The 215,167-nt window shown below is 50.7% G+C and overlaps 1 protein-coding gene across 9 annotated transcripts; it reads right to left on the reverse strand.

Moving 5' to 3' along the window:
* Positions 1 to 12,089: 12,089 nt before the first annotated feature.
* On the reverse strand, positions 12,090 to 195,644 carry CDK5RAP2 (CDK5 regulatory subunit associated protein 2). Of its 9 annotated transcripts, none has more exons than XM_019966828.2 (38): positions 195,435 to 195,640; positions 185,462 to 185,529; positions 182,020 to 182,087; positions 167,147 to 167,257; positions 163,195 to 163,271; positions 152,966 to 153,089; positions 149,948 to 150,102; positions 144,152 to 144,314; positions 142,960 to 143,013; positions 142,023 to 142,142; positions 139,214 to 139,306; positions 131,989 to 132,207; positions 109,542 to 109,712; positions 108,838 to 108,978; positions 97,277 to 97,374; positions 91,265 to 91,395; positions 89,051 to 89,160; positions 86,817 to 86,945; positions 80,290 to 80,385; positions 78,288 to 78,475; positions 71,748 to 72,180; positions 66,183 to 66,414; positions 62,997 to 63,185; positions 58,974 to 59,550; positions 56,366 to 56,598; positions 49,962 to 50,010; positions 47,251 to 47,423; positions 42,800 to 42,919; positions 36,942 to 37,058; positions 34,356 to 34,545; positions 33,349 to 33,470; positions 32,047 to 32,295; positions 29,479 to 29,556; positions 28,172 to 28,437; positions 25,509 to 25,652; positions 15,878 to 16,004; positions 12,595 to 12,641; positions 12,090 to 12,180 (listed from the first exon to the last, which is right to left on the reverse strand). In XM_019966828.2, exons 1-38 carry the CDS (start codon positions 195,488 to 195,490, stop codon positions 12,109 to 12,111), a joined length of 5,790 nt encoding a protein of 1,929 aa, XP_019822387.2. In that variant the 5' UTR covers positions 195,491 to 195,640; the 3' UTR covers positions 12,090 to 12,108. The 9 variants fall into 9 exon arrangements, with proteins under 9 accessions (XP_019822387.2, XP_019822388.2, XP_019822389.2 ...); XM_019966829.2 differs by having other exon boundaries at positions 12,090 to 12,185; positions 195,435 to 195,639; XM_019966830.2 differs by lacking the exon at positions 29,479 to 29,556 and having other exon boundaries at positions 195,435 to 195,642.
* Positions 195,645 to 215,167: the final 19,523 nt, after the last annotated feature.

Here is a 215,167-nt window from a genome sequence, read left to right on the forward strand (position 1 = left end):
GGGGTCCCAGACACTGGCCCCTCCAAGTGGCCCGGTAGGGCCTCGAGCAGGCCCCCAGGGAGTCCCAGGTCCTATGAAGGCGCCAGGGGTACTGCAGGCCACTCATGAATCCCTGAACGGAGGGATTAATTACCGCCTGTCGAAATTAGACTTCTCCTTTCCTTCGAGATGCATCTTCTTTTTATTCTTAATTAATTTTTAAAATTACGACGTCAGTGCGAAGTCTAATTTATTTGACTTTTAGCATTATTTCTCTGATAAGCAATTTCGTTTTATGCCAGGCGCTCGCTCGCGGGGCACCAATTTGTCACTTCAGCTCTCTCTTTTGGGGGCTCATCAGCCTGAGAGCGCCCCGGCACCAGGGCCTCAGGCCCCCGCTGAGAGGTGAACACGTCCCACAGACCTATCCTAAGGGCCCTGGCCCTCCTCCCTGTCCATGGTTCCACAGGCTCGTGCCTCCCTTGTTCTAGGATGGACAGAGGGAGCGAGGCTGAGGAGCTGGCCTTGCAAACGCATCAAGTGCTTCTCCCTGCCTGTCTCATTGATCCTGCAAACGCCCTTTTGAAGCAGAGCCTGTCATCCTATTTTACAGCTGAGGCCACCGAGGCTCACAGAGGTGTCGTAACTAGGACATGTTGGAAAAAAGGACTCCAAATCTCATGACTCTTCTGCTTCACCCTGGAACCTCAGCAGGGCTGGTTAGAAATTTCCACCTGCAGACCTGCGACTGAGACCGAGGCCGGCAGGACAGGTCCAACAGGATTCCCACTTCAGTCTGCCCCTTAGCCTTCCTCCGGTCTCCTGGTGAACTGGATCCTTTGTATGGGCATCTGCGCCTCTCACCCTACACTCTGCCCAGAAGCCCTAACAGAGGAGCTGGCGACCTCCAGGACCCTCCCCTTCGGTCACGGGGTAACCCCACGGCTCAACTCAAGCAGGTTGTGATTCTAAATAGGGGGTCACGTAGGCTTTACTGACAGGGGACATCTGAGCAAAGTCTCCAGAGAGGAGAGGAAGTGATCCAGGGTCTGGGGAAGGGCCTTCCAGGCAGAGGGAGCACCCAAACTTTGAGGCAGGAGCACGTGGGGCACCTTCAGGAGAAAAGCAGGAGAGCAGGGCGGCGGGGCTGGAGGGGGCAATGGGAAGCCGGTGTGGGCAGAGAGCAGCCACCGGGGAGGCTGAAGATCCTCTATACAGTTACAAAGCTCAGGGAGTGCTCGAACACACTGGAATGGGATTTGAGAAGGTTCTTCTAGTCTAGTGGTACGAACGAGGTAAATAATTATAACCAGGGGAAGGCAGATGAATGACTCAGCTCCATGGTGATCGGGGGCCAGCTGGACGGAAGAAGCCGGGCAGTCTTGGAGGCCACACTTGGGGGGCCTGGGAGCCGTGTCTCCTTTCAGCCGCCCCTGTGCAAAGTGTACCCAGAGCCCCCAGAGGCTGTGGGTGTGATTCCTAGGGCCGCTGTAACAAGACACCCCCAACTGGGTGTCTTAAAACAGCAGAAATTCTTCTCTCACAATTCTGGAGGTTAGATGGCCAAAACCAAGGTGTCACGAGAGCCAGGCTCCATCCAAGACTCTGGGTAGAACCCCTCCCAGCTCCCGGTGTGGCTGGCACTTCTCAGCCTCCCTTACTTGCAACAGCCTCCCTCCAGCCTCTGCCTGTCTCACCCGCTTCCTCCGCGTGTCCTTGAGTCTTTACCTGGTGCTTCTCCAAATGTGCCTCTCGTCTCTCCTTATCAGGACAGCAGTTACCTTGGGTTAAGGTACCCCCCTCCAGGATGACCTTGTCTGTTACATCTGCAGGGACTCTGTTTCCAAGAAGGTCCCATCCTGAGATACTGGGGGTTAGGACCTCGAGGTATTTTTCTGGGGGACACAGTGCCACCCACCCCAGAGGCCACACCTCCTAGGGACGCGCTGTCTGGCCCCAGGCTGTCCTCCTGTAAGACAGGGGCTGGCGTCATCCCTCTGGCTCTGCCTGTTTCTCCACGTCCTTTTGAAGACCCGGCCCCCTCCCCTCACTGCACCGCCTCTGATCTTCAGCACGAGCAAGGCAGCGTGGGGACAGGCGCTTAGATGACTCCAAACTGGATCCTTACCTAAAACAAATGTCGCAGAAAGCCTTTTGATGTCACCCGAATGGAGTGCGGAAAACACCCTTCAACTCCCCTCCTTGGCGCTTTTAATTTCATCCTTTTTGCTGTTTTTCCTTCTCCTTTAAAGCCTGTGTCTGCTTTCATGCTACACGTTATTTATTTAGCTGCTTGTCAATTAGTGTCTATTCTCCAAGCAACAAGCACATTAGCAGCTGCAGAGATTAGAATTAAAATTCGCAACCCAGTTGGTGCTACCAAAGCCGCGCCTACCCGCCTGAGAAAACAGCACCTCTTTGTCATTTCAAAAGATGACCTTCCTCTCCTCCCTGTTCCCAGCTCCTGATTTAATTCCAACTGACTCCTCCATGGTCCTGCCCAGACGTGATGGCTTTGAGATGGAACTTTTTCAAATGCACAGAGGAAGATGCAGGCTCCTCTTAACAGCAGCCTTTGATGACGGTTAGTGTAAAGCAGGAGCCGCTGGATTTGAATAACAGGCTCTGATCGCCTGTCAGGCGTTCTACCTCAGCCAACCCAACACACCACACCTGCCATACACAGTTCAGCCAACATTCTAAACACGGCAGTGTGACCAGCTCCCTGATGCCCTGGGTTATGCGACCCTGTGCAAGTGAATTAATCTCTCAGATTTATTTCCTTCTCTGCAAAATGGGGGGGGGGGGGGGGGGCGGGAATTAAAACTAACTACATATAGATGTAAGAACTGAGAGTGTATGTGTAGAAAGTGAAAGTGTTGGTTGCTCAGTCACGTCTGACTCTTGCAAGCCTAAGGACTGTAGCCCACCAAGCTCCTCTGTCCATGGGATTCTCCAGGCAAGAATACTGGGGTGGGTAGCCATTTCCTTCTCCAGGGAATTTTCTTGACACAGGGATCTAATCCAGGTCTCCCCCATTGCAGGCGGGTTCTTTTCCGTCTGAGCCACCAGGGGAAGTGTAGAGGTTTGCAAAGTGGGCTTCAGCATCTGTTTCTTCCAATGAATCTGAGGAGTTAATCACGTGGCCAGGAGGGCTTTGGTGAAGGGAGACACCCAGGGCAAAGTCAGGCCACGCTCCCCCCAGGGGTCTGACCACTGCACACCTCAACGCTGCAGGCAGAGGTGGAGGGACCCCACTGAGACCCCAGCCTAAGACCAGAGGCTTCAGAGCCCGGCGACAAGGCCGATACCCAGGGAGCTGGGAAGCTGCACTGTTCCCTGTCTGTGTTCCCAGCGTGCTGCTGCTCAGGTCCGGGCAAGGCAGGCATTGAGCCAACTTCTGCACCTTCACAGTGAGCTCAGCAAACACCTGATACCATGACCTGCGCATTTCTCTGCCCTCATAATCCTGGGAGTGGGAGAGATTCCCTTGGCAGCTCCAGTGGAAAGACGTGACAAGGTGACAAGGTGACTGTGTGTGACCCTCCCTGGGTCACACTGCAACATGTGTCTGCCTGGGACTGATGTCCTCGCACTGCTAGACTCCAAGTGGCCCGAGGGTGACTCTCCCAGGGACCCCCGTTAGTGAGGAGTTCTGGCTCCCACTGACCCTGCTGTGTGACCTCGGGCTGTTCCCTTCCCCTCTCCGAACGACTTCTTTGAGTACAAAATAAAAGATGAAGCTTAATTCACAGGACTGTTGCTGGGGACTTAAAGGGGACAGAAGATGCGCAAAACACCTCAGACAGGGAGGCTTGGGCAACAAGGCTGACGGTGACAGGAACGATGGTGATCACGACGGGGACGTGCTGAAGGAAGAAGGGCAAACGCTGCCATCGAGCACGCAGCAGACCAGGTGCTCCCTCCCGTCCCCCACGTCCTGGGCGCGTGGGGAAGACAGAGTGGGGCCGAAGGCAGGGCCCAGGCCTCCAGGCTTGGCGGCCAGAGTGACGCTGTAACAACCTGAATCAGATCACACCCTCCTCCACCCCAGAGCCTGCACCCCGTGCCCACCTCATCCTCTGAGCTCATCTCCTGTCACTGCCCCCCAACCCGGGGCCCCCTCACTGCTCCCCGGGCACCTCTGGGCACCTTCAGGTCTTCACCCCAGAGCTGCCACCCCAGCCGGCCTGGGACACCCTTGCCCCAAGACGCGCCCTCCCCTCCAGCCTTGCTCACAGACCCTCTCCATGAGCCCCTGCCCCTCCCCGCTCCGCCCCCTCCCTCTAGATGCAGCATGGTCACCCCGGGACACAGGGCTCCGTCCCCTCCCTCTAGATGCAGCATGGTCACCCTGGGACACAGGGGCGGCTCACAGACCCTCTCCATGAGCCCCCTGCCCCTCCCCGCTCTGCCCCCTCCCTCTAGATGGAGCATGGTCACCCCGGGACACAGGGCTCCGCCCCCCTCCCTCTAGATGGAGCATGGTCACCCCGGGACACAGGGCTCTGCCCCCCTCCCTCTAGATGGAGCATGGTCACCCCGGGACACAGGGGTGGCTCACAGACCCTCTCCATGAGCCCCTGCCCCTCCCCGCTCCGCCCCCCTCCCTCTAGATGGAGCATGGTCACCCCGGGACACAGGGCTCCGTCCCCTCCCTCTAGATGCAGCATGGTCACCCCAGGACACAGGGGCGGCTCACAGACCCTCTCCATGAGCCCCCTGCCCCTCCCCGCTCTGCCCCCTCCCTCTAGATGGAGCATGGTCACCCCGGGACACAGGGCTCCGCCCCCCTCCCTCTAGATGGAGCATGGTCACCCCGGGACACAGGGCTCTGCCCCCCTCCCTCTAGATGGAGCATGGTCACCCCGGGACACAGGGGCGGCTCACAGACCCTCTCCATGAGCCCCCTGCCCCTCCCCGCTCCGCCCCCCTCCCTCTAGATGGAGCATGGTCACCCCGGGACACAGGGCTCCGCCCCCCTCCCTCTAGATGGAGCATGGTCACCCCGGGACACAGGGCTCTGCCCCCCTCCCTCTAGATGGAGCATGGTCACCCCGGGACACAGGGGCGGCTCACAGACCCTCTCCATGAGCCCCCTGCCCCTCCCCGCTCCGCCCCCCTCCCTCTAGATGGAGCATGGTCACCCCGGGACACAGGGCTCCGCCCCCCTCCCTCTAGATGGAGCATGGTCACCCCGGGACACAGGGCTCTGCCCCCCTCCCTCTAGATGGAGCATGGTCACCCTGGGACACAGGGGCGGCTCACAGACCCTCTCCATGAGCCCCTGCCCCTCCCCGCTCCGCCCCCCTCCCTCTAGATGGAGCATGGGCACCCCGGGACACAGGGGCGGCTCACAGACCCTCTCCATGAGCCCCCTGCCCCTCCCCGCTCCGCCCCCCTCCCTCTAGATGGAGCATGGTCACCCCGGGACACAGGGCTCCGCCCCCCTCCCTCTAGATGGAGCATGGTCACCCCGGGACACAGGGCTCTGCCCCCCTCCCTCTAGATGGAGCATGGTCACCCCGGGACACAGGGGCGGCTCACAGACCCTCTCCATGAGCCCCCTGCCCCTCCCCGCTCCGCCCCCCTCCCTCTAGATGGAGCATGGTCACCCCGGGACACAGGGCTCCACCCCCCTCCCTCTAGATGGAGCATGGTCACCCCGGGACACAGGGCTCTGCCCCCCTCCCTCTAGATGGAGCATGGTCACCCCGGGACACAGGGGCGGCTCACAGACCCTCTCCATGAGCCCCCTGCCCCTCCCCGCTCCGCCCCCCTCCCTCTAGATGGAGCATGGTCACCCCGGGACACAGGGCTCCGCCCCCCTCCCTCTAGATGGAGCATGGTCACCCCGGGACACAGGGCTCTGCCCCCCTCCCTCTAGATGGAGCATGGTCACCCTGGGACACAGGGGCGGCTCACAGACCCTCTCCATGAGCCCCTGCCCCTCCCCGCTCCGCCCCCCTCCCTCTAGATGGAGCATGGTCACCCCGGGACACAGGGCTCTGCCCCCCTCCCTCTAGATGGAGCATGGGCACCCCGGGACACGGGGGCGGCTTTGCTCCCTCATCTGTGCCACTCTCTCACCACTAGAATCTAAGCAGGGGTCGTGGTTTTGTCCACTGTGTGTCCCAAGGGCCCAGACGGGGGCTTGCTGGCTAGAAGGAGCTCTGCATATCTGTGAAAGGGTGGTAACCACAGGGACCCGGGGCCGCCTTTAAGGGTCCCTGCATCTCCCCGCAGACACACGGCAGCTCAGCCTCTGTGGCTGGGCCCGCCATCGGGATAACTAGCAAAGGCCCGTGATTCTGAGCACCGAGGATGAGAAGGGGCTGATCCCAGCTGCGCCCAGTTGGGGCTGTGAGCTCCAGCAAGCACTGCTTCCCCATCTGGACCAAAGGAGGCGTGGGGCCGCTGGTTTTCAAAGGGGGTCCCCTGGAGCTCCAGTACTTTGCGGAGGGGCCTCGGGAAGTGGGGGTGGAGGTGTAGTGGGCGCCAAATGGCCAGGGCCCTGGGTAGCCTGCTCCGGCTTCCCGCAGAGATGACTCCTTCCTCTGCTTGTACGTAAGATTCTTTCAGAAGAAAGGGTTCAAATTCCCGAAGGGGTGTGGGGCGAGGGACCACGGGCAGGTGTGGGGGGCGGACCTTGAATGGACCGCCTCACCCCTCAAGGATTCACCTCCTCCATCTGTCTAAAGTCGGGTTGGACCAAAGGGCCTCAAAGTGCCCTCCCAACTCAGGAGCTCAGGCACCGATTTCACACTGGCAGAACCCTCATGAAGGAAGCACGGAACTGGGTGCAGAAGGACAATTATCCCCACGCTATATAACACTCTAACGGCGGGATCTTTTATGTTAGAACTGAAGCGTTATGGAGCACAGTTCCATCAAATGAATATAATAGACTTGTTTTATATTACAATGCACACTGTAATTACACATTTCAATAATTCCTTCAATGCATCACATAGACGTGTTCTGAAGTAATGGAGTCCTGGGACCATATATAATAACTCGCCAAAGGGGAGGGCGCAGGGGGTGGTGATGGGGTGACGAAGAGGTCTCCCAGCTGGCAGGGACAACCACCGTCTCCCCAGCCCAGGGCCATTCGGCTCAGACTCCGCTTTCCAGAGGCTCTTCGGAGGAGGCCCTTTGTCCCAGCACCTGCCAGGGAGGCAGGAACCCCTTCTCCGACACCCCCAGTGGCACTTCTTCAATCACACTTCCAGGGACCAGGAGCTCACCCCAGGTACCTACTGGGTGGGTCCTGTCATTAAGAAGTTGCTCCACTGCAGGCACACACCATGGGGTCTACGATTGTATCCATACCATTTAAAGCATCGTGGGGCACCCCTCGTGGCCCAGTGGTTAAGAATCCGCCTTGCAGTGCCAGGGATGCAGGTTGAATCTCTGGTCAGGGAGCTAGGATGCCAGGTGCCGCAGAGCAACCAAGCCCCTGAGATACAAACCTAAGACCGAGCACTGCAACCAGAGAGACCCAATGCAGCCAAGTAAATATATGTTTAATGTAATAGATTCCTATTACTGCTGTCACCACAAACTTAACGCCTTAACTCTATTATCTTGCGGCTCTATAGGTCAGGAATCTGACATGGATCCCACTGAGCTAAAATCAAGGGATCTGCAGAACGGTGCTCCTTTCTGGAGTTTCTGGGAGGGTATCTACTTCCTTGCCTTTTCCAGCTCCTCCAAGTCACCTGCACTCCTTGACCCCTGGTGCCTTCCCTCGGTCTTCAAAGCCAGCCCCTCCCTCTCTGAATCTTTCTGTTGTGTCTCTGACCCCGTGGCCGGGGAAAAGTCCTTCTCTTTTAAGGATTCGTGTAATTAGCGTGTCCCACCTGGATAATGCAGGTTTTATCATTAGCACATCTGTAAATTCCCCTTTGCGGTGTTAATATGCACAGGTTCAGGGATTAGAGATTAGACATCTCTGAGGGACACAGTTCTGCCTACCAGGGGCCTTCTTTTGTTATTACAATACCAGATTGTGAGCTCCCGTTAAAGGACAGAACAGTTTATTGTGACAATGTGTGTGCCACGTGACACACACACGCTTGATGAATGGAGAAAAATGCTCAGAGCGTCGGTGATACAATCCACTGTGTCAACAGCCCTCAAAAAGCAAGTCCCAGGAAACGACCACAAGGCTCTCGGTGCAGTACGGCAGGCCACGGGCAGAGTGAGACTATTCACCTCCTTTGTCTGGACTCTCTATCTCTATTAATGCAGCCAAGGTACCGTTAGCATTTGGGATCCCTTCTTTGGCCTCCATTAACTTAACTGCTTGTAGTCAGTTAAAATCCTGTCTGTCTCCAGTTCCAAGGGGAAGTATGATCATGCCCATTTTATAGGGGGATAAACTGAGGCTTAAAGCGTGCAGGCCCAGAGACGACCCCTGAGATGCGTCTTTAAGGATGAGTAGTGTGTGTCAGGCTGAGGATGGGGGAGACACACGTGCAAAGTCCAGGGCTGCAGAGAACAGGAGGTGCCTTCAGGGCCTATGAGAAGTGCAGCAAGTCTGGCTGGGGGTAGGGGTACCGTCCAAAGACACGGGGGATGGGGACGCCCCTGGTGGCCCAGTGCAGGGAGCCCACAGTCCCTGGTCAGGGAACTGACCCCACACGCTGCAACTAAGAGCGTGCACGCTGCAAGGAAGATCCCGCAGGCCACAGCGCAGCCACATAAACACATAAATCTCTTAAAAATACGAGGCTGGAGGAGGAAGGTTGGCTCTTTTAAAAAGACACTTGAGGGAGAAGAGTAGGAGAACCTGAATTCCCAGAGACACCAGCGTCATCAAAATGAAGTGACCCTCGCCGAGAGAACCGTGGTGAAACGGAAGCCAAAATTATAGTTTGCCCATTTTGCAGAGACGAAAACTGAGGCTTCAAGAGAAGAACGAAAAAAGAAAACACACACACACCTGGGCTCCCAGCCATCGGTCTCTGCAGCCACGGAGCCTCAGGACTCGGCTCCCCCTGTCTGTGACCCCCAGCCCTGCTGGAGTCAGAGTCAGGGCGGCCCTTTCTCCTTTTTCCCTGCCGCCGGCCATCACCACTGTCCAGCGCCACAGAGGAGCTGGGGCCACTCGCTGTTTGGTTTGTTAAGAGGAAAACTAGCACTAATACAAACAGAGGCTCTTTTAAAAGCTGAAACCTGCAATTAAGCTCTCATGTGAATGCCTGTTAACGACCATGCTGATGCCGGCGTTCGAGAGGACCGTGGAGGGTGGCCGGTAACCACGGCACAATCCAGCAGGAGAGGGGCTCCCCAGGCCCAGTGCTGCCCTCTGGGCTAAGGTGGGGGCGGCTGCTTCCCCAAAGACTGGGTCGAAATGAACGCGCTTAAAGAGCTCTGGGAAACCTGAATGGAAGCGGAGGCTGGAGGCGGCTCCAGCGCCCTGTCTCCCGTTCGGGATGGAGAGACTGAGGCCAGGCCGTGGACAAGACTGGGCCTTGACGTGGAGGAACGTCCTGCACTGACAGGGGGCCACATCCCAGCGCCTCATCCCAGGACGCCTCCAGCACATGCTGCCGGCTGGGCAGAGCCTTCAGGGAGGAAGAAACAGGCAAATCCCAGCGACCTGGCCGAGGTCCCCGTGGGCCTCACAGTTGGCCATTACAAACCTTTACCCTTTCCCGCCATCACCTGGCAGGTGAGGGAACGGCAGCAGGTTCTAAGAGGAGCCCCGAAGGCCACAGCAGGACCCTGGGCCTCTGGGGCCCCGGGCAGGCCCACCCCACCTGGCACCCAGTAGAGCGAGCTGGGAAGGCCCCATCTGCGGCAAGAGGTAGACACGACCGGGCCCCAGGGCAGCGTCCCGGGATTCTCTGGGGACGGGACGAGTCATTGTGATAACCGAATTTTTGAGTTAAGGTTTAAAATACGGCTAAGATTGAAGAGGCAATTTGGTAGGGTCGGGAGCCCCCAGGCAGGGTTCTCTGCCCCCACCGTTCAGAGGCCTTATTAACAACATCACTCTTTCTCCCATGCACAGCCCCGTTCACAAGCAGGTCTTGGGGCTGCTGGGTCCGAGGAATTCAATTGTGCGTCTCTGAGACCCAGCTCCGGCCAGCCAGAGACGTCTTCTTGGAAAGGGCAGAGGGAGAGGAGACTACTCGGGCCTTGATGCTGGGGACAGCTGCAGTTTTTTGGAAAAGCTGGCATTTCGGGGAGACAGGGTATAGTCCAGAGACCAGGACCGTTTTGGGAACAGGTCTCGACAGACCCAGGCTCAAATTCTGGCTCCAGCACTTGCTCTGGTGATGGCCCACCCGTTTCCTCGCCTGTAAAACGGGCAGGCGGTGCAGGTGAAAGAGACGATGCCCAGCGTGGCACTGCTCATCAGGTGGGTGCCAGCCTGGGGGCCCACGGGCAGAGCCGGAGTCTCGGCCCCTCCTCTCTGTATTTGTTCCCTGCAGGTGCGTCTCTCAGGGGCAGCTCCTCAGCCACACGTGGTGATTCCTTGCCCTGAGCGGGGAAACAGACGCCTCTCCTGTGAAGGCTTCACAGCCTCCTGAATCCAGCTGCTGGTAAAATGAACTCGCCAGGGACAAGGGGGCTTTCCCCGAGGTCCAAATCATCCCTATTTGCCAAGGATGTTCTTGGCCCAATCCAGTCCAAACTCATGGGGCTGCTCCTCCACCTCCCCGGAGAGGAGGGCGGGCCTTCATTAGCCCAAGGTTGGAAATATTTTACACGATTCTCAACTGGGGGATACAAAGATGCTCTGCTTTGGATTACTGTGCTCCTGAGAAGCTGTGGGCGACTGAAGCCAATGGCCACCTGGGCTCCCAGAGGCCCCTGCTCTCAGGCACCCAGTGTATGCCACCCAAAGGGTCAGGGACGGACCACGACCTCCACTCACGGACTTTCCAGAAAGCTCCCACAGGCTGAGCACCATCCACGTGCCAGGCCACGTACTCAGAACTAGCGATGAAGCAGGCGCTGACTGTTGCCCTGTGTTTCTATCTGAATCCGAGGCTAGCCCAAGTCCTGACCACTGTACCACACGCCCGCCCCTGCCCCCGCCCCCGCCCCCATTCCCACCTCCACCCGCATCCCCGCCCCCATCCCCACCAACACGCCCATCCCCGTCCCCACCCGCCTCCCTGCCCCCCCGACCCCCACCAACACTCCCATCCCCGCCCCCGCCCCTGCCCCATCCCCACCAACACGCCCGCTTTTGTGCACGTCACCACGGAACCTTAAAGCAGGGCTTCCGTAACTTGCTTGAGAACCGCCACTGAGACACACTGGTTTTTGGAAAGGCTCTCGCTGTTTAGTGACTTCCAAACGGCACAGAATCACCTGCGTGACCGGGTCTGGGCTAAAGAAGGGCAATTCCCATTTTACAGGTGTATTGACTGAGGACAAAAGCGTACCACTCAGGTCTAGAACCAGGACTCCTTTTCCCTCCACACTGTGGTGCCGAGCCCTCCTGTGGGCTGTTTGGAGCTTCCTTTGAGGAACTCGGCTGTGAGACTTCTAGAAAAAGGAGCTGCCACATTACGACTAAATCTCACTTTTCCCGCACTGGGATGGACTCAGGTACGTGTGTGCAAGTATTTCTTAAGATGAGTGCTCAGATGACAGGAAGCCAAGCACAGACGGTCCTTCCTGACCACCGACCTGCCCATCCCTTGGTGAGAAGCAGAGGTGGGGGCCCAGGCCTACTTGTAGCCCAGGCTTCTGCCTCCCTGAGCCCCAGGCCTCCAGCGGATGCCATCCCGTCGCCTCCACCACCGTCGCCTCGGGAGCTGATGGGGTAGCGGTGGAGGGCCCAGTTCGGGGTCTGGAAGGACAGGAGGGCGCAGAGGACCTGGGCCGGTCGCTCGGCTGTCCTGCGGCCACACGAGCGGCCTGGACCACCCCAGAGTCCCCACCCCCACAGAGGCCTCGGGGTGAGCGTTGGACTGAGCAATGGAGTGTCGCTCTGCAGGCCCAGGGTGGGGGTGGGTTTCTGAAGGACCGCTGGACACCAGCGAGGAAAGGAGATAGATGGTGGGTGGGCATCGGAAGAGACCAGACAGCCCCTCTCCCCTCCAAAGCAGGAGCCCCACCCATGACAGACAGGCAGGACGAGCTCAGCGGGAACCCCAAGCTTTATTGGCTCAAAGTTCTCCTCAGGAGCCTGGTCGGCTGGGACTGGACGTTCCAGGGTGGGCACTCCCGGGCCTGAGCTAGGAGAAGGGAGGGGGAAAAAATGAGAATTTTAGGTCACATGGAGGGTTTCTGGAGTATGATCCCTGACAGGGTTAAAGGTGAGTAGTTCTGAAACTACTTTCAAAGACATGCTGTTTGATCAGTAAATATTTATAGAACCAGATGATAATGAAACATTTATCAAATGCCCACTATGTGTCAGGCACCGTGTGCTGCGTTTCTCACCGGTTAAAAAACAACACACCAATAACTAGAGCCACCATCAAAAATGAGGCACGATAAAACGAAACTTTCTATGCACTGCTGGCAGAAAAACACAGCTGGCGGAGAACAGGTGACTGGTCCACCTTCATCTTTGACAAGGAAGCCACTGCCAGCCCCACCCCACGCCCCGTCCTCCACACGACGGCCTCAAAGCGACATTACCTCCAGGTTCCCTCTGGCCTTCCGAAGGACCTTGTGTGTCACGACCACTGAGGAGAGAGGAGAGAACGGGGCGATCAGACACGGATGCCCCGCGAGACGGCGCACCAGCCAGGGCAGGGAGGAGGCCTCGAGGAGAGAACGGGGCAATTAGACATGGATGCCCCGCGAGACAGCGCACCAGCCAGGGCAGGGAGGAGGCCTCGAGGAAAGAACAAGGTGATCAGACACGGATGCCCCGCAAGACGGCGTACCAGCCAGGGCAGGGAGGAGGCCTCGAGGAGAGAACGGGGCGATCAGACACGGATGCCCCGCGAGACGGCATACCAGCCAAGGGCAGGGAGGAGGCCTCGAGGACAGAACGGGGCGATCAGACACGGATGCCCTGCAAGATGGCGTACCAGCCAAGGGCAGGGAGGAGGCCTCCAGCTACAAGAGGCTCAGGCCTGCGGACAGTCCCGCAGCATCCAGACCCAGAGGTGTCTACCTCATCACACACCCAGGACCAAGTGACCTGTCAGAGAGGGTGGGCCAGAGACCCCTCCTCAAGTCTAAGCCACCAGCTCTGTGATGCCAGAAGGCAGGGCATGTGACACCACGTTGCAGATGAAACTGAGGCCCGGCAGGGCCAGGGGGACCCCCGAGCCCACCTCTGCGGGCTGGGCCGCAGTGCGGGGAGGGAAGAGGCCTGTGCCCGTCTTGGAGCCCTCATCCCCCAGAAAAGCCACTCTGGGAATGGGGAGTGCCCGCTCCAAGCAAACACAGGTGTGCAGGCCAGGGCCAGGCGGGAGGGCAGTGCAATCCCGGGGTGGGCGCCTGACCACAGGGAGGACGGACGGACGGACACGGGGCAGCTCCCTGTGCGGGCAGCATGCTCCACCTGGAGAAGCGGCTGGGGCGGGACCACCTTGCAGCTCCCTGGGCTCCATGGCTGCGGGCAGAGGCCCAGCACGTGGGAACCCATGGGCAGGTGGAGGGCCCACCTCGGGGCACAGCTGTAAAGGAAGACAGCTTCTCCCCGCAGCCCCTGTCTGTCCCCCAGATGCCAGGAGAAGGGGGAAGGCCACCACTGACGGAGTCGGGCTGGATCAGGACACGCCCTCAACGGGCCTCTGAGATGGCCAGGGACTACATCTACGCCAGGGGAGGACACAGTCTTCTGGACTGGGTCCTTGGCCAGTGAGGCTGAGACCAACTCCCTGCTGGCTTATTCCGAAGAGGTGCCATGCGGTGGCCTCGAGAAAATACTTATTTCTTGCCTCACAAAAGCTTCCATCTGGAGGTAATGGAGTCTGCACACACTCTGTGACATGGGGCGGGCACAGATGCTGTGGCCTTGTTTTTAACTGGGTGCAGTGAATCTCAGAGGTGCCCGCTGCCACCTGTGCCACCGCAGCCCCATGCCGCAGGGCAGAAGTTCTTAACTTGGGTCCAGGGTCATGCTTCCGGGCATCCTAAATCCCCGGAAACCATGTCCAAATCCGTGTGTACACAGTTGTGTGCATCTTTCTGGGGAGAGACAGCACCTCTCCTGAGATTCGCCAAGGGGCCTGGGACCCAGAGAAGAGTAAGTATCGTGGCACTAAAAGTATCAAACGAGTCACGTCTCACCTGGCCCAAGTCTGAAGGGGCCCCCGCATCTGAACAGCACCGCCCACCTTCCGAGCAAGAACCCCCACTGAGCCGAGAAGCCCGAAGGGCAGAGTGGGGAAGGGCTGGCCCCAGGCAGAGGCGTGCCTAGAGCCCAGGTCTGCCTGACAGCACTGGACCCCTTCCCCCAAAGACCCCAGCCTCAGTGGCGTCTAGCGGCGACAGGCGGTCTGTCAGCTGCGACCTCAGTCAGCACCCCGAGAGGCTCCTGCCCACTAGAGGCGGGACGTGGAGTGGGCAGCCCCAGACCACACGGGAGGCTCTCGCAGTCACTCTGTCTGTCCCCTCCTTTCCCGGCAGATTCTGAGCAGAGCTGGCGTGTCCACCTTGACCCAAGCGGGGTTAGGGAGAGGTGGGGACATTTCCCCAGCTTCCACCTAGTCCCTGAGAGCTGGAGCAGCCCTGGGAGAGGCCGGCGGGCCTGGGGTCCTGGGGGGACTCACAAGCGTGGCCAAGCCGCCCGCTCGCTGTACAACCTTGGGCAGGCCCTCCCTGCAGCTGAGACGGACTCTGGGTCGGGCCATGGGGAGAAATACGGAGATGGTGACGCCGTCCTAGCAGGGGAGATGCTACGACACATCGGAGGTTACTGGTTTGCCACCACCTCCATGCACAGAGCTCAGTCTGACCTCGTGGAATAAAGGAGCCAAAGAACTAACGCTGATGGAGCATCTCTTCTGTCCCAGGAAGATATACAAGAGAGCTGAGACATCACTCCCGTCCCTTACAGGTGAGAAAACAGGGGCACTTCTTTATGAAGTTGTGATGAGAACCCAGGCCCATCCAGCCAGTCTGAGTCCCCTGGAATTACCGTCTCCGGTTAGAGGTGAGGACTCTACAGCTTGGAGAGCTAAAGTCATTTATTCCCGGTCTTGCAGGAAAGGGGCGATCTGAGCTACGGCTCCCCGACCCAGGCCTCGGCGCTGGGTTCTGGGCCCTGGGTCCGCCACAGTGACTCAGCCATCTGAACCCACTTCCGGAACCTGCTCTCCTGGAGGCAGGGTTCACTTCCTGTGCCTGGGACTGCCTGGGGCAACAGCCACAGGGCTCTGCTGGCTGTGAACCCCAGTGTTCCCTGGACTCAGGGCTGCACAAAGCGCGCTCCCTCTTCCTCCGGCTACAGGCACCTGACCCAGCCAAACGGCCCGCCGCCACCGCAGACACAGCCTCGGTGGCACTGCCCCCACGCGGACCCCCTCCCAGTGCCCCTCTTCTCTACAAGGGACTTGATCTCCTAGGCCAGAGCCCCACAGACATCCGCCAGTCTGCCAGGGCTACCTCCCTACTAGCTTTCAACACCATCCTCGCCCCTCCACGGCCCTGTACAGCCCCCAAAGGGGCCTCCCCACCTCCCAGCCGTTCTGTGCTCAGCCACGGGGACCTAACACACGAGGGACCCTGTGGTCGTTGATGCTTCTGCCTGGGTCTGGCCCACAAGGCCCCTTGTAAGTTAAGGATGTTGACAGGCCACCAGCCCACGGTCCAGCGGGGGCTGTGCCATCCAGAGGCTCTCGGAGGACCCCGGGTGAAAGATGCAAGGGAACCCAAATGAAGGAGGCGTCAGGACAACCCAGGGCCGGGTTTAGTCCGCCCAGAGGTAGGGCCCAGACATGGCAGCCACCCCACCGCCACTCACACTGGTCAAAGATGACCTTCTCCTGGTTCTTGCTCAGTTGCAACAGCTTCAGGGTGTTATGCAACTTCTTTTCTTGTTCAAACAGTTTTTTGTGGAGTTTGCTGATCTCTGCCTTCAGTTCTCCCATCTAAAGAGAAGGGGATTTAGAAAAAAAAAAAAGAACAAAGAATAGAAACGTCAGATCATATAGGAAGAATTGCAAAACCATATAAAAAGCACTCAACCTTCCAAACAAAGGTATTTGAGTAAAAGCTAGAAGCCACGTACTGCCGGCCAGATGGAGGCAAGCGTGCAGGCACAGCGGCCTCAGGACCGCTGGCGGAGCTGCAAGCCGGGGCAGCCCAGGGTGCACCCAGGCCCCCGAGACACAGCAGATGTTAGGATGCACTTAACCCTCTGACCAGTGAGTCTACGCTTGGACATACACCCCCAAGGAGGGGCGGTGCAGCCCCAAGCAGATGCCTTGGCTCCAGGATGTTCACCTCAGCACTGTTCAGGGCAGGACGAAATAAACAACCTGGTTTGTTTCGATAGGGATTTAGGTAACTTAATTATGGTACTTATATACAATGGAGCAATTTCGCAGCTATTAGAAATGATGTTGTAGGACTTCATTTACTGACATTGAGAGATGATGGTAATTAGTGACAGAAGAGCCCAGAACAGCTCCTGTGTGCCAGGGCACGCCGGTTTCACAAAATTGAACGCATATATCTCTATCCATAGGCGTGTATATCAAGACGTCTAAACCATCTGACAACAGAGACATCGTGAAAATGGTTACAGTGTTCCATTGCTGAGAGATGGGATTTGGAATATTTTGTTTTTCGTTTTTTTAATTTATCAGAATTGAGTTTTTCCCCCCCAAAACTATAATGCTGGTTTATTTTTAATGCTTACATCTTACAAAGAGGATATAAAGATACTATTAGGGGAGCCTGCTTTGATTTTTTCAGAGACGGGGAGCGAGTAGACGGTGACGAGCCCACAGCCCCCAGGCCCCTAAAGTGGAATATGCACCCGTGGTGACTCTCTCGGGCCTCCCTGATGGCACCAGAGGTAAAGAACCTGCCTGCAATGCGGGAGACGTGACGAGACCAGGGTTCGAGCCCTGGGTCGGGAAGATCCTCTGGAGGCAGGCAAGGCAAGCCACTCCAGTATTCTTGCCTGGAGAATCCCACGGACAGAGGGGCCTGGCAGGCTACAGTCCAAGGGGTCGCAGAGAGTCGGACACGACTTAAGAGGCTTAGCACGACGCACGCAGCAGCCCTCCTGCCTAGCCTCCACGGAACTGGTGCGTGGGGTGACGCGCACTCGCTTCCTCATGAAACACCAGGACTGTAAGCTGCCTGGCACCGGCCACCCTGTGCGCCACTGAAACACCTCTGCTGCCGACTTACGGAGAACCGCTTTAGTTTGTCCCCAAACTTTTTTAGGCTCTTATAATCAGTTATGTGATTTAATTTTTAAGTAAACTTATGAAATATGTGTATGAAAAGACAGAACCGGTTGAAAGAAAACCTGCATATGTTTCAGAGAAGACCTGATAAAGGCAAGTCACTAAAAAAACCCACATTGCTGCCAAATTAGCTGTGGGTGAGTCAACTCTAAAAGATGTGGGAGGAACACAGTCTAGAAGAATTCTACATTCAAATTGCTTCCAAGTACCTAAGTTTTTTCTTCATCTTCAAGAAACAGAAATTGGAAGTGACAGACATACATTATGGATGTAGTTTATGAAAAAAAGGAGACGGGGAACTTCAATCAGCAGACCCATATTCAAAGAAGAGGCCCTGGCCCGACATCAAAAGAATGGCAAATGAATGTACATTGCACTGTTTTTAAGTTAAACTGAGATGTTTAAGGTATGTATCATTTTTTGATTCCCTGCTTTAACCTACTTTTAAGATTAACCAATCGTGTCAGCTACAAGGACTTCGACAGTGCTTCCAAAACAGATCCTAATTAAAACACGAGGTTTTCTTTGATTCCTCCTCAAGCTGAGAGCCCGGAGACTTCTGCTCTGGCCGCGGCTTCACAGGCCACACATTCGGGGATAAGGTCACTCTTCACTCGGAGCCCTGGGTCCACATCTGTAAACAGGGATGATGCGTGACCCTCCTGTCACACGGCAGAGGACAGAGACTCAGAGGAGAGGCTCCCTGAAGACAGGGAGGACGGTTACTTGCCTGCCCAACCTTACCTCTCCTTCTCAAGTCAGCTCAGACAGCATCTTCTCCAGGAAGCCCTCTTGAGAAGCTTCCCCACCACAGCCTCAGCTGCTTACTGCTCCTCTGGGTGCCCATCGTGTCCAGGGCTTTCCCTAACATTTCCCACTTCACGGTGGATTGTAACAGGTCATTACTTGTTCGCTTCCCCACCTACACTATAAGCTCCCTGAGGGCAGAACTCAATTCCTCCCTCTGACTCCCCAGCGACTGGCTCAAAGTAGGTGCTGTGAGGCCATATGCCAAGCGGTGGGTTCACCTGCACTCTCAACACACCCTGAACACCCTGAAATCTACCCAGCACTGAAGACAAGGCATTATATACAAGTGTCTGCTGTCTCTCTGAACTAAAAATCTTCATTTTCACAGGATGAAGATGCCAGGGTGAAGACAGCAGGGCTCCAGAGCTCCACTGCTTCCAGATGCTAAGATGATGGAGCAAGTGAGTTTCAGTTCTCGTGGTGATTTAGTCGCTCAGTCGTGATCGACTCTTGCAACCTCATGGACTGTGGCCCACCAGGTTCCTCTGTCCAGAGGATTTTCCAGGCAAGAACACTGGAGTGGGCTGCCATCTCCTCCAGGGGATCTTCCCAACCCAGGGATCGAACCTGCATGTCCTGCATTGCATGCGGATTCTTTACCACTGACCACCAGGGATTCCCTTCAGTTCTTCCTTCTGAAAAACAGGACTAATAATCCTTAACCCTCTGGAGGCTCCTGGAAGGGATAAGACGAGATGCTACTGTACAGCAGAGTCCCTGACCCCCAGCAGGACGGCAACAGAGCCACTCTTCTCGGGGCCACAGCGCTGAGATCAGAGCTGAGATTTAACGAGTGTGCTGCCTGACTTCTCTAACTGTTTTGGTTTTTTTTTCCCAGTTGGTTGTTATTCTTTTTTAAAATGAAAAATCTCAAAACATTTACAGAAGTAGAAAGAGCAGGAGAATGAACCACTAGATACCCATCCAGCTGCAGCAGCTACAGCTATCAACTAACGGCCAGACTCGTTTCATCTATACCCCTGCCCGTCCTCAGTCTAAAATTATTTTTAAAAACTCAATCCTAGAACCCAATCATGTTTCACCCCAAAATATTTCAGTATACAGCTCTAGAAGAAAAAGATTCTTTTTAAAAAAACCACAATGTCATTATCACATCTAAAACAATGAGCATGACTGCTTAGTATCACCGAACAGATGTTGGTAGATACGTTCCTGATTGCATCACAATTTTTATTATTGTTTTAAAACAACTGACTTGATTCAGCATCCAAATAAACTTCATGTTTTGTATCTGACTGTTATGTCTCCAGTTTCTTTTAATCCAGTGGGTCTCAGAGTTACCAAGAAGCCTCGTAAAGACAGATCACTGGGGCCACCCCCAGACTTCGTGATTCCGTGGGTCTTGGGCGAGGCCTGAAAATCTGCCTTTCTGACCAGGGTCCAGATAGTGTTGGAGGCACGTGATCTGAGAACCGCTGCAACATCTGCAACTTTCACTCTCTCTCCTCTCCCTTTTTTCTTAGGATGAAAAGAGGGTCTAAGCTCATGGTGTACAAATCATGCCCCAGACCTGGAATCAAGCCATTGCACCAAGGAGTTCTAACTGCCTTTAGGAAAATAAAAGGTACTTAGAAACCAGTTTGGCGCCAGGGGTGCTCCCTGGTACTGGCTTGGACATTTTCAGAGTCTTTTAAAAGTAAAGAAAACTACTAAATTTTTAAAATAGAAAATACATCAGGAGTTCACATATATGCATTTCTCTTCCCTGATAGTAAAAATTTCAACAAAAGTTATTTGTTTTATCCTATGATAAAATATAGTAATTTCAAAACATCAATACAAATATTAACAATATATTTACTAAAAACAGTTTAAATTTTTTGACAGTTCGTTCCTGCTCTTTCAGTATTTCCACTAAGAAAATACAATCAAATCACTGTGTTTGTCACTGAAATGTTACCGCTGTTTGGCCATGTGGCCTCTAGGATCCTAGTTCCCTGACCAGGGATCGAATTTGTGCCCCTTGAAGTGGAAGTTCCAAGTGCGAACCACTGGACCAGCAGGGAATTTGCGAAATGTTTCCTCTTTGAGTAGTTATGCCTTCAATTATGTACAGGACAGTTGGTTTGTTTTATCTTGAATATTTTAAAATTGCTTTCCCCCCCATTTTAATTTTTATTTACAATTACATAAAGCATTTTATAGAGTTTCAAAGTCAAATTTATGAAACAAGATCAATTCAGAGAAATCTACCTTCTATCCTTGTTCCTCCATCCTCTTCCTTCCCACCCCCATATGTAAACTCTTCTATTCCTGTTTATCCTTTCTCTTAAAAACATTTTTTTAGTCCATACAAATTATGCTTTATTTTTCAGCATCTCTTATCAAACTTTAAGAATGAGAGTGATTTTCCTGCCGGGACTGAAAGCATAAATTAAGTCTGGAACTAGATGGTCTGGGTAGCTATTCCCCTGGACAATTCAGTTGATCAGAGTGAACAGTCTTTTATTTTTTACGTTTTAAAAAAAAATTATTTTCAATTGGGAGATAATTACCTTATAATATTGTGTTGGCTTCTGCCATACAAAAATGTGACTCAGCCGTAAGTATACATATGTCCCCTCGTTCTCTGCACCCCCCCGCCACCCCACCCCACCAGGCTGTCACAGAGCACCAGGCTGAGCTCCTGTCACAAAGCAACTTCTCACTAGCTATCTGTTTACATATGGTGATGTAAATGTTTCAATGCTACTCTCTCAATTCCTCCCACCCTATAAATATTTTTATAAACAAATATGTGTACATATTTGTATCTCTCCTCACAACTTTCTTAGATAAACTTATACATGTGATATACACTTTCCAGAGCAGTCTTAGGGACTGTCGGAGACGCGAAAGGCAATTTAATGACACTCAGAGAAAACACCAGGTAGTAAAAAAAAAACCACTGGAGCAGCTGATGGGAACCTGGAACCTGCTTCACACGGATTTCACACCAAGAAAGAGGCGCCGCACGAAACCCAGGCAGGGACGGAAAAGCGGCTGGAGGCGGCTCAGCACCACGCGGGGGTCTGTGTGCGCCAGCAGCCATCTCGGAGTGTCTCCGAGGGCCTCTTTCTGGCTCTAAAATTCTGTGATGCTAAAGTAAGCATAATCAGTTACCTGAGAAACCTCGGAAATAAGGTGCAAACCCTCACAAGCACTGACCAGTCCCTAGACTAATTTGCACTATAGTGGGGGAGATCAACGTGCCGACAATCTGTGTTTATACACGCGGATACACACACACTCGGAAGAGAAACAAGAAGTGCATCCATCTATTTAACAGACGTTACTCTACTGAGGACAAAAACGCTATATCAAGGGTGAAATATTTAGCTTAGACACGTGCTTTAAAAATCACATGAGCAAGCACTGGTTTAGAAGGATGAGAGGAAATTATTCATTCATTCAAAAACATGAACAAAATAGACATGGCCCCTCATGGAAAACAGAGACACAGACATTAAACAAGTGTGTAAGTGTGACGCACGGTAAAGGTTAGCATGAAACTGAAGAGGGTGCTGTGACGAACTGATCGGAAGCCTCTCTGACCTTGAAGTAACATTTAAGCTGAGACCTGCTGCTGCTAAGCCGCTTCAGTCGTGTCCGACTCTGTGCGACCCCATGGACGGCAGCCCACCAGGCTCCCCCGTCCCTGGGATTCTCCAGGCAAGAACACTGGAGTGGGTTGCCATTTCCTTCTCCAATGCGGGAAAGTGAAAAGTGAAAGTGAAGTCGCTCAGTCGTTTCCAACTCTTAGTGACCCCATGGACTACAGCCCACCAGGCTCCTCCGCCCATGGGATTTTCCAGGCAAGAGTACTCGAGTGGGGTGCCATTGCCTTAAGGTGAGAAAAAGCCAGCTGGAGGGAGGGAGCACTTCTGTTTTCTGGGCCTGAGATGGAACAAGCTCGGAGGGTTATGAGGAAAGGCGAGGCCAGTGTGGAGCCGGAGCTCGGTGGGGGTCCCCTCCAACAGGCACCTCCACTCCACACACAGACTTCCTCGCGTGATGACGGGACATGCGCTTCCCCGAGCCCGGCGCACCCAGGTTCCTGCCCAGGATCCCAGGAGGGACGCCCAAGGACAGGCCCAGCAGAACCTTCCGAGCCAAGAGCTGCTTCACTGCTACTTCCCTGGCACGGCTGCGAGCTCTGAGGGCTGTTAGAAGGTAACTAGATAGGTGACGATGTGGAAAGCACGTTTCCCTTCTGCCTTCCTGCTGGACTTGGGCCAAAAACTTGCAGGTTACATAAAGGAGGGAGTATCTCTCAGACTACCAAGGTGACAGCTTGAACTCTCCCTTAACTGACAGGCCGCTTCTTCCAGGGAGGCTTCTTTGATTACCGGAGTCGGTACTTGCCTGGACCTAATATGACATGGTACTCACACACACTGAAATCACATGGATTCTTTGCACCAAAGATGGAGAAGCTCTCTACAGTCAGCAAAAACAAGACCAGGACCTGACTGCGACTCAGATCATGAGCTCCTTATTGCCAAATTCAGACTTAAATTGAAGAAAGTGGGGAAAACCACTAGATAATTCAGGTATGATCTAAATCAAATTTCTTATACAGTGGAAGTGACAAATAGATTTAAGGGCCCAGATCTGATAGACAGAGTACCTGATGAACCATGGATGGAGGTTCGTGACATTGTACAGGAGGCAGGGAGCAAGATCATCCCCAAGAAAAAGACATGCAAAAAAGCAAAATGGCTGTCTGAGGAGGCCTTAAAAATAGCTGTGAAAAGAAGAGAAGCAAAAAGCAAAGGAGAAAAGGAAAGAAATACCTATTTGAATGCAGAATTACAAAGAACAGCAAGGAGAGATAAGAAAGCCTTCCTCAGTGATCAGTGCAAAGAAATAGAGGAAAACAATAGAATGAGAAAGACTAGAGATCTCTTCAAGATGATCAGAGATACCAAGGGAACACTTCATGCAAAGATGGGCTCGATAAAGGACAGAAATGGTAGGGACCTAACAGAAGCAGAAGATATGAAGAACAGGTGGCAAGAATACACAGAAGAACTATACAAAAAAGATGTTCACGACCAAGATAATCACGATGGTGTGATCACGCACCTAGAGCCAGACATCCTGGAATGTGAAGTCAAGTGGGCCTTAGAAAGCATCACTACGAACAAAGCTAGTGGAGGTGATGGAATTCCAGTTGAGCTATTTCAAATCCTGAAAGATGATGCTGTGAAAGTGCTGCACTCAATATGCCAGCAAATTTGGAAAACTCAGCAGTGGCCACAGGACTGGAAAAGGTCAGTTTTCATTCCAATCCCAAAGAAAGGCAATGCCAAAGAATGCTCAAACTACCGCACAATTGCACTCATCTCACACGCTAGCAAAGTAATGCTCAAAATTCTCCAAGCCACACTTCCGCAACACATGAACCATCAACTTCCAGATGTTCAAGCCGGTTTTAGAACAGGAAGAGGAACCAGAGATCAAATTGCCAACATCCGCTGGATCATCGAAAAAGCAAGAAAGTTCCAGAAAAACATCTATTTCTGCTTTATTGACTATGCCAAAGCCTTTGACTGTGTGGATCACAATAGACTGGAAAATTCTGAAAGAGATAGGAATACCAGACCACCTGACCTGCCTCTTGACAAATCTGTATGCAGGTCAGGAAGCAACAGTTAGAACTGGACATGGAACAACAGACTGGTTCCAAATAGGAAAAGGAGCACGTCAAGGCTGTATACTGTCACCCTGTTTATTTAACTTATATGCAGAGTACATCATGAGAAACGCTGGACTGGAGGAAGCACAAGCTGGAATTAAGATTGCCGGGAGAAATATCAACAACCTCAGATATGCAGATGACACCACCCTTATGGCAGAAAGTGAAGAGAACTAAAGAGCCTCTTGATGAAAGTGAAAGAGGAGAGTGAAAAAGTTGGCTTAAAGCTCAACATTCAGAAAACAAAGATCATGGCATCCGGTCCCATCACTTCATTGGAAATAGATGGGGAAACAGTGGCTGATTTTATTTTCTTGGGCTCAAAAATCACTGCAGGTGGTGACTGCAGCCATGAAATTAAAAGACGCTTCCTCCTTGGAAGGAAAGTTATGACCAACCTAGACAGCATATTAAAAAGCAGAGACATTACTTTGCCAACAAAGGTCCGTCTAGTTAGGGCTATGGTTTTTCCAGTGGTCATGTATGGATGTGAGAGTTGGACCGTAAAGAAAGCTGAATGCCAAAGAATGGATGCTTTTGAACTGTGATGTTAAAAGAAGACTCTTGAGAGTCCCTTGGACTGCGAGGAGATCCAACCAGTCCATTCTGAAGGAGATCAGTCCTGGGTGTTCATTGGAAGGACTGATGATGAAGCTGAAGCTTCAATACTTTGGCCGCCTGATGTGAAGAACTGACTCATTTGAAAAGACCCTGATGCTGGGAAAGATTGACAAGAAGGGGACGACAGAGGATGAGATGGTTGGATGGCATCACCGACTCGATGGACATGGGTTTGGGTAAACTCTGGGCGTTGGTGATGGACAGGCAGTCCTGGCATGCTGCAGTTCATGGGGTCGCAAAGAGTGGGACACGACTGAGCGACTGAACCGAACTGAACTCACACACACAAACCCAGGGACGGCATCTGCTCTGCCTGACTCCTGAGCTGTGCCAGGGCAGATGCAAATGAGGATGGGGTGGGAGCAACTGTTCTTAATTCAGTCACGTTCAAGTTACTGCCAAGTCTAGCTTTTAAGGGAAATTTCAGTGGCTTTGTAATAAATGATTTTCATTGGCTTAAAATAAAAAAAAGGCACAACTAGTTTCTAAGTAGTTAAAATAGATTTACAAAGCCCACTAAAATATGATGCTGAAAGCTATCAAAAGGAATCAAGACAGTCCAGAGAAAAGGCATCAGAAATTAAAGAGATCTTGAACAGAACGGAACGAGCTAGTCCATGAGGACAACGTGGGACTTAAAAGCTTATCAAATACAAGCCTGTCCTTGGGATTCAACACTGCTGCTTCCAACCAGGCTCTGCATCCTTGAGTGTGTGCCTCACTGCCCGAGCCACAGTTTCCTCGTGTGTGGAATGTGGACAGGGCTCCTCCAGAAACAGACACGCTCAGCGTGGGGCCGGGGTCGGGTCCCGGCTGTAGCCGAGTTTGCAGGGCACCAGGGACCGAGGAAGAACAGGCCTGCAGCAGCCAGCGCAGCGTCTGACGCGTCGTTAAATATGCACGGAGGCTTCCCTGCCACCCTCCACGTTCCCCCGGTGGAGGCACAACTGCCGCGGGCCCGGCCCTGGGCTGGACACAGCGGCGGCGGGGGCCAGGCCCGGCGGCCCCTGGAGCCTCTGCGTCCGCGTGCCGCCACCCACCTGTTCGCAGTGGAGCGTGCACTGGCCGTCGGTGGGCAGCGAGACCTTCCAGAAACGCACCAGCAACCCCGCGGCCTCGTCCAGCGTCCGCCTGGCAGAGCTCACGCCGGTGACAAAGCTGCTCGGGGGCTCCGCGTGTGGACCCTGCATAGGGGAACGTGAAGGCTGTTGGGTGCAGTCTGGAGAAAGATCACGGACAAGCTGGCTCTCACGGGCAGCATGAATCGCCAGACCGCGGGGCCTGCATTCCACACTCTGAGCCAGAGCCTGGCGTGGACGACATCAATGTACGGTTAAAGCTGGTGAATTACAGATTATGAGGGAACTTCATTGGTGATATTAGGCCCATCAACAAGCCATGATCAGTGGCCACCTGAGGGCACTATATTTATTTCGGCCACAAGAGGGTCCGTGGCTGGCCCCCGCCCTGCTCCGCAGCCCCGGAGCCTCTCAACAGCCAGCAACGCAGCGTGATCGTTTCTGTCCCCTGCATCCCCGGCTCCTCGGCTCCGCCTGCCGCCAGCGGGACTTGCCCCGTCAAGTCTCCATCACCCCTCGGGCAGGCAGGAGCAAGTCAAACCGGGGAGTTTCTCAAGGGCACAAGAAAGCGAAGAATGTGAACCCCAGAAGACAAAGTACAAAATAGATTTTTTTTAAAGAAAGAAATGAAGAGTATCATTTTCACAAGTAGATAAAGACGAAACAATATGACACACCCTGTTAAGCTATCAAATTGGCAAAAAAACGTTTATAAATAAAAATACTCACTGAAGACACAGGCACAGAGGCACCCTCACTCGTAAACGGAGACACTGACACACACACTTGTGGAAAGCAACTCAGCAGTGGCTTCCAACAGAAGCTAGGAGGCCACGCGGCCTGGGAGCACGTGAGTTTACTTCTAGAAATCCGTCCCTAACGGACGGTTCTAAGGTATCACCAGAGATCCAGTTACAAGGATGCTCGTGACAGCTTAAATGTCCAGCAAACAGGTGAGAGAGTAAATAGACGGCTCTGTATCCACGCTGGCTTACTTTTCAGCCACGAAAAGTCAAGCTTTTAGGAAAATACTGAACAAGATTGAAATGTTAATATAATGTTAACTGAAAGTCAAATACAAAACTCATATGTAATGAGTCAGTTTTACAGACTTTATGAATGAGACACAAGTACACACATGAAAATTCTAAGCATTGAGCACTATGTGGTATTTTTATAGATGCTTTTATGTTTCTCTATAGTTTCTAGTTTCTGTAAAATAAAGATCATAATCAGAAAAGAACAATACTCTTACTTATATTTACGATTTCATTCAACGAGTATTTACCAAGCACCTACTCCCTGCCAGGCCCCGGGTGACACAGTGGGTATATGAGAGTGAACAAACACATGCTCTCCCTACTCTTATTAATGGGATGAAAAAAGCAAAGCTGGCTTTCACAATATTGTAAAACAAAACAAAAAGGCAAAACAGCTACTATGAAGTAGGGGGCTTAAGTGTCCTCAATGAGAACCCAAAAAGAAGGATCAGAAAATGTGACCCACAGAAGCTCGAAGGTTGAGTCCAGTCCGGAGGAGGAAGGAAATTTGACCCCAAGTCTTGGAGAAAGTCAATGAGAAACTTTATGTCAAGCACACAGGGGTCCTTGACTTTAAAATGAGGATTCTGGCAGGACGCCGCAGGAAGAAGGGGTAGGTGGTCTTCCCAGCCAGAGGGCACAGGGGGCCAGGGCTGGAGGAAAAGCAGCCGCACCAGGCTGGGTCAGCAACTGGGGAGCGAGGAGAGACGGTGGGCGGGCAGGAGCAGACCCCGGCGTGAGAAAGTCTGCACAGCCCTGGGGAGCAGAAGAAAAGCAGCCACGCCCGGCTGGGCCAGCACCTGGGGAGCGAGGAGAGACGGCGGGCGGGCAGGAGCAGACCCCGGTGTGAGAAAGTCTGCACAGCCCTGGGGAGCAGAAGAAAAGCAGCCACGCCCGGCTGGGGCAGCACTGGGGAGCGGGCAGAGATGGCGGGCGGGCAGGAGCATACCCCGGCGTGAGAAAGTCTGCACAGCATGGGGAGCGGGAGGTGTCACACGGCTGCGGGGCAGGACACCAGAGCGCTCTGGAGGACATGCAGCGGGGTTCCAGCCCTGGAGGCGCCGAGTTCCTTCAGCTCGGCGTCTGTACAGTGGGCACAACGCCACCCATCATGAAGGCTGCTAACCGGCCACGTGCTGGGAGGGCAGCCGCCACCCGTCAGAGGGGGCGCGGGGCAGCTCGTGTCAGCAAGAGCGTCCCAAGGGACTGTGCGATCCTTCCACGCCACGTGAGGATCAGGACCTCAGCCATGCTGAGCGTGGAGGCTGGGAGCGGGGCAGACCGGTGACCGGGGGGAAGAACAGACGGACACATGACAGGCCTGAAGGACAGAGGGACGGATGCGAGCCTGGACAGACAGAGGCCGGCGTGGGGCAGGGCATCGCAGCAGCACAGGGACACCCCTCAGTAGGCGGCCCCCCAGAACAACGCACAACCTGCAGAGCGGACCTGCCCTCCGAGCCTCAGGGCCGCCTTTCCTGCCCCTCCTCCCAGGGGAAGAGGCCCCACGGCCCCCTTGCCTCCTGCCTCCGCCTCCTGTTTCCCCGTGCGTCCCTCTCCCTCCAGCACCATCGCTGAAGTTACCTTGGTTACCAGCTCCTGACTGATGGGGCCAGGAGCCTCTCGGATTTGAAGGTCCATCTCGGCAAGGAGCATCTGGCCCTGGCCAATCTGCTCACACAGGGCATCGTAGTCCTCGGCCAGGCCCAGCATGTGACGGCCGCTCTTGCTGGCCCAGAGGTGGTGGCTGGGGACCAGGGAGGACACGTAGGAGGCACTGACAACGGAGCTGCCGCTGTCGCAGGAGAGGGTGTCCACATCATTTCCGGAGAGCGGAGGCATCTCTGAAGCTGCACAACGAGAGGGGAGACGTGAGATCTCCCAGGAGCAGCACCTGCCTTCGATGAGCTGTGTGTAAGGACATGAAGCCAGCCGGGAGGCGAGAGCCCTCAGGTCCAAATGCCAGCTGACACCACCCAGAGAGGACAGACAGAGGCTGGGATCCAGGATGCCAGTGTGTGCGCCACCTAATGAGTAAGCTCTGGGATTAGTCACCTCATTTCAACCCAACCAGCACTCATCAGAGCCCTGCAATGCAGAAGAGCCTGGTCTACACAGAGGAACCGAGGCCAGGCCTGCGCCTCAGGGGTCTGAGTCTGATCGGAGAACAGACGCCACGCGGAAGGGGTAGGAGCCCGACATCAGAGAGCCGGATCTCAGAGGACAGGACAGTCAAGCCTATGTGCAGGAAGGGGGACCAGAGACAGCTTCCTGGAAGAAGCAACGACTGCGCTGGGTGCAAGGGTAGCAAGAATGATGCTTCACAGAGGAAAAAGCCTGCCGCTTTCCACCTCTGCATCAACAGAAGCACAGGTGGATGATTCTGACAGGGGCCATCAGGAGAGACATTTCCCAGAGCCATTTGCATTCAGGAGGAGTCTTGAAGCGGCAGGACTTTCACTAGCAGAGAAGCGGGCAAGATTGGTCTGGCAAAGGCAGGAGCCAGGAGGCACAGTCCCCGTGAGAGGAAAGCGCAGGCCCGCCTGCAGGATGGTGACCCATCTGTGTGCCACCGGGTGGGCAAAGGGGTGTGGCTGGGCAGGCCCGCCGGGGCTGGGTGCTGCAGGCCCTCGAAAGCCACGCTAAGGTGGTCGCTCTAATCCAGGGCAACAGGGACCCCAGCCAATGATGTCACTAAGGCTGGTAACACCTAGGAACACAGGAACCAGCTTGGAGGATGAGATCACCAGCTAGAAATGCTGAGAACACGAAACCCTAAATCCTGCCAAATACTCTTCTGAGTTGGAACCAGGGACCCCCTTGCCCTCAACTGAACAAGTCCCACCGAGAAACCCAAAGGTGCCACAGTCACCCAGACTTTAGCTCTGTACCTGATCTTGGGGGCGTTGCTGGGGTGGGATCAAACAGATCACACGAATCGTCAGTTGCCACGGGACACTTGTCACCATCTGCACGAGGCAAAATACGGGAAGCAGGCCATCAAGTTCTCGTTTCATTCTCATCAGCATTTGAGAGAAAGAACTGCAGGAAAATATAGTCAAGTTCTGGACACGAGCACTATCGTTCATTCACGTCCTCACTGGGCCTCTCTCCCGCCAGGCCTTGCGGGACACAGAGTGAGCAGGCCTGGCCCCCTCCCCGGAAGGACCCTCTTTGTCCAGACAAGTAAGCAGACCACGTCCCCCGAGGAGTCAGGGCTAAGGGGCGGTGGGAGCCCAGGTCGGGGGGTGACCCGAGGAGGCAGAAATGCCGGGGTCCTTTAGACACCTCAGGGAGCGTGAAGCAGGGGCTTCAGGAGGAACGGCTGGCGGCCCGAGTCTGGAGGCGGCCGTGGTACCCACACGGGATGGAAGCGTCACCCCAAGTAGGACCTGGGAGGGGATGCACTGGAACAAGGGAAGTGGGCAAAACCAGTCAGATGCTGGAAAAGATGCCAAGCCACGTTCTACGGGGCACCTCCAAGCTCCCAGGAGCTCAGGGACAGCGTGGCTTCTAGTTCAGGTTTCCTGGGAGAGGAGGCCAAGGGACTGAGATGGGAAGGGATCTGCCTGGCATGACCTGGAGCGTCAGGGATGGAGCGAGCACTGTGTCCCCGCCTCGCGGGGTCCCGTTCAGCTCATTCCCACCCAGGCATCTCCTGAGAGTGTGCTTTGATATCAGGGGGCCAAGGAGCCCCGGGGGTCTGCTCCAGGGAGCTGGCCCAAGAGGGATCACTTCCTACAACAACAGCAGCCTTTAGAGCGTAACTTTCAGACAGTGGCTCTTCGCTACCATCCTGGAAAGTCTTTTGCAAAGGAGGAAACGCTGCTGCCTACAGTATAATTCTCATCTTCACTGGGGGAGGTGGGAGAATGCTCCCACATGTCTCTGTGGAGGGCACCCCAGAGCTGACCCTGGACAAATCTCCAAAACAGGCAAAGGCTGTTCAACGACCTCACTTCACCTGCCCCAGAGTCCATCCTGGGCACCCCAAGCCCCAGGCTGGCCTCCCTGGTTCAGTCTCCCTCGCTTACACCAACAGTCTCCTTGGTCCCATCTCCGCAAAGTTCTAGAAGGGCCAGGACAGACCTCTACTTAAGGGCCTCTGGCCAGGCCGCTGCTGATACATCACCCATGCAGATGGCGGCGGCAGGGGCGCCCCCAGCCCTGCGAGGCCCCCCTTGCAGGATCGTATCCTCAGAACGCCACTCAACAGAACAATCGTGCTAATGCTGATGTTCACTAAAGCGCCGACTCAGAGACCACGCTAACCATCACCAGTGCAATGGTTTGGTGACTGACAATCCTCTGAAAACAGTTAGTTAGGAAGCCCCTGTGAAGGAAGGGGTAACACTGGTGACGTAATATTGGGCAAAAACAAAGAAAGCCACAAAAACGCATCTGAACCTTATGAATTCACGCCTATACCCGATCACCAGATGAAGCAATGAAAAGCACAGAGCACAAAAACTAACGTTTTATAACATGAAGGACCTTTTCCTTTTTTCTTTTCCACATTGTCACAGCACCTTTTTGGTTCAAATTTTAAAACCCTTCCCAAGGAGAAACCCATGAGTCAGCCACTGCAAGTTCCAAGGCTGGGTGACTGGGTGGTCTCTGAGAGATTATAACTTTCTAAATTAAAGGTGAGAGGTGTAAGTCCCAATCCAAGTAGAGTGTAAGTATAAACTCCTTACTCCCCGCGCCCGAGGCACACACCCACCCTGCGGGCGTGAGCACGGTGACCCCAGACCCCCGAGGCCCTCCAGGCGGCGCTTCAGAGACAGTGGCCTCGGAGCTGGGCATGACTTCTAGCTCCAGCCCTGCCACCGACGTGCGGCGGTAACTCTGGAAAGTCTCTTGCCCCCTCTGAGTTTTGGTTCCCTCATGAAGAGAGAAGGAGGCTGGCCTGGCTGACTGCTCTGAGCCTGAGCCCCTGCCGGTGTCTTCCGGACCTACGTGAGAGGGGACAGAGGGTCCAGGAGCCCAGTTTATCCTCTCCCTGCCCCCTCTACAGCCTCCGCAAGGCCAGACAAAAAACCGGCAAGAAAACGCCAAACAGAACCAGCGTCCAAAACTGCCAGGAAGCTTTTCAGATCCTGAGACGCTGACAGCTGGAGGAAGAGGCGTAGAACCTCTTTTAAAGGTGGTAAAAGGGACTAAAACGGATTTCCAGCAGCGGGTGATGTGGACAGGACTAAGTGGGGGGCGGGAGGCAGCAAGGTGGCTGGAAGCCACGACTCGGCTGCCCTGAGAATCCACAGGCCCCAGGCAGAGACGACGGCATTTTGCCAAAGGTGACAGCTTCCTGGCGGTCAGGCCCAGGCTCCCGGGGTCTGGCAAGTCTGCTGTCGGTGGGCGGACACCCCTGTGGGGCGAGGGTGGGCTTCAGAAGCTCACGTGCCCCGCACAGACGCGCAGGGCTGTGTCTCAGACGGTGGGGGGAGGTAGGACAGTACCTGGCTCGTCCAGCGGCAGGGGCCGCTCGGGGGCGGACAGGGTCTGCAGAGCCAAAGCGAGAGCGGCTTCCCGGGCCTTCTGCCCGTCCTGCACCAGCCGCTCCTCCACCCAGCTCTGCAGCATCATGTTGATCTTGATGCTTTTCTCCAGCAACGCCTGCAGAGCCTGGACCTCGGCCAGGAGGCCGTGCAGGTGGCCCAGGAGGTCCTGGCCCCTCCAGCCTTCTCCTGACGCCTCCACACCGGCCTCTGCGAACGTGAGCAAAGGGAAACCTCAACACCGTCCATTGCCAAAGGTCAGCCGTGAGCGGACGGTGCTTGCCACCCGCCGCCACCACCACCTTCCTCCCCCGCCCAAGGACTGGGAACAGTTGAAAATAACAACTCGACTTTCAAAACAAAAATATCGGCAGACTTAATTGCTGCTATTCCACAGGCTAAGTAAGAGCTGGAAATTAATCTTCGCTTCTGGCCATTAAGGCCTAGCAAATTGCACACCAAACCCCGAAATTATGTCTAGTAGTAATAAAATCTATTTGGGCTGGAATTATAGAATGAAAGGGGGTGATTTTCAGAGCTGCAGTGTATTAAAAAGGCACAACAGCAGGAATAAGAAGAGCAACTTGAGGAGAAAATGAAAGCTGAGAGGTGACCCTTTTCTAGATAAACTTTCAATAGGGAGAAACCATCTGGAAAATTAGTTGAAAAGGAAACAACAACAACAGCAAAACCCCCCACCACACCTCAAAATTAATTCTAAAACATCAGAGTTTACAGTCAAGTCACTCTGACCCGGTATCTCTCTAGGACAGAGCGCGGACCAGCAACCATCTCCAGAGCAATGCTCAGCGCACAGCAGGTGCTCCATGATTATCCGCTGAATGAATGGGCCAAAAAAAAAAAAAATACACTCGCAGGAAAATTGTTATTTCTCAAGTGTCTACTACGTGCCAGGTACTGTGCTAGGACGTTTAATAAATGATCGCATCTAATTTTCATGACTGCATAGAACCGAGAGTAGCAGACGTGTGTTGCGGCAGAAGGAAGAGGCCCAAAGTGGCAAGCTGACTACGGGAGGCACAGGCGGGCATGCGAGGCTGTGAGAACCCAGACCTCAGCCGGCTGGGCTCCCGAGCCTCAGTCCTTCCCTGCTTCCTGCTGCCGCTTCAGAAGGAGGGTGGGCCGGAGAGCCTGCCTCAGAGTCGACCTGCTCCACCAGGGAGGCAGGCCTGGGGTTTGAGGACAGAGGGCCAGCCTGCTGTTGGTGGAGAGGAGAGCACGCCCGGCCAGAGTGCCCAGTACCTCGCGGCCTCCGCTGCTCTTGGTCCAGCTTCTCACACACCTTCAGCTCCGCCCGCAGGGCCCTCAGGAGCTTGTCGCTCTGCAAGAGCAGCTGTTGCCTCAACGCCGACTCCTCCTGCAGCCTGCAAAGGCCCCGCCGGCAGGGGGAGGAGAGGTTAGTCTCACACGGCGGGCAGGCAGTCCCACTGTGACCCGGAGAGTGTGGCCGAGACTGTTGGCGTGCTGAGGTGCATCCTGAGGGCCCCTCCGGGCCCAGCCCTTGACATCTGAGGTCTTGGGTCATCCTCACAGACACCCCAAGAGGGACGCGCTACGAATGCCCAACTCAGGAATGTGAGGAAGTGAAACGCAGAATGATTATGTCTCACCCAGGGGTGCCCAGCTCAGGAGAGAAGCAGGGCTGTGAAGGCACAGACCGTGAGCTTACGGATCACTGCACCGCACTGGGGAAGCAGGGCAACCTCAGGAACTAAAGGTCAGGGGGAATCAGGAGAGCTGATGGGGCTGCTGAGACCCACGGGACGAGATGGAGACCACAGGGATAGAGGGGCCTGCGGAGGAGCAGTCAGCATGACCGGCTCAGAGTCCGAGTCAGACGCGTGTCAACCCTGTGTGCAGAATCGCCCGTGGCTTCCCAGTCACTCAGCATGAAAGCCAAGGTCCTCCCAGGCCCCAGGGCCCTCTTCCATCCCAACCCCTCCTCCAGCAGGGACCCCTGCTCTGCCCTGCACAGGCCAAGGACACCCCGCCCCGGGCCCTCATCCTTTCCAAAGAGAAGGATCTTCCAGAGGCTCCACAGGGTGTACGCGCTCACTGCCTCCAGTGGCTGCTCAACAGCACCTTTGCAGAGGCTGGCTTTGATGCTCCCGGGATGAAACAGAGCCACCTGGCCCCCAGGCCCTGTCCCCTGACTCAGATGACTTCCTCCTCTCATTTCATTCCCACCTGCCATGCCGTGTGTCGTGTGCTTACTGCACCCGTCCCCGGGCAGAGGACCCTGGCCCCACCTGCTCAACGCCCTGCGGCCGTGGCATGCCTCCTGAAGCAGCCGCTGGTTCTCTCTCTCCTTCCCGTCTACCTCTCTCTGCAGCCGCTCCTTCTCCGCCTGCACAGCGGCCAGCTCCCCCTGGAGGTGCTCCAGGCTGGCAGCCTTCCTGGAGAGGGCCTCGCGCAGCTTCTCGTTCTCCTTCTGTTTATCTGCACGCACAGAGAAGCGCCGCTGAGAGGAGACACCGTTTGTTTTTCCCAACCTCATTACGCAAATACAGCACTTTAGCCGGAGCACGCCAAGAATACAAAGGAGAGAAGGAGATTTCATCTGGCATTTGTGATTGTGGTATTCCAATTATCTCATGCATTTTGGGCAGATAAATCTGTCAACATCAAGGCTGCGGGTTAAACGTCACTGGGATGAGATGAGCCCGTTTAATTTTCTATTAAATAATGGGCTGTGCCAACCTAGTTACTGTGCCTTCACAGAGCAAAAACTGGGCAGACGTTGGAGACAGAGGCAAGAAACGGGGCTCAAGACTCTGGCGATGGGTGCTGGGCAAGTCTGAGAGGCCCGCTGGGAGGCCAGCGGGCTGTGCAGACGGCCCTTCAGCCACCACCGCCAGGCCCGGAGGCCAGCCCTCCCAAGGGACAAGCAGCACCGGGGCTCAGGGATACACGGCCCCCACAAGGCCTGGAGACGAGGGGCGTGCTCGGGTGCAGCTCCTCCGCTTACTGACCGCAGCAGCTTCAGCCAGACTCTACTTCTCTGCGCCTCAGTTTCCTCATGTGCGTGGCCAGGAGTAGTAACTGAGCTACAGGTACAGGCTCCATTCAGGGCCTCACAGCACACTGATGGCTGCCAGTGCGCCGGCGGCTGCAGGCTTTGCCAGTGCTGCCAATGGCTGACGTCACCACAGAGCTCACTGTTACCCTGAGATCTTCCTGTGTACCATCCTGCTTACTCTTCAGAGTAGGCCTCCATGGAGGCACTTGGCTTACTCTCTATTTTTCAGACAGGATGTTAAGGATCAGAGAGACTAAGGCTTTGCCGAGGTCACATAGCCAGTAACTGACAGAGCCAGGATTCAGATCCAGCTTTTCTGATTCCACTCTTAACCATGACTTGATCATCTCTGAGCAAGCTTTCTCCTCTCCCCGCAGGCTGCAACCACACTGAGCTTCCTACAACTCCGGACCAGTCCAGACTCCACCCCCACCTCTAACCCCTGGGCCTCCGTCCACCCTCTTCTTTCTATTTAAAATGCCCCGGCTCTTCTGAACCTTAGCTGTTGTTTAAGTTGTTAAGTCTCGTCTGACTCTTTGCAACCTCACGGACTGCAGCCTGCAAGGCTCCTCTGTCCCTGTGATTTCCCAAGCAAGAATTACTGGAGTGGGTTGCCATTTCCTTCTCCAGGGAAGCTTCCTGACCCAGGGATTGAACCAGCGTCTCCTGCATTGGCAAACAGATTCTTTACCACTAAGCCACCCGGGAAGCCCTCTAAACCTCAGGCACCTCTGCTAATCCCTACTAATATCCCAGACTCAGCTCTTGAAGGCCAGCTCCTCCTGGGTCAGGATGACTTCCCCAGGGTCCCGCTCTCCCTGAGGATTTATGATGGCTGATCCTCACCTTGGTCTGACACAGTCGCCTGGCTCTCTCTCCCGTCAGACCGTGAGCTCCCCTGCAGAAAGGGATCAGGTCCCACTCAACTCTGAATCAGAACCTACACGGGCTGCGATACAGAAGAGGCACCAGGAGGTGTTTGCCGAATGAATGAATGATCTGCGGAAGCCCCAGTTTCATCTCTTAAGTCAGTATCTCTAGTGAAAATGGGATAAGCTGGCCTGAGTTCCGGTTCCACCACCTCTGGCCCTGTGACCGCAGGCCAGTCAATTCCCCAGCCTCAGGTGCTCACCTGTAGGGCAGGACTAATAATCACGTCATTCCGGAAGCATTTTATGCATTGTCAGAAAATACAAGTGAAACCTCTTTGAGGGCTAAGCTCCACACAGAAGGAATGGAAAGAAGAGAAACACTGTCCTTTTCCCTGGTGGCTCAGTAAAGAATCCGACTGCAATGCAGGAGACCTGGGTTTGATCCCTGGGTCAGGAAGATCCCCTGGAGAGGGAAATGGCAACCCACTCCAGCATTCTTGCCTGGAGAATCCCAGGGACAGGAGCCTGGCGGGCTAACTGTCCATGGGGTCACAAGAGCTGGACATGACTTAGTGACTAAACCTCCACAAAAGAAATCCTGGAAAAGCTTTCCTGGTAGTAGAAAGTCTCTGAAATTTGGGGAGTAACATATTTCCAGCCCTCTCTCTTCCGCTGTGAACTGAGGGAGAGGCGGCTGCACAGAGGGGAGGGTGACAAGCCCCACGGAGGCAACCCGCTGTAGGCTCTTACAGCTTAGCTGTCACAACGGCCCGATGAAGAGCTCCTATTTTACAGCTAACGATACTGAGGTTCAGAGAGGCTGAGTGACCGGCCCGAAGGCACAGAGCCACAGGACTTGAACGCAGGTTGGTCCAACTCCAGCATCCGCATCCTTCCCACATCACAGGGGCCTGTGGGCTCCCGGCTGTACCTCTAGTTTTTACCTCTGGATCCTTTAGCGAGCATCGTATTGAGGGCCTGGTTCTGCTTCCTCAGGAAACGTACTTCTGATGTCAGAGAATTGTGGACCTCTGGACCATAACCCAAAACGTTTGAAGAACCTATAAAAACACACAGAAGTCACAATTTATGGATGGTCTTCAGGCCCGAGTGCATGGAACTTTCTAGAAAACAGTTTTAAATAATGAGGAAACACAACACATCATGAAAAGTACTCCTGTGAACTACATAAGATGCTACCAGAGCCCACAGGGAAAGGAGAGTGAGTTTGAAAGAGGAGACGGAGGGGACTCCCCGCATCTTACCTGCCCTCGGGCAGGACAGAGGAGGAGCCGGGCAGGAGGCGGGTGGTGATCTCAGCCTCCATGACTTCTCTCCTGAGGGCCGAGCCCTCTGGGGACCTCTCCACCGAGGCTCCGGTCCACACCTCACCTTTCCCACCCTCCCTCCTGTTTCCTGCCTGTGTGGATGGTCTCACCACTACCCCAACCCGAGCTGAAAACCTGGGAGCCGGCCCAAAGGCGTCTTCTTCCACTCCACAGTCAGGCCACACACCCTGGCCCGCTCTGTTCTGCCCTGTGGTTCAGCCGTATTTTGGCCCTATGGCCTCAGCCAACAAAATGATCGTCCTAAACGCAGCCCGTTCGTGGTTTCCTCTTTATTTTTTTCTGCTCAAAACCATTTGATGGCACCACCACCATGAAAGATAATCACACAACCAAACACAAGGTCCAAACGTCAAGTCTCTATTATTAGCTCGAACCTCACAGCCCACCCCACTCCCTCTCACACTAGACCCTCAGCCCAACCGAGCCACCCTGTGCTCCAAACACACCACATGGTTAAACACATGCTTTACTGGACGACGTATCCCCTTTGTCCAGAGAGCCTGCCACCTTGCTCAACTGTTGAAATCACACTCGTCCTTCAACTCATAGCTCAAGCTCACTGCCCCAGCGTGCAGACTGAAAACACCAGGCTCTAAAGCTAGACAGACTGGGTCTGAGGTCCCTCACGCACTCTGATCAGTTCCCTCATCCCTAGACACCTGCCCGGGCTCGAGTCTGTCTCCTGAAATCCTAGCCCTTCCTCTGGCCGGACAGCTCCCCGACGCTCTGGGTCAGCACTCCCTGCGCACTGAACCGCCCACGCCCGCACCACGTGTACGGCTCCTGTCCGCAGCCACACGCCTGCAGGGCACCCGCCGCGCAAGGTGCTTTCTGCACGTGGCAGACAGATGCCTCCCTTGCCGTCCTTACTGATGGAGTCGACCACACCGCAGAGCCCGAGGGCCAGACACCTGCTCTCCCAGCCTCTGGGGCGGCTAGAGCACAGTCCTGTGCCACTTCTGGTCGATGAGGTTTGACAGGAAGCCTGCTGGGAACTTCTGGGAAAGATTTTCCGCCCGGATGAAGAGAGAAGGAGGGGGAGGAGCAAGCCCCACCTGCTCCATTCCCTCCTCTGGACTCCGTCCGGAGAGGAGGGGAGGCAGCAGCCCCACAGGTATTAACCCCACACTCTGCTCCCAGTCAATCAGCAGTAAGACCCGCTTACAACTGCCTGCCCTGGACTGCCTGCTCTATAAGAAAACAAAAATCCCCGTTGTTTGTACCAGCTTCTTACTCCTGTTCTGTTACCTGCAGCTGAAAACACCCTGATACACAACTGATTACCTGTGTGGTAACCCCCTCCAGTATTCTTACTTGGGAAACCCCATGGACAGAGGAGCCTAGAGGGCTACAGTCCGCGCGGTCACAGAAGAGTCTGACCCAACTTAGCGAATAAACAGCAGCAACGCAGCACTCAGACTCCCCGGGAGGAGGGCTCGGCCCTGCGTCTCCAGCAGCCAGAGCTCGCTCGCTCTGCTGCACAAGCACTGCCTCTTCCTCACGGGAATGATTCCCTAGTTACAGCGTCATCTTTTCTCACTGACATCCCTCTCTCCCCACCATCTTCCTCCACGCTCCCCTGTAAACTCTGGTGTCCTCTTAGAGACACTTGGGTTTGAACTTCAGCTCTGGCTTCTTAATAGCTGCACGATCTCAGGCAAGTCACCTAACTTCCCTACCCCTCTATGAACTCAATAAAAACAATCGATGCTAATATTACTCACTATTACCACGTTAACACACAACTGATGACCGGCTGGAGCCAAAAGAGGACCAAAGAATGACCTGAATGAGCAGCTAAGCTTCTCCAGAAGTCTTCCATGACCACGGCTAAGGCGGTCACTTTTCAAGAGGTAATGGGGCCAAGGAACAGTTTCTGACAAAGCCTGAGCTGGCGGGGTCCACTTCTGATGCTAAGAGACCCGTCTTTCTTCTGAGCATCATCACTGGAAGCTTGTGTAACTGGCGACAAGCCGGAAGACCTAACACCGAGGGTGACAGGTTTAGCGATATTCCACCTCCACATTACAAGGAGCTGTGCCTTTCTCAGACCTGCTCCCAGGACAACCGTCTCACAGCAGGGGAGGCCGAAACACTATTATTTCCTTGTCTTTTCAGGGACTGTGGCAACACGGCGAGAGCAGCATGTCTCTCTGCCAGCATAAATACTTCACGAATGTCTTTCTGTAAACCTTCCCATCAGAGCGAATTACTCTCCAGAGCAATTGCCCGCTCCACTGTAGCTGGTGGCCATTTGAGCCCCCCAAATAATTCTACGATTGGATTTGCCTGGGAAAATGTAAAACAGACAGAATCTAATTCGGGCATTACCACGAGTAACTGCGGTGGGCCCAGGCGTGCGTCTCTTTCCTGTGTGTGATGTGACTAATAACTCAGATTAATCAATTTCCCTGGAGTGAGATGGGGAGGAGGGGAGGATGCAGGATTGCGGGGAGAGGGGCAGTCGGGAGAGAGAGGGGCAGCGGGGGGAGAGAGAGAGATGGAAGCAGTCTCTCTGCCTTGCACACCGCCCACACACAGCACTTTGAAAAGATGTCCTTCCAGGCTGATGGTTATGCCGGACTAGAGAGCGGACTTGGGGACCAGAGATGCGGGCGCTGCCACGGACTCCATCCTTCCAGAACCCACTTTTTTCCTCACTGTCGATGGCAATGAGACTCCATCTTTCCAGAACCCGCTTTTCTCATCACTATCAATGGCAATGAGACTCCATCTTTCCAGAACCCACTTTTCTCATCACCATCAATGGCAATGAGACTCCATCCTTCCAGAACCCTCTTTTCTCATCACTATCAATGGCAATGAGACTCCATCTTTCCAGAACCCACTTTTCTCATCACTATCAACGGCAATGAGACTCCATCTTTCCAGAACCCACTTTTCTCCTCACTATCAATGGCAATGAGACTCCATCTTTCCAGAACCCACTTTTCTCATCACTATCAATGGCAATGAGACTCCATCTTTCCAGAACCCACTTTTCTCCTCACTATCAATGGCAATGAGACTCCATCTTTCCAGAACCCACTTTTCTCATCACTATCAATGGCAATGAGACTCCATCTTTCCAGAACCCACTTATCTCCTCACTATCAATGGCAATGAGACTCCATCTTTCCAGAACCCGCTTTTCTCATCACTATCAATGGCAAAGAGACTCCATCTTTCCAGAACCCGCTTTTCTCATCACCATCAATGGCAATGAGACTCCATCCTTCCAGAACCCGCTTTTCTCATCACCATCAATGGCAATGAGACTCCATCTTTCCAGAACCCACTTTTCTCATCACTATCAACGGCAATGAGACTCCATCTTTCCAGAACCCACTTTTCTCCTCACTATCGATGGCAATGAGACTCCATCCTTCCAGAACCCACTTTTCTCATCACTATCAACGGCAATGAGACTCCATCTTTCCAGAACCCACTTTTCTCCTCACTATCAACGGCAAAGAGACTCCATCCTTCCAGAACCCACTTTTCTCATCACTATCAACGGCAATGAGACTCCATCTTTCCAGAACCCACTTTTCTCCTCACTATCAACGGCAATGAGACTCCATCCTTCCAGAACCCACTTTTCTCATCACTATCGATGGCAATGAGACTCCATCCTTCCAGAACCCACTTTTCTCATCACTATCGATGGCAATGAGACTCCATCCTTCCAGAACCCACTTTTCTCATCACTATCGATGGCAATGAGACTCCATCCTTCCAGAACCCACTTTTCTCATCACTATCGATGGCAATGAGACTCCATCCTTCCAGAACCCACTTTTCTCATCACTATCGATGGCAATGAGACTCCATCTTTCCAGAACCCACTTTTCTCATCACTATCAATGGCAATGAGACTCCATCCTTCCAGAACCCACTTTTCTCCTCACTATCAACGGCAATGACACGAGGGGTCCTCACCCACCGCAGAGCTTTGTAATGTTACACTGATCATGTTATACAGAATAAAACAGTAAAATAAAACTGATGGTAATGAAGAAAACCACCATCTACTGAGTGAGGTGCTGAGCAAGGCCCTATTTATAGCGTCTCATTTAATCTCACAACGACCCCGTTTTATAAGATAATGAAGATGGGGAAGGAGGGGAGAAATGCCCAAAGTCACGATGCTAATAGAAGAGGCGGGTCCCAGTCCAGGCCAGGCCAGCTTGCAGACAAAGCTGTGCCCAAAGCTGCTCTCAAGACACATTCTTCCCAGGGTAAGAACACTCCCTTTGGAGCAAAAAAGGAAAGATCCCAAAACCGAGTATTCAGTGGTAAGACGAACACAACAGTGATATAAAGCATTCCGCTTTTCAGGTAGGTGATGAGGAGAATAAGAACACACGTCTGTACTTGCGCTAACACTCTAAGGGTGGAGAGAAAACTAACAGAGGTGGGAGGAGAGAAGGCAGAGCAGGACTGATGGTATAGGACGGGGATATTAATGTTTGAACCACGTGAATGTCCTACCTATGGGAGAAACAGGCATTTTTAAAGTTTATCATGGAAGAATATTCCACGCAGGGCTAATTGTGGTTATGGAGGAACGCCCTCATGACTGGCATGTGGGAGTTATCAGATCGCTAAAGCGCTCATGCTTCTAGAATCTGTTATTGACAAAAGACAAAATTCTGCTGTGTTATTTTAACATATCTATCTTATCTCACTGGGGGGGTGGTGTGTTTCCCCAGTGGCTCAGTGGTAAAGAATCTGCCTGTCAATGCAGGAGACGCGGGTTCGATCTCTGGGTCAGGACGATCTCCTGGAGCAGGAAATGGCAACTCACTCCAATATTCTTGCCTGGGAAATCCCATGGACAGAATAGTCTGGTGGGCTACAGGCGATGGGGGTCACAAGAGAGACGCGGGTTCGATCTCTGGGTCAGGACGATCTCCTGGAGCAGGAAATGGCAACTCACTCCAATATTCTTGCCTGGGAAATCCCATGGACAGAATAGTCTGGTGGGCTACAGGCGATGGGGGTCACAAGAGAGACACGCCTGACTAAACAACAACAAAATCTGTCTCACTATAGCTTCTGGAATCAAATGAGGAGCCACTCACGGTTCAGGACTGTGGAAGATAGCAGACCCCCCAGCGACCGAGAAATAAACACGTATCAGGCAGGCGCTTTGTGCCAGGGCTGCGGGGCACTCCACTGGTGTTAGCGCCTGTAAGTCTCATCACCACCAGAATAAACTGGGAATTTTATTACCAGTTTAATAAACTGGTAATAAACTGTTACCCCCACTTAACAGATAAATCACTGCTAACTGAGAGTCAGCAAGGTTAAGTAAGCAGTGAAGTCAGGATCTGAGCTGAAATCTCTCTGGCCACAAGTTCAAGGCTCTTCCCGATACACAGCATGCTTATCCAGGCAGAAGCGTCACAAAGGAACCCCTCACGGCCCTGTGGGAACGTTCACCTTACCTTGGTCACATTCAGTCCCTTGTCGTTCCAGCTGTTTCCGTAGCTTCTCATTTGTTTTAATAGATTCCTCTAAACGTTTTCTCAAACTTCGAATTTCTTGTATATGTTCCATCAGTAAGTCTACAGGAAGGAGGGTATTTTTAATTTAAAGTCTGAAGCCCCCAACGAACTGAATAATTTATGAACTATGCAGTGATCCTGAAATTCTAAGAAATACTGGCTGTGTTAAGAGAGCCCTCCCCGGGCATGGGCGTGCTGAGCTGTTGCCCACAGCCTGTCTGTGATGACTCTCTGCAGCGCTCCATGAAGAAGATACTTTACATCACATGGAAAAATTACACTTCATACAATTTTAATGCTAACACTAATACAGCCTTTTATTCTTCTAAATATCAAATATTAATTTAAAATCTTCCTTTCAGTGAAACTAAAAGATTGCTTTCAAGTTTGCCTGAATTGCTAAAGAGTTGATTAAGCCACTTTCATAACAAATTCAGATATTTTTGAGACTAATTCTTTGAAAGGACTATGTTAACCATTTATCACTTATTAATTTAAGACTTAAAAACAAGGCAAAACAGTAACCCCAACACAAGTGAGAATGGTTAAGAAGAGCTCTCTCAAGAAGTATATCCTGTTAGTGTGGGTATAAATGTATATGACTCTGGGGACCATTTTATTAATAATCATTAGAGAGGTTCTTTACAATATCTTTTACCAAATAATTCTATTTTCAGCAATCTATTTAAAGAGACCACCAGAGATGCTGACAATCATTTACCAGAATGTATGGAAATGTTCATCTTAGCACTTTTTATAATAGTCAGAATTGAAAATAACTCAAATTATTAAATTAACGGCATTATATCCATTATGATACAGTACTACACAGCCATTAAAATTATATTTTGAAGACCATAAAATATGATGGGAAAATATAAATACAAAATGGGTTATTCGGCACAATCACAACTCTGTTTAAAAACTTGCAGACAGGAAAGATATATATATATGCAAAAGAAGGAAATACATCTAAATATTAACAGAGGTTGCCTTTAGGTGGTAGATCTTAGGCTTCTCAAAACTTTTATATCTTAATATAATATTTGACAATATATAAAAATTTAAATTTTCTGAATTTTCTAAAACGAGAACGCATTATTTTCTCAGCCTCTGCCACGTCTCACTTTAAGAAAGAACGAAGGAAGCAAAGTTCCAGTCCAAAGGTAGGTCTCTAGAATTAGTGTTTACAGCATAATCACATTAAGTATACAAAGGCAAAACTAACGCCTTTAATTCATCAATTAGGACATACTCAGCATGTCTTGATAACATTTGCTTTAAAACATTATACTAATGTTACGACCCAGTTTTAATTCCTCCAAAATGACTTTCATTTACAAGTAGCACAATGTCACAGATCTTTTCCTAATTAAATAGTAATTTTGCCATGAATTTGAATGTTTATGGGAGGACTTAGTTCCCAGATCCTCAGCTATCTCCTATTAATGCCAGAAGTGTGGCAAGTCATTTGGCGGACTGAGGACTCTGCCTGCAGTACACTGGGGCATCACGGCACCACACCTCCGCCTCTGCCTGGCTGCCCCCGAATCTCTCAGCAGCCGGTCAGGTCCGAGTGAGTCAGGAACTTATCTTCCTTGCTGGTTTATCCATGCCACACACTGCCAGCTTCTGGGGCAAAAACGCTCAGCAACGATCGGTAGAACACATCTTCTGAGTCTGGCTGGAAGCTGCAATCATCCCTTCAGCTTAAGGACACATTCCCAGTCGAATTGGACACCACTCGTTAATTATGCAGCCTTAACTGGGCAGAAGGAAACACTATACTTGTCTTAACAACACTGGAGAAAATTATCTGTCCCTCTTACAATAATACCCTTCTGACAAATGCTGATTCTTTAAAACCCATCCTGCAAGAAGCAAGCACCAAAAACAACAGTATACACATCTTCTGCCAAGTAGTTACAATTTATAGAATCTAGGTCAAGAAAGTGTCCCGAAATAAGGGGAAAGCTTCATGTTCAAAGACATTCCCCGCAGCACTTTTCACAATTGTGAAATTTTAGAAAATGACTTAAATGTTCAGCAACAGGGAAACAAAAGGAAAACGGCAGCTCAGCCGTTCAGCGGACGACGGCACAGCCACCGGAAACGGCGCTGTGTAACCTGCTGGAAACCTTACGATACACGCCGAGCAAAGCCACCGGAAACGGCGCTGTGTAACCTGCTGGAAACCTTACGATAAACGCCGAGCAAAGCCACCGGAAACGATGCTGTGTAACCTGCTGGAAACCTTACGATAAACGCCGAGCAAAGCCACCGGAAACGGTGCTGTGTAACCTGCTGGAAACCTTACGATACAACGCTGAGCAAAGCCACCGAAAACGGTGCTGTGTAACCTGTTGGAAACCTTACGATACAACGCCGAGCGGAAAAAGCACAAGTGTAAATCACCCCTCTGCTCCACTACGAACACGACAAAAGGAAAAACGGACGCAGAGACAGCAGAGAAACAGACCCCAAGAAGCTAACCGTGGGTTACTTAGGATGGCTCCAGAGAGCACTGTCTGCATTCAGGAAAGTGCCTGAAAACCCACCTGAGAGGCCCAAGGTCATGTGTCCTCAGGAGGAATAAGGGGTGAAAGAGATACCTGAATGGCTCTACACTGGAAATAAACCAAGGCTGGAGTCGTGGAGCGGGTGGAAAGTGAAAACAAGAGGGACAGGCTGGGAGAGGAAGAGGAAGTGCCTGGTGCCACCTTAGCGGGCGGATTTTAAAGAACAGGGATCACAGATATGCAGATATTCCGGTGGCAAGGATCAGACTTGCTGCCCTGTAAACCCCGCCCTCTCTAGGCCCCACACCTCCGTCAGCTCCTCCCACAAAGATTCCGTCTTCGGAGGGATCTCGGGCAGGAGGAGGAGAGCGATAGGGACAGGGAAATAATTTACAATCTGACCTAAGTCGAAAGGCAGATAGTGCGGCCAGAAATCACAGAAAAACCAAGAGCAGAAACTCACAAACTGCAGAGGGTCACAGCCAGAAATGCAAAGAAGACACACCCAGGTGACTGGTTACTGGAGGAGCCCAGCTGACACCTGCGTTGTGCCAAGCCCGCGTACATCACGCTCTAGGTCTGTTTTCAAACTGTGCTCCTCCACACCCTGAGTATCCTACTGCGAGTCTCAGAGGCAACCACTGGGGATAAAGGCTCTACTCTGGAAAGTTTTAGCTTTTATGTATTTCATATATCTCTTACATAATCAGTTTCATCTGAAAAAAAAGGGGGGGGGGCGGTTTCTGTTGCCAGAAAAAGGTTTTACAATTTTGAAACCCTTGTTCTACATGATCAGGTGTCAACAAAGAGCTTTTAGCAGGGAAGCGTCTGACTTGTTCTCTGGGTCCATTCTGGGCACCTTGCAAAGAAGCCGCGGGAAACGTGAGGGACCAGAGGACGTCAGCTGAGGCCCAGAGTCTAGAGCAAGGGTCAGGAAACGCGGGCGCCTGCCTCAAAGCGCCCCCACCTGTCTTAAAGGTAAACACAGTTATACTGGAACATACCCACACTCATTCATTACGCATTCAGGAAACGCGGGCGCCTGCCTCAAAGCGCCCCCGCCTGTCTGAAAGGTAAATACAGTTACACTGGAACATACCCACACTCATTCACTACGCATTTCTACAGCTGCTTTCTGCTGCAAGAGCGCAACTGAGTCAGTGCAGCAGAGGACATGTGCTCTGCAAAGCCTGTGATACACACTACTGGCCTTTCACTGGGGAAGATCTCTCTGTTCGGGTCTGAACAATCCCTGGAACTTATGATGAACAGTGAGCCCTACCCGAGGCCCAGCAGGGGGTATCAGGACTGATGTAAGGGGAGCTCAGGGTGGACGGCCTCAGGAGGATGATTCCGCCAGCTGAGCCCACAGCTCCACGGTCAGAGGCAGGGCAAAGGGCTGACCCCAAAGGTCAAAGGTCACACTAAAGAGAAACACAGCAGATTTATCAAATTCAAAAATCTCCAAACAGGGGGTGAGGTCCTTTCGGGCACCCGTACAATTCAAACCAAGGGTCTTAAAGCGACGTTGCCTCAGGAAGAGATTGAGAGAAATAACAGGAAATTGACCAGATGGATCCGTGACCACAGCGCTTTCCAGACCACCACTGCCAGATAAGCGAGGAAACGGCAAGCCATCATCAAAAACAAAGGCGACTTTTCCCTAATCTCCAGCACCTTCAACAACCGCAGGTTTCTCCATCGATAAACGGATGTCTGAACGACGGGCTTGGGCCCTCCCGGGAGGTCCTCTCATCCAGTAACCAGTCAGAGGTCGCTACACTCTCCTCCACTACGAAGGCAGGAGGGTGAATTACCGTTCGAACCGGAAATCTCAGCTAGGTTTACGACGCTTGGGAAAGCGCGGCTTACCTTGCGAAAAGTTGTTTGCCAGGCCCGACGCCTTCTCCGCCTCGCTGTCTTGCTTCTGGTCTTGTGAGGAGCAGGACTTCTCGGACAGTCCACAGTCGGACGCCGCGCGACAGGCCGAGGGCGCGGGGGACTCGGGGAGAACGTGCTGGTGTGTGAAGCTGTCTTCTTCAGTCCTTGACCATCGGGATTGAAAGAGAAATCGTGTTCCACACTACGGCCCCACGCCAGGATAAGGACACTGGCCCTTTATCACTTACCTATACTTGCGACGTTGGTCTTTTTGCACCCCTAGGACAATTTTTAGCAAAGACATTCTATAAACAAACCAAAAAGGGGCTCAGTGGGCTCGACTTGCAGTCAGTGAAGTAGGGGGACCCACTGTCTGGCTGGCAGGGGGGGCCCTGAGAGAGGCCGCTCTGTACCAGGCGTTTCACACTCTCTGTCCTCGCTGGGAGGACCATCCGCAGGCAGAGCTGGGAGTCGGTGGGACATCAGAACCTCGCCCGCTTGTACGTGGCAGGGCAACCATCTGAACCCTCGTCTGACTGGTTCCAAGCCCCCAGGAGAATGTTGGGGGTGGGGACAACCCAAACCCACAGGTGGACTTGTGGGTCTACAAATCTCAAAACCCTCGTGGTCCCCAAGCTGGTTCCAATATCACCATTCAGGCAATCACCTGGTCATTAACCTGTGTTTCCCAAGGGCCACCTCCGGCAGGAGGAAAAACACCCTGAACTTCGTGAGAAGCCCACGTGAATCCCCATTATAGATAAGCGTCTTAATTTAAGCTCTTTTTTCTCCCACTTTTTCCTATTACTTCGTGTCTCATTATTCACAAGCTCAGACAGGAGCAAAGGACTCCAGAGCGGCAACACATTCATTAACAGGTAAACACCAGATGCGACTTCACTCAGACAGCGTGATGGATGCTCAGGCTCGCTGCTGCCCTGCAAAGGGAGGAAGGGGCCGAGGGCACCCGTTTAATTAGCTTAGGAGTGCCCCATGCGAGTGCTAAGCCTGCAGCTGAAGATGGGAGAACAGAAGGGACAGAAGCAAGCCGGTCAGAGATGAGAAGGGTGGCTGAGGAGGGCCACCGAGCCTCCCTGCCTTCTCCCAGCCCATTCTCCAGTCAACCACGGCTGGTTTTCAGATCAGCAAGTCTGCTCCTGTCTAGTCCCAGCCTGCCCTCCTTTGGAGATGCCCCTCTTCCTGTAGAACAGGATCTGGGCTCTTAATTCAGGATGTGAGGACCAGGCCAAGCACCACCGCCCACCCCACCTCCCCAGCTCCGTGCTCTGTCCACCAGCCACGTAGCTCCAAGGGGCCACATCTCCTACCCCTCAAGGGTAGACACGCTCCCAAAACCCCACCCCAAGCCTCACCCTTCAGATCTCAGCTAAGACAGCACTAGCGGGAAGGTCCTTACTGCCCCCTCCACAGCATGCCGATGGGACGAGACCCATTATCATCAGGGCGGAAGTGGAAGGTCGCACTGGCAGGGATTCTTGAGAATACTGCAGTGGGAGAGGAGTGTTTCTTCTAACCTTACAGGAGCCCTGATTGAAATGTGCTCCAGTGAGCTGTGCCACTTCCCTGCCTGCTCCCTCTAATGATGCTGGTGGCTTTCATGATGCCAAGAAAATCGGAAACGCCACATCCCAGACCAGTCTCTATTTCTTTATTTCAGCCCGAGGGATCCAAAGGGTCGCAGCTCCCAAGAGGAGCAAAACATCGATAGCATTAACAACAGTGAGAACCTTGAACAAGTTAACAGAGGAAGCCACAAGCTTGATGTTTCCAGTTGGCCACAGAGGCAAGCTAAGGGTGTAAACGATCCACTTAAACCACGAACATTTTTAAAAATTCCAATCACATGCCAGAAAGCTGGGGCTGGAGCAGGTGTACAGATATTTAAGACAGTCTTTGCCCTCAAAAGGCAAGAGGGAATAACAAGAAGCATCCAGGTGTGAGAGTAACAACAGATTCAAGTTCAAACCCCAGTGCTGCCTCTCCTTGACACGTAGGCAACTCTGACCCCTCAGGCTCCTCATCCTAAACTGGGAACAAGAATGCTCACCTTGTAGGGTCAGAAACAGTGACGCGGATGCCAAGGGCAGCAGCGGGCACACGCTAACACCTAGTTAGTGCTGCCTCCTTGCCTTTCAGGGAGTCCTCGAAACCACATGGCCAGGGCTGCAGTGCAGCCACGCGGCCAGCGCTACGAGAAGCGCCAGGGACCCTGGGGTGAGGGCAGAGGCGAGGGGGTCGGGGAGAGCGCGGGCCGCTTCCCGCGAGCCGACTCTGAAGAAGGGTTTTAAACCACAGGAGGAAGGCAGGGCCGCTGCCTGTGCACTTGCACACTCTGGAGAACCACCAGCAGTCAGACAAGACTGCAGCGCGGGGTCCACAGGACAGACGGGCCAGGCGGGAGCCTGGAACTCACGCTCCGGGGACTCGGGCCAACAGAAGGGACGCGTCGCCCGAGTCAGATCGCCTGAGAGCAACGCCAGGAGCACCTCCCACGGCTGCAGGGAGGCTGCGGGACACCCGCATCGACTCCTGGTTTTGTGTGGCCAGTGTTCATTTCCTACGCGTTTCCGCTTTATTCCCCAGATGCAGGAAACTAAGAGGACAGGAGGCAGCCCAGAATGCCAAACGCTGGCACATGAAGCTGACCCGCCGCGGCCTCTTACCCAGTGCTGCACACTCACCGCTCTCTCGCTTCTCTCCGGGTTTTCATTTCCACCTCAGCTGAATTTCCTGGAAGCAGAAACAACATCAAGAAGGAAAACATTAAAAGAAAAGAAGAAGTGCTCCCTAATAATCCCTTGCTCATCCATTTGCAGAGGTGCTATCCCATTTGTTTAAACACTCCTCTGTAACAGTCCTGAGGATTTAACGTTGGATTACCAAGAATACCGCTCAGACTGCAGGCTCCAGCTGCAGTGCTGGTTCCATAGAAGGCGACAGGACTGAATCTAAAAAGCAATCACGAGGGCACGGCTGGATACAGGCTCTTCCTGCTTCCCCACAATTCTGATTCCAGCAGAAGACCGGCCTGTTGCAGGAGACGGCGAACAGAACCCACAGAAAGCAGGTCACTCCCCTCCGGGTCCAAAATTCCAGAGTCTTCTCACCACAGACTTGCTCCTGGCTTCCCTTCCGTTCTTTCCTCCACGCATTCTAATGCGGATGCTAGTTATTGTGACTTAATCTCTCACTTTGGCCTTTATTTTTTTTTTAGCACACTAATGGTGATTTTTTTTTTAACCTTATCTATGTTGGGCTGCGCTGGGTCTTGGGTGCTGCGTGAGCTTTTCTCCAGCCGTGGTGAGCAGGGGGCTCCTCCCCAGCTGCAGCACGTGGGCTTCTCCCCGCGCCGGGTCCTCGCTGTGGCGCACAGGCTCCGGGGGACTCGGACTTCAGGGGCTGCTCCCGGGCTCCGGAGCACGGGCTCAGTGGTTGCGGTGCACAGGCTTAGTTGCTCCGTAGAGTGTGCGATCCTCTCGGGTCCGGGATCGAAACCATGTCCCCTACACGGGCAAGTGGATTCCTTACCACTGAGCCACCAGGGGAGACCCTCACTTTGGCCTTTATCACGAGCACTTCTCTTACCAAGTTTGCTTTAGAAACGTCATGTTCAACGAGAACAGGGATATCCCCTTGCAGCTGGGCGTGGACCAGTTTCTGCTAGTTCCCTAGCTGACATCGAGGTCCTCTCGTATTTTTCATTTTATAAAAGAAACATCTTTGTGCATACAGCTCTATCTGCACTGAAATTATCTCCTCCAGAAAGGCTCGGAGAAGCGGGATTCCCAGGAAAAGGAGGTTGTGCGTGCAGCTGAAGCCGCTGTCTGCCGCAGGTGGGTGACCGGAAGAAATGACAAAGGAAAACAAAACCAGGCTGGGGACACAGCTGGGGACGGCACTCCGCTGCCCTGCGCGCCACCACACGCCGTCGCAAAGGAGCACGGAGCCCACGTTTCAGAAATGAACAACTGTATTTTAAAAATATTTCCGAACTCTGGAAATTGAAGCCTGGGAGGAACTCTGAAGAAACGAATGGGTGGCTAAAGAAAAAAAACAAACCTTCAGTAGCTGTACTGGAAAAATGAGACTATAATTAAACAGTACCCACATGTACCATTTCCAAGACTACTCCTAAAAGGAAACGTTCTCGAACACGATGGCATGGAGGAGGAGATCACAGGAGAGACCCACGCTTGCTTCTCGTCCCGCAGCTCCCTCTGCGCCCACCAGGCTGGCCTCTGAGTGCCAGCACCGCGCGGGGCAGGACGCTCAGGCTCCCAGAATGGGCCCTGCGGGCGGTTCCTTGGCACCCACATCTCCCTCGGGCCCCAAGACAACCCTGTGAGCCAGGGTCAGGCTCTCTGTTTCAAGGTAACGACGAGAAATCCCGGGGGTAGAATGTTTCCACCCTCCCGGTTCACACTGCATTTACTTCACCGCATGCTCAGGTAAGCCAGAGAGATGGAGATGCTCTCACAGTCGCCTGCCCACTCTACAGGTGCCAGCCAGCCAAACAGCATCACGACACGTGCTTCACAGCTACCACTGCTGTTCAGAACAGGGACTTCGCAGGGCAGCGTGGGTCTGCTCCAGGGCAGGCTGTAAGCATTCTGGGTTGCCCGACACTAAACTCATCTCAAAACCAGAGGAAAACTCTCCTTGATCCCTAACAAAGCCCACAACCACAGAAGGAGCCCATGACCTGGATGCCGCCAGCAACCCTAGGTTCCCTTCTGCAGATCAGAGACCCTCTGGGGAGCTTGTAACAACTCAACAGTTGTATTCCACTCACTGCCCTTCCACCGCAGAGTTCTTTAACACCAAATGACAGACTGTTTTGGTGGGACTCACAGGGAGATGGCTGGTACGATGCACTGAATTCTTGGTGCAATCTGCCTTCACTACCATCTGTCTGGCTCTTCTAGAAGCTTAGGAAGCATGTCATGGAAAACTGCTCCCATCTCTCAGGCAAATCTCACAGCTACACCTGAAAAGCTATAGCGTATGTGGCGGTGGAAGGGTCCCATCTTGCCGCACAGAGAGACACCTAGTTATCCGCTAACACATCTGAACAAGGGCGAGGAGCACGGTGCAGGACCGGCTGGTAACGGGTGGCCCCACCTGCAGTGTCCTCCTTGCGCTGACCCCCTGTACGCGGTCACTGGTCACCACTTAAGAAGTCGCTTGGGAGAACAGTCCTCCCTAGCCCACACCCATCGGTCGTACAAGTTTAAGCTCAAACATCAGAGTCTGGCATCTCCTACGGGACCCAGACGCTTCTTCCTTTCCGTCTCACGGGTAATTCACATTAAATATTTACAGTTCTCCTCCCAGGTTGCCTGTGCCCGACGCTGAGGACACAGATGTGAATGGGGGTCCTGCCCCCAACAGGTTCACAGCTGAGTGGGGACCGTGGACCCAAAAGATGATTCCACAATAGCACCGTGACGAGGCACGTGGGATGCTGTGTGTGGGGGGCGCCGAGCACCACCCAGCCTGGACCATCCGAGTTCAGAGGAGGTGACGACTAGTCTAGATCTCCGAGGCTGGAGAGAGCTGTTTCATGAAGGTAAGGAGAGGCTCAGGGGCCAGGCAGAGGGCAGAGTTCAGGGCTACTCAGGAGCATTCTGTGGATACTCCACTTTATCGGATAGCCTGGCTCACGAAGCTAACCAGAGCTTGCACCACCCGCCCCCAACAACATTGGGGAAATAACCTTCCCCACCAGCCATGAATCCTCCCGACGTGGCAGGCTGAGCTCCCATGTCCCTTCCTCCTGGAAGCCTTCCCTTCAGAGTCCACAGGTGCCCCCTCAAGCTCAAGGACGCGTGCCAGACAGAGGCGGGGGGCCTTTCACCCACAGGTACCCAGGGTCAGGTCCGTACCACATAAGACTCCCAGCAGCAGCAGCAGATCCTGACCAGGCACTGCAGGTCTGGCCCTTTCCTAGGTCGGGAGGCCAGGACAGAGACCGCCCCCCACGCCCCCACCCCCCAACTTCCAGGAGCTCATGCTCTGAAGAAACAAAATACGCCCCCAGAAGTCACTGCCGTCACCTGCTGGGCTCCCTCTACTGGCCGGGCGGACGCCAGCCGCTTCAATAACCTTGCATCCTCGCAGAGCTCTAAGAAAGCACACTACCACCCTCCTTCTTGGGTGCTACCAGTTAAATATCAGAAAAGAAAGAGCAAGCATACGCACAAGGGTTCCAATCCACTGGGCCTTTATCCCAGCCCTAAGCTTTGACAACCTAAACGTCCACCAAGTGGGGATGATTAATTACAGCGCCTTCACACGAAAGAACGCTCCACGCCCCTAAAACTCACAATGTAGCCTAACATTTATCGTCTATGATTGAACAAAGGGAGACTGCAAACTGTCCTACTTCCACCCAAAATACACACATGGATAAAAAGGTCTGGAAAGTGTACACTCCAGGATGTTCCTGTTTTGCTGTATAAATGATGCAATTACAGGAATATTCGCTTATCTGTTATTCCACAATAAGCGGGTACTGCTTTGTATTAATAATAAAAAAAAAAAAGACTAGATTTAAATTTTTTAAGAACTCATGCTATGCAACTACCTCAAACATAAAATTACTTTATGGTGGGCTCGTTTCATAATTCAGCAGCCAGACTCTTCAGATGGCAGCCCAGAAAGACCCATCTTGGCTACATATTATTCTCTAAGAAAAAGAGCTGCAGAGACGTTCCTGAGACCTTTCTGCCTTTTGTAGAGGAGAATTAAGGTCTGTTTGTGTTGTCTATTAAGCCCGAAATGTTTCTGCTTCCAGAACCCACAGGAAACAAGAAGTGAGATCTCCTTGGGCTTGTCAAGGTAAATAACTAAAAAATAAATCAAGGGGAGGCGAAAGTTGACGGTGGGTGAGCGTCTGGTGCCAGAGGCAGTCTCTCTCGGCCTCCCGCTCCCAGGCAGAGGGCTGGGAGGAAGGAGGGAGACAGACAGAAAGTGCCTCGGGCCAGGCAGACACAGCTCCATCTTGAGGACCCACTGATCCCTCCTACAGCAAAACGGAAGCTAGCTTATTTGCAAAATCTTGGCCAAAAGACGGGATTTCGTGTAAGGGGGGAAAAGTCAAGTGTTCCTGCGCTCCGGCCCTCTGGGGTCCCGAGAGCTGGCGGCAGACAACGGGCCTGTGACGTGCCTGAGGTGGTGGGCCCTTTTTAAAACAGAGAAAACACCACTTCCTGGGCCCAGAAGGCAAACTACCCCACGTTCTATCTCGGCGTCACACTCAACACATGGACCCTTGTGAACCGTCTGTGTGTCCGCACGAAGGCACAAGGACTGCGTCAAACCCAGGTTCTTCCCTGTAAGGCCGAGTTCCTCACGTAAAACCACTTGTCCTGAGGGTGAAGCCCCCGGCTCCTGACGAGTACAGGACTCGAGCGCTCAGGACTCCAGGTGAGGCACCACGCGCTCTGTCCAAGGCCTGGCCTCCGTGATTTAACTTGAGCCTCATGACTCACAAAGGAAAGCCTCTGATTTGGGGCAGGGAGCAGTCATGACCCGACTTACACTTTGTGAAGACCCTGTGACCACAGTAGAAACGGACTCCTCCGGGCCCGGGGTGGACGCACAGAGGCCAGGGAAGGCGGGACGCACCCACCCCAAGGGGCAGCAGGCGGTCCGCGGGAGCCGTGGCGGCAGTGAGGAGGCAGGACCGGCTGATCCGGAATACGCACTGAAGGCAGGGTTCAGAGGGCACCGGGGGCGGGCGGGAGAACTGACTCCGGATGGTGTCTCCTTGGAGTCAGGGAGGAGAGTCCCCCACGGAGGAGGGGCCAACCACACCTCTGTCCTCTCAGGACTATCGTAAGGTGTCCGTGTACATTTACGGGTATGTATGCATCTGCTGAGAGAGAGAGAGAGAATGACAGACTGCACACGGCAGAACCTCATGGGAAATAGATGGGGAAGCAGTGGGACAGTGTCAGACTTTATTTTTCTGGGCTCCAAAATCACTGCAGATGGCGACCGCAGCCTTGAAATAAAAAGATGCTTACTCCTTGGAAGAAAAGCTATGACCAACCTAGACAGCGTATTCAAAAGCAGAGACGCTACTTTGCCAACAAAGGTCCGTCTAGTGGTTTTTCCTGTGGTCATGTATGGACATGAGAGTTGGACTGTGAAGAAAGCTGAGCACCGAAGAATTGATGGTTTTGAACTGTGGTGTTGGAGAAGACTCTTGAGCGTCCCTTGGACTGCGAGGAGATCCAACCAGTCCATTCTGAAGGAGATCAGCCCTGGGATTTCTTTGGAAGGAATGATGCTGAAGCTGAAACTCCAGTACTTTGGCCACCTCATGTGAAGAGCTGACTCATTGGAAAAGACCCTGATGCTGGGAAAGATAGAGGATGGGAGGAGAAGGGGACGACAGAGGATGAGATGGCTGGATGGCATCACTGACTCAACAGACATGGGTCTGGGTGGACTCCGGCAGTTGGTGACGGACAGGGAGGCCTGGAGTGCTGCAGTCCATGGGGTCGCAGAGAGGTGGACACGACTGAGAGACTGAACTGAACTATATGGAAGATGTCTGCTGTAGTCTCATACAAATGCAAATTATTATTTTTGAATGGTAATGTAAGAACATCCATTAAAGTACCTAGCACATAGCAAATGTTTGGCAAAGGCTTTCTTCCATCCTTCCTCACACCATCTCTGAAGCTTAAATCTGTTTTAACCAATGAGAGTTTGGCTTTTCTTGTTTGCTTCGTTTGTTTGCTTCTGCCAGCATTTAACATTCGTGAGTCTTTACCTGCCAAACCTGGGTTTCTATCCTCTCTTGAAAATTCGGAGGAACTGGCAACCATGTGGCCATGCCTTCCCAGCCTGGCCCCTGAGGCCCCTCCACCAGACCCCAGGTGTGGAACAGAGCAGAATGCCAACCACGGGGCAGTGGGCACCAGAAGGAAGCGGCCAGTGGGGCTCTGCCGTCACCCCGTCAGGGCAGGGGGTGGAAGGGGACGCCAAGGAGCTGGTTTCCTCGGGCCCCTCTGAGAAGTCCTGGACCAGTGCCTGATCCACCTGAGGACTCACGGGCCGGCGCCTCACTCACCCTTGAGAAACAGCTGCTCCAGCTGCTCCAGCAGCGCCGAGCACTGGTGTAGCTGCTCCCGGAAGCCCTCGGCCACGCAGTGGTCCACGTCGCTGGCCTGCAGCAGCTCCTCAAACGCCTTGATCATGGTGTTCACGTGCTGACGACAGACGACGCAGATGCTGTGGCTGTCCTTTATCTGCTGTCGTTGGAGGGAGAGTTCCCTGGCTTGGGCCTGAACTAACGAATCGTACCTGATACAGGAGAGAAAAGGAAACGCTGGCACCCATGTTAGAACCGAATTTCTGTGACCTTAACACTAACTGGAAAACTGACAAAGCAGGACTTTGAAAAGCCTGCAGCTGTACAAGTGTGTATACTTTTGGAACAAGTGCGACTACGTAAGGTCCCGACTCTTTCGATTTCAAAACAGCCAACAAATGCTGGAACAGAGGTTCTTCTGCAACACTTTTAACCTTTATGAAGCCCCCAATTAAAGTACAGATCGGCAAGGACTCGGGAGGACAATTAGTTTCCACTCACTCTTTAAAAACACTACTCGAAATTTGTAGAAAGGAGCGCGCCAACAGGCAGGGGAGCCGGCACACATCCTCAGAAGAGCAAAAAGGAAACTGACGGCGGGAAAGCAAGCCCAGGACTGTGCTCTCGAGGGAAGGGCCGCAGGACGACCCTAACCCTGACTGCCACGCACAGAGGAACTGTGACCTGTCAGCCACGGAAACAGGCGATTTTATAAGTCATTCATTCCTCGCAGTCTCCTAACAAATGCGCGAATATCTCCCTTTATGGGAGAGAAAACTGCCTCTTAGAGATGGCAAAGTCGGTTAAATGGTGAAGGTCTGTGACTCAAATAGGGTTCCGGCTTCAAAGCCTAACTAAACCAGGCATCACGGCCTCCAGGCACCGTATCTGTCTGCCCGTGCGAGCCCGCGAGGATCCGTCAACACTGAGAAAAGCGCAAGTTGAGGGAAGCGTGGCTCCGTCTTTCTTACCGACTGTGGGTGCAGGAAGCTGGCCCCAGAGTGGCTTGGCAGAGACCCTGACCCTTCGCTTCACTACCATCTCTTGAAATGATGACCAGTGACCACCTTCGAGCCCACGTGAGCAGAGAGGTCACGTGACCACAACACTGCCAACGGGGCCAGTTTAACAAACGAGAAAAAACCTGGCATCAGGGCGGGATTCAGTAGGCTGGACCAGCCCACTCCGCGAGCCCTCCCGGGCCGCCTTCTCGGGCACAGCAGCCTCTCTGAGGCTCCATTTCCTCGTCTACAAACACAGGGTTTAAGAACACCTCCTTTTCATCTGACTGTGAGGATTCAGTCAGAACAGGGCCTAACCTGGGGTCTGACACCGCTGCCCTTCAATAAATACCAGCTGCCTTCAATCGCCGGAGACGGCGACGGCGCCCACTCCAGCTGCCTTCAATCGCCGGAGACGGCGACGGCACCCACTCCAGTACTCTTGCCTAGAAAATGCAATGGATGGAGGAGCCTGGTAGGCTGCATGCAGTCCATGGGTTCGCGAAGAGTCGGACACGACTGAGCGATTTCCCTTTCACTTTTCACTTTCATGCACTGGAGAAGGGAATGGCCACCCACTCCAGTGTTCTTGCCTGGAGAATCCCAGGGATGGGGGAGCCTGGTGGGCTGCCGTCTATGGGGTCGCATAGAGTTGGACACGACTGAAGCGACTTAGCAGCAGCAGCAGCAGCAGCCTTCAATCACACTGTATGGGAAGCCTTGAAAAATGCACTCTGGCTCCTGACAATTCTCAACGTGTCTGTCTCAAATTAGTGACGAATGAAGGTCAGCTTTACAAATGATCCCATGTTTGTCAGATCTCATGAAGCAAAACTGTGTATCTCTATGCCCATAAAACATTATCTTCACGACCCAAGAATTCTTCTCTTTCAACATAGGCTTATTTCTCTGAGATGACCTTAAAGGGTAGAGATACGGACAGTATTTATTTTCTCCCCACCCTGCCTAGGACAGCGGTTTCAGTGTCGTCCACCCCTCCCCTGCAGGACAGTAAGAGCCGTTAACAGGGTCAAGGGTGAACACTGCCATTCAGCAACCGCACTACGACTCACCAAGTGGCAGGTCTAAAACCTTCACCCTGTCTCCCCGACCTGAGGCGGACAAGACCTGCTGGGCCAGTTTCGGAAGGCACAGGCCGAGTGTCCACCGCCAGGGTCTGTGGCCCCACACGTCACTCCCCCAAAGGCGCAGCGGCCTTGTAGTTACTGCTGCTGTGCAGTCCCTAGGTCGTGTCCGGCCCTTTGAGACCCCGTGGACTGCAGCACACCAGGCTCCCCTGTCCTCCAGTATCTCCTAGAGTTTGCTTCAATTCAGGTCCATTGAGTTGGTGATGCGATCTAACCACCTCGTTCTCTGCCGCCCTCTTCTTCCTTTGCCTTCAATCCTTGCCAGCATCAGCGTCTTTTCCAAGGAAGAACTGCCTCAGCCGGGCCATGACGGCTTCCCTGGCACATGCCCAACGCCTCTGCAGGGCAGCACCCCTTCCCAGGTCAGGGGCGCCCACCTAGCGGCCACGTGGGGGAACTGCAGGCTCACCCGTGGGAGAAGGCAGAGGTGGGACGTACCTGGAGGGTGAGAGGTCTCTGATCTTATTCTGCAGGTTATGGATTCCACCAAAAAGCTCCATGTTCAAATTCTGCTCCTTCTGCAGCTCGTACTCCTGGCCCACCAGCTGCTGGCCGAGGCTCCCCAGCGCCCCGCCGTCCATCATCTTTGGCGCCAGAGGGTGCAGGATCTTCATGTGTTTCACATAACGGACCTGGCGCAAACTCGAGAAGGCCATTTCTTCTTCGTCGGCACTGCCCTTCGACTTGCTCAAGCCGTCCTGGGCCCCTTCCGTCCCACACAAGACCGTGATGATGGCCTCGCTGAACCCGGAGTGCTTCTGCAGCTGCAGGATGAAGTTCCGGTAGCCCTCGAGCTCCGTTTCCAGGTCACAGATTTTCCGTTCTAAGTTTTCTTTATCATTTGAGGTATCAGTGTTCTCCAGCGGGTCGGTCCCAACCACACTGACTTTAGTGGAAAACTGAGTGTTGGAACTCAAGTGTGTAGCTGCTGAAGGGGGGCCTGGGAAGTCTTCAGAGGGGTCTTCGTCGCCTGGTGGCAAGACGGCAGGGTCATCTGGCTGGTAAACTTCAGAGCCTGGAAATCAAACCACGTTTACATCAGTCTCTCCACTGCTGAAATCTAGCCCTCTGCCCTGGCTCACAGCCCCTGCCGAGCAGACACTGTGGGAGCCTCCTGCCAAGCCCCTCTGGCTCGAGTCCTTCCCTCTTTCTTCTCAATCCAGCCTCCTCCTCAGAGCGACTGTGCTGAAAAGTGATTCCACCCTGATAACCACCCACCCCCACCTACAACTCACCCACCCCCCACCATCTTGAGAATTAAGTCTAAACTTCTCACAGTATCTGAGACCCTCCATGATCAAGTTCCAGGCAACCTTTGCAGGGACATGTTCAGCCACCACCTACGCAGACTCCCTACTAAAGTAACCATCATTCCCTGCATACAGCAGGCTGCTCATGCCTCCCTGCTTCTGCATGTGCTGCTCCCCCTTGGCCGCCTACTTTACTCCCTCTCAACAAGCTCCTACTCATCCTTCAACACCCAAATCTGATTGCCCTTCCTCTGTGAACCCATGTTCAAACTATGCACAACAGTCACTCCCCACTGCACTTCCACGGCACCTGATATGTAACACCCACAACAGACATGATCACGTGTGGGTGCCGGCACAGGATGGACATCTGGCTCATTCATTCACACAGCAGTTAGTTACTGGATTCCTCTCCCTCACTGGACTGCATGTTCCTTCCCAGCAGGAACTGGCCTTTCATCTTCTCATGCTCAGGGCCTTGTACAGCACCCAGCCCAGACCAGATGTGAATGAAGGGCAGACAAACATTGGAGAGGGAAGTGACATCAAAGACGAGCAATTCTGAAATCCACGGCAGGTGAGAAGTCACCACATCTCCATGTCTGCCAGCTTCCAGGAGACGCCATGACGTCCCTACAGCGAGGAGTTATTTGGCTGACTCATAATCCTGCCAGGAAACATCTCCTTACAGCTAGTTTCAATCCCCATGTTTGCAGCCAAACTCCTGTGGGAGGCAGGGTGGTGCTGCAGGAAGAACACACGGCTTTGAAGACAAAGTGGAGAGGGCTCACCCCCAGCTGGGCTACCTGCTGGCTGCACAGACTCGGGTAAGACCTTACTGCCCAGAGTGCCGGTCTCCCCAAAGCAGCATCTTATTTGTTGCTGTAAGGCTTCAAGCTCAGGCCTGAATCTAGAGCATCTGTCCTTAACCACAGGCCACACTGCCCACTGTCCGAGGGAAAGCTCAGCTCAGCACAAGCAGCTGTCTGAATACGTAAGAGGCAGCAGAACACAGGAGAAAAATCCATCTCTGAAAGTCAACAGATCTGGTTTCACACTAAAGCTCTGCTTAATGGCTGTGTGACCTTAGGCAAGTGCCTTAGCCTCTCTGAGCCTCAGAAGCTTCATCTGCAAAAGGGAGAGAGCACCTTGTATTCTGCTTTTGTCTTTAGTATCCAATGGGACAGTATCTGCAAAAAGGCTAACAATGTCCGGTACACAGTAGTGAAGGAGACCAGCCAGTATGAATATGCTTTGCTTTCCTGAGGTGTTCAAAGATGGGAGAGGACGCCTATTCCAGGAGACACGTGAGCAAAGGCTTGTGGACTTGGGGAAAGGTGGGCAAGGCAGCGGGGTACGTTGGTTGAGATGACCGAGGAGACCACGCAGAAGGAAAGGCGTACACACATCCTTGTCAGGCTGTCTATTCCAATTTCTGGGTTCTGCAGCTGCTCCTCGTGGCTTTAAGCCCATTCCTGTCCTTGCTCATGATGCAAATAACATAAAATAAACTTATGAATTTTAGAAAGCCACTGCTACGTGACCTCAGGAAAGCATTCCTAACAGAGCATTTTTACTGAACAAAATGTGTTACAATCACTAGCTCTGAGGGCCTTCAGGGTGGAGACCATGTCATTCACCTCTGCTTCTCCAGGGTCTGGCCCGGGGCCTGGGGCAGAGAAGGGGCTCAGGGAGTCCTGCTGGCTGAACAAGAATGAGAGATACAGAAGGAGAAAGCTCAACAAGGCTTTTTTCCTATGAGTCACACTCCAAGGCAAGGAAATAGCTTTGCTCTAACAACCTCCTAATAATGGAATTTCATGGCAGGAAGTGATGTTCACTCATGGGAATAAAGATCAGTTCTGATGACTTTCGGTAAGTAATCGCGAGGCAAAGACAAACGGAAGGCCCATACAAATGTCCTTTGTGATACAGGCTGTGGCGCCTCTGCTGTTCAAATGCACACGTACACACGCTCAGTACAGCTAGGAGGCGTCCTCCTCACATTCCCACTTGCACAGCAGTTTAAACTCTGCTCCTTACAGCTCCTTTAGACACTTGACACTCCAAATTTTGACTTCAGAAATGTCCCTCATCTACAGCAATTTGTGACTTCACAGAGGCAAGGGCCGACTTCTGGGCACCTGGGCCAGTACATAGCGAGTCTCACAGCTCAGCGTCAGCACGGCCACGTGGCTCTGCAGTCTCTGCTCTGTAGCCCTTCGTAAGGTTCCAGGCAGAATTTTTTTTTCATTTAAAAATCACTGCATAGCACTATTCAATAGCCAAAGCATGGAAAAAACCTAAATGTCTATCGGCAGATAGATAAAGAAGATGTGGTGCGTATATACAATGGAACACCACTCAGCCGTAAAAAGAACGAAAAGCCGCCACTTGCGGCAACATGGACACAGCTAGAGATTCTCACACTAATTGAAGTGAGTCAGAAAGAGACAGACACACACCCTGTGACATCACCCGTAAGTGGAACCTAAAACACATACAAACGAACCTATCTGTGAAACAGGAACAGACTCAGGCATAGAGGACAGGGAGGAGGGGCAGCGAGAGGGCTGGACGGGGAGATCGGGGCTGGCGGATGCAAACTGTTACATTCAGAACGGATAAACACAAGGTCCTGCGTGCAGCACAGGGAACCGTGTCCAGTTCTGTGATAAACCACGATGGAAAAGAATGTAGAAAAGGATGCTTCTGTGTGTAACGCAATCTCTTTGCTGCACAGGACAGGTACCCAGGGCCACTGACTTACATTATAGGAAACACTGAAGTTCTGGACATCCCTACAGTGCAGCCAGGGGACTCGATTACCCGGGAGAGTGGCTTTCTCCTCGAAGCCCAGGGCCCCTGGCAGCCTGTGAGCATGTCGTCGGCACCCCGACTGGAGGCCTCGGGAAGCGTATGCCACTGGGAACAGGGCCCGCAGCCCAGGGTCTCCCCAGAGCCCGGGCAGGGCTGTGTCCTCTGAGGCCAAACCGCCAGAACCCAGCCCACTGCCTGGTAGAAAAGTGTCAGACAAACGGACTGCCCGCTCGGACAGACACCCAGCGGGCCGTGACTCGCCCACCTACCTACTCGCTGGGTGGCCCTGGACCAGTTCTCTTTCAAAACCCCAACCTCCCTCCCCCTGTGTTAACGGGGACAGCAAAGACACCCTAAGATGCCTGCTGCGGGGCGCAGTCCTGGTTCTTACATGAAACCCCCAAATGGTGCCCGGCACACAGCAGCTGGTCGGCAGGCACAGGGGGTGAATGCTGGCCAGGCTCGTGGGCGGCCTGCTGCTCCTCGTCCCCTTCCCTGTCTCTCCAGACGCGGGGCGTGGCTTCCAGGCCTCCCTGCTTTCCCGGCCCGTCCTGGTAGGCTGTTCTCACGAGGTTCTGGGCTACAGGCATCCGCAGAGAGAGAGCAAAGTAAGTAAAACCCTCGACTTGAAACTTAGCCAAGCAACTAAGAAGAACACAAAGATACAACAGGGAGAATAAAAACACTGGGAGGCAAAATGCAATTTATGAGATGAAATTAATCTATCGAGCTGCCGTAACAGGACATAAAAAGCATAAATATACTGCAGCTTGTCTGAAATGGTTTAAGCCCGGGCTCTCGAAAAACCATGAGTGAGAAAATGAATTCTACAGACTTATGCCCACCCTTCCCAAGAAGAGAGGCCCCCTGGGCCCGCCAGGCAGCTGCCGAAGTAGCACCTGGCCAAGGCACCCCTGGGTCTCAGCAAGGAATCACAACATTGTTCAGTGCGATGGCAAGCCCCGGGCAAGGTGCCAGGGCCCCAGTGCGACTCAGCGCGTCTCCTTCCTCCCCAGGGCAGCCCCACTCCTGCTGCCCTGATGTACTTAATTATCTGTCCCTGCTCCACGGGACAGGTTCCCCTCAGAAGGCAGGGACTGCGTCTCCTTCCCTTCTCTCCTCCACTGTGTGCAGGCAGCCAGGAGCATCGCAGGCGCCCGGAGAACGTTGACTGACTGTGAATAGACGCCTGGGTGGATGGGTGGGTGGATGGATGGACAGATGAATGGATGAAGGACTCTGGGAAAGGAAGGAGGAAAGGAAGAGCCATCCTACCGAAGGCCTACTTCAATGGAGGCTGATCTTAAAACCTCAACTGTGCTAAAGCCAAGACACTGCTGTTTTGTCACTAAGTCACATCTTTTGCGACCCCGTGGACTGTAGCCCGCCAGCCTCCTCTGTCCATGGGACTCTCCAGGCAAGAATACTAGAGTGGGTTGCCATTGCCTTCTCCAGGGGATCTTCCCAACCCAGGGGTCAAATCCAGTCTCCTGCATTGGGAGGTGGATTCTTTACCACTGAGCCACCTGGGAAGCCTCAAACCCAAAAGAAACTAAAATCAAATCGAAGATACTCTTGGCTACAGGTCATCATAAAATCTGCACACGCAGAATCGCACACTAGGCTCTGGGAAACACCAGGGGTAAAGGAAAGGCTCTGAAACCAGGCAGCTGGTTCAAGCTGGGATGTCCGCCCACAGGGTGACCGTAGCCAAGTCCCTTTATCTCTGAAACTGCTGCCTCAGTGATCAAGTGGGAATAACTAGTGTACCTGCTCACAGGACTGGGAGGAGGCTTCAGGGAGACCACGTGTGTAAAGTGGGCAGCGCAGCTCAGGAGGTAACAGGCACACATCTGACTATATTTACTGCCACAGGCAGGCAGAGGCCCCCAGCCCCCTCCCAGCCCCGAACTGCTCAGATGCAGCTGTCCACGTCGGCCTGTAGCCGTTCCTCGGCAAACACTGCTTCTCTGGCAGCCTCCCCAGGAGTGGGTGTATCTTCCCTTCCTCCCTTGTACCGTGGGCCTAGAAATGCTGAGTGCCTTTGCTCATCTCTGAAGCTTCCAGACCATCTCTCTTCTTTAAGAACTCCAGTTTTGTGGCTCACGCTATGAGATCACCCCACCACCGACCCCGCCTTCCTGCAGAGGTTGCTGCTGTTCAGTCCGTCAGTCGTGTCCAACTCTCTGTGACCCCATGGACTGCAGCACTTCTGGCCTCCCTGTCCTTCACCATCTCCCAGAGTTCATTCAAACTCATGTCCATCGAGTCAGTGATGCCATCCAACCATCTCATCCTCTGTCGTCCCCTTCTCCTCCTACTTTCAATCTTTCCCAGCATCAGGGGCTTTTCCAATGAGTCAGCTCTTCGCATCAGGTGGCCACAGGATTGGAGTTTCAGCTTCAACATCAGTCTTTCTAATGAATATTCAGGGTTGATTTCCTTTAGGATGGACTGGTTGGATCTCCTCACAGTCCAACGGACTCTCAAGAGTCTTTTCCAACACCATAGTTCGAAAGCATTAATTCTTCAGCGCTCAGCCTTTATGGTCCAACTCTCACGTCCATTCGTGACCACTGGAAAAACCAAAGCCTTGACTAGGTGGACCTTTGTTGGCAAAGTACTGTCTCTGCTTCTGAACACGCTGTCTAGGTTGGTCACAGCTTTCCTTCCAAGGAGCAAGTGCTGCTCACAGTGTATTTTCTTCCTCCCCCTGCGACACGGAAGCTGGACGCAGACTTGGTCTCTTATGCTCACTCTCTCGCCGGTGCCCAGCACACAGGAGGATCTGATGCATCCTTTCTGAACAACCACATACAAGATCACTGCTCTTGCCACTGTGTGCTGGCGTCATCTGCTCACAGCTGAAGGTCAACACCAGGAGCCAACAGAAGTGCTCCTGTGGACTCAGGAACACTCTGAAGATGACGGATGCTGCTGCACGCATGCTCCCCTGCCTGCTCTGTGAGGGCCCTCAGCTTTCCTTACTCTCAGAGGCAACATGTCCAAGCACCACCATGTCCATGTCTTGGGCTGGGGACCACACTGAGGTCTCCCTCTGAGTCTAGGAGTCTCAGCCAGAGACTCTGGACCCCAAGGGCTATCTGGGGAGCTCCCAGGAGAGCAGAGACAGCAGGTTCTAAGGGAGTAGGGAGGCAGGTCAATTCTAGAAGCCATAAGGTCAGCAGGGTTTGCAATCAGCCCTGAAGAACCCAAACAATTACGGCCCAGCCTTTCAGAGAATGCTGCCAAGACGACTGAGGCCTCCACAGATGGTGCCGGGGGTGGGTGGGGGGGAAACAACCTGGATTCAGGTCACGCCGCGCCTGGAGACAATCGCAAGTGAAGGGCGCACGACCCATCCCCCTCTGCCCCTCCAGAACAGAATGAAAACAAAGGATGCGCTTTGCTGACTGTGCCCCCTTGATTGTGTATTTGTTAAGTCAAGATTAGTCACAGCAATTCAGGAAATTTATCCTCCAACCTCCTGCAATTCCAAACACCACGGCTGACATTTCGGGCCGCGCGGTCGGGCCATCCGTCTTCCCGTGGAGGACACGCTTTCCTTGGCGCTTACCTTTCGGGAGCGCTTCCTCTGGCGCCGGCCGCCCCTCTGTCACTGCTTCCGCCAGAATTAACTTCTGGTGAAGCTGCTTGTTGCGGATTTTCGACTCCTTCAGCTCCCCCTGCAGCTTCAGGACCTGGGCCTGCAGGTGGGCCACAGCCTCCCGGGAGGCAGGGAGCCGGCACACGCTTCCCAGCGATTGCGACGCTTTTATCAGGACGGGCAGGCGCGACTTCTTGGCATCCTGTAAACACACCGGGAGAATAATGACCACCCTCCCCAGGCCGCAGTCGACCCGCTCGAGCCGACCTCAGACAACAGGACTCAAAGCGGCCGCCGGGCCACAGCCTCTGTGCTTACGCCCGGCCCACAGAGCTTGTGCCTCAGCAGGCCCCCTTCTGAAGCCCCCAGCCTCCAGAGGGCGCCCCTCTGACTGACAAAGGCCAAGCTCCCCCCGCCGCCCCCCCCCCCACGCCCTCTGGCCCAGCCTGCCGCCTCCGCATGTTCCAGACGCTCTCTGCACGGCAACCTTTTCCCAGCGCGGTCTTCTGGGCGACATTCCCCAGAAGGAGCATCTGGGAAAGCTCCTTATCTGTGTCCTCATTTCCCATCCTTTCTTCAACCCAAGACAACCTGCCTCCCGCTCCAGGCCACAAGAACCACCCTACTAAGGTTTTCGGGGCTACATGGCCCTAGCCCCATGGCTATTTCTCAGGCCCGCGGCTCCTGACCTGCCCACCCTATACATGCCCTCCCAAGTCAACCGAAAGCTCAGCTCTCTGATCCATCACCCCGGGCCCCCACCCGACCCGCTCCAACGGCCTCTGCCTGCGGAGTCACGACAGCCTCCACTTGCTGCACGGCCCCAAACCCGGGCGTCACTTTTAAAATTCCCTTTACGGGCATCACCCACCTTCATCACGCGCCAGGTTCCACTGATTCCAACTCCCAGGCTGTCTCTGAATTCTTTTGCCTCTTCTCATCCTCTGTGGCCCCCACCCACCTCCAAGACGCTGTAAGCACTCACCCAGGCCACCGTGACAGCCTCCCCAGCAGCCTCCCCACTCTCATTCCTGCCCTTCTAACCCACTGGCCATACTGTACCGAAGCAGGCAACCCCTCCTCCTGCTTAAATCTAACTTAATCATTCCCCAGTTCCCGTATGACAAAGGTCAACGTCTTTACAGCACAGCCCACATGCTGTGCATGACCGCAGACAGAGTGACCCACCACGGCTCCCCCACGCCCCCCACTCCCCGGCCACAGGGACCTCCTACCACTTCCTCAGAGTGCTCGGGTCCCTCCACTCGGGGCCTTGGCACAGGCCGCCTGCTCGGCCTAGAACACTCTTTCTTGCCCACCCCCACCTCTCCCACTAATCCAGATACATTCATTAGGATTCAGCTCAAACACGCCTTCCTCAAGAGAATGGGGCTTGGTTCCTCTATGTACTCACTGCTCCCTTGGAATTCTCCTCGGAAAATATTAGGACCATCATAGTAAGTGCCTACGCGTTTCCGTCTGTCTTCTGCACCAGAAGCTGTACTCTCTCCGCAGCTTCCAGCGTAAGAACTCAAATACGGCAGGTACTCAACAACTAGGTGTGGCATGAGCCTGCAAATGCTATCCTAAGAGGCCAAGAGGGGGTGCCTTTCAAGTGGAGGAAGTTTAAACACACTCAAAGCTGAGAAGAAAGATGTGAATCTAGAATTCAGAAAGAACTACGACAACTCAATAAAAACACAAGTGAGTTAATTAAAAGATGGGCAAACCACCTGAAAGACATTGCTCAAAAGGAGAAACACAAAGGCCAGTAAGCAGGTGAAAAGATGCTCAACTCATCTGTCATCAGGAAACTGCAAATCAAATCACAGCAAAATACCACCCCACCTACCCCTTAGGATGGTTAAAATCAGAGAGATAGCAATGATCGTTAGTGAGAATGTGGCGGAATTAGAGCCCCCACATCCTGGTGAAAACTTCTGTAAACTAGCTACAGCCTCTTTAGAGAGAGTCTGGCAGTTCCTCAAACCATTAAACAGAGTTACTACGTGACCTAGCAATTCCACTCCTAGATAGATACTCCAGAAAAATAAAAAACACATGTATACCCAAAAACTCGTACATGAATGTCCACAGCAACATCAACCATAATGTCTAAATGTCCATCAACTAATGATCGAATGAATAAGCCGTGGTATATCCACACAGGACTATCATTAGGCCATAAAGAGACATGAACCACTGACACCTCCTACAACATGAACGACTCTTGAAAAAGTTATGCTAAGTGGAAGAAGCCCGTCACCAAAGATCGCAGACCACGTGATTCCATTTACACGAAACATCCAGAACAGACAAATTTATAGAGACAGAATAAAGCTTGGTGGTTGCCTACAGCTAGGAGTGCACAGGTAGAGAAAACAGGAAGTGACTGCTAAGGGGTTCAGGGCTTCCGCCTGGGAGAAAGACATGGTCTTAACCTGACTGTGACTGCTGAAGGTTGGGAAACTCGGGAAGGAGGAAACCAGCCAAGCCTCTCAGGAAGGAAAGAAGACAGAGCTCTTCCTGCACGCTCTAGGACGTCCAATGCTCTCCAGGGTTTTCTCCCGTAATCCTCAGCTCAAGTCTGCATTTCTGGAGCTCACAGGGTAAGAGAAGTTATTATGCCTATTTTCTGGACAGAGAACTGAGACATCAACCAACCAGACCAGTATCGAACAAGAAGGCGGCTGCAGAGCTGAACCTCAAACAAGCTCTTCAGACATTACTGCCCGGTTAAAGAAAGTGAGACCCTTTCTACCCCGACATTCCAGGCCAGAGGAGACAAGAGGTTCAAGGACAAGAACAGTCTGCGGTGGTGACGGGGACATGTGGGAGGGGTGGGCGCCTCATCCAAGAGGACTGGGAAACGACAACCATTTGTTTGGCCCTCCATCTCCACCGATCGATATTCCTGGATCTGAATCTGTGTGTCGTGTGGCAGCAGAGAAGACGCTCCAAGTGCACGAACGCCAAAGTCAATTTCAGGCTAGGAGGCAGCCGGCAGTCACCCTAACGCCGCCTCCAAAATAACGCCGCCCGAAATGCTACCTTATGGACGCCGAACAGAGTCCCACCTACCACCTTATTAACGGTGTCATCCTGGATCTCTCACTTGGGGAGGGAACGGGGACGGGGACACACAAACCCTGAGCTCCTGCCACGGACACGGCACAAGGTACTGACCACATACTGCCTCTCTGACCCAGCACGCCAGCCCCGGGCGCCAGGTCACAGGATCCCCTTGGAGCCCCTGAGAGTCAGGTGACTGCCGCAAGGACTCAAAGCAGGTGAACAGCCAGGCCCAAAGGAATCGCTGGTGTATCTGTACAGCATCTTGCCTCTGTCACTGAACCAGAAGTAGGTCTCGTTTCTCTGTTTCGCCCCTGGGCTGCAAAGATGTTCTTCTTAACAGGGTGCCAGAGCTCCAGCTTCAGTTTGAGGATTACTGACTCCTTGACTAACCACAAGCCACAAAGAAAACCATTAAATTTTCTTCTACTTTGCACAGATGGGAAGCCACACTGCTGATATGAGGCTCCCCCGTTCCTGAGAAAGGTGGGGTTATCACATCCCTGTCTGCCTCTAAAGCCAGACTCTATGGGGCACGCCTGCTGCTCCTCTCAACAGCTGAGTCACTCAGGACAATTTTCTGAGCCTTCCAGAGCTTGCATTTCTTCCTATGCAAAATGGAGGTGATGCCTACCTCACTCATGTGCTTGGTGAGAAGATTAAACGTGATGCTACAGGGATAGAAATCTGGCGCTGCAGGCATATATAGCAGATGCAAAAACACAAACACAGCAGACTTCCTTCTGAAGACACCAACGAGAAGATAATTCCAAATGGAAAATTTTTTCAATATATTTGGGGAAATTAAGTTCATTTGATTATCCAATTTTCCTGAATGGAAGATGCTATCTCCCACGCAAATAGTGGGGAAAAACTCAGGCACGCACACACGAAACCTCGTTTTCCTAACATGCAGGTACACACTAAAGTAGCTGGGGCAGATGAGAGCATTTCTATTCCAGCCAAACTGCACACATTTGCATCTCGAGTACTGTTAATATAATGGCAACGTCTCTTTTTTTGGTCTCTACTGATATCTTTAGAAAACCCTTCTCCAGAAATTACAGTTTTGGTGCATAATTTAAAACAATCAAAAGCAATTTTGCTAATGATATATCTAACTCTCTTTGGTAGGCACAAAAGCAGTAATTTAGCGGTCAGAAAATAAACTTAATTCTCCATTCTGATGCTATGAAGCAGAGTATACAGTTATTTTTCAGATTCAAAACACCCCTCAGAAACCAGGGGACCAGCCGCCGTCGCTGGAGCCCCGGCACAAGCACGACCTCGCTCCTCCTCTCCCAGGCCACTCCCGTCTCCCTGCTGTGGGGTCCTCAGCCCCAACCCGTCCTCCTTACAAGGATTTCAAACACTGCCAGGAGAGCCTGGCTTTTAATAATCGGGCATATTTGACGGTGTGAGAGAAGATGCTTAGAGAAAGCATCTCGAGTGAAGCAAACTGCAAACATTCGGCCACCAACACCCGACCCTCCCACTCAGGCCAGCGTGGGCTGGCGAGGAGGGTGACCCAGGGGAAGTGATCAGCTGTGCAGCCAGGCAGTGAGGGGCCCAGCTCAGCCCCCTAACGGCTGACCTTGACCATGGGCACTTGCAACCTGGCTTCCTCAGCTCCAACGGGTGCTGTAAGCATAAGAGCACAGAGACGGTGCCCACAGAACGCTGCCTCTGAGACACGAAGTCTGTACAAAGGAAAACCTAGGTTCTCGTCCCTGTCGCTCAAGTCAGGTTATTACAGTTTTACTGCAGGTTAAAATTTTATTATTTTACTGCAGGTCAAGTCAGGTTATCAGTTTTACTGCAACCTGCAAAGTAAGTCCATCAACGGGGGAAAATCATGTAAATTTTGGCATATGTCCCACAATGGAATCTTATCAGCCATTACAAGGAAAGAAGTTCCTGATACGTAACATGAGAGACCTACAGGCAGATGTATAAATGTGACTCTGCTTTTTACAATGAAAACATAAACATACCATGAAAGTATATTAGCCACTCAGTTGTGTCCAACTCTTTGGGACCCCACTGACTATGGCCCGCCAGGCTTCTCTGTCCATAGAATTCTCCAGACAAGAATACTGGAGTGGATAGCCAATTTCCTTCTCTAGGGGATACTCCCTATCCAGGGATTGAACCTGGGTCTCCTGCATTGCAGGTGGATTCCTTACCATCTGAGCCACCAGGGAAGCCCTATACATATCATGGCACACAGATAAATGAGAGGGCTGGGATGGGGGGAGAGAGGGAGGGAGGGAAGAGATGTCAGCAACACTTTGGGGAAGGTGAGCAAGGACACACACCTCTACGTGGAGGTCAAGATAAGTACAGGCAGAGGGAGACACCAGACTATATAAATATTCTAAGGTAGTAGGATCGGAGATCATGTGTAAGTGTTCTGTCTGTATGCAGTAGGTAGCTAAGTAAGGAGCGGGTGGGAGGGCTTACTCTCTCGGTCCTCCTGGGGAAGGTGGGGGCGGGGGCCTGCCGCCCCAGCGTCCTGCACGGCTCTTCCGGCCGACGTCCAGCACTGAACGCAGCGTCTGCCGGTTGCTCCTCCCAAGCCTCTCTCGGGCCCTCGTGTCCGCATCTGAGCGTGTCGCCCTCCACGGCCGAGGTCTGCACGGAGGCATCTTTCTGCTCAGCTTTGGACGCCTCAGCCCCCTGTGCCAGCTGGGCTCCCCAAGGCCACTGCAGCTCATCAGGTGGCATGGGAGACGAGCTGGCTTGGATGAAATGTCCGAATTCACCTCTTAGCTGAACGGCCACCTGCCTCAGCATCCTCTCCGTTTTACCATCAAGGTGTTCTTCTGTAGCCTCCTGCTCCGTCAAGCGCATCTGCTCCAGAAGCAGTTCACGGAGCATTTTCAGAAGGTCTGGCCTGTTTTTCCAAAAGGGAAAGGAAATGGGAGGACTCAGTTTTCTTCTATGGCCTTGGCCCCTACCCAGTTTCCCAAGTTTCCCCCTTGATTCTGGCCCGGATTCTGCTGAATCTAAACACCATGAGCTCCAGCCACGTGCCAGGACCCGCGCCAAGGAGGCTATCCGGTCACCTCCAAACAGCCACACCAGGAGGCACCTCACGTCTGCTTCACGGATGAGAAGAGAGCTGCTTTGACACAGGTGCCCAGCACGCGAGGGGCCGCACGACCACCTGGATGCAGGCCGGGCGTAGGACAACCAAACGGGATCAAGTGTTCATGACAACTGCAAGATCCGCCGTTCCTGCGTCCAGGGGAAAGGACGGCTTTGCATGAACATGGCCAACCTGGTGGGTCCATGAGTGACCTGGTCCGCCTGGGTGCATGATCGGCGCTCAGTAAACCTGCTGGATGAAGGGGTGCTGGGAACCACTGCGGACAGAAACAGCCGTGGCTCTGAAGTCAGAAAAGATGGCTTCAAGTTCTAACTGCAATTCTAGGGAAGTGCAGCGAGTCTCTGACCACCTGATACAGAGAGCCAACTCATTGGAAAAGACATTGATGCTGGGACAGATTGAAGGCGGGAGGAGAAGGGGGCGACAGAAGATGAGATGGTTAGATGGCATCACTGACTCAATGGACATGAATTTGAGCAAACCCCAGGAGACAGTGAAGGACAGGAAAGCCTGGCGGGCTGCAGTCCGTGGAATCGCAAGGAGCTGGACACGAGTCCAACTGAACAGCCACAGGGACTGAATAATGGTAGAGACTGAACACGACACAGAAACACAACAAAAGCCGAGTCTCCCTCCACACACGCTGCAAGGATTGAACCAAAGCATGCATGGACAGCAGGTGCCTCTCTCGTCCCCTGCCGCACAGCCCGGGCCTCCCTGGGGTTTCAGCTGCAACTGCGGGGATAGCTCCTGTGGACAAATATCCCTCCTCCAGTGCCCCCGGCGTCTCCCTGCGGCCCTGGGCCCTTTCCCAGGGCCCTCTGAGCTCATTCACGGCTCCAGGGGACACTCTCGACTAGGGGAGGAAAACAGCCTTCGGGTGAATATCCCAGTCCCCCCGAGCTTCAGAGGATTAGCCCTGACACGGGTTGACACCGTCCCTGCAAAGCTGGCAGGACAGCAGCCTGGCTCCCCATGGCAGGAACCAGACCATACTGCAGCCCTCCCGCCTCTGCCTCCCTCCCTCACTCTCTGCATCCCTCCTTCCTGCTGCCTGCAGTCACATCCTAAATCAATCCCTTGTACCCAGGTCCATATCTCAAGACGTTGCTCTCCCAGGAATCAAACCAGTTCAGCGTGTAAAAGACTCTGGAGCAGTTCCAGAAGACTCGCTCGTGAGTTGTTTTGTGAGCCAGACGCTGTGCTAGGCGCTGGGGCTGCAGAGCTGCCTGCAGGACGTGCTCGGGGCAGATATGCACACCAGTCACCACTCCACAGGTTGCACAGTGAGACTCGGGCTCTGTGGGAGGCCAGCAGGCTTACGAGCAAGCAGCCCAGAGCGTCTACACTCGGGGTGGCAGGAAGAGCACCAGGAAGGGGCCTCCAGAGTTGACGAGAGGTTAGCTGAGGGAAAGGAAGTGGAACCTTCTTCTAAGCAGACAAAACAACATGAACGGAGTCAAGACACACCGTGAAGAACAGGCAGAGGAGGCTGGGGAGTTAGGCGGGGAGGACAAGCCCTCTCACGGGTGGGGGAGCCATACGCGGCCTGTGTGACACGGGGCACGCCTGCTCAGGGAGGGACTGGCTGTGCACAGAGAACGAACGGAGACTCCATCAGCTGTGAGTACGGGGTGACTGCACGCAAAGCCCTTCCGTTCTGCCCTAGACACGTGTGAAAGTGAGGTCAGTGTTAGCCGCTCAGTCATGTCCGACTCTTTGCAACCCCGTCGACTGTAGCCCGCCAGGCTCCTCTGTCCATGGGATTCTCCAGGCAAGAATACTGGAGTGGGTAGCCATTCCCTTCTCTAGGCGATCTTCCCAACCCAGGGATCGAAAACGGGTCTTTCGCATTATAGGCAGATTCTCTACCATCTGAGCAATCAGGGCAAACCACTCCAGTATTCTTGCCTGGAGAATTCCACAGACAGCGCAGTCTGGTGGGCTATAGTACACGGGAGCCCAAGAGTCGGGCACGACTGAGCGACTAAAGATATGTAAATGACAGCAAAGCAGAAAGACAAAAGTGTCCAAGGCGCACCACAGGACTCAAAATCCAGTTAGACACGTCCACAGGACAGAGACGGGAGACCCAGAGCGGGGGCACCCATGGAAGGCATTCAACTCCCACAGCGGAAAGAAGAGTCAGGCAAACGTCACGCCCCGAAAGTGAGACCCAGAGAGACAAGTCAAGGCAACTTCAAAACCACCGCACAGGGAGGAGCCAGGGTGGGGAGAAGGGCAGAGCAGGGCCGCGGACACAGACAAGCCGCTCCTGCAGACAGGCTCCACCGTTACTAACGACCGCCGGCAAGCTGCAAAGCAGCGTCCACGCTCAAGGAGACAGAGAAGCCAAAGTGGCCTGAAGAAGACTTAAAGAAGCATGTCTCCATCATCTGAAAAATAAAGGGAGGAAAAGAGATTCATAAAAATGAAAGGAACTTATGCAACGGGGGCAGAAAATTATGAAGAAAATAAGAAGGATAGGAAGAGGGGGAAGCAATGAGGGAGGGGGCCAGCTGGAAAAGGAAGATGCGGTCAGGACGGGGCACGGTGTGGTCAGGAGAGCAGGAGAGGCCTCATCCGGACCAGACCCTTCCCGCTGCTGCGGTGTCTCCTCACTTCAAAACACCTGGCCAGACAGACCGGAGCTACCAAGTCCTTCAGCGCACTCCAGCCTCCCCGTCCTCTGGGCCTTTGCTGCCACTGGAAGTGACAGGCACCCTGGTGCTACCTTCCCACTGGGCCCTGTAAGGGCAGAACCGACAGCTGACTCATATCTGGATTCCTAACACCCAGCTCTGGGGCAGTCACAACACGCGGAAATATGGCAGAAACTAAAAGTATGGAAAACAGAATTAAAATGGGTGGTACATTTTTCACTTCTAATATGGAGTCATCTAGACAACACCAACCATCTTAAAATTCAGTAAACTCAGACTTCAAAAATATTTCTGGGATTTCAAGCACGTTAAACTAAATTTTCCTTTCCTCTCCTTCCCTTAATTTAGATTAAAAATAATGACAATTGCTACTGAGCTAGCCAGAGGAGGACCATTACTCACAACTAAACAACATACAATAAAATCCAGGAAAGAAAGACTTACAAATGGGGAGTAAAAGGTGGTGAAAGAGGCCATTAGAATACACTAAAGTGGGAGTGCTGTTACATAAAGCATTTCAAGTGTTGCTCTGCTAGAAATCTGAACAGCAGATTCATTAAGCTGTCGCCACAATCAGGACCTTTCTAATGGTTCAGTTCGAGGGTCTTGTCAGAGGCCCAAACGCTGTTTATTCACCCTGAGCATCTCTGCCACGCGGAAGGCACGCGGGCAAAGGCCCGGACACTCACTAGCACCTACGGCGCCAGATCCGTTACACTCAGCACCTTCCGTCCTCACAGGGAGACTACGATGGGCTACTGGCCCATCTTACAGATGCGGATTCAAGATCTCCCAGCAAAAGTGGCAGCCAGAGGCTGCAGAGCACAGGCCTCTCTGACTCGAGAGAGGCACCGTGCTCTTTCTCCTCTAAACGTAAACCTTCTGCTTTGATGCTGAGCTTCTAGCTGCCAGTATATTCACTCAAATATTCACCGAGCCCCTCCCACCTGTCGCGTAAAGCCGTGAAATGCACGGTGTGAAAGAATCCTGGCGCTGGGTCTTCCCTGGTGGTCCGGCGGTTAAGAGTCAACTTGCCAATGCAGGGGACACGGGTTCAAGCCCCGGTCCAGGAACGAAGATACCACATGCCACGGGGCAGCTAAGCCTGTGAGCCACAACCAGTGCAGCCCACACACCCGCGAGCCCACGCTCTGCAGTGAGAGAGGCCCCGCGGCGGGAAGCCTGCACAGCACAACAGGAGAGGGGGCCCGGCTCACTGCAATGCAGAAAGCCCACGCGCGAAGACCCAGCGCAGCCGACGGCAGATTAGCTGAAAAGGAGAATCATGACGCTGACGCTTCACCACAGAGACAGACAGTCATACAGACACTGATGTCTAAATAAGACAACGCACAGCAAGGAGAAGTACCAGGAAGAAGGGCCGGTAAGAGGGGCAGAGGGCACCAGTCCCCAGATGGAGTGAGACGCAGGGATTCTCGTTAAGAGTGGGCGGGAGAGGCCTCTCTGCGGAGCTGAGACACCACCTCGTCCTCGAAAAGAGCGCTGCAGGAGGAGGGAACAGCAGTGCCAAGGCCCTGAGGACAAGCCGGGATGACCTCGGGGGGGGGACAAGCCGGGATGACCTCGGGGGGGGGACAAGCCGGGATGACCGAGGACAGAAAGACCCGTGTGAGCAAGAGTGGGCGCTGAGAAGACAGAGAGACAGGCTGAAGCCGGGCCAAGAGGCGCGAAGCTCACTCCAAAGGCGACAGGAACCCACGAGAGGGTTTAAGCATAGAAAAAACATAATCGCATGTAAGTTTTTAACGAGTCAGTCCATAAAGCGCTTTCTTTAAAAATGAAGTTTAAATTTTCAAACATGAGGAGATTGGGAATACAAATTTTGGGTTTTTACTGATGGAAGCTCTGAGTCCACGTGCTTTCATGACAGCAGGGATTTGGGGCTGAAGAGCTCCGACCTGCCAGGAGGGAGCACCCAGGCCCTGAGTCCCTGCACCCCACCATCTGCCGTTCTTTCCCCAGCTCACGTCACCCAAGTGCCCCAGGTGGTCCTCAGAGAGAGCTCGGTGCATCTTCTAACTCTTAACACAGGAGCAGCTGACGCTGAGGAAACCCGTTTCTCACTTATGGACACCTAACTCCCTGTGATAATATACCAGAATGGGGTCCCCAAGCTCCACAATCTACCGCCCGGTGATCTGAGGTGGGGTGACATAACAATAATGGAAATAAAGTGCACAATAAATGTAGTGCACTTGAATCATCCCAAACCACGCCCAAACCACGCCCCACCCCGATCCGGGGAAAAACGGTCTTCCAAGAAACCGGTCCTTGAGGCCAGAAAGGGGGGGCCCGCTGCCCTAGAGGACTCAGCTAGAAAATGCTCAGCAGATGCCAGGGGCTGGGGAGGCCGCTCTCTGAGCTCAGAGAACACTGCCATCTTTCAACTGAAGCAGCGCCCACAAGGCTGAGCCCAGCAAGGACACGAGCACTGCCAGGCTCCTGGTCGTGCCAGCAGCGCCCGGCGTGGCACCAGCTCCATCTGTCCATCTGTGCTGGAGACGGACAAAGCTTTCATTCAACACCCGGCACACGCCAGCCATTCTCCTTGAACAGCGTTTTCCCGCTCCTAGTGGCGACCCCGAGAAGTGGTCGGAGAGATGGAGGAAGTGAGAGAGGAAGGTGCAGCTCCCTCTGGCTCCCAAGCCCAGAGCAGCTGCTACGGTGGAGTGAAAAGAATGGGCAAGAGGAGAAATCTGCTCCTAAAAGACTAGTTTTGATAATACATGTGTACTGAAGACTTCTTTTTTGTTTTCAGGAAAACACTCTGGAGTGTTTCCTCGTAGAGGAACGACTGCCAGCAGATATAATGAGAAGGGGATTGTGGTTCAAGCTCCACGTAAGACAGCAGAGTCGCAGCTACAACGGAAGTGGTGATGCTGCTGGAGACACTGGGAGGGGTTTCGGGAGGGCGAGCCCTCACGCGCACAGCCGGGCAGGCCTTCCCCAGCTCCCAGGAGCGACTCTGAAGGGTCTTTCTCAGCTCTTTGTGCTGGGCGTGCGCGTGGCTCTGCTGAATGCAGTCCCCTTGCAGCCACGAGCACGCAGCCTAATTACTTAATTGCACGACTGGCAAGGTTCCTTCCAAGCCATTTCAGGAGCTCTCTCAGGTAAACTGCAGAGCACCACCATCGAAAGCCATTTAACACAATGAGCTTGTCCTCCCCTCTAACTGCAGACAGAGCACCGCCTGGGCCCCGTGTCTACCTGGATTCCAGGAACCACACAGCCTTCTCGCCGAAGAGCGGGGTGAGCAGGCTCACGAGCTCGCCTTCTTCCAGACCCTGGTCTCCAGGGCCGCCGGACGTGTGCGCTCCACCGTAGTCTAAGATACTGGAATCTGCGTGCCTTAAATATCCATTTCTGCAGCCCCCTTTGGAACTGTCCTCCATAGTCTGCAAATCAAAAGTATCTGGTCAGATAATGGACACAGGGGAGGGGTCAGGGGGTGGGCAGAGAAAGGATGGAGACAGGCGGTGATGAGCAAGTACAAACACCCGAGAGAAAACGAAGGGCGGGGCGCAGGCCTGCGGTCCACACGCGCTCACTCTGCCCACGATGCAGAGATGCTTACTTCTCCACAGCCTCAGTTTCCTCATCTGTAAACGGGCACAGTAACGCCACCTGCCAAGGCAGTGACGAGAACAAAACGGGATGGCGGGCCCACTTCAGTTCGTGCCACGGTGTCTTACCCGCTCTAGCTGTGTTCCCCTACCCCACGGCCTACTTTCTACATTTCCCTTCTAAGAAGAATCCAGAACATTGTTAATTGCTACCCACAATGCTGCAGACATTTATTATACACCTCTTGCAATGTATCTTCCTCATTATATATCAGAAAGCCAGCCTCCTTACAGACACATCCTAATTATCGTGACTTTGATTTGTCTCATCAGGACCATGGAGAGCTCCTAATTCCCATGGAGATGAGATGTTTATGGAACCGCCTTCTTGGGTCACTGAGGGTCCCAGAGGAGTGGTGCCAAGGAAACACCTAGTTAAAGCCTGTGCCGGGCATGTCCTGAGGTGCTGCAATTAGCATTCTTCCTCCCCATTTCCAGAGCTGTAAATTTCTTCCACCTGTCTATAAATAACTCCCCTTGGCTTCATTACAGCTGGTAACATACACACTGGCCACCACACCCCTCTCTCCACACATGTAAAATGCTTGAGGTTTTTAAACAGAAGACAAGACCCAAACATATGAGCTGTTATTTATAGGGTCTTGTTTGCCACCGATCTAGTTATTAAATCCATCTAAATAAGCAAGCTCCACAGAAGGAAAAGTCTAGAATATAATAATAAAAAGAAAGGTTGCTGCCATTCACTGAGCAATTAGTACATATCTTCTATTTAAATATCACAACAGTTCTAACAAGGGAGTATTATTCTCTTCATTGATGGGGAAACACAGGCTTAGGGGTTAAGCAAGGAGTAACCAAAGTCACAGAGATAGTGACCAAGACTCAAAATCACATCTGATTCCAGAGCCCCGACTTTTAACTAATTCGTTCTCCAAAACTCTCACAAGATGACCTCGCCTTCATGACTCCATGAACCTGAACACCTTGAAAGCCACAAACGTCAAATCTGCAGCCTCCTAGCTCCCACCACACACTGGTCTACAGTTCTTTCAACTTGGAGAACATTTGCTCCAAGCGTTCAGTCTCCATGCGCCTGGAGCGAAGCTCTTCACAGCCCCGGGGCGGCACTAATCCGGGTCTCAGATCAGGAGCTTGCAGACGGGCCCAGGGAAGGAAAGGGTGGCTCTATCGGTGGCTCCTTACACAGCAAGCAAACGATCTGGGGGTCCACAGTTGTCCCCGAGACAAGGGCACGGGTCCCGACTGTGTCACTGACCTACTCTGAGCCCCAGACGAACCATCTCCTCTCCCAGGCCTCTGATTCCAATGCATAAAATGAATGGGTTGGGTCAGAGTTCTAAAGAGCTGTGTAGGCCCAATGTCCAAGACCTATTTTAATACTCTTCTATAAGAGCCACATTTTTTATTTACAACTATATGTCTGCTCTCCTGTCTCCTGAGTGGCTCTACCACCACACCTGTAGCCTCTGCAAAGGGAGAGAGCTCCTCTCTTTGCTCCCCACGGGCACACGGCAGGCACTCGACACAGGCGGAGGGAACAGTAACCCGTCGGACTCGTTCTAGACGGGAGACGGGCTTGGGCACAGACAGGGGCGTGTTCCTACCTTGTGACGCTGCTCCAGACACTCGTCACTCAGCAAATTACTCTCGTCCTCCTCTCCAGTTCTGGTTGAGTCCTCGTCCTCCTTGCTAGCCAGAAGCTACATGGAGCATGGCATGGTGTGAAAACGCAACCCAAAAATGTGTGCAGCATGAATATGTATGAAGAAATCGGTGATGTCTTTTTTTAAAAGATGCAGAACGAACAAAAAAAAAAAAACCAAAAACCGAAAAAAGAGGCAGAGACAAATGCCAAAGCCAAGAAATAAAAATTAGCCAAAGTCAGAGTTGCTAGTGCTGGCAAATCACACACAGCTGCCTGGAATCAGGCAAAATTTAAGGACAAATTCCCCGAGAAATAAGGACAGCCATCTCCCTCTGCCCTCGCACAGCCTTCCTGACCGACTGGAAGCTGAGTATGCCGTCCAATGTGCTGTTCCCATTTCTGCCGTTGCTGAATTCGCTTTCAGATTATAGAAAAGTAACCAGATTTTGGAAAATAGCTATTGATGGGATTGAAAATATCAAACAGCAAGAAAGCAGGAAATGAAAGTTATGGTGGGCCCAGTTTCTGCAAACCTGCCCCTGTTTAGCACAGGGGCTGAACCTCTTTCTGGACGGTCATGCATCTGCAATGGACGGTCTCAACCGCATAGTCATTTCGCTGATGAAAAAGTCCTCATGGCTAATGAACAGAGTATCAAGCCTGCCTGACAATAACTTTCTGCTTTTGAAAATGAAGGAGAGTTATTTAGAAAGATGGCCTAAATCCCTAATGCGCTAAAGCAGTGTAAATCCCAAAGCTTCTGCAGTCTGTATTCTACAGAAGGGACAGCAGTTGTCAACAGGGCCAGATCCCAGGTCTCTGGAAGAGCAAAAACTCTAGCGTGAGACACTCAGATCATCCAGAGAAAAAGTGAGAGGGGAGGTGACCAATGCCATTTCAAAAACTGGACTAAAGCTCACCTCACCCATGGAGGAGTGAGCTTTGCACCATGGCATTAAAACCACGAGCTGAGCCTCCGCCACCGGCTGCCGTGCCGTACATACGACACATCCGAGGTTCTGTCTCCGTGCTGTGATTTCAGGAATTCTTACACTGAGTCCCTCACCCCATAATTTTCCCAGCCCAACTCAAACTTTCCTGATCTTCTTTCTAAAAGAAACCCTTGTTTTGGAAGAAAAAAATAAAGCAAAGTGACTTCGGAAAGTCTTTTACAGAAAACTTCCCAGGGTCAGAATCTTACATGTGTGGCTCAGATGGTTAAGAATCCGCCTGCAAGGCAGGGGACCCGGGTTTGATCCCTTGGTCAGGAAAATCCCCTGGAGAAAGGAATGGCAACCCACTTTAGTATTCTTGCCTGGAGAATCCCATGGACAGGAGCCTGGTGGGCTACAATCCATGGGGCTGCAGAGTCAGACACGACTGACTGTAACAACATACTGGTTGTGATTTACATGAAAATTTATCAAAAAGATAAGGTGGAAGGATGATAGCTGGTGGAAAAGATGAATAATAGAATCTAGGGGGTGAGTATATGGGTGTCCACTCTGAAGTTCTTTTCCCTTTGCTATATTTGAGTTTTTTCACAATAAAACGCTGGGGCGGGGGGGGGGGGTGGGGAGGGGGGAGCCTCTCTCGTCTTAAAAAAAAAAAAGCCAAGTAATGGCGTTCTCCTCTCCGGTCCACCGACAGCTCTGGTCACGAGCGCTGCCTGCCTCTCTCCAGGCTTCCTGAAAGGACTGTGCACCCTCACCTTCTGCAACGTGGCTTTTGCTGCCAACACCCTCCAGAAACTCCTTAGGAAAGGACCCCAAGACCTTCTATGGCAGGAGCACGAACCCTCCTGGGAACAGGAAGGAGGCCGAGAGGCGCTGCCCCCCACCCTGAGGATCAGGAGAAGGGTCTTCCCGCAGGTATAGCTGAGCAAAAAGTATTGTTAACATGTGTCATTCCAAAATGACATCACAAAAGCTTGCAAGCTATTCTTCATTTCCAGAACCACAACCACACCATTACTAAGTACTCTGAAATAAAAACTTGCTTTCGTTTCCCTTTACCTCTGCTGACTTGGTTAAAATTAAGTCAGATCTCAATCTCTAGCACTGATCAAGAAATTAAATACCGTGACACAGAGAAATGTCACCCATGCCATATGTGACTGATCGGTTTTCAAAGGCAAAGGCAATAGAGACCAGCGCGTCGCGGCAGGCGGGTGTTTCTGGCGCCACCACCCGCAGGAGAGGAGCCCTACACACCCGCACGGGCCCCGCTCGCCCTTCGCCTCTTCCCCTCGCTGCCTCTCCACCCACTGCCACGCAGCCTCTGTTCCCCTCACTGCTCCACTGCTCGGTCCCCAGCGACTTCCCCGCTGTCTTTTTCTCTTGTCTGCTCGAGTGTCTGACACAAATCAGCAGGGCCCTCCCTAGACGTCTCTCCTGAACAAATGCGTGGCCTGGATCTGCCGCCACCTCTTGGGCTATTCCTTCTCGGACCTCTGCAGATGCCCCTTGTCCTTCCACAGAGAAGCTCTTGACCTCAGAAGAGGAGGCGGGACCGTCCCAGGGCCCCCAGGCCCTGTCCCAGCTCTGCTTCTCCGCATCACGTTCGCCAGGGGGCAGGGACCATGTCTGGCTCAGTTTTAACACCAGTGCCCAGTGCTCAGGAAACACTGCTAAAAGGACAATTTTTTTTCCCAAATTTTTTTTTTCCCCCAAAACAAAGAGCTGGAACCATTGCTTCTGATCTTGCTGCTCAAGTGTGTTCTTTGGAGCCACGGAAGCGCGTGAGAAACGCAGACTCGCAGGCCCCGTGCCAGGCTCAATGGACCAGAATCCTCCCGTTAACAAGGGCCCCGAAATGACACTGAACAGAGTCAGAAAAGGGCTGGAGTCGCAGCTCGCACACTTCACTAAAAAGCAACACTGAAGTAGCTGTGTTACATAGTGACTGCCCACTACAGGCCAGGCACCATGCCAAGGGCTTCACAAGTTGGCTACAACTCGTAACAACTTACGAAGTCAAGTTGTTAGACGCATCCTCCTTTCGATGAAATTCAATCTGCTTCTGACAAACCAAATTCTAGTCTGTTGCTAATACCAGATGCTAACGAGCTTGTACTTCTGAGCTCCACTTCTGTCCTCTGAAGTCACACTAGGTCTGTTTCTTATTCAAGATGACAGCCCTACACATGAGTTCGATTAAATTATGCCCCCTAATCCATGTTTCCTCTCCATGCCAAAAAAAAAAACCCTTAGTTTTCTAACCATCCCTAAAAAAATGACAACGTTGAGTAAATAATGATAGCGAGCAGCCTTTCCTGGGTGCTCGCACGCGTGATCTGGCCCCCAGAGGTGACAGCTGCGTGCCACACACCCGAGGCTGGCCATGCTCACCTCCCTGACCGCGGGCCGTTCAAATCACTCCCGCACGTCCATCCTCAACCACATCTCCCAGAATACATAAACTATAGTCCACAAAAAAATACAGGGAAATCAGAGCAAGCCCATGAGAGACTTTTTTTTTTTTTTAATATGCTTTAAAACACAAGGATGCCTGTTCTTGGCTTTCTGCTGATTTGGCTGGTTCTTCTGTGACCTGCCCACATGCAGGGAAGAAGCACTGTGTGCCCAGCTCAGGGGGACTCCAGCCCAGGGCCTCTGTTCTAAGGACACACCTGGCAAACTGCATCAGGGCCTCCTGCTCTTCGTAGCCTTTATCAAGTTAAAAGCCGTGTGTGTGCAGGGGCATAAAAAGAAAATAAATTATATGCTTATTATATATACACATACACATATACATATCTGTATGTGTACTTTTGACCTAGTAATTACTCATCCAGGAACACAGTCTAAGGGGAAAAAAAAGAAGTGTAAGCCCAGAAAATGATTTGTGTCCAGACATTCATCAGGTAATTTAAGATAGTGAACCCCTAGAAACAACCTCCATGCCCGACAGTCGCGAGGCAGTGAGTTAAAGCCAGGGCACCCCCAAGACGGAGTAAGACGTGCTAACGCGGCAGCCACTGGGGCACACGGGAAACGGGGCCGCACGAGCACGTGTACACGCACTGCACACGAGGAGGGGGAGAGGCTCTGGGAAGTGCCAGGTCAGGGGTCATTTCTGAATTTTCCAAATTTAGGCAATGCTGTGGGTTAATTAAATACTGGAGGAAAAAAAGACTGAGTATACTTAAAAATACACAATATATTTGCTGTCTTTTTTTTTCCTTTTCTGACTCGTAGGCTCCCAGAGAGCTGGAGCGGGGCCCATCCCTGCTTCACAAGCCGCTGCCCCGACGAGGCTGTGGCCCACGCAGGCATTCCCCGTTTGTCTCTGCCGTGTTGCTCATCAAAGGAGAGAGCCACACGCCCTCCCAGGGAACAGCAGCCTCCCCTCGGCCCTCGCAACCTCTCCTTCCTCTCCCAGCTCAGGATGCCTGTGGGAAGGCCGCCCTTGCCGCGCGCATCTTCCCATTGCATTCCGGGGGAAGACGGGGGCTGGGGCAGCAAAGGACACGGCTATTCATAGGGATCATAAAATTGCCGTGCAACCTGACCAACGATTCAGGTCTGAACTGGCTGCTATTAGGACCTCAGAGTGGAAAGAGGAAAAACTCTCTGTCCTCCAGAGGACATGAGAGGACATTTAACAGATTTCTTTCAAAGAGCAAACGAACACACACACTCTCGCCATTTGCGACTCAGATGAAGCAGATGAAGAATGGGTGGCTTATTAAAAACGCCGCCTTGGAGAAAACAAACCAAGAGCCTTGTTTCTCCCTAAATGGGCCGCACGTGTTCTTGCTTCTCAAAATTATCTGGGGCCCCGAGACTAAGATCAATAGTATTCTGTCTCTCCAAGGGAGCAGATGGCCAGAGCACAGCACAAACACCTGAGAGAGCCTCCCACTTTGAAGGCGGGAGGAATAAACACCTGTGAGAGCCTCCCACTTTGAAGGCGGGAGGAATAAACACCTGTGAGAGCCTCCCACTTTGAAGGCGGGAGGAATAAACACCTGTGAGAGCCTCCCACTTTGAAGGCGGGAGGAATAAACACCTGAGAGAGCCTCCCACTTTGAAGGCGGGAGGAATAAACACCTGAGAGAGCCTCCCACTTTGAAGGCGGGAAGAATAAACACCTGTGAGAGCCTCCCACTTTGAAGGCGGGAGGAATAAACACCTGTGAGAGCCTCCCACTTTGAAGGCGGGAGGAATAAACACCTGAGAGAGCCTCCCACTTTGAAGGCGGGAGGAATAAACACCTGTGAGAGCCTCCCACTTTGAAGGCGGGAGGAATAAACACCCGAGAGAGCCTCCCACTTTGAAGGCGGGAGGAATAAACACCTGAGAGAGCCTCCCACTTTGAAGGTGGGAGGAATAAACACCTGAGAGAGCCTCCCACTTTGAAGGTGGGAGGAATAAACACCTGTGAGAGCCTCCCACTTTGAAGGAGGGAGGAGACCACTCAGGCTGACAGATCTTTCCCTAGAAATGGTGTAGCAACGGGCTCTCCCTTTACGTGGCACACAAGGCTGGGTTCAAGACAAGGCCAACCAGGGAGAGTGTGGGGGACCCAAGTGCAAGGGGCCCGGGTGCATCTCATGGCAAGCACAGGTCCAGAGTTCTGAAACTAACTAGCCCAACACCGGCCTGGAGCGAGGCACCCCTAGGGGAGTGTCAGGCCCAGGCAGGGACTCAGGAAATAAGCTCCTCCTGAGTCACAGCAGGACCCGCCTCCCCCCACTGTGTGTGGTCAGGCCACTGACTGAGGAAAGCACAAAGACGAGGAGAGAGCCAGACTCAACGGGCCAAGAGGGCTCCTCTGCTGCCCCCGGGGCGGGCTGCCAGAGCGACCCGCACGCCCAGGAACCACACACTCTGCAGCGCAGACGCCAGGACTTAACCTTCCCTGGCCCTTTCAGACTCTCAAATGCCGCCACGCGAGAACTTCCAGAGGCAGGAAGCTGGACATGTGGGCCCGGGGACACCAACTGTCTGTTCCTTATCGGGTCCGCCGTGGGGGCAGGGCACAGGGGGTCCCGGGTAAGTGCGGGAAGAAAGAACATGCATCCGGCCAAAGCCAGGGGAAGATGCATGGCAGTGAGAAGGCGCGTTTAGAGGGTTAACTCAGGAAGGAGATGGAAAGAGTGTTTACTCGTTTGTTTTTCCAAGGTAACGGGTTTGTTAAGGTTCCATCTATACTACCGGAGTGACTGGTGACGGGACAACTCTCCGACTCCTGGGACCTTACCAGTCCTCCAGACGTGCCCAGATGCCCGTGACCTGCAGCCCAGATCCCAGGGCCAGGCCTGGAGTGCGGGCATCACAAAACATCAAGTGCATCCTCCCAGAAACGACCCAAACTTGCGGAAACCTACAGGCAGACCTGTTGACCTAAGAAGGCCTCCAAAGCCCGTCCACAGCAAAGGTAATTTCCACAGAGACCCCCAGAACAGATGCAGCCTTGACACGTGTGTGGGGCTGTTATTCTTTGTGATGAGCTCGTGATGATAAGAGCATTCCTTCTTACCTCTGTTTGATCTACTGACTCAGGCTTGTTGTCTCCTGGGAAACCCACGCAGGAAAGATCAAAAATGGTTTTCTTTAGGTGCTGGTTGTCCGCGTACAGCTCCTTGACCAGCTGGATAAGGTCGCCGACCTGGGAGATCAGAGCAGGAGAGACCCGGCTACCCACAGGCACACTTCTGCCTCTTGGGGCCATGGTTACTGAGCAGACCTCCCAGCATCACAGTCATGGAGAGCCAGGCGGCCTGACTCCAGGCTTCAGGCTCCCCCCAGGTACAGTGAGAAAAACACCAGCATCTCTCTGTTGTAGCCCCAGAGATCCTGGGCAAGCTGCCTGGTCTAAGCCTCCGTTTCCGCTTCTGTAGAATGGGCTACCACGAGAACGGCAGGTGACCACGGCCACGGTGCACCAATGCCCCCCGCGCAGTCTAAGTACCCCATCCATGACAGCGTACAGCACCTCTGTCTTGCACTTGAGAGCCTCCGGAGGAAAATCCCCCGGACTGACACTTCTGAGGCTGTGTCGGAGGCTTGTTCTATGGCCTCCGCCTTCCTCTCTCTATGCCTATCTACCACTGTCCAGAATAACAACAGTCTTCAGTTCCAAAGCAATTCATGGCAACTGAAACACTCCCTTGAGCTTTAGTCAATCACTCCTTACAAAAATCCCACGGAGGTGCACAGGCCGGTGTGACTGTCCCCATTTGACAAGGAAAAGCCCGAGGTATAAAGCAGCTCACTGCCCGAGGCCCCAGAGCTGGGGTTCCTGGAGAATTCAGTGATGTACAACACTGGCCAGAGTGCCAGGTCAAGCGGGCAAGGGCAGCTGCCCGCACAAAGCAGAGTCAGGCCTGGACTCCCGGTCCAAGGCCCCTCCTTAAGGCACAGGTCTCACAAGGACAGGTGCATAAGCAGCTGATCAGACACCACCTTTATTTCCTGCAAACTTCAAATTCCAGTGGTCAGTGACTTTCCAAACCCTTCTTCAAGGGGTAATCATTCGCCCCTGAAATAAGCGGGAAATCCCACCTCAGCACAGAGAGCAGGTGTCCCCTGCACCCAAACGTAACACCAATCAGACCCAACCCTAAAGGTTACAGAGGGAAGAACGAGACAGTCTGACCCTGCAAACAGCCATGGAGTGCCAGCCAAGGGGACTAGCTCCCGCCCGACACACAGCCACAGTAGGGACCAGCCGTGGCTCCTACCACCTCAGCTTCCTCACCCTCAGAACACGGACAGATGCCTCAGTGCTTCCTGCTGCATTCCTCTGAACATAACTAAACTTCTACACTCCTGCTTTTTATCTTTTCTGTACCTTTTTTCCTCTCCCTCTCTGCCGAGAAAGTTTTCTAGTTAGATAAGCTCCTACTCATTGTCCAAAACCCACCTCAGGTCTCATTTCTGTTGAGACGCTTCCTCTGATCTGGGAAGGGCCTCCCCCACCCCCTACCCCCACCAGACAGACAACCTCTCTTTCTCTGCTGCGCCTGCACCTCGCATCTCTGCCTGGCACAGCCCTCTGTGCACTCTGCAGTAACACGGCTCGGACACACATCCATCTGCTCTACCAGGATGCGACTTATTCCAAGACAGAATCTGAACCTGTCACACACAGATGATCATTTTACAATAAACCACAGTGTCCTCTGAGTTCACACTTCCTCCTCTTATCAATGGCTCTTAGAGCCTTGAAATACTCAACCACCCTAACCACACCAATGATAACAGATGGGAAGACCTTTCCAAGTTTTAGAAAAGATTTATTGACCAAACCTGAACCTTTATTCTTTCAAAAACCATCTATTAACTCCCACTATATGTGCCAGGCAGGCACTGGGAAATCAGAAATAAATAAGATACACTCACTTTAAGGTGAGTGGCCTACTGGGGATATAGAAGAATAATCAGATAATTATAGACCAGTATAGCAAGGACATCAATGAAATCAGGTACAAGAAGAGAGGAAGAAGACCAGAGGGAAAGAGGGCTAATTCCAGGGGGGATGGGGTGCTTCCTAGAGGAGATGGGGCCTGGGTGGGGGTCCTCAAGCCTGAGAAAGAGTGCATCAGACACGGGGGGTGGGGGGGCGGTCTCCATGGAATGTCCGTGGAGAGACGGGCAGGGAGAGAGGCAGCAGAGGCAGGGAGAAGGGCTTTTGGAACCTCACACCTCTAATCAGGAACCCAAGAGACAACAAATAACTAACAAAGCACTGAAAGTTAATAAAGTCAATACCTTTTTCTTAAGCTCTTCTTGAGAAAAATGTTCCACGTGCAGCCGATTGTGTTCTTCAAGGCAAATGCTCAGGTAGGATGTCTGATCACTATAAAATGAAAATGTTTCTTCTGCACCAAGAAAAAAAAAAAGAAAGAAAAAAAGGAGAAGAGCAACAGAACGTCAGAAGGAGATCCTGCCCAGACCCACCCCAGTGCGGTCCACCTAATGCACCTGAGCTGCAGGAGGGGTGGGAGGGGCGTGAGCACTCCTAGGGAGTTCAGGGCCCCTCCTCTGGGGCGGGAGCCAATTTTCCTGGGTCTCTACAGGCTGCTACTCAATGCAGGGGTTCATCGTGGGCCGCAGGCTTTCCCTGCGGCCAATTCTGAATTATAATTTGCGTATCCAGTGTTGTCTGCAGACCATTCTGAGCGGCACAAATAAGTGGTGATTTTTCAGTTTAAATAAGGGAGTGATTCTGTTTAGAAAAATCAGATGTGACCCTCAGGGGTAGAACTCAAGGGAAATAAAAAGTGCCTGATGTGTTTTTTTTTCCAGCTCCAGAGTCCACCGTGGCAGCGAGTCCACACTGAGAGGAGAAACTGCCTGTGAGATCTATGATGGGGAGTCCTGGGTCACCCATGAAGGGTCTGCTTTCTCTGCAGCAAAGCTCACACTCTCACAGGGAGCACGAGGGCAGAGAGGGGCCAGGCTAGGAGCATGAGGGCAGAGAGGGGCCTGGCTAGGAGCGCGAGGGTGGAGAGGGGCCAGGCTAGGAACGCGAGGGTGGAGAGGGGCCAGGCTATGCAGAGGGCACGGGGGCAGAGACGGGCCAGGCTAGGAGCGTGAGGGCAGAGAGGGGCCTGGCTAGGAGAGTGGGGGCAGAGAAGGGCCTGGCTAGGAGCGCGAGGGCAGAGCGGGGCCAGGCTAGGAACGCGGGGGCAGAGCGGGGCCAGGCTAGGAGCGCGAGGGTGGAGAGAGGCCAGGCTATGCAGAGGGCGCGGGGGCAGAGAGGGGCCAGGCTAGGAGCGCGAGGGCAGAGCAGGGCCAGGCTAGGAACGTGAGGGTGGAGAGGGGCCAGGCTATGCAGAGGGCGCGGGGGCAGAGAGGGGCCAGGCTAGGCAGTGAGTGAAGCAGGATCTCGCTTAGCACACGTGGGGAAGAGCTGATATGCTTAGCATGCTGTAAAGAGCTGGACTTCAACGGAAGGTGTCCTGGCTCAAATCTGGGTGTCTTCATCTGTGATGTGATGTCAGTGCCTACTCTACCCAATGGGTCGACGGCCAGGATCGGGGTGAGATGTTAAGGGCCTCCCACTATGCCCTGTACACAGCAGGTGCTCAAGACCTGTCAAACCTATCACTGCGATGACTGACTTTAAGCATACATGCCAACACCAGGCTAGAGACACGGAAAGGATGAAGATACCAATCCGGAGTCTACAGGACTCAGGTTCTAGCCAGTGCATGCAGGCCTAGTCACTTCAGTTGTGCCTGACTCTTTGCGACCCTACGGACAGTAGCCCGCCCAGCCCCTTTGTCCACGGGATTCTCCAAGAAAGAATACTGGAGTCGGTTGTCATTCCCCTTCTCCAGGAGATCTTCCCAACCCAGGGATCAAACCTGGGTCTTCTGCACTGCAGGTGAACTCTTTATCGTCTGAGCCGCCAGGGAAGCCTTAGGTTCTAGGCAGCGAGGGGGCCAAATGCTGCTGTCCTGAGCACAGCAGGGAAGGTACCATGGGACCTCCCAGGGCAATTCGAAAAACAGGCATCATGGGACCCTCCCTAATCATAGCCCCTTGTGGTCATGACAGTTCGAAAAGCAGTATTCCAGCAGCAAACAGCAGTTTCACCCCCATGCGTCTACGCACTGGGTGCCTGGGGAGGCCAGACCCAGATGTTTGGGGCAATGAGTGCTGTTGATCCGAGAAAGGGGATGACGAGGCCCTGAGGTTATCTGGAGCTAGAAGTCAAATGATGCAGAACAGAGCGGCGGCAGCGAGCAAGCGGCCCTGCAGCTGGCCCTCAGGGAGCCAACGCAACGTGCTGGGCCCCGGCCGCCACCGGCCGCAGCCACCCGAGTCCAGGCCAGAAGAGCAGCAAAAACACTGTCCCTGCAAAAGAGGCTCCCCAGACGAAAGCCCCAAGGTGCTGCGTCTCCTACTGAAGCCTGAGGACTCCTGCCAAGCTCCGCACGGCCCTCCACGTGCAAACGCATGCAAGGGAGCGAGTACCTTCCCGCCGCCGGATCTCGCTGATCTGCTCCTCCAGGGCCCTCCGCAGGTGCTGGTACGAGAGCACGTCCCACTCCAGCCGCTTCCGCAGGGCAAAGACACTGCTCAACTCAGCCTGCAGGGCACTGACACTGGTAAAACAAGATACCATAATTTATAAAAGATCTACTTGTGCTGTAAAAAAAACCCAGCCAGCCTTCCTTTGATTTTTATGTTATTTGTGAGATGTTTGTCTTTTTTTCTTTTTCTGGCTATAAAAGTAAATACAAGTTCATAGAACATTTAAAATATAAAAGTGAAAAAAATATTTTTAAATATAAGTATGAAAAAAGCAAAAATTACTATAACCCCAACATCAAAGAACATATGGCAGACTGTATTCCCTCTAATCTTTCTCCCTGAGTATTGTTATAAGGTTGAAATCATACTGGACATAAAAAACTACATTGTGCATTGCTCGTTTAAATATCTCCCTCCATTTTCAGAAATAATTTACAAGCATCACTTTTAATGATTATGTAATATTAAGCTGGGTAAACGACCCAGCGTTTACTTTAAATCCTCCCCTATCAGTGAACATTTGGGTCCTTTCCCAAGTTTCTGCTCCAAATGTAGCTAGGTAGATATCATTTAATTCTTCGGAATGTTTCTCTGTTTGGAATACTGTCTTGCACAGGCTTGGGTATGGAAGGAAGGCTCTAGAGGGTCTGCTGTGTCACCCCAAAAAGAGGTGGCGCTGGAGGTTAAGGGCGAGGGGCAAGAGGGACAAGAAAAAGAAGAGAAGCGTGAGAGCTGAAGGCAGGAGGGACTGAAGCACCGATCTAAGGTTCAACAAAAGACTAAAGCGGTGGGTTAGCCACTCACAGATGAAGAGCCAAATGAACTTTTGTTTGAGGGGTGGGACGATGTAACAATACGGTGCTGACCTGCGCGGAGGGCTTGATGAACTCGGGGCGGCCCTGAGAAAGCCCACCTCCCAGAATCCACCCTGACGGGGGAGGGCCGTCCCCCAGAGCTCTCTCCAGTGATGGGAACGCCTTGTATCCACACCGATGAGCACGGCACAGCCACCGGTGGGTCGCGCCTGCTGGGCGTCTGAAAGGGGCTACACTCCGAGGCACCGAATGCCCGGTGTGGTAACTGAAACGTGTGCGGTCACACGGCCAGCGGCTGCCGGACTGCACGTGCTTCCAGGCGGGGCTCCGTGGGTGAGCACGCGGCAGGGGTCTGAACCGACTCCACAGGCTCCTGCAGGGACACGGACTCCAGCAGACACCTGAGCGACACACACACTGTCCCCTCAAAGCCCTGCGCCGAGAGGCTTGCTTCTCACCCAGGTTAGCTTCTGGAGACAGATTCCCTGCAGCACGACGACTGGGTCAAAGCAAACGAACACGCTTTGCAACTCCTGAAACGCCTTAGCGAGTCAGAAAGCTCGTCTTAAATACCAAGAAATGCGTCACTCTGTCTCGCACGTGACCTTTTTTCCCCGAGAAGGCCCATCAACACTTAGAAAATGTAGGAAAGAGTTTATCAATGTGTGGGTTTTTTTTTTTTAGGGAGCGGGCCCATCAGCTTTCATCGGGTTGTTCTAGAGGGGTCCACAGCCCCACATGCTAAGGAGACGTCGCTCTAAGATACGAGCGCCACAGACTCAAGTCCCTCTTCTCCTCCAGCGACTCCCTCCAGCTCCGTCCATCGAACTGCACGAAGAAATCAACATCTATTGGAAGGAAAATAAACCATCATGTCTAATCTTCTATGCTCGCTGCTTTGAAGATGGTTCATTGTGAGGCAGCCTCCTTGCCAGGGAAGGGGCCTTCCCAGCAACTTGTACCTAGTTCCATTTCAAGACAATCATAATGATCAATTTGTAAGGCTGATGGAAAACCTCACAGAGGTGTCATAGCACAGCACTCGCTCGGATGCGGTCGTGCTGCAGACACATTTAACCAGGGGGAAAAAAAAGAAAGACTGCTCCAGCGAAGCTTCTGCGATGAGAGCTGGGGAGAGCTGACTGCTTCACTCCTTCTCCACTCTCTGGCAGGGAGAAAAGTACACAGCTGCAGCTCCTGCGTCGGTCATCCCTGTTTCCCCAGCCCCAGGATCCCTGCACAGCGTGAGGAGTCGGGGGAACAAAAGGAGCTTCTCTCAGAGAGAAAGGACAGCCCTGCGCCTTCCTCCTTCCAGGGAGGAGTCGGGCAGGAGCTGGGCCTGCCTGCCCCCAGGGCGCCAGCACTCATCGGCTCCAGGACCTCAGCGGTCAGCTCACCGGCCTGCCCTGCTGCCCTCCTCTATAAAGCGGGGACAGTGCCTTTCCTTCAGGTGTTTCGAGAAGTCAGTGAGATGTTATAAGGGAAAGAGTGCAGCACAGTGCCTGACACACACAAGGTCTCGATAAACATCAGCTCCTTCCTTCCATGTAAGTTAACGACTCCCAAACAGCAGGTGCTTACAAGCCCAACCTTCTGCGACTCGTGAGTCACAGCCATGATCTTCATCTGGAGAGGATTTAAACCCCCCAGGGCACATGTGGCCGCATCTGGAGACAGCGCTGGTTGTCACAATCGGGGCAGGGGAGGGTGTCATTGCCACGTGGTGGCAAAAGCCAGAGACGCCATTAAACGTTCTACGATGGACAGGACGGCCTCTCAAGGCAAAAAGTTGTTGTTGTTCTGTAGTCACTAAGTTGTATCTGATCCTTTTGCGACCCCGTGAACTACAGCCCACCAGGCTCCTCTGTCCATGGGTTTTCCCAGGCAAGAACACTGGAGTGGGCTGCCATTTCCTTCTCCATGGGACTCTCCATCCCAGGGATCAAACCCGCGTCTCCTGCATTGCAGGTGGATTCTTTTACCACTGAGTCACCTGGGAAGCCCTTGACAAAAATTTATCTAGCCCCAAATCCCAACAGTGCTGAGAATGAGAAAGTCTGAGTCACAGGCAAACACAAACTGTCCCCTGTCTTCAAGGTGACAGCTGTGCAGTAAGGGCCCAGGCCCCAGAGCCAGGGAGCTCTGAGCTCTGAGAATCCTAAGTGCAGGAGCTTAGAAATACCCTTAACATCCCTGAGAGCAGATGTCCATTTCTGTGACACGGGGCTGAAGTGTCGCTGTGAGGAATGAATCATAAAGCTGTCCGTGGCCAGCTGCTCTCTCCCCACCTGCTCTTACCAACTTTAGTTACAAGTACGTCACCCATCTCCAGTCACCCACCTTTCGCTGCCAGTTTGCAGGGGGTGAGCAGCCCTGGAGGGTGGTTGAGCCCACCCGAGCCCATGGCTCCGCCCTCTGGCTACAGCAAGGTCTGAGGGCTCAAAGCCCCCTGCAAGCTGAGTGTGCGGACAATGGGATACTGAGGCATATGAGACTTCTCACATCGCTGTTAGTCTTAACAAGTGTTACATTTATTGAGTATTTCCTTTGTGCCAGGCATCAGGACTTCACATATTAGCATCACGTTTTAAACAACCCTCTAAGGCAGGTAGGGAGGTAGGTGAACAGGTAGGTCTGTGGGCAGGGCAAGCTCAATGCACAAATACTGACATGTATCTTGAGGCTCAGGGTGAAAAGTGACTTATCCAGGAGCTGAGAGCTGCTGAATGCATTTTGACTCTGAACATGGACAGGAGACCTTTTAAGCATCCGTTAGACGCGGTCTGGCCTGCCCTCGTGCCATGCACGCTTTGATTCATTAAGGAAGAGCCTGCAGGACTCAGAGCCACCACCCGTGAGGCAGAGGAGGGTGACAGTGGTCACTTCTGCCCACAGAGCCTCTGGGCGCCCAGTCAGGGTTAGCGCCATGGTCAAGCCCACTGCGCCCACTCCCCATCTGAGGTCCCCAGACTACTCAACCCACCCCAGGTGAAAACGACGAGCCCCAGAGGCTTCTTAAAGAAGCTTCCTTTCATAGTGAAACCGACTCCAGAACTTCATCAGCATGCTTTCATTTTCCTTAAAACTCACTTCAGACTAAAAATCCTGAACATTATCTCAACGTAAAAGGGTTGGGGGCGGGCGAGGGGCGGACTTTAAAGAGGGAATTCATCCACTGAGTATCTCCCGAGGGCCTACTGCATGCCAGCCCCTGTGACAAGCACTGGGACACGCGGACGCCAGACAGGACGCCAGCCCACAAGGCGCTGATGGCCAGGAGAGGTGGCCAGCCACTGCAGGGCGGTGACTGAGGGAGGGGAGGGCCGTCGCGAGGGCAGAACAGCAGAGGGGCGCCTGTCCTGGGGACTCATGCAGGCCTCCCGACAAGGGGGTTCCTTGAATGCTCAAGGATGAGTTGGGGGCAGAGCAGAGTGCAGAAGCCCACTGAAGGCAGAGGCAGGGAACCCGGCCCCAGGGACAACGAGGACTCTACGTATGACAGCTCAGCTGGTAAGGAATCCACCTGCACTGCAGGAGACCCTGGTTCGATTCCTGGGTTGGGAAGATCCGCTGGAGAAGGCATAGGCTGCCCACTCCAGTATTCTTGGGCTTCCTTTGTGGCCGAAGACAAGGAGCGGTGAAGGGTGAGTTTCCTCAACCTTTTATGACGGGAAACTTTAGACATAAACAGATGAAGACAAGCTGACATCATGAGCCCCCACCCACCGCAGCCTGCCCTGAGAGCCGGGGGCCGCGGCCGACTGTCCTCTGTCGGCGTGCCCGCCCACCCCGTCCGCTTCTGTGCAGCCGTGAAACGAAGCCCAGAGGTTGATACCCTTCCACCTGTCACCATCCCACCACGCACAGAGGTGACCTCTGCACAGGAGAATCACTGAGGCCAGCCCGGGGCTGGGCCCAGAGGGACCCAGGGGTGTCAGCTGCCTGGACCCGGCCAGGGTGGGAGCCAGGCCACCAGCCGACCATCAGCGTTCTCGCCATGCCTCTTGGCACCACCCCACAGCGGCAGTGCTGTGAGGACACAGGCCACGCCAGGACAGGGACACACCGCCGTCACTCACCACCTGCGAGACTTTAGACGGTCATCTCACCTCTCCAAGTTTCCATGGCCTTGTTTACGGAAAACAGGGCCAGTAATGACATTTACCGCTCAGAGCGGCCGTGGGGGCTAGGAGAGGTGGCACACGTGGAGGCACTTTCTGTATCTGTAATAAGGTCTGGTAAAAGCCTGAGTAATTAGTATTAGTGATGTTTTTATCCAATGTACGTGCTATGTCGTTTCAGTCGTGTCCGACTCTGTGCAACCCTCTGAACTGTAGCCCACCAGCTTCCTCTGTCCCTGGGATTCTCCGGGCAGGAATACTAGAGCGGATTGCCATTTCCTTCTCCAGGGGATCCTCCCGACCCAGCGGTCAAACCCGTACATCTCCTGCAGTGCCAGGTGAGTTCCCTACCACTAGCCCAGGGGATCCTCCCGACCCAGCGATCAAACCCGTACATCTCCTGCAGTGCCAGGTGAGTTCCCTACCACTAGCCCAGGGGATCCTCCCGACCCAGCGGTCAAACCCGTACATCTCCTGCAGTGCCAGGTGAGTTCCCTACCACTAGCACCACCTGGGGAGCCCTTATCCTGTATTTGCTGCCAAAACAATCATACCACTCTTGCTGCTGCTGCTGCTGCTGCTGCTAAGTCGCTTCAGTCGTGTCCGACTCCGTGCGACCCCATAGACAGCAGCCAACCAGGCTCCCCCGTCCCTGGGACTCTCCAGGCAAGAACACTGGAGTGGGTTGCCATTTCCTTCTCCAATGCGTGAAAGTGAAAAGTGAAAGTGAAGTCGCTCAGTCGTGTCCGACTCTTCGCGACCCCATGGACTGCGGCCCACCAGGCTCCTCCATCCATGGGATTTTCCAGGCAAGAGTACTAGAGTGGGGTGCCATTGCCTTCTCCAACCACTCTTGCTAAGGAAGTAGGAATACCTGATTTAAAAAGGCAATCGCTGTCCAAGTATCTTAAGCTTCCTAAGCAAAGTGGGAAGTCTTTGCTGCCTCAGAAAGCAGCAGCATTTATTCAAAACACACGCGTGTTCTGTTTATGTGTCAGTCCAACAGAAGCCCTTACCTGTCTGAGTCCTGTAGAGATTTTACCAGGCGTGTATAGATGTCCCGTTCTTTCTTTATGACCTGAATCAGCTCTTCATAGCTTAATTGTTGCTTTTCCTGAAAATGACAAGGGGCATCTGACATTAAGAGAAGAATTCCGAAGGAGCGCATCCTTACACTATGCAAACAGACGTGGACGCTTTGGTGTGTAAATCCAAAGGTGATGCCCCGTGCCAGGCTCTGGGCCAGGCCGCGGTCGGAGAGCGCCACCTGCAGGCGGAGTGGGGAACTACCGCCCACGGCAGCGGAGGCGGCGTGCAGGGCTCTCCCACAGTGGACACGTTACCCAGCTGCTGCGGAAGGGGCACCTTGCTGCCCGGCTGCCCTCTGTGAGACCGCACCCCCTCAGAGCTGCAGGCCGTCATTTTCACAGACTACGAAGGTGGCCTTTCCACATGTGTTCTTCCTCCCAGGAAAAGACATTCCTCAAACAAAACCCGACAACATTAGGGACAAGGGACTTAATAGGTCAGGTGACGCGTGCTTCCCAGGCTCTGTGAGCGGACTGGTGACAGAGAGACCTGAGGGGCCTCTGCCACTTGCTGGCTACGTGACCTCAGCTAGCCAGCTCAGCACACCTCTTTGAGATGCAGGCTCCTCGTTTATGAAGGCGTATGTAATTCTGTGAATTCCACAAATGTGAAGCTTTATTTACAGCTCAGATCTTGGCTCTGGTACTTACCAGTTCTGGGGCCACAAGAAGCTACTGACTAGAGCCACCTGAAAAATGGGGGAAAGCGTCACCACTTTATAGGGCTACAAGCAGATAAAAGTTCAACTGTGTGCTAGAGGAACCAAGGATCCCAGGGGAAAAGGCCAAGAAAGTCAGAAACAACCCATGTCTACAGCACTCTGCCATGTCGGAAAACAAGGAAGTGCTTAAATAATGGAGCACTGTCAAAAGGACACAGGAGCCAGTTTGAAAAGGCCAAACCTGGGACAATCTGAGCATCAAAATAACGGCAGTAACAGATACAACCCACTGAGGAAAACCGAAGTTCATGACCACAAGGCCACGAGTAAGTTAATACACGGGAAGAAGAGCAGGCTTTTCTTTACAGCAAAACAACTAATAAATGTAGAAGGAATAATACAGTTAGAAGAATCACCATTTGCCAACCATCATGGTAATAAATAGTTCAGCCTCCATAAAAGGAGACTAAAACTGATGGGCAAAAGTCTGAAGACCGGAGTGTGTACCTAACTCAGAACACCTCCCCTCAAATACTAATTACAAAGGGAGAGAGAGCGACGGCATAGTCGAGACCAGGCAGACGCCACCCTCACAGAGTTACCCAAGTCAGCAGGGCCGGGAATGGGACAAATCTAAGCCACGTGCTGCCGGAGAGGACACGCTGAGAACTCAGCCTCTCTCCCGGGACACCCTGCCAGAGAGGCCTCGGCTGAATCCTGTCACCAGGAAGTGTCGCACAGACCCACCTGAAGGAGGCGCCACAAGAGGCCTGGCCTGGACACTTCGGAAGTCTCAGGGCCAAGAACGTCAAAAAGACGGAAGGCTAAAGATTGTGAAATGCGACACGTGACCCTGAACTGGCTCCTGCGGTGAGGAAGGGCGTTAGCGGGCCAGCGGGTGAGATGCGAATGAGCCTGAGGGTCGGCGGTGGTGCGGGTCCCTGCCGGCCCCTGGTGTGACGGCCGTGCAGCGTCACACGGGACCGCGTCCCCTCTACAGGAGTGCACACTCGGGGAGTGTGCACACACAGGAGTCCAGTACTTGGGGCGACAGGCTCCACACGAGCAACTGACTCTCAGACGGCTCAGGACAAGCAAAACCCTTTATTCTTGTAATCTGCTTATAAATCTGAAATTATTTCAAAATAAGAAAAAGTAAAAATAAAGAAGGAAAGTTAACGTGTGCACAACCCCTGGCACAGACTAGGTGGTCCTGAATGCCAGGAAGACACCTGGTCTGTGCAGAGAGGGGCTGCAAACGGTCCTCACATTTCACGTGGCCTCAGCCTGGCCCCTAAAGCTCAGGTAGCGTCCTGAGACAGCGCTTCCGACCCCGATGGACACTCAAACACACAGGAGGGGGAAAAGCTACATCTTCATTCCCACTAACCTCTACCTGAAGTTTAGCATTTTCTTCATTTAGGAGCTGAAGGAACGCTGCTACGGCCACAAACCCCAGCAGTTCAGTAGAGTGTTTCCCCGAGATTTGGTCAGCAGAGGAAGCATAGGTACTAGGTGCACGCAGCAGGTATCTCAAAATATCTATTCTTATCACTACTTCAAAACTACGGCAGTCGCTGCTCACCACTCCAAAGCAACACCAGTTTTTTATATTTACAGCCAACTTTTTATATTTTGACAATCAAACTTCAAAATAACTGGTTTCCTTTATAAACCTGTGCACATATTTTCTGCATATAAATACTTTTCCAGGGAAGGCCTTGGCTCCCGCAGATTACCAAAGGGATACAGAGGGCAAAAAGGTTAGGAGCCCGTTACCTGGAAGAACGCTGCTACCACAGGTCAAGGCAACCCTGCCAACGAAAGGTTTCCACGCTAACCCGCTTGTTTGGTCGTGAGAAGTCAGCCACCCACAGCGCTAGAAACGTCAGGCCCTCTTGTAATTCATGTCACAGGTCAGTGGCTCAAGGTGCGCCCGGCTGCCTCCGTACACAGTCCCCAGCGCCAGCTCCCACGCACACACACCGCGCGTGCAGACAGAGGACCCCGGGGCAGCGCCTGGAGGAACGTGCCACAGTATCCAGACGAAGAGGCCATCAGCCATGGTGCCAAGTGCACTCTAGCATTTTCTCATGTAATCCTCACAAGCCAGTGGGCTCAGGCCTTACCACTCGCCCCATTTTGGTGATGAGGGAACCGGAGCATGGAGTCACGGTACGGAGGCAGAGTGTGGACCCAGGCGGCCAGGATCCAGGGCCTGAGCTCCTCAATCCACCCATGAATGACCCACGATGGATGCAAAGCCCTGGGAGCCTGGGGACACAGTCACTGTCAGCCGCATTAAAGGTCAGCCAACACTGACAAGGAAAATTAGAAAACCTACTACACCTTGAGCGTCTACCATGGGAGGCAGGGACGGTTAAGAGCATGTGACCTTCCTTATTAGCTGTGTGAACTTGAACGAGTCACTCAACTTCTCTGCACTTCAATATCCTCACCTATAACAGAGCTAATAATTCTGCCTACTTCACGGGGCTGTGAAAGAGAGGAGCTGAGCTAATCCACACAACATTCTCGCGCTGATGCCCAGCATGGAGTAAACACTTGATGTGCGTCAGCCACAGTCACCACTCCTATGTCCTAGGCCGGGCCCATCACACAGGTCATCTGTCACCATTCCTATATCCTAGGCCGGGCCCATCACACAGGTCATCTCTCCCCACACCTATGTCCTAGGCCGGGCCCATCACACAGGTCATCTCTCACCATTCCTATGTCCTAGGCCAGGCCCATCACACAGGTCGTCTCTCACCATTCCTATGTCCTAGGCCAGGTCCATCACACAGGTCATCTCTCACCATTCCTATGTCCTAGGCCGGGCCCATCACACAGGTCATCTCTCACCATTCCTATGTCCTAGGCCAGGCCCATCACACAGGTCGTCTCTCCCCACGCCTATGTCCTAGGCCGGGCCCATCACACAGGTCATCTCTAACAGCGACAACCACCCCAGCAGGTGTATCAGCCTTCCCACTGTGCAGATGAATTAACTGATTCTCCGAGAGGACAGGTCACGTCTTTGAGTCCACTCAGCTATTAAGCTGCAGTCAGAATGTGTGCTTAGGTACATAATTAACCAAGAAGGACTAGGAAGAAAGATGAGTAAATATGGACCTTGGGTGGGTGGATGGTGTAGATTCCAGCTGTAGGACAGACACACCCAGGGAAAGAATCCCGACCCTGGGGGCCTTACCTGGATCGCCCTGAGCCGGGGTAGAAGCCCCAGAAGACCGCCCACTGCGGTGTGGGGCCTGGGGGCCTGGCTGGGTCCCTTCCCCTCCTTCCAGCAGCCACTGCGAGCCTCCCCCGGGTTTCCCAGGCCACTGCTCGCCTCGGCCCCCACCCTCCACCTGCCAGCTGGCCACACCTGCGCTCCGTCCCAAAGGAGTCAGGAAACCCCTCCACCTGGGCTCCCCAGGGGGAACAGCCCCTCCTCCTTGGAGACCACACTCCAGCAGGCAGCCCCCTCCAGGGATACCCTCCTCACACCTTACAGAGAGAGACCCTCCCCCAGCCCCGAGGCGCCCGATTCACCTTCCCCTTCACCCAGAGCCTGTGGACCAACTGCAAGTTCACAGGCCTGCAGACCCCTCGGGGGCAAGGGGTCATCCCGAGCCAGGCACACTGCTTGGCACAGGTCAAATGCCGCCGCAGATGCTGAAATGCTGATTACGAAGGTACAAGGGGAATACAGGGACCGGTATGAGTCTTAAGAGGAGAGACCCCTGTGGGTACTTTGCACAATGGAGTCAGAGTGAGTCAGTGTCTTCCTAGAAGCAAATCGCTCACCCACGTTAAACAAATGAACTCTTTGGAGCCGTCTGGGTCCCATTTCATCCATCACCTATTCCTCGGCGTTGAATCATGCCCGATTACAGAGAAGTCATCTGGCTCCCTGGGCAGAGCTGAAAACCCCTGGATCTCCTCAGCACAGAAGCAGAGGGCCAGGTGGCCCGAGGGAGATCACGAGGAGCCCCTGCCCCCCACCCTCCACCCTGCCCCTCCACACCAGGCAGAGCCCTGGAGTCCACACCCCTTGGCACCTATGAGTCTCCAGGACGTTCCCAATACACACTCCCTTTCACTGCTGTTTTGCTCAAACTCTTCACCCTTGGATCCTACGGCCTGCCGTCAAAAGAAGTTTAACTGATACCTGTACGTTATTTCTAATCATCTCAAGAGGTAGGCATGTAACTCCCCATATTACAGATTAGGAAGATGAGTTCAGAGAGAAGGTGACTTGCCCAAGGTCACAGAGTTAACAAGCAGTAGAACTGACACGCCGACACCAAAGCCAAGGCACCGTCTGCCCCACCAGTTTCCTCAGAGACCGGAAGGAAACACGTGCAATGCCCAGACCTCAATCTGGAGAGGCGCAGACACGTGAAGAGCAAGCTTAATGGCTCACTTCTTGGTAATCAGGGCAATTCAGTAGCCTGGTAGATAGAGGCTGGTCGATTTCAAGAGCTATGTCACAGCTCTGCAACACAGACATTTATTTTACTACTCGGGAAATTGAGCAGTGATGTCCCAACCACGTCAGCAGCCAACCTATAAATCTCCGGCTGCAGCAAGTTAAACATGGTCATTGTGTTTTACTCCCTGTCCTTCAATTCCCTGACCATCCAGCATTAATTCTCAGGATCACACACGATTAGAAGGAAAACAGACTGCCCAGAGTCAGTGGAGACATCATGACAGCCTCAAGTTCTTCATAGAAATGGGTAGAGAATAAACTCTAAAATCAACACAAAACAGCCAAGGGCAGAGCACGGGAAAAAAAAAAATTCGTGTTTTCTACAAAGAAAGAACTACAATCTGAAAAAAACACCTTTCTCAGGAGGAAAAATACTGTAGACTGCAACAGCTGGGATTTCTTAAACTGACACCTAGAAATTTCCAATTTCTAAAAGATCATTTATAATCTTTTATCCTCAATTTGCAATTACTCTTGCAGAACAGAATTAGAACCTTTGCTAAAATACCTAAGTATTTTTGCAGTCATTTAAACATCACCAGGTTCTAAAATATAATGGAAATGCCCACAGGATGACTTTATACTTGTGGTTCTAAGAAGTATAGAAAACATTAGCCTGAAAGACTGAAAACACGGTGATACCGACAATCAGACTACAGACATGAAATTTTAAATCACTCAACTGTCCAATAAATTTAGAAATATTTTGTTCAACATTTACACCATTTTTTACATGTCTAAAATATGATTCAAAATAGTAAAGTTTAACTAAATATACTCAAATTAGTGACGATCTGTCCATCTGAAACCTGATGCAATATTGTAAAGTTAAAAATTAACTTTAATTTTTTAATTTAATTTTAATTTAATTAATCAAATCAATAAAATTAGAAATGAAAATGGAGAGATCACAACAGACAACACAGAAATACAAAGGATCATAAGAGACTATTATCAACAATTATATGCCAATAAAATGGACAACGAGGAAGAAATGGACAAATTCTTAGAAAAGTACAACTTGCCAAAACTCGACCAGGAAGAAATGGAAAACCTTAACAGACCCATCACAAGCACGGAAATTGAAACTGTAATCAAAAATCTTCCAGCAAACAAAAGCCCAGGTCCAGACGGCTTCACAGCTGAATTCTACCAAAAATTTAGAAAAGAGCTAACACCTATCCTGCTCAAACTCTTCCAGAAAATTGCAGAGGAAGGTAAACTTCCAAACTCATTCTATGAGGCCACCATCACCCTAATACCAAAACCTGACAAAGATCCCACAAAAAAAGAAAACTACAGGCCAATATCACTGATGAACATAGATGCAAAAATCCTAAACAAAATTCTAGCAATCAGAATCCAACAACACATTAAAAAGATCATACACCATGATCAAGTGGGCTTTATCCCAGGGATGCAAGGATTCTTCAATATCCGCAAATCAATCAATGTAATACACCACATTAACAAATTGAAAAACAAAAACCATATGATTATCTCAATAGATGCAGAGAAAGCCTTTGACAAAATTCAACACCCATTTATGATAAAAACTCTCCAGAAAGCAGGAATAGAAGGAACATACCTCAACATAATAAAAGCTATATATGACAAACCCACAGCAAACATTATCCTCAATGGTGAAAAATTGAAAGCATTTCCTCTAAAGTCAGGAACAAGACAAGGGTGCCCACTTTCACCATTACTATTCAACATAGTTTTGGAAGTTTTGGCCACAGCAATCAAAGCAGAAAAAGAAATAAAAGGAATCCAAATTGGAAAAGAAGAAGTAAAACTCTCACTATTTGCAGATGACATGATCCTCTACATAGAAAGATTAAAATAAATTTTTAAAAAATAAATTTAAAAAAAATTTTAAAAAACCTGATGGGCTGCTATCTTATTTCAAAACAAACTGTGCCTCCTGAAAAGATGCTCAATATCACTATTAGAAAAATGCAAATCAAAACTACAATAAGGTATGACCTCAAACCAACCAGAATGGCCACCATTACAAAGTCTACAGATAATAAATGCTGGAGAGAGTGTGGAGGAAAAAAAAAAAACCCTCCTACATTGTTATCGGGGGTATAAAATTGGTGCAGGCACTGGGGAGAAAGGTATCAGTTCAGTTCAGTTGCTCAGTCGTGTCCGACTCTTTGGGACCCCATGAACCGCAGCACGCCAGGCCTCCCTGTCCATCACCAACTCCCGGAGTTCACCCAGACTCACGTCCATCGAGTCAGTGATGCCATCCAGCCATCTCATCCTCTGTCGTCCCCTTCTCCTCCTGCCCCCAAGCCCTCCCAGCATCAGAGTCTTTTCCAATGAGTCAACTCTTCGCATGAGGTGGCCAAAGCACTGGAGTTTCAGCTTCAGCATCATTCCCTCCAAAGAAATCCCAGGGCTGATCTCCTTCAGAATGGACTGGTTGGATCTCCTTGCAGTCCAGGGGACTCTCAAGAGTCTTCTCCAACACCACAGTTCAAAAGCATCAATTCTTCAGCGCTCAGCCTTCTTCACAGTCCAACTCTCACATCCATACATGACCACTGGAAAAACCATAGCCTTGACTAGACAGACCTTTGTTGGCAAAGTAATGTCTCTGCTTTTCAATATGCTATCTAGGTTGGTCATAACTTTTCTTCCAAGGAGTAAGAGAAAGGTATGGAGACACCTTAAAAACCAAAAACAGAGCTGCCATGCGATCCAGCACTCCCACTCCTGGACAAAGGTCCAGAGAAAATTCTAACCTGAAAGGACACATGCACCCCATATACATACGTGTGTGTGTGTGTGTGTAGCTTCCAGAAAAACATCTCCTTCTGCTTTATTGACTATGCCAAAGCCTTCGACTGTGTGGATCACAATAAACTGTGGAAAATTCTGAAAGAGATGGGAATACCAGAGCACCTGACTTGCCTCTTGAGAAACCTATATGCAGGTCAGGAAGCAACAATTAGAACTGGACATGGAACAACAAACTGGTTCCAAATAGGAAAAGGAGTATGTCAAGGCTGTATATTGTCACCCTGCTTATTTAACTTAAATGCAGAGTACATCATGAGAAATGCTGGGCTGGAAGAAGCACAAGCTGGAATCAAGATTGCCAGGAGAAATATCAATAACCTCAGATATGCAGATGACAGCACCCTTATGGCAGAAAGTGAAGAAGAACTGAAAAGCCTGTTGATCAAAGTGCAAGAGGAGAGTGAAAAAGTTGGCTTATAGCTCAACATTCAGAAAACGAAGATCATGGCATCTGGTCCCATCACTTCACGGCAAATAGATGGGGAAGCAGTGGAAACAGTGTCAGACTTTATTTTTTTGGGCTCCAAAATCACTGCAGATGGTGATTGCAGCCATGAAATTAAAAGATGCTTACTCCTTGGAAGGAAAGTTATGACCAACCTAGACAGCATATTCAAAAGCAGAGACATTACTTTGCCAGCAAAGGTCCGTCTAGTCAAGGCTATGGTTTTTCCAGTAGTCATGTATGGATGTGAGAGTTGCACTGTGAGGAAAGCTGAGCACTGAAGAATTGATGCTTTTGAACTGTGGTATTGGAGAAGACTCTTGAGAGTCCCCTGGACTGCAAGGAGATCCAACCAGTCCATTCTGAAGGAGATCAGCCCTGGGTATTCGTTGGAAGGACTGATGCTGAAGCTGAAATTCCAATACTTTGGCCACCTAATGTGAAGAGTTGACTCATTGGAAAAGACTCTGATGCTGGGAGGGCTTGGGGGCAGGAGGAGAAGGGGACGACAGAGGATGAGATGGCTGGATGGCATCACGGACTCGATGGACATGAGTCTCAGTGAACTCCGGGAGTTGGTGATGGACAGGGAGGCCTGGCGTGCTGCGATTCATGGGGCTGCAAAGAATCGGACGTGACTGGGCGACTGAAGTGAACTGACTGATGCGTATGTATATGTAATAGAGTATCACCTGGCCATAAAAAGAATGAAGTAACGCCATCTGCAGCGACACGGATGGGCCTAGACATTGTCGTACTGAGTGAGGTCAGAGACAAACATCATATGATAACCCGCATGTGTAGGACCTAAAAAAAATGATGCAGATGAACTTATCTAAGAAACAGGAAGACTCACAGACAGAACAACAAAGCTGTGGCTACCAAAGGGGCAGAGGAGAGAAGAGAAGCTGGGATCTGGGATGGACAGACACATACACACTATATACAAAACAAACGAGGACCTGCTGTATACACCGGAGAAGGCAGTGGCGCCCACTCCAGGACTCTCGCCTGGAGAACCCCATGGACGGAGGAGCCTGGAGGCTGCAGGCCATGGGGTCGCTAAGAGTCGGACACGACTGAGTGACTTCACTTTGACTTTTCACTTTCATGCATTGGAGAAGGAAATGGCAACCCACTCCAGTGTTCTTGCCTGGAGAATCCCAGGGACGGGGGAGCCTGGTGGGCTGCCGTCTATGGGGTCGCACAGAGTCGGACACGACTGAAGCGACTTAGCAGCAGCAGCAGCTGTATACACAAGGAACTAGGTTTCGTATCTTGTAATAACCTATGTTGATAAAGAATATCAAGAAGAAAGTATATAGGGAGTTACGTAGTGGCTCAGCGGTTAAGCATCCGCCTGCCAATGTGGGGTAATGGGTTCAACTCCTGGTCTGTGAAGATCCCACGCGGCTCAGAGCTACTAAGCCCGAGGGCCACCACTGCCGAGCCTGCGCTCCAGAGCCCGCCAGCGGGGATGAGAGAAGCCACTGCGATGAGGGGCCCCCGCACACACGCACGCACACACGCACGCACATGCAGAGCTGCATCACTTTGCGGACACCTGGAGCTAGCACAACGAGGGTGAATTAACTGCACTTTAACATTTTTAAAAGTTTAAAAAAAACAGACTGTGCCTGATTATGGGTTACTGTGCATCTTAATATCCCATTAAATTTGGTCAATGTCGAGGAACGGTAAGCCACTCAGAATCACACATTAGGCCCCTGAAATCCAGTTACCGTGCCTGGACATGGCCACTCACGGGAAGACACAGAGCAAAGAGAGGAACCCAGGCCTCCAGATGCCTAGCCCCGTACAAAGGCCAAGTCCACACTGACACTCTTATTCAAGCAATGGCAGATTCAGGAGTGCTCAGAGCGAAGAAAGAGCTCCCAGGGCTCGGCAACGGCGCCCTCCAAGACCAGGGCTGACAGAGTGGACGCGCAGTGCCACGGCCAGGACTGGAGCCAACACACTGAAACCACTTCTCCACCAGCTACAGAACAGCCCCTGCTGCGTGCACCCAACCACCCCAGCCCCTCCCCAAGACCAGCAGCCATGGGGTTGGTGCCTGCACAAGAGCAGGCCTCTAGCAGCCCACTCCAGCCCGAGCGCCCGAGTCTGTTCTGATGGCGTGCCCCGGCTACACCAGCTGTTATTCTAAGAATCATACTTTCCAAAAACCACAAGTCATGATCTGAGTCATTCACCAGACAACGAGTTTGTGTAAGAACTCCCTGTTTTCTGAATGCCCGAACTTAATCAAAGGCAAGCTTAAAAAAAAAAGCTGGCCTACAATAAACTCCTTTCCTGTGCCATTTCTGGCTCCCTCATTGCATTACAGGCAAGCTTTGGGTCAGAACGCTCTGTATGCATCTCCACAAACCTGTACCATCAGTCATTCACTCAAGAAACATCCTGGGCCAGGCACAGGGCAGGCGTTGCGATTCAGACACGGATGCCGTTCCCTTCCCCTGGGGGGCCTGCCGGGGTGCTTGGGTCTCCAGGGAGGGGAGGAGCCCCAGAGCCGCAACGCTCAGCGGCAGCCCGAGAGTGCAGGAGCCGCCAGGTCAGCGGGGAAGGACAAGGCATCCCAGGCTGACGAGGCAGCACACACAGGGCACGGAGCGGTGCAGACACGGTGCCTCCGCACATCTGCGGGAGGTGTCAGAGATGACGGGGGACGGAAGAAAAGGAGACCGGAAAGCTAGCCTGGGGCCCGATCGGGAAGGGCCTGCTGAGCCACTGCTCGTGTTCACGTCAGCTGGAAAATGGTCTTACCTCAAGATTACACAGTTCTCGACAGGTGGACCCTAGGAGGCAGATATGAGGCTTGTCTTTTAACGAGCTGTGGTTTCTAGGTTTCCTGCACAGCACAAATACTAACACGTGGCTGAAGGATACCCGTCTGTAAGGAGGCAAGACACAGAAGCCCTCCTCCTGCCTGTTGTCAGCTCAATTATCAGCAAGGAGGCCTGGGAGGATCTTCAGATCAGAGGAGCCGACACGTATGTGTCAGGAAAGAATACGAATTTGCACGTGAGTGTCCAGTTTCAGTCGAGCTCACCTCTGAGAAGATGCTTTTGCCGCCTGGTGACTGAGAAGAGCACTTTTCTGTTACCAAGTCTTCACTCCTGAACTCGGGCTCCTCCGCCGGCACTGAGCCACAGTTCCGCTGTGCCGCTTCCAGATCTCTTTCATTGAATTTCTAAGGAGACAAACGAATCATATGAGTTTTCATCGAGAAAAAAAACACTAAGACATGGTCCCAAGCTCTTTAACGGAAGATTTACTTTTTTCACAATACCCAGATATCCTCTAAATAGTTTCCATCAGCCACCAGTATCAGGCAATTACAAACGCATTCATGCACTGTTACAACCGTGAGAGCAGCACTCAGCCGGGTGTCGACAAGGACGGTGAGGCAGGCCTCGCCGCGCACTGGACTGGCCGAAAAGCTCAGCCACGTCTGCCCACAGGAACTTACGGAAACCCAAATGAATTGTTAATACTAGTCATGTGACCCAAGACAGGCCCCTCTCTTCTTGGACCTTCTCTCTCTTCCAAACTCACCTCCATGGTGGCTGGGGTCCAAACGGCGCAAAGAAAGCTCCAAAGTGCTGACAGACAGCAGTGAAGACCACCCTCTTTTTTTGCCAGACTCACCTTTTTCTGAGCATCCTTAGAAAAGAGTTTTTAAGCACAATAACAACAACAAAGAAAAGCTACGCTGAAGTAAGAACGTGTAAACACAGGAGGGACACGTGGTACCTGAGGCAACGAGGCCTTCTGAGCGGCGCTTTCTCTGAGGCTCCTGATCACTTGCTCTTGACTCTGCAATTTTTTATTGCTTTCACTCAACAGACTCTTGTAACAACTCTCCACTGCTTTCTCTCTCTCATTCACTTCATTGCGTAATTTCTCAACTTCATTTCTAAGGTCCTACCAGAAGCAAAAGAAAAAACAGAAGTTGCTTGACAAGTCTCGAGGTAACAACCTTTCACCTGTTTTTACCTTATTGCTTAAGAAAGCAAGCCAAACAGATATAACTGACAAACATGAGCTTCCTCCTTCTTTAAGGTCTTGGGAAAACCAACTTTAAAAATAATCTGAAATTTTGGGGAAAGCTTCAGGTGCACACATTTATCACAAAATTATTTGCAATACTGAAACAACCGGAAGGAAACTAAACGTCTAACAACACAGAATTATAAAAAGCATACGGCAGTATGGAAACATAAACATGACATATGTGAAAGAGACAGCCAGTGGGAATCTGCTATACGTGCAGGGAACCCAGAGCTGGTGCTCTGTGACCACCTAGTCGGGTGGGACGGGGAGGCAGATGGGAGGGCGGTTCAAGAGGGAGAGGATATACGCCTAGCTATGGCTGATTCATGCTGATGTGTGACAGAAACCATCACAATACTGTAAAGTAACTATCCTCCAATTAAAAGTATTTTTTAGAAAAAGCATATAGTATAAAACATCACAGTTAAGAGAAAAACAAAGCAGGAGACTGTGTGACACGATGCTGACGGTCTTCTAACTGCTCACATAAAATAGTTTTAAGGCTCGGAGGAAACACATCAAAATAATACAGTATCCCTAAGTAGAAGGATTACGGGTGACTTTGTATTGATATTGATCTTCCTGAGCTTCTTAAAAGCTCTAAGTCTGTATTACTTTCACAATCATAAAAATAAACTGTCTTAAATGACATTTACAATACATGGAAAATGCTCAAGTTATAATGTTAAGGAAAAACACAGAAATCAAACAGTACACAGTGTGAATTTTAACTATCTCAAAATGTGCACTATTTGTAATACGGAACCACTATTCCTAATAGCAAGAGGCTGGAAATAGCAAATGTCCGTAGCAGAGGGATCCACGCGTGTGCCTCCTCGCGGCGGAGCGCTCAGAAGCCATAAAGGAACAGGAATGAGGACTGCATCAATATCCCGCCCTCAAGGAATCCTTCAAATATACTGCTCAGGAGGCGGTGCGGGGTGGAGGGCGGTGTGGACCCCAAGAGGAAAAAGGATGCACAGCACCCTGCCACTTAATCAATCACCAGGAATGGCTGCCGACAAGGAAAAGGAGAGAGCAAGACAGAGGAAAGAGCAGATTCATTTTACAGATGTGACGGTGAAAGCATTTGAATGTTCAGATAAGTATTTTAAAATTAAATGAGAGTCTCCTAAAACTAAAAGCACAAGACACGGGAAAAGAATTTAACTGTGCATCAAGCTGACTGGCTAACCAAACAGAGAGGAACGATTTCAATAACGAAAAAGTCGAGTCATCTCTACACCCCTAGTGGGATCTTTCTCCGACGACAAAGGAGCTGCTGCCGAAGCCCTCAGCTGCTTTCAGTAATCGTGCTGCAGGAAATAACACTTGTATTGTTATTCTCAAACTGTGTGTGTATAAGTACATGCATACTTATTAAGTAACTAATTACTACGACCATAAGAACCAAGCCTCAGAAAACACAAATATAAAAAAGTTAAAACCTGTAATTCTAAATTTGAATTGGAAACATGAATAGGAACTTACATTCAATTATTTCTTTCCTTTCACTAAAAAAACCTAGAATCAATACCCTCCCTAGCATGCAGGCTACAGTCGCTAAATACCATCGCTCACAGAAAACAAAAACAAAAAAACTTCCATTATCCTTTAAAACAGTGGTTCTCAAAGTGTAGGCCCTAGAACAGCGTTATCAGCACCACCAATCACTGGGCCCCCACCCACACCTGTTACATCAGAAACTCTAGAAAGAGGGCGCACCCATCAATCTGTCTCCATAAGCCCTCCGTGCATGCGTGTTCAGTTGCCAAGTCGCATCTGACTCTTTGCGACCCCATGGGCTGTAGCCCACCGGCTCCTCAGTCCATGGGGATTCTGCAGGCAAGAATACTGGAGTGGGTTGCCATTTCCTTCTCCAGGGGATCTTCCCAACCCAGGGATTGAACCCACATCTCCTGTGTCTCCTGCATTGGCAGGCAGACTCTTTACCACTGAGCCACCTGGGAAGCCCTTAATAAGCCCTCCAGGTGACTCCAAATCACAGTAGAGAGTGCTTTATACGAAGGGATGAGTCCAGACCTTGGGCAGGAATACATAATATGAGCTCAGACATCTCATCATGTCAGAAGGAAAGACTCTATCAAAGACTCCATGTTCACGTCCAAAGAACTCAAGAATCAACTTGAATAAGATTTTTCATTGTCAGAAGATAAGACAATTAGGATATCAAAGATAATGACAATGAATTAATATATGTCAAAAATGTTTTTTTTTTTAAATCCATGAGTTCATAATGACTGAAAAAAAACAAAAACCCTTTGGTCACTATGGTAGACAGAATAATGGCCCCCCAAAGATGTTCACACCCTAATCCCCAGAATCTCTGACTAGGCTGATTACATGGCAAAAAGTTGCCAATGGAAGTGAGGTTGCTAATCAGCTGACCTTGAAACAGACAGATTACTCAGGTGCCCCCAACATAATCACAAAGATCCTTAAAAGTGAGAGAGGGGAGCACAGAAAAGACCCCATCAGCCAGCTCTGGAACTGAAGATGGTGGGAGTCACAGCTCGAGAAATGCAGACAGCCTCTAGAAGCTGGAGAAGACAAGGAAACGGATTTTCTCCTAAAGCCCTCAGGAAGAATACAGCCCTGCCATGGTAAGCCCCACTTCAAACTTCTGACTTCCAGAACCACAGGCTAAGTTTGTGCTGCTAAGCAGCCAAGTTGTGGTGATTTGTTACAGCAGCAGAAAGAAACTAATACAGTCACCTTTGGAAGATTTCAGGGGACTCTTATTTTGTCTTTTCTGTAAGAACTACATCCCAGAGTAACTGTATAGATATGAAAAACAAGTTTTCCTTAATAGAAGTATATAGCTATTATATAAAAGGATTGATGAAATTAAATTATCATCATTTTGCAATTATCAATGGCTAGTAGCATATTAAAAAGCAGAGACATTACTTTGCCAACAAAGGTCCGTCTAGTCAAGGCTATGGTTTTTCCTGTGGTCATGTATGGATGTGAGAGTTGGACTGCGAGGAAAGCTGAGCACTGAAGAATTGATGCTTTTGAACTGTGGTGTTGGAGAAGACTCTTGAGAGTCCCCTGGACTGCAAGGAGATCCAACCAGTCCATCCTAAAGGAGATCAGTCCTAGGTGTTCACTGGTAGGACTGATGCTAAAGCTGAAACTCCAGTACTTTGGCCACCTCATGCAAAGAGTTGACTCATTGGAAAAGACCCTGATGCTGGGAGGGATTGGGGGCAGAAGGAGAAGGGGACGACAGAGGATGAGATGGCTGGATGGTATCACCAACTCAATGGACATGAGTCTGAGTGAACTCTGGGAGTTGGTGACGGACAGGGAGGCCTGGCGTGCTGCAATTCATGGGGTCGCAAAGGGTCGACACGACTGAGCAACTGAACTGACTGAGTAAATCATAAAAACAGGGACTATCAAACACTACATACCTGCTGTCAGACCACCTATGATGTAATCTTGCCAAAAAGTTAAACCTGAATTTGATCATGCACCTTATCTAACTAGCAATTTACTCGAAATAAAGTCAGCAGAGAAACAAGTTGAATGACATTACAAAAATACAATCAACAAAATCTAAAATGTGGAAATAAAGGACAAATGACCCAACTTAGTCAACAAATAAATTACAAAGAAAAAAATAAAGGAGAGAGAACTTGTAGAATAAATAATAATTAGGAAAGTTAGGGAAGGCCAGTATGAATTCACAAATTCATATTGATTCTACAAATTCTGAGTTCACTTGAACTTTCCTTCCTTCATTCACAGACACACTTGCTCACACACAGAGTTGGCCATAGTTGACTTGGGTGTATATATGTGTATATGTGTGTATATATTTTGTACGGGTAAGTGCTAAGTCACGTCAGTCATGTCCAACTCTCTGTGACCCCATGGACTTTTGTATGAACAGAAGTAAATACAGGTAAGTATATGCCTGTATACATTCTGCATGCGTATATAAAAAAATGTAAACACACATTTCAAACTGCCTACTGCCAAGGCCTGGTAGTGATGATGACGCCCGTCATTCAGACCGTGGTTCCTAAATGCCATTCTCCAATAAAAGAGACCAGGGATCCATAAAGAAATGGTTGATTCCAGAACCAGATGAGGGAAAATACAAGAGTCCAGGACATCTTGTGACCCTAGCAAGTGTGGAAGTGCTCAGAAATGTTAAAGACACAGGAATCAGTCTGGAGGAGTTCCCCAAAGCCAAATCTGAGTCAATCTGAACAAGAAAAGAAATCATGGTAATAATGGCTTAACAACCTATAGAATGAAACAAAAATCCATGAGTTCATACGGGTATAAACGGCTGAAGAATAAAAAGCTGCAGAAGGGACAGCCCTTCCTTACAGGAGAATTACAACTCTAAGTGCAGCAGGAACGACGGGCACCGCCACTAAGCAAGCTCCAGGGCAGGAACTGCCGTGGGCACGAACCATCAGTGAGAGTCTTAGAGGTATGATGAAAAACAACACCCTTACGTAGTCTCAAAGTATTTCCCCCAAAACACTATCACAGATGGGGAAGAGTAACTTGATCGTGGAGAATCCAGGAGACCCCCGCCTTAACCAAGGGATCAGCACCAACTTCACCAGAACAAGCTGACATGATGCACCCAGCTTGCCTGTGCTGTTCTTACCAAAAATGCATAACCCCGATCTACTCATGACAGAAATATGAGACAAGCCCAAATGGAAGGTCAGTAACAAAACAATCATCTTGCAAAGGGGTCACAGGCACAAAGGACAGTTGCCGAGCGACCGTCCTCGGTCAGACGAGGCGCGGGAGGCGTGACGGTCAAGGGCAACGTGGGCCTGGGCCAGAAGGGGGCGCTAGTGGGAGACCTGGCAACAGTCAGACGCAGGCCGCGCGTATCGGGACTGCACCGGTGCCTATTCCTGCTTCTGAGGAGCGTCCCACAGGCATGCAGGACATGAACACCGGGGAAGCAGGACAAACAGGAGCTCTGCAATTAATACTGTTTCACATCTGTCCTCTGCATCTAAAATCATTCCAAAATAAAACCTTTTAAAAGGAGACTTATCAATCAATGTTTGAACAAACTGTTTAAAACAATTTTTAAATTAGGGAAATCTGAACATTAATTGGCTATTTGATAATATTAAGAATTAACCTTTTTGAAACGAACATATTTTGGGTTTTGTTTTAAAAAAAAAAAATACTGAAAATCTGATGAAATAATCTGCCTGGGAATTGCTTAAAATACTTGAGTATTGAAAGAGAGGGAGATGGGAGGAAGGCATAGATAAAGGACGGTTGGCTAAGAGTCTCTGAGTGCTGAGGTGGGTGACAAGCGCCAGAGGGCCAGTGCACTATTCTCTCTCCTCTTCTGTGTATTTGAGTTTTTCTTTAATAAGTACCTTTTTTAAAGCAATGATTAAAAATCCAAAAGACATACCAAAATGAATGATTATAGATGATTTTTTAAATTATTTTTTTCTCAATTTTTAAAATATTTTATACTAAGTATAGACTACACTCATAATGGGGGATAAACATTTTTAAAGTAACATTTTTAAAAACAGAAACCACTTTAAAAATTAAATGTTGATTTTTTTTTCTTAGGCAAACAGATGATAAGGTTGTCCTGAACCTTTAATACAAAACAAGCAGGCCAAGAACCTATCATGAATTATCAATGTAAAGAGAAATTCAACTCTAGAGAAAGAAGATTTCTAATGCACAAATACTACTAAAGCAACAGTAACAGAATTCTAAAGTTAAAGAATAAAAACATTCTCCCACCTTAGAGTTGTGCCAACAAATTAAACCATTTTCCCACTGCAGACATTTCTGGAGTCACAATTTTTAGACAATTTTAATTTTGGTTTGGCTTTTTTTCCCCATTGTACTTTATTCCACTACACCACAACCTACAAAGAGCACACGATGAAACATGAAGAAAAAAAAAATTCTTAAAAATTTAAATGTTTAAGAGTATAATGTCCTATGAATATTTTTTAAAAAAATACAAAAAAGAGTGAGGTCCACAGCATGTGGCACCTGAGCTTACAACCTCTCAGCCTCTGAATCCAGGGGAAAAGCAAGATGAGGTCACTGGGGGTGGAAGGGAGGCTCAAGAGGGAGAGGATATATATACTTATAGCTGATCCACGCTGTACAGCAGAAACCAACACAGCATCGTAAAGCAGGCATCCTCCAACTAAAAATCTAAAAAACAAGAATCGCCCACAGAGCGCATACCCAAGCACACATGCGCACGCACACACATGCATGCACACACACACGCGCGTGCACACACACACACACTTACACACTCACATGTGTGCACGCGCGCGTGCGCACACACACACACACACACACACACACACACACACACTCACAGGCATCAGAAAGGCCACCAGGACAGAGTCCATCCGTCTTACTGCTGCTACCAGGCCACAGGCAGTTGATGATGTTTCGTGATCACCTGCCTTCCTGAGTGCTCAGCGAGCCGTCCCAATCAGGGTGAGAACGTGCACCAGGGTGGCGGGGGGCCCTGGCTGGTGGGCAGGAGCATGAAGGGGCCCCGGAACTGCCCACATCTGGGCCCAGCCACACCTGGTTCCACTGGTAAGAAAAGCTACTGTGCGTCGAGTCCCAGGATCCCACGTGACCTGCACAGCCCACGGCGGCCCCCACGCTCTGTCCCACCTGCATCCCCGTTACCTCTCTGGCCTCCCCTCCTCCTGCTCCCCCCTTACTCTTCTGTCCAGGCAACCCCGGCTTTCTTGCCATCTCTCTTACATACCACCTAAATTCCCAGCCCAAGACTCATCTGCTTGCACCTCTGTCTGGAAAATCCCCCGAGGCTGCTTCCCCACTTCCATCGAGTCTGAGCTCAAATGTCACTTCTAATCCAGTGTTCCCAGCCCATCCTGCCTAAAAGAACCCCCAGGAGTCCCACCACAGCCTCACTCCCCAAATCCCTTCCTTTCTCTAGTCTTCCTCATAGCATCTGCTGCTGCTGCTGCTAAGTCACTTCAGTCGTGTCCGACTCTGTGCGACCCCATAGATGGCAGCCCACCAGGCTCCCCCATCCCTGGGATTCTCCAGGCAAGAACATTGGAGTGGGTTGCCATTTCCTTCTCCAATGCATGAAAGTGAAAAGTGAAGTGAAGGCACTCAGTCGTGTCCGACCCTCAGCGACCCCATGGACTGCAGCCACCAGGCTCCTCCGTCCATGGGATTTTCTAGGCAGTACTGCAGTGGGGTGCCACTGCCTTCTCCGTAGCATCTGCTAACACGGCGTTTAATTATGTGTATGTTTTGGTTACAGTCTCCACAGCAGAACGTAAGCTCCATGAGGGCAGGAGCTTCTGCACATTCTGTTTCCTGTTTGTCTCCAGCCCCTAGAACGGCAGCGGGCACAGTCGGCACTCGTGGCCGATTTCAGATAGCCGTGAGTTCTCTGACCTCTGTCTTGCCGCTCGCACAGTTCACTGAACCCAGGGCAGATAAGGCAGGACTGGGAAAGCTGGAGGAGGACTCGAGGAGCCACAGGGACTGCAGGCATGTTTATTCTCTCCAGGCGGCAGCAGCCAGGAGTCTTCAAAGACTACGGACATACTAAGACAGGACAAAGGCGGCCCGTGGCCAAGTGGGCACAGGCGCAGTGCTACCAAGGCCGGCAACTCCGCTGTTCACACAGCACAAGGGGCCGGGAGGGAGTGGGGCAGGGGAGGCTGGCTGGTGCCGTGCCGTCAGCTGATTTCTCCACACCTTCCCCCCGAAAGACGCGCAGTCTCTGTCGCCTCCTATTAAGTCTGGGCCGTGGGGTGACTACCACGGCCAAAGGAGTATGGCAGAAGTGACACTAAGCCAGTTTCCGGGTCCAGGCTTTAAGAAACTGGCAGCTTCCAACTCATGCCTCTCGGAATTATGAATCACCATCGAAAACGCGTGACTGCCTTAACGCTGCCGTGGCCACACACAAGGGCTCCAGGTGGCAATTCCAGCCGCGTCAGCTTTCCGGCCGCCCTCCAAAATGGCACCAGAGGTGTGACCGAAGCGCTAGGGACCCTCCAGGCCGGCCCATCCACCAGCTGGATGCCACGAGGGACCTGGGCCGTGGAGAGCAGAGAGCAGAAATCACCCAGCTAAGCCCCGCCCAAACCCTTAACCCACAAAACCATGAAATATAATCAAATGATAATCTCTTAAGACACCAAGTTTAGGGATAATTTGTTACGGAGCAACAGATAACCAAAACAGCACTCAATAAGTATCTGTTGGATGACTAAATAAATGAATGAAGCAGATGGGATTCTTCCCATTTTATTTAATGAGCAGACCGGTCCAGATAATTAAAGCAATTCACTCAAGGCCACAGTCACCGAGGGACAGCAGCTATCTGACTCCAAGCCTCTCAGCTCACTTCCACACAAGGACGAGGGTTTGGATTTCTTCGGTATCAGCACTAAAGCAATGATTCCAACACACTCAAATGGTCATCTGACATTTGCTTTTAAAAAAACCCCCCCCCGAAAATTACTGAGAAAGGGACCATAAATCCTGCTGTTAAGCCACTGAGGTAGGTGCATCTTTAAATTCACAACAAACTTGCCTGCCATCCTAGAAAGAGCCTGTCTGGTTTTCCATTCTAAAATATGTATGTGTTACGGCCAGGTAGAAAGGACACGCTGCTCACGCACATAGCAGTCACAGGCCCACTTACACCGTTTCCCAGATTCGGCTCCCTGCTCATAAAACACTTCTCAGACCCGTATTTGGATGTCTGGTCACACTTCTGTGTGTGTGTTCGGCCATCATTTACTGCATTCTCTAATTCTTTTTTAAATTCAGCTCCCTAGGTTAACAACTTCTTACCTGTTTTAAGTGATAAAAGCTACCAATTAACGCTGTTGCCTTTCCCCTCAACGGAGCTGACCACACGAAAATGGCCCACCTGTTCCAGGCTCCCACAAAGGACGCAGAGTTCTGTCACGCCCCCAGATCGGGGGTTCCGAGTCACAGAAACGTGTGCATCGGAATGTTTTGGGGGTACAGCAGCCTCAGCGTGTATCAGGAGCTCAAGGAGAGTCAGAACATCAATGAGCACAAACTATTTCTCTCATAAGCGCTGGTAACAGAACTGCTATTTACCAAGGCCAAGGCATTTATTAAAACATCTCTAACCCATAAGACTGCCCACAGGGTAGTATTATTAGTCCTGTGTTTACAAAGACGAAACTAGGGCTTGTGGAGGTTGAGAGATTTTCGCAGAGCTTATAACAAGGAAGTTCAGGGGCTGAAATTCAAACCCAAGTCGGTTTGACTCCAAACTCTGTGCTCTTCTAACTCAACCGCGCTACTGCTGAAGCCAAAGAAAGCGGAAAACTGCCCTGTGACACGGGCCCGCCCTGGGCAGCAATCCACCCCCTGGGGCTGGCATTATAGCTTCTCAAGGACTCAGGGTGGATGGAATAACCAGCCTCAGACACGGCCGCCCCCTGCCCCCTGGTAATGAACGAGGCAGGACCAAGGATCTTGGATCTCATATGAAGAGCAGTCGGAGAAGGCTCGAAGTCAAACGACCACTGCGGGAAGGGGAAAACGTGTGCCGAGGTGGCCTTGAGGAGGAGCGGCTGCCATGGCAACAGAGAGACAGCCCACGGGCTCGCGGGCTCGGCCCCAGCGGAGTTATAATCAATGTTTAGGGGAGGCATGGAGACGGCATGTCTCGCCTGAGCAAAACAATCAGAACTGAAAATTGATAAACTTGGGTGGCTTCCCCAAACCTCCTTCAATATTCCTGGGCTGTGAAGACAGGCAGACCTAGCCTTGAATCCTGGCTCTACTGCTAACTAGCTGTGAGGCCAGAGATACAGAACATGAATCTTTGTTGAGTGTTGTCTTTCCAGTAAATGGAGATATTCATATAGATTCCTAGCATCCTTAATGGAGAGGTGGGTGCCCAGCACAGAAGCGGATGCCCAGGAAGTGATACTGTGTCACCTCCCCGCACCAGCCCCTCCAGGCTGACCTCTCCTCCCAGGCTTCCTCGTGTGGGCCCAGCTGAATCCCATCCAAGGTGCAGCTCTGCCCGCTCGCCCCCGCACACACCTCCCCACCCCACAGGAAACCTGGGCCTGAAGCCCAGCACATCCTCCACACGGAGCCCTTGAGAGATGAGGACTGCAGACTCGGTACCAATACCATTGCCTGGGTCTTCTTACTTAAGTAGTGGCAGAAGTGGAAAAAGAAGAAGTGAGGACGTCGGGCCACCCAGCCAGGACCAGGGCCAGCTAAGCCAGCAACAGGAAAGCCACAGGATCTGAAACCTGGGTTTTTAACTTAGGGTATAGTAACACACCCGTGAGCAAAGCACAGCCCCATGAAGAACCTGGTCTCTGATTAACCGGAAGAATCCCTCCTCCTTCCTGGAGGAGGCCTTAAAAAGGGGCAGGATGAAGCCGAAGCACTCAGGGCAGAAAGAGAAGAACGACCCCCCGACTCCTCCCGCAGCTCAGCCCCTCGTCCCCCAGCCCAGCATACTGCTTCAGCTGTGGCCCCCGTCTGCTCAACTGCAGCCGCTAAGTGCCCTCCAGACTCTGGTTCACCCACCAGAACACACGCCCTCCTCTGATCCTTGCATCTCTGCCCTGAACCTTCAGCAGCTCCGAGTGAACTGCGGGACGAAGCTGCCCTAACAAGCAGTCGCTCCCGGCTAACTTCGGGGGGGGGCAGCGGGGGCTCCCTCCTTGCTTTATCTCACCCAACTGCTCCATCAGCCCCCCAGGCCCCCGCCTGTCTCCATCCATCCCCCCCAGGAAAGAAAATAATAAAAACCTCTCCAGTTCTGCCTGGAGACAGCACGCTTATCTGACAAGGGCCAATCCCAGGGCCAAGCCTTCCACAAAGCCCTTCTTGATTCCTCTGACCCTCTGCGATCGTCCTCCCAAAATACTACCCCCCACTTTTTCCTACGAACCTCCACAGCACTTTGGAGAGTACTGGGCACCTCACATCCATCGCACCTCCTCCAATCCTCGCAGCAACCTGGCTGCGAAGCAGAGGCTCTGACAATACCCACTCCACCAACCAGGAAACTGCAGTTCAGAGAGCTCCAGCAATTTAACCAAAGGAGAAAAGTGGTGGAATCCAGATTCAAAACCAGGTTTAACTGTGTCCTTTTCACTAAACAAGTGGTTTTTCAAACTGAGCTCGCAAACAAAGCCCTCGGATGAGCAGTGCGGAAGCCTGGCCGGCTGTCTGCATCATGTAACCGCATGTTCCCAGGCCTTCCTCCAGAAATTGAGTCAGTTGGCTGGAGGAAAGCACGCAAGTTCATAATGGGTTTTAATGCAGGAATCTGCAGATACATCTGTTTACCTGCTTCTAAACAAAAAGACGCGGGGAAAAAATCTGAAGACCCCCTACCCTACACCAGACCACCACCCTTCACGATGAGTGGCCCCAGCAAGCCTTCATGACGCCATCAACAGAGCGGCCTCAATTTCCACCCACATGGGCCACACTCTTTGACTTGAAGATTCCTAGCACCGAGCTGAGCGCTGCCTTTGCATATCAGAGGCTCTCTTACAGCAGATGTGTTTTTTTTTTTAAGTGGATTATATGAAAAATAAAATATCCCTATAATCTTAGAATCACATTAGAAATGAAAAGCCAGGCCCTCACACTTCCTTCTCCAGGCAGCTAGTTTGTTTTATCACCAGCCAGGTGGAGAATGAGAAGGTTCTCATCCATCAAATTTCCATCTTATCAGGAGGCTTCACTATGAGAAAGCTTGTTAGTGGTTACCTTTAAACATACAGAGGAAAACTTCACTAAAATCTTAATGAGGTATAGAAACTCAGTGATGTAAGAACTTTCAGAAAGAGCAGGAGATACTGGTGCTCCAGTAACACTCTGCAGAGCCTCGTGGCTCCTGGGGACTGAGGCAGGAGGCGGACGTGGTGGGGAGAGAGGGGCCGCCCGGCTTCTTACCGCGACTCTCCCTGAGCAGCTCTGCCTCTGTGTTTTCTCTCCAGAAGAGTTATTTGGACAAAGAATGAGTGAAGTGAAGTTGCTCAGTCGTGTCCGACTCTTTGCGACCCCATGGACTGTAACCCAACAGGCTCCTCTGTCCATGGGATTCTCCAGGCAAGAATACTGGAATGGGTTGCCATTTCCTTCTCCAGGGGATCTTCCCAACCCAGGGATCGAACCCAGGTCTACCGCATTGCAGGCAGACGCTTTGCTGTCTGAGCCTCCAGGGAAGACGAACAAAGAATTCATGTGCTCAAAAAATAAACGGAGACCACTGAAATGAGACAGTCCACGCCACAGAGACCAGTAACCACGTGAGCAGTGTGATTCTGAGCAGGGAGCTCCGTGTGGGTGTCACCAGGAAGCCAGGGGCGGACAAACGGACAAAGGCGGGGAAGTTCAAACTGAGCAGGGGTCGGGGCGCACCCCTCGAGGTACCAGGCACCAGGCGAGGCACCCCAGCGATGCAATGGGGCATGCCCACCCTCCCCGCAGCCTGTGCCCCGTGCCGGGCTCATTCACGACACCCCAGCCTCGACCCAGGCCTTCCCTCTACCGGAAACCCATCCCCACCTCCGGCCTCAAACAGGGGCTTATCCTTCGGGTCTCAGCTCACACCCACGTCCTCTGTGAAGCCCCCACTTCCCCTCCCCTCTTAGCACGATTTTGTTCTCCGTGCTCCCGAAGCACTCGGGCCAGCCCTCCATGAGCGTTCATCATGCTCGACTGAAGCTCTTGTCGGCGTTTCCACTGTATTTCTCTACTAGATTCCTTCAGAGACTGCGTCTGACTTGATTCAGTCCTGTCTCCTCAGTGCCCAGGACAGGGCCTGGCACAAAAATTATACAGGAAAAGCCAGAGATAAAAGAAAGTCTGTTTACACCCCAGAAAGACAATAGCGATTTCCGATGAGAAGTGATGGAAACGGCCTTCAAAGCCAGCAGCCCCACGTGAGCCACTCACACCCCAGAGTCTGTCACTGAAAAGGGTTCTGATGCCCCTCCTAGAGCGATCAGCGGGTTGGAAAGGAATGCACAAGCGCTTTCTCCAGAGGAGAGGTGACTGTTGATCAAAGAAGGAATGTATGGTTTTGTTGCCTTGACTGGTGAAAGGGCAGACCACACTTACTAGCCAGCAGGGTCTGGCAGAGTCTCGGGGCCACGCTTTGTCACCCCAAGCCCTGCGCCAGCACCTGCCACACAATTAAAAGGCAACGAAAGACGAAGGAAGAGAAGGAACCTGAGGTGCTGATCAGCGCCCTATGTGTGCTGGGAACCACAGGAGGTGTTTTCTCCTGCCTTAAACTTTATTATCCATTATTTAATTCCAAATTAGACGTCATCAACCCCATTTTAGGGGAGTAAATGTAAGTTGAGAAGAACTAAGTAACTGGCTTAGAAGCTTAGAGTTAAGCACCTACTGATGCTGAGATTCCAACCTGAGTTTGCCACCATTTCCCCGTGTCCCAAAGATATCCACTAAATTGCTGCATTTCTAGCACCCAAGACCATCAACAACAAAACAGCTACTACTTTCTCATCACTGGTGATGTGCCAGGTGTTACGCTAAGTGCTCTATCTTTTCTCATGGGACCCTCACAACTAATGCCTGGTTTTCTAACAAGAGGTGGACATCACGGAGAAGGCAGTGGCACCCCACTCCAGTCCTCTTGCCTGGAAAATCCCATGGACAGAGGAGCCTGATAGGCTGCAGTCCATGGGGTCGCTAAGAGTCAGACATGACTGAGTGACTTCCCTTTCACTTTTCACTTTCATGCATTGGAGAAGGAAATGGCAACCCACTCCAGTGTTCCTGCCTGGAGAATCCCAGGGACGGGGGAGCCTGGTGGGCTGCCGTCTATGGGGTCGCACAGAGTCGGACATGACTGAAGCAACTTAGCAGCAGCAGCGGCAAAGTAGCTGGCTCCCAGACCCACCGCTGGCAAGCGACAGAGCCAGGGTTCAAATCCGGCCTGACTCCCACGTCTCTGCATTCTGCCTCTCTTAGGAGGAGCTGGGATTTGCAAAGACTAAATTTCTCTCACAGGTCATTTAAACTGCACATCTGACAAGGACACTGATTCAAACTCTTCACACCTGACCTTAAAAACAAAGGCTAGGGGTTGGGGGAAGAGGAGCTTTGACCCTTGGTAAAAATCACTCCAGGAAATAGTGGAGGAGAGACAAGGCTGGCATGCTGCAGTTGCAGAGTTGGGCAGGACTTAGCGACTGAACAACAACAAATCACACTACCTCAGGTCTGTGGTCTTAGCCCTAACCAAGCAGTCTACAGACACCGTCTCCAAGCGCCAGCTTTGAATGACAGCTCACCAAGAGATGTCCTAAATGCTGCTGCAACCCCACCCGGGGTCACCCAGCCTCAAACACGCGAGGAGCCAAGAGAGGCTGAGGCTGAACCGCCCCAGAATCAAACCCACCCCTGTCAAAGCACACGGGATCAGCCAGTTGGGTGACGGATACAACTTTAACAAGACTTGGGGGCTGTAGCTGGTAAAACCCATCTCCGCAGAGCTGAGGGCCCAGGTTCTGAAGCACACACTTGTCAGAGTAGCAGGAGACAGGTCTCATAACAGGCGAGAGCGTTAGCAGACAGTCTGGGGAACAGGCTAAATCAACGTCTAAGGACCGGGGCCCTCAGAGGGGAAGGAAGAGCCTGTGACTTGCTCCTCTCCGCCCCCTGCTCACCCGGAGCAGCACAGAGCGCCTGAACCAGAGGCAGCAAACGCAAAACCGAGACGTGCCTGTGCTGTCCTCCACCACACACACGCACACACGCACACACGCACACACACACACACACACACACACACGCACACGCACTCCACCACACATACGCACACGCACACACGCACACGCGGCAGCACCTCGAGTCTCTGGAGCCAAACAAGGTTGTCAAAGCCAGAGATGTGAGAGCAAGGTTGTAAGAAACCAAGCAGCTCCTGTTAGAGCACAAAGTCCCAGTGAAGCCACTCAGTCGTGTCTGACTCTCGTGACCCCACGGACTGCAGCCCACCACGCTCCTCTGTCCATGGGGGGATCCTCCAGGCAAGAACACTGGAGTGGGTAGCCATGCCCTTCTCCAGAGGATCTTCCCGACCCAGGGATCAGACCCTGGTCTCCCACACAGCAGTCAGATTCTTTACCATCTGAGCCACCAGGGAAGCCCCAGACCACAGAAGCTAGGACATTTTAAACATCACAGTCAGAACATCGACTTAGGAATACTGGGGGCGGGGGTCTGATTGTTTTTTGCAAAGGCCTCCTGAATTTCTTTAAAGAGTTCTGGGTCCCTCTGCTGGTGAGGAGGTATAATACAATAAAGGGGATCTATCTGTGAGACCCTCACTTTTTGACCTTGTTCTTTTTTTTTCGTGAATAGCACTCCCGAGGTAGAGGCTGAAGCTTGGATTCACGCGAGCCTACCCACAGTGCCTGCACACTGCAAATGCTCAGCAACGGTCCCCTCAACAAACAAACGAGCAAGCTGCAGATGACGACACAGGCCGGGGAGCCTGGCGTGGGTCACTGCAATCACAGGCGATTAAAACAAAGCTACAGACAGTGAACTGACTCTCCCGGCCAAACGTCTCGGTGTTCACGCACCATCAGACACCGTGAATTCAGACGCCTCAGATCCAAGCCGCATCTTCGACAGGCACTGTCTCCTTCCAAAATACTTAGCAGGGGAAACAATGAGGCGGCATTACATGGTTTTGGCACGAGCACAGGATGGTTCGATCACATCCAAGAGAGGCTGGCTCGACCCGTGCTGCTCGACAGGGGCCACTGCAAGGCTTCGAGTGAGGGATCGTCTCAAGACAGAGCTGCAGGATTATTTCCCGCTGACTTTGTGATTCTTGTCCAAGAAACGAGAATACTGGGAAACAGCGAGACAGTCCCGGGGACTGAAAGCCTAAATACTTACAGGCTTACCCGACTTGGATGACATTGATCTGGCCCTGGGCAAAATTGCTTTTATTGAATGGGGTATTGTCGAGGGCTCTGTATACTGCTCAGAGAACTCTTTATAGAAACCCACCAGAGGCAATACTTCCCTTAGGCCTCAGTGCCAGCAAAGGCTGTCCCTTTATCTTAATGTCTTCATCTTTACAGACACTGGAGACCTTGTAACTACATTTCCCTTTTTACTGTCGCTGCCAGGAACGACCAGCCGGGTGTTAAGTCCCGTCTCTAGCACTGCGACCACGATCACAGCAGGCATCTCTCCTGCCTCACCTGCTTCCATTTCACTTGTCATCCTCATTTTTCTGTGACCCTAACGCATTTAATTTTGACTGTCCATAAATCTCTGAAAATGTTTCTGAAACATAGAAACAATGACAAGTTTGAAAGCTTCAAATAACCCAGACACAAGTTAGGTGGTCTTGAAAACAGATTACTGTGGTCCACTGAAAAGCTGAAATTATCAGTCTTCCTTTTTGCCAAAAGCACAGTATTCTTAACATAAATACTGACGGTCTGGCATAGCCTCAGCATAGTATCTTAGCAAAGTCCTGAAACTAAAAAGTCCACAGTCCTGGATCCACATCACATTATTTATCCTCTTCTACGTGACCAAGATCAAGCCATTTAAATTCTTTTTTTAAAAAGCCATTTAAATTCTGAGGCTCCGGTTAATCTGTAAAATGGGAATAACCTGTTGTATGCCCAATCGCAGGGCTGTGAGCGCCAAGGGAAAGACAGGCGGTCCTTTTATTAACTGCAAAGCACACCAAAGAAACCCACACCTAAGAGATCATATTTGCTTTATTTCTACCACTCCAACACCAATTTTCACTACCAAAAAGGATGCTGAAGACAGAGCTGAATGTGAACCGAGAAAAAGACCAATGTTTGGAGCACGTTTTCGTGCTTTTTCATCGGCGTGCGACTGCGCGGCTGAGCACGCAGCTGCTTTACTGCTGCGCTAGCTTCTGCCGCACGACAAAGTGAATCAGCTGTGAAAGCCAAGTGGCGGTCGCTCAGTCGTGTCTGACTCTTTGCGACCCCGTGAACTGTGGTCCATGGGATTCTCCAGCCCAGAATACTGGAGTGGGTAGTGGTCCCTTCTCCCAGGGAGCTTCCCAGCCCAGGGATCGAACCAGGTCTCCCGCACTGCAGGGGGGCTCTTTACCAGCTGAGCCCCAGGGAGGCCCCTCTGTACACATATATCCCCTCCCTCTGGAGCCCCGCTCCCACCCCCGCCCCACCCCTCTGGGTTATCACAGAGCACTGAGCTGAGCTCCCTGTGCTATAACAGCAGGTCCCCCTGGCTGTCTACTTTGGAACGTCTCTTCTTACCAGTGTTTTTCAGCTCCACCTGTGGGAGGCAGGCGAGTTCAAGTACCTGCTGAATATTCAAGAGTCCAGGTGGGGAAAGCTTTGAATATGCACCGGACAGCCCAGAAGCCACACCCGTTGCAGAGGAACAGGCTCCTTCTGCCCTGGCTTCTCGGAGCCAGTCTCTCAGGCCACGCACCTGTTCTCATCTTCCTGTCTCAGGGCTCTCTGCAGACAATCCATTCTCCAGACGCCCACCAGACAAGGCCCTCTAAACTGCACACCTGATCCTAACAACCCTCTCCTTAAGTCCCCCTCAATGGGGGCCACACTCTGTACAGGTCACGTCCACTCCCCCAAACCGTGACATGGCCCTCTACAATTCAACCTCTCTCCAGGTTAAAGCACCATCCACTACCGCTCCAAACTCTTCCTCCACCAAACACCACTCTCTCACACCGGTGTACCGTCGTCTCCTGTACAAAGCCCTTCTCTTCCTTGCCTACATCATAACCTTCAACTCAAACTTCAGAGCTAGTTCAAAGGTCCCTTTCCCTGGGAACCTTCTCTGACCCTGCTCCGTGCTCCCATGCTTCTCTGCTCCTGTCTCCTTTCGGGAGCTGTCCCCAGGCCAAGCAGAGAGCCTGCACAAAGCGCTCAGTGTGGCTGGACGCACGAATGGACTCCTCCTTTGCCAAGCCAGACACAGAGGCCACGAAAAGGCCTGGGCTTATTTGCGTCACTCCAAAAGCAACGGCAATAGCAGCTGCTGAGTGGGAGGCTCTAGTTAATGAAGAGCTTAGTTAACAGAACCAGCTGAGAAGACACACGAGGCTGGTGGCCACGCTCTACCTCTGCGCGCATCTTTGCACCAGAAGGTAAAGTCAGCCCAGCACATTTTCCCAGACCCTGAACAAGCCAGTGCCCCTAGGATCGGGTACAGAACACACTGATGAGACGGACACAGCAAATTCCCGGGATGAAGCCAGAAGTTAAGTGGAGATGCGGTTGTGACGCGATACATGCAACAGAAAAAAAAACACGGCCAGACTGTCCTGTAAGAGACAAGCACGACTTAATGTAGCAAAGCAGCCGTGATGAGACGCAAAGATGCTCCGTCACAGCCATGCGCATCGAAGGTGAACACAGAAGCACTGGAGCCCAGGGCCCTGAAGGACAGCCGCACTCTCTCTGGGGAAGCGCTGATCCCTTCCCAGCTCAGGGTTCTGGGGGAGCCGCCTGTGAACACGGGCTCACACCTGCACGCGCTTCTGACGAAGAACGAGCCTGTGGCCCGGGCTGAGCCTCTCGGCAGCTCAGCCCTCGGGCCTCCTGACCAGGGCTGAGTGCACGAGTCCTCCTTCCTCTCTTGCAATAAACTGAGCAGTGGCCGTCCCAGCAGGCCTGGCAGTGGTGGGTCCACCACCCGCAGCTGGAGTCGAGTGGACTCCAGAAACAGAAGGCAGCTCTCAAGACACAGGCTCGGTCCTGGCAGAGTTCCTGCCAGCCCTGTCCTTCTAGGTGTTCAGTTATCCAAAGTAACATATTCCTTTTTCTGCCTAAGTTCCCTAAGGAACGGAGTTTCTAGCCCTGCAAAAAAAGAAAACCTCCCACCCAGAGTAGACTTTGATCCAATTCCTCCCTCTCCCCGTCATATGCCCCTTCCACTTCCTGCCAAGCATTCCGTGCCTCCTTGTGAAGATGTATGCATACTACTTAGAAATCTTCTTATCAACTGCAGTCCAAAATTCCTTTAGGAAGCATTAGGGTTTTCATGAATAAGTGAATTATGGAACCAACAATGTCTAACAATACAAGGATAGGTGAATAAATTACAGCGTACCACCGTGATATAAAGTTATACAGCCATTTCAAATGTTTACCAAGAGTAAGTTATAAGGTAAAGAAACAATTATGTATTTTATAAGGGTGTGTGTGTGTGTGCACACGTACACATGCATGCCTATGTAGCCCCCAAATCCAATTTCTACTGAATAAACATTTTTATAATGATAGTGAGGAACAGAGGGGATAAACTAAACTAAGGGGGAAAGAATTATCCGACAGTGAAGGATCTAAGAACTGATTATGGAAACTGACCTCTACAGAAGGACCCTTTCTGGCCAGTTTTTTCTTCACTCATCTATAAAGCCACACGACTCAAATCTCACACTGCTCACTCGAGTGTCATCTCCTCCGAGAGCACGGGTCCCCAACCCCTTCAATCTGATGTCAGATGACCTGAGGCGGACCTGATGTTATAATAATAAAAATAAAGTCCACAATAAATGTAGTGAGCTTGAATCATCCCCAAACTATCCTCCCTACCCCCAGTCCATGGAAGAACTGTCTTCCAGGAAAATTGGTCCCTGGGGCCAAAAAGTTTGGGGACCGCTGTCCTAGGAAGTTTTCCTGACTGCTCTCTCCCACAAGGATCTTCTGTGCTGAACACATAAGCTCCATGAATTAGCGCTGGGTCTCCACTGCTTTGCATTTTGCCATGTATAACATTTTCATCTCCCTTAAGAAAAAATTAAAACATTCAGAGGTCGTGCCACATATTTCCATCAGCATCTAGCCCAGATACATTTGCTGCTCAGTAACACTGCATAAATACGAGAAAAAGGTTTTTTTACTAACATGCAATAAACTGGTAGACTCCAGTACTGCTGGTGAAGCATAGATTAATCCGGCCCTTTGAACAAATAACTTGGCAGCGTGATTAACTAGCGTCAGATATTTGTATCATCTGGCCCAGTGATCTCACTCCTCAGATCCTCGGCATTTCAAGAAAACAATGCCTTACAGCCCAAAGACGGGCACTGCGGTACTACTGAGACAGGCAAACTGCCCGAGAGAGCAGGAAATCATCAAGTAAGTCATGTGGAATCTACTCCATGAAGCGCATGCACCCTTCGGCAGGATGGCTCTGGAGCCTAAACACCAGGGTGAGATGGCCATGAGAGAGAAAGGCACGGGGAGACGCTCACGGCGAAGCAGGTGACCAAACAACATGCAGCCTGATCCAGCCGGGCCCCCATGCAGCAGGGCTGAAGGGTGACACTCCAGGAGGCTTGTGGAACTTCAGGCGAGATTTTTTATTTTCCTAAGTTTCCATTTCCTGGTGGCTCAGACGGTAAAGCATCTGCCTGCAATGTGGGAGACCAGGGTTCAATCCCTGGGTCGGGAAGATCCGCTGGAGAAGGAAATGGCAATCCACTCCAGCACTCTTGCCTGGAAAATCCCATGGACGGAGGAGCCTGATAGGCTGCAGTCCATGGGGTGGCAAAGAGTCGGACACAACTGAGCGACTTCACTTTCAGGTTTCCATTACTGCCCTCTTGCCCTCCTGGGATTTCTGTTAAAATAGACAAGGCTGGAATTTCACTCCCCTTGTTGGCGTCAGCATTAGGACTTCAAACTATGGATCCTGACGTCCCATCCCGGCTAAGGGCAGCCACCAGAGGACCCTGGAACCTGTGGGCTCTCCCTGGAGCCCTCCCATGACTCGACCTTCCCAGGCCCCCGTGCTGGGAACTCACTGAACCTGAGTGTCAGTGATCACTCAGCCTCAGACCCCATCCTACCCGACTGCACCAAGGCTTTGTAACCGGATGTGACTCTCGGGATGCTGAATGGGAAATACAACGTGTGCGTGCTCAATCGTGTGCGACTCTGAGACCCCATGGACTGTCCCCTGCTAGGCATCTCTGTCCGTGGAATTTTCCCGGCAAGAATACTGGAGTGGGTTGCCATGTCCTGCTCCAAGGATGCTGAATACTGAAGTTTAGATGTAATAGAAATCACAATAGAAAACACACGTGTTTGCCTCAACAGGCTGTCAGTTACGATGGCCAAAGACAAGGTCCAGCCCAAATTTCCAACTACAGTAAATGGATAAGTAACCATAAACTCACATACTAGAGCAGTACACAGCAGTGAAAATAAACAAAACACGGCTATATAACACCAGGTGAGTACATCTCTCAAAAAAAATAAATACAATAGAAACTGTAAGAGATAATTTTTGTCTACCAAATTCAGAGAGAATTTTTTAAAATACTAACACTCAATGCTGAATAGAGCAGTCTTTTAAAAAGATCACTCTCCTCTAGGGAGCATGGTATAATCTTTCTGGAGAACAATTTGAATGTATCTATAAAACAGCATTAAAAACATGCATAGTCTTTGACCGAGTAATTATACCTCTATCAGTACATAATCAGTTGATAAGTATTTATGTACAATGATGTTTCTTACAGGACTTGTTACAAAATGAAAACTATACATCCTACAGTAAGGACTAGTTAAATAAGCTGTAGTGCATTCAAGCAATGAACTACTGTGTTCACATATTTAAAAAAAAAAAAGTTTCTCAAGAAAACTCTTAACGGCCACACACCAAAATAAAAGAATAAAAAGCAAAACAGAATACAAAAATGCATTTTCAGGGACTTTCCTGGTGATCCCGCGGTTAGGACTCTGTGCTTCCAATGTAGGGGGCACGCGCTCAATCCCTGGCCAGAGAACTAACTTTTTTTGCTGCATGGCCAAAAAACTTTAACAATGCATTTTCAGCTCGATACTAATAATGTGCACGTGTGTGTCCGTGTCTGTGAGAGAGAGAGATAAAAGGACTAGAACGTCAAACAGTTGAGACCGGTCATTTCTAGGTGATGAGAAGACAAGTGAAATATTTTCTATTTGGGGTGTTTTTCTAAGTTTTCAGCAATGAATATCTATCTCCCTAAAACCAAAACCAGCCACATAGCCCCCAGGCTTGTGGGCCTATTCCAGAGGGCAGCGGCAGCACTCACGTGGATGGTGTGGTCTCCCTTGCTCCTCTCTTGGCGGGCTGCCTCCAGCGCCTTCTCCAGCCTCTCCCGTTCCTGCTGCAGGTTGCTCAGCTCCTGGGTGACCTTCTTAATGCTCCTTCGTAGTCTGTGGTTCTCTGTGCTCTTGCTGAGGTTTTCTGAGTGCAGCTCAGCCAAAAGGGCTGCCTTTTCTAACAGAGCAGCCTCGTAATCTTCAGAGCCCTAGAAGAAGAAGAGGGGAGGGGAGCTGGGTTGATTATCACAGCTCAGTGAACAAACCAAGAAACAGGTGCTCCTCGGTCACCCTCGGGGCTGGGGTGGGGGGCGGGGGGCGTGGAAACAAACCTAAACAACATTCAGGACCCAAAGAAAAATTATATGAATGTTTTTAGATAACACAGGGCATCCTTTATGATACGATGCTGATATTAAGGGGGGGAAGACTACAGTTATTGTGTAAAAGAACTTTTTTTTTTAAGATGATAAAGAAAAGCACAAAAAAATCCCACATTAAGTGGGATGTGAACACATGATTTTTTTCTTTACTTCTCTGTATTTTCAAATATAGGGTTACTGAGCATGTTATTTCTATAATAGCTTTAAAAATTGTTATTTTTAAAAGATAGACGATAAAGAATTTTATTTAAAAGGCAGAGATGGAGTCAAGCACGAGCAATGTTCATCTCTGTTAGGATGGCTCCAATCCAGAGTCATCCAGAGAAAAGGGAATGGGAGGCTTTAACTTCAGCAGAGTCAGATGGCTATACGCATCAAGAACAGGTTTATCTCATTAATACAGTTCAGCAGAGAAAATACATATGTGACTATCAAGCATACTAAAAAATGTCATAACTCACCAATAATCAAAAAGAGCAAATTAAAAACGACCTTTCACATAACAAGGGAGATTGTTTTAATGAGACTACCCAGTGCTGGCGAGCTCACTGTGAAACGATACGATCAACATTCACCTCTCCAGACTGGCCAAGCATCCAGAAGCCAAGGATACACTGACAGGACTCCCTGAGGACAGGTCCCAGACATCAGGCGTGAACACACTGTGCAAAGAGGTTCACAACCAGCCCCACAATTCCATTCCTAGGATTCAATCTCAGGAGAAGAATTCAAAATATACCGGGGGGAAAGCTTTATATACAGTCATTCATCACAGAATTACACAGAATAAAAAATAAGAAACAACCTAAGCGTGCAAAATATAAAAATGAATAAAATATGACAAAGCCACATGATAAAACCTTATAACCATTATTTACAAAGAGCTGATAATATGTGAGGCAACAGTTAGAACTGGACATGGAACTGGCAGATACACTGGTTCCAAACTGGGAAAGGAATACATCAAGACTGGATATTGTCACCCTGCTTATTTAACTTATATGCAGAGTACATCATGAGAAACGCTGGGTTGGATGAAGCACAAGCTGGAATCAAGATTGGCGGGAGAAATATCAATAACCTCAGATATGCAGATGACACCACCCTTACAGCAGAAAGCAAAGAGGAACTAATAAGTCTCCTGATGAAAGTGAAAAAGGAGAGTGAAAAAGCTGCCTTAAAACTCAACATTCAAAAAACGAAGATCATGGCATCAATCACATCAATCCATGGCAAACAGATGGAGAAACAGTGGAAACAGTAACAGACTTTATTTTCTTGGGCTCCAAAATCACTGCAAATGGTGACTGTAGCCATGAAACTAAATGACACTCCTTGAAAGAAAAGCTATGACCAACCTAGACAGCATATTAAAAAGCAGAGACATTACTTTGCCGACAATGGTCTGTCTAGTCAAAGCTATTGTTTTTCCAGTAGTCATGTATGGATGTGAGAGTTGGACTATAAAGAAAGCTGAGTGCTGAAGAACTGATGTTTTTGAACTGTGGTGTTGGAGAAGACTCTTGAGGGTCCCTTGGACAGCAAAGAGATCCAACCAGTCTGTCCTAAAGGCAATCAGTCCTGAAAATTCACTGGAAGGACTGATGCTGAAGATGAAACACCAATCCTTTGGCCACCTGATGCCAAGAACTGACCCATTTGAAAAGACCCTGATGCTGGGAAAGATTGAAGGCAGGAGGAAAAGGATTACATGACAGAGGATAACATGGTTGGATGGCATCACCAACTTGACAGACATGAGTTTGAGTAGGCTCTGGGAGCTGGTGATGGACAGGGAGGCCTGGCGTGCTGCAGTCCATGGGGTCGCAAAGAGTCAGACACGACTGAGCAACTGAACTATGTGAATATTTCTAAGTCAGGATGTTATATAAAAAAAGACAACCCCAAAATCAAACTGCAAACGAGCTAAAAAATAAAAGCTATGCCAGAAGAAAACCAGGGAGGAGAATCATCAAAGTATTAATAGTGGTTGGGTGATTACGTGATTTCCCTTTTTTCCTTCTTTCTAATCTTCGGGAATAAAATTATATACTACTCGTAATAGAAGAAAATAAACTTCTTTCTAAAATGTGTCTTTTGAATTAGATTGAGGACAAGATTAAAAATTTTAGAGCAAGGGACACTTGAGCTGTCAAGGTCTCAACGCTGAATGTAGCACAAAGGTACTGGCCCCAGCTTCTGGGCCTCCCAAGAAATCTAGTTCTGCCTCCGTCGACAGAAAAGCCCAGGTGTTCACAGAGGTGGGCTACAGCCACAGTCACTCTGGAGGTGCAGGGGCTCTGCTGTTCGTGGGCCCCTACAGCCGAGCCGCATGGTCCCACGTTTCCCCAACTATTCTCGAGGACGCGGCGCCACAGAGGAAGAGCACCAGTCAGACTCCAGAGTGGGCTTCACAGAGGCTTTTGCTTTCCGTTTCCTTTAAAACTGAAATAAATGAGAGAAATGCGAAAACCTAGGCCACATTCCACCTCACCCCAAAAAGGAACTGGGGCAATGCTTATCTAAATAAACTCAAAAAAGAAGGTGAACAATGATTTGGGGAAATGCTCACCTTGAACAATTTTCATAGTTACCTCTTATTAAGTAAGCACTGATAATACATGACTCTCTAAACCAGGCACTTTTACAAGCATTGTATCTCTGTCTCTCACACCAACGCTGGAGAAAGCAACGGCACCCCACTCCAGTACTCTTGCCTGGAAAATCCCATGGACGGAGGAGCCTTGTGGGCTACAGTCCATGGGGTGGCAAAGAGTCAGACACAACTGAGCGACTTCACTTCCACTTTTCACTTTCATGCACTGGAGAAGGAAATGGCAACCCACTCTAGTGTTCTTGCCTGGAGAATCCCAGGGACGGGGGAGCCTGGTGGGCTGCCATCTATGGGGTCTCACAGAGTCGGACACTACTGAAGTGACTTAGCAGCAGCAGCACACCAATCCTACAAAATACACATTATCATCCCTCTTTAAGTCACTAAGGCTCAGACTGATAAATGACTGGCCTGTCTTCAGACCATAAGGGATTAAACCTGGGATTCAAATGACTCCAGAGCCTGTGCTCTTTCCAGGGCCTTTTCCACCTCACCCATTCCATGGAAGTTTCCAATTAACACCAATAAACTACAAAAAATTAAAACAAGAAGACTGAATTCAATGGGGGAAGGCTAGAGACAAGAATACCAGTTCAGAGTTTGTTAAATATAGCGCAGCAATGGTTGTTATTTAAATAATAGATATTAATAAAGTGATCAAAGTCCTGTGGGAAAACCATGTAAATAACAACACAAAGCCTCTTTAAAAAATCTAAGTTCAAAGAAATCAAATTCACACAGCCAATTCACTCCATGAAAACACTTCCCATGCTACTTTGCTCTGAGATGGCCCTGGGAGAGCTTCCCCGGAGAGGCTGTTCTTTGCCTTTGTTTCTTGACGTTCTCCTGCAGGACAGCCTGGCTTCTGGATTCCATTTCATCACTCAAGCGCCTACTGAGCAGGTGGCGACATGGGGCCCAGGGGGACATGGCCAGAAACCAAAGCCCAAATAGTATCAACCAATTGTTCTCCACAGTGTAAAAATGATGAGTTCGCTGAAAAGAGCGAACTGGCCAGAGTTCTAAGGCCAGTTCAGACTGTGTGACCAGGGAGAAGTTCATTTCTGTAAAGTTCGTTATCTTACTGTGAGACTGATCACTATTTCACAGGATTGTTGTAAAGGTAGAAGATGATAACAAACAGTCTTGTTTCAGCTGGGGCGGGATAAATAAATCCAGGCCCCCTCTGCCATCACTTACTCTACTATCTTTCAATCAACAGATAATAAGGAGACTTTCCTCAAGCTAAAAGCTACGTGTATGTCATTAACAGAATCTGAAAACAGACCAAAATAAATACTACTGTATTTTTATGCCAGAACTACACCACCCAACTTAAGGATGAGTTGACGTTTACTGAGTCACTACCTGTGCCCAGATACACACTCTACTTAACCCTGATAAGGATTAGGGGACGTAAGTGTGACTGTCTGGATTTTATGATGTGTAGGCAGACTGGAGAGTGCAAATTCGTTCACCAAGATGAGACCAGCTGGCGAGGCAGAGTCAGACGCACGTCCACGTCCCACCCCAGGTTCTTCCCAATGAAAATAAGATGATACACACAGTGGACTATATGCAGCTGTTTAAAAACACTATATAAAAAGCGCATGTGCGCGCACACACACACACACACACACACACACTCACAAACGAGTGGTGTCAAACTGCTGAAATCTGAGTGAGGTCAGCAGACAGCACCAATACCCTGGTCATGACACAGTCCTACGGTCACACAAGACGCTCGCTGCGGGGGAACTAGGTTAAGGAGCAGGCAGAAATTTACTGCATGTGAATCTACAATTATCTCAAAATATTGGTTTTTTTTAAAGATCGGCTAGATCTAAAAAAAAAAAAATCAGGATTGGTTGATCTATATATACTGCTATGGCCAGAATGTTAAATGAAAACAAGAGATTATAGAAGAAAATACATAATGATGCTATTTAATTTTTCAAAGGTGATGCATATATACATATGCGCTTTGAAAGAGTTAAGGTGTTAACAGTGAACATCTTCAGATGTGAATTTACTGGTGACTTTTATCAACCTCTTTCCACCATTTTAAATATTTTATGAATTTCTTGCGATGTGCAATGTTACTTTTATAAAGCCATGCAGGGGGTGGAGGAGGCATAACACTGCTTCCAATCTGAAAATACGCTGTTCAGATGGCTTCAGAGGCGGCACAGCCAGGCCGCACTGCAGTCCTCAGAGTCACCCTATGATTAGGACTCACGTCTCTGCGCTGTGGCCAGAATCCGAGAGTCTGAACACCGCTAACCGCCGCTCCACGGTCAGGCTCAACGCCAGCCTTGTGAGCTCTGGCTCTGACGCTACAGTTCGTTCAAATCACGTAACATCCCCAAAAGGTCCTCAAATGTCAAAGACAATGCATTTTCAAGGGTCTGTCCAATATTCACATTGTATACACCTTGTAATTAATGAGCCAATACAGGGGTCTGGTATGCGTTTATTCACACACATGATCAGAGTGGAAAGAGCACAGATTTGGAAGTCAGACTCGAGTTGAAGTCCTAGCAACCTGTCAAACAGGGGAACGCTCTACCTTCATGGCTAAGGATTAAACGAATGCTCTCTGAACAGCCAACAAGCCAGGCAGAACCTGAGGCGTTTTAACAGTGTCTGCTCTTCACACTTCTCAAGATGAGAAACCTGGCCGACGCCAAACTACAAGACCTCAAAAATCACTCTGACAGTCCTTAGGACTGAGGGTTATGAAACTAACGAACACAGACAATAAGTTAGGGTAACATTTGAGTGGATAAGACTTTTCTATCCATCAAGGGCCAACAGCAAGTAAAATATCACAGCTCTTATAAGGATATCTGGTCTTTGCTTATCAATTGCCAACATATATTTTTTTCCCTAAGGAATGGGTAATATGGATGGTTTTCCTGAGAATTCAGCTTTTAAGGCTTGTTAATTTCTAAGCAAGTAAAAAAAAAAAAAAAACGAAAAACTCAGTGCAAAGTATAATCTTGGCTCCATTTCATTAACCACCACCAAAATAGTTGGGAAGGCAAGGCTGAAAGTCCCAAAACAGAAATGTATCTCTCCTTGCAATACACCAGGATTGAAACCAAATTACTTCAGTTACTCTTACTGTGAACCAAGGCTCTGAAAAGATAAGGCATGGGATATGAATCTTAGGAACCAAGCAGTCTTAAATTAGATTTAACTCCTAACTTCTACTTTATAACTAAAAACAACATAAGCGGGAGACGTGGGAGGGGAGAGTTTTAAGGTAGTATGGGCTTCATCAGATGATGGAGCTTTATCGATTAACCAGTTATTAGTAACAGGTAAACACTGTATAACATGGAAAGAAAATGCTAATTCCAAATACAGAAGCATATTTAACAAGAGAGACGGGCGACCAGGGGATGACCAGCACGAGTCCTTGCAGGCCCATGTTGGAGGGAAAACAGAGAACAGGCAGGTCAACTAACCAAGGCTTGGAACAGATATCTGCCCAGGAGCAGGAAGCCCGGAACAGCCAGGCTCAGAGGGGAGGTAGGGAGGGACAGGGAAGAGCACAGGCTGGGGCGTGAGACCGACTCTGGGGTCACATCCTAGCTCCTTCCACCACGGTGACCCTGAGCAAGCTACTCGATCCTCTGAACCTGGATGTCCTCAGCAGAGAACAGGGATGGGAACAGTGCCTCCCTCAGGGGGCTGCTGGGCAGCCTCACTGGGCTGATCCACGGGGCGCAGCGCTTGGCACATAGAGCATGTTCGACAGAGGCCAGCTGTTAGGATCAGCAAGTACTGCACGTAAGTCCTGGCCCTCACAAGGCTGTGTGACAGTGAATCAGCTGCGTACCCTTGCTGAAACTTCAAAAAACCCTCAAATACAAGCGGGGTGGGGGGGTGAAAACTGGCTTCCCCACCGGGTTGTGAAGGTTAGATGAGATAATCCACACATCTCACAGTCTACTCCAACTCCTGAGCTAGGGCACTCGGCCCTGCGCCCGGCACTCGCACCGCTGGGCGCAGCCGTCACCATCTTCATGTCAGACTGACGAGGGGGCTGGCGAGCGGCCCACAGCTGCGGGAGAAGCTCCTCTAACTGGCTGAGCCAACTCTGTTCTCACGACCTCTCGGAGCTCCCTGGGCTCCTTCTAGCAGCACGGTCCTGACCTCACAGGGGTAAGGATCACAGGGAGGACCACTTCAAACAAAGCCGACACTTACCTGGAATTTCTGGGTCTGTGCTTTCTGGGGGGCTTCTCTGGCTTTAGCAAAGGCAGCACTGAGCTCTTCGATTTCAGAGTTAAGTTCTTCAATCTGGGTAAAAATAAGGAAGAGTAGCCGAGTGTGCAACTGGGATCTCCTCTCTCTGCATGGCCCAGACGCCACTCCTGCTAAACTGGGAGCCCTTATCACTGAGGGCTCTGTAGTCAGGACAGTGGGACTTCTCGTGCAACTGGCCGCTAGCTGGACGACGTTAGGACAGGCACTTCACCTCTCTGAGACTTCACCCCCTCAGTGGTAACACGAGGATGCCACACTCACCCCACCGAAGCACTGTTAGGCTTCAACAATGTGATGTGTATAGGTGCTAACTTGATGTCCCGCTCATGCTGAGGGTTACTATTGGGTTAGCCAAAATGTTCCTTCGGGTTTTCTAACCATCCTACAGAAAACCCAAACGAACTTTTTAGTCAACCCGATAGTACTGTTCACAGAGATGACCCACCACACCACCCAGCCTGGCTCCTCCCAGAACTCCACCGCCTCCAGTGACCTTCTCCTATGGCCCAGACTCAGCCACAAACTCCCCAGCCAGCCCCTGGCCTCTGCGAGAAGGCACCTGCTCCACCACCTGGGGCCCTGCACAGCAGCGAGCTCTGCCTTCAGCTGGGTCCCGAGCTCCCAACACGCGACATGGACACGGACTGCGATTATGAACCAAGCCTCCGCTGCAGCTGACACCAGTGGCTACTCACACTCCTGCCTCCTTGGCTTCCCCAACCCCGGATTCCTGGTTATTAGCGTCCTGCCCCTGCGGCCACCTTCCTCTCCTTATCTGTGAAACTGTGCACCCCTGCAGCCCAAGGCTCCGCCTTCCTGCCCACCCTGTGCTCTCCTTGGGTAAGGAGACCAGCTCTCAGAATTTCACCCACACGTGTGGAAGACTGACTCCCAGATCCATACCTTCAGGCCCGGGCCTTCTCCAAGTTTGGGACTGGCATGTCGACTGCCTCCTGGACTTCTCACCTGAACAGTCCAGGGGCTCCTCCGAGTTGGTACCTTGTAAACGGTATTCTTGCCTAGGAAATCCCATGGACACAGGAGCCTGGCAGGCTACAGTCCACGGGGTCGCAAAGAGGCAGACACGCCTTCGTGACTGCACCACCACAGACAGGCTCATCACCTCCAGGGCCACCCCGCCTCTCCGTGGCCCTCCGCGACCCGCGCTTGTAAGGGGGCTGGTGGGAGCACCACAGCCCCAGGTGTGCGGCTAGAAGCCGCCCCATGCTGCTCCTCCTCTCAAGTCCTGCATCTCATCACCAAATCCCCCAGAGTTACTTCTCATTTTTCATTATTTCCAATCTGACTTCTTGAATAAGCCCCACCCCTCCCCTCCTACTTGCTGTGATCACTGCTGACTCGGGCTTTCTGAATGGGGGGCTAGGGGCTCGCTTCAGCACTGGCCTCCCTGCCGCCATCCTCTCCCTCCCGCCACCCCGTCTGGATACAGTCTCATCCCTGGGGAGGGGAGTACAGTCACACGCCTCCTGCTCCAGAGCCCGCTACCCGAGCAGCTAAACTCACTGACTTCCACCACCACCGCCCCACGCAGCCTTGCTGGCTCCTTCTCTCGCCTCACTTAAGCTCTGTACGTGACGCTCTGGCAGGCTTCAACTGTTTTGCTTCTGCAAACACACAAGGAGCTCTTTCCTAACTGAATGCTCTGGCCAGCGTTCTCTTCCCTGCATGAGGCGGCTCCGCGTCTCCACCTGCCCCCCAGCTAACTCTTGGTCCCCCTCTAAGATTCAGCCCGGACCCCTGCTCCCAGAGGAAGCACTCCACCGAGCTGCTCAGAAGCTCCAGAAGTCACTGAGGGTGACCGCGGTGGAGCTCCCACATCCACTCTAAGCGGGACCAGGCCCCCTTCCCTCCACGTCACAGCCACCTGCGCTCCCCTCAGTCCCGACCCCTCATGCTGCCTTTTGTCTCCACTAGACTTTGTCTCTACTATCGGTGCCCAGCAGTGACTGAGACGTAAGAGATCACGATCCTCACAACAGGAAGAACACAAAGAACCCCCAGGCACCACCTTGGATCCCCAGGGCAGCGAGCCAGGCAGCAAAAGTCAAGGGAGACTTCCAGGTGGTGTGACTGGGGATACGGTGGTGCCACAACACAGACAAAAGCGAGAGAAAATGCAGCATCGCGGTGGGATGACGGGCGGTGAGGGAGGTGCTGAGTCTGATTAGAAAGGACCAACGCGGAGGGGCCTGTGAACCATCCAGGTGAGACGTCACAGCCACGGCCTTGTCTCCCAAACACCGTCATCTCAATTTTCTGTTGTCTTTCAGAGGATTGGACCTACTCTCCGACATGGTAGCCACTAGCCACTTGGGCTCTTGGAGACTTGAAATGTGGTCTGTCTGACTTGAGATGTGCTAAGCCTATTCGGACTTCAAAGACAAAAGTCGGAGTTTAAAAATGGTAACTACCTCATCATTATTTTTGTTTTCCGGCTTACATGGTGAAAGGATAACATTCGAACCTCACTTGTTTCTTTTTACCACCTTTAATGTGGCTACTAGAAAATTTTAAATTGCATCTGTAACTCACATTATATTCATACTGGACATCCCTGGATTAGCCTCTACAGAAGAACTTCTAACGGACAATACAACCCTTCCCCTACTTTCCACACTCAGCTCAGCTCTCTTATAAACTTTTTACCTAAAGCTAAAAATTTAGGGTAAGACAGGCCAGTCACAGAAGCTAACAAAGAAAAATCTAACTTCGGGTGTATCCGACATACCTCTTTTTCCTTCGCCTTTAATGCCATGGTTAGACCCTGAATGGCTTTATCCCTCTTTAAACTATTTTTCTTTTCCGTAGCAATTTCTCTTTCCTTCTCCCTCAGGTCTTCCCGAAGTGCCTAAATTAGATTAGAAACAGATTCACTAAGTTGATGCGTTCTAACCAAAATGCGCTGTAAATACATCTCTAAAAGCACACTCAAACGCAGCTGTTCCATCCTCCTCCTGTCAACCTGTGATTAATGCTTCCAAGTAGCGCTGAGCGTCGCTCCCGGTTACCGCGTTGCCGCTCACGGCGACGGGGATGGGTGGAGAAAGGGAATCAAATCAGTTAGGATGGTGACAGCTAGTCCCATGGGAAGGACTCCAGTGTCTTCTGGAGCCTGAATTCAGTCACAGCAGAGCCTCGGAAACCGTACCGGGTTATTTGGGGGAAATAACAGATCATTAATTTCACTCCTTAATGCCTCAAAAGCTAGCAGAGAATTCGGTTTGATGGAGACTGAATATATGCATTTAGAGTCTGAGTTCATTTCTAATCACCACTGCCTCCCTCCCGGGCTGTTCTGAGGATCAAATGAGATGATGGACATGAAAGCGCTTTCTCCGCTGCAGGCAGGACTCGGACGCGGGCAGCTGGGACCGGGGGACCCCAGCGCAGCGGCTCTGCAGTCGGGCCGGCGGGTCTGAATCCTCGCCGCACCTGGGGACGGGACCTCGCCTGTCTGAGCCTCCTGGGTCACATCTGCAAACGGGAAGGCCCGCTCCACCAAGTCATCGCCAAGGCTACCAAACCCTCTCTCACGTGCCTACGGCGTAGCTGGCAGGCAGTGGCGCTCAGTGCCCACCGCCGGCCGTCACCCAGAACTACCTGCTGTGCCCCGGAAAGAGCCGAAGGGCGTCCTCAAGGCACTTGCAGAAACGGCATCAACATACCTGGATCCTCTCTTCAAAGCGATTTCTCTCCTGTTCCCACTCCGTCTGTGCAGCCTAAGAAAAGGCATTCATTGGTGCCCGGAAGGAACCCACGAACCAGGAGCTCCCCCAGAATAGTGAGAGTGAGCGCTCCACTTACGTTCTGTCTCCGCTGCTGAGGCTCTCACGAGCCCAAGCATCCACTCTTTACAGCTCACCTGAAGTCTGCCCGAGGGAAGAACGCAAAGACAAGTACCCCCACCGGCTGACGACCAGCCCCATGGAGCACGAACCAAGGAGCTGCAGGAAGCGGCAAAAGCCACTACTGCACAGCACGCAGGGAGCAAGAGGGGCCAGAGGGCGGGGCGGACGCAGGCCCATCACGGCCAAAGGCAGCCAGGGAGGCTACAGAGCTCACGGCTGGGTCAGGACAAAGACGAGCCTGCTCCACAGAAAGACTGAGACGCTCCACGCACTCCAAAGTGTCCCCGGGCATGAACGGACCCGCAGCCACCCTGGGTCCAACCAGAACCAGAAGATTTCCGCCGGGGCTGCCTGCACCTCAGGGCCTGCCCACCTGCGGCCGTGGGAGCCCCAGGCATAGGGCAGGGGGCCCGGGGGCTACAGGGTCTGTACCAGCGACCCACCTCTTGGAGCCAGGGAGAACAGAACAACTCTCTGAGTGTGTCTCTACAAGAGCTCCGCCTCGCAAGGTGCCAAGATTAACCAAGGTGGAACGCTGACCCCCCCACTCCAAGCACAGCCAGGCCCCGAGGCAAGTTACTTCCGTTCCCCACCGCCTCTGAAGCTTCAGACCAGACCTCGCCTCAAGCCCGCCTCTGACCCCGACGACAAAACAGGTACATACCATGACACCACCCTTCAAAAAACCCGATGGGTGAAAGCAAACTTCCCTTCAAAAAACCCGATGGGTGAAAGCAAACTTCCCAGGCAACAGCATATTAACACATGGTAAAACAGAGGCGTTCGGGTATGGACTGTATTTTTAACCAACTCTACAAACACCCGAGACGGGAAAGAAAAAAACTGCCAGGGCCCCTGGCAAAGGAGGATTTCTGCTAATTCCTCAGCTCACGACAGGGACCTGGTATTTTGAAGGCCAGAGTGTGTGACTGTGGGGACTGAATATGCACTCATCCCACAGGGGGGTCCGGTCGGGTAATTAAAGCCCCCACCCCCCGCCATGCCTCACCTCAGCCTCACCCTCCCCGTCTCCCCTTAGAGCAGCAGAAAGTCCTTGGAGTTCTCCCGACGACACGGTTTCATCAGGAGATGCCATCTGAGATTTCTCCTCTTTAAGGCACTGAATTAAAGCATCTTTGCTCTTCAAAGACAGCTTCAACTCCTCAATCAGTCTGAAAGAGAACACAATTTAAATATTAATTCTAAGCTGTTCCCTCAGCTCAGTGGAGCAGGAGGTAGGAAATGGGGCCAGACACCTTCAAAGGAGACATGTGGGAGGACTGAAGAGTTGCATTTTGCAGGTGGGAGACTAAGGGCCAGAATTCACGGGGCATCAGCTGTCCCCTTGCCTCCAGCCCACTCATGGCCAATCCACCCCCTGAGCAGCCAGACTATGGCCAGATCGAGTCACCCTCCTCCTCAAAGACTTTCATCAGCCCCCACTAGCGACGGCCATGGATTATGAATTTGGGCCAGGTCGGGCAGGGGGGCGGGGGGTGGAGCGGGAAATCTTCTCTCCCAAGGAAATCTGGGAGTGAGGCTAAAGAAACAGGACCGACAGAGCTGAGCTGCTGCAGTGATAATGAAAACAAGGAGTGCGTCTTCCAAGGCTTCTCAGGGCAACGTGTAACAGACTGGCTGCCAAGGTAAAGGGCCAGCTCCTCAGCAAGGCACTCAAGGCCCCGGCTTAAGGGCCAAGGCAGCTGGCGGCCCTGCTGACGGCCACCCTCTCTGCCCCAGGGCCTCTCCAGGGACCTCCGTCTACCCGGAACCCCCTCACAACTCTGCTCCCACCCCCACCTGATGGACGCCCACCCATTCACCACCCATGGTCAGCCAGGCCCCCTCAGGTAGAGCTGAGCACATCCCTCTTTGGGTCACCGAATTATCCCTTACCCTGTAGGAACTGCTCCCTGACCTCAGCCAAGCTATTTAACCTTTGAATCTGCATTCCCACGGCTATAAAGTGGGGACCACTCGCTTCTGTGGAATAAAGATAAGCTATTTAAAATGCTCCATGACCCCAGGCACACAGCAGACCTCGACAAATAGCAGTGGCTATGATTACTTTAAAAAAAAAACATTCAGCAATTAGCATTTTGTTGGCGGACCCTCAGAAGAGTCTTTCTAGCTAAGCCTAGGAAGCACCTCGGTAGGATAAAAGAGCAACGGCTTGGAAGTTTCAGAGCTTCCTGAGCGCCGGAGGTAAAGGGGAGGCATGAGTAAATGCAGCTGAAGCACCTAGCAATGCGGATTGGAGCATCTGAAAATTCACGTCCACCTATACAAGTCCTGTACCGAAATCCTAACCCCAAAGGTGATGGGATTAGGAGGTGGGGCCTTTGGGAAGAGCTGAAGTCGTGATGTTAGAACCCTCCTGAGCGGCAACATGAATGAAGCTGCAGAAAGACCCCGTAGGCCGGGAAGCGAGGGGACACAACGAGAAGCCTGAGACCCCGACGAGGACCCTGGTCCAACCACGCTGGCACCTGGCCCTCGGACTCCCAGCCTCCAGACCTGTAAGAAGTGAGCTTCTATCGTTCGTAAGCTGCCCAGTCTGTGATGTTTTGTTATGGCACCCCGAAAGGACTAAAATAATTGAGCACAGCGGGAACTGGCAGCTTGGGGGCAATGCCCCCCAAAACTTGGAAAGAGGAGTAAGACTGCTCTCTAGGGGTTCCAACCTGAAATTATCACACAGTCAACTGGAGAGGCAAAAAGTCATCAAACTGCACTTAAAACGGACTTGTTGTGCCGCATGTAACTTATACTTCAATAAAACCGACCTGCTTTAGTTGCCTTAAGGTGACTTCCCCGGCGGCTCAGACAGTAAAGCGTCTGCCTGCAATGTGGGGGACCAGGGTTTAATCCCTGGGTTGGGAAGACTCCTGCGGGCAGGAATCCCTCAGAAGAAACGGAGTGGCCATCATGGTCCACAAAAGAGTCGGAAATGCAGTACTTGGATGCAATCTCAAAAACGACAGAATGATCACTGTTCGTTTCCAAGGCAAACCGTTCAATATCACAGTAATCCAAGTCTATACCCCGACCAATAATGCTGAAGAAGCTGAAGTTGAACGGTTCTATGAAGACCTACAAGACGTTTTAGAGCTAACACCCAAAAAAGATTTCATTATAGGGGACTGGAATGCAGAAGTAGGAAGTCAAGAAACACCTAGAGTAACAGGCAAATTTGGCCTTGGAATATGCAATGAAGCAGGGCAAAGACTAATAGAGTTTTGCCAAGAAAATGCACTGGTCATAGCAAACACCCTCTTCCAACAACACAAGAGAAGACTCTACACATGGACATCACCAGATGGTCAACACCGAAATCAGATTGATTATATTCTTTGCAGCCAAAGATGGAGAAGCTCTATACAGTCAGCAAAAACAAGACTGGGAGCTGACTGTGGCTCAGATCATGAACTCCTTATTGCCAAATTCAGACTGAAATTGAAGAAAGTAGGGAAAACCACTAGACCATTCAGGTATGACCTAAATCAAATCCCTTATGATTATACAGTGGAAGTGAGAAATAGATTTAAGTGACTAGATCTGATAGAGTGCCTGATGAACTATGGACGGAGGTTTGTGACATTGTACAGGAGACAGGGATCAAGACCATCCCCATGGGAAAGAAATGCAAAAAAGCAAAATGGCTGTCTGAGGAGGCCATAGCTGTGAAAAGAAGAGAAGCGAAAAGCAAAGGAGAAAAGGAAAGATATAAGCATCTGAATGCAGAGTTCCAAAGAATAGCAAGAAGAGATAAGAAAGCCTTCTTCAGCGATCAATGCAAAGAAATAGAGGAAAACAACAGAACGGGAAAGACTAGAGATCTCTTCAAGAATATCAGAGATACCAAGGGAACATTTCATGCAAAGATGGGCTCGATAAAGGACAGAAATGGTATGGACCTAACAGAAGCAGAAGATATTAAGAAGAGGTGGCAAGAATACACAAAAGAACTGTACAAAAAAGATCTTCACGACCCAGATCATCACGATGCTGTGATCACTCACCTAGAGCCAGCCATCCTAGAATGTGAAGTCAAGTGGGCCTTAGAAAGCATCACTACAAACAAAGCTAGTGGAGGTGATGGAATTCCAGTTGAACTATTTCAAATCCTGGAAGATGATGCTGTGAAAGTGCTGCACTCAAGGAGGAAAAGGGGACGACAGAGGATGAGATGGCTGGATGGCATCACCAACTCGATGGACGTGGGTTTGGGTGAACTCCGGGAGTTGGTGATGGACAGGGAAGCCTGGTGTGCTGCAATTCACGGGGTCGCAAAGAGTCAGACATGACTGAGCAACTGAACTGAACTGAACTGGGAAGATCCCCTGGAGAAAGAAATGGCAACCCAATCCAGTATTCTTGTCTGGAGAAGCCCCTGGACAGAAGAGGCTGGTAGGCTACAGTCCATGGAGTCACCAAGAGTCGGATACGACTTCACCTTCTAGTTACCTTAAAGCAAGTTCTAGACTGGGATGGAAAAGGAGCAGATTGTGGCGAACCCGGAGCCCCCGCCCCGCTAAGAGAGCAGCCTTGGTCCAGCAAGATTCTGGCCCAGCCCTGCTGCTCGGGGCGGAACAGGATGATTATACAGGCAGCTGTAGAAGTCCCAGTAGGGGGTTATGTGCTGTGCTGTGCTTAGTCGCTCAGTCGCGTCCACTCCACTCGACCCCATGGACTGCAGCCCGCAGGCTCCCCTGTCCGTGGGATTCTCCAGGCAAGGATACTAGAGTGGGTCGCCATGTCCTCCTCTAAGGGACCTTCCCAACCCAAGGATCAAACCCAGGCATCCCACATTGCAGGCGAATTCTTCACTGACTGAGCCGCCAGGGAATATAGACAGAGCAAGCCTAGGGAACCTTCGGAGGCCACTGCAGCTGACAACGGCTCAAGGAAGCTACTGCAGCACAGGCCTGCTACCAAAATAAAAGCACGAAATATGCCCCAGGTCATCCAGTGAGAGAAAAAACAAGTCACCACCCTTCTGCTGATTTGAATAATCAGTGCTGACAGTCCTGGTTTGACCTCACAGGGTCAGACACTCTCCTCCCCAAAACAAAGGAGGAGCTAGAGATGTAAGCCTGACCTTTACCGGAAGAATGAGGAAGAAAGCGATCTTTCCCCTCCCCCGCCTCCAACTCTCTTTTGATTATAAAACTGTAGCCCACTTATTCCTCAGGACAGAGCCCTCTTGCCTGACCACCTCCATCTCTCACAAGCATCTTATATTAATAAATCTACTTCTTGCCTATCACTTTGCCTCTCGCTGAACCCCTTCTGAGCTGAGACACAAAGAACCTGAGCCTCAGTAAGTCCAGACACCAGGTGAGTGATTCTAATTGAAAGAGGGTGGGTTCAGATCCCAGACTAGATTTTAGCTGGGTTTGAGTAAAGTCGAGCTCAGAGGTGCGAAGTTTTGCTGCCATGCCTTGCAGGTTTTTAAGAGAAACTAGAAATCTAGACTTTCACATGAAATTAGATTTTTTCTTCCTAATGTTAGCAACAAATTGAAAGTTACCAAAATACTGTGTAGGCCAAATATAAGTGTCTGTGGGCCGTATTTGACCTAGAGACACAGACTAGACGTAAGGTCAGATTGAAGGAAATCAAGCGGCTAGATCACCTACCTTTGAGAAGGGTGGTGAGAGCCCAGGACACAAGCGAGGTCCTCCCAGGGCGGGCTCTGCTCAGTGGCGGCCGGTTACGTGACAGATCTGGACCCACTTCACCAGGGCAGGACCACAGAGCCCTGTTCATCCAGCTCTGTGCTTTGGAACTCACCTCTGACCTCAGCTTAGCTTCCTAGGCAGGCCCACCTCAGGGGAGGGAACACACTGGCTCTAGCCCCAGGCGAGTCCCACCACAGGGAGGGCCGAAGCAGAGCCAGCAGAAATCAGAGCGGCCCCTCCCCCCAGAGACAGCTGCACATGTGTCTCCGGAGTTACTAGCTTGTTCCATCTCGTGAGCAATATGTCTATGCCCTCCAAGACTGTTTTTCCCTTTTTCCTTTGGCTACCAGGAAGCTTATGGCCAAAACCTGGATGCTAAATTTAGTATAAGCAGAACTTTTCAGCATGAATTTCTGTCTACTAACCCTACCTCTGTCCTCAGATCACTACCCTATTCCTTCTCCTTTCATCCTGATTTTATCCCTAGTTTCCTCACTGTGGGGACCAAGGAGAAAAAGAAGGGAACAAGGATAGGAAGGGGGTGACCCCTTCCCTTGTTTTGGATCATGCCGTGCTACGCTAAGACACTGCAGTCATGTCCGGCTCTTTGTGACCCTATCATGCCGTGCTATGCTAAGACACTGCAGTCATGTCCGGCTCTTTGTGACCCTATCATGCCGTGCTATGCTAAGACACTGCAGTCACGTCCGACTCTTTGTGACCCTATCATGCCGTGCTATGCTAAGACACTGCAGTCACGTCCGACTCTTTGTGACCCTATCATGCCGTGCTATGCTAAGACACTGCAGTCATGTCCGACTCTTTGTGACCCTATCATGCCGTGCTATGCTAAGACACTGCAGTCATGTCCGGCTCTTTGTGACCCTATGGACTGCAGCGCAGCAGGCTCCTCCGTCCATGGGATTCCCCAGGCAAGAATACTGGAGTGGGCTGCCATTTCCTTCTCCAGAGGACCTTCCCAGCCCAGGGATGGAACCCATGTGTCGTGTCTCCTGCCCTGGCAGGTGGGTTCTTTGCCACTAGGGCCAGCTGGGAGGCCCTGTAGTGGACCACGCGGCCAGACAAACGGACATCGGAGCCTCACGGGGGTGCGAGCCCACCTGTCCTTCCCTTCCAGGACCACAGCCATCTCCAGGTCCCCCTCGCGCATCTTCTTCATCTCTGAAAGCTTGCTTTCCAAGCTTAGTCGCAGAGCCTTCTCTGATTCTGTCCCAGCAAAGGCCTTTTCCATTTCTGCTTGGGCGGCTTTCACATCCTAGAGTTAAATTAAATGCATTTGATGCAATTTTTCAATACAATTGGGAACATTTTGAAAGGAAATTGGATTAAAACATAAATATTTATGACTTTTTCTCCGGCACATTTCCCCTCCCTGAATTGTACTACACATGGGGAGAATCAGTAATAAATACATTCACCAACCATTCTCCCCCTCTTATATCCTAAAGAGTAACAGGCATTTCCAGTGGAAAAGACTCTACAAGAACCGTATTTGGGGTTTTGAAAAATCGGATCAATATTTACAGCTTCAATGAGTACGAAGAGAAATGTGCTTCTCAACACCTAAACATACATAAATTCCTAAGAGTCACCACCATTCCCATACACATTCATCCCACACCCCACTGCCCCTCACTATTTTTTTTTTAAGATAATGACTACACGACTCGAAAGTACATTTTCTAAACCTCCAAGGTGATTTAGGTGGTGAGAAACTCTGTGTTCTTCCTGAGAGCTCAGAGAAGCCAGAGGGAAACTGTCTAGATGGCGTGGGCAGCATCTGTGTGAGGGGAAAGGTCCTGGTGCTCAGGAAAGTCGCCTGACGGTGGGTCTCAATCTGTGAGCCCTCGGCCAGCAGCCTCTGACTGCGCCACACAGAGGGAAGTCAGATCGAACCGGGCTCAAAACCCAGCTCTCCCACTTACTCGCTGGGTGACCTCGCGTAGCCCCTAACCTGCCTGAGCCCGTCTCCCAACCTGTAAGACAGGGATAGGAACCTCGCTGGCGGTCCAGGGACTAAGACTGAGGGCTCCCAGTGCAGGGGGCCGGGGCTCGATCCCTGGGCAGGGAACCAGAGCCCACACCCACAACTGAAGACACCACGCGCCTCAGCTAGGGCCTGGTGCAGCCAAATAAACAATTAAATAAACAAGAAACAGAAAACGAATGAGCACCATCTCTCCAGAGTTGCTGGAGACTCTGTCACATGCCTGCTGCATCCCAGGAGACTCCACAAATGCTGGCTCCCCTCCCTGCCCCAGCCACAGCATGTCCTCCACCACCGCCTTCCCAAGAGGGCGAGAGCCTGAAGATCTCGATGGCAGCTGGGGAAAACTTACCAATGTCCTGAGACAAAAAACAGCAGAACCTATTATTTGCTGAGTGCCTGCTGATGCCGGGCTTTGAGCAAGGAGCTTCATTTATGTCATCTGTGATCCTCACTCAACTCCAGGAATTACAGCCTGAGAGACAGGCTGGGGCAGCTCAGCCGGAAGCACTGCAGCCAGAGCGCCCGGCACCCACCCGGCACCCGCAGCCCCGGGGTTCGTTCTCAAAGACGGACAGTTACCTCGTACATCTACTGAAGGGATGAACGAAACCCGTGTATGAAAAGGCTAAGAAACCGTTCTTAGGTGCGCGACACGTGGTGTCTCAGACATGGTAAGCCCCATAAATCGCTGGTTCACTGCAGGTTATTACAATCACTGCAGGGCAGGTGCCTTCAGCCTCATTTCACAGACGAGGCAGCTGAGCCTCAAGGGGCACGTGTCTTCTCCACAGTGACAAACCGGTGACTGAGCAGGAATTCAACCCCGCACGCCAGGCACGCTGTTTCCCTAAAACGCGGGGAGCACGAAACCGGGAAACCCAAGACGACTGAGCCAAGAGGTGAAGTTTCCCGAAGTCTCAGAATTACGTTTTAACTTCAGAATTCGTGCTCAAAAGACTCTCCTTTTGCTTTCAGCTCAGCTGCTTACGATCCAGACTAGGTTCCCCGCCCTTCTGAGCCAGTCTCCTCATCTGTATTTTGGACCTACACACCCCCCTGGGGCTGCTGTGAACAGGAAGAACGGAAAAGACCGTTATCAACCGCAAAGCACAGAACAAGCGGATCTGCTGTTTCCATCCAGGTGTCATCGCCCCTCTTACCTGCTCAGAAGAATCAAGGTTACAGGTAGAGAAAGTGAGATGAAACGAAGACTTCAAAGACCAAGAATGAAGGAACTGCTATTATTCCTCAGTACTAGCTTAACATGGAAGAAAACTTTCTAACACCTAGGAGACAATATATTTTGGCCAAGAAGCTTCCTGCCTCCCACCAGTCACAGGCAGCACCTGGCTGAGAGTCGGTGGGAGAAGGGGCCACACGAGCGGCTCCCCAAGAAGAGCGGTCAGGGAGCATGGGCAGGGTGGGGGCCGGAGGCTGTGCTCTGGGGCCGGGGCCGCGCGGCCACGCGAGTCAGGAAGCCCGGCTCCAGGCTGAGCTGTGTTAGGTGGGCCCTCCCCTCGCTGGGCCTCAGCTTCCCCTTCTGCAAAGAGACTGAACTAGATGAGAAGAAGGGTGGTGTGGCAGCCGAAATACAGGCTTTAGAACCAGCAGCTGTAAGTTTAAATGGGCTTCCCTGGTGGCTCAGTGGTCAAGAATCCATCTGCCAATGCAGGAGACACAAGAGAGCCGGGTTTGATTCCTGGGTCGGGAAGATCCCATGGAGTGGGAAAAAATGGCAACCTGCTCCAGTCTTCTTACCTGGGAAATCCCATGGACCGAGGAGCCTGGCGGGCTACAGTCTATGGGGTCACAAAGAGACGGACACCACTTAGAGACTCAACAACAAGAACGTCCAACCGGGGATTAAGGCTGGACTCGTGTTTCTCTCTGTCCCTCCGTGCCCTCATCTGCAGGACACAGACGGTCAAGGGCGGCGTGCAGGGTGCGCAGGTACGGATTCCACACGCACAGCGCCCAGAGCAGGGCTGCAGCCAGGAGGCACTCAGGAGGGCTCTTGCTTCTGCTGACACCCTGACAGGTTACAGAGAAGAGGAAAAGGAACAAGATTCTGCCCCCTCTGTTATGAACCCACTGTGACGAACAGTCTCCTCAGGGCTCGCAGACTCGCCTCTTCTAAGAGGTGTATCCTCTTGGTCAGGACATCTTCGACCTGGCGGACCTTCTTCTGAGCATCTTCCTTCACCCGCTGAACTTCAGAGCCGCCCCCTCCAGCGAGGCTCTCAACTGCTTTGCTGTGAAAAGAAGCAGAGGCGTGAAATGCACAAGAGTGACAGTCACATGGTGACTCCAGGGGCTCCAAAGAGACAAAGCATATCTGCTGGTCCCTTCTCCCACAGACCTGTGCTGCGCTTTTTTTTTTTTAATATTTGTAATTCACAAGCAGAAATAATGTAATATATAAATGTATTAAATCAATCATGCAGTACACCTTCAACCTACACAATGTTATATGCCAAGTATATTTCAATTAAAACACGCAGATGTGATATCTGTGTATGTGTTTATATGTGGTTTGTATACTATCCAGTGATTTCCTTAGGGTCAATTCCTAAACACGGAATTACTAAGTTAAAGGATAAGCACATTTTCAAGACATCTGACAGCTACTGCCAAATTCCCCACCACAAAGCTTCCGATAAAGCACACCTCCGCCACTGGCAGGAAAGGTGGAGAGCAGGTGTGACGAACCAGCGTGCAAGGAGCAGGGTGCAGGGGACTCCCGCGGCCGCCCAGTGGTTAAGACACTGCACGGCCACTGCAGGGGGCACAGACTCAAACCCTGGTCAGGGACCGAACGTGCCGCCTGGTGCAGCCACAGAGAAAAGAAAGAAAAGGGGTCAGGAAGCAAAGAAAACAAACCTGAGGGCAAAGGTCGGCCACTGGAGGGAAAGCGTCTCAAACCCAGCACGACCGTTCTGTAAGCACCAGCGGCGACTGCGGGCCCAAGGGGAGGGGGTCACCCGCTCCTCGCCCCCCCACCCCCAACACAAAACCCAGAGCTCATGCCGCTGGGCATCACGGGGTGCCCGCTCCACCTGACCAGCGGTGGTGGGGCTGGCGCTCCAGGACCGGACACGGGGCCACCACCACTGATGGCCTTTCCTTTTGGTTCTCGAAAGAGAAAAACAGGGTCAGATGTGAATTTCTGAGACACAGACTCAGAGCAGTTCTCATCGGATTTCCAAAGTGGCTGCGGATTTCCGGAAGGCAGAATAATAAAGGAACGGCTCCACCTAAAGCTCGTTTTTCAGAAAAACGGCAAAAGGATAAATCTATTCATCGCCAGCTTCCCGTGCCCTACTTAAGGGTATATAACATTTTTCCAACCAGGAGCCACGTGAGCAGACACTCTCATGCACAGGCCACGTGCGTTTCTGACTGAGAACAATGGAGAGTCAAGAGGGCCATGCTTGCCATCCACATCTCAGACACGAGTCTCTGCAAATACAGACTCCATTCCTATCTTGTTCCCTGGTACCAACAGGCCTTCGGAAGCCTCCCACCCCGTATCATGATATTATTTTAATGGAATTCAATGTGAACGACTGCAAAGAGCGAGCAGGGGGTCTGGGGCTGAACAGACCTGCTTCCAAATTTTGACTCTATTATGTCCTCAGTGTGACTCTGGCTAAACTACCTCTTACACCTCGGTTTCCTCATTTGACAAATGAGATGATTACCTCTTAGAACTAACATGCTAACACGCGTGTCGCTCCTCTGATCTGAGTGCTGCCTGCTAGCCCGTGTCCCTGAGGACAGCGGTGCTGGCCCCTGCTGAGCGGCGCTGAGCAGCCTCGCTGCCCGCCTCGGCGGGTGTCTGAGCTAAGAACAGATCCTCGCGGGCTGGGACTAAGGCCACCATGGCCACCTGCCAATTAATGCCATGAGATGTCCTCAGGTCCCGCCCAATCCCCTCCACCATTTCCTGATCAGGACTGTCTGGGATTCACTCCTCAAGAGGCATTATACACGGCTGAAAGATTTCTGTTTTAAAAGCTTTCCCCTCCTGAGCCTTGAACACAGGATTTTTCCAGTCCCAAACTTCCACTGACTACCACAAATGTTTTACCCCTTCGGTTTTACAGGAACTTCTGTAGAAAACCACTGGCTCCACCATCCTCCCCTCCACCCCGCGCCACCTCCCCCCACAGCCAGCAAGTGCAAATACCAGCCAGGATCAAACGTCTGTGTTTTGCAGTCTGCATCATACACATGGTCAAGAGGCTGACTACAATTTTTAACAAGTACTGGCATTATTCAATTCGGGTGCATTTTAGTTATGCCACTAAAATGTATTCCCAAAAATAAATGTTCCAACTTTTCATTTATCATCTTTGTATTTTACAGTTACTGTAGCAATAAAATTTATACTCAGCAGTATGGTGCAATTTTCCCCTACTAATGGAATTATTATTTTTGTTTGTGTTTTAAAGCCACAGAGATAAAATTTACTCTTGACAATATGTCTGCTTTTGCTCTTAATGCTCCCTTATTGTAACTGAGAAATATAATAATAGAAAGCCAGAAAACATATATGTTTACTGCACGGCAACGTGGAGCGAGCTCCAGAGGAAATCAGCCCCAGTTCTGCTGCCAGAAGAACTGGGCAAGTCCTCCCATCCGCTGAGCCTCAGTTTTCTCTTCACTCAAATGGGAATACTGGCTGCCTCAAATAGCTGTTATAAAATCAGATGCAATAAAGCATGTCAAGTGCCAGGCCCAGGATCTGGGCCACAGTAGGACCTCAATAAATGTTAGTTCTTGGAAGGTAGAAGGGAAGCTCAAGAGGGAGGGGTTACATGTAAACTTACAGCTGATTCACACTGCTGTACAGCAGAAACCAAAACCACGGCAAAGCAATTATCTTCCAATTAAAAATACACGTTTTTAAAAAATGTTAGTTCTCTCCTTTCTTTATAGAAACTTCTCTTTACAGAATCTGGCGCAAGAGATGAGACAGACACCAAGACCGAAGGAGAGAAAGGGTTTAGAGAAGCGGCTCTAACCCAGCTTTCCACCCAATACAACAAAGAACTTTTCTGGGAACACCACCCTCGCTATCCTTTTTAATCCTCAACATTTCCTCTTGATTCTTTCTATCCTAGTTGTGGTCTTTAGGAAAAGCAAGGCCTTTTCCTGTAACTGATGCTGGGCAGTTCAGGGCCAGGGCAGGTACCTTCAGCAGGTGCTCACTGGACGCAGCACAGAGCCACGGCGGGGCTGCGACCGGCGCGCCAAGTGCAGGCGGCTGCGACCGGCGCGCCAAGCGCGGCCGAGAGGAGCTACCCCACGTCCGAGGTCAGGGGCAGAAGCCGGGAGGACCCCATGCCTGAAGGGTGGCGGCCAAGAGGAGTTACCCCACGTCCGAGGTCAGGGGCAGCAGCCGAGACTGCCAGACTGCCACGGCGCAGGAACGGCCGAGAAGAGCTGCCCCGCGTCGGAGGTCAGGGGTGGCGACGAGAGGAGTTACCCGCGTCCGAGGCCAGGGGCGGGGGCCAGAGGAGCAACCCCACGTTCAAGGCGCCTGCGCGTGTGCAGGAGGGCCTAGAGGAGCTATCCCACGTTGAAGGTCAGGAAGGACGGCGGTGAGGAGATACCCCTCGTCCAAGGTAAGGAGCAGCGGCTGCACTTTGCTGGAGCAGCCGTGAAGAGATACCCCACGCCCACGGTAAGAAAAACCCAAGTGGACGGTAGGTGTTGCAAGAGGGCATCCGAGGGCAGACACACTGAAACCATACTCACAGAAAACTAGTCAATTTAATCACACTAAGACCACAGCCTTGTCTAACTCAATGAAACTAAGCCATGCCTGTGGGGCAACCCAAGATGGGCATGTCATGGTGGAGAGATCGGATAGAATGTGGTCCACTGGAGAAGGGAATGGCAAACTACTTCGGTATTCTTGCCTTGAGAACCCCATGAACAGTATGAAAAGGCAAAATGATAGGATACTGAAAGAGGAACTCCCCAGGTCAGTAGGTGCCCAATATGCTACTGGAGATCAGTGGAGAAATAACTCCAGAAAGAATAAAGGGATGGAGCCAAAGCAAAAACAATACCCAGCTGTGGATGTGACTGGTGATAGAAGCAAGGTCCGATGCTGTAAAGAGCAATATTGCATAGGAACCTGGAATGTCAGGTCCATGAATCAAGGCAAATTGGAAGTGGTCAAACAGGAGATGGCAAGAGTGAATGTCAACATTCTAGGAATCAGCAAACTGAAATGGTCTGGAATGGGTGAATTTAACTCAGATGACCATTATATCTACTACTGCGGGCAGGAATCCCTCAGAAGAAATGGAGTGGCCATCATGGTTAACAAAAGAGTCCAAAATGCAGTACTTGGATGCAGTCTCAAAAACGACAGAATGATCTCTGTTCGTTTCCAAGGCAAACCATTCAATATCACAGTAATCCAAGTCTATGCCCCAACCAGTAACGCTGAAGAAGCTGAAGTTGAACGGTTCTATGAAGACCTACAAGACCTTTTAGAACTAACACCCAAAAAAGATGTCCTTTTCATTATAGGGGACTGGAATGCAAAAGTAGGAAGTCAAGAAACACCTGGAGTAACAGGCAAATTTGGCCTTGGAATACAGAATGAAGCAGGGCAAAGACTAATAGAGTTTTGCCAAGAAAATGCACTGGTCATAACAAACACCCTCTTCCAACAACATAAGAGAAGACTCTACACATGGACATCACCAGATGGTCAACACCGAAATCAGATTGATTATATTCTTTGCAACCAAAGATGGAGAAGCTCTATACAGTCAGCAAAAACAAGACCAGGAGCTGACTGTGGCTCAGACCATGAACTCCTTATTGCCAAATTCAGACTTAAATTGAAGAAAGTAGGGAAAACCACTAGACCATTCAGGTATGACCTAAATCAAATCCCTTATGATTATACAGTGGAAGTGAGAAATAGATTTAAGAGCCTAGATCTGATAGATAGAGTGCCTGATGAACTATGGAATGAGGTTTGTGACATTGTACAGGAGACAGGGATCAAGACCATTCCCATGGAAAAGAAATGCAAAAAAGCAAAATGGCTGTCTGGGGAGGCCTTACAAATAGCTGTGAAAAGAAGAGAAGTGAAAAGCGAAGGAGAAAAGGAAAGATATAAACATCTGAAGGCAGAGTTCCAAAGAATAGCAAGAAGAGATAAGAAAGCCTTCTTCAGCGATCAATGCAAAGAAATAGAGGAAAACAACAGAACGGGAAAGACTAGAGATCTCTTCAAGAATATCAGAGATACCAAAGGAACATTTCATGCAAAGATGGGCTCGATAAAGGACAGAAATTGTATGGACCTAACAGAAGCAGAAGATATTAAGAAGAGGTGGCAAGAATACACAGAAGAACTGTACAAAAAAGATCTTCACGACCCAGATCATCACGATGCTGTGATCACTCACCTAGAGCCAGACATCCTGGAATGTGAAGTCAAGTGGGCCTTAGAAAGCATCACTACGAACAAAGCTAGTGGAGGTGATGGAATTCCAGTTGAGCTATTTCAAATCCTGGGAAGATGATGCTGCGAAAGTGCTGCACTCAATATGCCAGCAAATTTGGAAAACTCAGCAGTGGCCACAGGACTGGAAAAGGTCAGTTTTCATTCCAATCCCAAAGAAAGGCAATGCCACAGAATGCTCAAACTACCGCACAGTTGCACTCATCTCACACGCTAGTAACGTAATGCTCAAAATTCTCCAAGCCAGGCTTCAGCAATATGTGAACCGTGAACTTCCTGATGTTCAAGCTGGTTTTAGAAAAGGAAGAGGAACCAGAGATCAAATTGCCAACATCTGCTGGATCATGGAAAAAGCAAGAGAGTTCCAGAAAAACATCTATTTCAAAATCTGCTTTATTGACTATGCCAAAGCCTTTGACTGTGTGGATCACAATAAACTGTGGAAAATTCTTCAAGAAATGGGAATACCAGACCACCTGACCTGCCTCTTGAGAAATCTGTATGCAGGTCAGGAAGCAACAGTTAGAACTGGACATGGAACAACAGACTGTTTCCAAATAGGAAAAGGAGTTCGTCAAGGCTGTATATTGTCACCGTGTTTATTTAACTTATATGCAGAGTACATCATGAGAAATGCTGGACTGGAAGAAACACAAGCTGGAATCAAGATTGCTGGGAGAAATATCAATAACCTCAGATATGCAGATGACACCACCCTTATGGCAGAAAGTGAAGAGGAACTCAAAAGCCTCTTGATGAAAGTGAAAGTGGAGAGTGAAAAAGTTGGCTTAAAGCTCAACATTCAGAAAACAAAGATCATGGCATCCGGTCCCATCACTTCATGGGAAACAGATGGGGAAACAGTGGAAACAGTGTCAGACTTTATTTTTCTGGGCTCCAAAATCACTGCAGATGGTGACTGCAGCCACGAAATTAAAAGACGCTTACTCCTTGGAAGGAAAGTTATGACCAACCTAGATAGCATATTCAAAAGCAGAGACATTACTTTGCCAACAAAGGTTCGTCTAGTCAAGGCTATGGTTTTTCCTGCGGTCATGTATGGATGTGAGAGTTGGACTGTGAAGAAGGCTGAGGGCTGAAGAATTGATGCTTTTGAACTGTGGTGTTGGAGAAGACTCTCAAGAGTCCCTTGGACTGCAAGGAGATCCAACCAGTCCATTCTGAAGGAGATCAGCCCTGGGATTTCTTTGGAAGGAATGATGCTAAAGCTAAACTCCAGTACTTTGGCCACCTCATGCGAAGAGTTGACTCACTGGAAAAGACTCTGATGCTGGGAGGATTGGGGGCAGGAGGAGAAGGGGACGACAGAGGATGAGATGGCTGGATGGCATCACTGACTCGATGGACATGAGTCTGAGTGAACTCCGGGAGTTGGTGATGGACAGGGAGGCCTGGCGTGCTGCGATTCATGGGGTCGCAAAGAGTCGGACACAACTGAGCGACTGATCTGATCTGATCCACACAAAGGCCCCAGGAAGCAAGAACAGCGGAGAAGCCAAGACTCAGAAGCCAAAGACCCGGCCGCTGGCCAGGGCCCCTGCCCTTTCCACGGGCCCCGCCTCCACTCAGGTAGGGGAGCAGACTCGGGGCCTCACCAGGTGTACAGTCATGCTGGAGAAGCGAGAATCACACGCAGGAAAATCAAGTACCCAAAACCTAGCGCTGGGCTACAAGTCAGGGACTCCAGTCCTAATTCCAGCTCTGGTCTTTCTAAGCGGTTTTGCTGCACTCTTTCCCTTCTCCAGACCTGAATTCCCCTCCTTGATGAAAAGGAGGTTTCTGAGAAAGCTGCCTAGCTCCCAGGATAATGATGGAAGGTGAATGAGCCTGAAAGCATCTTTTCAACGGTGAAGTGTGATGTGCATATGGGATCATCACGGTCGCCAGAGGAGTTTCCGGAGGGGCTGAGGTGGGGCCCGGAAGCAGCCACAGGACTCAGCCTGGGCCTCTACGGCGGGGAGGCGGCAGGACAGTCACCGGGGCCGGCAGCGAATGGGGAAGCAGAGAGTCCTGCCAGGGCAAAGCCAGAGCCGCAGGGGCAGGGCATGCTTAGTATCTGCGTGCCATTTGGGACGAGGCGCTGGTGGAGAGCAGGCTGGAGCAGTGGAGTCACTGTGAATATTCTTACGTAGAAACTCTGCCCTGGGAGGCTTCCTTGACATCACCCTGCCTACCCCTTACCCAGCCCTGTGGACTGTGCTTCCCAAATGTCCACCCAATCCCCACCAACAGCTCATCACGAGTCTCTCAGCTCAACTACTGAACTCGCTTCCCTGCTTCCACCCCGGCTCCCCCCACAGAACATTCCCCACTCGGCCTCCAGAGTGACCTTTTTAAAAACAAAAACAAAGCCCTGATTGTTATCAGTGGCTTAAAACTCATGACTGTTTTCATCGGATCTCAGGATAAAAGACCAAAATCTCTAGCGTGGCTCAAGACCCTGCAAGACGAGCCTGAGCCCCGAGGCACGCTGGATCACCTGAGACGTGCACACCCCCGTCTCCTCCAAGACTCTCCCCTCTTCCCCTTAAGGCCTACTTGCCCCCAGGATCATCGCAAACGCCGCCTCCCCGGCCGCAGACCTCGTTACGCACCTACGGCTGCTGCGCTTGCTCTCACGGCGCCCTTTCTTCTCCGAGCTCTTTTCGCAATTTGTATTTACAGATCTATATTTCCAAGTACTTGATCCCCACCACTGCTGCCAGAATGTAAGCCCCACCTGTCTGTCTGGACCGCCGCTCTAGTCTCAGGAACCTAGGCCAGTACGGCACGTAACAACTGCTTGAGAAATATTTTCTGAATAAATTAATTAAGCTGATCAGATCAAGAAAGGGCCCCAAACTCCAGTCTAGGCACTTGGGGGATCGATGCATACAAACGTGGGCACAGCCATGGAGCACTCAGCCCGGTGTGCTGGTATCGAGGCGTGCGCGTAGCCTTTGTGAGTCTGGGTCTCCATGTACACACGCCTGGCTAGAAACAAGTCCTGGCCAAGATCCGCAGCAGGCAGGGCGCTGAGCATGCAACAGACCGAATTCTACTACTGGTTTCCCGGCTTGGTAAAGTCGATTTGACTCCCTGCCCAGAGAACGACGTTGCTCCCAAACAATGACAAAAGCAACCAACGAAAACAACGCATTAGGGAGCCCCTGGCAGCCCAGTGCTTTGGGCTCGGTGCTTTCAGTGCCGTGGGCCCGGGTTCCATGAGAAATCAAGATCCTGCGGGCCACACGGCAGAGAAAAGGCAGAACCACCACCACCAACGGGTTAGTGTGGTTCACTCATTCATCCATCACTCACCCACTGAGAAGACAGCACGTGTGCAAGGTCAGCGCAGCCCGAGAAGCCTGGACCGGGGCCGTCTAGCCTCCCCCGAGCCCACAGCCGTCCACGCTGGCTGCCGGCTGGGCCACGGCAACAGGGACCGTGGAGCCCGGCCCAGCTCAGCGCAGCTGCAGGCGTGTTTCAGCCGCTCGTCATGTCCGACTCCGTGACCCGTGGACAGCAGGACCCTCTGTCCATGGGATTTCCCAGACAAGAATGCTGGAGTGGGTTGCCATTTCCTTTTCCAGAGGATCTTCCCAACGTGGGGATCGAAACCTGCATCTCCCGCCTTGCAGGCAGATTCTTCACCACGGAGCCACTGGGGAAGCCCTCGCAGTGCAGCTGTGCCCCAGGCCGCCGTGGAGCTCCGCCGCCAGGACCGCCAAAGCGTGACCACACGAACTTCCAGCCGGGCCCTCGGTGGGTCAGCTCCAGGAAGTCTTCAGCATCTCTCAAGTGAAACTCAGCACACTCTCGTGTCGCCCCCGTACTCATAAATGCGCTCTGGCACTGCGCCCCCATCAGACCCGTTTACATGCTCACCACTGCCCGGGCGCTCTGAGTAAGGGGAAGTCTCTTTTCAAATCCGCAGCACATTTACCTAAGAAATGCTTATGCATGAATGAATAACCAGTTGAGACACAGACTCTTCTCTGAACTGTGACTGCTGGTCAATAAATATTTAAATTAATTAACTGATTAAAATAATAGTTTTCTATTTGTTTAATGCAATAGAGCCCTTCCTTTATGAAATACTACAAGGGAACCTAGTACAGAAAACACACACAGAAACTAGTGACTCTGGCTGAAGCCCCCACTCCGCCCCCGAGCCTCGCCCACCCCGGGGGTTCCCTCTAAGACTCCAAGGCCCTCGGCCTTTCACAGCGATGAAGACGAACGAGCTGTGGAGATAACTGACAATATAGCTGGATCGCACAGACACGTCCCTAAGGAGAGAGGCCAGACACAAAAGCGCGAGAGCAGCAGACGCCTCCTGTTCTCTAAGTTCAAAAACAGGCAAGACTGAGCGATGCGGGTGCTAACGGCGAGCGCAGAGGTGGTCTGTGTGAAGGAGTGTAAGTTCCAGGAGCACAAAGGCAACCCCAGGGGCCTGACGACCTTCCAGTCACTCCACGAACAGCATCACGCTGCACACTTACCATCGGCGCATTTTCTTATGTCACATTTTTGTAACATACTTATAGGAAATGGTGAGATAGATGAGATACTTAGAGAGCATTGCCGACTCGATGGACATGAGTTTGAGCAAACTCTGGGAGATGGTGAAGGACAGGGAAGCCTGTGTGCTGCAGTCCATGGAGTTGCAAAGAGTTGGACAGGACTTGGCAGACTGAACAACAACATTACATTTTAAAAGTTTGTTGAAAAATAAATAAAAATGAAAACCTCCTCAGGGTACTGAGAGCAACTGGCTTAGAAACACAAGGCTCTCTCCTCCCAGCACGACCAGCCACCGCCACCACCAAGCCCGGGTGATGAGGACAGGTACTCACGAGGCTTTGATGAGCAGCCGCTCTCTCTCCTGCAGCTCCCGCTTCAGGCTCTCTACTTCCACCTTGAGCTCGATGTTCTTTGGGACAAGATCAGGAGAGAAAAGAAACGTGTAAAACACAGGCCATCCAAATGCCTTCAGTGGGGAACCCACCTTCAGTGTGAACTGGCTCCGATGCTCTTAACAGATACGATGCTCTTAATGGGCAGATGTTAGATTCAAACCCTCATTAGCCTCGGGGCACAGGGAAAAGGGGGTTATTAAACACTGGTGGGCTCCGAAGAAAGCCCTGGATTTCTCAAGGCTTGGAACAATTATGTAAATTTTCCAAGCACCTAATAGCCAGAGCACTCAAGCATCGAGGCATACATGCCATACAAGTGAGGCTGGTTTAAAAATTGTTTGTCCTCCGCCAAGCACATTTACAAGCAATTCTGCAGTTTGTTTTTCCCATTCCGAGGCAATTACTTCTGGTTGTTTACAATCATGCATGTGGTAGTTGGAGCAGTGGGAATGTGCTGCAGCTTCAAAAAAACATGCAGATGGGAAGCCACATCACTGCCTGTCTCATTTCAGTGTGAGATTTCGGGGTACCCCCTTCCCAAAGAGCCGCGACTGCATGGGGCCCACTGCCTGGAGGGGGCGCCACAGGGCTCTCCCGCCAGCTTCCTGTTAACTGACCTAAATGAAGGGAGGCACACAGGGCCTTGGGCTTGCAACTCCTGTGACAACCCAAAGGCAGGGTCTTTGGCACATGGATCACAGCATGAGGCTGTGGGGCATGGATAGGCTTTGAGAACCAGTTCACTGATGTCCTCAGACAGATTAGATGAATTCACCCAGCACAGAGGCGGGTCCAAGTGTGTGGTCTGCAGAGGGCTGCTGCAAATCCCAGATTTCCCTAATCCTGTGCCTGTTTTATTCCAATAATGTACACCAACTGACAGTCTGTTCCCTAGTACATGTGTATCATTGTAAATAAAAATAACATTTCCAGTACGATTTACAATCTTAGAGGACGTGCCTCCCTCCTTTCAGCGAAACGGCCCCAAAGGGAAGAGCACCCCTGACTGAGAAGTCTGCCAGGATGGGAAGGCCACGGCCTTGGGACTCGACAACTGTTCAGTCGCTCGGTCGTGTCTCACATTCTGCAACCCCGTGAACTGCAGCACGCCAGGCCTCCCTGTCCTTTACTATGCCCCAGAGTTTGCTCAAACTCATGTCCATTGAATCAACGATGCCAGACCTGGCTTCAAATTCTGTCTCCACTCTTTACTGGGCAGAAACCGTGCTGAGTCAGCGGACGCTCGTCCACTCGTTCCTTCACGTGACAGATACACACCGACCCCTGTGACAGACCGAGCACCGGCTAAGCGTCGAGGCCGCCGGGGTCGGCAAGGCAGACAGCCCCGCCTTCCTGCTCATATCCAACACGAAGGCAGCAGAGGGAGCCTGTAACTGACCTCAGAAACATAAGCCCAAGGGACTTCCCTGATGGTCCAGTGGCTAAGAGTCCTCACTCCCATCGCAGGGGCCCAGGTTCGATCCCTAGTCAGGGAACTCGAGCCTGCAAGCTACAATCCAAGAACCTGGATGCTGCAACTACACAGAGCCCACGTGCAACAACAAAGGCCCATGTGCCGCGAGACACGGACAAATAAACAAACATTAAAAGAAAAAAAGAGCTCTCATCACAACGCGGGGGTGGGGGAAATCTTAGAAAAGAAAAGGAAGAAACAGTCCCTACGGCCCTCTCAGATCCCTCAGGGGGTCACACGGCAAACACGAGGCCCAGCTGCCCTGCTGGATTCGAGGGCTGGATGAGCTAACAAACGAGCAGCGGCACGAGACAGGGCTCAGGCGACGCTGTTTTCCTCACCACCAAACAACGGAGACTAAGGAAGCCATGTCTGCAGAACTTTTCCTAGAAAAAACTGACCTCTGCATAAAGCACACTGGGTGTCAGCGCACAACGTCTTCAACTGTGGTTTTGGGAAAACTGTAGAAACCCCTTCAAAGAGAAGAGTCCTCTTCCAGCTCTCCAAAGGGCAGAGAGCTTCTACATAACAGCTGACATCATATGTTCTAAGTGGTCTGCTTTCTGATGAACCAACTGGCAGCCCCAGACCAGCGAATTTACAAGACTACACAGCTAACATGTCCGTGAGATTATTCTTTGCGAGCCTGATATTTCAAGCTATAAACTTATATACATGGTGATCAAACTTTCTAAACCGAAAATCAAGACACCATTTAAGTATCAAATGGAATATCATTATAAAAAAGAATGAAGAAGCTCTTAAACCACTATTAAGGAAACATATGCAAGATATTGTTAACATCAAAGCAGAACATGCTCACGTTTATGTGAAAAGGGTGCTGATTCATAATATACATACACGCAATGGCTGCTTGCATACACATAAAACTTCTCTGCCTGAAGAATTAATCATATTGGTTAGATCTAGGGAACCAGGGGACAAGGATGGAAGAAAGTCTTTCCAGCATATACCTTCTACACTTTTTGATTCTGAACCATATACATCTATCCAAAATATTAAAATTTAAATAAAAGTACAATCAAATCAAGCCATCTAGCCAAGCAATGGAAAAAGAAGAGCTGAAACCACATGGCACAGTGAGGCAGGCAGACCCAGGTTCAAAGCCCACCTCACGGCGCAGCTACACGACATCAAGCGCACTACTGATCTTTCCTGAGCTTCAGTTTCCTCTCCTGCTAGATAAGGATCATTTCCACGGGACAAGACTGTCGTGAGAATGAAAAGAAGATGATGAAGGTACAAACACCCAGGACAGGTGCCTGACCAAGAGGAGGCAGTTACCTTCTTTGAGATTTCCTAACACCCATATTTGTCCTGAGGTACATGACAATCATACATAAGTAGGAAATATTTTAGGTGACAGGCTTTTCTTTAAAATTTTGATTGCATCACCACTTCTTTCCCAAAAATCCTCATTGTCTTTCTCTCCCACAATAAAGGAAAAAAACAATTGGGTCTTGAGGGACAAGGGAGCTTTTTAATTCTTGAGAAGGCTCAGAAGTACAATACAATCAATCTTCAAGACAAGTCCATTTAAGTCCACCCACTAAAACTCAAGGAGGGTTTGTTTTCCTCCTTCAAAAGTTTCCACTGGTGCAAACTTCAGAAGAGGGAAAAAAATGGAATAAGTCTCAGGCCAAGGGCTAACTCCTAGAGAAAGTCAAGAAAGGGGCACTAAAATATTGTTTGTACTCCTGCCTTTTCAAGAGAGCCAAGTTCTTTTTTCAACTCCCAGAACCACAGTTTGTTTTCAGGCAGAGGCCTCTGGGTCAAGACTTGAGATAGGAATAGACTTTTTTCCTGACAGTTATAAGCAAGCACGCGAGGAATACAGAAGAGTCGTTATCACAGAAAAAAATGACAACCGTAACTCTGGGCTGCCGACAGAAGCTGCAACAAGACAGTGACGATCACTGGCGAGGGCTGACTGTGTGCTGAGGCTTTCCATCTACCAACTCATTTTAATCCACACAAATAACCCCAGGACAGAGGGGTTATCACTTAACTCTGGAAGCAAGCCCAGACAGCTGAAGGGACTTACTTGCCTACAGTTACACAAGCTAGTGAGTAACAACAGGATTCAATTCCAAAGACATGCCACCATTTCACTCTTTGTCTCATTTATAAATAATGAGAAAACGGCAATTGAGATATGCTAAGTCAGAATTCCATTTTAAGAAGAGAGAAAGACTCCCTTAAAATTAATCTTGTATCGCTTTGCTTAGTATTAAGGTCATTCTATTATCTTTACGCTCCCTGTAATCAATCCAATAAAAGGAAAGCAGTGCTATCTATTCGTGCCAAGTCTGAGAACAAACATTAATCGAACTGCTGCTTCGAATGGCCACGAGGAAAGACGCCAGGCGCGGCAGCGCCGAGCGGGGCACTCACGGTTTTGCAGGCACGCTCCGTGCGGCCGCCACGCTCCCGCTGCAGGCTTTCCTCGAGGAAATAGATGCGGAGCTTTAGGTTAAAGTTTTCTTTCTTCAGTTCAGTGATTTGCTAGAAAATAAGCACAGATGGGTTACTGAAAATAAGGTCTGAGGGACGAGACTTGCCTGACGCCCATAGCTTCCAGGGCTACAGAGGGAGTAAGAGCTCAGCTTTGCGGCTGCTGCTGCTGCTAAGTCGCTTCAGTCGTGTCCAACTCTGTGCGACCCCATAGGCAGAAGCCCACCAGGCTCCCCAGTCCTTGGGATTCTCCAGGCAAGAACACTGGAGTGGGTTGCCATTTCCTTCTCCAATGCATGAAAGGGAAAAGTGAAAGTGAAGTCGCTCAGTCGTGTCTGACTCTTAGCGACCCCGTGGACTACAGCCTCCCAGGCTCCTCCATCCATGGGATTTTCCAGGCAAGAGTACTGGAGTGGGGTGCGCTCAGCTTTGCTACAACCGCACAAACCCAGGATTAAGAGCCAGATGCAGGACAGTCTGAGCACAGAAATGAATGATGACTGAGTGCAGAGACAGAATTCATGACTCCACACTGAAAGCAAGTTAGGAAAGGAAAGGAAGAAGGGAGGCTCTTCTTTATAAAATAAATCAAGTTAATAAATGTAGAGAGTAGCAGGGAGAGAAAACCACCATTATACAACTGCTAGACTCAACTAACACACACACACACGTAGAAATAAATGACTCGGGCCGAGATCGGCACACAAACGCACTGGGGGAAGCGCGCGTTCCCACCGTCTCACGATGGCCACCCCACAGACGGCTTATCATTTGGGAAACATATCGTCACGATTCAGAAGCCTAGCAGACATCACCCTAATCAACAGAATATATTACTACTAGCCCTGGTGGGACAGACCGACATGCTGTGCCTCCTGAACTAAGTCACTGAAAGTAAGCAATTTCATTTAAAAACGCTAAAATACCTATAATCTTCTCTCTCTCTGTCTCTCTTGTTTTTTTTTTTTTGGCAACTTAACGGCTTGTGAGATCTTAGTTCCCCAACCAGGGAACTGAACCTGGACCCTGGCAGTGAAAGCACCAAGTCCCAACCACTGGACTGCCAAGGAATCCCCCAAACACCTACAACCCTTAACCTTGAACTAGTCAAGAGTTGTCGGACTTCTCTGGTGGCGTAGCGGATAAAAATGCGCCTGCCAATGCAGGGAACACGGGCTCAATCCCTGGTGCAGCAAGCTTCCACCCGCCATGGAGCAACTAAGCCCACACCCACTGAGCCTGAGCCGGGCAGCAGCTGAAGCCCGTGAACCCAGGGCCTGTGCTCCGCGCGGGGAGAAGCCACAGCAGTGAGGAGCCCTCGCACCTCCACAAGGACCAGCCCCTGCTCGCCGCCAACCAGAGAAAAAAGCCTGCACGCAGCAAGGAAGACCCAGGGCAGCCAGAAATAACCACAAATGAATATAGCTTTTCTTAAAATGTTTAATCAAGAGTCATCAATCAAACAAATCCAAAATGAAGGGCGCTCTACAAACAACAGACTCGGACTCTTCAGGAATCTTCATGACAATCTCAAGACAAAGAGGGCTGGGGACTTTCCTAATGAATGGAAGTAACAGAGGCCTGACTGTGAAGTACAATAAAATCATACAGTGACTCCTGAAATCTTTTAACGCTATATGGAGACAGCTGGGGGACTCTGAATAACAACAAGAAATTCCAGGATGATTTCAGTAGCAATTTCTACCAAATATTTAAATCTCTACCAATTTTATACAATCTCTTCCAGAAAACAGAAAATGAGGCAACTTTTCCACTTCATTTTAGGAGGGCAGCATTACCCTCATAAAACCAGACAAAAATATTATAAGAAAACTACAGACTAAATCCTCTAAATGATAGACTCAAAACCCTCAACTAAATCTTTAAAAATTCTGTTCAGTTCAGTTGTTCAGTCATGTCCGACCCTTTGCGATCCCGTGGACTGCAGGACGCCAGGTTTCCCAGTCTATCACCAACTCCCAGAGCTTGCTCAAACTCATGTCCATTGAGTCCGTGATGCCACCCAACCATCTCATCGTCTGTTGTCCCCTTCTCCTCCCGCCTTCAATCTTCCCAGCATCAGAGTCTTTTCAAATGAGTCAGTTCTTCGCATCAGGTGGCCAAAGTACTGGAGCTTCAGCTTCAACATCAGTCCTCCAATGAATATTTAGGACTGATTTCCTTTAGGATGGACTGGTTGTATCTCCTTGCAGTCCAAGGGACTCTCAAGAGTCTCCAATTCCACAATCCAAAAGCGTCAATTCTTCGGTGCTCAGCTTTCTTTATGGTCCAACTTTCACATCCATACATGACCACTGGAAAAACCACAGCTTGGACTATACAGACTTCTGTCAGTTAAGTGATGTCTCTGTTTTTTAATATGCTGTCTAGGTCTGTCATAGCTTTTCTTCCAAGGAACGAGCATCTTTTCATTTCATGGCTGCAGTCACCATCTGCAGTGATTTTGGAGCCCAAGAAAATAAAGTCTCTCACTGTTTCCATTGTTTCCTCATCTATTTGCCATGAAATGATGGGACTGGATGCCATGATCTTTGTTTTCTGAATGCTGAATTATAAGCCAGCTTTTTCACTCTCCTCTTTCACTTTCATCAAGAGGCTCTTTAGTTGTTCACTTTCTGCCATAAGCGTGGTGTCATCTGCATATCTGAGGTTATTGATATTTCTCCCAGCAATCTTGATTCCAGCTTGTGCTTCCTCCAGCCCAGCGTTTCTCATGATGTACTCTGCATAGAAGTTAAATAAGCAGGGTGACAATATACAGCCTTGACATACTCCTTTTCCTATTTGGAACCAGTCTGTTGTTCCATGTCCAGTTCTAACTGTTGCTTCCTGACCTGCATACAGATTCCTCAGGAGACAGGTCAGGCGCTCTGGTATTCCCATCTCTTTCAGAATTTTCCACAGTTTATTGTGATCCACACAGTCAAAGGCTTTAGTGTAGTCAATGAAGCAGAAGTAGATGTTTTTCTGGAATTCTTTTACTTTTTCTATGAGCCAATGGATGTTGGCAATCTGATCTCTGGTTCCTCTGCCTTTTCTAAATCCGGCTTGAACATCTGGAAGTTCACATACTGTTGAAGCCTGGCTTGGAGAATTTTAGGCATTACTTTGTGAGCATGTGAGATGAGTGCAATAGTCTGAACATTCTTTGGTACTGCCTTTCTTTGGAAAATTGGAAACATAGTAACACATCATGAGCGGGATTTATCCCAGGAATCTAACACTACTTCAATATTCCAAAGTCAATCCATGTAATTCACCAAACTAAAAGACCAAAGAAGAAAAAACACATATGATCATAGCAAAACGTGCAGAAAAAGTATTAGACGCTCAACAATCATTCAAGATAAAAATTTAGCAAACTAGGAATTCAAGGAAACATCCTTTATCTGCTAAAGGACATATACAAAAAAATCACACATCTACAAAAAACATATTTACTAAAGATAAAGAACGAAATGCTATTCCCCTAACATCAATAATAAAGAAAGGCTATTGGCTGTTATGATTCCTATTCAAAATGTATTTGAAGTTCCAGACAGTGTGATAAAACAAGGGAAAAAAATAAAAGGCATCCAGATTGAAAAGGAAGAAGTAAAACCACCCTTATGTGCAGACAACATGAAAACAAAAAATTCCAAGGAATCTACCCAAAAAAGCTCCCAGAATTCATTAAGTGAGTTTAGCAAAGTCAGCATATAGGTATCAATCATATTTCAATATACTAGCAACAAACAATCGAAAACTGAAAAATTTTTAAATACCATTTACAATATCTCCAAAAAGGAAAATTTGTAAGAACAAATGTAGTAAGACATTATGTATGTCTGATGAAATCAAGAACCTAAATAAGTGAGGAGACTTACCAAATTCATGAATTGGAAACCCTTCTTTTAAATCAATAAATTGAGCTTCATCAAAATTTTAAAAGTTTGCTTTGGAAAAACACAGTGCTGAGAGAATGAAAAGACAAGGTACACAGTGAGAGAAAACATTTGCAAATCATAAATCCAACATAGGAACTGTATCTGCTGCTGCTGCTACTAAGTCACTTCAGTCGTGTCCGACTCTGTGCAACCCCACAGACGGCAGCTCACCAGGCTCCCCCGTCCCTGGGATTCTCCAGGCAAGAACACTGGAGTGGGTTGCCCTTTCCTTCTCCAAGGAACTGTATCTAGAATACATAAATATCTCTCAAAATGTCATTGCTAGGAAGCAACTTGATTTTAAAAAACAACAAAAAAATAGGCAAAAGATTTGAAAAAACACTTCACAGGAGAAGATACACAGATGACAAATAAGCACAAGAAAAGATTTTAAGCATCTTAGATACCACTACACATCTGTTAGAACGGCCAGAAAAAAGTTTTTAATTGATAATACCAAATGCTGATGAAAACGTAGAACAAATGGCATTCTCGTATTCTGCTGATGGGAGTGCAAAATGGTACAATCACTGTGAATAATAGTTTGGCAGTTTCTTACTAAAAAAAAAAAACTACATTTACCATATGACTCAGCGACTCCAGTCCTAGGTGTTTACCCTAGAGAAGTGAAAACCCATGCCCACACACATAAACACACAAAAACTTACACAGGAATGCTTAGTGCAGCCTTATGAATAATCACCAAAACATGGAGAGAACTCAAACGCTCTTCAAAAGGTGAATGAATCAAGTGCACGGCCACACGGTGGAAAAGCACTCAGCCACTGTGGTTCACGGCACGTGAATGAATTTCAAAGATATTACGGTGAGGGAAAGAAGTTACCCTCAAAAGATTACAAGTTGTATGATTCCATGGATATGATCTCTGGAAAAAGCAAAATTACAGGGGCTGGAAATAGAGGGACAGCCGCCAGAGGTCTGGGTGAAGAGTCTGACCACAGAGAGGGAACACTCGGGGATTTCTGGCCTTTTGGAACATTCTGATTGTGGTTGACAGTCACACGAGCCTACAACTATATACACATATACCAAAAAAAAATAATCAAATAAATACATTTATCGATTATGACAAAAGTTACAAGGGAGTATACGTATGTCAAAACTTAGCCAACACTTAAAATTGCAGGGGTTTACTTTATGCAGAAGGAGACGGGGGCGGCAGAGGATGAGCTGGTTAGATAGCATCACCAATCCAATGGACACGAATCTGACCAAACTCCAGCGGAGCGTGGCGTGCTACAGTCCCTGCGGTTACACAACTTAGAGACTGAGCAACAACAACAAAAATAAAATATAGCAAAATATTAATAGCTGTCCTTGAATGTTACTACATCACCATAAATAGATATTCATTGGGGCTTTTCTTCAACATTCTAAAAAATAATTGGTAATAGCGCATAATACTCCTTTTAATAAATTTTTGAATACTTTTATGACTGATAAAAGAAAATGATAAGTATACTCTACATTAAGTACATTCCAAATTTTCCAGCCCTGGCCCCTTGTTAACACTTAAAGTTTCAATTCTGTGGCTAAGAAGAACAGAGCAACAAGCTATTGATAGGTTCATTAAAGCCTCCCTTTTAAATGTTTTAAGGAAACAGCACATAAAACATTCATTCAAACAAAAAGTCTACCCCGCCAGATGCTTCCTATAAAGAGAAACCTTATTCCATTACTCGGCTACCAATAAATTATTTATGGAGGTTGCTGAGAATGCCCACATTGTGCATGCTGCTAAAATTCTCAGCAACACTTGAAAGAATACTTGTTCTATTTATAGGTGAAGAACGTTTTTTTTAATGAGAAAAGGTAAATCAGCCTTCAGAAGGTCGTTGCAAACGCCAGCCAAGCCCCAGTGAATAAAATGAAATACAGGCAGCAACTTTTCTGCAACAATGCCAGTCTCGTTCTCTGCGTAATGCCAGAGCGCTCATCATGCTTTCTCTGATGACCCCACCAAGCTGGCTGGGGTCCTGCTGGATGTTTCCACACACCCTTTAATTTCTTTACACAGCAGCCTACCACACTGCAGTCTACCAGCCGGGTGATTTCCTTTCTACCCAATCCGTCTCTAAGAGATGGGGAACCATATCCTCTTTTGTATTTTAGTCTACAACATAAAGAGATAGTCGTTAATACATAATAACAATGGAGTGGTCAGAAGGCCGGGCATATTTACCAATTTCTCGAAGGCCATGTGACTCAAGGAGAGACCCACAGGCCTCAGAGTCAGACAAACATTGCTTTTTTCTATCACTTTTTAAAGATTTTTTAAAATGTGGACCATTCTTAAAGTCTTTGATTGATTTTGTTCTGTTTTTAAGTTTTGGGCCCAAGGCATGGGGGATCTTAACTCCCCCAACAGGGATCAAACCTGCAACCCCTGCATTGAAAAGCAAAGTTTTTCCCACTGGACTACCAAGGAAGTTCCTCCATCCCTCTTAGAATAAAACTTCCTGGGCTTCCCCGGTTGCTCAATGGTAAAGAATCCACCTGCAATGCAGGAGACTCAGGTTTGATCCCTGGGTCGGAAAGACCTTCTGGAGAGAAAAAGGCAACCCACTCCAGTATTCTTGCCTGGAAAATTCCATGGGCAGAGAAGCCTGGCAGGCTACAGTCCACGGGGCTGCAAAAATTAAAATAAAAAAAGCTCGGTGCCGTGGCCGCAGATTTGTGTGATCTGGCTCTGCGCTCGGCCGTAAAGCGCCCTACCCCTCGTTGGCAATGCTCCACCCTCCCCAGTCCTCACATAAGCCGGGCCTTGTCTGCGCGCACAGCTCTTCCTGCAGCCCTTGCCGGGAGGTTCCATCTCAGGCTTCCATCTCAGCTTAAACGTCAGAGGCTCCAAAAGGCCCTTCCTAACTACTGGCTCCAAAGAGGGCCATCTCCACGACCTCCACCAAGTCACTCTCTCACGCAGAACGCTTGCCTTCTTATTAGAAGCTGTCACAACCTGCCTCCACCTTCGATCCTTACACATGCACTATTTGCTATCACGCCTGTTATACAAAGATCATCCACTTGTGGAGGGCAGGGACCTTTGCAATCTATCTGCTCATGGCTGTTTCCCCTGAGATTTGTAGCACAGTATCTGGGACACGGACACCCCATCAACATGTGTTGAATGAATGAGTCAGCCGGTCCAGGCCGCCTTACGAGCCAAGTGAGTTTGGTCAAGTTCCTTATTCTGTGTGCCTCAGCTCCTTTATCTGTAAAAATGGGATTATTATAATGCCCCTTGCAGAGAGCTATTACGAGGATTAAAAGAAATGAATGGGGATGTTCAGAATTGTGCCTGACACAGCGTAAGAACTGAAAACACTAATATTCTTTTCATTTGTACTTTTCATCTACACTTTAAGTAAGTTCAAGAAATGAAAAAAAAAAAGTGGAAACACTGAAAATAGCTTACCATACAATAGGAATAAATACCTGAAAATCCACCAAATATGACTCAGAAACTCAGCGCTCAAAAGTAGGTGAACACGAGAGCTGTACTCGCCAGGCTCCAGCCCTGGCAACCCGGGTGGGACCACGGAGTTGGAGCCTCCGAAAGAGGAGCCATCCCAACTCGGTCCCAGCTCAGTGGCAGGACACTCTCTGAGGCTTCTACTTGGTCATCGTGACTTCCTCCCACTCCCTGTCAAAGGCCTTCCGCGCCTAGGGCACCATCAGAAAGGGAAGAAAGACGAAAGCCAACAACATAAGAAAGAATCGGGGCAACTCCAACCAACCAAACTCTCAGCCAGGAGCCGCGCTTCTGGTGACCTGGCCATCAGTTTCAGCAGCTTGCAAGGGCCTGGGACTCCACAGCGGAGGCTCAGCCACCAGGGCACGTCTGGGCTGCAGGCAACAAGGACCGAGGGCAGGGGCCCCGCAGTCAGTGGAGCAGGAAGTGGACTCAACTCCCAACGCTGTCACCTGTGAGCCACGTGACCTTGGGGAAACCACTGCACGTTTTTGAGTCCCTGTCTGCTCATCAGTAAAAAGAGGATCAAAGTCACGGAGGTATTGTGACAACCACATGACCTACAGTACCTGGCAGAGCCTGGCACTGAGCGAGCAGAAAACACAGGAGCACTTTCAGAACGAATCCACTTCTCGCTCAAGCCTCAATACACAGACCTTCGAGTGACCGGTAATTTTTTTTATCCTCTTTGAAAGACCAAAAACTGTTAGACCATTCACCCAGACATCACAAAAACCACGAAATCCTGCTGCCCAGAGTTCATTTCTGGTAAATAACACCGCATGTAAGACAGTTCTGCCAGCAGCAGCTGAGCGGGGTTAGGAAGACGAAGAAGACACCCTGGGATTCGCTTCTGATTCCAGTACGCTCCCAGTGTCCTCAAAACACCCAGAAAACTGTTGCTAGGCAAACATCTATTCATCAGCCAACAATACTGGAGTAACAACAGGCCTTTAAAAGTGAACCCAAACAACGCCCGGAATGCAACTATCTTCTGAAATCTACTCTCTGTATATTCTTTCAGCCTTTGCTCATGAATACACATTTGTGGTAAAATTGTAACATAAGTGAATCTGTATAATCCATTGCTTCCCCTAACATGTCTTAAATATTTTCATGTTGCTACAGAATTCCCATAATTATCACTTAAAATGACTGCACTGAACTCCACTGAATTGATTTACATTCAATTGCTTAACCGTTTCCCTGCTGAGCACGCACGCATTCAGTGTGCTCCGGAAGAATGCCTGCAAGCTTTCCGACCAGAAAGACCAGCTGTGCATTTGGCCTTCTTTTTGTTTCTCGATCACGCTAAACTCCTGAGTGAATCACTGAATCTCAAGCTCAGCTTCCTCACCTGGGAAACACCTTCATCACAAGCTTGTTGCAATAAGCCAAAGAGATGACAAATGTAAAATATAACTCCCTTGTTCCCGATTTTTCACAATCATACACAATGTGACAACACCTTCATGCTCGCAGCTTTTCTCTTCTGCTGGGTTCTTTCCTCAGGATGAATTTCCCCAAGATGGATTATCGGGCTCAAGAGTAATATTATTTTTATGACCATCAAAATCTCTTTCCAAATGGCCTTCAAAAAGATTGTAAAAATTTACACTGCCCAGGCCGCCACCTGGCCAGGTCTGCAGAGGGCATGGCCAGGACACTCAGAGGCCTGAGCACTCAGAGCATTTGACCCAGCATGCAGGAGACCAGCCTACTACACAGATGAGCCTCTGCGCTGAACACTTACAGACTTGATTCCAAGACCTCTGGCCCTGATGGGCCCCATCTCCTGCAGAGCCAGAACCACAGAGCTCCGGTAACAGTCACTCTGCCAGCTCCAGAGAGTCCTCCTCCACTTCTGCCCACCTGCGCCCCATATGATTCTTGCTCTCCTGCCTGGTTCTCAAGGCGCCCCGTTCTCCTTCTCAGCCTCCCCTGACCCTCATCACTGCCTGCTCTCCTAAGACTCTGGGGGGCATCTGCATGCCCCTCCCTCCTGCTACACCACTCCAGCCACCTGATCCACAAGAACACGGCAGCCACCCCCATCGGCTTAAGACCCGGGATGCCACGCGCTGTCCTGGCATGTTACCTAATCCTCACCACAACCCTAGGCATTAAATATTACTTTCCCATTTCACAGGTAAGGCAACCAAAATTTACAGCTTACAAAGTAACACATTTATTTTTATCAATAAGAATTTATCGACTACCATCTTGTTCAGCTGGGTGTTGAGCACGAGGGACACAGTAGAGGAGACAAAATTAAGCAATCACACCAATAAAATACTTAATTGCAAACAATCGTAAGACTCACGGTGGAAAACATTGCATGCTGAGTGCTGGGTCCCTAGCAAACCTGGGAAGGGAGTTACGGACGGCCTCTCTATAAAGTCACGTAAAGACTAAGCCATGGCGCTCAAGGATCCTGACGCTCAGGAGGAAGAGAAAGGACAGTGCCAGCAGAGGGAGGAGCACGCTGAACGCCCGACCACGTGGCTGAGGAAGGTCAGCCCAGATGCTGGAGAGCAGGCCGTGATGGGAGACGGCTGCAGCCGGTGACACAGGGCAGGGCCACACGGGCCACGGCAAGCAGTTAGGGATTTTGCTCCAAGGTCAAAGAAACATCACAGCAGGTTCAGCGGAGACTGACAACGGAAGAGCAGAAGGCGGGGGAGCTGGCTGAGGCAGGGTCCTCGGGACAGAGCTAAGCGGGCACTGAGGGCCACGCGCCAGGCACCGAGCGAGGGGCCTTCCACACCAGGACTCACGGAGCCCTCGCCACCAGTTCTGAGTGGAAGACCGCGTCCAGCTCCGAGTTACAGAGAAGGCTCTAGAAGCCACCTGGACAAACGGGGTCACAGGCCTGCCAGTGTGACAGCACCAGACCTAACACCCACCTCTGGTCGTTCCCAGGTACGCGTCGTATCCACGTACGCCGCTACTTCAGAGCTTCGGGGCCACACACACCAGGTGGGGTCGGGGGGCAGGGGAACCACCCCCGGAAGGAAGACACCCAGCACACACAGGCCACAGGGCAGACCTGGAGATGCGGACTCCTAGCCGTGGCGCGGATAAAACACTAATGCTGACCAACTGCCTCGCTGAGACCAAGACTTTAACAAAACAGAATAAGCGCCCTGATACAAACACCAGAACCTCAGGGCAGCTGGGCTGGACACAAGAGCAGCAGAACCTGTCCCAAGGGGAAAAAAAACACATAAGTGTACAAAGACCGGGACCAGGACACTCATCACCGCTTTGTTTATCACAGTGAGGAATTAGACACAGTCTGAACGTCGCACAGGAAGAGGTTACATAAATTACGGTTCAACCCACCCCTTTAGGCACACGTCTTTATGAACTTAAGACGGCCATTAAATAATACTATCCACCTGTATCAACAGAGACAGAAAGCTATACATGTCACAGTAAAAGCCAGAAGTAAACGCTTCTATCTGTGAACAAAGAACAGCTACCCGGACTGGACACGCTGAACCAGATTCTGGGTCTCCCCGCTCACTCACAACATGTTGAGAGAGACAAAGGGAGAGACAGAGAGTAGTCCCTGGAACACACCAGAGAAGCAGAGTCCTTTACACAACGCTGCTCAGCCCGGCCTCCTCTGGTCCGGGGCACTCCCCGTGACGTTATCACCCAGAAGGACCAACGAGGCAGGATCCCACTGAAGACCACACTGATCTGCCAGCCTCCTACCGTAAGGCCGGCCGTTCAGATGACGACAGCTCAGCTGAGGAAGGGATCAGACAGCAGATCCCCAGATGACAGACTCACAAGAAGGTGTGAGAAGGGACACAGAACGCCGAGTGCAGCAGAAGGACAGAGGCCTGGGTTCAAAGACCATGTAAGTCCCTGCCCGTCGCTGGGCTCGAGGCCCCTGTGCCAGATGCAGGGCCTGGATGAGGCGGTCCCGGGAGCTCTTTTAGCACTGCGGTTCTGACTCTCTTCTCCACGCCTCCGGACCCCACCACTCACTGCACCTCCTTACTGATCACAGCACCTCCGGCCTCAGGGCACCCAGCCTGGCTCATCTGTGAAGTGACTCCAGTCACTTCCCTCCCCAGATTAAAACTTACCACTGACGCCCCTTCATCTTCAGCACAAAACTCAAAGCGGTGTAACATACAAGAGCCTGCAGAATCTGACCCCCACCTGCTTCAACAGCCCCACTTCTCTCAAGCACCCCCTAAGCCTCCTTCCAATCAAAGGGCACTTGGATTCCCAGCCTCGTCATGCCCTGTCATGCTCTCTCTGTGTCTTCGGCACGTGAGAGTCCCTCTGCCTGGGGTCACCTCCCAGTCTTCCCACCTTGGCTAATCCCTACTACTCTTGGTGACCCAACTCAAGAACACGTGCTCCAGGGAGGCTGCCCAGAGTGCCCTGGGCCAGGACCAGGCCCCCGCTCTACGCCCCACAGCGCCCTGGACTTAACCTCAATCACTGCATGATTTTCCTGTCCATCTCCCTAAACAGACTGTGAGTCTCCTGATGGGCCCTTACTCTGCTGCAAATTCCCTAGCCCCTGTCCCGGGACACGGATGTGAAAAGACCCACTGATGAATGGCTAAACTCCAAGCAAGACCAAGAGGCCTGTATTTTGCCAGACCGTCATTACCAGACTCTGATGTTCAGGTATCCGTAATCCAAGACTAGGATAAAAGAAATCACGAGCTTCCCCTTTAATGCTATAGCCTTCTCTTTAACATGTATGCGAACTTTAAAATCAGCATTAGATGCCAAAAGCATTTCCTGTAAGCATCCCAACACAGAGACCCTGCATTTAGTAGCTCAGGCCAGATGAGGATTTTCAGTGACTTATAAAGACCTGAAAGGGAGACACTGAGAACCACGCTGTCATTTCAACTGCAGAATTTGTTCTTGAAAGTGCTACAATAAAAAATATTAATGTCATAAAAAATAAAAAAGCCCTAACAGCAGCCAAAGGAGCACAGTCGTAAAGCCAAAACATAAACCCTAAAACATGCTGGCATAGAAGGCTCTCCCTTGCCTTTATGAAAATCAGTATTTGAGTCATCAAGAACACACCTGAGAAAGGGAGATGTGAGTCATGTGACAGAGCAGAAAAACGGTAACAATAAACGTAACCTAACCGCAAGAGAAACGCCTGACACGCAGGACAGACTCAGGGCCGGGCATGTCGCTGCATGTACCTTCCCTCAGGAAGCTGCACGATAGCCCTGGGAAGCAGAAACTGTAACATGCCCATTTTAAAGACAAAGGAAGTGCAGAGAGGGTAAGGTCACCCAAGGTCACCCAGCAGAAGCGGACGGGCAGGCGGCCTGGCTTCCGAGGCCGCGGCCCAGGGCACAAGCTGCACCGGGCACAGCCTTGCCGGCGCGTCCCTCGGCCTCCGTGTCTCCTCTCTCCCGAGGGGCTTCCCTGGTGGCTCAGACAGTGAAGCGTCTGTCCGCAATGCGGGAGACCCGGGTTCGATCCCTGGGTCAGGAAGGTCCTCAGGAGAAGGAAATGGCAACCCACTCCGGTACTCTTGCCTGGAAAACTCCATGGATGGAGGAGCCTGGTGGGCTACAGTCCATAAAAGGGAGCTGGATTCAATTCTCAGATCTCTCCCAGTTCAAAAGGCAGTGACAACACGTGAAGCTAAATCTCTAAGATTGTTAGGTTTTTCCATCTAGAAACAAAAATCAAAGCTGTGCCTTTCAAAAATTAAATAACTCTGTATCTCGCAGAGCTGCTTCAATATTAAAGTAATATATATGAAGAGCTTAACACTTATAGTTCCCAGCTCAGAGCAAGAGCTCAATAAACAGTAGCTATTATTACTCTTATGATAAAACACGAACAACCATTTAATAGTGGAGCACATTTTAATTATACACGATGTGGAATAATCAAATCTCATTTGTTTGAGGCCCCAGACCCCACAGCATATATCAGGTTGTACAGTTGAAATTATAACAACTCAACGCTCCAGAATTACTTGTTTCCATTAGAGATCTGACAAGTCATTTCTTCAATTGGTCACTGGTGGTTTGCAGATAACTATTAGCAGTAATGAGTGTTCTGAATTAAATCCAGAGACAGGCCCGTTCTGTTCGGGAAAGGCCATTGGGGAGAGAGAAACATGGCTGAGGAACGTCCTTCCCTCTGCGTCCTGCGCCCTCTCCCTGATAAATACCTCCCATGTCTTGCATAGTATGGATTTCATTTGGTTACAAATGAAGAAGGGTCTAATTCTTCCCATGATAAATGAGCACGCTGAGCAGGTAACTTGTTAAGCAGAATTGGAATTGGGGAAATAACCTTATTTTCCTGTTACTTGACAACAGACCCCATCCACTAACAAATGAAACGCAGATGCTGGCAGACAGAAAGCACTGAAGTCAAATCCATCGCCGAGCAATCCATTCTCAGACAATTACCACAGCAACCTGGGAACACATCGCTCACGTTTCATTCAACACAGACGCAGCCTGCAAGATGCAGAGGCCGCGCCACGTGGTAGAGAGAACAAACAGCTTTAGAGTCATTAGAAACCCAAACTCAGATTCCAGCTCTGTCGCTCATGCACTATGCGGCCGTGAGTGAGGCTCTCCTGGTCTGAAGACTCCTGACCTGTAAAATGGGGCTAATTCAGAAAACCTCAGTCACAGGACAGCTTCAGAGGGGACCACGAACAGCACACCCTCCATCACAGGGAAGCTCCTGACACATGCTGCTGCTGTGCTACGCTTAGTCACTCAGTCGCGTCTGACTCTTTGCGATCCCCTGGACTGTAGCCCGCCAGGCTCCTCTGTCCATGGGATTCCCCAGGTAAGAATCCTGGAGTGGGTTGCCATGCCCTCCTCCAGGGGATCTTCCCGAACCACGGATCAAACCCATGTCTCCCTCACTGCAGGCAGATTCTTTACCACCCGAGCCACCAGCGAAGCCCAAGAATACTGGAGTGCCTATCCCTTCTCCAGGGGATCTTCCCAACCCAGGAATCAATCAAACTGGGGTCTCCTCCATTGCAGGTGGATTCTTTACCAGCTGAGCTACCGGGGAAGCCCGTGAAACACCTTAGCGCCTCTCAACTGTGCTCCATGGTGACATCTTCACCTTCAGGACGCCAGAAATACACCAAACTCCCCAAGGCTGGAAATCACTGATGCTGTCAGAACCCATAACTGGCCTGTGTGCAAAGGACCAGCTGTGCAGGAATGTCACAGTGCTCCAGAGAGAGCCCACAAGCCCCGGCACTCCTCCAGACCCTGCCTCATCCTGCTTGAATGCTTCTCGAAAACCCAGGCTCCCTGTGGGTCTGCTGGACAGCGCGCACAGACATGAGCCGTGAGGGATGCTAATTCAGTGTCTCTACTTACGTTTTCAAAGTCCTTCATGTTCCGTGCTCTGGTGGGAGACACCTTCTCTTCCGACACATTTGGGAGCACTATAAAAAAGCAAAACAGACACAGGAAAACGTCACAACAGGCAAACCACCCCACACCCCTACAAGGGGGAAAAAGGATGGCTTCCACATTATATTCTGTCTTGTGATTTGAGTCTGCTGCTGCTGCTGTTAAGTCGCTTTAGTAGTGTCCAACTCTGTGTGACCCCATGGTCTGCAGCCCACCAGGCTCCTCCATCCATGGGATTTTCCAGGCAAGAGTGCTGGAGTGGGGTACCACTGCCTTCTCCATTAAGTCATTGTATTTCAAATATTTAAAAATTACTTAAACTGGACCCAATGTAACCATGTAAATGTCAGAAGAATGTAAAAAGGTGTGGGTTGTTCAGTCATGTCTGACTTTGCAACCCCATGGACTGTACCCCGCCAGGCTCCTCTGTCCATGGGATTTTCCAGGCAAGAATACTGGAGTGGGGTGCCATGCCCTCCTCCAGGGGATCTTCCCAACCCAGGAATCAAACCCACATCTCCCACATTGCAGGCAGATTCTTTACTGTCTAACCACCAGAGAATCCCCCTGTTAAGTATCAGAAGATGGACCCAAAGGGGCAGGCAGCAAGCAAGCAGAACTGCTGTGATACCTACGCCTCCTGCTGATCCTTAATCTGTTCTGTTGGGTGGGATGTCATCTTCATACATCAGCAATTAAAACAAAGCCTGTCTGACTTGACAGCAGGAGTTGGCACATTTTTTTTTAAATGCGAGACAATAAATACTTCAGGTTCTGTTGGCCAGATGACACAAAGCCCCAAGTCTGTCACAACCACTCAACACAAAACAGCCACCGACGTTTCAAAAGCCAAGCAGCTGTGTTCCAACAGAAGTTTACTTTCAAAAGCAGGCCGCGGTCGGAAACTGCCGATCGCTGCTTCAGGGCGATTCCAGACTCAGCCAAAACCCTAATCTTTCCACAGCTTCTCTAATTCGACAAACATTTATTAGACCACTCCACTGGGCCAAGCGCCAGGTGAGGTGTGGGGAAGCAGTGGCGAAAGAGTGGTGACGGTGAAAGCAATGGCGATCGTGCGCCCAGCAGCCAAGACGGGCACGTGCGAGCGACGGTTCCGCGTGGCACAGGTGCTGGGCACTGCTCAGGCGCTAACAAGATGTGTGTTGAGTGAACGAATGAATTCACTCCTCCCCCAAGTGGGCCCCGGCGGCCTACTCTCTGCCCAGTGCCGTGTAGAAACAAAACAAATAGAAGGAGCCAACAGTCCAGAAAGAAGGGACGGACGATAAACGAGGGCGATTACAGAGCATGTCCAGGGTGATAAATGCTATGGAGAACACCGTGGCCAAGGACAGGAAGCGCCGGTAGCAAGGGGGCGGTGGGGGCCGCAGTTTCAAACGAGCTGGTTGAGGATTTCCCTGGCAGTCCAGGGGTTAAGACTCCATGCTCCCAACGCAAGGGCAAGATGCAGGGGGGCACGGGTTGGATTCCTGGTCAGGGAACTAAGATTCTGCATCCTGCACACCATGGCAAAAAAAAAAAAAAAAACACAAATAAGGGGGTTAAACTGAGGAAGGGCTGACCTCTGGGCATACTCGGACAGGGCACAGACAGAGGCCTGGGGTGGCAGGGACCTAGGGGACCTGAGGACCAGCCAAGAGGCCAATGGATGGGAGAGCAATAAAGGGGGGGACAGCAGAAGAGGGGGGAGCAGGTGCTGGGAGACAGGCTGAGTAGGGCCTCTCAGAACACGGGCTCAGGGGCAGCGTGGGGGACTTCGGTTTCCACAGGCTCCCTCTGGCTGCCTTGCTAAGAACAGATCTTTATGAAAGGCGCTGAGAGAGAAACGAGGAGACCAGGTAGGAGAAAGCGGGGAGAATCCAGGCCAGAGGTCACGGTGCTTAGGCCAAGGAAGGCGGGTGAGGAGCGGTCCGATTCGGGATACTCCTAAAGTGGCCAACACGAAGAAATGCAATGAACTGCAGCGAAAACGCAAGGTTCAGAGAGGAGAGCACAGGGACGCAGCCTGGGGACGGCAGCCTGGGGAGAGCCGGGGAAGCGTGGGCTGCAGCTGAGTCTTCAGGGGGTGGCTGGTAGAGGGGGGCGAAAGCCAGAGGATGGCGAGGGCATGGAGCTTGGGGCTCAGCAGAGAAGAGGCTTGGGAGCCGGCAGGGGCGGCCAGCAGGCCCCGCACGCCAGGCCAAGGGCACATGGCCGCCTGCCTGCTGCTCAGACAGGCGGGCTCTATCCCCCACACGTGCCCCCGCCCAGGGCCCCTCACCCTCCAGGTCTCCAGGCCAGGTCGTCTGCTGGGGACACTCCGGCCGCCCCGCTCCTTTCTGAGGGGAAACCTGCTTCTCAGCCCATCGCCCAGCTCCTCAACCCCCAGCTGGCTGCGCGACCATTCTTTGCCTGCCTTCCAGGCGTGATCGGAGCCATGATCCAGGCTGAACCCCAGTGCGAAGCAGAGCCCCGAGCCTGGCAGGAAGCACACCAGGGCTGAATTAAGGAGCAGGCCGATCAAGTCTCTGGTCCCAACGGCCTGGGGGCAGAAGGCAGAATAACCAGAACTGTTGCACTGCATGCTTAAAGTAAAGTTGCCAGGTTCTAAAGGAAAACCTGAGGGAGAATTAACATATTCTCACCGTGTGAAACTTAGGTTATCTGCTCTAAAAACTCCTTCTTTTTGCCCGTAATCTCATTACTCTGGAGACGGGGGAAAAAAACACCTGTCAAAATATCTCTAAGATATTTCAACAAGGCAAATTATTAGCACTTCCCACAGACACTGATGAGGGCATCCACTCTCTTTCAGAAACAAAAATTATGAGGAAGGCTTAGCAAAACCCAAACTGCAGAACAGAAAGTTTCCTCACAATCCAGCTTGAACCCAGCAGACTGCTTATTTGCTCAGTGCCGTCTCCTATGGCCTACCCAGCTGTGTGTCTCCGAAGGGCAGGCCCGCGTAGGAATGCCTGGCCCTAGCCAGCACACGGAGCCCAGCAGCCTGCCAGGAAGGCCTTGGCACGCTCAGGTCTGGACAGCAGCCCTCCAGGGCCTCCAGCCATTCGGGAGCAGGACCCAACAGAGCCTTTGAACCTGACGGAGTGTCGTTCAGTTCAGCAAACACTGGCTGAACCCCCTATGCAAGCGTGGTGGTGAGAAATGAAACTCACGAAGTGTGGCCCAAAGGACATCCAGTCCCCTAGCTTGGTGCTTATGAAAGGAGGCGAGGAGCGGGTCAACATTTACATTAAACACCGCGCCCTTCTTGGGAGCACCAAGCCACGCCAGGGGAGCGCTGGGCTTTGGACCCACTGAAGCTCAGGCCCAGGCTCCCAGCTCAAAGGCTCACGGCCCTCACGGCCAAGCATCCACGTCCCCTGGTCTTACTCTGTGTACTTACCACCGTTTCCCGAACCAGGGTCAGGGCTGATGCCTTCCGGGTCATCTGGCGCACCGAGGGCAAGGCCACTAGGAGAGAACAAGGGCGACAAAAGAGGGGTCACCACCTGAACAGCAGAGCCTGCCGGAGCCCCTGCACTGCCCCCGACCAGCAGCGGCACCAGCCCGAGGGCAGGCAGCGCACAAGTGAGGAACCCAGGCTCCGGGGCTGGGCTGCGGCTGCCGGAGCCCCTGCACTGCCCCCGACCGGCAGCGGCACCAGCCCGAGGGCAGGCAGCGCGCAAGTGAGGAACCCAGGCTCCGGGGCTGGGCTGTGGCTCACGCCCGAGTAAGGGTGCTCGGTCAGGGATTCATTCACACAGCAAGCGTTCCGTGTGCCATCGAGGGGCCGGGCGCGGAGGCACCGGGCCAAACATAAGCTCCCGATGCGCTCGAGTCATACTTTCTTACTAATTCAGTACATGGGCCACCACCCCTCGGCCTGTGAAGATTAAATAAACTGGTGCATATAAACACTTAGCACACAGGAAGTGACCAGCGGGAGGCATCGACCGTTGTTTCTGTCAATGCTACTCTTATCATTATCAATATGCCTACGAGCTTAAAAGTATCAGGTACTAATTTGGATGCTTTAAGAACATCAGACAAAAATGCAAAATTCACTGATTCCAGAAGTTTTACTGGCTAAATTATACAAGCAGGTTCAGTGAGTCTGGAGGCTAAGAACTAAACCACGATAGGATTTGTGTGGTTCAACACAAAACGCAGTTCCCTGACTCCTGCTCTAAACTCCGCCAAGTACCTCTTCCCACCCCGCTTCCTTCATCTGCAAAAGAACAGCAGCTACTTCACGGAGTAATTGGTGATTAAACAAGACACCTAGTGTCTAGCAAGTGCCCTGCATACTGTGAGTATTCCATAAATGGGCGCAAAGTACCCTTGTCACCACGAAACATACAACGCTCTATAACTTGTAAATGATCTACCTTCCGAGAACTGGCCAGTTCCCTGAGGGTCTATGCATTTTACAAAGGAAGATTATTTCAGTGGCCTAGCCAGTCGCAGGGCAGTTAGTCAGAGAACTAAGTCCAGAATCCAAGTATTTTATGTCTAAAACCCAACAAAGCCTCCCTCTCCCAAGCTGTAAACTAGGAGCTGATGGAAGTTCAGCTTGACTTCTTGGCAATTTGCTCTTTCCAGGCCTCTAAATACAGATCCATCCTGCTCCTAGGACAATGCTGTCTGATCATCAAACTCTGGAGTTGGAATGAAACTTCAACATCAGAATCAAGCAAAAGAATTAGATATCATAAAATTTCAGCATCAGGAAAATGATTACATAAAATGTGTCTGCTATGAGGATAACTGGAGGGGAAAAAAAAAAGCAAACTTAAGTAGGATATGCCTTCAATTACTGAAAGACAAAAAAAACACATGTACACTAAAGTCACCTCAAATCCTTCCTGCAAACTAGGAGACTATAAGTACACATAACAAGTGAAATATTAAAAAGCATAATTTGTAAGAAAAGAGATATTCAATATTTTCCTTTTTAACTCTTTATAATTCTCAACTCCCTCCAGTATCACTAGGACAAACTCCATTTTCTAAACAAATTGTAAAAGTTTGCCACCACTCTTTGCAGTTGGTGGCTCAGTGGCCCCAAAACTACACAAACAGCTTCCTGGGAAGCTCAGCCGACTCTGGTCTCTACATCCCCAAGTCTGGGCTTCTCTCCATCACAGCCATTGATTCGCTACCATTGGAGGAAATGGCCGATCAGTGACTCAAGCCAACACCAGTCACGGCTGAAAGCCACGTGGCAGGCAAAGCCAAAGAATCTGGTCTTAGACAAGTTTCCAAGAGGCAAAACATGAAAAATGCCATTTGACACTGCAACTCTTAGAAGAAACCACTCTTAAACGCAGAAATTCCGGCCTGGCTCCCGTCAAACCTCCATGTGGGCTTTACCTGCTCCCCCTTTGAAATGTCGTGACCCTCGCGCATCAGGGCTCTCTGTCGGTTCCAGCCACACCTCCAGCTTCAAGCCTTCAGCTTTAGGTATCCATTCTGATCCCTCACTCTGGGCCTAGGTTGGGGCTTTCTGGGTCCCCATCCAAAATCAAACCCAGGCAAAGGAAGAGGGCTGAGATGAGAGTTTATCATGGTGTGGATGGAGGAGACCAAGTTTCGGGAAGGGAAGGAGCTTATGTGCTCCAAATCACACAGGGTTGGGTAGCAAAGTTGAGGCCAAAATCCGGTGTCTCAGGGCCCATTCCAGGCACTCAGCTCCTACTCAGAGGGCACCTGGTCAGGGTCAGCGTCCTCACCTGCAGAGCACAGCATAACCGTGGCCGCCATCCGCAGGGGCGCCTGCACAGACGGACCCCACGCCCAGGGACGGGCAGCCTGGCGCCGCCTCCTCACCACAGCCCACCTGGGCTCCGCAGTCCTTTTTCAGGGCTGCCGTTGTCTCAAGCGAGGAAAAGGGAGGCCTGGCAGAGTGACTACGCTGAAAGACCGCAGCCGGCCTGGTTGCAGAGCCCATGCTCTTCGCCTGCGTACCACCCCGGCCCCACGCGCCCTCAAGGGCCGCGGTGAGGGCCCAGCGCCCCGAGGCAGGGCCTTCAGCCCCGCGGGCAAGTGAACCGACACCCCTGCGCCTCGCCGCCGCCCCGCCTCGCTCAGCCGCTGCCAACGGGGCCTGCCCTGGCGGCACCCAACCAGCGGCCGTCCAGGCGAGGGCCCCGAAGCGTTTCACCAACGAAGGGCTGTGAGCGGCCTGGATCAGACTGCACGTCCCATTCAGAAATCGCACACCAAGTACACTCCGGTCTGTCTCTCAACAGCGTGCTTTTCACTCTAGGTCATCTGTTCTTAATGAGAGAAAACTACACATAAATGCAAGAGACGGACGAGTTCTTCTTGACTATACTCGCATCTTGGTCTCCCGGAAGAAGGAACCACTCTCGTCAGTAAGACATTCCCGACCTTTCTCCGCGTGTGTAAGCGCACACTATTCTGCAGCGTCTTCACTGAACGTGTCGAGATGTTTTCCCAACAGTACAAACAGATCTACGGCAGCGTCCTTAACTCCTGCAGAGCATTCTACAGCAGCGTTTTTCAAACCTCACTGACCCCAACCAAGAGAAGGAAACACGTTAGCCTTCATTCTTCAAGTGCCTGCTGTCCTGTTCCTTTCTTCTTTTTTGCTTAATTCTGGTTCCGACCTACTAAATCGAATTTCACAAGTTGACACGGGTCACAGTCTGAAAGAGACCTCTAAAAAGGATGTCTATTTACCAGGTACTGTGTAGGAAACTCAATTTCTTTCCAAGTTGTTCCTTTCACAAACAATGCTGTATCTCCTTATACGGGTCTCACTGTTCACAAGCAGGAGGATTTTCCGACAGATAACAAGAAGTGGAAGTGCCATGTCTAAATACAGTTACATTTTCTCAATGGGCAAAGGATTTGAAAATATACAAGTGGCTAATAAGCACATGGAAAAATGTCCCACGTGGTCAGCTGGTAGGGAAATGCAAATCAGTACCCCAGTGAGATGCCATGCCACATCCCACAGGATGGCCACAATAAAAGACAGACAATGACAAGTGCCGGCAAGGCCATGGAGGAATAAGGATCCTCACACAGAGTGTAGGATGCTGAGTGTGAGATGGTGCCGCCGCTTTGGAAAAGAGCTGAGCAGTTCCTCCAAATGCTAAATACACAGAGTTACCACACGACTCAGCAACCCTACTCCCAGAGAAATGAAAATTTATGTCCACACAAAAACTTGTACACACATAAATGCTGATATAGCAAAAGAGCCAGAAAAGCAGAAACAACCTAAATATCAGCAACCAATGAACAAACAAAAACGGGTACATGTTTATAACAGCCCTCAGTCACAGAAAGGAGTGAGGTACTAACACAGGCTACAACACCGAGGGATCTCACAAGAGTCCACACATTGTAGCGTCTCGTTTTTATGAAATGCCCAGAGCAGGCAAACCAATAGACAGAGCAGATTGTGGTTGCCTAGGTGTTCTTGCCTGGAGAATCCCAGGGACGGGGGAGCCTGGTGGGCTGCCGTCTGTGGGGTCGCACAGAGTCGGACACGACTGAAGCGACTTGGCGGCGGCGGCAGCAGCAGCAGGGTGCAGGAAGCGGGCAGGGAGTGGAAACGGGGAGTGTGGTGACTGAACGTGTCCCCTGGAATTCATGTGATAAAACCCAGCCCCCACCTGCGGGATGTATCAGGAGGTGAGCCTTGGGGAGGTGATTAAGACCAGATGAGCTGGAGACGGTGGAGCCCTCAGGAACGGCACTGGTGTCTTTAAGCGTTTCCAGAGCTCCGACCTCCTCTCTTTGCTCTCCACCATGTGAGGATACAGTAAGAAGGAGGTCCTCACCAGAACCTGACCACACTGGCACCCTGACCTCAGACTTCCAGATGCAGGAACTGTGAGAAACCAATTTCTGTTGTCAATAATGGGCTTCCCGGGCGGTGCTAGTGGTAAAGAATCCGTCTGCTGATGCAGGAGGCACAGGAGACATGGCTTCAATTCCTGGGTCAGGAAGATCCCCTGGCGTAGAAAATGGCAACCCACTCCAGTACTCTTGCCTGGAAAACTCCAAGGACAGAGAAGCCTGGCGGGCTGCAGTCCATGGGGGTGTGAAGAGTTGGACACCACTGAGCATGCACGCAGGTAGTCAGTAAGTTACCTAGTCTACAGTTTTTTGTTACAGCAGCCCAAGCTAAGACTGGAAGTAAATGCTAATGGGCACAGGGTTTTTTTTGGATGATGAAAATGTTCTAAAATTAAGATTATGGTGATGATTGCACAACTCTGTAGATATACTGGAAAAAAAACACTGAATAGTGTATTTCAAATGGGTAAACTTTATGGCATATAAATCACATTTCAGTAAAGCTGTTAAAAAAACACAAGGCACATTTTTAATGCCAAACTGTGTTCCAACAAGTTGCACCATTTACACTCTGCTGTGCACTTTTTCACGCAGATTATAAAGCAGCATTTCACTACAAAATGGGGAGCCTGTGTTCACGGTATTTATCTTTTCAAATAGAGGCTGAACTAAACTGATTCATTCAACAAATAACTGTTGAGCCTATACTATGTACCAGACATCGTTCTTTCTAAAGATCCAGTCGGGAAGAAGCCACACACAGCTCCCTGCCCTTGCTGAGCTAACCCTGGCGACCGGGAGCGTCTCCCCAAACCTCACAGCCCAGGGGTACCTCTAGTCCGAGGTCGGCCTTGGATCAGGCTTTCAAGCCTTCACCAGAAATTTCATCCCGCCATCCTCTTTCTCAATCTCCTTCTACAAAATCCACGAAGGTATTCTTCGCCTAAGAAAGAACTGTGTACAAACCTATAGGAGACGTTTTTTTTTTTTCGGTCTGCCCCTAACCAGGCAGGAGGCACTTAATGGCCATGTGCTTAAGGAACCCACAGATGAACAGGCCTGGCCAGGCCTTCGGAAACTCACAGGCAGAGGCAGAATCCTGGGCATGAAACCGAAGGGGTGAACCCAGGGGAGTGGGCACAGAGGACTTTGTCCAGAAAACGCTACAACACGGTAACAGCTCAACAAAAACCAGCCGACACTGAACGTACTCCCCCATCGGTTCTAGGTGCTTAAAACATACAACTTTGCTTCGTCCACAAAGTCACCCAACAAAACAGAAAACTGTCACTGAAGAGAAATTGAGGATTAGGACAGTTACGTGAAAAACTCCAGCAACATGGCTAGTACCCCGCTGAAGCAGGATTCTGACGCAGGCGTCCTGCGTACAAAGCCAGTCCTTTCGACACCATCGGGCAGGACCTAATGAAGGGGCCTCAGGGACCGGGATCCAGGCCTAAACCTCACAGAGCCGGAGCTCCTGGGGCACCCACCGGTGATCAAGCCTCGAGAGGGCACACTGCCCTGACGCAACAAAAGGCCGAGGACAATCAGACTTCAGTTCAGTCTCTACAACCAGGGCCTGGAAATTACCAAGCAGGAGAGTATCCATATCAGCATAAAAAGATTCCTCACGTTCCAGGGGTTTCTCTCCTCCACTAGGACCACCTGATGGAGAAGCTGACTCTTTGAGGGCCAGTTCCAGCCCACAGCAGTTCCACAAAATCCTCCCAGAATCCTCTCAGAATCGGTTCAGAGAACTAGCTGGAAGGCAGGATAGGGCACCGAGAGCCAGGCTTTGGAATATGTAGCTGGATTTTAAATCCTGGCTTGATCACACACTTTTTGGTGGGATCTCAGGGTGCTCACTTCACCTCTCTGAACCTCAGTGTCCTCACCTGGAAAAAGTGAATAAAATCATGACCTCACCGGACCATTGTTCATTCAGGGAATTAACAGACAGGTACTGAGCCCCTACCATGAGCCAGATACCAGGTTAGGAGGTCACATCACAAAGATGGTCACAATGCAGCCCCTATTCTCACGCAGTAAGAGTCGAGTCTGGGAGAAAGACAAGTTGACAGCTGTGCCTGCGGCGGCCAGTTTATGGAGCAACTGAGGCCTAAGGTGTGGCTCCTCTAAATCGAGAAGGGCGGTAACTGTAAAACACATCCCGGGCTTCAGAGACTCAGTAAGATCAGATAGAAAGCAAAATAGCTCATTGATATTTATTTGTTTACAAGTGAGAATGATAATATATGGAAATATTAGGTTAAATAAACATTATTAACATTAATTTCGGCAGTTTCTTTTTATGCTTTTAATGTGGCTATTAGAAAACTTTAAATTACATACATGGCTCAAATTATATACTGATTGAACTGCATTAGTCGATAAAACTCAGTGAAGTCATGGGACTTCCCTGGCAGTCCAGTGGTTAAGACTCTGAGCTTCCACTGCAGGGGAGGTGGGTTTGATCTTTGGCCAGTGAACTAAGATCTGGCATGATGTGGTCAAAAAAAGAGAAAATTCAGTGATGTCAATAAGGGCTGTGAATACATCAGTGATGGGGGGCTAAAGGAGAATAGAGGGCCCAGGTGGGGAGAGGGGATGTCAGTGAAGGCTTCCTGGCAGTGACATCTAAACCGAGACGTGAAAAGTAAGGCGGCAAAGCAGAGGAGAGAGGGCAATTCAGGTGGCAGGCCCAGCAGGCACCCAGGCCCAGCAGAGAAAGAACAAGGCAGGTCATTCATAACAGTTTGGCAGCCAGCGGGGTGACGGGCTTGGAGAGGAGACAGGGAAGGGAGAGGGAAGACAGGAGCCTAGTGAGGTGGATGGGGCCACAGTACAAAGGAGCTCAGAAGCCACATTAAAGAACTTGATCCTGAGGGCAGAGGGGAGCCAGGGAGAGTCTTAAGCAGGTAAGAGATTAGCTCAGGAATCTATGCAGCACCAGGGTTACCAGCAAAGGAGGGAAAGGAGGGCAAGGACAATATTTGATGTTTTGTTGAGTTGCTACTCTGGGTCAGACATTGGGCTAAACGCTTTTAGACTCATCCATTTTACAGATAATGAAAACTGAGGCTCACAGAGGGTGACTTGCCCAAGGTCACATGATTGTTAAGTGTCAGAAGTGGGATGGAAACCCAGCTAGGTCTAGGCTGAAGCTCCAATACTTTGGCCACCTGATGCAAAGAGCCAACTCATCGGAAAAGACCCTGATGCTGGGAAAGACTGAGGGCAGGAGGAGAAGGGGACGACAGAGGACGAGATGGTTGGATTTCATCACCGACTCACTGGACGTGAGTTTGAGCAAGCTCCGGGAGGTGGTGATGGACAGGGAAGCTTGGCATGCTGCAGTCCACGGGGTCTCAAAGAGTCGGACACGACTGAGCGACTGAACAAGGTTCCAAAACTGGTGCTGAGAGGTGAAAAACTGCCTGAGAGAGTGATGTGCCTGACTCTCTGCAACCCCGTGGACTGCAGGCCTCCAGGCTCCTCTGTCCATGGAATTTTCATAGGCAAGAATACTAGAGTGCGTTAACCATTTCCTACTCCAGGAGATCTTCCCCACCCAGGGAGACTCTTGAGTCTCCTGCACTGGCCGGCAGATTCTTTGCTACTGAGCCACCTGGGAAGCCCTGAGTAATAGCAGACTTTACCTTAATGGCAGTGAAAGGCATTAAACATATAAAGCGGCAGACTGTGATGATCAGATTTGTACTTTTAAAATGTGCTTTTGAGCTGTAGTATAAAAGGCTATCAGAGGTGTGAAGGCAACCAGGACAATCCAGGTGAGGGGTGATATACCACTTACCGACTGAGCTCCCAGGGAAACCCACAACACACCCAGGCAGTGGCAGAAAGACGATGAGAAAGGAACATGACAAATCGCCTCAGGATTCAACCAGCAGGAGCTTCAAAGGGCCTGACTCGGTGTCTCATAAAACTGTTCGGCCGCTAAGTCAGGTCCGGCTCTTCGGGGCCCCATGGCTGCAGCACAACAGGCTTCCCATTCCTTCGCCACCTCCCAGAGTTTGCTCACACTCACGTTCATTGAGTCGATGATGCCATCCAACCATCTCATCCTCTGTCATCCATATAAATGGTTTCTCTGTTAGGCTCTCAATAAACAGAGCAACCATTTGTCCAGGTTTGGCCAAGATAGGACCTGTTTATGTCTGCTGTTCAGGAATTAATTGTGTCCATTTGACTCTTAAAAGCATCCAGATATGCACACAACAAATAACATGTCACCCTTTCAGTTAGGATCTGTTGACCAAAAGAGGCAACCTGTTCCTGGCAGAACTCGACAAATGCCACAGATTCTCTGGGCTGTCCTCTGAGTCCTTCTACCCTCTCCCCATCCGGGAGCCCCGGACAAGCAAAGGGGCCCAACTCCATAGCCGTGCGGGGCCTTTTCAGGCCTTCCTCCCAAGAGAGACCCCAACCCACCAGCAGTGGACTCCAACTGCCTCTTGGGACAGGTTTATTCGGCCATTATCCCCCAATTTGTACTACTGTTGTTGATGACCACGACGATGGTGGTGGTGATAATGGTGGGACCAAATCATTTTTAAAGCACTGATAATATGCCAGGCCAGAGAAGGCAATGGCACCCCACTCCAGTACTCTTGCCTGGAAAATCCTATGGACGGAGGAGCCTGGTAGGCTGCAGTCCATGGGGTCACTAAGAGTCGGACACAACTGAGCGACTTCACTTTCACTTCTCACTTTTATGCACTGGAGAAGGAAATGGCAACCCACTCCAGTGTTCTTGCCTGGAGAATCCCAGGGATGGGGGAGCCTGGTGGGCTTCCGTCTACAGGGTCGCACAGAGTCGGACACGACTGAAGCGACTTAGCAGCAGCAACAATATGCCAGGCACTACACCTGCCAAGCAAATTGCTGGGCAAGCATCTTCTCGTCTAATCCTCACCCAACTCTGTTGGGTGGATATTACTACCAGCCCCATTTAACAGATGGGAAAGTAGATTAAGTCATTTCATCAAAGTCACACAGCTAGTTAAAGAACTGGACTTGAATCAGTTCTGTTCAACTCCAGCCGAGGTTCTTAACCACTGCACCCCATGGCCTGAGTCTTGGTGGCCACTATGTGAACCATAAGCAAAGTCTGGACAGACCAACTACACTCCCGACAAGGAAAGCAAACCCCCAAACCACAAAGAGGCATCAAGTACCCTCAAGGTCCCCGTCCCTCAACCAGCCCTCACTAACTGCACGCTCCAAGACGTTCCATCTCCCTCTCTTTCAGAGAACCCCTTACTTGTCTCTCATCTCCTCTTCAAAGTATGTCCCAAAACGAGACATGGGGGCGATGCAGGTAGGGACCCTCAACCACAGTTATCAGTGGGCGGGTCCCCAAAGAGATCGCCCCCGAAGAAATCCATCTCACACACTCCCCACGTCAGGAACCCTCAAACCCCATCAGGAGCAAACCTCGAGTCTCGGATGGAGCGAACCCCCATCCGTGGGAACCCCGGCCCGGTTACCGCGAACCCACAAAGCCCGGGCCGCACCTGCAGCCGCTACGCGTCCCGGGGAGGGTGACGTCTTCTTCCAACACCGAGTCCATCGTGGACACAAAGGAGGTGGTGGCGCTGGTGTCTAGCGACGGCGCACTGCTTCCCCCACGGGATCGCGACCCGCCCGGCTCCCCAGGTCCCCGCCCCCTCCAACCCAGCTCTTGTTCGGACTCCGGCGGCGCCGCTGGAATTCAAACCGCAGCGGCCGCCATCTTTCCCGGAGCCTCTTCCTACGGAAACGAGGCGGGGTCGCCGAAGCGCGCGCGGTGAAGCCAACCGGACTGGCCAGGAGACCGGGCAGGGAAGCGCTGGCGGGACGCCATCTTAACTAAGGGCAGAGCGCCTGCACTTGTACCAGAAAGACCAAAGGAAAGAGAGGTGGACCGCCATTTTTAGTGAGGGCACGCGGGCCGAGCCTAGCGCAGGTGCCATGTTTGTTGAGGGCTGAACCAGATTTGGGCCGTTAATTTAAGCGGGAGATGGGAATTCAGCACCTACTTCTTGGGATCCGCATAACTCCTAATCAAGTGTATACTCCGAACCTTAGGGTCTGAGCATTCCAAAGGCCTCTGTCTTGAACTGAAACTCCGTTAATCGGTTGCGGGACTCGCTTTAGAAAAATCCTACCTACATATTCCCAACTCGAGTAATTTGCACACTTGGTTTGAAATAGATAAGCGCATCCCTATGAGCCTAGTGGTCAGGGACACTCCCTCTCCAGCCTCTCACCTACTGAACTGTTATTACCTGTAGGGCTCGAATAATGCACCTGGATCAGTATACTGAGGCCAAATGAGGGGAAAGACTCGCCTAACCCCATGCACCGGAAGTCTGGACAGGACAGATCCGTGGCTCCTGCGGACTATGAGTATATCCGAGCTCTCTGCGAGCCCTGGCCGCCTTTCTTAAAGCACACAGCAATCACTAGATCATTTTGGAAGAGCTTGACCTGTGAAAGCAACCTTCTCCTCATCTCGGTGTTCCTACCTTCCTCTGCACACTGTCAGGAGAGTTCAGAGAGCCGGATAAAAATAACTTGAAAAGATGAATAACTGGGTAGATGTACCCAGCCTCCTTCAGCCTCAGTTTCCTCATTCTTTCCAAAAGAGGCCTCTTTAATACTCTGATCTACATCAAACCCTTTATGTATTCTTAGCAATCTATTTTTTTCCCCTTTGTGGCACTTACCACATTTTGCAATTCCATACTTCTGTATATAATTTTTTTTTTATGTCTTCGGCACTAGACTGGAAGTTCTGTGAGAGCAGAGACTGTTCAGAATTGTTCAGGCTGTATCTCCAACACCCAGCACTTTGCCTGCCACCCAGCAGGGGTTTAAATATATATGTTGATGAATGGTTCACTCAATATGGAAAATGGGGCTAATATTATCCTGCAAGGTTTCTTCAAGTTATTTTATTGAAGTATCATTGACTTAGAATGCTGTGTTAGTTTCTGTTGTACAGCAAAGTGATTCAGTTGAATATGTGTATACATGTGTGTATATGTCCCCTTCTCCAAGGGATCTTCCCAACCCAGGGATCGAACCCAGGTCTCCTGCATTGCAGGTGGATTCTTTACCATCTGAGCTACCAGAGAAGCCTATATATATATATGGAGAAGGCAATGGCACCCCACTCCAGTACTCCTGCCGGGAAGGTCCCATGGATGGAGGAGCCTGGTAGGCTGCAGTCCATGGGATCGCTAGGAGTCGGACACAAATGAGAGACTTCACTTTCACTTTTCACTTTCATGCATTGGAGAAGGAAATGGCAACCCACTCCAGTGTTCTTGCCTGGAAAATCCCAGGGATGGGAGAGCCGGGTGGGCTGCCGTCTCCGGGGTCACACAGAGTCGGACACGATATATAAATATATATATATATGTATGTATGTATGTATGTATATGGGCTTCCCTGGTGGTCCAGTGGTCAAGAATCCACCTGCGAATGCAGGAGACACAAGAGACACGGCTCAATCCCGGGGTCGGGAAGATCCCCTGGAGGAGGACATGGCGACCCACTCCAGTATTCTTGCCTGGAAAATTCCATGGACAGAGGAGCCTGGAGTCACAAAGAGTCGGACACAGCTGAGCATGCGTGTTTGTGTGTGTGTGTGTGTGTATGTGCGCGCGTGTATAATATTCTTTCTCAGATTCTTTCCATATGGTTTATCACAGGATATTGAATAGTTCCCAGTGCTATACCATAGGACCTTGTTGTTTATCCATTCTGTATACAATAGTTTGCATCTTATCCTGCAAGGTTTTTGTGACAATGTGGAGATGACCTCAGATTCCTTTACTACCTAGTCAATGGTAATCCCATCTCTCTCCCTCCCACATCCCCCACCAACTCTCTCTCTCTCTCACACACACACACACCCCTTAGTGAAGGCGACAAATCACTGCCCCTGTCCCTCTCCCATCCCCAGATCTTCACCCACCTCCAGAATCAGCAATAAAATAACAGCCTGAAAGAGAGTGGGCAGGAACCAGCGGGCACGCAGGGAAGGGGCAGTCCTCGATTCCCTGGAACCAACAGTTCAATAAGATGAGCATGTCCAAAAGCAGGGAAGCTGGGGTGTCAGAATTCCTGCCGTGACTCCACCACTGACTCCCTGTGATCTTTGGCAGACTGCTCCTCTTCTGGGCCTCAGTTCCTACAGCTGTTAAATGGGAGGATTGGACTGGATGGCTATCTCAAGACCTCACAGATCTAGAGGAGATTTCTTTGTGTTGATTTCAAAGCTTCTAATGCACAACCAGCTCTGTTCCAGTGTGGAGGGCTGAGTTACAAATCATTACTTCCCGAATGAATGGACTAACTTTCCGTCCAGCAGATGAAAGCTCTTGAGAAGGGAAAGAAGGAAGGGGTTGTGTACATTTTGACATTTCTTACGCGACGCTTGTGCTAAGGACATCACAAATGCTACTGCATCTAACGCAACCACCCTCCAGATAAGGTGCTACCGTTATCCCCATTTCACTTACAGATGGGAAGACTGAGGCTGAAAGAGATAAAAATAACCTTCTTGAGGTCTCCCTGCTGGTAAGTGGTAAAGCTGGGACTTGAGCCCAGGTCCCTCTGACCCTTCCTGAAAGCTCTAATGGTTTCAGGAAGCCTGTCCTCTCGATTTGCTTCTCTCCACTTTAGAATTTGGGATTGAGAGGTGAGGTCTACATTTAGACAGTAGTATTTCAGAGATATGTCCACCAGACTCTACAACCTAGACACCTGCTTCCAGGCAGCCCCGAGATGAATCTAGATGTGGGCAACTCAGGACCTGAAGTCTAGGTGCCGGGATCCTGACTCTGGGAGGTCGTCCAACTTATCCTGGGACCTGGGTCTCTTTCTCTGGCTCCTCCTTGATTTTCCTTTGTGTAAAATGGGAGAGACCATGCTGAGCTGACACGGTTAAGTTAGATACTTTGGAAATGCAAAAGAAGAAAGAGCCGGAGGGGTTCTCCTTATGATGAGTCTACTGCCTGTTCAGCAAATGGCCATATTCCTGGCTTGTGTGCTAAAGAGATAGTGAACCTTGAAACTGAAAATAGAATCAATTGCACAAAAGATGGGCTATTTGGGAAGTTGTTTTTCCTGTTTTCACGGTCAGGGACGAAGCCCTTTGCCCCGTCTCTGTCTCACCATGGCCTTTCTTTCTGCCAAGCCTGGAGGTGACGTCACTACCACCAGCTGTTTGGGCTATCTGGCGCCATCTCCTTGACGACAGCCACCCAGCCACAAAGCTGGCATTATTATTTCCTTGGGCAAGGTCATATCAAATGGCTGGGAGGAAGTCGCTTGCAGCCAGATGTTTCTCATTAGGGTAGAACCCTCAAGACACAGGCGCTGCCATTACTAGCAGCAAAAATAAGTTTTTACAGCATCAGTTCATGCACACGGCTACTTTGCCTGTTTCATTTTATCCTTACAACACTGTGAAGAAGATTAGGATGGCTGTCTTGCTCTTCAGTTTAGGAAAGTAAGGCTCAGGGAAGGGAAGAGATTTGCCAATAGCCACACTTTCTTCCTTTCTCTCTCTCTTTCTTAGCTTTTTATTTAGAAATAATTTCAATCTTAGAAAAAGTTGCAAAACGAGTACAGAGATTTACTTATATAACCTTCACCCAGCTTCCTAAAACACTAATATTTTACCTAACCATAACACAACTGTCAAAAATAAGAAATTACATTGGTATGATATGATTCACTACAGACTTTATTTACATTTAGTCAGTTTTCCCATTAATGCCTTTTTTTGGCCCAGGAGCCATCCAGGACTCCATGGTGCTCTGTCCATGTCTTTCATGATGTTGACACTTGAGGCAAGTTCCTGCCAGTGATCTGGGCTCATTGAGGCCGTGCACGTTTGGCAAAAGTGCCGCACAAGTGATGCTGTGCCTCCCTCGGCCACCAGGAGGCGTGTGCGTGCTCAGTCGCTCAGCTGTGTCCAACTCTTTATGACTCCATGGACTGTAGCCCATCAGGCTCCTCTGTCCATGGGATTTTCCCGGCAAAAATACTGGAGTGGGTTGCCATTTCCTTCTCCAGGGGGTCTTCCCGACCCAGGGTTGAGCTAGCATTTCCTGCATCTTCTGCATTGGCAGATGGATCTTTATCATCTGCACCAGTAAAGATGGATTCTTCACTGCGCCACCTGGGAAGCCCAGGAGGTAGACGATGTTAACACGTCCCTTCAGTTGGTGCTGTTAACTCTGTGTTCTTGAGTAAGGTGACGTCTGCGAGGATTCTCCGTGATAAAATTGCTATTTTTTAAAATTAATAAAAATCATGGTGATATTTGAAACTACACAAATACCCCACTTTTCATCAGATTTTCACCCGCTTATTTCAGCGCCCATTGATAATTCTTACCGAGAATCTCACAGCGTGCTTCGCCCATCCATGCTGTCGCGTTTTCATCATCCCTTCTCTCTTTACTGGTTGGAGTTCCACTGTGAGGGAGAGCTTTCTCTCCTCCTTCATTTATCCAGTTTGTTTATTTAAATCAGGATGGACTCGTGGATCTTTGTTTTACCTTGTGGGTTAGAACATATTACCATCCTTACTTCTTCTGTCACACAAATTGTCCTAGATTTGACCAGGTCGCCCTTTGAACACAGAGGTGTGCCAAGATTCGAACCCAGGTCTGCCTGGTCCCAGGTCCGCAGTACTCCTGGCCCGTGACCTGCCCCTTGCTCACAGCTCTCTTCCCAGCCAGCCCTCAGCAGCGGCAGCCCTTGAGCAGTCCCCGTCAGTGCCCCCATCTCCCCCACAGGATGCTGTCCTCCAGGACGGTGCCTGGCCCCACACTGCGCTGTGCTCAGTGCCCGGCTGTCAGATTAACTCCAGCTGATTTTCTTCTCCAGATGGGGAGGGGGGTGAGAAACACTCAGTATCGAGGGGATAGCATGTAGATTATTGGGCTCCAGAGGGTAACACATACCAGCACCTATGGCCTTAGATCTGCCAATGCACCTCTCTGGGCTTCTTTTCTCATCTGTAGATTCAGCGCATTAGATTTAAACGTTGAGGCTCCCCTCAGCTCTCCCTTCCATAAATGATGATGCTAGTCGCCGCACACTGAGGTCTTTGCTGGGCACTATGGTAAGCGTGAAGCAGAGACTGACTATGGCCCAGCTCACGGTTGGCACTACTGAGGCTGAGCAGGAGAGGCTTTGTCTGGTCGCTCGGCAGCCAAGTGGTGGGGCTGGGAGCAAAACCCAGACTTTATCCTACAGCCCAGGCTTTTGAAAACCATGCCACTGTGCCTTTCACTGAATTGCTGTTATCTCTGCAGTCACTAAGCTGGTTAAAGTGCAGATAAGTATTATAAACCAAAATAAAACATTTGAATACTTCATTGGTATAAGAATAACAAGAGTAAGATTCTAGGGGCACAGAGAGAACAGATGAGTCATTCGGACTGAGAGGTAGGGGTAACGGTGTTTTATAAGCAAGACGTGTGCCCTGCAAAGGCAGAGGAGAAACCGGCACTTGCCAGAAATAAAAGAAGGCCGCTGTTTGATGCAGCCCCATTTACCAAGCCCATGTCAGTTTCCTTGAAGCTGTCTCATAATTCTAACAAGTTTGCTGTCCTTTATGAATAAGGAAACTGAGTCCCAAGAGACAAGAACTGATTTTTTCCGAAGTCACACGGTAAGCTAGTCACAGAGGAAGAAACTTGGACCTCAAGTTTTCTAGTTGCCAAAAGCTGGTGCTCCTGGTGTGTGTGTGTGTGTGTGTGTGTGTGTGAAACTTACAGAAGGCATCTCAAATCAAGATCTCCCTGCCTAAATTGATCACGCTCAGTACCATGGCCAGATCCCCATGCAGCCAAAGCCAGAGTCTGACTATAAGAGAGTCAAAGACTTCTGGGAAGACTGTCCTAAGGTACCAGGGAGAGCTTCCAAGCATTCTTCCCAGCTGCACACTTGAATATGTAAAACAGCAACAGCTGTAGGCAAAGTCGGGAAACTGAGCTAATCAATCTTCTGGACATTTTGCAGATTAAAAGAATCTCAATGTCTTGATCATGATTTGCAGGATGGGGTGGTACACGTCACTTCTCCCTTAAATGTGGTGAATTCCTAATAAGAGAACAGGCCAGGACCTATGAAGGAGGACCACAGGGAAGGGCTGTAGGACCCGATTCCTCAAAGGGATGAATGTGAAGGACCTGTGTCCCCGCATACGCCTCTCCCCCTGACTGCACAGCCGGCGCCCTGTTGAGGACGCCCAGCCAAGGATGGGCAGAGGCTTGAAGTCCAGCCCACGCTCTGCTTGCCAGGCTCGGGGTTCCACTTCCCACGCTGAGTCCACTCCAAAGAAGGAGCATCTTTTCCTAACTCCCAAAGGAACTCTGTGTGCTAGTGCTTCTGAAGAATCTAGAATCCCTCTCCTTCCCCTTCTCGGCCTAATTCCCAGAGTTTCCCCACCCATGGTTTAAGAGAATGTTCTGGGCCACCATCTCTATAGTTGCTGCACCTCTGAACTTCCAGGTCTTACTTACGGAACTAACACAGCTCTAGAATCATCCACTAACTCGCTGAACTTCCAGGGTACCCGGGTCTTACTTACGGCACTAACACAGCTCTAGAATCATCCACTAACTCGCTGAACTTCCAGGGTACCCGGGTCTTACTTACGGCACTAACACAGCTCTAGAATCATCCACTAACTCGCTGAACTTCCAGGGTACCCGGGTCTTACTTATGGCACTAACACAGCTCTATAATCATCCACTAACTTGCACCTCTGAACTTCCAGGGTACCCGGGTCTTACTTACGGCACTAACACAGCTCTATAATCATCCACTAACTTGCACCTCTGAACTTCCAGGGTACCCGGGTCTTACTTATGGCACTAACACAGCTCTATAATCATCCACTAACCTGCACCTCTGAACTTCCAGGGTACCCAGGTCTTACTTACGGCACTAACACAGCTCTATAATCATCCACTAACTCGCTGAACTTCCAGGGTACCCGGGTCTTACTTACGGCACTAACACAGCTCTATAATCATCCACTAACTTGCACCTCTGAACTTCCAGGGTACCCTGGTCTTACTTATGGCACTAACACAGCTCTATAATCATCCACTAACTCGCTGAACTTCCAGGGTACCCAGGTCTTACTTACGGCACTAACACAGCTCTATAATCATCCACTAACTTGCACCTCTGAACTTCCAGGGTACCCGGGTCTTACTTATGGCACTAACACAGCTCTAGAATCATCCACTAACTCGCTGAACTTCCAGGGTACCCGGGTCTTACTTATGGCACTAACACAGCTCTATAATCATCCACTAACTTGCACCTCTGAACTTCCAGGGTACCCGGGTCTTACTTACGGCACTAACACAGCTCTAGAATCATCCACTAACTCGCTGAACTTCCAGGGTACCCGGGTCTTACTTACGGCACTAACACAGCTCTAGAATCATCCACTAACTCGCACCTCTGAACTTCCAGGGTACCCGGGTCTTACTTATGGCACTAACACAGCTCTAGAATCATCCACTAACTCGCACCTCTGAACTTCCAGGGTAGCCGGGTCTTACTTATGGCACTAACACAGCTCTATAATCATCCACTAACTTGCACCTCTGAACTTCCAGGGTACCCGGGTCTTACTTATGGCACTAACACAGCTCTATAATCATCCACTAACTTGCACCTCTGAACTTCCAGGGTACCCGGGTCTTACTTACGGCACTAACACAGCTCTATAATCATCCACTAACTCGCTGAACTTCCAGGGTACCCGGGTCTTACTTACGGCACTAACACAGCTCTATAATCATCCACTAACTTGCACCTCTGAACTTCCAGGGTACCCTGGTCTTACTTATGGCACTAACACAGCTCTATAATCATCCACTAACTCGCTGAACTTCCAGGGTACCCGGGTCTTACTTACGGCACTAACACAGCTCTATAATCATCCACTAACTTGCACCTCTGAACTTCCAGGGTACCCGGGTCTTACTTATGGCACTAACACAGCTCTAGAATCATCCACTAACTCGCTGAACTTCCAGGGTAGCCGGGTCTTACTTATGGCACTAACACAGCTCTAGAATCATCCACTAACTTGCACCTCTGAACTTCCAGGGTACCCGGGTCTTACTTACGGCACTAAAACAGCTCTAGAATCATCCACTAACTCGCACCTCTGAACTTCCAGGGTACCCGGGTCTTACTTATGGCACTAACACAGCTCTAGAATCATCCACTAACTTGCACCTCTGAACTTCCAGGGTACCCGGGTCTTACTTATGGCACTAACACAGCTCTAGAATCATCCACTAACTTGCACCTCTGAACTTCCAGGGTACCCGGGTCTTACTTACGGCACTAACACAGCTCTATAATCATCCACTAACTCGCTGAACTTCCAGGGTACCCGGGTCTTACTTACGGCACTAACACAGCTCTAGAATCATCCACTAACTTGCACCTCTGAACTTCCAGGGTACCCTGGTCTTACTTATGGCACTAACACAGCTCTATAATCATCCACTAACTCGCTGAACTTCCAGGGTACCCGGGTCTTACTTACGGCACTAACACAGCTCTATAATCATCCACTAACTTGCACCTCTGAACTTCCAGGGTACCCGGGTCTTACTTACGGCACTAACACAGCTCTATAATCATCCACTAACTTGCACCTCTGAACTTCCAGGGTACCCGGGTCTTACTTACGGCACTAACACAGCTCTATAATCATCCACTAACTCGCTGAACTTCCAGGGTACCCGGGTCTTACTTACGGCACTAACACAGCTCTATAATCATCCACTAACTTGCACCTCTGAACTTCCAGGGTACCCGGGTCTTACTTACGGCACTAACACAGCTCTATAATCATCCACTAACTCGCTGAACTTCCAGGGTACCCGGGTCTTACTTACGGCACTAACACAGCTCTATAATCATCCACTAACTCCCACCTCTGAACTTCCAGGGTACCCGGGTCTTACTTATGGCACTAACACAGCTCTATAATCATCCACTAACTCGCTGAACTTCCAGGGTACCCGGGTCTTACTTACGGCACTAACACAGCTCTAGAATCATCCACTAACTCGCTGAACTTCCAGGGTACCCGGGTCTTACTTACGGCACTAACACAGCTCTATAATCATCCACTAACTTGCACCTCTGAACTTCCAGGGTACCCGGGTCTTACTTATGGCACTAACACAGCTCTATAATCATCCACTAACTTGCACCTCTGAACTTCCAGGGTACCCGGGTCTTACTTACGGCACTAACACAGCTCTATAATCATCCACTAACTCGCTGAACTTCCAGGGTACCCGGGTCTTACTTACGGCACTAACACAGCTCTATAATCATCCACTAACTTGCACCTCTGAACTTCCAGGGTACCCTGGTCTTACTTATGGCACTAACACAGCTCTATAATCATCCACTAACTCGCTGAACTTCCAGGGTACCCAGGTCTTACTTACGGCACTAACACAGCTCTATAATCATCCACTAACTTGCACCTCTGAACTTCCAGGGTACCCGGGTCTTACTTATGGCACTAACACAGCTCTAGAATCATCCACTAACTCGCTGAACTTCCAGGGTACCCGGGTCTTACTTATGGCACTAACACAGCTCTATAATCATCCACTAACTTGCACCTCTGAACTTCCAGGGTACCCGGGTCTTACTTACGGCACTAACACAGCTCTAGAATCATCCACTAACTCGCTGAACTTCCAGGGTACCCGGGTCTTACTTACGGCACTAACACAGCTCTAGAATCATCCACTAACTCGCACCTCTGAACTTCCAGGGTACCCGGGTCTTACTTATGGCACTAACACAGCTCTATAATCATCCACTAACTTGCACCTCTGAACTTCCAGGGTACCCGGGTCTTACTTACGGCACTAACACAGCTCTAGAATCATCCACTAACTTGCACCTCTGAACTTCCAGGGTACCCGGGTCTTACTTACGGCACTAACACAGCTCTATAATCATCCACTAACTCGCTGAACTTCCAGGGTACCCGGGTCTTACTTACGGCACTAACACAGCTCTATAATCATCCACTAACTTGCACCTCTGAACTTCCAGGGTACCCGGGTCTTACTTACGGCACTAACACAGCTCTATAATCATCCACTAACTTGCACCTCTGAACTTCCAGGGTACCCGGGTCTTACTTACGGCACTAACACAGCTCTATAATCATCCACTAACTCGCTGAACTTCCAGGGTACCCGGGTCTTACTTACGGCACTAACACAGCTCTATAATCATCCACTAACTTGCACCTCTGAACTTCCAGGGTACCCGGGTCTTACTTACGGCACTAACACAGCTCTATAATCATCCACTAACTCGCTGAACTTCCAGGGTACCCGGGTCTTACTTACGGCACTAACACAGCTCTATAATCATCCACTAACTCCCACCTCTGAACTTCCAGGGTACCCGGGTCTTACTTATGGCACTAACACAGCTCTATAATCATCCACTAACTCGCTGAACTTCCAGGGTACCCGGGTCTTACTTACGGCACTAACACAGCTCTAGAATCATCCACTAACTCGCTGAACTTCCAGGGTACCCGGGTCTTACTTACGGCACTAACACAGCTCTATAATCATCCACTAACTTGCACCTCTGAACTTCCAGGGTACCCGGGTCTTACTTATGGCACTAACACAGCTCTATAATCATCCACTAACTTGCACCTCTGAACTTCCAGGGTACCCGGGTCTTACTTACGGCACTAACACAGCTCTATAATCATCCACTAACTCGCTGAACTTCCAGGGTACCCGGGTCTTACTTACGGCACTAACACAGCTCTAGAATCATCCACTAACTCGCTGAACTTCCAGGGTACCCGGGTCTTACTTACGGCACTAACACAGCTCTATAATCATCCACTAACTTGCACCTCTGAACTTCCAGGGTACCCGGGTCTTACTTACGGCACTAACACAGCTCTAGAATCATCCACTAACTCGCTGAACTTCCAGGGTACCCGGGTCTTACTTACGGCACTAACACAGCTCTAGAATCATCCACTAACTCGCACCTCTGAACTTCCAGGGTACCCGGGTCTTACTTATGGCACTAACACAGCTCTATAATCATCCACTAACTTGCACCTCTGAACTTCCAGGGTACCCGGGTCTTACTTACGGCACTAACACAGCTCTATAATCATCCACTAACTCGCTGAACTTCCAGGGTACCCGGGTCTTACTTACGGCACTAACACAGCTCTAGAATCATCCACTAACTCGCACCTCTGAACTTCCAGGGTACCCGGGTCTTACTTACGGCACTAACACAGCTCTATAATCATCCACTAACTTGCACCTCTGAACTTCCAGGGTACCCAGGTCTTACTTACGGCACTAACACAGCTCTATAATCATCCACTAACTCGCTGAACTTCCAGGGTACCCGGGTCTTACTTACGGCACTAACACAGCTCTAAAATCATCCACTAACTTGCACCTCTGAACTTCCAGGGTACCCGGGTCTTACTTACGGCACTAACACAGCTCTATAATCATCCACTAACTTGCACCTCTGAACTTCCAGGGTACCCGGGTCTTACTTATGGCACTAACACAGCTCTATAATCATCCACTAACTCGCTGAACTTCCAGGGTACCCGGGTCTTACTTACGGCACTAACACAGCTCTATAATCATCCACTAACTTGCACCTCTGAACTTCCAGGGTACCCGGGTCTTACTTACGGCACTAACACAGCTCTAGAATCATCCACTAACTTGCACCTCTGAACTTCCAGGGTACCCGGGTCTTACTTACGGCACTAACACAGCTCTATAATCATCCACTAACTTGCACCTCTGAACTTCCAGGGTACCCGGGTCTTACTTATGGCACTAACACAGCTCTATAATCATCCACTAACTTGCACCTCTGAACTTCCAGGGTACCCGGGTCTTACTTATGGCACTAACACAGCTCTAGAATCATCCACTAACTTGCACCTCTGAACTTCCAGGGTACCCGGGTCTTACTTACGGCACTAACACAGCTCTGTAATCATCCACTAACTCGCTGAACTTCCAGGGTACCCGGGTCTTACTTACGGCACTAACACAGCTCTATAATCATCCACTAACTTGCACCTCTGAACTTCCAGGGTACCCTGGTCTTACTTATGGCACTAACACAGCTCTATAATCATCCACTAACTCGCTGAACTTCCAGGGTACCCGGGTCTTACTTACGGCACTAACACAGCTCTAGAATCATCCACTAACTTGCACCTCTGAACTTCCAGGGTACCCGGGTCTTACTTACGGCACTAACACAGCTCTAGAATCATCCACTAACTTGCACCTCTGAACTTCCAGGGTACCCGGGTCTTACTTACGGCGCTAACACAGCTCTAGAATCATCCACTAACTTGCACCTCTGAACTTCCAGGGTACCCGGGTCTTACTTACGGCACTAACACAGCTCTATAATCATCCACTAACTCGCTGAACTTCCAGGGTACCCGGCTCTTACTTACGGCACTAACACAGCTCTATAATCATCCACTAACTCGCTGAACTTCCAGGGTACCCGGGTCTTACTTACGGCACTAACACAGCTCTAGAATCATCCACTAACTTGCACCTCTGAACTTCCAGGGTACCCTGGTCTTACTTAGGGCACTAACACAGCTCTATAATCATCCACTAACTTGCACCTCTGAACTTCCAGGGTACCCTGGTCTTACTTATGGCACTAACACAGCTCTATAATCATCCACTAACTTGCCTGTCTCCTCAATTAGACTGAGCTCCTTGAGAACAGGATTTTATTTTGCATCAGTTGTCAGTTCAGTTCAGTCACTCAGTCGTGTCCGACTCTTTGCGACCCCATGAACCGCAGCACACCAGACCTCCCTGTCCATCAATTTCACTGAGATATAATCTACATACAGTAACACAGAGACGATTTAAGTATACATTCTGACCTGCTTTGGCAAATGTATATGCCCAGGTAACCACCACCACAGCCAAGACACAGAACAGTGCTCTGCGAAAGAACCCAGATGATGGAAATGTTCTGAATTAGCACTGTCCGATGGAGCAGCCACTGGCCATGTGTGGCTATTGAACCCTGGTAATGCGGTTACGGGAATGAAGAACTTAATCTTTAAATTTTTTATCTTTTTTTTTTGAAGTACAGTCAACTTACAGTTTCAGGTGTACAACAGAGTGATTCACTTTTGTTTTGTTTCTCAGATTATATCCCTTTATAGGTTGTTACAATATACTGGGTGTAAGTCCCTGTGCCATTCAGTAGGTCCTTGCGGCTTATCTATTTTCTATATTTCAGTCTGAATGTGTTAATCCCATACTCCTCATTTGGCCCTCCCCCTCTCTCTCCCCTAAGGAGACCATAAGTTTGTTTTTTCATGTAGGAAACCATGGTCTGCTTTCTAGCATTAAAGATTTGCCTTTTCTAGAGCTTCGTGTACCAGGCATTATAGTATGTACACTTTTTGTGCCTGGCTTCCTCTGAAAATGGGAACTTTTAATTCTACACCCTAAGGTCTATACGTGCGCTTAGTCGCTCAGTCGTGTCTGGCTCCTGCGATCCCATGGACTGTAGCCACCAGGCTCCTCCATCCCTGGGATTCTCCAGGCAAGAATACTGGAGTGGGCTGCCGTTCCCTACTCCAGGGGGTCTTATAGTTTTCTGAATACGGGGATTTTCCTCCATATTTAGACTCATTCCGCGTACTTTACTCTGTTTGGTGTGACTGTAAATGGGCTTGTTTTCTTAATTTCTCTGACAGCTCACTGTTACTGTACAGAAAGTGCAAGGGATTTCTGCGTATTTATTTTGTATCTTGCAACTTTACTGAACTCACTGATGAGCTCCAGTAGGTTTTTGGTAGTGTCTTTAGAATTTTCTATGTAAAACATCATGTCATCTGCAGATGGTGACAATTTTACCTCTTCCTTTCCAATTTAGATTCTTCTTCTTTTTTCGTCCGACTACTCTGCAGTGCAGGAAACCTGGGCTCAATCTCTGGGCTGGGAAGACCCTCCGGAGAAGGGGGATTTTAAAGATCTCTTATAGTGCGTGGCAAATAATAGGTGTTTAATAAATGTTGGTAAAAGGATGAATTATAAATCTTTATCAGAATTAGTGATCTTGTCCCAAACACTTTTTTCTCTGCCTAACAGAATACAGGAATGAAAAAAGGCTCTCACAGAAACCATTTAACTCAATCTCTTGGATGTATCGATGGAAATATTGAGAACTGGTGGGATCCATGGCCTGCCCTGGTTCACTGTGTAAAATCAGAGCACGGATTACAGCCTGTTCAGAGCAGACTCCAAGGCCTGAACTCTCCCCACTCCCCAGCACTCACGTCCCATCCCTTTCCCGCAGGCAAACATACCAACTCCATGAATCCCCATAGAAGCACAGGAATGCTGCAAGATGCCACGCTGCCTGCTCCAGCCCCCTGTGGACGCCCCCCTGGTCCCGGGGTGACCCACCACAGCACAGGAACAGCAGCAATTCAGCTCAGAGAAGTATCTCCTTTCATTCCAAAGATACCTAAAACCTAGGAGTTGCCTTCCTCCAATACTGGGCTATGGGTTGGTTTTCTGTTCAGAGAACAAGCCACCTGGTACTACCCAACGGTGAAACAAGAACACTGCATTTTGGGGGGTGGGTAATGCCTTAACTGAAGGCCTCCTAAATAAAGGGAGAGAGGACAGGACCCAGCATTCACTACAGACGTGGCACGCGCTGGGGTGCTTCCCATGCGTCCTCAGTGCGCCCTAAGGGGTCAGCATCATTACTCTTCTACAGGGAGGAGAGAAGGACCAGGGGCCCTCTGTTAACCTGCCCAAGGCACTACACTGGAGCCCGCACTGGAATCCTCTCTTCTTCCAAAGCTGATGCTCTTTGTATCGTTAAAGAGCTTTTCATTTGCTCTTTGTATTATTAAAGAGCTTTTCTGTTGATGTTCCAAGATGTATCCATTCATTAGTAATAGCTAAGTAATCTGTCTGTATAGTCAAAGCTATGTAGTCATGTACAGATGTGAGAGTTGGTACATGGAGAAGGAAATCAATCCTGAATACTGAACAACAAGTAATCTATGTCATTGGTTGCTGGGAAAGTAAGCTAAATTAGGTGTCAGCTGCTAATGTTCAGTTCAGTTCAGTTCAGTCGCTCAGTCATGTCTGACTCTTTGAGACCCCATGGACTGCAGCACGCCAGGCCTCCCTGTCCATCACCAACTCCCGGAGTCCACCCAAACTCATGTCCATTGAGTCGGTGATGCCATCCAGCCATCTCATCCTCTGTGGTCCCCTTCTCCTCCTGCCTTCGATCTTTCTTGGCATCAGGGTCTTTTCAAATGAGTCAGCTCTTCGCATCAGGTGGCCAAAGTATTGGAGTTTCAGCTTCAACATCAGTCCTTCCAATGAACACCCAGGACTGATCCCCTTTAGGATGGACTGGTTGGATCTCCTTGCAGTCCAAGGGACTCTCAAGAGTCTTCTCCAACACCACAGTTCAAAAGCATCAATTCTTCTGCTCTCGGCTTTCTTAATAGTCCAACTCTCACATCCATACATGACTATTGGAAAAACCATAGCCTTGACTAGACGGACCTTTGTTGACAAAGTAATGTCTCTGATTTTTAATATGCTGTCTAGGTTAGTCATAACTTTCCTTCCAAGGAGTAAGCATCTTTTAATTTCATGGCTGCAATCACCATCTGCAGTGACTTTGGAGCCCAGAAAAATAAAGTCTGACAGTTTCCCCATCTATTTCCCATGAAGTGATGGGACCGGATGCCATGATCTTTGTTTTCTGAATGTTGAGCTTTAAGCCAACTTTTGCACTCTCCTCTTTCATTCATCAAGAGATTCTTTAGTTCTTCACTTTCTGCCATAAAGGTGGTGTCATCTGCATATCTGAGGTTATTGATATTTCTCCTGGCAATCTTGATTCCAGCTTGTGCTTCTTCCAGCCCAGCGTTTCTCATGATGTACTCTGCACAGAAGTTAAATAAGCAGGGTGACAATATACAGCCTTGACGTACTCCTTTCCCTATTTGGAACCAGTCTGTTATTCCATGTCCAGTTCTAACTGTTGCTTCCTGACCTGCATACAGATTCCTCAAGAGGCAGGTCAGGTGGTCTGGTATTCCCATCTCTTTCAGAATCGTCCACAGTTTGTTGTGATCCACACCGTCAGAGGCTTTGGCACAGTTGCTAATGTAGTCTTAGCCTAACTTGGCTAGTGTACCTCCTCCTCCTCTTTGATATACTAAACTGGTCCTTTCATCCTTAATTGGTGGCTTAATGATCTCTGTCTTTTAATACAAAAAGGTGAGGTACAAATTATAAGTAAATGAAGCTCATTCTTTACCCGGGACCAATACCTGTTAATATATCTGCTTCCTTTCCATTTTAACTGGAGCAAATTCAAAACATAACTGTTAACCAAACTCTGATCCTTGCTCTGGAATACAAAGCCCTCTCCACTTCAGACAATTCCTTTGGGGATTCATGGCCCATTGGAGTCTACACGAGTTGCTTAACTGCCCCCAAATTATTACCTCAACTAAAACAGGATCTACACAGACGATCATTAATGTCCCTATCCTTGTCTGGAAGAATCTCATCTCTTGCCAGAAGTAGCCTCTTCAGATGAAACTGGATGATCCCCTGGCCATGGTGATTAGAGATAACAATGGCTCATTTGGGAAATATTTGGGGGGAATTAAAAAGCTGAGATATAGCCTCTCGGTTCTGCAAGCTTCTGGAAACAAAGGCAGAAAGGGGAGGACACCAAAAGCATCCACATAGCAGACTAAGTTTGCTTCCTGCCCAGGCAGCGCACGTGTGAGGGTACACAGTCCTGTCTGTGGACAAGACCTCTGTGCAGTGCAGGAGTGAGCTTCATCAGCCCCGCTCCACTGGAGGGGATTCTGCGCTGTTTATTCCCAGCGTCACTCAGAAACATCCCTGTTTACAAGTGACTTGGTGCCGCCCCAAATCGCAGTCCATTTGGTTTCTGGTTTAGACTTGCTTTACTTTAAAGCCTTCTTTGCAGTTCTTACATGCCTTTACCGTACTCACCAGTGTAAGCACTGCAGTGTAGCAGAGTCCATCATCCACTCACGTTTGTTGAGCACTTTCTGGTGCCAGGACTGTGCTTGGCAATGGCATTAAAAAATGCAGACAGTCCCAGTCCTCAAACTGAACAGATAATGTGATGATATCCATCATCATTATCTTTATACTCATGTATTCATCACTCCTTTTTCTTTATAGTTTTCCTGTATAATGTCTTTTTAAACAACATATTACATTTCCCAGTTTTGGTCATTATATATAAGAAATCATATTGTATGTATTCTATGCCTAGCTTTTTTTGCTTGACATTATGTCTTGAGACTCATCCATACTGATGTAGATAGCTGTAATTCATTCATTTTTGACCACTGTATAAAATTCCATTCAAAGTATATGGATCAGTTCAGTTCAGTTCAGTCACTCAGTCGTGTCCGACTCTTTCATTCATTTCTGACCATTGTATAAAATTCTATTCAAAGTATATGGATGCTGCTGCTGCTGCTGCTGCTAAGTCGCTTCAGTCGTGTCCGACTCTGTGCGACCCCATAGACGGCAGCCCGCCAGGCTCCGCCATCCCTGGGGTTCTCTAGGCAAGAACACTGGAGTGGGTTGCCATTTCCTTCTCCAAAGTATATGGATAGGCCACAATTAATCCGTTCTTCTACTGATAGGCAATTGGGATGTTTCCAGTTATTTTGCTATGACAAATGATGCTGCAATGAAGAGTTTGAAATGTGGGTCCTGGTACACATTCATAAGTTTCTCTAAACTATACACCAGGAGTAGAATTGCATGCACATTTTCAAAATATTCTATTTTTCATTCTGTTTCTAATCATTCTTCCTTATTCTTAATGACCAAATGTTAATTTAACAGTGTATGCACTAAGCCATGTCTATGGTTGAACATCTAAAGTTCGTCTCCACTTTTTAAACTTTATATACAACTCGGGGAAAGATTTTTTTTTCCACACAAAAATTTCTGCTTTTTAGGTCATTTTCTTATGAGGGATTTCTGGAAGTGGATCCCTTGAATCAAGACTGAACTGATTTACATTCAATGAGCGAGAGGATTATGGCTGAAATATAGAAAGGAATCTGCATCCTAGGAGCCATCAATCTTTTTGGGACCATAGATCCTCTAGAGACTATGATTAAGAGTATGGACCTTTTCTCCAGGAAAAAAAAAAAAAGACATACAAACTGTTTATGTTCACAAGTAAGCATTGCACACTTGTGTTCACAATTTCAAGTTTCTCAGACCCTCTGAATCGTGTATGCTGACATTTCTATTAAATAAGACTTACTGTCTTACCCACTGAATACAAAATTTCTTATACTGCTTCACCAAATAAGTTCAGATCAACTATTGCACCTGTCAAGTACTTTTTGTTTTAAACCACCATTTACTGAGTACCCACAGTATGCCAGCACTGTGCCAGATACTAGAGACGAAAGAGCATGTGCTCCTGGCTTCAAGGATTACAGTTTACCAAGGAAGACATAACAGAACAAGTATTTTTAATAAAATATGTGCAATAGGAGAATTCTTCTTTAGGCCAACGGGGGTATATGTTAAGGACTTATCAACCCTCTTTTATCAAGCGGTTGCAAAGAATGAATAAACATTTTCCAGGACATTATAGATAGAAGAGACAGTACCAACAAAGGGGAAAAGACATCATATAACCTGGCAAATACAGGAAAGTATACATTATTTTAATACGGTTGGTAGTGAGCATAAGGAAGGGTTAAGACTCTTCCTTATCTGGAGCAGAGATTAAAGTGAAGTTAAAGTTGCTCAGTCGTATCTGACTCTTTGTGATCCCATGGACTATACAGTCCATGGAATTCTCCAGGCAAGAATAGACTGCATAGCCTTTCCCTTCTCCAGGGGATCTTCCCAACCCAGGGATTGAACCCAGGTCCCCCACATGGCAGGAGGATTCTTTAGCAGCTGAGCCACAAAGGAAACCCAAGAATAGTAGAGTGGGTAGCCTATCCTTTCTCCAGTGGTTCTTCTTGACCCAGGAATTGAACTGGGGTCTCCTGCATTGCAGGCAGATTCTTTACCAACTGAGCTTTCAGG

The sequence above is a fragment of the Bos indicus genome, chromosome 8 (assembly GCF_029378745.1).
Source record: "Bos indicus isolate NIAB-ARS_2022 breed Sahiwal x Tharparkar chromosome 8, NIAB-ARS_B.indTharparkar_mat_pri_1.0, whole genome shotgun sequence".
NCBI classification, from domain to species: domain Eukaryota; kingdom Metazoa; phylum Chordata; class Mammalia; order Artiodactyla; family Bovidae; genus Bos; species Bos indicus.

What these genes read in the sequence shown, in the direction of transcription:
- CDK5RAP2 (XM_019966828.2), bottom strand. Translation starts at nt 195,490, where the DNA reads ATGGACTCGGTGTTGGAAGAAGACGTCACCCTCCCCGGGACGCGTAGC. An exon ending in GGATACACCTCTTAGAAGAG is followed by an intron (nt 150,103 to 152,965) that starts GCGAGTCTGCGA and finishes ATTTAACTCTAG; the next exon opens with GATGTGAAAGCCGCCCAAGC. An exon ending in AGAGCAGCGGAGGCCGCGAG is followed by an intron (nt 32,296 to 33,348) that starts GTACTGGGCACT and finishes TCACGTTCGCAG; the next exon opens with AGGCCGGTGTGGAGGCGTCA.